Genomic DNA, 228524 nt, shown 5'->3' on the forward strand with positions numbered 1-228524 from the left:
GCAGAACCAAGGTGCCTGCCAACAATGTTTCTCTCCCCTCCGCCCCCATCTATCCCTCTGGTCTTGTAAGTGGGGTCCAGAGCTCAAGAAATGGTGCTGAAAATGCCACGCTGACCAGAATCAGCACCCTTCTCAAAATGACAAAGCTCTGGAGAAAAACAAGCATTTGTGTAAACTTGATTAAGCCAGGAATGCCATGCAGCAGGAGACCCAGAACAATCGGCCCCAAATACCAGGCCTGGGAAGGACAATGGAACCACAAGAGATCCCTCAGCAAGACGCTGAGAGTGCAGCCTAGCTTACTTTTTGTGGTGCAAAACAAGGGGTGAGAGGGAGGCCAAGTGCATGAGAAAGTCAGGGACGTATACAGCTCTCTGCTGAGTGTGGCAGTCTGTCATCTGAGACTGGTAATTGTTGCAGGGCAATCCTATGCATGCTTACTTGGGAGTAAGTCCTAATCGGTTCCGTGAGCTTGCTCCCAGGAAAGCATGCGTAGGATTGCAGCCTTAGAAACAGCAAGTTCAAATGAACAATGAGGAATTCTCAGAGCATCTGCACAGATTCAGCTCACAGAAATCATCTCAAGAGGAATATGCAGCTCGCCGGAGAACATTCTGAAAGGGGTGAGCCCTTTTATTAGCTACCAGGACAGAACAATGTGAGATGAGGAAATGAAAGATGAGCCGTATAGGATTTATTGTAACAGGTCATAATTCCTTTTCAGTTATACCTTATTCAGAAATGATACTTTACTTTTCCATATCTTATAACTCAGGATTTATTTATTTTTACTGAATAGTTCTGTATTGCTGTACTTTTCTATCCTTTAGGCCCTATTCTTTATTAATACTAAAGCCAACTTCATACTATTTAACACTTTTTCTACAGCGGAATCTGCCCTTTTCAAACTTTTTGCAGACTTTAGTCCGTACGTTTTTAAAAGTAAAAGGAACATGCCATTCATAACCATTGGTTGCTTAGGAGAAAGCAATGGTCACTTCTCTCGGCCATCCAAACCTTTCCAGTTCTTTCACCACGCATTTTAAGGGCTAGGTACTTGAGAGAGTTATTTGTGGCAAATCCTATTTCTTGGCATGCAGCTCTGGGTGAATCCTGCCTTCTGCATGGCTCCCGTCCTCTCCTAGTCAGCCTGTTCTATTGCCTACATTTCTCCAGGCACTCACCGCACCGCTGCCTCTTCCTCTTGCACTCCTCATCCGCGTTGCGGGCGCAGACTGCCGGACTGGCGCTCAGGGCGCAGGGCTGGGCATAGAAGGCGCACAGGTGGCTGAGTTCCGCCCGCTGCCTTTCCGTCGGCACCTGGGCCAAAGCCAGCAACTCAAAACAGGTGGGCTCCCAGGTGGAAGGTGATTCTGTACAGGGAAGGAGGAGTGGCATGTTAGCAGCAGGAGAGGAAAGCATGGTGGATACTGGGAGTGTGCTCTGGGGAGGCCAATCAGTCAGTTTTTATCACAGCCGTTGGCCAGCCAAGAGATAAAAATCAGAAGAACAAATATAACTAATAGACACAAATAGTAACTGATAATAACACACAATAAAACAGTATACAGGCATCCGGGATAGGTTACTTTAAAAACAGTAAAACAAATCCTAAAATTGAGACCTTACTCTCACAGCAATATAACAAAAATGTGGCCACCACTTTTGTGATCTCACAGCTTGTATCCGCAAGGCAATATTGTGTATAAAAAAAGCTCACACCTTCCAGGAAATCTAACTAACAGGGAGGAAATAAGTTTTTCTCTAACACCTCGATACAAAGAACAATATAACAGAACATGGGTAACAGTTTCCAGGAGGCCAGAGCCACAGGGGCAGAAAACCGTAGCTGAAGAATCCTTAGCGAACCTCCTTTCCAAAAGAGAGGAGGGCAGCACATTTAAGCGAGCCCGAGCAAACGCAACCCAAAACTGAAGGGCACCAGGGCAAGTGTTAGTCATACCCCACTGCCCTCTGTTCTCCAAAATCAGCTGCTGTCCCACCCCAGAGGAGGCCTTGGACCTACTAAAGCCAGTTCAATCACAATGCAAAACAAAGGGCTTGCCACATGGGAAGAAGAGCCCTGCTGATCCGGCCCTGGGCCCATCTAGTCCAGCATCCTGTTTCCCACAGTAGCCCCCCTAGAGGCTCTAAACACAGGGCTTCTGCCCCGAATCTCTTTCAGAAGAGAGTGTGTGCATTCACACACCAGCCAAACTTACCTCGAAGCCCCTTCGAGATTTTTGGACCCACTCCACACACAAACCAGGCTTCGTGATGTGAATTCTAGCTTATCTCGATGTATGTCTGGGTTTTTAAAATGCTGGTTTTAAGCTACTTTTTCTGAAAACGCCAGAGCAAATGGGAGAGGCACTGACGTAGAATCATGAGCATGATAAGAGGCATGCTCTCTTCAGAAATGCAGATCTATCTCTGCAGGGAGCTCTCTCTCTCCCCCACTCCCATTGGCTAGAAGGAAAACACTGACGCTTGCCATGTGGATTTATTTCAAAAGAAAACTGAGAGCAGAGGGGAGGGGCTACTTCCCTCAATGCCACGAGGGTACCTCGAAGTGGCTTCGCTCAACATTTATCCCGAAGCCTGAAGCCAAGTGCAAATAACTCCCTGGTGCCTCTAAGAAGCCTACAGGCAGGAGATGAAGGCATGCTGTCTCTCCTGCTGTGGTTCCCTGCAACTGGTATTCAGAGGCATCCTGCCTCTGAGCTTGGAGGTAGCCTATAATCATTGACAGCCCTGTCCTCCAACTTTCTTTGGAAAATTCTGGGTAGCTTTTGTCCCAAATGTGTCACTGCTAAGCTCTAAATTCAACAACTCAAGTCTGTTGGAGTGGCAAAAGAAGCCCTTACAAGATGGAGCCAGATATGTGCATTGGACACAAGGTTCTCATTGTTCTCACATATGGACAAATCAGAGGATTTCTCATCACTTGGCAAGGAGAATCCAAACTGGTGAACTGGTTCCACTGAAAGAATTTTGCATTTTGTTGGGTAGTAAGGTAGTAAGGTTCTGTTTATGGTGGTGGCTCTTGACGTGGAGTCTACTAGATGTTGCTGAACTACAACTCCCAGCATCCCCGGCCATAGTACGTTGTGGCCGGGAATACTGGGCGTTGTAGTTCAGCAACATCTGGTGGACCCCACCTTAAGAACCACTGGGCTATGTTGTTACATCTGCCATTCACACATCTAAGTTGCCCCTTTGTGTTGCAGTTATTCAACGTGTAAGCCCAGAACTTTAGGAACATAGGAAGCTGCCATATACTGAGTCAGACCATTGGTCCATCTAGCTCAGTATTGTCTTCACAGACTGGCAGTGGCTTCTCCAAGGTTGCAGGCAGGAATCTCTCCCAGCCCTATCTTGGAGATGCTGCAGGGAGGGAACTTGAAACCTTCTGCTCTTCCCAGAGTGGCTCCATCCCCTGAGGGGAATATCTTGCAGTGCTCACACATCAAGTCTCCCATTCATATGCAACCAGGGCAGACCCTGCTTAGCTAAGGGGACAAGTCATGCTTGCTACCACAAGACCAGCTCTCCTACCCATAGGAGAACCTTTTCACCAAGAGTCACAGAGAGACCAGAGCCAGCCCTGGATGCATCTCACAGTGTCTCCTTGTGGCATAGTTGGACACTTGCAAGCAGCCCAGGTCAGGCAAAAGGGCCCACTGCTCCACCAGTACCTCCATCTTCATTGTAAATGGAGCATCTAGAAATGTCAGAGGCTGTGCTGTGCTGGCCACTCTTATTGTTAGGGTTTGTGATTATTTAGCAAAGCACCAAGGAAGCTACCACTCCAGTTGCAGAGTGCAGAGTTTAGTTGTTGCAGCTATTTAAGGAACACGCATGGAGATCACCATAGAGTCTAAACTAAAAAGGTTTATCATTGAAGTACATTTGGGATAGGAAAGACCTATCCTATCTATCAGCTACATAATGAATAGGCAGGGAGAGAGAGAGATGTTTTCACCTTCTCTCTAGGAGGAAAGGAAGAAGGATTGACTCACTACAGGAAGTACCTGAGGAGTCAAGAAAGGGGTTATAGAGCAGAGGCAAGCAGGGACAGGTAAGGAGACCCTCACATAAGAACATAAGAACAGCCCTGCTGGATCAGATCCAAGGAAGCCCATTCAGTCCAGCATCCTGTTCCGCACAGTGGCCCAACAAATGCCTCTGGAAGCCTACAGGCAGGAGTTGAGAGCATGCCCTCTTTCTTGCCATTACTCCCCTGCAACAAGAGGCATCCTGCCTTTGAGGCTGGAGGTGGCCCACAGCCCTCCGACTAGTAGCCATTAATAGACCTCTCCATGAAGATATCCAAACCCCTCTTAAAGCCATCCAGGTTGTTGGCTGTCACCACATCTTGTGGCAGAGGATTTCACATTGATTATGCGTTGTATGAAAAAGTACCTCCGTTTGATGGTCCTAAATTTCCTGGCAATCAATTTCATGAGATGACCCCTGGTTCCAGTGTTATGTGAGAGGGAAAAGAATTTCTCTCTATCCACTTTCTCCACACCATGCATGATTTTAAAGACCTCTATCATGTCTCCCCGCAGTCGTCTTTTTTCTAAACTAAATAGTCCCAGGTGTTATAGCCTTGCCTCATAAGAAAGGTGCTCTAAGCCCCTGATCATCTTGGTTGCCCTCTTCTGCAATGTCCTTTTTGAGATGCGGTGACCAGAATTGTATGCAGTACTCCAGGTGTGGCCACACCAAAGATTTGTATAAGGGCATTCTAATATTAGCAGTTTTATTTTCAGTCCCCTTCCTAATGATCCCTAGCATGAAAATGGCCTTTTTCACAGCTGCCGAACATTTTCAATGAGCTGTCCACCATGACCCAAGATCCCTCTCCTGTTCAGTCACCAACAACTCAGATCCCATCAATGTATACTTGAAACTGGGGGGTTTCGTCCAAATGTGCATCACTTTGCACTTGCCAGCATTGAACTGCATTTGCCATTTTGTTGCCCACTCACTCAGTTTGGAGAGATCCTTTTGGAGCTGCTCACAATCTCTTTTGGATTTCACTACCCGAAAGAGCCACCTCACTGCTTACCTCTACTTCTAGATCATTTATGAATAAATTTAAAAGCACCGGTCTGAGTACAGATCCCTGGGGGACCCCACTTCTTACTTCCCTCCATTGTGAAAACTCTCCATTTATACCTACCCTCTGTTTCCTGTCTTTCAACCAGTTAGCAATCCACACATGTACTTGTCCCCTTATCCCGTGACTGCTAAGTTTCCTCAGGAGTCTTTGATGAGGAACTTTGTCGAAAGCTTTTTGGAAGTCCAGGTATACTATGTCAACTGGATCACCTTGATCCACACACTTGTTGACACTCACTAGCTACCTCTGCTTCCAATGCCCATAGTAGACATTAGGATAGTTGGTGCAAAAGGTCAATGCACTGGAAGTCCATCTCCAACACTTATTGACACCAAATTGGGAATTAGAATATTGGTGGGACATTCCAGAAAGCAGATGGAAACTATTACGGTCCAAAAGCATTGAACTGATACCCAGTGGCTGCCTGAACACTGCTATAAACCAGGAGTTCCCAGCTTGGATTCCTAAGGCCATTGTGGCTGAAGGTGATGGGAGCTGTTGTCCAGCAACATCCAGGGCCTCCAGTTGGAAGCTCCTGCTCAAAATTATTAGCAAAGTGGTATTTAATACAACGAAAGCTCGAGACAACATACCCTGATGTTAATTTGTCATGTTGGCATTATCATAACCATGACAAGGGAGATTTAATACATATACAGTGGCAATGTCCACATATACCAGAGTTTTGGAAATGAATAGCTGCCAAAATGACAGAAGTTAATGAGCATAATAATTACACTGGATCCTAAACAGATGATCGTAAGACATCTCAGTGAATTCCGTATGAAACAGGAGACAGAATTAATTTTTTCATCTAATAATGGCAGCAAGATGTTTAATTACCCAGAACTGGGGGGCTGCAGAGAGCTGACATCTCTTCAAATGTGGGGGGAAACAATGAAGCATTCTAAACTGCTTGAAACTGACCTAATTCCTTCAGTACAGAGATTTAAATATATGATCGGCTGTAGATTGTATTTAACCACCTTAGGTATACAGTATTTTGTGCAGTAGTTAATTGTATTAATGTTATTGATTTTCTAATGAAGTTTTTGAGGAAAGGATCAGAGATGATGTGAGAGGATTCTTTGTTTGCACAAATGGTTTCTTTGTGTGAAGAAAGGGAAGCCTACTGAAGATGTTGTCCCTGAGGTTCTCCCAAATCCTGCTCCTTTCTCTCCCCCGTCCCATGGCTCTTAATCTTCCCCATGCTCTTTCAGGTGCCTATGAACCAAATCAAGGTCCAGATCTACCCAGACAACAATCCCAGTATCTCCTCTCCCCACTGGCAGAGACCTAGGGATGACCAGGTTAGCCCTCCTCACCCTTAGGGCCCCGGGTCATACCTCATACCTCTTACAGCGGATTTGGACCAAAGCAACTGCTCCTTCCTCATGCTCCTGCTTCATAATTTAGACACCTCCTCCATCATGTCCACTGCCCACAGAGGCTTGGGCGATGCTCTGAAACCAGGGGTTCTCAGACTCGGGTCCCCAGATGTTATTGGACTACAACTCCCACCATCCTTGGCCACAAGGACCCAAGTCTGAGAAGCCCTGCTGCCCTGAAACCCGTCTCTGTCCCCACCTGACATCCTTCCTCCTGCAAACTGCATGGGGTGCACCCCTGCTGTACCACTCACGCTCCATCTGCTGATGTATCCAATCCATGAAAGCCGTGATGCGGGTGTACACCCCAGGCTTCCCACGCTCTCCACAGCCGTCGCCCCACGAGGTGATTCCATACAGCACGTATCGCTCAGACAAAGGCTCCCAGCACATCAGTGGCCCCCCGGAGTCGCCCTGAAACGAAAAGGAGAAGAACGTCCAAACTGCTCCGCTTGCATGGACCAAAGGACGACGAAGCCCGTCGGGGAAGGCTGGAGCTCTTTGGAAGAACAGCTGCTTTGCATGACGCCGAAGATCTCAGGTTCAATCCCTGGCATCTCCAGCTAGTACCTTGCCTGACACCCTGGAAAGCCACTGCCAGTCAGTATAGACCAGGCCTGGTCAACCTTGCGCCCCCCACCCCAGCTGTTTTTGGACTGCAACTCCCATAATCCCTAGCCACAGTGGCCAATAGCCAGGCATTATGGGAGTGGTAGGCCAACATCTGCAGGAGAGCTGAAGTTGAGCATTCTTGGTATACATGAGACTGAGCTAGATGGAGCAAAGGTCTGATTCAGCAGAAAGCAGCTCTCTGTGTCCATATGTATGTTCAGCCTAGCAGCAGCTGGTGCCCTATGGCTGAGGAGATGGAGGGCAGGGCAGGCAGGCAGGCATAGAACGGGCAACAGCTCCATCTCCCTTTCTCTCTTTCTGCCCCACAAATTTCTGCCCCAGCTTTAACTTGAGCTGTGCAGGCTGGTCATTCACTGGAGAATCCCAACACTCCTGATCCCAACCTGGTCAATGACCTTTCCGGACAGCTCAAGCTAGTGAATGACCATCCTGCATGGCTCAAATGGAAAACCAGGGTGGGGCAAGAAGAGGGGGGCAGCTGGGCACGCCTGCCCTGCCCTCCACCCTTCCAGCCCTGGTAGCCCCTGCTGCCACTGGTCCTGCTGGACTAGTTGGAGATCAGTTGTGCATGATGCACCCTCCGGGGTTTCAAATCTTTTCATTCCAGCTTCTCCATTCCCGACTCCAAAACTCAGTCTGTGCCTGTCTCACAACCAGACTGAAATCTGCTGCTCCTTTTCACGAGCCAGATACCAGACTGGGGTGGGTGGGGAAGATAGAGGGCATGCCAGCTGACACAGTCTCCTATTGGATGGAAGACAGCTGCCCTCTTTTTAAAGGTAAAGTTGCGCCGTCGATGTCGACTCCTGGCACCCACAGAGCCCTGTGGTTTTCTTTGGTAGAATACAGGAGGGGTTTACCATTGCCTCCTACCACACAGTATGAGATGATGCCTTCCAGTACCTTCCTTTATCACTGCTGCCCGATATAGGGATTCCCCATAGCCTGGGAAACATACCAACGGGGATTCGAACCAGCAACCTCCCTCTTTTTACAAGGCCCTTAATGGCTTCCTCCCTCAGGAGTCTGCAGAGCCACAAGTTCCTCTGGCTTCCTGGACTATTAGCCAGGGCTCTGCCTAAGGAAAGTGTTGCCCAGCAAACATTCATCATCGTAGCCTCAAACTCATTTCATCCCTACCAAGAGCCAACACTGGTCCAGTGCTAATGAAAATGAGCTTTGTGCTCTTGGCTACTCAAGATGACATGCAAGCCTAGAACAAAAGGCTGGGGGCAGAAAGAAACCCCCCAACCCATCCCTGTTTTTGAGAATCCCGGCATAGCCACCTGCACGTCAACGGTCCTTCACTAGCAATAAACAGTGGGAAGAGGTACTGCCTTGTCCAAAGGCAACCCCCCAGCATGGCTCCTCTCTCCCTCAACCCCTACAGACCATTACCTGGCAAGAGTCAATGCCCCCAGAAAGGTACCCAGCACAGAACATGGCATTGGTGAAGAGCTGGCGCCCCAGAGTGCCACGGCAGATGTCTTGGGCCAGCACGGGCACCCGGGCCTCCATCACCACGTCAGCCGCCGGTCCATCTGTAGGGCAAGCAGAAGACATTCTGGGTGGGTCTCCATCCCCACAAGTCCCCGCTTCTCCATGCTGCCCATCTTGGCATGACTGTCAAAGAGCCAACCTTGAGTCAGAGGGATAAAGCCACAAGGGAGGTCTCCGACACAGGGACGTAGGAAGCTGCCTTACACACCGAGTCAGACCATCGGTCCGTCTAGATCGGTGCTGTCTACACTGACTGGCAGCAGCTCTTCAGGGTTTCAGGCAAGCGTCTCTCCCAGGCCAACCTGGAGATGCTGCCAGGCACTGAATCTAGGACATTTCTGCCGGCAAAACAGATGCTCTCCTACTACTGAGCTCTTCCTCGTCCCAAATCCCGGTCTTCCCTAGCCTGCTCTTATACTTGCTCCTCACTCCTTCATCCACTCTCAGTCCCTTTTGACTTTTGCTACAGTTCTAGTAATTCTTAAGGGTGGAGGCAGTGCCAGACTAGAGGGAGGGAGGGAGGCAGGGAGACAGGCTGCCTTCCTGATGAAAACCACCCCCCAAGCAGCAGTTTGCCCCTGAAATAGCAGCTCTGGGGAAGCCATTTTGATCCGGAAAGTAGCAGGTGGGGAAAGGGTTAAACCCAGGATGCTGCTGAGTCCCAGTTGCAGGGGAAAAACAGCAGGAGGGAGGGCATGCCCTCAACTCCTGCCTGCTGCTTCCAGCGGCATCTGGTGGGCCACTGTGTGAAACAGGATGCTGGACTGGATGGGCATTCTTGGGCCTGATCCAGCAGGGCTGCTCTTATGTTCTCCCCTTCCCCACACTATGGTACTACCGTGGATCTGGCTGGAAATGTTCTAAAAATAATCTTGGGACAACTCTAGCAGGTTTGTCAGAACCTGTGATTTATGCAGGTTTAGGACCAACAAAAGGAAGCTTTTTTTTAAAAAAAACCGCTCATAATTAATCTCTGCCATGGAATTCTCTGTCATGGGATATAGTAATGGCCACTAGCTTTAAGAAGGGTTCAGACAAATTCACAGAGGACAGGTGAGGTCTATCAATGACTACTAATCTGAGGGCTATAGGCCACCTCCAGCCTTGAAGGCAAGATGCCTCAAAATGCCCGTTGCAGGGAAGCAACAGCAGGAGAGAGGGCATGCCCTCAGCTCTTGCCCATGGGCTTCTCAGAGGCATCTGGTGGGCCACTGTGTTGAAAAAGGTTGCTGAACTAGATGAGCCTTGTTGGGCCTGATGCAGCAGGGCTGTTTTTATGTCCTTATGCCTATTCAGGTGTAGGCCATAGATCCCAACATGTGCCCCTTGCCACCAACAACCCCAGATGACTTTTCTTGTCCCTACCTTCATAGAGAGAGCCCCAGCCAATGATATAGCAGAGGGTCCCTGCCTCCAGCTCTGTGGGTCGCTCAGGCAGGCAGATGGGGGCCACCCAGGCTGAGGGGACCACAGGGCCACTCAGCTCCAGCAGCGCCAGATCATTGTGGAAGGTCTTGGGGTTGAACTGTGCAGTGAGGAAAGAGAAAGTGTGAAGAGCAGCAGGGAGGAAGATGACTGGAGGCGTTTTACTCGGGGACTGTGAAATAAGAGCATCACCGGCTCACCTTGGGGTGGGGAAGGATGCGGCTGACAGGCACAGTCTGCTCGCCTTTGTCAGGTTTTGTCAGGTCATAATCGCCCAGAACCACAGTCCAGGCCAACTCATTGTTGCTTCTGCCACCAGAAAGGAAAAATGGGTGTGAACATACACATGAGATTCCCCCTAGTTCCTGTAGGGAGAAAGCAAGCTATCTTCTCTAGCATAGTGTTTCTCCACTCTTTTCATCCTGAGGCACACTTTAAAAGGGGGGGGGGGACGCACTGCCTCCCCCACAGACACACTCCCCACCCCTCTTTTTTTTGCACTGGCAAATCTGCCACACAATTCTTATTTCTTTATTATGCATCTTCTGTGCCAGAAAGACACATCCTTTTCAATGCTTCGTTTGTTTGTTTGTTTGCTTGCTTGCTTGTTTGTTTGTTTTCTTTGCTTCATACATTCTTCATGTATGAATTCATGGCAACGTACAAAAACATTATTTTTTTTAAATCGCAAGAAAACACAATAGCCTCTAAAAGCATATAAACGCGGGATAAAAGACGGTCATTGCAACTGGGCAGTCAGACAGAAGACTGCATATAGTTAGAAGGAGGATTGCTGGAATAAGAAAGCCTTCAAGTTTCAATTAAAAGTAAACAGGGAGGGGGGTGAGTCTAGGATCCAGGGGGCAGGGAGTTCCAGAGAGCCAGGGCCACTGCTGAGAAGGCTCGCCCAACACGTCACTAACAATTGTGCTTAGAAGGTGATGCCGGGACATGCAGGAAAGCCTCTCTGTGTGGTTTCACGGGCTGAGCAGAATGTTTGGGGGGTGTAAAGTTGTAAAGTTGTGCCGTCAAATTGGTGTCGACTCCTGGCAACCACAGAGCCCTGTGGTTGTCTTTGGTAGAATCCAGGAGGGGTTTACCATGGCCATCTCCCACGCAGTCTGAGATGATGCCTTTCAGCATCTTCCTATATCGCTTCTGCCTGACATAGGTGTTTCCCATAGTCTAGGAAACACACCAGCAGGGATTCGAACCGGCAACCTCTGGCTTGATAGTCATTTCCCCGCTGAGCCATTAGGTAAGTGGGAATTTTAAACTCCCTGCTTTTGGAGCAGAGCAAGTCATCACGCCAGCGGTTGGAAAATGCTGCTCCAGGATACGCAGTGACCAACAGGCACCAGACCCTCCCCTGACTCCCAGCCTTACCCAGTGAAGCAGTGGGCAGCTGTGAGGACCCAGACGTCCCCCACCAGCACCCCACCACACATCAGCTCCCCGTTGAGCTGAACAGACACCAGCCACGGCCAAGCTCCATGCCAGGCTTTGCTGCCTCCTACAATCTTCCCCTCCACCTTGGTCACATTTGGGGATGGTACCCCACGATGGCCGCACAGCTCTGGTGATAGAAGCAAAGAGAAAAGGTTAGCGGAGATTAGGGTGCTGCCGGATAAGCATCAGGACCCGTCGGCATCACTCAGCTGGCCAAACATGGGTTCGGCACAGCTGCCCCAGAAGATGGGGTCTCAAGTCTCGGTTCCATCACAATAGACAAACCACTAAATAAATTGCCTTCTTTCAGCCTCAGTTCCCAATCTGTAAAACGAGAATGACACAGATAGGACTCGGAGTATGCTGTGATTTCACGGAAGCACAGAAATTGCAGAAATTAAGTGATATTGGGCACAGAATTCAGCTTCCCAAGAATCTCAACTTTCACCTTAAAAAGGGCACAGGTTTCTAGTCTATGTGGAAGATCAGATATCCTTGAAAATGTAGCCTGATTCAGACATTATGCTGTATGAGTGTACAGATGTCTGTACACATGTACATGCATGAGTGACTGTGCCTATGTTTATTTTAAAAGTGAACCTGACCTTCAAATGCACGTACATGCAAGTGTACTTCTGTACCTGCATTCAGCATAACATCTGAATGACTGTACCTGTGTACAGATATGTAGCTATGTACACAGTACACTTTTTGCATGAGTGTTGAACATGACATGTGAATGGGCATTGTATGTTCCATGGCAGCTGAAATCTCAGAAGCCAGAGAAGTGACTGCTAAGATTTAGAGGTGTGCAAATCAATTAGCTGTCAAATCGATTCGGGTTGAATTGGGGTTGGTTTGCAGATTTTACTCCAAATCAAATCACCCTCGAAATAGAGGGCCCAATTCGGGGTTGAGGAGAATCACCCCAAATTTGACCCAAATCAATTTGGGCCATTCAAATGCCATTTTGAGGCCTGTTTTGCTGGGAAAACAGGCCTCAAAATGCCACTTCTTTCTAGGGAGAGCTAGTCTACCAGTTGGGATCGGTGGCTGGACTAACCTTCCATTCTGGACTTGGCGTCAGACTGCCTCAGAGGACAGGCCAACCCAACTAGACCTGTACTCCGAGGCAGGCTGACATGCTACATCTGGAGTGGAGGGCTGGTCTACCCACTGATCCCAATTGGTCGACCAGCTCTCCCCGGGAAAACAGGAGAGCTGGTCTACAAATTGGGATAGGTAGATAGACCAACCTTCTGCTCCAGACTTGGCATATCAGCCTGGCTTGGAGGACAGGTAGACCTGTCCAAACCAGCTGCTTTCGATGAATCAATTTGGGGGCCTGGAATTTTATTCGACCTTGAATTGAAACACAGATTTTGATTCTTGAACACCCCTTATAAGGTTTCCATTTGGTATAGGAAATATGGTGCCTGCTTGGCCTCACGGCTGCTTGGTCTCAAAACCAGTGTTTGCTCTAACAGGGATTCCCAGATGTGGTTGACTACAACTCCCAGAATCCCCAGCTGCAATGGTTTTTGCTTGGGGATTCTAGAAGTTATAGTCAACAACATCTGGGAATCTCTATTAGAGGGAACACTGCTCACAACCATGGTTAGCAGATTGGGAGAATGCTGTGCACTTGTACACTCCTTCCCCCTCCCTCCTCTCCACTAACTTCCTTTCCCGGAGCTATTCATGTTTAGCACTGCAGGTGCACTGATCTTAACCCTAACCATGGTTAGAATTAAGTGTGCATTGATCTTAACAGTAACCATGGTTAGCATTATTTAGGAGTTTGCAACATTGCATGGTTAGAACTGCATTTACGTGTAGAGGAAACAGTCACCAATGTTTTATATCTATCTTTCCCCTCAAGACACTTTGCAAATGCATCTCATTGAAACTCTCATTTGAGTTAATCACAGTGTAGAGGACTACAGCTATGAGTCAAGACTGAGGAGTGTGTAGGTAGTCTCTAAGGGCCAAACTACTCATTATTTTTGGGACAGGAGCTTCTCTCTTGGGGCAAATAGCAGCCATGGGGAACCCCAATCCAAACTGGAAATGCTGTGAGAACAAGGGTTAAAGCACCCCCAGAAGTTACTGTCCTGATTGGGTATTCCTGACTGTGACTGGGGGGAAAATACACCCTAAACAATGTCTTATTTTGGCCCTAAGAAAGATTTCTCATGGTTCCCAGGCCTTAATGGGGGGAAGGAGAGGACATAACCATTGAGGCATTATTCAAACAGTTTTAAATGTATAGCGTGGAACAGAGTTGTCAGCATTCTTTATGGCAGGGCACCACAGCCTTTAACAACTGGGTGACAACCAGAAATCCAACAAGGGAGGTTTTTCTCATCACGTCATCTTAGAGATGGAAGCTTTAAATCAGTTCAACTAACAGATTAATCAAGTGCATCTTTAGTTGATTAACTGGCATCATTTAACAGACAGGGCTACACATTCATGGCACTCTTGTTTGTATTTCTGAGGCTCTCTTGGCTCTTGTAACAAGGATTGAAAACGAAAATATGAAGGATGATCCTATCTTCTAAGAATGTGTGATTGCTTTTTGTTAATTAAGTATAGCATGTTATCTCACCCTTCTATCAATCTCCCCCAAAGCAACTTATTTCAAGTCTTTGGCAATGTGCAAATGCATTTACATTTAACTGATTCATCCATTTAAAAGCACATGCTCAATTGACTAACAGAGTCCCATCATTTGACATTGCCTTGTTGCATCTCAAGGAAAGCTTAACCACTTGGATTTCTGCCTATCACGCTGCACTTAAAGCCACAGGAGCCCTGCCAGAAGGGAGGAGAAACAGGTGACAATGACAACCTTTCAAAGGGTCATTACTGGACAAGAAACCAGCTGCTATGATCCCAAACTAAAGACCTGATCTCTAAGCCTGACACAGGGTTCTCGGCCTCATGGGACGAGAGGCAGGAAGTTGGGCAGAGGCATGAAATGTGGCTGTTTTGGGGAGGAGAGAGGTCCTGCCGGGGCTCATGTAGCTGTCAAGCTTAATCCCAATTAACAAAGCGAGCGAGAGGCTGTGTTTTGACCATGGGGAGCAGTGCTTAGCCCGGTGGCCCTGCCCACGCCCGACGCTGGCCTATGACCTTGCGGGAAACAGCAGGAGCATGGGGGCCTGGCTGGGCCTCTCCAGAGCCCTGTGGTGCTGGGGTGTTCAAAGGGGATTGAGGAACAGAGATGCACTGGAGCAGTGTCCAGATAGGAGCAGATCTGATCAGCCGGGGCCTCCGGGAGGTTGCTTTCCAGCCGGCTTTCCTGGGCTCTGTTCTGCATCCGAGAAGGGATCTTTCCAGTGATCGCCCCAGGGGCTGCACTCTCACCTGGGATGGGCTGATCCGCAACGGTGTTCACGTAATCCATGTTGCTTTCCAGGCCTGTAGGAAGACCGAAGAGGGGTGGTAAGATGAACCAACCACTCCAGAGGCATTTGGAAAAGCACCTGGGCTCCGGATGGCTCAGCTCTGGTGCCTGGTGTAAATTACTCAACCAAGGGATGGACGTAGGGAGAATCCCTGACTTACCACAATGGAAACCTGAACAGCGGCCCCTTCACCAGTGCTACAAAGTCCGTTGTTTAAATCCCCGGCTATTGACTTGCCATGGATGGAACCCCAAATCTGTGGCCTCACTCTGAGAGGACCAGTGGCAAACTACCCCCAGGGAACGGTCCAGGGCAGAGGTCCTTCAGGCCAGGCTCGCACTGGCCCACAGGGCAACAGGGCATATTCCTGGCGCACCCCACCCGCGGGGCACCCCTGCACCCCGCTGTACTCGGCAGCAGCGAATACTCCCACCCTTAAGTACCCCTTCTGCTCAAAACCCAGCACCCTCCCCACATACATCCCACCGCCCTCTCAGTGCCCCCGGTCCGGCCCTGCTTCAGGCTGGATCCAGGGTGGCCTGAACCTCAGGGGTATACTCGTGAGTCAAATGGGCCGTAACCCAACATTTCGCTTTAAAAAAGCCAAATCTGGCAACAGAGGCTGGATCTTTCCAGAGTGTACCCCACAAAGGCCGGTTTTTTGCAGAGCATAAGGGTGGTGTGGTCTGCCATACCCCAGGTTACAGCAGACCCCTAAAGATATTCTGATCACTCCTAATCCTCCACCGACCTCCACTCCATTTGGCCTCAGTCACAGAAGGGTTCTTGCTTGAGGGAGAAGGGGAGGGAGAAACATGACAGGGCGGAGATAGCAGCCACTCCCCGGCCTCACACCGGGGCGTCAACTCACGGCATTCCTGCAGGCGCAGCTGGCAGTGCTCGGCCATGAGGCGAATGCAGCCCACGGGGCCCAGCTGCTGGCCTGAGCAGAGGTGCCGGTAAGAAGCACATGCTTTGCTGAGGGCCCAGTTCCTGGCGGATTGCTCTGTGGTCTCCTGGGCTTGCAAGACGGCTTCACAGCTGGGCAGAGAACTGAGTGGCAACTCTGAGACTGTGGAGAAAGGAGGCAGTAAAGATACACAGGAACATGGGTCATCAGGAGATTTGGTGCTGGGTGTTATCAGTATGCTGATGACACCCAAATCTACTTCTCTCTTTCATCTGCTTCATCAGGAAATAGCGTTCATTCCCTATATACCTGCCTACAGGCAGTAATGGGCTGGATGAGGGATAACAAATTGAAGCTGAATCCAAGCAAGACGGAGATGCTCATTGTAGGGGCTCAGAATCTGAGGGATGAGTTAGATTTCCCTGTGCTGGATGGGGTTACACTCCCCCGGAAGGAGAAGGTACGCAGCTTGGGGCTCCTGGATCCAGGCCTCACTCTGGTATCTCAGGTGGAGGCTGTGGCCAGGAGTGCTTTTTATCAGCTTAGGCTGATTCGACAGCTGCGTCCATTCCTAGAGGAGGATGACCTCAGAACAGTGGTGCACCAGCTGGTAACCTCCAGGCTTGACTACTGTACACCCCCAGGCATCTTGCCATATGTGCAGTAGAATAACAGTAGGACGTTAATTTATCCACAGTTGATCAGGCTAGTAGGATCATAGCATTGGAAGGGACCTTGGAGGTCATCTAATCCAGCCCCCTGTTCAGTGCAAGCAACTGCTACAGCATCCATGATGGATGGCCGCCCAGCCTCCGTCTGAAACCCTCCAGAAAAGAAGAGCACACCTGTCAAAAAGCTCTTAGAAGTTGGGAATGCCTCCTAATGTCTAGCCAAAATCTATGTCCTTGTTATTTCCTCCCATTGGTTCTAGTTCTGCCCTCAGGAGCAAGGGAGAACAAGAAGTCCACTCTGTTTTCTGCATGATAAGCAGAATCTGCATGACACTCACCCTTCAGATATCTGAAGAGGCATTCATCATATCCCCTCTTCATCTTCTTTTCTCCCGGCTAAACATACCCAGCTCCTTTGGCCATTCCTAGCAGAATTTGGCTTTTCAGATCCCTCACCATCACTGTGTCTTTTTAAAGACGTCTGTCACTTCCTTACTTCTTGCCCAGGTGCAGCTGATGGAAGCCAGAGGGCTCTACACTGCACACGCTGGAATGCAGGAGAGATCACCCAGCTGTTGAGCTCTAAATTGCCTCTGTGGTTTTCCCCAAAACTGCAGCGGGGGGGGGGGGCTCCCTCAACAACACATTTGCATAGCTGAGGCAGGCATCTCTGAGTTGTTGGCACTCTAGGAATCTGTCGAATTTGCTTCTACAGCAGGGCCCTCCTTGCCATTTCCTTGCAGTTGGTCCCAAAGACTCTTCTGCAGATATATTTGTACACTGTCAAAGAAGCAAGACTTCCAATTAAGGGAAGCCCCCACCCTTGTTCCATGGCCCAGTTCAGATATCACAACAAACCACAGCTGTTGTGGTGAGAACATGCTGTGGGGTGAACCTCTGGCTCATCTGCTCCCCTCTCCTCTTCCCCCTCCTTTGTGCATGACAGGAGGAGGAGATTGGAAACATCTGCCTGTGGTTTGAAACAAACCACGGTTTCCCATTGCATGCAGGAAACTGTGGTTTGTTATCCATTGTGACTGGAAGCATTATAGCAATAGCAATAGCACTTATATTTATATACCGCTCTATAGCCGAAGCTCTCTAAGCGGTTTACAATGATGTAGCATATTGCCCCCAACATTCTGGGTACTCATTTTACCGACCTCGGAAGGATGGAAGGCTGAGTCAACCTTGAGCCCCTGGTCAGGATCGAACTTGTAACCTTCTGGTTACAGGGCAGCAGTTTTACCACTGCACCACCAGGGGCTCTTATGCTGTTCCCCCTCATGCTCAGAAGAAAAAAGCTGAGAGGGGAGCATGAAGTTTCACAGACGGTAGCTACTGGGACCAAAGACAGATGAGGCAGGTGTAGCTGACCATGATGGGATTAAATTTAGAACCTCTCATTATTATTATGGGCTAAACCAGGGATTCAATCTCAACCTTGCGTCCCCTGATGTTGTTGGACTTCAACTCCCATAATCCCTAACCAAAGGCCACTGGGGCTGGGGATTATGGGAGTTGAAGTCCAATAACATCTGGGGACCCAATGTTGAGAATCCCTGGGCTAAACCAAGACTCCACCCTTGAATCTCTCTTCCCGCTTGTATTCAGTTTCTGCTCAGGGTTATTCCTGCAATAAGCACAACCTATTTCGTTAGCCTACCAGTCATGTGAGCAGGAATTTTGAATGGATGGATGTTCTGATACAAAAGCAGAGTGATCAGATGGAATAAGGAATGGAGCTTATGTTCACTCGGGAGTGGTGGGGCAGAAAAGGATGGAGTTTTGGTTGGGGCAACTTCCCATGCCTTCATGCTGGAGGGGTAAGAAAAGCTGCCCCCTGGTTCATGGCGCAGAAGGCACTTGCCAAACCCGAAATGGGAGCAGGAACTTACCGGCACATTCCCCAGTCTGGTTGCCACAGTCCCCAAAGAGACAGAGCACACACTCCTCACACTCCTGCAGGCGCCACAAATGGTCTGACTGCGCTCCCTCCAGGGCCAGCAGGGCGCTCTTCATGGCGGCCTCCAGCACCAGGGTGCCCCGGTTGGATAACGCTGTAGAATCAGGCCAGGAGGAACTCAGGTTAGATGCAGCGAGGGAAGCAGGGAGGGAAGCATTTGCAAGGCGAGGCAAGTGCTGAGGCCTTCCCCTGCCTATCAATCCCCTGCTCAGCCAGTCTACAATGCTCCATCAATTCATCTCCCAGCCCTGTTTTCTTCTGCGAGTGGAAGAAGTCCAGCTGCATGGAAAAATGACTTGAAGGGTGCAATTACAAGAGCAGATGTGGGGTGAGTTAAGCACCCCCACTGTCCCTGTTCACTGACCCTCCCCTGCAAATGCACTTATAAAGCACTGGAAAGAGAGGCTCTGACCCCAAATCAATGCAGCTGAGTGCAGAGGTGCACCTAAGTAGTTTTGGAGCCTGGACCTAGAGGCCTTTGGAGCTCCCCTCCCCTGCAAATTAAGTATCATCATGCTCTGCTGGGTGACCACACTACCTGGGACCAGAGGCGTAACTAGGGAAAACGGCGCCCAGGGCAAGCACTGAAATAAATTGCGCCCCCCCTCAGAAACTTGCCCCCCCCCGGCGGTGAGCCCTGAACACTCCAGCTGCCACCGCCGCCGGCCTCCCCCTGCCCCGTCCCCCCTGCTGCCCTTCGCTGGTGGGGTGGGTGATCTGCGGGTGGGGTGAGTGAGCAGGTGCCAGGGGTCCTACCGTCCTCCTTCCACCCTGCAGCAGCGGGCGGCGGCTATGACTGGAGTGTTCAGGGCTCGCCATCTCCCTACGGGGATCACCCATGCCGCCGCGACCAGGGGCCAGGGGTCCTCCTTCCCCCGCAGCGGCGGGCGGCGGCTACAACTGGAGTGTTCAGGGCTCGCTCTCCATAGGGAGACGCGAGCGCAGCGGGAAAGGAAGGGGATCGGTGGGGGCACTTTTTGGCACCCCCTACCAAGTGGCGCCCAGGGCACGTGCCCTGCCTGCTCCCCCCATCGTTACGCCCCTGCCTGGGACAGATTAAAGAGGATTTGTGGGGGGGCCCAGAGCCCGTGGAGGCCTTGGGCTTCGACCCCAGAGTCCAGGGGTAAGAGCAACATTGGCTGAGTGTCTGCATGGCATGAGTACATGTGCAACTCCCTGCAAGCAGGACTCTCTCCACATAACAGGACTGGGGGAAACAGAGTTCTTAATCGCAGAGGGAATGGGAGAGAGCTCTACATCAGGGCTACACAACTATGACCCTCCAGCTGTTTTTGAAATACAGCTCCCATCATCCCCAGCCACAGTGGCCAATAGGGATTATGGGAGTTGTAGTCAACAGGCATGTGGATCAAGGTGATCCGGTTGACATAGTATACTTATTATTATTATAGTATACTTGGGCTTCCAAAAGGTTTTTGACAAAGTTCCCCACCAATGGCTCTTGAGTAAACCTAGCGGTCATGGGATAAGGGGTCAGGTTCATCATGTGTGGATTGGTAACTGGCTAAAGGACAGGAAACAGAGGGTAGGAATAAATGGAGAGTTTTCACAATGGAGGGAAGTCTGCCCATGAAACTGAAGGTCAGGAAATTTAAGACCAACAAAAGGAAGTACTTTTTCACACATCACATAATTAATATATGGAATTCTCTGCCACAAGATGTGGTGATGGTCACTAGTTTGAATGACTCTGAAAGGCGCTTAGACCAATAGATAGATCAATGGCTACTAGTCTGTTGGCTATAGGCCACCTCCAGCCTCAGAGGCAAGATGCCTCTTAATACCAGTTGTAGGGGAACAACAGCAGGAGAGAAGGTCTGCCCTCAGCGCTTGCCTTTGAGCTTAAGAAGAGGCATAAGAACATAAGATCAGCCCTGCTGGATCGGGCCCAAATCCTATCTAGTCCAGCATCCTGTTTCACCAGTGGCCCACCAGATGCCTCCGGGGAGCCCACAGGCAAGAGATGAAAGCATGCCCTCTCTCCTGTTGTTGCTTCCCTGCAACTGGCATTGAGAGACATCTTGCCTCTGAGGCTGGAGGTGGCCCACAGCCACCTAGTGGGCCACTGTGGGAAACAGGAGGCTGGACTAGATGGGCCTTCTTGGGCCTGATCCAGCAAGGCTGTTCTTATGAGGGCCTAAGCAGCCCTGCCCTACATGCATACACCAAAGAGACACTGGGCCAAACACACACACAGAGCCCTCTTCTGACATGTGGATGGAGGTTGCATGTGCAGAGGGCAGGGGCTGGCGTCTCCATCTCAGTGCCATCCCCTCCAGCCTATCTGTGCTTGCTGGACACGCAGACTCTCTGAATTAAGGGTGCTATACAACCGGGGCTCCCAATCTGGGTTCTCCAGATGTTGTTGGACTATAACTCCCATCATCCTCAGCTACAACAAACTTCATTTTGGTGTGGGATGATGGGAGTTGTAGTCTGACAAAAACTCAAGAACCAAGATTGGGAACCCCTGTTGTTCAAGAACAGGAACTGGCAACAGACCCAAGAGACCAGAATTCACCTGCAGAGGGAACAGGCCGCCCTCCCACCCCTGCCTTGGTGCAGAGCTTTGGGGAGCAGGCAATTAGGCCAGGCAGTGTTGGATACGAGCACTGCAGCTCTGGCCAACCTCCCTGTTTGGCCTGTTTGGCCTGTTGTTTTCCCTCTTTGCAAGCCGGCCCAGTGTCTGTCACAGTCCAAGGATTTCCCAGAAACGTTTGGCTGTGGGCATCTGACTCGTGGTTCACAAAGAACCCCTCCTCTTGTTGCCAGAGTTTGCATTTGCAGAGAGAATCATGGAGCATACACAGAGATACAGTGGGACAGAGAGAAACTTTTGCACTTGTGCAAAATGCACATGGCTGCATGCATCATGCGGGGCAAATGTAAAGATCTTCTGCAGCAGCCGAAGCAAGTGCTTCAAGTGACCTGTTCCAGTCATTCAGAGAGAAGAGAACTAGGGCCAGTTTTTCACAGCAAAAGGAGCACATGGGTGAGGAATGCAGCACTCCCTCCATCCTGTCGAGGGTCTTAGAGGTCTGTTGTGATGATTTGTTTCATTTCCATCCTGCCCTCCCTCCAAGGAGCTCAGGGCAGCATGCACCATCCTTCCCCCCGCCATGTGCTTTCTTCACAACAGCCCTGTGTGGTACTACATTTGGCTGAGAGTGACTGGGCTAAGTTCACCCCATGAACTTAGCAACAGTCACTGGGAAGGATGCTCTGCTGGGCTTGGATAGGACCAGTTGCTCTCCCCCTGCTGAATACAAAGAAAACCGCCCTTTGAATAGGTGCTGCTTTGCCCAATTAGCAGGGGTAACTGAGGGAGAGCTGGATCTAAATGCACCCTTCAGGCTTAAATGTGATCCTTTGATAAGGTTGCTATATTCTGGCTTTCTAAATCTGGGTGTGCCTAATTTGCATATTATGTAAATTGGCTTGAAAATAATTTTTGAGCAGAATAAAAACTGCATGTTTTGCTCCATAACTCCGCTTCTACAAGGGCTAAAGCTTAGCTTTTAAAAAAATAAAATAAAAATTAAAGCTGGAATCCAGGCGAATCTGGTGGGCTAAGCAATCTGGGTGAAACCAGGAATTCTGGGGGGCATGGCAACTCTATCCTTCAGTGCGACCACACTTGGTGCGGCCACACTTGGAGTACTACGTACAATTCTGGTCACCACATCTTTAAAAGGACATTGTTGAATTGGAGAAGGTACAGAAGAGGGCAACCAAGATGATCAGGGGCCTAGAGCACCTTTCTTATGAGGCAAGCCTTCAACACCTGGGGCTTTTTAGTTTTAGAAAAAAGATGACTGTGGGGAGACATGATACGGTAGAGATCTATAAGGTCATGCATGGTGTAGAGAAAGTGGAGAGAGAGAGATTCTTTTCCCTCTCACACAACACTAGAACCAGGGGTCACTCCATGAAATTGATTGCCAGGAGGTCTAGGACCAACAAACGGAAGTACTTTTTCACACAACGCGTGATCCACTTGTGGAACTCTCTGCCACAGGATGTGGTAACAGCCAACAACCTGGATGGCTTTAAGAGGGGTTTGGATGACTTCATGGAGAAGAGGTCTATCAATGGCTACTAGTCGGAGGGCTGTGGGCCGCCTCCAGTCTCAAAAGGCAGGATGGCTCTGAGTACCAGTTGCAGGGGAGTAATGGCAGGAGAGACAGGGCACGCCCTCAACTCCTGTCTGTGGCTTCCAGCGGCATCTGGTGGGCCACTGTGCGAAACAGGATGCTGGACTAGATGGGCCTTGGGCCTGATCCAGCAGGGCTTCTTCTTATGTTCTTAGAAGGAATGCAGCTGCATCCAGGAGAGGCCACTTCAAGCTCTCAAGTCACCTAGCCTGGAGCTACATCTCCAAGCTCTAGCATCAGGCCTGTGCGATTTGTCTGGTTTAGCACTGTCTACACTGGCTGGCAGCAACCACTGTCCCAGATTTCTTTCCAGCCCTGACTGGAGATAACAGGGATTGAAAGAGGGACTTAGGAACATAGGAACATAGGAAACTGCCATATACTGAGTCAGACCATTGGTCTGTCTAGCTCAGGATTGTCTTCACAGACTGGCAGGAATCGCTCTCAGCCCTATCTTGGAGAAGCCAGGGAGGGAACTTGGAACCTTCTGCTCTTCCCAGAGCGGCTCCATCCCCTGCTGAGGAGAATATCTTGCAGTGCTCACACTTCTAGTCTCCCATTTGTATGCAACCAGAGCAGACCCTGCTTAGCTATGGGGACAAGTCATGCTTGCTACCACAAGACCAGCTCTCCTCTCCTTTGAAGAGGAGAGTGAAGGACTTTGAATCTTCACGTAAAGCAAGTCCTCTTGCACTGAGCTACAGCCCCCCCCCCTGCCCTAACATCCCTTTGAGCATTGTTACTGGGGATGATGGAAGTTGTAGTCCAACATCATCTGGGAGCCCAAGGTTGGGAAGCTGTGCCCTAACGCTTTGTCCCAGTTGTTCTTTCATATAAGAGCAGGGGAGGCTAACTTGGCAAAGAGGCACCTTTTAATTTGGTGATTCTCTTTTATTTAGCAGAGGGAGAGCAACTGGCCCTATCCACCCCCTAGCACAGTACCTCCAGTGACTGTTGCTGGTGTCTATCTTATGTTTCTTTTTAGATTGTGAGCCCTTTGGGGACAGGGATCCATCTTATTGATGTATTATTACTCTCTGTAAACCGCCCTGAGCCATTTTTGGAAGGGCAGTATAGAAATTGAATAAATAATATAATATAATATAATATAATATAATATAATATAATATAATATAATATAATATAATATAATATAATATAATATAAATTATATGTGGGGAGAATCATTACAATCCCCCTTACTGACATCCAAACTGGCACATTCAAGCCGGATGAGCCTCCATGCTGATCTGCCTCCCTTTTTAAAAGCTGCCGGGTATGTGTTAACTCAGATAGGGAATTAACATATACGGAACATATGGAATTACCATATACATACACAGATCCTTTTTTAAAGATGCAAAATTGCCCTGGGATTTGCAAGGGAAGGGGCTCTGCTGGTGTCACCAATCCCACAGCCTCTGGGTGGGCTGTGAGGGCCTTGTAGAGAGCTTTCTAGAACTGTGTAGAACTGTAGATGTGGGTGGGGAGCGGGCAGGGGCCGGGGAAGATCTGCCCAAGCTGTGCAAGGTACCCATGGGGCTTATACAGCAAGTGGGTGAATTGAGTGAGCACACCTGGGATATTTCCCCCTGCAGACACCCAGAGCCAAAAAAGAGAACACAGGGACATAGGAAGCTGCCATATACTGAGTCAGACCATTGGACCATCTAGCTCAGTATTGTCTTCACAGACTGGCAGTGGCTTCTCCAAGGTCCAGGCAGGAATCTCTCTCATCTTGGAGAAGCCAGGGAGGGACCTTGGAACCTTCTCCTCTTCCCAGAGCAGCTCCATCCCCTGAGGGGAAGATCTTGCAGTGCTCACACTTCTAGTCTCCCATTTCTATGCAACCAGGGCAGGCCCTGCTTAGCTAAGGGGACAGGTCATGCTTGCTACCACAAGACCAGCTCTCCTCTCATGCAAACGCTTCATGCAGATGCATTCAGAGTAAGACACGGAGCATGACGGGTGAAAAAAACCGTACAGAACTCGGTAAAGGAGTAGCTGCAAGATTAGAATTCAGTGAGGAGGATGGTTCATACGCAGCAACAGGGACTGAAATGGTCTGCAGCAGGGATAGGCTAAAGATCCAGATCCAGATCCAATGGTACAAGGGTTCCCAAGCTGGGTTCCCCAGATGTTGTTGGACTACATTGTAGCAGGGGGTGATGGGAGTTGTTGTCCAACAATATCTGGGGAACCCAAGTTGGGCACTGGTAGATTTCTGGGTGGTTTGCAATAGAGAAGCGAGGTTTCTGTCTCTTAACCAGAGGTTTATGACTTAAATTCATTAAAGACCACAGTGGCCAATCGTCAGGGATGATGGGAGTTGTAGTCCAACAACAGCTGGAGGGACAAAGTTGCAGACCCTCTGCTTAAATCTGTAATAATAACACAACACACACGCACAACACCCCCACGCACAAATACATACATTTAGCTGCTGAAATGAAGGAAGCCTGGAGGAAAACCAGGTGTGGATGTTTATGTGAAAGTGTGAGATCAGTTCTGGTACAGCAAAGAAATTCCTGGACGCTCAGAGGCACCCCAGCCCTTATACGTCTTTAACCCTTGAACCACTATTCTGTGCCTGGCTAGCTCCTGCTATTGGACCTCAGGGTTCTTCTAGTAAAGCACAAAGTGCATTCCACAAGTCTGAAGTCTGCCCACCTCTGCTCTATGGTTAGCGGTGGGATATTTATTTATTTATTTATTTATTTATTTATTTATTTATTTATTTACATTTTATATCCCGCTCTTCTTCCAAGGAGCCCAGAGCAGTGTACTAGATACTTGAGTTTCTCCTCACAACAACCCTGTGAAGTAGGTTAGGCTGAGAGAGAAGTGAGTGGCCCAGAGTCACCCTCGGGTCTTCCCGGTCCTAGTCCAGCACTCTAACCACTACACCATGCTGGCCGGGGGAGGGGGGAGGGACACCAAATGAATGGTAGCATAATGCCTTTTATTAGAACAAAAATGTCATGAAGTAGTGAACAAGCTTTCAGAGTTTTAAAAAAACCCCACACTTCTTCAGGCTAGTAAAAAGCGGAAAAGGGGTAGGGGAGGGAAACAGACATAAATGTTTCAAGTTGTGATTACAAATACGTCCCTTCATGCCCTGAAACGTTTTATCCTCTGCCCCTCACTTTTTGTCATTTTTACTGAACATCTAGCCTGAGGAGGAGTTCTGTGGAGCTCAGGAGCTTGCTCACTACTTAGTACATTGTAGCTGCTGGTTCTAATACAAACAAGTCTTATGCTACATTTTGTTTCTGTTTTGGATCAAGGTGACATGTTTACAGCAGTGGAACAAGCAAACGTCTGAGTGCCGTAGCTCTGGTCTCTCACACTTCAACAGCAATAGGACCTTGCTTAATAAAATATTTATCTGTACTGCTGAAGAAAAATGGAATAGCCAGGCCTTCCTCACCAGTGTGGTTTCAGGACAGACGAAAGGCAATATTCCTTTACACAACGCATAATTAACTTATGGAACTCGTGGCCATAAAATGGAAGGTGATCATTAGCATGGGTAACATTTTAAAAGGAACAGACAAATTCATGGAGGATGAAGTAACTTGCCTAGGGAGCAAGAGTTTGCTGGTTCAAATCCCCGCTGGTATGTTTCACACCTCTATCGGGCAGCAGCGATCTAGGAAGATGCTGAAAGGCATCATCTCATACTGCGCAGGAGGAGGCAATGGTAAACCCCTCCTACCAAAGAAAACCACAGGGCTCTGTGGGCGTCAAGAGTCGACACCGACTTGAAGGCACAACTTTACTCTATCCATCACCCATTAACCATGGGTTAATGGAACCTCCATCATCAGAGGCAGTATACCTAAGGATAGCAGATGCTGGGTACAAACTGCAGGGGAGGGGAGGGCTAGTTCCTGCTTGTGAGCATCCCAGAGTTATGTGGTTGGCTGCTATTGGAAGCAGGCAGCTGCATAGATCTTTGGTCTGATCCAGAATGGCAGTTCTGATCTTCTTTAATTCATGCTATAGAGCAGGAGTTCCAGTGCATGGGTCCCTAGATGATGATGATGATGATGGACTACAACTCCCATCATCCATTTTGGCTGGGGATGATGGGAGTTGCCGTCCAACAACATTATCTAGGGGCCCAAGCTTGGGAACCCTTGAAGTGACTTACGCTATAGACTAGTTTAAACACAAACCAGTTATATCTTGCATGGGAATTAGCTTTCTTCTTTGAAATCTAGCAGCAACGTGCAACTCTCCAAAGAAATTAACTGGAGCAATTACGTATCTCGAGTCCCCGGAGAGCTGTCTTGAGGAGCTTCTGCTTTCTGACGAACCAATGTAAGATTCCCAACTGACATTGTTGTCCTTGGGGAAGAGAGATTATCTGAGCTCTTTTTGGATCTGTGCTGAGTTCCCCACATATTTGCAAACTCCTTTGCACTTGTCTCCTGGGAGACACCCTTGGAAGGTGGGCTCAAGCCTTACGGCTAGCATGCACCTGTGTGCTTCATTTCTGTTCCTCTGAGGTTTCCCCAGCAGGTGAAGGGATACAAAGACATCAGCCCCAGGAGAGACTGACTCACGCATTTTGGATGGGATCTGCAGGGCCATCTGTTTACCCAGCTGCAGATTCACTGCTGCCAGTCTGGTGGCCTCCCTGTCGTGCCGGGGAGAGGAGCAGGGGTGTGATGGCGGAGGGGGACACACACACAACACCAGAGCGCTGGTACTTCTCTGCTTCTGTCGTGGGCATGGCCATGGGGGCTATCATGGAGAGCGCCTTCTGCACTTCTGAATTGGCAGCTACATCACTGCAGGGGAGTGAAGGCACGCGGGAGGGTGGGACTTCCCTGGCAACAAGTCATGTTGCTAGCATGGCAAGGTGGCTGAGAGACCAAGCTGCGAAGCAGGAGGAAGCCCTGGGTGCAAATTCTGCCTCAGCCATGAACTCACTCACTAGAGAGCTTTAGGCAAGCCACCTTCCCCTCAGCCTCACTTCCCCTCACCTCCATCTGCAAGAGTGCAGGGAATAATACTGGCTGACCTCACACAGGATTGTGGCACAGAGGTCATTCCCATGAAAGGCGCTCCACACTTCACAGCAGTGCTTGCAAATCTTAAGCAGCAAGAGCCTAAGCAGTCGACTCCGGAAGCCACGGTTAACCACTGCTCCTCGCTGCCTCCCAAAGAAAGGGAGCAACCACAATTTGTGAAGTGCCTGGACCACAGACGTGCGGCACTGCATAATTGGCCAGAGAAGACAATGGCGCTGACTGCCCCCATCCCTGCCCTGCTCCTCAGCCGGTCATTAGACAAGTAGCTGCTGTGAACATGCAGCCCGGCGGGGACTCAGCCAGGACTAGCATGCTGAGAGGCCAAGCCGCGGCTCTTACCTTGCAAGACGCTGGGTGGCATCGGGTAGTGCTCCTTGCCCAGGGGGGCAGCAAGGGCTGGCAGCGCCACAAGGCAGGAGACCAGCAGAGGCAGCAGGGAATTCATCTCCCCGTGGGGCGGAAGCCCTGGTGGGGTCTGAGCGCCGGTGTGTGGACAGACACGCACTTTCCCAACAGTGGCTGCTCTGCCAGTGAGAACTAAGTGGAATGATGCAGTAGCCGCCTTTGTATATATACAGTGCCACAGAGTTGGGTGTGTGTGTGTTACAAACAGCTGAATTCATTCAGGGCAGCAGTGATGCCAGGCTCCTCCTCCTGCAATTGGGGTGGGGTGGAATGGGGGCCCCCTTGTCAGGAGGGAGGTGTAGACATGTAGCTGCTGCTGCTGCTGCTGCTGGTGGTGCTGGTGGTGGTTGTGGCAGCGGCAGCAGCGGCAGCAGTGGGAGTGGGGAGCTGGTGCTTGGCTTCATTAGGGTATTGAGTTGAGCTGGGCCCTGATTTGGCCTGCTGCGTTGCAAAGGGAAATCGGCCGGCTTCCCTCCGCTGAATGGGCCCTTTGTTCCCGGGACCCCGAGAAGGCGGCACCATCAAAAGGCCCCCTAATGATCAGAGGCGACCCGCCTCGCTTGATCATTTTCATGCTTTTATCCTCGCCAATGCAATATTGTCAGTTCAGATCGCTTTGGACTCCAAGCGGGGCGAGAGGCCGGGCGGAGGGGCAGCGGTGGAGGGAGAGAAGAGCCCCGCGCCGGCCGCTCTCAGCCGCGCAGGCCGCGGACGTTACGGGCCTCTGGGTGGGTGGGAGGGAGGGGTGGCAGGGGGCAAGACCGGGGGTAGGCTTGGGCGGCGGGGATGGGAAAAGAGGCCTGTCAGCAAATTGGTCAAAGAAGGCACTACAAAGACCACCACACTCCCGCCCCTCTTGGTCCCTTGCTTTGCAAACAGGCCTGTGTGTGTGTGTGTGTGTGTGTGTGTGTGTGTGTGTGTGTGTGTGTGCAAGTCCGGCCGCCTTTGGCATAATGAGCCATTACGCAAGCCCCCCTTTACCATTACGTGACAGGGCGGCAAGTTCACAGGCAGGCGGCAAAGCCTGGAGGGGTGTGTGAAAAGACACTGGGCCCAGGCTCTGAGGGCACATTCTGTGCGTGCGTGACACGATGCGGGAGGGAGAGGGCCGCACAGATTCGTGTCATCTTGTGGAGGTGACGCTGCCGCCGGGGAAGGGACGAAGCGGAGAGTGGGCACCGGTCCCTCACACATAAGCAGACATCACCTTGCCTGCCCCAGAGGATCCTGGGAAACCAGAGCGGCCGAGAGCCCAAGTAGGCACTGGCAGTTCAACTGGTTTAGCTCCAAACTAGAGGTGGCTGGGGACTCGTTCTGTCCCCCGACACAGTTTTCTTCCCGCAAAAAAAGGAGGTTTGTGGTGGGCAGGCTGGCATTTTATGTGCCCATAATTTCCCCCCTCCATAGGTAAAAGCACCATCAGGCAGGATTTGAATTGGGGCCAGAGTTCTAAGCACAGGCCTGCAGGAGGGGCTCAGGCTCGGACTGGCCCACAGGGCAACAGGGCATATTCCTGGTGCGCCCCACCCGTGGAGTGCCCCTGCACCTGCCGCACTCAGCAGCAGTGAACTTCAGTACCCATTCTGCTCAAAACCCGGCGCCCTCCGCACATACATTCCACCGCCCTCTCAGTGCCTCCAGGCCAGCCCTTGAGGTGCTTCTTTTAGGGAAAACTGCCTTCATAGAAACATAGGAAGCTGCCATATACTGAGTCAGACCACTGGTCTATCTAGCTCAGTACTGTCATCACAGACTGGCAGCAGCTTCTCCAAGGCTGCAGGCAGGAATCTCTCTCAGCCCTGTCTTGGAGATAGGAACATAGGACATAGGAAGCTGCCATATACTGAGTCAGACCAGGGGTCTATCTAGCTCAATATTGTCTACACAAACTGGCAGCGGCTTCTCCAAGGTTGCAGGCAGGAGTCTCTCTCAGCCCTATCTTGGAGATGCTGCCAGGGAGGGAACTTGGAGCCTAGATGCTCTTCCCAGATTGGCGGATCCATCCCTTGAGGGGAATATCTTGCAGTGCTCACACCTCAAGTCTCCCATTCATATGCAATCAGGGCAGACCCTGCTTAGCTAAGGGGACAAGTCATGCTTGCTACCACCAGACCAGCTCTCCACACTGCCAGGGAGGGAACTTGGAGATGCCAAGGAGGGAACTTGGAACCTAGATGCTCTTTCCAGAGCGGCTCCATCCCCTGAGGGGAAGATCTTACAGTGCTCACACATCAGCTCTCCCTTTCATATGCAACCAGGGCAGACCCTGCTTAGCTAAGGGGACAAGTCATGCTTGCTGCCACAAGACCCAGCTCTCCTCCTTCCTTCAGGTCATCTTCCACTGTATCTGAAGGGCTCTCATACTGAAGGAAGAGCAGACTTGAGGGCCACCGGACAAGGACCAGTGGTTGGAATTGCAAGGAAGCCGATTCAGGCAAGTCACTAGGAGGCATGTCCCAGCTGTAAGAGCCGTTTGACAGCGGAACAGCCTGCCTCATGCAGTGGCAGGTTTCCCTCTGGAGGTTGGGTGGCCAGGCATCTGACAGGGTGCTGCCTTCGCAGTTCCCTGCACCGAGCAGGGGCTGGACTAGAAGGCCTCCAAGCTCCCTCCCGACTCTAATAGTCTGCCATTCTGGGAGGGAGGGGGAGTGTGGGTTGTCCCAGTGCACCGTGCCTTGCTGGCGGGAGGGGGAGGCTTTCTCTGCTGCGTGCGTGCAGTGATGTCATGAGGCTCCACATTTCCCTGCCTCTACTCTGATGATTATGGTGCCCTCCCGGGTAGGGGAGGGGCTGAGCACATGGACGGCCTCACGTCACGTGTTTCCTTACAAAACATTACCGGTGAGCAGTGGCCACATGTCCCCTGTCCTATCGAGTGAGCCGCCCCTCCGCCCCCCGGCATCTCCCTTGTGCGCCAGAACTCAGTGACGTCAATGGATGTGTTCCAAGCCACTTCAATCCCAGCGCTGCAAGCTGAGGCCTCAGCACAGAGCGCACACGTCACTGGGCCAGCCAGGAGACATGGGGTTACCCAAGGAGGAAGCAAGGTACTTCTGGCCGTTTTCAAACTTATGAAACCCTCTGGAAGCTACGCCCTCCCCTGTAGGAAGCTCTGGAGCTGGGTATTATTATGAACCACTTCCACCAAGAAGCTCAGGGCAGTGTACAAGGAACTGTCCCGTTTTCTCTTCACAACAATCCTGTGAGGTAGGCGATGCTGAAAGATAGTGACTGGCTGGCCCAGGGACACCCAATAAGCTTCATGGCTGTGCACGGATTTGAACTGCCATCTTCCTGGTCTAGATGTAGCACTTTAACCCAGGGATTCTCAAACTTGGGTCCCAGATATTGTTGAACTACGAGTCCCATCATCCCCAGCCACATGTGAGCCACAATGGGAGTTGTAGATCAACGTATTTTCTGTACTACAGAAAATCATGGGGGTGTATTAGATCAGGGATTCTCAACCTTGGGTCCCCAGATGTTCTTGGACTTCAACTCCCATAATTCCCAGCCACAGTGGCCTTTGGTTGGGAACTATGGGAGTTGAAGTCCACTAACATCTGGGGACCCAACGTTGAGAATCCCTGTATTAGATGATCTCAAGAATAATCCCTCCAGCTCAGAGATGCTGTGACAGGTTCTCCTTCAAAGCCATCTAAGAGCTGATCTACACGTCGAAAAGTATCACATGATCCAGCCGTTTTTGGAACTGCGCCACTTCATAAGGAAGGTGGGCCATTGCATGACTGAATATTCCCCCCAAACTGAAAAGGGAGTCTCTCTGCAAACAGAAATCTCTCATGTCAGGCAGGGTTGTTCAAGGGTTCCCAAGCAAACCCCATCACCCCCTGCCTCAATGGGAGTTGTAGCTCAACAACATCTGGGGACCCAAGGTTGGGAATCCCCAATGTAGGGAGTCTCAAATAGATATTGTGCTTTCAACAAGACCTACTACTACCACAGTGTTTGAGAACTACAGCCCTGGAGAGTTGTTCTCAGATCTGTGAGATCTGTTTTCAGGTCCTACCTTGCACAAATCACTCCCTCTTGGTTTTACTTGTCTTATCGGTAAAATGGGAACAGCCATGGCCTACCTCACAGGATGGTTGTGTGCAAACTAGATGAGAACATTTGCACATTGAGAGGGGGGAGGGGGAGAGAGGGGGAGAGAGAGCGCATGCAGTTTAACTGTGAAGTACCAGAACCATGTGCTGCTTAAGGATGGTCCCACATCAATCAACTCCCAAGATATTGGGATGCCCAAAATGAAGCATCAAACACTGCCTCACTCCATGACCCTGGTGGAGGCCAGCTCCCTTTCAAAACCAACCGTCACAAACTTTGAAAGAGGTGACGGGTGGCAGGAAGAAGAGCAGCTTGCCCCAGCCTCCGCTTTTCTCCTTGGACGTCTTGCAAGCTTTGCTAGGAGTTTAAAGAGAGGGGCTCCTTGCCAAGCTGGCAAGGGTCAGATCAGTCTCAAAGAGCTGCTCCAGCAGCGGTCAAGGAGGCTTCTCACCACCTTGCTGGCACCCCAGTAATCTGCTGCCTGAGGCCACCATCTCACCTTGCCTCATGAAAAGGCCGCCCAGATTAACTCAAAGCAAGTGACTGAAGTCTTGGATGTGGAGACAAGAAAGCTGAGGTGCAGCAGAGTTCTTTTGCAGCTCCCTTTTGTGTTCACTAGAAAGAAAAAGTGAAGGCAGCAAAGAGGAAGGAAACCCAGGGGGAAACAATCAATGCTTGGTCAGATGAGGCAATTGTGCATGTCATTCTACCTGCCAGGCTCATTTCTTTTGGAAGGAGTTGGGAATCTGATCTCAGATTTTGAACCTCCTATATTTTATTTGTTTGTTTGTTTGTTTGTTTGTTTGTTTATTCGATTTCTATACCGCCCTTCCAAAAATGGCTCAGGGCGGTTTACACAGAGAAATAATAAATAAATAAGATGGACCCCTGTCCCTAAAGGGCTCACAATCTAAACAGAAACGTAAAATAGACACCAGCAACAGTCACTGGCAGTACTGTGCTGGAGGTGGATAGGGCCAGTTACTCTGGCCCTGTGATTTTCTGTCGTACAGAGCTACAGATTCCCCAAAAGATGGCTTTCCAGCCTCTGTTCGGAGATCTCCAAGGATGCAGAGCTCACAGTCTTCCTAGGTAAACCGAATCTGTTAGCCATTAGAGCAAAATGGAGACTCCATGTTCAGAGGCAGTATGCCTCCATTTGCCAGTCACTGGGCATAAATAATAGGGGGTGACAATCACCATCATACTCTTCTGGCTGGGCATTTGGCTGATACTGATTTGGCAAGGGGAAAGTCAATGAAAGTTATCATAACAGTCTTCACCCCTGTGGCATCCATCCTCATGCCCAACCAGTAAGGCAAGTTTCCATCATGGAAAAAACCACATCTTCTTTCCAAGTCCCTGAGGTGGACAAGGCCTGCCTTGAGTCCCGTGACGAGGGCTTTCTTCCTGTTCCTCCTGGCCTGAGCTCACTATGGGCACCATGCACAGCAGCAAGGTAAGGGAGAAAAGGGAGGAAAACTGGTTTTGTGGTAGCAAGTATGAATTGTCTCCTCTGCTCAGCAGAGTCTGCTCTGGTTTGCATTTGAATGGGAGACTACATGTGTGAGCACTGTAAGATAGTCCCCTCAGGGGATGGAGCTGCTCTGGGGAGAGAAGAAGGTCCCAAGTTTCCTCCCTGGCAGCATCTCCAAGACAGAGCTGAGAGAGATTCCTGCCTGCCACCTTGGAGAAGCCGCTGCCAGTCTTTGTAGACAATACTGCGCTAGATGGACCAGTGGTCTGGCTCAGTATAAGTCAGACGGAGCTTCCTGTGTTCCTCGGAGCTTCCTATGTAGCCTACACAGGCACACCCTGGGAGCCTGTCTCAGGAGCTCTGAGGCCCTTGAGACACCAAGGGGCCTACACCATCACCACAGAGAGAGAGAGAGAGAGAGAGAGAGAGAGAGAGGTGGTGGGAAGACACCATGGCCAAGCGGCATCAGCATGGCCAAGCGGCATCATCCTTTCATCTTCCCCTTTGTCCCCACGCTAGTGCCAGCCACTTCAGCCCCTTTGCCCACTGCAATTACGGTCCTTTGATCTGCCAGAGAAGCGGCTATTGTCAAGAACACTCCATGCGACAATTAAGGACTCTGCGATACAATGGCATTGTCAGCAGCGGGCGGGGAGTGCGTGCTAAAAAGGGACTGCAGGCCATAGCAACTCAGCCCCCCCACCCCCACCCCCGGCTAATCCTTCAGGAGAGGAGCATTGCAAGACATCTTAATTTTAAAAAGATGCATTGAGTGGTCTTTTATGAGTGTGATGTCATAACGTCCTAACTTTTAAAGAACCAACTGGATTTATATATGGCATTTTAACACAATGCACTATTGAGTTGATTAAATTTAGATTTTTATTGATGTATTTATTTGTTTATTCAATTTATATACCACCTTTCCAAAAATGGCTCTTGAAATTATTCCTGGAAGCTGTACTTCTTTTCCCCATAAAGAAGGAAAACCATCCTTAACCAAACACATGCAGCACCTTTGAATCAGTTTTGATCCCTCTGACTTTCGTTCCTGCCATCAAAGGATCTTGGGGAGTTGAATTTTGGTGAGGTACGGCGAATCCTATTAAAGCAAGAATTTTCAGACTTGAGTCTTCAAATGTTGTTGGACTACAACTCCTATCAACCCCAGTCACAATGACTGAGGGCTGGGGATGATGAGAATTGTAGTCCAACAACATTTGGGGATCCAAGTTTGAGAACCCGAGAATTAAAGGTTCTTAGCCCTGCTTGCAGAATTACAGTTCCGAGGGGTTCCAGGGAAGAAGGAAAGATGAACTTGTTTAACACTATTATGTGGATATTATGCACACTATAGCCGCTGCCCCACTGTCAATCGCCCCCTCACACCGACGATCACGGTTACGATGCAGTTTGTCTGAAGAGGGTGTTGCTGTAAGCGTGATTGTGGCAAAGCCGTAAGCTGCGACCTGGATCCAACTAGGTTGCAGCTCACGGATTCACTGTGCCATCATGTGTACAGCGGCACCCCTTCAGACGAACGACTCTGTAACCATGATCTTTGGCGCAAGGGGGTGACTGACAGCGGGGCGGTGGGACTTCCTTCTCCCGCCTTTGCCCACTGTAACTGTGAGTGCCTGTGGCACTCATAACGTCTGAAGAGGGCTAAAGTGAGCAATTTCTGTCCACAACCAAATCAGAAGGTCAAGGGGAACATATTATTATTATTATTATTATTATTACATTTATACCCCACTCTTCCTCCAAGGAGCCCAGAGCGGTGTACTACATACTTGAGGCTCTCCTCACAACAACCCTGTGAAGTAGGTTAGGCTGAGAGAGAAGTGACTGGCCCAGAGTCACCCAGCAAGTATTTGGCTGAATGGGGATTTGTACTCGGGTCTCCCCGGTCCTAGTCCAGCACTCTAACCACTACACCACGCTGGCTCACGTGGCTCATGTTTAATCTGCTGAAGAATCAATAGTATGAACACTATTGTATTTGAAGTATTATATTGCTTCAATATCATGCTGGAGAGCCAGCGTGGTGTAGTGGTTAGAGTGCTGGACTAGGACCGGGGAGACCCGAGTTCAAATCCCCATTCAGCCAAATACTTGCTGGGTGACTCTGGGCCAGTCACTTCTCTCTCAGCCTAACCTACTTCACAGGGTTGTTGCGAAAGAGAAACTCAAGTATGTAGTACACCGCTCTGGGCTCCTTGTAGGAAGAGCAGGATATAAATGTAAAATAATAATAATAATAATATATTGGGAGCGTTATAGTATACGTTGTATTGTAGTACAATTTGCAGCATTCATAGTACTATTTGGTATATAAATATTCATAGTAACCATCTTCAATTTTCTGAGGGGCTGTCATACAGAAGAAGGAGCAGAGTTATTTTCTATTGCTCCCGAGGGCAGGGTCTAGAGTGGACACAGTGAAATTCCAAGGAAGCCGATTTAGGCTAGCCAGGAGGAGGAATTTCCCAGCTGTAAGAGCTGTTCGAGAGTGGAACAGACTGCCTCATGTAGCCGTAGGTTCTCCTTTCCTGGAGGTTTCCAAACAGAGGCTGGACGACACCCCTCTGCCTGGGATGCTGTTGTCATTTCTTGCATTGATCAGGGGCAGGACCCCCAAGGCCCCTTCCAAGTGTAAACTTCTGTGATGCTATCAGGTTCTCTTTAGCCCCCCCGCCTTTACAACGTGTGATGCTTTCCTTTGCCACCCTTCCACAACCAGGGGCAAACAGGCCTCAGCAGGCTGGGGAGAGACGGTTCTCAAGCACCCTGGTTCGCCTCCACCTGCCAGGGAGAGGGATTGCCCTGGTCCTCTCCGGGAGCTTCCAAGGGCCGCCACCTTCCGTCTCCTCCGGTTCTCTCATCACTGGCCGTGGGCCCATTAAATAGTGCCCTACACCAAGGGCAATCAGCTGTCTCCTTCCCTGGCTCCGCCCCCGATGTCTGGGTTTCCTCCCTATCCGTTCCCCAAGCAGCCTATCAGTCTGCTGTCCTCCTGGCCCCGCCCCTTCTTCCGGTGTAGTTACGTAGCGCCCTAGCAGAGTGGTGGGGATTTGCTCTCCCTCTGCTGCAGCCAGGTGGTGACCTGGAGAGCTGGTCTTGTGGTAACAAGCATGACTTGTCCCCATAGCTAAGCAGGGTCTGCCCTGGTTGCATCTGAATGGGAGACTTGATGTGTGAGCACTGGAAGATATTCCCCTCAGGGGATGAAGCCGCTCTGGGAAGAGCAGAAGGTTGCAAGTTCCCTCTCTGGCTTCTCCAAGATAGGGCTGGGAGAGATTCCTGCCTGCAACCTTGGAGAAGCCGCTGCCAGTCTGTGAAGACAATACTCAGCTAGATAGACCAATAGTCTGACTCAGTATATGGCAGTTTCCTATGACCTGTCGGGCCATCCCTGCCCAGCCATCGGCAGCCTTCCTCGCTCTCCCTGTCCTCTGCGGGCGGGCACCGCCAATTCCCAGCAGGGCCAGGCTCCTCGCAGCCTCCGCCTCTACTGCCCCCCCCCCCGCCGGGTAAGTGCCCCACCTCTTCAGGAGCTGGCGGGAGGGCCTGGCAAAAAGAAAGTGACCTTTTATCGGGGAAATGATGCAAGTGTCTTCTGACTACCGTCTGCCTGCAACCAGGATAAAGACAAGAACCAAGGAGGGACTTTGAGGTACCTTGACGGCGTCCACAAAATCACAGCGATTCTGGTTAAAAAAAAAACTAGCCAGGATCGCTGAGCCTTACAGATCCGATTGTAAGAATCTGGAATTTTCGGACAATCCTGGCCAAACTGCTGTGGCTAACCTGCATTGAACCACGACAGATAACCAGGATTCTCCTTAACCAGGATCACTGTGATTGTGAGAATGCAGCCTTCCTCGGACCTTAACTTAGTTGTTTCCTGCAAACAAATTTCCCAGGAAATCTAGGACCAACAAACAGAAGTACTTTTTCACACAATGCATAATCCACTTGTGAAATTCTCTGCCACGAGATGTGATGACAGCCAACAACCTGGATGGCTTTAAGAGGGGTTTGGACGACTTCATGGAGGAGAGGTCTATCAAAGCCACCTCCAGCCTCCAAGGCAGGATGCCTCTGAGTCCCAGTTGCAGGGGAGCAACAGCAGGAGAGAAGGAATGCCCTCGTCTTTTGCCTGTGGGCTTCTCAGAGGCATCTGGTGGGCCACTGTGCGAAACAGGATGCTGGACTAGATGGGCCTCCTTGGGCCTGATCCAGCAGGGCTTATGTTCTTCCACAAGCAACAAGAGCTGACTGGCTCCCCCAAACCACACAATGATAAAGGGGGTGCAAAACGGCTCTGCCAGCCCCATGTCTTACCCGGGGGCTTGTGCCGATGGCTGGCAGTGCCCCGCTCCGTGCTCCCCCGAGCCCCCTCTCCCAAACCCTTGCAGGAGCCACCCCGCCCCGACTGCCCTGCCCCACCCGCCCAGGGGCCCCTCTTCATTTGCTTAATTGGCAAGTTTCTCAGCAGCCTGGGCCCAGGCCGCGGGGGTGAGATCATCTTGCCGGAGCGGCTCCCAGCCTTTCGGCAGCGCTGGTTGGGGCCCCTCGTGCCCGGGCAGGGAGGGCTCCCTGGTCACAGTTCAAGGGAGAAGGTGGGCTCGCGGCGGCCCCAGCTGCAGCCAGCCGCGCAGGTTGAGTCATCGCTCATTGTCTGGTAATTGGTGGGAGCAGCAGAGCTTGGCGGGTGCGGGCCGGGCCTGGGAACAGCAGCAGGGAGGGAAACAATGGCGGCGGGTTCTGAGACTCCGCAGCAGCAGCCCACAACAATAGATCTTGGGAGGCCGCCAGAGCCTCAGCCTTCAAAGTGGAGAAGGGGCTGGGCAGCAGCTGAGGCACAAGTGCTGGAATAGCTATCTAATCCTTAGGCCGTCTGTGTGTGTGTGTGTGTGTGCAGCAGCCCCAAATGGCCCGACAGCTTGCGGATGAGAAGGCTTTGCTGCCCCCTGCAGGCCAGCCGAGGAAGCCTTCCCCTCCTGCCGAATCAAAAAAAGTACCTTTTACAGTGGTGACGGTCCTCTTGTGTTTAGCAGGGGGAGAGCAACTGTCCCTATCCAACCCCAGCACAGCGTCCCTCCAGGGGTTGTTGCTGGTCTCCACCTTACGTTTCTGTTTAGGTTATGAGCCCTTTGGGAACAGGAGGCCCACCTTATTTGCTGACTGTGTATTTTTCTATGTAAACTGCTGTGGGAACAGCAGTAGTTGTTCTCATTCAAGCCAACTCACTCTGCTTCTTCTTGCCCCTGCCTCCATATATACTGAATATGTGGTTCCACAGCTGATTCGGCTCCCTCCTCCAGCAATCAGGCAGGCTATTCACCTTTAAAAACAACTGAAGTGTTGTTTGCCCATTTAAACAATCAAAGATTCCCATGTGCAGAGGTGCTCCAAGGTTCCTGTGGGCAGGGCCTTCACAGTGCCTAAAAGGTAAAGTGTGCCATCGAGTCAGGGTCGATTCCTGGCGACCACAGAGACCTGTGGTTGTCTTTGGGAGAATACAGGAGGGGTTTGCCATTGCCCCCTCCCGCGCAGTATGAGATGATGCCTTTCAGCACCTTCCTATATCGCTGCTGCCCGATAGAGGTGTTTCCCCAGCAGAGATTCAAACTGGCAACCTCTGGCTTGCTAGTCAAATCATTTCCCCGCTGTGCCGTTATGTGGTCCCCAAACACTCTTTAGTCTGTCCTGGGTGGTGTGGTTGCCTGGCCAGGCAGGATGATGTGTAATGAGGGGAGCTCCAAAGGCCTCTAGGTCCAGGCTCCAAAATTACCTAGATGCACCACTGTGTGTGTGTGTGTATTTTTGTTTGTTTGTTTTTAAAAGAAATGAAACCATTTTTAGAACACTGCTTGGGTGTGTGTGTGTGTGTGTGTGTGTGTGTGTGTGTGTGTGTGTGTGAAGTACCAGCACCAGCCAGTCCATGCTGTGCACAAGTGGCTGATACAAACCAGCAGCCGGTCCTCCCAAACTCAGCACTGCAGACATTGAGGTACATTTGACAAGAGCATGGTAAGCAAGCTTCTAGAGCCTAGCAACTTATCCTTTTTTGTGCATCGGTACCCAACTTACAGAAGGCTAGCTGGCTCTCCAAAATGCCATGAAAATGAAGCCTATTTGTGTTATGACAATACACAGGAAGCAAATAGCTTTAAATTATTTTGAGAAAATGTGGAGTAGAGCATACATCTAACCCACCCCCCCATCCCTCACAGGAGGCGGACAGATTCTGCACTGCAGATTTGAATCCTTTGTGCCCATTGCTCTGTTGAGCCTCCAGGGGTCACCTGAGCCTCCAGAGAGTTCCCATAAAGCTGGGAAGTTGTGGGGAAATTCCTTCAAAACTTGCCCACCAGCACCCAAGAGGCCAGAGATTAACTGTGTCCAACTCCCCCCACCTTCAGAAACAGAACAGGGTTACCTGACTGATGAGAGCTACAGAGTTTTATCATATTTTTCTGTGGAGACTGTTAGATAGCTTTCCCACTCAGAAGCAGGAGTGACCATCTTGAGAAATTTCCCACTCTTCTTCCTCAACGCCCCCTTCCCTGCACTGAGTTCCATTTCCTCTGCACTGAGCCTGCGAACATTCTGTCCCATTGGCTAACCAGAGGGCAGTTTGGGGGGAAACTGCCCCCCCTTAAGTTTTTTTGTCTTCAGATTTTGGTGAAACTGATGTATCTGTGGGTCACCCCGAGTTGGCCAGTATCTACCACTTGGCTGCAGACGCTCTGATTCTCCACCCATAAGGCCTGCAACGTTTCCAGCTCTTTCGGAAATCATATACAGATTTTGTATACATCGTATACAGTATACGTATCGTATACTGTATCGTATACAGTATACGATAATCGTATACAGTATTAATCGTATACATCGAAATCGATGTATACAGTATTAATTCTGCAGCAGCTTCATGTACTAAAGCAGAGATTCTCAAACTTGGGTCCCTAGACATTGTTGGACCACAAATCCCATCATCCCTAACTGCAACCAGGGATGATGGGAGTTGTGGCCCAGCAGCACCTGGGGACCCAAGTTTGAGAATCCTTGTAGTAAAACCTGAACTGCCCCTTCGGCTGAAGGCCTTTGCAGTTGGGGGCAGTGAGAGCTGTAGCCCAACGACATCTGGAGACCCAACTTTGAGAGCTGGTCTTGTGGGAGCAAGCATGACTTGGCCCCCTCGCTAAGCAGGGTTCATCCTGGTTTGCATTTGAATGGGAGACTAGATGTGTGAGCACTGCAAGATATTCTCCTCAGGGGATGGGGTCTATTCTGGGAAGAGCACCTGCATGTGTGCATGCAGAAGGATGCAATTTCCCTCTCTGGCATCTCCACGGTAGGGCTGAGAGAAAGAGACTCCTGCCTGCAGCTTTAGAGAGGCCGCAGCCAGTCTGTGTGAACAATACTGAGCTGGAGGGTAGAAGGCAACTTCCTATGTCACTGTGAGATCCCCTGCTGCAGTGAGTGGTAGAAGACACACTTTGTTTGCATGCAGAAGCTCCCTCCCAGCTTCAGTTCCTCTGATCACCAAATACTGGGAGGAACGGCGAAGGGAACAGCTTCTTTCCATGGACATTGCTCGTGTGCTTTCCGTGCGCCTCTGGCTGGTCACGGCTGATGACACAGTGCTGAGCTTGGATCTGATCCAGCACGGCAATTCTTATATAGTGGGTCAACTAGTGGAGCTGTAGCCCTTATACCTGCACAGGTTACATAGGAGCATTTTCTGCAATAAGAGGCAATTGCCAGTCTTTCCTCTAGGTGGAGCCCTGCCCCTGATGACGTTGTCGTCGTTGTCATCATCATCATCATCATCATCATCATAGCCCTCTACATACCAGAGTTAAGATATTTGAGTGGACACTGGGCCTGTGCTGCAGCTCTTATGACATCCTGCTTCATGGCCCCCTCTGTGATTTTAGGCCTCTGGTTTGGGGGCACAGAGTATGCAGAAGACCAGCCAGTAGTTCATGCACCCAGAATACTTGGTGTGGTGTGCGGGCTAACCAGGGTGTTTATATTAGAAGGCGTTTCTTAGCTCTAGGCACGTATGTACGTATGTATGTATACTTATTTATAAGTAATAATCCTGCTTCTAAATATCCCGCTTCTCCTCCACAGAGCCCAGAACCAGGGGCAGAGCCACGATTGGGCAAGCGGGTTCAAAGAACCCGGGCCACCACCAATCAGGGGCCACGAGTGCAGCCCCAGATGCAGGGGGTGTTATTTCGGTCCCAAACGGGGTCCCGTGGCCCCGTTTGGAGCTGAAATCAGCCTGTGCGGCGTTGGCAGCGTAGCCAGAGTGACTCTCCCTGCCTTAAAGGCAGGGAGAGCCGCTCCTGGTCTTGCTGCCAATGCAGTGGGGCTGATCAGTCTCACTTCTAAACAGGGCCACAAGGCCCCATTCAGGAGAGAGATTGGCCCGCATTGCACTGTCAGCCTGCCTTTAAGGCAGGGAGAGTCGCTCCAGCCCTCACTGCCCAATGCATGGGCTGATCTCCCTTCCAAATGGGGCCATGTGGCCCCATTTGGGAGGGAGACCACATCCCCCACATCTGAGGTCAGACACGGGGGCGTAGCTAGCCGGGACGCCGTGTCTGATGTCAGGCCATCACCAGCCTCCCTACGCTGCTGCCCAGAACGGTGTACAAAGTTGTGTTTATCCTCACAGCTACCCTGTGAGGTAGGCTGAGCCGAGAGCTAAGTGGCTGGCTCAGCGTCACCCAGTGAGTTTCATGGCTGAGTGGGGATTTGAACTTGGGTCTCCCCAGCACGGTTCCCTCTCACGGAGATTTCCAGATGTTGTTGACTACAACTCCCAGCATCCCCAGCTGCAATGGCCTTTGGCTGGGGATGCTGGGAGTTGTAGTCAACAACATCTGGGAATCCCTGTTAGAGGGGACTCTGCTCCCCAGTACTAGTCCAACATGAAAACCCCGACACCACACTGGTGTTCAGATACAGAACCAAGGTGAGAAAAGGCTGCCCTTTGGTTCTGTTGGTCATACTGTTGGTTGCTGTTGGTCACACATAGTTCTATTCGTGGTCATTAGGAAACATTTCAGTCCTCACCCATCAAGGGCTGGGTATTCTGCAGGTCTCAGTGTTTGCCAGGCAACACAAAAATCAAGTATCAGGTAGATAATGTGACAACCTTCTGCAAACCTTAGGTTTTGTACACTTTGAAACACAATAGCGTAACAAAAAATATTGGCTATATAGGCTGTTTTACTGAAGCCCCAGGAATGTTGGCTGGAAAATCTCACTCTTCTGGAGTGCATGGATATTTTTTGCCACAAGGTGAAATTAGGACTGTCTGTGAGGTTGCACAGTTAACTCCTGATTTTAAGGGTTTCTGTCCTTTTAGGACTCACACTCAGTCGACTGGGAAGTTCTCCTGTGCAGACCCCACTGAAGTAATAATAAACATCTCCTGTTTATTGCAATGGGGCCTGCACAGGAGAACTTCCAAGCGGATTACCTCTCAAGAACTGAGAGGAAGAATCCCTTGGGGCCATTCACACATCTGGGCGGGCAGGGAGCGGGCAAGCGGGAGGCGGAGGGGGGAGAGAGGGTGAGCGAATCTTACCTTCCCCCCAGAAGATCCACTAAACATTTCTGGGAGCACAGACCGCACTCCCAGACAATCTGCTGCTGTGCCAGGCAGCACAGAGCTCTGGAGGCTGGGACGACATGTCTCGGCCTCTGGGTATCCCACAATGCACCACACTCTGAGCATGGTGCATTGGGGGTTCCCCCAGGAAATGGGTGCTCTAGGTGCTCATCTCTGTGTCTCCATGGGCTGAACACTCCGAGGAGACGTACGATCCCAGAGCCTGGGTTAATAGCACACTGGCGCCTTTAACCCAGGCTAAAAAGCCAGACTAGGCAACGCTGCCCTGCCAGGATCGGGCTGGATCCTGGCGGTTCTCACATGCAGCCTAACTCCAGGCTGGGGGCTTCCCTAGCCTGGGATAGGCTGTGTGTGAGAACAGCTTCTTTTTTTTTCATAGGCAGCAGCATCATGCGTATCTAGAATGCTTTTTAAACCCACGTCCAGATTTTGATCAGCAAAGCACAAGGCTCCTTGGCATCCCGCCGCTCTAATTAAAGCATCACGTAAAAAGGGTGTCCAACTAGTTACAGCAATTAAATGGGTGATGTCATTGAGCAGAATGGGTTGACCAAGTTAACCATTGCCTGGCCCCATGGTAATTGAGGAGCAAGCAGACACACAGGCTCCCTTACAGAATCTTCAAGGCTGTGCAAATGCCATGGATCCTTTGTCAATCTTCAGGTGGGTGGAGAGATGAATAAGTTGCAGGGAAGCACAAAAAATTCCGTGCTGAAAATGCAGGAACACACACAGCTTGGTCAATGTCATTTACCTCCAAGCTGAATTCTCTTTTCCACCTATTTTCTCTTGAATGTCCAGTATGGGCTGCCCAGGGCTTTATATGCTAACAAATCAAAAATGTTATTTATTGTGCTTGTTTATGATGATTATCTTATATTGCATTATGATTGTCTATTGGGAAAGGACTGCAGCTCTTGGTAGATTACATGCTTTATTGTATGCAGAAGATGTCAGGTTCATTCCCTGCAACCTCCTCGTAAGACCGGGAAAGACCTCTGTTCTCTGAACACATCCAGAAACATAAGAACAGCCCTGCTGGATCAGGCCCAAGGCCTATTTATTCCAGCATCCTGTTTCACACAGTGGCCCACCAGATGCCTCTGAGAAGCCCACAGGCAAGAGTTAAGGGCATGCTCTCTCTCCTGCTGTCGCTCCCTTGAAACTGGTATTTAGAAGCATCTTGCCTCTGAGGCTGGAGGTAGCCTATAGCCACCAGACTAGTAGCCATTGATAGACCTGTCCTCTGTGAATTGATCTAAAACCATTAAATGGATACTAAAGCCATCCAGGCTGGTGGCTGTCACCACATCCTGCGGCAGAGAATTCCACAGGTTAATTATGCACTGTATGAAAAAGTACTTCCTTTTGTTGGTCCTAAATTTCTCAGTCTTCAGTTTCATGGGACGACTCCTGGTTCTAGTGTTATGCATGAGGGAGAAAAAAAATATCTCTCTCCATTCTCCCCATACCATGTTATATACCTCAGTCATCTTTTTTCCAAACTAAAAAACCCGAGGTGTTGTAGCCTTACCTCGTAAGGAAGGTGCTCTAGGCCCCTGATAATCTTGGTTGTCCTCTTCTGCACCTTCTCCAATTCTACAAGAATGTCCTTTTTGCGGTATGGTGACCAGAACTGTACACAATACTCTGAATGTGGCCACACCATATTTTTATATAAGGGCATTATAATATTAGCCATTTTATTTTCAGTCCCCTTCCTAATGATCCCTAGCATGGAACTGACCTTTTTCACAGCTGCTGCACATTGAGTTGATGCTTTCAATAAGCTGTCCACCACAACCCCAAGATCCCTCTCCAGGCACTTATAGCTCAGGCACTAGATAGCTCATAAGCATATATGCAGTTAGGCGGTTTTGCCCCAATATACATCACTTTACACTTGCCAAGACTGAACTGCATTTGCCATTTTGTCGCCCACTCCTCCTGTTTGGAGAGATCCTTTTGGAGCTCCTCACAATCTGTTTTGGATTTCACTACCCGAAAGAGTTTGGTATCATCTGCAAATTTGGCCACCTCGCTGCTTACCCCTGCTTCTAGATCATTTATGAATAAATTAAAAAGCACCGGTCCCAGTACAGATCCCTGGAAGACCCCACTTCTCACTTCCCTCCATTGTGAAAACTCTCCATTTATACCTACTCTCTGTTTCCTGTCTTTCAACCAGTTAGCAATCCACACATGTACTTGTCCCCTTATCCCATGACTGCTAAGTTTCCTCAGGAGTCTTTGATGAGGAACTTTGTCAAAAGCTTTTTGGAAGTCCAGGTAGACTATGTCAACTGGATCACCTTGATCCACACACTTGTTGACATTCTCAGAGAACTCCAAAGTTTAGTGAGGCAAGATTTCCTTTTATAGAAGCCATTCTGGTTCTCCTTCAGGAGGGCCTTTCCTCTATATGCTTAACCTTTTTATCTTTACAAATGCTTTCCATCAATTTGTCTGGAACGGACACTAAGCTAACCAGCCTGTAATTTCCCAGATCCCCCGGATCCCATTTTGGAAATCAGTGTTACACTGGCTACTTTCCAGTCCTTTGGAAACAACAAATAGTCTTGTGACATCTTAAAGATGAAAGATTGTGATGGCAGAAGCTTTCCTGGACTAGAATACACTTTGTCTTTTGTATGAAAAATTATCTCCATTTGACGGCTGATGTATATACACACATGGGTATGGGAAGGGGGAACTGTAATCAGTGGGGCCAAACTGCTATGAAATGCAAGAGGTAAAGTCAGTGCACATTCTTCCTTCCAAAGACGTGTATATTTCTTCATACAACTTCAGGCTCTTCTTGTGTGCGTTATAGTCTCAAGGTGACTCTCAGGAACATAAAGCAGAATCCAGCTCCTATGCTGTCAAAGAAAGAGTAAAACAAAAAAGTACCCATCAATTACCCTAACTGCAAAAATATATATGGGGGGATAAAGTAGGTAAAAGGGTAAATAATTTGCCTAGGAAGCACAGCTGCATGGAGTCAGACATGGTATATGTGTGGTCTCTAGAGCAAGGATTCCCAAGTGTGGGTCCCCAGATCTTGTTGGACTACAACTCCCATGATCCACAGCCACATGATGGGAGTTGTAGTCCAACATCTGGAACAGAAGCTTGGAAATCATAGCTCTTGAGAACTAAAGATACTTCCAGTATGGTATGGCAGGAGCAGGAGACCTTCTCTGAGAGCATGATATAACAGCTGTGACCAAAAGGCTTGCTTGCTGCTTTGGAACCTAGAGTTGACACTCGATGTTGCTTCGTTTTGATTTGCAGGAATCATCATGGAAGTAAGCATGGTCAGCCATACTGTTAAAGGCACACAAGCAGTCCAGGATTTTTTAACCAGTCAGTTGGCAACCCCATCTGTAGCTTAACTGACAATTTGACGGCAGGGGTGAGGCAATTTACCTTCCACAGCTGGGTGCACAGATGATAGTTCTGTTGCATGGGCCCATGAAGATTTTGGTGTACTGCAAATATGGAGAAGTCAGCACTGGAACCCTCACGTGGATTATGGAAGTGGTTAGTTTTTTGTTTTTTACAACCTCATAAGAAATGTCTGCCTTTGATTATAGGTAATGAGACTGCCACCAAATTAAAGAACTCTTGGTCAATTCATTAATGAATTCATTATTCAGTTAAATGATTGCTCAATAAAATTGGCATAAATCATTTAAAGTGCATATGTAGTCAGAGGTGTACCTAGGTAATTTTGGAGTCTGGACCTAAAGGCCTTTGGAGGCCCCCCACTAACCTGCAAATTAAGCATCATCATGCTCTGCCAGGTGGCCACACCATTCGGGACAGACTAAAAAAGATTTGGGGGCCCCCAGGGGCTGTGGAGGCCCTGGACTTCGGTCCTGAAGTCCAGGAGTAAGAACACCTCTCTGTGTAGTGTGCCTGGGCCCCACTTTTCCAAGTGGTGAAGAATTCCAGGGAAGTAGTGCTTTGTGAATTCTAGCTTCCTTTGGAGGAGAGAAGGCAGGAGACTTGTGGCATCTTTGTGATCTTTGGTTTATTTTCAAATCTACACATTGAGTGCTGGATGGAGCTGAAACAGCAGAGCAATCCTACAAGTCATCAGCAGGTTACAGCCGATCCCAGAGAGCTAACCCTGCATCATAATGTACTCTAGCTCTCTGCCCAGAATCTCCATTCAAGACTCCCAGACTCAGGCCAAATTCAGATGTAACAGGAAACCGGGGTCCCTTTACCTCTGGTTTCCAAAGCCACATGTCTGAATTCAGGAAACCGGAGCTAAGGGCAAAAAGGGACCTCTCGTTTCTCTGCCCAAACTCTACTCTGAAACTTTAGTGAGAGTGGGATTTCACCGCCTTTAACAGCGGTGTTGTAGTGCCAGCGTTACATCCGAATGCTGACTGCAGAGAGGCAGCTCTCCTGAATGTCTGAATTCAGACAGGAGAGAAGAAGAAGGGGGCGTAGAACTGTGGGACCATTGGACCCGTGGTTCCGTGTGAATTCAGCCACTGTCTGTTTCTCCCTCTGTATCACACTGCTGCTTCTTTTCAGTTACCAACACACACAGGATGGAGTGTCACCTTAGATATCATTCACCTGTTGATTCCTATCAGGTGAATGATATCTGCTGGATTTCCCAATCATTTGCTCACCTTAAGACACATCAGCTGATCTCAAGGACATAGGAAGCTGCCATATATTTGTCAAGCTAGCTTAGCATTATCTTCACAGACTAGCAATGGCTTCTCCCAGGTTGCAGGCAGGAATCTCTCTCAGTCCTGTCTTGAAGAAGCCAGAGAGGGAACTTGGAACCTTCTGCTCTTCCCAGAGCGGCTCCATCCCCTGAGGGGAATATCTTGCAGTGCTCACACATCGTCTCCCATTCATATGCAACCAGGGCAGACCCTGCGTAGCTAAGGGGACAAGTCATGCTTGCTACCACAAGACCAGCTCTCCTCTCTAAACAGGAGAGTCTGCGTGCTGCTGTTATCTCCAGGGCTACAACATCTTGTAGCTTAACTGGTTAGACTAATCAGCATGGCAGATAACCGTACTTCAGGCTTTCCTTTCCTGGTCCCATTGCACATAGGCCACTGCTTGCTAATCATATGGTGTTCCAATTTCCTTGTACACCTATCTATGAAATTTGGAGCTGCCCCGCAAGGTACACTGAGAACAGGAACAGAAACAGGGTAATGCTTTTATTAGAACCAGTGGAAATATCCATGTAGTGAGCAAGCTTTCGAGTTCTCCAGAACTCTTCTTCAGGCCAGATTGTAAGCAAAACAAGGCAGAGAGAGGCAAAGTGGGGAAGCCCCCAAGCCTGCAACCTGAACTGGTCTTCAGACTGAAGTAGGGGGTTGCGTGCAGACTTAATTAGATTAGCCTCTGCGAGGCATGAGATGGATCTCAGTTTCTACTACGGACGGTTACTGGGACTAAAACAAAAGCAGAAATGGTTTGAAGATACCAAAACTCACTGTGACGCAGATCCATTCCCAGCAGTGAGTGAAACCTAGAGTCCCTGGCAAGGCAGAGAACAGAAGTAAACAGAAGTGTAGTAATAAAGCTGGAGATTAATATTCTACAGTACACTAGCGAAAAAATAAACAGAAGCCACATGGGTTAGTATTTCCACGTGGTTGGAGGGCAGGCAAACCCCTTTCCCCAAAAGTCTTTCTGCCCATCTTTAGATGGCAGAAGATCATCTTCCTCCAGTCTTTAGAACCTTTTTGTGGATGGTCAATGTGATATTAATATCCACAAAAATCATAGGGAGCCTTGTTGATCCATGGGGGGTATACACAATGGTATAATACCTTTCTTAGAACCAGCAGTGGCTCATCCTAACAAGCCCGGGGGGGGGGGGGGGGCGTGCAAACAAGATGCAGCTGCCTCTGCTTATGGCAACATCTCTCTCTCTCTCTCTCTCTCTCTCCTTGCTGACTGCAGGCTGGCCCTTTGTCTCATTAACGGTGGGGAGGAGCAGGATGGGGTTGAGATGCTGCCGGTAAGTGGTCACCAGAGGCAGCTGCATCTTGTTGGGCACCCCTGGCTCGTTAGGACAAGCTGCTTCTGATTAGAACCAACCCAAACAGCGATGCCATGAACAGGGGGGCAGCGTGCAGATGGGGTGGATCTGATCGTACTGGTATTTTTTTTTTCCCCGCAGGGAGCGGAGGGTGTTATTTTCCATTTTTGGACTGGGTGCTGGTTAGCCCAGAGGCAGCCCTGCCTGCTTGATTGATTAAGTGCCACCAAGTCAGTGTCGACTCTTAGTGGCCACATAGATAGATTGTCTCCAGGATGATCCTGCTTACTGCCTGCATTATTGGCTGGTCAGGGATCTTTTCTGCTTGACCAGAAAGGGCATATGAGTCTGCTCAGCATATATTTATTTCTTTTATTTATTTATTCGATTTCTATACCTCCCTTCCAAAAATGGCTCAGGGCAGTTTACACAGAGAAATAATAAATAAATAAGATGGACCCCTGTCCCCAAAGGGCTCACAATCTAAAAAGAAGCATAAGAGAGACACCAGCAGCAGTCACTGGAGGTCCTGTGCTGGGGGTGGAGAGGGCCAGTTGCTCTCCCCCTGCTCAATCAAGAGAATCGCCACGTTAAAAGGTGCCTCTTTGCCAAGTTAGCAGGGGTTGTTAAGTTGGCATATACAGCCCCAAATAATAGTTCACCAGCCACGAACTGGAACTGAAGTTTCTCTAAAGTGCAATTTGAAGAGAATTATAGGGTTCATCCCCAAAAGAACATCTGAGAACTTTACCAGGCAGTTTATCCGCATCCTAGAACTGCCATCCCATGAACAACCTTTCTGTCCTGACTGTCTTTTGGTGGACAGGTTCAAAAGCAGGGACCCACCAATTTAGGCTAGGCTCACTAGCCAGCCATTATCTGTGCTTGTCACCAATCCACTCTCTTCCCTCCGATCTTTTTCTGGCCTTTGGAGAGAAGCCCATCTTCTGCCAGTTGCACAGGGCTATGAAGATAGTAAGAAGCAGTAGGAGTCTGTTTCTCTCCTCCTGCTCAGAAAAGATTCCTGCTGTTCCCTACCTTCTCAAAAATGGCTGTGGAGATGAGACGTCCAGGGAGGAGATCTGTGTGGTGCAGCATGTTCTGCTTGCCAGAGGGCTGAGGATTTTTGACACTTGCCCAGCAGATTTGCAGGTGCCTGTTCAAAAGCATCAAGGAAGGAATCAGATTTCATATTTGCTATATCTTTCCTCCTTTCATTTCATCATTGCCTTTTCTGCAAGCCTCAGTGCATCATTACCTCTTATTCCTGAGTTAATAAAGCAGCCTCATCAACATATGTGGCACTTTACAGGTAGATCCCTGCCCCCAGCAGCATACAATCAAACATTTTCCAGCAGATAAGTGAAGGAAGGAAGCGGAACAGGTAACCATGAAATACATTTAGGATTATCATCTGGCCAGAGGAACAACAGCGCTCTGCTTACTCCTGTCCCTTTGATAGAGGCTTGATAGGTAGAAATTATCAGGTGAAGCTTTTCCTGGCATACAGGTAATAATCATGTTGACTACGGCAGAGCCAAAAGATGTTAAGGGACAGTTACAAGGGCTGAGTAAACAGTTGGCAACCCTATTGAGATTTCCTGGTGGGGGACCGTGTGAAGATGTGGAGGTGGATGTAAATAGGAACTTCCTGGGGGGAAAGGTGGGTTTTGCAGAAGGAACTGAAAATTCTCTCCTAGAGCTGAAAACTGGCCACAAACCCCCCAGGCTGGCCTGCTGTTGTACCTTGAACAGCATTTGCTGTGTAGAAATCGGGACATGAAACCATTTCACACACTGGGCTTAAACACTGATCACCGGCTCAGGGCCTGCCTATTGTCCAATAGTCTTAAAGGACACAACTACATACAGGCCAACTGCTGTCCCTCTTTTCTGCTCCCTATATTGGAGATTGTGGGGATTTATTTATTTTGCTAATCTGCCTGTACCTGCAGTAGAACTCCTGGCCTTCCTCTCCATTCTTCTTCCCAGCCCCCCTCCAAAAACCTGCTCACCCAGGTAATAAGATTTGCTAAATATGTTTGCATTGCCGTAGGCGTACACCCAGATTCACTGCAGCCCTGTTTAGACAGCAGGGACAGGTCCCCTTCATACAATGAATGAGTGTACAGTGGGCAGCCACACTCCCTGCCAGACGCATGTTCAAATGCATGTCTGTACTCACATGTGTGCAAGTATACAGGTGTGGACAGTGCTCCATGTTATTGGGAACCTGCTTGTGGCGGCGGGGGGGGGGGGCAGAATCCTGATTGCATGGAGTGCTGCCTGCACGCCAGTACAGAGGTCATTCACACAAGCAAGCGCTGGGTAGGACAAGGTGTGAGAGCTCTGTGTGTTCCCCGTTTTCAGTTGTGCGGGAGCAGAGAACTAGGTAGGAGGAGGGAGAAGTGAGTGTGTGGAATCAAGGTAGGAGCAAAAGCTGGGTAGGACAACCCTGCCCTACCTGGCATTTGACCAAGATAGAAGAAAAGTTGTCCTATCGAACTCCTGTCTCTCATATAGTCATTTCTTTCTCCTCCTGCCTAGTTGTTTGCTCCCGTACAATCAACAGCACACACAGCACACAAACCTTTTCCTACCCTGGTTTTTGGTTGTGTGAATGGCCTCATTCATTCTTGTGTGATTCAAGGTGCCGGTTTTGACCTTTAAAGCCCTTAACAGCTTAGAGCTAAGATATATAGGGATGTGCACAGATCCGGTTTGGAGGCCCTTTGTGGGCCTCTGAACCAGTTTGAATGGCAGCCGGTTCTGCCAGTTCGACGGTGGGGGGTGCAGCTTTCGGGGCGGGGGAGGATGCACTCCCCCTGCCGCATTGCCCCCGCCGGTGCTCAGGCTGCCGCCCCAGGGGATCTTTAAGGAACTGAGCGCCAGCAGGGGAAATGTGGCGGGGGGGGGCAGTGCATCCTCCCCCACCCTTAAAGCTGCACCCGCCACACGTAGGCACACCTGCTACTTTCAGGTACTTCCGGCAAACGTAGTGAAGGGAGTGGCAGGGAGGTACACTGCCACCCCGTGGGATATTTAAGGAACTGAGTGCCGGCGGGGGAAATGTGGCAGGGGGGAAGTGCATCCTCCCCCACCCTTAAAGCAGCACACACACACACACACACACCTCCGTCGAAACGGCCCGCGCCAGTTCTGTGCACATCCCTACTAAGATACCTGAAGGGCCACTTACTCCCATATAGTTCCACCCAGCCTGTGAGATCATGCAGAGAGCCCCTCCTATGCACCCCACCACCTTCTGAAGCATGATTGCCAGCACTGCATGGATGAGCCTTTTCAGTGGTGTTCCCGGCTCTCTGGAACTCCCTGCTCCTTGATTGTAGGCCTGCCCCATCCTAGCTTAATTCTAAACAAAAGAAAGAACAGCCCCACTGGATCAGGCCCAAGAATGCCCATCTAGTCCAGCATCCTGTTTCCCACAGTGGCCCACCAGATGCCTCTGAGAAGCCCACAGGCAAGAGGCGAGGGCATTCCTTCTCTCCTGCTGTTGCTCCCCTGCAACTGGGACTCAGAGGCATCCTGTCTTTGAGGCTGGAGATGGCCCACAGCACTCCAGCTAGTAGCCATTGATAGACCTCTCCTCCATGAAGTCATCGAAACCCCTCTTAAAGACATCCAGGTTGCTGGCTGTCACCACATCTCGTGGCAGAGAATTCTACAAGTGGATTATGCATTGTGTGAAAAAGTACTTCCGTTTGCTGGTCCTAAATTTCCTGGCAATCAATTTCATGGGATGACCCCTGGTTCTAGTGTTATGGGAGAGGGAGAAGAATTTCTCTCTCTCCACTTTCTCCACACCATGCATGATTTTATAGACCTCTATCATGTCTCTTCGCAGACATCTTTTTTCTAAACTGAAAAGACCATGTGTTGTAGTCTTGCCTCATAAGGAAGTTGCTCTAGGCCTACCTTTTGTTTCCTGTCCTTCAACCAGTAACCAATCTACACATGCACTTGTCCTTTTATCCCATGACTGCTAAATTTTCTCAAGAGTCTTTGATGAGGAACTGTGTCGAAAGCTTTTTGAAAGTCCAAGTTGAAGTCTTATTTGATTCCAGCAGACCTTCCCCGAACTCTTATAACTTTCTCTGTGACTGCTCTACTTAATTATTGCCTTATCCTGCATTTCTAAGATTTGTAGAGGCTGTGTTTTATTGTTGTTTTTTACGGTGTGTTTAAAAAATGAATTTTGTTATAAGCTGCCATAAATTCATTTATGAAGAATGGCAGCATATAAATATTATAAGTAAGTAAGTAAATAAATAAATCATTGTATGCACAGAGGAAGAGTCCTGTTGCCTGAACAGGGTTATTGAGATCAAATGTTCTATTAAGCTTTCTTACAGGCATTTTTCCCCCTCAAGGAAATTATATGGTCCATTTCCGAACATATACCTGCTCCAGAAAGTGCAGAATAGAGGATCTAGCAGAGGAAATCAACACAGCAGGCAGAGAAAGCCTTCAGCAAGATGTAATAGTGGAAGGGGGCACTCAGGCACGGATCCTTACTGCGAGACAAATAGCAAGGTTTGAAGGAAGCACTCTCTCTGAGTTCATCTCCGACATGTCGGCAGTGGTGCTCTTACCCCTGGACTTAGGGGCTGAAATCCAGGGCCTCCACACCCCCTGGGGGGGCCCTCAAATCCTCTTTAGACTGTCCCGAGTGGTGAGATCATTGCTGGCCTTTATGATTTTGGCAGCCAAGTATGATTGTGACCTGTGCCGGCTCCTTTAGAGACAGCATGGGGACTGGGGAAAGAAAAATGTGAGATGGGAATATTTTAAGTTGTGTGTTGAAATGTTTCTGCTCCTGCATATTTGCATAAAAATACCCCACATGTTAAAAATACTGTGTTTGTCTGTGTGTGTGTGTGTGTGTGTGTGTGTGTGTGTGTGTGTGTGTAGGGGGGTGATGCTTAATTTGCAGCAGGAGGGGGGCCTCCAGGGGAGGGGGCTCCAAAGGCCTTTAGGTCCAGGCTCCAAAATTACCTAAGTGCACCTCTGCATGTCGGAGGAGACTGCACAGCTACAGTGGCAAGTTGAAACATTGACCACCCTTTCCTAGAGTCTCCGGGACTGACTGTTTAAGGCAAAGGTCCCCAAGCTTAATCAGAGCATCTGCTTTGCATACAGAAGGTCCCAGGTTCCGTCCCTGGCAGCATCTCCAGGTAGGGCTGGGAAAGACTCCTGCCTGAAATCTTGGAAAGCCATTACCAGTCAGTGTAGACCAGGGGTAAGCAACCTTGGGCAATCCAGCTGTTGTTGAACTCCCATCATCAATAAAATTGTGGCTGTGGGGTGATGGGAGTTGTAGTTCAACAATAATTGGAGTGCCAAAGTGTTCCCTGTAACCAGGGTTCTCAGATGTTGACTACAACTCCTATCATCCTGAGTTGATAGGAATGGCTTTTGACTGGGGATGATGGGAGCTGTAATCCACAATATCTGGCAATCCAAGTTACAGGAAACACCGACGCCAAAGGCTGCCTACCCTGGTGTAGACCATGGTGAGCTTGAAGGACCAATGGTTTGACTCAGGAGAAGGCAGTTTCCTATGTGCCTACCTTGGGTCCCCAGATTCTGGACCACAATTCACATCATCCCTAGTGGCTGGGGATGATGGGAGTTGTAGTCCAACAACATTTTAGGGACCCAAGATCGGGAACCTCTAGTTTAAGGCAGCCATCGGATGCATACTTACTTGGGATTTTTCTTTTCTTTTTGAAATAACATTTTCAGGAATTTGGATGAGGTCTGCGGGCAAGGCCCTCTTGGGCAGGAGGAAAAGCCCAGTGCAAAATTTCACCTAAGAGGTAAAGCTAAAAAGAAAGTCAGCCCAAGGGGAGAGAACCTGGAATTTCTGTTTGCCTTTCTGGTACTGGCCCCAAAATGGGGGAGGGGGAGGAAGAAGAAGAGGAAGAAGAAGAGGAGGAGGAGGAGGAAGAAGGAGGAGGAGGAGGAGGAGGAAGAGAAGAAGGAGAAGCAGGAGGAGGAGGTGGTGGTGCTTGTTCTGGTCAGCTGGCAAAGCTCTTCCAAGCAGAGGCACTCTTACCCCTGGACTTCTGGGCTGAAGTCCAGGGCCTCCACACTCCCTAGTCTCCCCCGGGTGGTGTGGTCATATTAAAAATGAGTTTAAAATACTGTGTGGGTGAGTGGGGGGCTCCAAAAGCCTTTAGGTCCAGGGGAATCTTGCCACCCTGCTGGCATCTCAGTATTCCCTCACCTGAGGCAATAGCCTCCCCTCGCCTCATGGACGGAGCGCCCCGATACTTGCTGAGGGTATGCACCAGTTCAGGGGCTGACTCTAGGGCATTCAGGGTCTGGGCAGCTGAAAGAGAATGAGGCTATTCTCACGAGGGGCGGGGGACTGGGCTGAAGAAGCCGAGCCTGGTTTTTCCCCATCATGAGAACCAGCGGGCAAGCCCGGTGGTTCCTTGGCGGCTAGCCTGCCAAAGTAGCCCTCCCCTTAGCCCAGGTTAGCAGAGCACGCACTCTGCTAACTTCGGCTTCCTGGTCGTGTGTCACCACGGTGCAGCTCTGCGCCATGGCAACACATGAGGAGACCCCCAGGATGAGGAGATCCCCAGGTTCGGAGGTCTCTCCAGGATGCCCTGCATGCTCGCGCGGGCATCCTGGACCCCTGCTAACTGGGCAAAGAGGCACCTTTTACCGTGGTGATTCTCTTTATTTAGCAGGGGGAGAGCAACTGGCCCTATCCACCCCCAGCACAGTACCTCCAGTGACTGTTGCTGGTGTGTGTCTTATGTTTCTTTTTAGAATGTGAGCCCTTTGGGGACAGGGAGCCATCTTATTTGTTTGTTATCTCTCTTTGTAAACCGCCCTGAGCCATTTTTGGAAGGGCGGTATAGAAATCGAATTATTATTATTATTATTATTATTATTATTATTATTATTATTATTCCGGGGGCTGCACAGCCCCTGATCCCTGCTGCCCCTGTCGGCTCCATGACGGAGCTGGCAGTCATGTGGGCGGACGATCCAGCCGCCCAGCTACGAGCAGCCGCTCGTCTGCAGAGAAAGCAGGCTAAGTCTGCTCTCCCCGCAGAAGCCCCTCAGGGCGCTTCACACCGATCGTGTGAAGCGCCTCAATGACAGGAGATGGAATGATCCCATAGGGCTGAGTTGGAGTGTTACCGCGTATCCCGGCCCATTCCCCCTGAGGCAGTTGGCTCTCCTCTCACATGACTTGTGGGGCTGAAGTCTTTCCCCGTTTCTACACTGGAAGCTGTATGCCCTCCCTATGCCATTTTAATGTAACTATAGGTACATTTTGACACACACACACACCCCCGGGGGGAAATCATCTATGGGGGGGGATATTTTGGTGGGTGGCAACTCTGGGTCTCCCCCCCCAACCCCTCTGCCTGCGACATTTAGTATAACACATGTTCATGCAGTGCATTTCTTCATCTCTGTCTCACATCATCGGCTATTGATGGTGGGGGAGACGTGATGAAATAAATCCACTCATTGTGTTATGTTGGACATTACCAAATAGAAAGGAGGAGAGAAAGTCATGGGGCATTAGCAGCGGCTCTGCGGCTCTTGTAATATCTTGTTTGATACCTAGCCTTGTCTAGAATACCATTAATAAGGCTGTAAACGTTGTAGCTTGAGCTAATGATTGTTTTACCCAGGTTACTCCCAGTAGCTGACATCCTGACTAAATATACTCAAGGCAGCCCCACTGAAATTAAAAGGGTGGTAGGCATGCCTAACTTGTCCCTTTAATATCAATGCAACTTCACTGAGTATATTTAGTCAGGATGTCAGCCACTGAGATCAGTGAGACTAGGAAGCAGGCGTAGCATGACAGTCAATGGATATACAAATGGATGGTGCCACTTTGCATAAGGCAGAGATTCTCGGACTTGGGTCTCCAAATATTGGACTAAAACTCCCATCATCCCCGGCTACAATGGCCAAAGGGTGATGGGAGTCATACGCCAGCAACATCTGGGGACTCATGTCTGAGAACCTCTGCCCTAATTGTTTTCATTGGTGGAATAATCAACTGACTGTAAACTGAATAAAAAAGCTAATTTAGAAAGTAGGTTCAATGTAAATTCAGCTCTCACCAACTTGGTATGCTGCACTAACATGTGCATACATTTGTTGTTTGTTTTTCTGTTTATTTTTTTGTAGATATCCAGTATTTTAACAAATATCAATACTAAGTTATAGAAAAATATCTTAGGCAATCCTGCATCCCCATAAGTGTTTAGATATTCAGGACATAGGAAGCTGCCTTATACTGAGTCAGACCTTTGGTCCGTCTTGCTCAGTATTGTCTACACTGACTGGCAGCAGCTCTCCAAGGTTTCAGGCAGAGTCTCTCCCGGCCCTGCCTGGGAGTTATTCGCACATGGCTTCATGCTGAGGGGGTAAATGTTGAGTGAAGCTACTTCAAATCACACTCGTGGCACTGAGGGAAGCAGCCCCTCCCCTCTGCTCTCGGGTTTTGATTGATGCAAGTTCACATGGCATGCCTCCATGTTTTCCTTCTGGCCAATGGGTGGGGGAAGAGCTTTCTAAAGAGCTATGTCTGCATTTCTAAAGAGAGCATCCTTCTTATGCTAATGATTCTATGTCAGTGCCTCTCCCTATTTGCTCCGGTGTTTTCAGAAAAAGTCGCTTAAAACCAGCATTTTTAGAACCCGGAAATACACTGAGATAAGCTAGAATTCGCAAAACTAAGCCTGATTTGTGTGTGGGATGGGTCCAAGGAACTCAAAGGGACTTCAGGGTAAGTTTGGCTGGTGTGTGAACGCACACACTCTCTTCTGAAGGAGATTCGGGGTAACAGCCCTGTCTGTAAAGCCTCCAGGAGAATCTGCCAGGGATTGAACCTGGGACCTTCTGTATGGCAGGATTAATAATGCTACTATTACTGTAATAGTAGTAATTTAATGGGCTGACATACTGAGGGAAATTATTCAACGTAGTCCCATTGAAATTAAAAGGACAAGTTAAGTTAAGACTTAAGACATTCTTAACTTGTCCTTTTAACTTCAACAAGATTACTTTGAGTAATTTTCCTCAGTATGTCAGCCATGGTTCTATTACAAAATTCCATCAGTCCTTCTAGAAGAAGGCAGGAGGAAAGAAAATTCTCTGAGCATTTTCAAAAATCAATCCAATTTTTCTAAGATGCATATTTCTCTTTTTAAAAATTAATAACCAGAAAAAACATAATTTTATTCATGTCCATACTATATTTCCAGTTTCAGTCTTTGACAGAGGCTGCCACGTTGCATTAACATGGGCTTATTTCATTCACTTGGTGCAGAATAGTAAGGTCTGATTTAAACGTGTCTGGAGGAAACTGACTCAGTTCCTCCTCCTGCAAAATGGGCCCCTATCGTGAACCAATTACTGTTAGAACAAACAAGGAAGGATTCCAGTCTGACGGGAGCTTCAGTAACAGAGTGACCCAGACGTTTAAGTAGGTAACAATATTGGATTCTCCCACACGCCTAGAGTACAGATGTTGTCTCCGCTTCTCCCCTATAGGTAGGCCAGAGTTTGCAATGAAAACTCCAGCGTCATTTATCGTCTTGTGTGGTCCCTCCCTTTGGACCAGGAAATGCCCAGAGCTTTCTGAGTCACTCTTAAGGCAAGCCTCTGCCTTGGGTTTGCAGAGCTAGCTACTGCTGTGGTGTCACTGGCCACCCTGCACACACGCGCTGCAGTTGTTTTGTTCCTGGTGACTCACACCAGGCAAGGGGTCTGATACATTCCTTTCTACTTGCTTGCACATCCTGGGTGTTGCCTCCAACTGGGGAAAGTTACGAAATGTGCACCACTGCTGCAAGCAGAGCAAGGTTTGAGCCAAGTTCCTCTTCAGGCACCGAAGGTGGACAATGGCTGAGGGTGAGCAGAGGCTAGGAATGTCCACTTGGAGCCTGACTGAGATGACTCCTGCTTTCACTGACCGCCTGCCTGTGAAAACAAGAGAAAATGCAAAAGAACATAGAATTTCCCTGCCAAATTAGACCATGAAATTCAGCATCATGTTTTCCATAATGAAACATAGGAAGAATCAACAGGCATGTAGAGAAAGGTGATTCGGTTGACATAGTATATTTGGTCTTCCAAAAAGCTTTTGACAAAGTCCCCACCAAAGGCTCTTGAGTAAACTTAGCAGTCATGGGATATGGAGACAGGTTCATGTGTGGATCGGTAACTGGTTGAAGGACAGGAAACAGAGATGCTTTCACAATGGAGGGAAGTGGGCCCAGTGCTCTTTAACTTGTCCATAAATGATCTAGAAGTTGGGGTAAGCAGCAGAGTGGCCAAATTTGCAGCTGACACCTATCTATTTACGGTAGTGAAATCCAAAAGAGTTTGTGAGGCGCTCCAAAGGGATCTCTCCAAACTGGGTGAGTGGGCAACAAAATGGCATATGCAGTTCAAAGTAAGCAAGTATAAGGTCATACATACTGGAGCAACAAACAAACAAAAAAAACCCCACCTTGATATATGCTGATGGGATCTGAACTGTTGGTGACTGACCAGGAGAGGGATCTTGGGGTCGTGGTGGACAGCTTGTTGAAAGTGTCCATTCAATGTGCAGCAGCTGTGAAAAAGGCCAATTCCATGCTAGGGATCATTAGGAAGGGGATTGAAAATTAAAATGCTATTATAATGCCCTTATACAAATCTATGGTGTGGCAACATTTGGAGTACTGGGTACAGTTCTGGTCACCGTATCCTAAGGAGAACATTGTAGAACTGGAAAAGGTGCAGAAGAGGGCAACCAAGATGATCAGGGGCCTGGAGCACCTTCCTTATGAGGCAAGGCTACAGCATCTGGGGCTTTTTAGTCTGGAAAAGAGGCAACTATGGGGAGAAATTATTCATGGAGTAGAGAGCAGACGGAGAGAAATGTCTCTCCCTCTCTCACAACACTAGAACCAGGGGCCACCCCATTAAACTGAAGGCTGGGAAATTTAGGACTGACCAAAGGAAGTACTTTTTCCACACAGCGCATAATCTATGGAATTCTCTCCATGGGATGTAGTGGATGGCCACTAGCTTATATGGCTTTAAAAGGGTCTTGGACAAATTCATGGAGAGAACAGGTCTATCAATGGCTACTAGTCTGGTGGCTGTGGACCATTTCCAGCCTCAGAGGCAAAATGCCCCTAAATTATAGCAATTGCAGTGGAAGAACAGCAGGAGAGGGGGCATGCCCTTACATCTTACTTGTGGTCTTCTCAGAGGCATCTGGTGACCCACTATGGGAAACAGGCTGCTGTGTGAAACAGGGTGCCTTGGGCCTGATCCAGCAAGGCTGTTCTTATCTTCTTGTATCAAGCGCCTTCTACTGAGTCAGACCCTTGGTCCCTCTAGCTCAGTATAGTCTACACTGGCCAGCAGCAGCTTCTCCAAGGTTTCAGGCAGGAGTATCTCCCAAGCCCTGTCTGGAGATGCTTCGGCATGAACCTGGGAACTTCTGCATGTAAAGGAAATACTCTGCCAATGAACTATGGCCCCATTCCCTAAGGGGAATATCTTACAGTGTTCACATGTAGTCTTCCATCTAAATGCAAACCAAGGCAGGCCCTGCTTAGCAAAAGGGACCATTCATGCAGGCTACCACATCAGCTAGCCTCCCAATCAAATGCCCACAGGGATCTCACAGGCAGGGCATAAAGGACAACTGCTCTCTCTTGCTCTTGCCTCCCAGAAACTCCTACACAAAGATATACAGCCTCTGGACATGGAGGCTCTACATATCAAAAAGCTTGAGGAGGAGCTGATTTTTTTTTTTAAGTCCCCCAAAAGAAATGGAAGGAAGGACAGATCACCAGGGACGAGTAGAGATGAGGAGTCAGGAAAGCTAAAGCTCAGAATGCATCAAGGCTGGTGAAGGATGCTAAGAGCAACATAAAGGGTTTCTCCAGGTGTGTTTGAAATAATAGGAAACACCGACAGAGAATTGTTACGAAGTGGCAAAGGGCAGGCAGAACTGTCCAGCTCCTATTTGGCCTCTTGTCTTCTCCCAAAAGGAGAATTATGTAGAAAAGTGTTATATAAAGAACAGCAGCAGCAGCAGCAGTGTGAAACCTCACAAAAGCACTGTGCACAGGGTGGGGTCAGGACTGCAGTTCAATAAGAACTTGGTTGAGAAACCCCTGCCTTCCTTACATGTGCCCCAGGGGCGTAGCAAGCTTGGCGTGGGCCCAGAGACAAGATTTTTAAATGCCCCCCCCTCACTGAAGCTCAGCTCATGAAGTAAAGAAATCTTAAAAGAGGTTGAACAATGGTGACAAAAAGCATAGTAAAATGTGTGTGTGTGTGTGTGTGTGTGTGTGTGTGTGTGTGTGTGTGTGTGTGTGTGTGTGTGTAAGGTTTTGTAAATTGTGGACGATGCAAGTCCTAATGGTAATGAATACAACTTAATGGTACTAAAGAAAGACATGCTGTTCAGGTAGCTCCAGGTCTTAACACTCACATCCATTTCGGAGAATGAATAGAACTGAAGGAAGCCTGGGCGGGTACATGGCTTAACTCTGGGTTGGGGGCCAAGGCAGTGGGCCCCCAGACAACTGTCTCCCCTTGCTCTATTATAGTTACACCCCTGATGTGCCCCCTGAAGACCCCATGCATTGCCTCCCAGGGGAGTCAAAAGAACGTACAGATCTATCTCCCTGTCCCTCATCTTTGAGAAATCCTGGAAGGCACGTGAGGAGCCATAATGCTGGAGACAGGCTAATGTGACTCCAGTCTTCACAATGGGGGGAAAGGAGGACCTCGGAAAATACAGAGCACTCAGTCTGACATCGACACCGGGGAAGATATTGGAACAGATTATGAAGCAGTCGGTCTGATTCTCAGATTCTCTAGCCTCCATGACTAACAGCAGTATCGGCGTTTCTGGCCTCCAATTCGAAACACCATTCATATGGGTGTCAGAATAAAGACCAGGACCCTGTGCCATGTCTTGTGGTACCAAGCATGAATCACCCTCTTTGCTAAGCAGGGCCTGTCCTGGTTTGCATTTGAATGGGAGACTTGATGTGAGAGCACTGTAAGATATTCCCCTTAGGGGATGGAGCCGCTCTGAGAAGAGCATTTGAGGTTCCATGTTCCCTCACTGGCAGCATCTCCAAGATAGGGCTGAGAGAAATGCCTGCCTGAAACCTGGGAGAAGCCGCTGCCAGTCTGCGTAGGCAATACAGAGCTAGATGGACCAAGGGTCTGACTCAGTATATGGCAGCTTCCTATGTCCCTAGGATAGCCATGTAGAAAGGAGAATTATGGAAAGTGCAGCTTCTCCCACCACCATTCCCACCTGGAATGGGAAGAGCAGCACCTGATGAAAATGTCCCCTCCATGGCACTGGATGGAACATTGGAAGCTGCCTGATACCGAGTCAGACCCTTGGTCCATCCTGCTCAATACTGTCTGCTTTGACTCATAGCAACTTTCTGGGGTTTCAGTCAGGGGTCTTTTCTAGACCAACTTGGAAATGCCAGCAACTGAGTCTGGGAACTTCGGCACGATGCAAAGCTGGTGCTCTAGTACTCAGCTAAGGTCCTGCCCCAGACATGTCCTGAACGGACATGCCCTGTATTGAATCATGCACCCTTAATAGTTAAGCATGCAGCCCCTGGAGTAAACTGGGGCTCCTCCCAGCCCACAGAAATCTACCATCAAAAGGCTTTATGTCCACTACTGCTGATGCCATCTTGAAAATCACTCTTCCTGTTCTAGAACAGGGTTCCCAACCTTGGGTCCTTAGATGCTTTTAGACTACAACTCCCATCATCCCCAGCCACAATGGCTGATAGCCATTGTAGCTGGGGATGATGAGAGTTGTAGTCCAACAACATCTGGGGACCCAAGGATGGGAACTCCTCTTCTGGAAGCCTTTAGCCCCCACAACTCTGTGTGTGTGTGTGTGTGTGTGTGTGTGTGTGTGTGTGTGTGTACCCTGCAAACAGTAGTAGTAGATACTCTGCATGGGCTCAGAGGCACTCTGTGACACCCCTGTGCCTTAGCAGCTGCCGATGAGATGCCTTCCAACCCTCACATTATCTTCTTGCCAGCAGAAACGTCCCCTGTTTAATTTCTGCAAGCCAGGATGCTGCTAAACACAGAGCAGCAGAGCCGGTTAAAGACCTTTGACCCCTTTGGTTTAATGCTGATTGCTGGTGATAGGACTCTCTGCAACGCTTTCCACCTCTGCTCCTTTCCCGCCTCCCAGCTTGCTCTGAGTGGTTGCCAAACCAGGCAGGCCTCAGGAGAAGGATTTATGGGCAGTGATTAAAGAGCAGCAGGCGGTGTGTTCAGTTTGATTTCAGCTTGGCTACAAAAAGCCCCTGAGAAAACAAATTGTTGTGAATTTGAAGTAATTAAACAGGTGAAAGAAAAGCACACTGCTTGATGTATGGGGTTACAGCACTGGTGGTTACAGGCAGGGGATGGATTATGCTGAGAGAGAGAGAGAGAGAGAGAGAGAAAAAATATATATATATTTGTGTGTGTGTGTGTGTGTGCGCATACACACACACGCGCACACACAAACACACACCACTCTCCTCTTCCACATTCTTCTTTTGAATCAGTGGACTGGGAAAGGCCTAAATACTATCAGGTTTAGGAATCCTCTTGGTTTTTTGGTTTTTTTTTTAAATGAGACTTTTATTCCATCTGTTGACATAAATCTCCAAAGTGGTGATAATTTTACAACTGTAAAATTACAACACTAAGAAAGTATCATAACCAATACAATACCCCCAATACAAGTAAAACCAATCAATCGATAAACAGAAAAGCAGAGCACTCTCATTTTGGGACTGCATTGGGAACTTTTGTTGAAAAGCGGTATATAAATATTCGCTGTATTAGTCATATTTTTGAAAAGTACAACAGGAAAAAAAAAAGATCTCCACCTGTTTCTAGAAAGGTGAGGAACAGGAGCTATATGGACACTTCTTCCACTAACATGGGGACAGAGTCCTTTCTCTCCCCACTTCCTCCCCATCCCACAAGCTGAAGAGTTTTTATGGATGAAAAAATGCCAGTCAACAACTATTTGCCATGCAAATGAGAGAGGGTGGTTGTTGTCTTTACACCCTACCTGTGATCCTTCAGGGCATCTGGTGGGCTGCTTTGGAAGTTGGAAGCTTGATTTTCGTCCTGATCTAGCAAGGCTCTTCTTAGGTTGACAATATAGTTCCTTAATCCAGGGCTTCTCAAACTTGGGTTCCCAGATATTGTTGGACTACAACTCCCATCATCCATGATTGTCATCATGGCCGGGGATGATGGGAGTTGTGGTCCAATAACACTTGGAGACTCCAGTTTGAGAACTCTTGGATTAAGGAGCTATATTGTTAACCTAGGAGTCTGGCTTTACTTGCATGGATTACCAGAGAGCCAGGCAGAGTTGGTACGGCTGGCGTTATGATGACCACAAGGCCCTTGCTAGTGGGTCCTGTCGATTCCCCGGTGAGTGTGGTACTTAACAGGCAGATCCCTGCTCCTCTGGTGCCTTCATGGACACTGGCTTTAATTTGAGGTTTTATTCTCGGTTTTTATTGCCTTTCTTTAAATTGCTTTTTAAATTTTATGCCTCCGATTCCTGTAGTGCCCAGGGAGGTGTGCCACACGCCACAGGAGCTGCTTAAATCATGGCGGGATGTGCTCGGCAAAGGAGGAGAGGCAGTGGGGGGAAAGGGCTTGAAAAGAAAGACAACAGACGGGAGGAAAAGGAGAAGTGAGGATTCGAAAGTGCAGTCCTCCTGTGCTTACTGACTAGGAAGTAGGTCCATTGAGGCTGAGCTGCAGATGGAGGGAAGGCTAAACTTACCATCAAACAAGGGGAAGCTTTGGCGACAGGGGGGCGGGTGGGTCTTGAACCTGGAGTTTCCATTTTTCTGTCGTGTTTCAACACCAAAGAAAGATGAACAGGGGAGATAGTAGTACGATTCAGACAGATGTCAGGACAAGTGTACAGGGCCGAGGTGTTCTTGTGGTAGCAAGCATGAATTGCCTCTTTTGCTAAGAAGGGTCCACTTTGGTTAGCATTTGAATGGGAGACTACATGTGTGAGCACTGTAAGATATACCTCTTAGGGGATGAGTCCACAGCTCAGCGGGAGAGACCAAGTTCCCTCCCTGGCATCTCCAGATAGGACAAGATTTTTTTTTTTTTTTAAATAGGACAAGATTTTTTTATTGAACCAACAAACTACCAAAGCATACAGTACGTTGCCAAAGCACAATTATATACAAAGTGGTTGTTTGTACATGATATATCTACAAAGATTTAGGGCTGAGAGAGACTCCTGCCTGCAACCTTGGAGAAGCCGCTGCCAGTCAGTGTAGACAATACTGAGCTAGATGGACCAATGGTCTGGTTCTGTATCAAGCAGCTTCATAAGTCTTTCCTTGCATCTGCTGGCCTTATCCCCAGGACACTTTCCAGATTACACGCTTATAACAGCGTCACTACTGTCGGTTAAGTGTGCTCCCATACGGCCTGGGTTTCAACATCACAGTCCCTGTAGGCAAGGTGCAGATCACAGGTCCAATGCCTTTTTTCGGATTGTATCCTTCCTGCAACACTGCATGTGCGTTACAAAATAAATAGCTGTATTTTCCCATTGTAGGAGGGTTGCACAAGCTATTTACATTTTCAAAATGATCCTGCAACGCATTTTACTGCTGAACAGAGCGTAATCTGGAAAGTGCCCAGATCCATTCAGCGTAATGTCAGAAACAATCTCATAGGAACACAGGCAGCTGCCATATACGGTGTCAGACCATTGGTCTATCTAGCTCAGTATTGTCTACACAGACTGGCAGCAGCTTCTCCAAGGTTGCAGGCAGGAATCTCTCCCAGCCCTATCTTAGAGATGCTGCCAAGGAGGGAACATGGAACTCTCTGCATGCAGATGCTCTTCCCAGAGCGAACCCATCCCTTAAGGGGAATATCTTACAGTACTCATGCATGTAGTCTCCCTACATGCAAAGCCTCCATCCATGCCATTGGAGATCCTCTCTCTTTAAACATTTTCAGATCATGGGGGCAATATATACATTTGAAGTTTGTCTGCATGTAGGCTCTTTCAGACATCGTGCCAAATGTACATAAGGGTGGGGGTAGTGCTTGCTAGTGGGCATGATCCCACACCACCCTACGCGCATGTTCAGGTAGATGTCTGGCTAGTATTGGTGTCATTTTGAGTTTTCAGTGCAGGAGTTAAAATGCCTAAAACAGGGGTTCCTAACGAAGGGTCTGTTAATGGAACTGCCCTGGGGTGATGGGTGAACACCCCAAAATTGTGTTTGGGCTTTGGGTGGGGAAATTAGCTTAGAGTGGGTCAGAATAATTCTTGTGCAAAGCTTTGGTGGCAGGAAAATGGACTGAGGGAGGTTGCTGAGATTCAAAAACAAAGGTTTTATTTGAAGGTAAGGGTTACAATGGAGTAAGAGAGTCAATTAAAAAATACATCACAAGATTAACCCTATAACTGCTAAGAGGAAATTTAGCTTAGTGGAACATAGGAACTTAGGAAGCTGCCATATACTGAGTCAGTCCCTTGGTCCATCTAGCTCAGTATTGTCTACACAGACTCAGTATTGTCCCTCCAGGGAGGGAACTTGCAACCTTCTGCTCTTCCCAGAGCGGCTCCATCCCCCGAGGGGAATATCTTACAGTGCTCACATATATAGTCTCCCATTCATATGCAGCCTGCTTAGCTAAGGGGACAGGCCATGCTTGCTCCCACAAGACCAGCTCTACTCTCCAAATTACAGTAACTTCCAGGCTAACTGGAGAAAGGAGGCTGGAGAAAAACAAGTCTTTGGATTTAAGAATAGAGCAGGGATAGAACGCCTAGGGGGCGCAGGGATTACTATAAAACCTTGTCCTTCCTTCAACAGTGATTGGATCCTTGTGGCTTAGATGCAACCGAAGGACCTCTTTCCTTAGGGATGGACTGGGAAGCAGCAGACAGCAGCGGAAGTCATGGGGATTAGACGGCAAAGATAGATCCCAAAAGTGTCTGTTCCCAAGTAGCCAACTTCTGGTGGCAGCAAGGCTGGCTGGGCAGTTCGGCCCCGGCAAGAGGACCTATCTGGAGGTGGAAGCACTCTTGGCATGCAGAGGAAGACAGAGCTGAGCATAGTGGCAGGTGTCAGTCAGATCTGGCATCCAAGGTGTGGGTGACTCGCACTGGAATCCAAAAGGAGCACACTAGAGAATACCCAGGAGGCCAAATGGAGCACGCAGAGGAGCACACTGGCTCAAGGACAAATTGTGTCCCGGGGCAACATTCCAGTTGCTCTTCTTTCCTGAATAGGGTAGTTCCAGGGAATCTGAAAAGGTTCCATTCTTTGTGTTTGCTGTGCTGCACTCCAACACAAAATGGAGGGAATGGACATGCAAACACAGTCAGAGGTGCACCTAGGAAATTTTGGAGCCTGGACCTCAAGGCCTTTGGAGTCCCACACCCGAAAATAAATATCATCATGCTCCACCAGGTGACCACACCTCCCAGGACAGACTAAAGAGGATTTGGGGGGCCCCAGGATCGCATGTTCTCAAATATCCTGATCTGGTCTTGTGGTAGTGAGCATGACTTGTCCCCTTAGCTAAGCAGGGTCTACCCTGCATATGTATGGGAGATTAGAAGTGTGAGCACTGTAAGAGATTCCCCTCAGCAGGGGATGGAGCCGCTCTGGGAAGAGCAGAAGTTTCCAAGTTCCCTCCCTGGCAGCATCTCCAAGATAGGGCTGCTTGTGATATAAAGCATTAAGCATATTGGGAGATCCAGAGTAAGTTCTGCCCAACAGAAGATATATGATGGACGTCTATAACATCTTCTGACTTGATACCGTATATATTTATAACTAGGTATAAGAGAGTCTGGCACACTTAAGAAGAAACGTTTGACTATCATCATGGAAAGGAATCTTGATAATTGTATGCATATATGTAGCAACTTTCAATATGGTTCTATTATCTATTCTGCTGAATTATTACCTATGCTGGTCTTTGATCGTAATAAAGTTGATTGATTGATTGATTGATAGATGAAAAGGAATCAAATGTGATCTACTTATTTATCTATTAAATAAATTTGAAAAGGGTTAGTGACGTCACAGCACAATCCAATAGGCACCCACAGCAACACACAGGCAGCCCTTCCATAAACATATTATTATTATTTATTATTTATTTATTATTTATTTATTTGTTCGATTTCTATGCCGCCCTTCCAAAAATGGCTCAGGGCGTTTCACACAGAGAAATAACAAAACAAACAAACAAAAAAGGATCCCTGTCCCCAAAGGGCTCACAATCTAAAAAGAAACATAAGATAGACACCAGCAACCGTCACTAGAAGTACTGTACTTGTAATATTGCAATTAATGTGTTTGCTGAGGTGTGTGTGTGTGGGGGGGGTTGTTTATTGTTTTAAATGCCTGGTAAGGGCTTCACTCTTTTCCTGGAGCATGTGTCTAGTGCCAGCCATAGGTTATGTTCACCTGGCTAGAGGGCAGGGTGGACGCATGGAGAGGAGAGGAGCAAGACCGTGACAGATCCTCCTGCATTCATCAGTGCTTCCATGTGTAAGCTCCGTGCAGAAGAGCCACTGAACATGTAGAGGCTACATGTATGAGCATGGCAAGATATTCTATTCAAGGGAGCAGCAGCTCCAGGAAGAAGAGCTAGATGGACCAATGATCTGACTCAGTAGAAGGCAGCTTCCTGTGTTCCCAGGAGGCTACGGGCAGGGCTGTTGCTACAATCCTACCATCTCTCCAGGCAGTTCATTCTACCCGGTTTAGTCCCCTGAACTGGGCTTTAGACCAGGGGTTCCCAGAGGCCATTGTGGCTTGGGGTAATGGGAGTTGTAGTCCGGCAAGCTATGGGGACCTGTTGCTAGCACTGCTCTTCTACAGGCTCCCAGAAGCCTCTCCGCTTATACCGGAGATCACAGGCTTGTGGATTCTCACTCTTGACATGCTCAGGAGCCTCACAGGATCGTGAGCCCTCCATTTGTTGGCACACAGGGATCAGTCACTTAGCAGGCAGTGGGACAGTTACTCCTAATTTTAGCAGCTACCAAAGCCAAATTGAAAGGGAACTAGCCTCAGGCCATTCCTATGCTGGGATCCCTATGTAGACTCTAGAGTTAGCTCTCAAAAGTTAACTCTCCATTCAAGCTCGCTCTCTCTCTCTGCATGGAGACTGACCTTTCCCCATCTACTCCCCCTCTGTAGATACCTCAAATGAGCTAAAATCCAGTTACCTCAACAGGGAAGTCAGATAAGGCTCTGCAATGCAAACTCCCTCCCTATCGGAAGAAAGCTAATGCGGACTCAGAGATGTACCCATTAAAATACTGAATAGTTTACTAGGTTCTTCCGACCTCCGTGTTCGGGGCCGAAGTCCAGGGCCTATCTAGCTCAGTATTGTCTTCACAGACTGGCAGCGGCTTCTCCAAGGTTGCAGGCAGGAATCTCTCTCAGCCCTATCTTGGAGAAGCCAGAGAGGGAACTTGGAACCTTCTGCTCTTCCCAGAGCGGCTTCATCCCCTGGGGGGAATATCTTGCAGTGCTCACACATCAAGTCTCCCATTCAGATGCAACCAGGGCAGACCCTGCTTAGCTATGGGGACAAGTCATGCTTGCTACCACAAGACCTGCTCTCCTCTCCAGTTTTGTTTTTCTGTTCAGATTCCTGTGCTGGTAAAAGTTGTGTGGCAGACAGAAATACATCAGGTGAGGTATTCACATTTCTATCCATCTTTTGCACCGTTTACAGGCAGCAGTTAAGGGCCCAAGCATCTTGGCAAAGCAAAAGAAGCCAGGTCAACCTAATCCAAAACACTCTTATTCAGGCGGAAATATCCTGAGTTCAATGGCCCTGTTGAGTAGTGTATTTACCTGAATGCAAGACTAGTCGCCCCCACCCACCAAGATTAGTGACGTCAGAAATTGGGCGGGGGTGGATGGGTCGTCGTCTTAAATTCAGGTCCTCTTCGTTTTGTTTAAATACAGGCATTTAACTCCTATTTTTCAAAGGGCTTCTATGCGGGTCAATACGGTACGTTTACTCCTGCAAAAACGGATCCACCCTGATCGGAACTGCACTTTGAGAACTTGGCGGGCGTCCCACGCACTGGAAAACGCGCTTTGCTGGCCGAGGAAGACACGTTTGCTCGGGCAGTGAGCTCCGCACTGGGCTTACGCGGGTGTAAAAACCTGCTTTGTGGAACGGGGTCCGCTCGTTTCTTGAGAAGCGAATCGGAGCGCGGCGCACGTGGTCGTCGCTGCAAAGCGGCCGGCGGGAGTCCTGGGCGCTCCTACCACCAGCAGAGAGCAAGCCCCGCTCCGTTCAGAAGGGCTTACTTACGAGTCAACAAGCCCAGGCCCGAGCCGCGCAGGGCTGCACGCGGTCCGCTTTCCCCCGAGCAAGCGCGCGCAGGCTTGCCTGAGGCATCCTCGCCAGCCACGTACTTCCGCGCGGGCCCTTACTCGCGAGCAAGCCTTTTTCCCGCCGCCGGCCGTGCCACACTTCCTTCCTCTCCAGTAGTGGCAGCACAGCTGCTCCGGCGGCCGGGGACCGGGGTTGAGCCAGGGCAGGAGGCGGGGATCGGGGCGGGCCGAGGGCGGCGCATCTGGCTGCGTGGTTGCGCCCTGCGGGCGGCGGCGGGCAACTTGCGCGTCTCGTCTTCTACCTAACCGGGGCTGGCTGGCTGGGCTGCCGCCGTCCAGACAGAGGCGACCATCGCCATGCCGAGGAACCGGGGCGCCGGCGTGTCGGAGCGGAGCCCGCTGCTGACCTACCGTCTCTGCAGCAGCATCTCGGTGGAAGGGGAGCCGCCCGGGCCCAGACCGGCGGCAAGAGCCGCCCGCAAGCTCTCCACTTTCCTGGGCGTCGTCGTCCCCACTTTGCTGTCTATGTTCAGCGTGGTGCTTTTCCTGCGCCTCGGTGAGTGGTGCTTTCCCTGCGCTGGGTCCCTAGCGCCCCCCGCCCCTGCTTAATGCGAAAGTAAAAGCTACCGAGGGAGGCTGACACTCCCTTTTTTATCTATTGGGCAAAACAAACACACCCAGGCTTAGCTCCTTGGTGTGTGAGTTTGGCGAAGCCAGCGCACTCTGCACATGCTCGGAGGACAAGTTGGCTCTTCACTGGAAGCTGCAAGTCCCTGCCTGAGCCGCCGCCTCATGCCCCCTCTCCCCACAAGTCATCATCCTTAATCACCATTTCTCCCTCTTCTTTCTCCCTCGCCCCCTATGACACGAAGGCGATAATATGCTCTTGTATAGGTGGCTGAGTTTATGGGAAGGGCTTTAGGGTGGCATCCAGGGGACTGTGTACGTGCGACGTAGCATTAGGTTTGCTATGAGGACATCTGCGCAGGGAGAACCAGTTCCTGGTCTGTAGATGGCTGGCAGTTCACATTAAGTTCTGCCCACGGGCGATCCTTGGCTGACCTGACATTCAGTATCATGAAGCCGCCTGCCGCTTGGAGCACCCTGTCCCATCACCCTTCCGTAATCACGATGCCAGCTTCTCCGGCTTACACACTTCAGGCGGCAGGAGGGTGCGCTCCTATGGTTGAATGTTCCTGAACATGCAGTGCGCACACGCCCACACATCCTTGGTATAGTTTCTCTCTCTAGAAAACTAGCATGCCAAGGGGAAGGATTCTGGCACACTCTTCTACCCGATATGCTTGTTTTCTGTGTGCAAGGAATGTGTGTGTGTGTATGGTGGGGAGGCCTTGGCCCACACCTGTGGTCCGAAGGCAGCCGTGACTTCCTCTTGGCTTCAGGGCACCCTGTAACTAATAAATACTCAGATCACCATAAATCCTTGCAGCACCTCCTAACTCAAGCTGATCTGGCTGGCACACCTGCCCCAGAGCCTCTCATGTGGCCTGGCCACCCCCCACCTCTACGCATTCTGCCACCCTTGATGTCCCAGCTGCACCATTTAGCCTGCCTTGCCAGGGCCTTGAGTTCCACAGGCCCCCGGCCAGCCTTGGCTCGGAGAACAGCTTATGATTTCAAGCTTGGAATGTGGTGTGGCTGTAGGGCTTCAGACCTCCTCTGGCATTTGGTCCCCGTTATATGTGCTAGTCTCCTTCCCAGAAGGAATCCCTCTCACGTCAGATATTCCAGGAGTTTAGCAACCAGTGCCTAGAATCCTTTCTCCAGCAATTGCTCCAGCCATCTTAATCTCTCAGTCAACCTCCATGAAATCTGGAGTCATCCCTGCCCCGAACTGTTGGGGACTCCTGCCTGCCTTCTATTATACAGTCATTCCTTGTCATAGAAACATAGGAAACTGCCATAAACTGAGTCAGACCATTGGTCTATCTAGCTCAGTATTGTCTTCACAGACTGGCAGCGGCTTCTCCAAGGTTGCAGGCAGGAATCTCTCTCATGCTTTGGTAGTTTGTTGGTTCAATAAAAAAAAAATCTTGTCCTATAAAAAAAATCTTGTCCTATCTTGGAGATGCCTCCAGGGAGGGAACTTGGGACCTTCTGCTCTTCCCAGAGCGGCTTTATCCCCTGAGGGGAATATCTTGCAGTGCTCACACATCAAGTCTCCCATTCAGATGCAACCAGGGCAGACCCTGCTTAGCTATGGGGACAAGTCATGCTTGCTACCACAAGACCAACTCTCCTCTCCATAACAACAAGCCTAATTTTAACACGCTGCTTTCTGGTTTTTCATTGACCTTGAGAAGAAAATGCTACTGTTTGGCAGCGGTGGGATTTGAACCCACACCCCTGAAGAGACTGGAGCCTTAATCCAGCGCCTTAGACCGCTTGGCCACGCTACCACCTGTAAACTGGGAGGGTTCCATTCCAGCAAAACCTCGCCATTGTCAAATTCGCAGGTGGCGAGGCATTAAAGTCTATGGGAAATGGGGTTAGGGGGACCGCTGTAGCAAAAAGACTTAAAAGTAAAGGAAAAAATACAAAACAATTTGCTAAAAATCCCATCATGTTGCCAAGAGTCACCAAGAAGAATGAGCAAATCAGACCTCTGGAAATTTTTTAACCCACCCAAAGTCACTAAAAGGGATTTTAAATTGGAAAAAGACAGCAACGGTCACCAGGAGAAATGAGCAAATCGGAACCCACACCCCATCACTTGAAAAAACCTCGCCAACTGCAGATACTCGGGTCACGGTGGGCAAGACCTGTCACAATTGTCCATTCGCATATACTAAAAAACGTGGTAGCTGAGGGATAATTGTACACTTATACATTCTGTCCCTTGCCCTAATCTTCTGTAGCAAGCTTGAAGTTCCTGCAGGCAACTTGGCAGGGTTTTTTTAAAAAATAAACTTCCTGGTTGGTTGATATGGCAAAAATGACTTTTATCGGGTGGGATGGGCTTCTTCTTGTGTGTGTTTTGTATTTTTAAAAACATCTTGTCCCAAGAGAATAGTTTTTTGGTTTTTTTTTAATTATAGACTAGAAACTTTGGATTTGTTTGCAAGCCTCCTGTATTATCCCTCATTCCTGTATATTCGTAGTATTGTCACGGGTCTGATTTACACATGTTTGCTCAAACAACTTGGCACCCTTTCCAAGTAACTGAGGGTGAATACAGACAACTGTTTACCAAATGGCACTTAACCACTGCGAGGCTTTGCTGCAAGTTTGGGGCGTAACAGATACTCTGATGAAAAAAGAGAATTTTTTTTTTTTATCATGGACATAAATCAGGCAAGGTTTCAATATGTAGGGAAAAACCCAACTTGTGTGTGAAGTGCTTGGAGAGGAGAGCTGGTCTTGTGGTAGCAAGCATGACTCGTCCCCTTAGCTAAGCAGGGTCCACCCTGGTTGCATATGAATGGGAGACTAGAAGTGTAAGCACTGTAAGATATTCCCCTCAGCAGGGGATGGAGGAACAGCAGAAGGTTCCAAGTTCCCTCCCTGGCAGCATCTCCAAGATAGGGCCGAGAGAGATTCCTGCCTGCAACCTTGGAGAAGCTGCTGCCAGTCTGTGAAGACAATACTGAGCTAGATAGACCCGTGGTCTGACTCAGTATATGGCAGCTTCCTATGTTCCTCTCTGAAATATCACTTGGTAAACCAGGTGCCCTTGGTCAACCAGTTGCTTATGTTCCTAACACAGGGCGCGACATACCCAAGGAGCTCTGGCACCTAAAAGTTAATTGTGGCGCCTAGACTAGGCTATTCCAAGGGAATTTAATAACCATTTTATTTGTCCCAAGCAGTCTGTTCTAAGTATCTTGCTTGTAAAGGGGATAAAGAAAAGCCCTGGACCCTCTGCCTCCACAGTGTCCATCACTAAGTCAAGGATGATTCCAAGTTCCCTCCGTGGCACCTCCTGATAGGGCAGAGAGAGGCTCCTGCCTGCAATCTTGGAGAAGCCACTGCCAGTCTCTGTAATTTTTTTCATCTGCGTGTGAAATGGGTTTTGTTTGGAGTGGCAGTATCAAGGCAGTGTGTGTGCACAGAGTGGGGCCTTCCTGATTCAATCTGAGCGGGATCTAAAATAAACTGAGCAGACATCCAAAAAACATGTGCGTGCACACACACACGCTTTAGAGGGAACACTGCTGCCGGCCTGTGTAGACAGTACTGAGCTAGATGGACCAAGGGCCTGACTCGTAGGAATTCCCAGATCTTGTTGACTACAACTCCCAGCATCCCCAGCCAAAGGCCATTGCAGCTGGGGATGCTGGGAGTTGTAGTGAACAACATCTGGGAATCCCTGTTAGAGGGGAAACTGCCTATGCTCCTATGCTTTTTGCACCTGTCTGCAATTGATATGATCAGAAATCAGGTGGATAGAGATGAACATTTATCAAGAGGCAGCTTACCTCTGCGAACTACTTGGTAAGCCAGCCGTCTTGATTGCTGGCTGAGTGCTTGGAAGAATCTCACCATTCCCTTGAATTTGTGAGCCCTATTATGTTGTACATAGTGCCAGGTGTCTGTGCATACGTTTGTGCAAATGCCTGTGTGTGCGCATTCATTTTAAAAGTGAACCGTGGTCCACTTTTAAATGCAGGTACAGAAAGGAAGTGTACTGCTGTATGTGTGTTGAGGATCATGTCTGGATAGCTGTGAGTGTGTGTGTATACACGGTTGTTTGTGCATTTAACATAATGTGTGAATAGATACCGTAATGTGTGAATCAGGCACAGAAGATTTTCCTTGCTGCTTGGCAGGCCAAGACAGTGGCCTGGCCCATCACCGCAGCAAAATTTATTTATTTATTTAATCGTATTTTTATACCACCTGATATAGACTTCTCTAGGTGGTGTACAAATGGCCACAGTTTCCCCGAAATTGTGAGGGAACTTTACTGTTGCTAGTTGTCTGCTTGAGTGAAAGCAGGCCCTGAGCTTTGATGATCAAGCACAAGGTTCATTCTCTGAGAATCAGGAAGGGGCGTGTTTGAAATTGCTCTGACAGCTGGGAAAATGGAGTGTTGCCTGGCAGTAATAAAGGCTCAGTCCCTTAGGGCCTTGGGCCAGCCAGGGGTCTCTGCAATTGTTGGGTTTTCTGCGTCTTGACTGATGTCTTACTGGTGTTGTAATAGAGTATTGGCTGCAACAGTGTTCGTTAAGGCTGTGTGAAAGGCAGAGCGGTTGTTTGCACCCTCTGGACTGGAACTAAAATGAGGTGGTCCAGTTAAGGGACCATCTCATAAGAGCAGTTCTTCTGGATTAGAACAAAGACCTGTCTAGTCCAGCTCAGGAACACAGGGAGCTGCTATAAACTGAGCCCAGACGTTGGTCCATCTAGCCCAGTACTGCGTGCTCTGACAGGCAGCAGCTCTCCAAGCTCTCAAGCAGAGAAGAGAAGACGGAAGAGGATTCTGCAAATACCGGAAGGGCTGAGACACAGAGGCCGTATTCCTTGCTGCCTCACAAAGCAGGACTAAATGTTGTATATTTAAGTTACAGGAGGATAGATTTTGGCTGGACAGCAGGAGAAGTTCTTTAAAGGGAAGAGCTGTTTGGCAATGGAGCCGGTTGCGGAGCGAGGGGTGGTGGGCTCTCCCTCGTGGGCAGTCTTCCAGCAGAGGCAGGGTAGCCATCTGTTGGGGATGCTATAGAGCACCAGATGCTGTTGGACTACAGCTCCCATGATCCCCGGCCGCAGTGGCTGATGACCAGCAGGTGCCTGTAGGACAGGGTTCCCAGCCTGGGATTCACTGATGCTGATGGACTACAACCCCCATCACCCCCAGCCACAGATGCCTTTGGCCGTTGTGGCTAGGGATGATGGGAGTTGTAGTTGGGAACCCCTAGATCTCTGTTTCCTGTCTTTTAGCAGGCGCTTGGAATAGATGGCCTATAACACCGCCTAGGGATATCACCGCCTAGAGAGATACATATCAGGCGGTATAATAAACAAACAAACAGGGGCAGGGCAGACTGGACCCTCCAGATGTTGTTGAAGTACAACTCCCATCATCTCCAGCCACAATGAAGTGCAGCTGGGGATGATGGGAGTTGTAGTGCATCAGCATCTGGAGGGCCGCAGTTTGCCCAGCCCTGACCGATAATATCCCTCTCCAACTCTGTGGTTCTGGAAAGTGACACCAAGTTCCCGCCTGACGCACGCTGCAGCGAAACACGCCATTGTTTCGCTACGGTGCCCCAATCGAAAAAAGGAACACGCTGACTCTGAGAGGCCGTTTTGTTTCCAGCAGGGAGGGAGTGGCTGGCTCCGAAGTCTTCTCTTTCAGGAGCTGAGCAGCATGTGCCTAGGAAGCTGCCTTATTCGGAGTCGGAGCTTTAGTATTGTCTGCACTGACTGGCAGTGTTGTGTTGTCTCAGTACTCTCTACACTGACTGGCAGCAGCTCTGCAGGGTCCCAGCGAGGAGTCTCTCCCAGCTCTGCCACCTGAGCCCTGTAGCTGCAAACTGAATCTGGGGCCTTTTGCATGTCAGGCGGTTGCTTACTCCCTGACCTGCAGCCCTAACGGTGGAAGAGGTGAATTCCAGATGGGTTGCCGTGTTGCAGCAAACAACAAAGGGCCCTGTGGCACCTTGAAGACAAACTGTTTCATTGTGGCTCCAGCTTTCCTGGAACAAAACCCACTTCTTGTATGCGTAGAAATGGAGGCCTGTGTGCGTTTCAGAATATGTTCTTACATATAGGTCTATAAAACCATGCATGGTGTGGAGAATTTGGAGAGAGAGAAATTCTTTCCCCTCTCACACAACACTAGAACCAGGGGTCACTCCATGAAATTGATTGCCAGGAGGTCTAGGACCAACAAACGGAAGTACTTTTTCACACAACGCTTGATCCACTTGTGGAACTCTCTGCCACAGGATGTGGTGACGGCCAACAACCTGGATGGCTTTAAGAGGGGTTTGGAAAACTTCATGGAGGAGAGGTCCAGCAATGGCTACTAGTCGGAGGGCTGTGGGCCACCTCCAGTCTCAAAAGGCAGGATGGCTCTGAGAACCAGTTGCAGGGGAGTAATGGTAGGAGAGAAGGCACATCCTCAACTCCTGCCTGTGCCTTCCAGCAGCATCCGGTGGGCCACTGTGAGAAACAGGATGCTGGACTAGATGGGCCTTGTTGGGCCTGATCCAGCAGGGCTCTTCTTATGTTCTTATTTCAAGTTCAAAGCAACTGCTGGAGGATCTTAGGGCTGCCATATACTGAGTCAGACCATTGGTCCATCTAGCTCAGTATTGTCTACACAGACTAGCAGTAGCTTCTTCAAGGTTGCAGGCAGGAGTCTCTCTCAGCTCAGTCTTGGAGCTGCAAGGGAGGGAACCTGGGACCTTCTGCATGCAAGCAGTCAGGTGCTCTGCTGCTGAGCTGTGGCTCAGATTCCCTGAGAGGACTACTCACATGTCGATCTCCCATTTAAATGCAAACAGGGTGGACCCTGCTCAGCCAAGGGGACAATTCATGCTTGCTACCCCAAAACACAGCGTAGCTGCAGTGACTGTGTCTATTCTGGTCTGGACACCAGTGCTCTGACTGCCACCTCTTCTGCCCAGAGGTGGCTGGGCCCCAGCTATCCATGTCCATATAGCTTCAAGGCTTGGCATAGACAGTATGTTGTATGTGGGGCTGCCCTTGAAGATTTCCTGAGAAGTACAGCAGGTTCAGAAGGTAGTGGCGAGGCTGCTGGATGTCGCAGGCTATCGGGGTGGATCTTTCATGAAGTGAGGTGAGGCGGTTGCCTCGGTCAGCAGGTCATTGGGCAGCAAGGTGCCCTGCACTGCTGCCCTCGGAGCTGCTCTTCCAGACCTGTCTGACCCTGGCAAGCTTTGCCAGGTTTTGGCATACACTCCCTGCTGAAATAAGAGCCTCCCCATCTTGTGGCAACTTTTAAAAAGTCTCTAAAGGCATGTTTATTCACCCAAGCTTTTAAACTAGAATTGTGGTTTTAAATGGTTTTAATGTTTTAATTTGTTGTTTGAACATAGAAACATAGGAAGCTGCCATATACTGAGCCAGACCATTGGTCTATCTAGCTCAGTATTGCCTTCACAGACTGGCAGTGGCTTCTCCAAGGTTGCAGGCAGGAATCTCTCTCAGCCATATCTTGGAGATGCTGCCAGGGAGGGAACCTGGAACCTAGATGCTCTTCCCAGATTGGCAGCTCCATCCCCTGCTGAGGGGAATATCTTGCAGTGTTCACAATTCTAGTCTCCCATTCATATGCAACCAGGGTGGACCCTGCTTAGCTAAGGGGACAAGTCATGCTTGCTACCACAAGACCAGCTCTTCTCTCTGAGAGGCAAACCACCTAGAGACGTAAGATTGGGGCAGTGTACAATTATGATCAATATATATATAAAGTAATAAGTAAAACAACAAATAAATAAATCTCTCGGGCCACCCCTGTGGGCTACACACAGTTATCTTGTCCATGTTGAAATTGAAACAGCTTTGTTGGCTACCTGTGTGTTCACAAATGCAAGCTAAGGTCCTGGTGCATAGTTGCCCCATATGGCTTGAAACTGGGGTCCCTCACGGACTGCCTGTCCCCGTGTGAACTTGGCTGCACTCTTCTGGAGAGCACCCCCCCCCTTTCCCAGTTCCCTTCCCTCCACCCCCATGGAGACCCAGTGAGTGGGGATTTGGGAATGAGCCTCCCTTATGCTGCAATGCCCTCCCTCCCTCTGTATGACTGGCATACCCACATTCACGTCTTTACAGTGCCAGTTAAAGGCATTTTTATTCACCCAGACTCTTAATTCAGTCTCTTAAGGTGTTTTATTGCTGCGGTTTTATTAGCTTTGTATTAGGGTTTTATCTGGTTTCTTTGTCTTCTGCTCCTTTGGTGCTCTGGTTTTAATTGTGGTGTGTTTTGTTATATGTTTTACTTGGGGTCCAGGGCAGAATTATGGTTAGGGTATTGGCCTAGGGCGGAGTTCCCAACCTGTGGCACTCCAGATGTTGCCAAACTCCAACTCCCATCATTCCCAGCTGTGGGATGATGGGAGTTGTAGTTCAACAATGCCTGGAGGGCCAAGTTTGCCCACCCCTGCATTGGGACTAGAATCAATCGAGCTAGATTTAGGCTAGGCCTTAGGAGGGATTTCAGAACGGTAAGAACTGTTTGGCAGCGGAACAGCCTGCCTTATGTGGTGGAGGGCTCTGGAGGTTCCCAAACAGAGATTGCTCAGCCCCCTTGCCAGGGATGTGGTAACATTTTCCTGCACTGAGGAGGGGGATGGACTAGAGGACCTCTGGGGTCCCTTCCAACTGGATTCTGTTACCTTCAGCCCATCACTGTCTTTTGGCCTAAATTAGAGATGGCCAACTTGAGACTCTCCAGCAGTTGGACTACAGCTCCCATCGTCCCCAGCTCTACAATTGTGACGTGGGACAGTGGGAGTTGTAGCTGTGTAGTAGTTGAATAGTCCTAAGGAGTCCACCCCGGTGGAGTGATTTCACAGGGTGGCTCTGAGGATGAAATGGGAGATACACAAAGCACTGCCCTGAGCTCCTCGGTAAGGAGGGCAGCCTATAAATGCACTTAATAACACACAGTAATGATAATGGTGATGGTGATTTTATTATTATTAGTTCATATTTTTGTAAGCTGCCTCAGGCATTTTATGGTGATTATATTTTTTATATTTTCATTTTTATACTTAAGACGCCACCTAATGGCGCAGCAGGGAAGTAACTTGCCTAGGGAGCAAAAGGTGGCTGGTTCAAATCCCTGTTGGTATGTTTCTCAGACTATGGGAAACACCTATATCGGGCAGCAGCGATACAGGAAGGTGCTGAAAAGGGGGGTTGGCCGTGGGAAACCCCTCCTGTATTCTACCAGAGAAAACCACATGGCTCTGTGGGCGCCAGGAGTCAACACTGACAGACGACACACTTTACTTTACCTCCTCCACAATCTCCACCACCAAGACTTTTGTCAAGAGTCCCTTGTCTGTCTCCTAGAGCCAAAGATGATGGCTTGAGCCGTAAGCACAGCCGTGGATGCTTTCCTTTGGAATTCAAGAGACTGGGGGAGTCTGCGATGGGTGCGGCTCAGTCTGTTACAAGTTTTGCATAGAAGCATTCAGTTAGGGCAGGCCTGCTCAACTTAGGCCCCCCAGCTGTTTTTGGATTACAACTCCCATAATCCCCAGCCACAGTGGCCAATAGCCAGGGATTATGGGAATTGTAGGCCAACATCTGCAGGAGGGCCAAAGTTGAGCAGCCCTGAGTTAGGGTATATTTCTTTGCTACAATGAAGTACTTACATTGGAGAACCATATTGCCACTTTGCCCGAGATGGGAAGATGACCTGGCGAGGGGGTGAGAAAGAGGTTTCCGTTGTCCTTTGTATATCATTTTTCAACAGAAGAATTCTCAAAGTACTTTGATTAAGTGCCATCAAGTTGGTGTCGACTCTTAGCGACCACATAGATAGATTCTCTCCAGGATGATCCGTCTTCAACTTGGCCTTTCAGGTCTCTCAGTGGTGCATTCATTGCTGTCCTAATCAGGTCCATCCACCTTGCTTCTGGTCGTCCTCTTCTTCTCTTTCCTTCAACTTTTCCCACCATTATGTGGACTTCTCAAGGGAGCTGGGTCTTCTCATCATGTGTCTGAAGTATGAGCCTGGTAATTTGTGCCATGAGTGAAATTTCTGGATTGATTTGTTCTATGATCTGGATTGATTTGTTCTATGAAAGTACTTTACATAGCAAAAATATAAATAAGAAAATGGTTCCTTGTCCCCAAAGGGCTGACGTTCTGAAAAGAAGCACAGATGGTGGACACCAAAAGCAATCACTGGAAGGATGCAATGCCGGGACTGAGTTTATACCACCCGGTCTGCCCCCAAACTTATGTTTCTGGTCGTTTTACAATAAATCTAGGGATGGTTGCTCTCCCCCTCTACATGTAAGAGACTTACTGCTTCCAAAGGTGTCTCCTTTTATTCCCGGTTAGCTGTGTTTTGTGTGTTGCTGCTTACTAGGAAAGGGGTCACACCTCCCTAAGGTTTACAGGGACTGATCCTCCTTCTTTTTCACCTAGAATTCTGCTCAACCCAGGGACATCTATTTGTTTGTTTGTTTGTTAATGCAACAACCAAAACTTAAGTCTCTGGTGAGTTTACAACAATGCCACAGCTATTAATTCGACTCATCCAGACTTTTATGTAGACTTATAGAATCCACCATTGCTTTTTAAATTGGTTTAATGTTTTAATTTTGTGTTCATCTGTGTTGTTCTGTTGTAGACAACCCAGAGACATGAGTTTTGGATGGTACATGAATGTGCTAGATAGCTAGCTAGCTAAATAAATAAATAAATAAATAAATAAGGTAAAGTTCAAACCAAAGTACAGTCGTCCCTCGCCAACCACGAGGTTTCAGTTCCTGGAAAATCTCACAGTTGGTGAATTCGCGGTAGACGAGCCATTGAAACCAATGGCAAACAGGAAATTAGGGGGATCACGGTCGTGGAAAGACTGAAAATAAGATTAAAAATAGATAGAATGTCTCCTCTGGGGAAATGACCCCCCGCCCCGGTGCCGGGAAATGACCCCCTGACAGTGTTCCCTCTAAGAGGGATTCCCAGATGTTGTTGACTACGACTCCCAGCATCCCCAACTGCAATAGCCTTGAGGATTATGGGAGTTGTAGTCAACAATATCTGGGAATCCCTGTTAGAGATCCCTAGAGCACCTTTCTTATGAGGCAAGGCTAGAACACCTGGGGCTTTTTAGATTGGAAAAAAGACGACTGCGGGGAGACATGATAGAGGTCTATAAAATCACGCATGGTGTGGAGAAAGTGGAGAGAGAGAGATTCTTCTTCGTCTCCCATAACACTAGAACCAGGGGTCATCCCATGAAATTGATTGCCAGGAAATCTAGGACCAACAAACAGAAGTACCTTTTCACACAACACATAATCCACTTGTGGAATTCTCTGCCACGAGATGTGGTGACAGCCAACAACCTGGATGGCTTTAAGAGGGGTTTGGATGACTTCATGGAGGAGAGGTCTATTGACGGCTACTAGTTGGAGGGCTAAAGGCCACCTCCAGCCTCCAAGGCAGGATGCCTCTGAGTCCCAGTTGCAGAGGAGTAACAGCAGGAGAGAGGGCATGCCCTCCACTCCTGGCTGTAGGCTTCCAGTGGCATCTGGTGGGCCACTGTGAGAAACAGGATGCTGGACTAGATGGGCCTCCTTGGGCCTGATCCCGCAGGGCTGTTCTTATGTTCTTATGTTATGCTCTTAGAGGGAACACTGACCCCCAGGAACCCCCCCCCTCCGGCCAAATTTTAAAAAAACTCTCCAAACTGCGGATACTTGGGTCTTGGTTGGTGATTGCAGTCACAATTTCCCAGTCATGTATACTCAAATCCGGGATTGGAAAAACAGTGATTGGCGAGGGACGACTGTACAAAGTACTGGACACACCTTCGTAAGAAAAGCACACCTGTAATATAAGCTGCTTTTTTACGTCCGTTGTTTGACATTCAGGCTCCTCACCCTGGTTTTGATGGGTCTGGGCAGGCAGGCTGTCAGCATGTGGCTTGGCTTGCTCACTTTTACTCCTAATGTCTCTGGTGAATTCTAATGGTATCATGGAAGAGCCGTGGGGCAGAAATTTCAGACTAGAGGACTTTCTGATTGGTCCCTCCCTATAATTTTCTGAGCACACCCAGTTGTGTCGTTTTGGTTTCGACTGCATTTGGTATGTGGGAAGAGGCAGGCGACTTCCTTTTTTTTAAATGGCCACAGAATGGATGCTTACGAGCATCTCCTGATTCTGCTTCTCCAATTCTACTTCTCTATCTTCAGCTACTGTAATCTTCAAGTGGCTTGTTATCTCCAATGTTTTGCCTGGCCTGCATGGGAGGAGGGCTGGTCTTACAGCAGCAAGCATGAATTGTCCCCTTTGCTAAGCAGGGTCTGCCTTGATTTGCATTTGGATGGGTGACTGCCTGTGAGCACTGGACGATAATCCCCTGACGGTATGGGGCCAAAGTTTAGTGGAAGAGCAGAAGGTCCCCATTTCAATTCCTGGCAGCTTCTCTGAGTAGGGCTGGGAAAGACTCCTGTATGAAACCTTGGAGACCTGCTGCCAGTTAGTGTAGGCAATACTGAGCTAGACAGACCAAGGGTCTGACTCGTGCCTGGGTCCGTAGGAGGGCCTTCTCCGTGGCTGCCTGTCTTCTTTGGAACAGTCCCCCCCCCCATTCATTCATCCCCCTCCCTAGCTGCTTTTAAGGCCCTTCTTAAGACCCACTTGTTTTGCCAGGCATTTGCCTATTATTTATTACTATTTTTATTCTTGTTTACACATTCAGACAGGTGTTATTGACTGGTTCATTTTATCCAGACATCGAGTCCTTCCCAAGGACCTGGGATGGCTGGATTTTATTATCAATGTTGTTGCTGTTCTTATTATAGATATCGTCGCAGAATACAGGCTGTTCCCAGTAATGTTGCTTTTTGTAATTGGCTGATGGTGATTTCTGTGGCCCCTATGGTGTTGAGGTGCTCTTCAAGGTCTTTTGGAACTGCACCCAGGGCTCCAATTACCACTGGGATTATTTGGGTCTTTTTCTGCCACAGCCTTTCAATTTCAATTTGTAGATCTTTGTATTTTGTTGTTTTATCTATTTCTTTTTCTTCTATCCTGCTATCCCCTGGTATTGCTATGTCGATTATTTTAACTTGTTTTTCTTTCTTCTCGACTACAGTTATATCTGGTGTATTGTGTGGCAGATGTTTGTCTGTTTGTAGTCGGAAGTCCCATAATATTTTTGCATCTTCATTTCCTACAACTTTTTCAGTTTTATGGTCCCACCAACTTTTGGCTACAGGTAGCTTGTATTTTTTGCAGATGTTCCAGTGTATCATCCCTTTTCCCTTGTCATGCCTTTGTTTGTAGTCAGTCTGTGCGATCTTTTTATAACAGCTGATCAGGTGGTCCACTGTTTCATCTGCTTCTTTACAAAGGCGGCACTTGCTGTTTGTTGTTGGTTTTTCTACTTTTGCTCTTATTGCATTTGTTCTTAGTGCCTGTACTTGTGCAGCCAATATTAAACCCTCTGTTTCTTTCTTCAAGTTGCCATTCTTAAGCCACTGCCAGGTCTTGGTGATGTTTGATTTTCCAGTTATATTGTGCAAATATTGACCATCAGTGGCTTATTTTTTCCTTTTTCTGCTCAGTTCTTTACTTGTTCTTTCTTGTAGGACTGCTTTGTTTCATTGGTGTTGAATAGTTTCTCATTATTGAACCTTTTAAGTGCATCTTCTTCACTGTCCTTTTTATATTCTTCAAGGCCTCTTTTCTCCTCCTCTACTGTTTGATGGACTTGCAGCATTCCTCTTCCACCTGAGCTGCGAGGGAGATATAGCCTATCTACATCACTGCGGGGGTGCAGAGCATGATTGATGGTCATTATTTTCCTGGTCTTACGATCTAGCATCTCTAGCTCTGCCTGGGTCCAGTCTGCAGTGTATCTAATAATAGGTATAGCCCAGGTGTTTATGGCTTGTATGGTGTTCCCGCCATTGAGTTAGGACTTGAGGATTTTTCTAACTCTCCTGATGTATTCACTTCCAATTTTTATTTTAACTTCAGTGTGTGTGATGTTACCAGCCTGGAGTATGCCCAAGTATTTGTAATGTTCTTTCTCTTCCATGTTCTTGATCTTGCTTCCATTGGGCAGTTCTATTCCTTCTGTTTTTGTTATTTTTCCTCTGTTCATTATTAATGCAGCACACTTGTCTAGTCCAAACTCCACTGCTATATCGCTACTGAATATATACGGTCAGTGTTTAGCAGTGATTCGATTTCTGGTTGGGACTTTCCATACAACTTCAAATCGTCCATGTACAGCAGATGGTTGATTTTACTGGATGTTTTAGATGTTTGGTATCCGAGGCCTGTTTTGTTTAGTATTTGTGAAAGTGGGGTCATGGTGATTACAAACAACAGAGGGGATAGTGAGTCCCCTTGGAAAATATCTCTTCTAATGCTCACCTGTCCAGGTGTCTCGCCATTGATTGTTAACTGTGTACTCCACATGCTCCTCCTCCTCCTCATTATTTTAATGTATTGGTATTGGTATTGGTATTGGTATTGGTATTGTTGTTGTTCACCACCTAGAGTCTTTGGAGGATACGATATATAAGAAAAATTTAATAAATAAAATAGCTGTGAAGATGGTAAGTGTGTGGGAAATGGCTTGGGAAATCTCGGAAACGGAACTAGTCCGATGGCTATAGTCCTCCTTCAGCCTTGGATGCAAGATGCTTCTCAATACCAGTTGCAGGGGAGCAACAGCAGGAGAGAGGGCATGCCCTCGGCTCCTGCCTGCCTGTGGGCTTCTCAGAGGCATCTGGTGGGCCACTGTAGGAACCAGGATGCTGGGCCTTATCCAGCAAAGCTGTTCCTGTGTTCTAAATAGGGAGGAATGAGGTAGCTAGTGACTGTTAAGTCACTCGATCGCTTGTTGAGGTCACCTGGAGAGGTCCATCTCCAGTTACCACCAGTATGTCTGATGGCGACTTGGAACCGGGCCCTTTCTGTAGATGCTCCTGGTCTATGGAATGCATTCCCGGCAGATATCTGCAGTTTAGGCTTGCTGTCAGCCTTTAAGAGAGCCCTAAAAACCTATTTGATTGGCCTGGCCTTCCAAGGCTTGTAAAGTGGTATTGTTTTTTTTAAAGTATTTTAATTGGTTTTAAATGGTTTTAATTGTTTTTGAATTGTTTTTATATTGTTTTTAGCACTGTGTTTTTTTATGTCTTTTTAAAAGTTGTTAAGAGCCTCTGGATGGGGCGGTTTATAAATGTAATAAAAATAATAATAATTAATAATTTCACTGCCCCCCGCCCCCCGTGTAACTCCTCATCCTTGCCCCTCTCTAGCTCTCTTCAGAAGAAGCAAACTCGGACAAACACGTGCAGCTTGAAGAGGTTGGGAGATTCGGCTGTTCTCTGAGCAGTGTTTTGTCTACCCGTGGCCTAACTTTTACCCCGGCTTTTGTGATGGCCAGGGTTTTTGTGGGGCGGCCTGTGTGTTGGCCATGCTGGATTCGAATGATGGGCACCTTCTTGCTGGTGCCGTACGCAGGCGACTGCTTGCAGAGTGGCTGTCCCTGTGCAGTGCTGCATGCTTCTGGGGTGTGTGTGGAGCTCCTTTATGGGAAGCCGAGCCCCACATTGTCCCTGCGATGGCTAGATTGGTGCATGGTGGGAAGGGTGTGCAGGGAGCGATGGGAGGGGTAGTCTCTCAAAGCACATTCCCCATAGAGATTTGGGGAAAAGCTCTCAGAGGAACTACAGCACCATTTACTTCCCATGCACACCTCTGGCTGTGTGCTGCCCCAGCGGTTGCAGGGGCAGTGTGGGACCGATTTCCCATAAGGCAGCCCTCCATGGCCTGGAAATGTGAAGTACTGCACGGAGACAGCGGTGGCCTATGACTCCGTGCCTGTTTGTGGCATGCTTTGCCTGTTGTCCTGAAAGGGACCCTGGCCTCCAGGTGGCCTTATAAGGTTTAAAATATGCTAAAATGTTAATTCAAGGAATGCATTACAAACAGTTGTGGAAGAAGAGAATGACAGCCCACAGCAATAAAAACTTAACCAGATTTCTGTTATTTTAAGAAGCCTGGCAGAAGGGGATAATCATCTCCTATATTTAGAATGGTCTGATTGCGTGAGCTAGGCTTCTAGTATTTCGCCATCTCTGTGATCTAACCAGTGGCACTCCCTGTCACTGGATGTAGTATGTATGTATGTATGTATTTTTAGTTATATCCCGCTCTTCCTCTGAGGAGCTCAGAGTGGTGTACATGATTATTTTTTTATCCTCACAACAACCCTGTGAGGTAGGTTAGGCTGAGAGATACATGACTGGCCCAGAGTCACCCAGTGAGTTTCATGGTTGAATGGGGATTCGAACTGGGGTCTTCCCAGTCCTAGTCCAACGCTCTAACCCCTATGCCATGTCGTAGTATCAGCTAATAAGGTACAGCACAAATATCGGGGCCGTGTATCCTAATGCTCAGCGTACGCTCAATGCGTTACATAAGAACAGCCCTGCTGGATCAGGCTCAAGGCCTGTCTAGTCCAATTAGCTGCTGGAGGCCAGGCGTGGGCAGCTCTTGCAGACCTTCTCAAATATTTTGATTGGAAAAACAGGATGCAGGGTTGGTTTAACTGTTAGCCTTAACCGCTGCTCTTATCTTATGACCCAGGCATGGGGCTAGTCTGTGTCCCTAGATCCCCCTGTCCGCAGGAAGATGTTGCCAGTGCTTCGTTCTAACAGAGGGCAGAGTCCAGCCAGTTTCTAGTGAGAAAGGAATTGGCAGTTCGCTGCACTGGACTCATGTGCTTAGGGCAGGGAAGGCCAAACAGTTGACTTATTATTACCAAATTTGATTTGTTTTGGGCTCTGGAGACAAGGAAGCTCTTGATGCCGTGTTTTCAACCCACGCGCCTCTCCCCTCCCAGAGATCGTCTTGCTTAAATCCATTCTCCCTGCTCGTCAGCCTGCCGTGGGCATTTCCAATGACCCCTCAAAGTAGCCATGAATCAGGCTGGATGGTCCCTGTTGCAAAATCTATGGGTTTTACCCATGTTCTAATTCTTCATTTTGAGGCTGCCATTGCACTTTAGAGAATGCCCCTGGTGAAAGAGAGCGAAGTTCCTTTTTTGGGGAGGTATAGTGTTGGTCAGGAGGTTGGAGGAGAGAATGGACTAGGCTGGATTTCTCCTCCCCAAGAAAATATGTGTATCCTAAAGCATAGTCAGTTTCACGTGTGTTCCCCAAAATGGGGCAAGTGAAATATGCAAAGCTAATTGCCTGCTTTTAAACTCTTGGGTAATGAGGAGGCTACATGACTTTAAAACCAAAAACCACCCATTAAACTGAAATGTGGGGAGATGATAGTCCTATTCTGATATTTATGTTGTACATGTATGCAGTTGTCTGTACACATGTCCATGTATTTGTGTGAATGATGGTACATGCATTGGTTAGAACATAAGAACAGCCCTGCTGGATCAGGCCCAAGAATGCCCATCTAGTCCAGCATCCTGTTTCACACAGTGGCCCACCAGATGCTGCTGGAAGCCACAGGCAGGAGTTGAGGGCATGCCCTCTCTCCTGCTGTTACTCCCCTGCAACTGGTACTCAGAGGCATCCTGCCTTTGAGGCTGGAGGTGGCCTATAGTCCTCCAACTAGTAGCCGTTGATAGACCTGTCCTCCATGAATCTGTCTAAGCCCCTTTTAAAGCCATCCAAACTGGTGGCCATCACCACATCCCATGGCAAGAAATTCCATAGATTAATTATGTGCTGTGTGAAAAAGTACTTCCTCTTGTCCATCCTAAATTTCCCAACCTTCAGTTTCATGGGGTGACCCCTGGTTCTAGTGTTGTGAGAGAGGGAGAAAAATTTCTTTCTCTTCACCCTCTCTATTCCATACATAATTTTATATACCTTGATCATGTCTCCCCTTAAGTCGCCTCTTTTCCAAGCTAAAGAGCCGTAGCCTAGCCTCATAAGGAAGGTACTTCAGGCCCATGATCATCTTGGTTGCCCTCTTCTGCACCTTTTCCAGTTCTACAATATCCTTCTTAAGATACAGTGACCAAAGCTGTACACAGTACTCCAGATGTGGCTGCACCATAGATTTGTATAAGGGCATTATCATATTAGCATTTTTATTTTCAATCCCTTTCCTAATGATCCCTAGCATGGAATTGGCATTTTTCACAGTTGCCGCACATTGAGTCGACACTTTCAACGAGCTGTCCACCATGACCCCAAGATCCCTCTCCTGGTCAGTCACCGACAGCTCAGGTCCCATCAGTGTATATGTGAAGTTGGGGTTTTTTTGCCCCAATATATATCACTTTACACTTGCTTACATTGAACCACATTTGCCATTTTGTCACCCAGTCACCCAGTTTGGAGAGATCTTTTTGGAGCTCCTGACAATTTGTTTTGGATTTCACTACCCAGAAGAGTTAGGTGTCAGGTGCATATTTGGCCACCTTGCTGCTTACTCCAACTCCTAGATTATTTATGAACAGGTTGAAGAGCACTAGTCCCAGTACAGATCCCTGGGGAACCCTACCTCTTACTTCCCTGCATTGTGAAAACTCTCCATTTATCCCTACCCTCTGTTTCCTGTCCTTCAACCAGTTTCCACACATGACCCTATCTCCTTATTCTATGACTGCTAAGTTTACTCAAGAGCCTTTGGTGGGGAACTTTATCAAAAGCTTTTTGGAAGTCCCAAGTATACTATGTCAACTGGATCACATTTATCCACACGCCTGTTGACACTCTCAAAGAGCTCCAAAAAGTTAGTGAGGCAAGACTTGCCCTTGCAGAAGCCATGCTGCTCCCATGTTGGAGTAGGACAGTGTGCAATCTAACTCAGCCTCTGCCTGCTTCCTTCTGCACTGCTGGGTTGATGATGACCCCCCCCTCTTCATAATCAGCCGAGTGGCACATGAGGGAGGAAGCAAAGGAGGGCACCAAAGTACATGGTGGCGGATGCTGTCACTGCAGAGGTGGCGGCGGCAGAGGCGAGTGAATTTGTGTGCGCGCGCATGTGAAACTGAGTGGTAGTGTGCGCAAGATCAGGGAAAGCATTTGGCACCCTGTCTCAGGCACACACGGTCATCTTCGGCTGCCACAGGAGAGTCGCTGCAGCTGTGAAGGAGGAAGTTGTGAGTGCGAATCTCTCCTGGACCATGAAGTCATGAATGACTTTGGACAAGTCACTGTTCCTTAGCCTCAGCTCCATTCCACACACTCCACTCCCCTGGCAGTGGCTTATCTTCCCTTGGACAAGGAGGAACAAATGTTCCTGGGCTGCCAAGGTCTGGAGACTCACCCGCCCCGCAGGGCACCCTCTTGTCCCTTCCTGCACCCTGCTGGTGAACAAAGCACTGGCTTGGAGCGGGCGTGTATTCCCCCTTCCATGCCCCCTCTGTGTGTATGGGATGCATGCCAGCATAGGGAGTTTTTGCCAGTACTGGAAAGGGGGGGGGGGGAGTACCAGGCTGGCGCTTTGTTCGCCGGCTGGGGGCAGGTGTGGAGCTGTTTTACCCCCCTGACCAGGGCTGTGGGCAGCTGTGGTTGTTGGCAGCCTGATCCTGGGCCCCCAGAAAGCCTCCTATGCCCCTGCCCCCCTGAAATGGGGATAAAAACCCTGAGTTACCTTACAGAATAATTGGGAGTAATGTATGTGAAATGTCTTCCAGACTAAAGCGTGATGCCTGTGCAAAGCAGTACCATTTATTGTGATGGTTTAGCGAAGGATTCTTCTCCACATGGACTTGGGGTGGTATTTTGTAGCTGCCCATGATTAAAAGCTACGGAGTTGGTCTAGTGGTGCATCAGAACGAAGGGGCAGCGTCCCTCTACAGTAGAACAGGTTGTCAGCAAGTCGAGGGTATGATTTCGGAATGCTCCCTCGGAGTGAAACACAATTCCCTCCCGGTGAGTCTTAAACCAAAGCCTTAGAATATCAGGGAGGAAGGTTCCAGTCCTCCTTGTTTCCTGTGGTGCTAGTTTGTTGTTGTTTTTTGCTTGCAGGGAACCTTTCAGGTAGGGGAGCATTCAAAGATGGTACTATCCACCCCCCCCCCAAAAAAACACATGCAGTCTGAATTGGTACAATCCACCCTACGCCTTCATGCAAATGCATAGGAAGATCATGCCTAAAGTCATTGACTCCTAACCTGGGTTCCTTCAGGTGTTCTTGAACTACAACTCCCACCATCCCAAGCTACAATTTATTGTGTCTGGGGATGCTGGGAATTGTAGTTTAGCAACATCTGGAGGAACCCAGGTTAGGAACCACACTGCCTTAAGTTGATGTTTGCCTTGCAATGATCAGTTGGTCACAGTTTGGAAGAGCCCTAATGTGGCGTGGGGAATTTATTCCACTTGGTGACCGCAGGGAACAAAGCAAGGTGCAATCTGTATTCTGTAATAGGGCTGTCCAAGACATTTCCACTGTTAACATCCTTTGATATTAGAAGCAGAAATTCCAGTTGGAAGCCTCTTGTGCTTCCCACTAATTAGCATGGGCATCCATTGGGAAGTTCACTTGTGCAAGCTGTGTAGAAATGAATGAGAGCTGCATCAGAGCATACTAGTGCTCTTGTGCAGCTTTTGTTCTTTTATCAGTCCTTATGCAGGAGAACTTCCCAGTGGATCCATGCCCCTGGGCCAGAACTGTTCATTTTCCACCCTGCCACCCCTGACAATCTGCTGCTGGAGGCCAGCACGGCACCACTTTGCCCATTGGGCGACCTTTGTTACTAGGAGTCAATCTCTCTCTGTCTGAAAAAGAAAACAAACCAAAGAGAAAAGAAAAAGCTCAGAGTGGAAACTCCCCCTCCATTGTTTTCTGGGAAACCGTTTTGCAAAATGCTGACCTCTTCCTCCTTTCACTTTAATGTAAAAGCTGAGGTTTCTGGAAATCCCATGCTGTGGGGAGTGAGTAATTTCCCCTGACACAGCATCAGTGGCTGTGGAGCCATTTGGAGTTCCTCCTTTGACTGCTGGCTTACCCAGCAGTGTTGCTGGTTGATGCTTTGACCTCACGTTTTTGGGTTTATGCAGAATTCTTACCACTTCTGTGGGCTTCTGGAGAGATTGCATTTGAAAAAAAACTGATACAGTGTAATGTGCAAAACTGGGGTTCTCAAATGTGGGCCCCCAGGCGGTGTTGTACTACAACAACTCCCATCATCCCCGGTCATGGTGGATGATGGGCATTGTAGTCCAATGACATTTGGGGACCCAAATTAAAAAACCCTTGGTTGAAAATGTCAGCCTGTGAACTAGGAAATCCTTGCTTTAAATCTTGCTCTGTAGCTTACCATGGAGTTTTATAAAAGAAATGACCAATTCCACAAGCCAGTTAAAGCAAATTGCTAGGGATTAAACTAACTTGGTTGAGCAACGGGTGGGCGACGGGGATACACCCTCACCCTCACTCCATCTCTCCCCGTCTCCACAGCCAAATCCCATCATAATCCACAAGGTTAAATGTTCAAGCTCTTGGAGGAAATTAGGTCATCTCCAAATTGTCCACCCTCAGAATGACCAATAAATAACCTTTTAGATGCTTGTTATTCGTTTGTTATTTCTGCCATCCTTCCTGGCCTACCTTACAGGGCTGTTTGTTATCATCCCCACATTGTGGATGAGGGATGGAGGCAGAAGAAGCCTTGCAGGTTTGTGACGGAGGTGACCTTTGAGGGAGCGATTTTCCAGGTTAGCTTATTCCCGAAAATCTTTGTATGAGGATACCAGAATTCTTAAGGGACTTTTCATACCGTATTCACGTGAATCCAAGATTAGGTTTTCCCCCAAGTTCTTTGATGTTAGAAATTGGGGGGTCATCTTAAATTTAGGGACTTTTCCTTTTGGGTAAATGGCACAACCTATATTTACCTCACATTTTTTAAGGGGGTCATCTTAAATTCAGGGTTGTCTTCTATTCCAGGCTTTTAATTAATATTGTTTTAATGGTTTTAATGCTGTTTTAAAATACTGTTTAAAAATTTTAAATTGATATAATGTGTTAAACTTTTTGATTTAACTCATGTTTTACTTTTTCTGTTTTTATTTTATTGTAAACCGTCCGGAGACGTAAGTTTTGAGTAGTATAAAAATATGTTAAATAAATAAATAAATATTTGGGTAAATATGGTATACAGCAATTCAGGAATTCTGAAACTTGGGTCCCCAGATGTCGTTGGACTGCAGCTCCCATCATCCCCAGCCATAGTCTCCTTTGGGATGATGGGAGTTGTAGTCCAACAACTTCGGGGGGGGGGGGGCACAAGTTTGAGAATTCCTGCAGTGAATATTACAGCAATTCTTTAAAGCCAACCAGTATTATTCAGAGCTATGGGTTTTCTAGAAAAAATTCTCTTGCTCTAAATCAGGGATTTTCAGCCTCTTAAAACAAGTGTAACCCTTCTGTCTCGAAGCTTCTGCTCAGGTACCCCATATATACACATGCAATTAAATGTCACAATTATGAGACAGGCTACTATTTAAAGAGTAAGTTACTCGTGTACACCCCATTCAGGAAGGAAGTGTGCCCAGGCAGGGTGTGTGCCTCCTCCTGTGCCCCCTTTATCTGGCCCTATGCTCCATGTACTCCCCACAAGGCTTTAAAGTATCCCCAGGAGTTCACGCACCCCTGGCTGATAATCCTTGCTCTAAACGGATTGGGATCTGATATTTCATGTTTATTTGATTTGTTGTTATCAAACGCAACTAAAAACACATGTGCGGTTGTTTATATAGCATGTACAATTATCTCAAATGTTTTGTCAGTCGCCAGAAATATTTGCACTGCAGCATTAACTTAGGAGAAGAATGCAATAAGGCATACTTAATGTGGCTTAAATGTTGCATTGTCAAACAAATCCAAGGCTGTACAGAGAAATTATTTTTGTTGGAATACTTGTTTTAAGACGTGACAATTCAGTAGCATGCACTTCCTTGGCATTTGTTTATATTTTGAGGAAAAAAGATGGAAGGCACTGCAAAGTGTTGGCGTGCTAATTTTCAGTACACCCAAAGAGCTGTACATTTCCAGAGAAACAGGTTTCCTAGGTATAACCCCCCCGGTCACACTCCATGCATATATTCAACCAGTGCATGGAGTGGGAACGGGATTGCATCCTCTATCCCCAAACTCCTTTGTTGGAAAGTTGGGGGCATGATGTGGAGAAGCTGCAATCCTGCTCTCCTTCCCTGCATTGAGTGGACTTAGCTAGAACCTGAGGAGGTAACTATAGTTACCTGGAAAAAAGGTAAATTCGACTTTGAAAGTGCCCAATCTGACTGGTATTATATCTGTTTATTACACTGCCAATTAATTTTAATATGGGGCGAGGGGAAGTGGAAAATGTTATGTATGGAAAAATATAGTTGTGCAAATGTCCCTCTTTTTGAAAAATGTTCCACCCCACATCCAGAGTGGCATTGTCCCAGAACTGCAGACGTGGGACCAGAGGGTGTTAGGATAGTGGTCTGGCTAAGGTATCCTTGTGAGTTCACAGTGGAGGCAGGATTTGAATAGGTGCCCTTCTGGTTTATTGCTCAGTCTCTAAGCTCCTGCATGAAGAACGAGTCTCTTGTGCTGCAAGGAGTCCAAATGGCCTGCCTTTCTGTTGTGGCTGGGGAGGGGTGTCTTGCTTCCCCAGGAGATAGGGAGAAATAGGAACATAGGAAGCTGCCATATGCTGAGTCAGACCATAAGTCCGTCTTGCTCAGTATTGTCTACACAGATGGGCAGCGGCTTCTCCAAGGTTGCAGGCAGGAATCTCTCTCAGCTCTATCTTGGAGATGCTGCCAGGGAGGGAACTTGGAACCTAGATGCTCTTCCCAGATTGGCGGCTCCATCCCCTGAGGGGAATATCTTGCAGTGCTCACACATCAAGTCTCCCATTCATATGCAACCAGGGCGGACCCTGCTTAGCTAAGGGGACAAGTCATGCTTGCTACCACAAGACCAGCCAGACTAGATGGGCCTTTGGCCTGCTCCAGCATTGCTTAAGTCCTTATGACATAAAACTTCAGTCTCTTTTAACCAACGAACGTCTGATTCATCACCTGGCTCTGCCTCCCTTTGTGCATTTGTGGCCGTTGGGATCCTGACTTCTGTGTGCACCTGCTGGGTAGCTCTGGAGAGATCACAAGTAACAAAGACCGTTCTCCAGCCCTCGCCTTTGCCAGATATATGCGTTCAATTTAAAAATCAATTGGCTGTTTTCTAACCAATATATATTCTGCTTTACAGGCAGAGGGAATCTGGGCAGTTTATAAATCTAAATAAATAAGGCCACAACGCTTAGGTTTTAAACCGCTTGAGATGGGGGTGTTGCAGAAAGAAGCAGTCTGCCTGTCATTTCAAAGGTCACTAGGACGTGAGATTGACTGGCTGGGTGAGTTTAAAGGATGCTTTTGCGGAACGGTGTCAGTTTTATGCTGCTGTAGTTTGTGGTCTGGGATGCAGAGGCGGAGAGCCTTCGTCCCAGGAACTTGGCCAAGGTATTTCCAGCCCTGTTTTGTTAGCGCCAGGATGTGGGGGATATGGGATGTGCCAGGTTCAGAGGAATCCTTCCTGGCTGGGTAGAGAACAGTATTGTTTCCTCGTCAGAGCTGTGTGGAGGAGCTTGTGATAAAATGGCTGAAGTGTGTTTGTTTTGTTTGTTTGTTTGTTTACTTATTTATACATATCCCACCTCTCCAGTGCAATACTGCTTGGCGCGGCTTACAACAATAAGATCGACACAGATACAAGTAATATAATTAATTTTTTTTAAAGTCAGATTAAAAACAATTATTAGGTTCAAATTAAAACTGAAAACTATAAAAAGCTAAAGAACCTACCAGATATAACAAAACAATAATGATATTTAAAAGCCTTTTAAAAAGGTGTGTTTTAAGATGTTTTTTAAAAACTCTGAGGGAGGGAGCATGGTGAAGCTCTTCAGGGAGGGTGTTCCAAAGCCGAGGGGCCACAGCCGAAAAGGCCCTGTCTCTGGTCTCTGCCAACCGAACCTCTGTTGTTGTTGTTGGTGTAGTATTATTATTACACTTATATCCCGTTTTTCCTCCGAGGAGCTCAGAGCGGTGTACATGGTTATTTTTATCCTCACAACAACCCTGTGAGGATGGGGTTAGGCTGAGAGATACATGACTGGCCCAAAGTCACCCAGTGAGTTTCGTGGTTGAATGGGGATTCGAACTCAGGTCTTCCCAGTCCTAGTCCAACACTCTAACCACTAAATCTCAGTCCAGTCATGAATCTTGCTGAATGGCCCTAGGCCAATGTTTATGTGTGCATCATAGGAAGGCGCTGTATTCTGAGTTAGACCCTTGTTCTGTCTATCTCAGTATTGTCTGCACTGACTGGCAGGGACACTTAAAGGTTTTCAGGCAAGAGTCTTTCTCAGTCCTACCTGGAGACAAGGGATTGGCCTTCTGTATGCCGGCAGATGCTCTCCCACTGATCTGTGGCCCCATCACCTAAGGGGAATATCTTACAGCAGAAGGGGGCTCACAGGCAGTCATCCATCCAAATCAAGGTGGCCCTTGCTTAGTAAAGGGGACAATGCATGCTTTCTACCACCAGACTGGTTTCCTCCCACCCTCACCTACCTTGCGGGGTTGTTGTGGACACTTGACAACATTAGCCAACTTACTGGTGGATGTGGCAGGGAGTGTAAGTGGGCTTCTCATCGTGCCCTTTGCAAGTCACATGCCTGGGACAGAAACAGGACTGTGTGGGACAAAGATTTTCTTAAAGAGCTCTACCTTTGAATGTCCTGGTCTAGTCCAAATGTTTTAGGTGCCGTGGCTCCCTGGCGCCTGGGATTTGTCCAGTCCTGCTGTGGCAGTTTCCTGCACTGAGCATTTGGCTCGACTAGAAGACCTCAAAGGTCCTTCTAACTCTAAGTTGATTCTCTAACCAGAGGTGCTTTTACCCTTGGACTTTGGGGCCGAAATCCGGGGTCTCCAACCCCCCCCCACCCCCAATCCTCTTTAGTCTGCCCCAGGTGGTGTTGCCATGCTGGTGGCCCATGCTGGTCTGGGTGGCTGAGTATGACTGTGACCTGCATTGGGTGGCTGAGCGTGACCTCTGCTTTAGAGACAGGGTGGGGGTGGAGGAGTGGGGAAAGAAATATGTGGGGTGGGAACATGTGAAGTTGTGGGTTGAAATATACTTGTTTTGTATTTTTACATTCTTGTGAGTTCAGTTGCTGTTTGTGCCCTCAAGAACCCACGTGTTAAAAGTACTGCATGTATGTGTGTGTGTGTGTGTGTGTGTGTGTGTGTGTGTGTGTAGGGGGATGATGCTTAACTTGCAGTGGGGGGGTGGGGTGGGGGGCTCAAAGTGGTGGTCTTCCAAGCTCCAAAACTATCTAGGTGCAGCACCTCTGTCTGTAACATCCTTTTTGGCAGCCCCAGCTTCCTTGGGTAGTGTTGGGTAGAAATGATGTCTCTTTACTCGTAAAGCTTTAATGTACCACGTAGGAAATGGAGCTACAAATTGGGACATCCACAGTTTGACTCTTGCCTTGACTGTGGACTTGCTAACTGGCCTTCGTGCTCTCTCAGCCTCCATCCCATGATCTGCCAGATGCGGATAATAATCCGGCCCCCACTTTGTTGTAAAGATTGCAGTTAGGTTTGTGCGGAAGCCGCCGGAGAAAATGCTGCAGGATTTCTCATTGGAAGGAACCCTGAATTCCCGGGCGTTTTCCAGCAGCAAAATGCTTCCATTCAGGCAAATCGCATTCGAAATGTAAACAGCTGGGGGAACAGTCTCATGGAAACTAAAGGTAAAGTGTGCTGTCAAGTCGGTGTTGACTCCTGGCAACCACAGAGCCCTGTGGTTGTCTTTGGTAGAATACAGGAGGGGTTGACCATTGCCTCTTCCTGCACAGTATGAGATGATGCCTTTCAGTGGGAACTAACAACCTGAAAAAAACCAGCAGCTTTCTTACGCCAGATATTTTATTTTATTTTATTTTATTTTATTACATCGCATCGCATCCATAAACCCAACCCATCCATATGTCATCATAGCACGATATCACAGCGATTACATTTGAAACAAGGCACTGGAAATATGAACGGCACCCTGCTGTCAGTGTAGGGACTGTGGTGCCACCACGCAGGAAGTGTGGAAGCACACTTCCGAGATCCGACGTGACCCCGTTGCAGGGTCTAATCTGGAAAGCGCCCAGGTGCAGTTAGGGCTGGAAATTTCAAGCACCCAGCCCTCGTTGAAGCAAGATAGGTGCTTAGTAAGTGCTGTTAGGAATGGGAGGAACCTTATATTTATTTCTGAAGGAGCTAGAAATGTTGTTATCATTATGGGTACATAACCAGAGCACCCAGGGCGAGAGAGAGAAGTGTTGGCAGATTTGGGGTAGCTCGCAGATGTGTCGGTTTCACAAAAACCAGAAGGGGGAAAACCCAAAGGGGCTCAAATCCCTCCCCTGCCCCCAAATTGCCCCTGTATAACTCAGTGGAGTGGACTCCAAGGACAGTTAACAGGCAAGCAGGTGGTTGGAGCTAACCAAACTAATCAGCCCTGTCTCGGAGTCGCTTGTGAGAGGAGAGACTCTGGGTTTCTGGGGCTTAAAAAGGAAAGAGTTGTGCTGAAGCCTTTGGTGTGGGGCTGACAGAGCATGTTATCTCATGGTGATAGTAGAAGCTGAGACTGGTGTTGACAGAGCTTCTATTGTTGAGTCTTGGGTGAAGATCGCCTACCAGGTGTCTAGGCTCGTCTGGAGATGGGGAGTGTCCATTGACTGTGGGGCAGCTATTCCAGTGGTGGTGGGGAACAGAAGTAACGTTGGCAGGTCAGCTGGCCATTACTGGGGAAGGGAAATCAGAAATTTAATAGTGGTTTCCCCTTCCAGCTGTCCTGCCAGCTCTTTGACCTTGGGGAGCCGTGCGATCTACCCACAGAGCCTCGCCTTGCTCCTCTGTAATGCCAGGTCTGTCCAGAATAAGTCGGAAACCATCGATGATTTGATTATGGATGAAGGGGCCAACCTGGTATATATCTCAAAGACTTGGTTGGGGGAGGCTGGTGGCCCAGTCTGGTCCCAGCTTCTCCCTCCAGGGTACTCTGAGGAGCAGGTGAAAGGATATGTAAGAATAACATCTTCCTTACCAGGATTCTTGTCGAAGTGTCTGACCTATTGGATGTGTGTACTTAAGTTTGGGGCCAGGGATAGACTGGGACTTATGTTGGTGTACCAATCACCCCGCTGAGTCCCTAACTGAGCTGATGGACCTGGTCTCAGGCTTGGTGTTGGAGTCACCCAAGCTTGTGCTGGTGGGTGACAGTGTTCATTTTGAGACCAATTTGTCCAAGGCGGCTCACAAGTTCATAGCGGCCATGACAGCTATAGAACCTTAACCCCACCCCTGCTAACTGAGCAAAAAAACCACACCTTTTAAAGTGACGATTGTCTTGTATTTAGCAGGGGGAGAGCAACTGGCCCCATCCAGCCCCAGCACAGCATCCCTCCAGTGGCTGTTGCTGGTATCTGCCTTATGTTTCTTTTTAGATGGTGAGCATTTGGGGACGGGACCATCTTATTTATGTATTATGTATTTTCTATGTAAACCGCTTTGAGAACTTTGGTTGAAGGTAAAGGTAAAGTGTGCTGTCAAGTCTATTTCGACTCCTGGCACCCACAGAACCCTGTGGTTTTCTTTGGTAGAATACAGGAGGGGTTTACCATTGCCTCCTCCCTATCATCTGCCTGTATCGCTGCTGCCTGATATAGTACCAGTGGGGATTCGAACCAGCAACCTTCTGCTTGTTAGTCAAGCATTTCCCCACTGAGGTATATAAATATTTGTACTGGTATCCTTCTGGAGCGTCTGAGAGAGTTGGGAATGGGAGGCACTGCTCTCGCCTCACAGGCAGATTCCAAATGGTGTCACTTGGAGATCGTTGGTTCTTCAAAATGTGAATTTTTATATGGTGTACCCCCAGGGCTCCATATGGTCTTCAATGCTTTTTAATGCCTACCTTAAACCGTTGGGGGAGATCATCAGGAGATTTGGTGCAGCGTGTTATCAGTTTGCTGATGACTCCCAAATCAATTTCTCCGTCATCAGGAGAAGGCATAATCTCTCTAAATGCCTTCCTGGAGGCAGTGATGGGTTGGATGAGGGATGAATTCAGTCTGAATTCAGATAAGACGGAGGTACATATTCTACCAAAGACAACCACAAGGCTCTGTGGTCACCAGGAGTCGATTCCGACTCAACGGCACACACTTTGCTTACTTATTGTATAGGTTGGAACTCAGGAGACAATCTTGATCTACCAGTTCTGGATGCGGGGTCACACTTCCCTGGACAGAACAGGTGTGCAGTCTGAGAGTGCTTTTGCACCCAAACCTCTCCCTGCTGTCTTGGGATGAGGCAGTGGCCAGTGGTGCTTTCTATTGGCTTTGGCTGATACTCCAGCAGCATCCGTTTCTTAAGAACAGTAGTACATCTGCTGGTCACCTCCAGACTTGACTACTGCAATGTGTTCCATGTGGAGCTGCCTTTGTATGTAGTCTGGAAACTGCAGTTGGTCCAGAATGCGGCAGCCAGGTTGGTCTCTGGGTCATCTTGGAGAGACCATATCACTTCTATCTTAAAAGAACTACACTGGCCACCAATAAGTTTCCAGACAAAATACAATGTTTTGGTTATAACCTATAAAGCTCTAAACAGCTTAGGCCTCGGGTATTTCAGAGGATGTCGTCTTTGCCATGAGCCCCACCACCCACCGAGATCATCTGGAGAGGTTCATCTACAGTTGCCACCAGCTTGTCTGGTGGCTACTCAGGGAGAGGCCTTCTCTGTTGCTGCCCGGAGACTCTGGAATATGCTCCCTGCTGAGATAAAAGCCTCCCCATCACTGACAACTTTTAAAAAGTCTTTAAAGACACATTTATTCACCTGAGCTATTTAACTAGACTTGTGGTTTTAAATTGTTTTAAGTTTTTAATTGGTTTTACTTTGCGGTAAACTGCCCAGAGATGGAAGTTTGGGGTGGTGTAGAAAGGTTAATAAATAAATAAAAGTAAAAGTAATTTATTTAATTAACTAATTGAATTTAAAGGATGGGGAAGGTGGTCTTGAACAAAAAGAACGGGAAATTTCTCAGCTCGTACAATACTCCCTCAAGACAGTCACAGCCTCTTCTGCTTCTGAGGGGGAAAGGTGCCTGCAACTTTCACCTTGCTCAGATAACATACGTACCAGGAAGATAATGCAACGTTTTGTTGTGGGACCATACTTGTAAAAAACAGTAGATCTGGGATTTGTAACTTTGAGTCCCCAGATGTTGTTGGATTGCAACTCCCACTGTTCCCATCCCCAGTGGTCATTGGCTGTAGAGGCTGGGGATGATGGGAGTTGTAGTCCAACACCACCTGGGGACCCAGTCTTGAGAACCAGTCTTGCTAGGCTCTACCACTTCAGTCAGCAGCCGGGAAGCAAGCTTGAGTCCCCCTTCTCAAGTGGAAGGATGTTGGAGGGAACAGGGAGAGAAGCTCACGGAGAAATCAGCTTCACTTCTCTTTCCTTAGTCCCTGGAACGGGTAGTCAGGGAAGCAGAGATCTTGATTACTTCCTCTTCTGATTAAGAGGATCGGTTTAATTGCTGGCGTCTGGCCAGTAGCCATTTCTCTGCTTTCTTGCAACTGTGGCTAAAAGCCTTTTCCAGAATTGCTTAATGCAGAGGGATTGATTCATAGTGCTGCGAGGCACTTGGAGGTGATCGCCCAGAGGGCACGTTCTCCAGACGGGGTCCTCTGCGCATCCATCTTGTGCTCACGTGTGCACACAGAGGTGCAGGTATAGATTAACCCCACATAATCTTCTAGACCACAGTTTGCCCCGAGCAGGTGGCTTAAACCAATAATAGCAAATCTTGTTATCTCTTTAATGTTTTCAATGTGTATGGTGCTTTAGAAAGTGCAAGCGTGTGGTCCCTGCCCCAAGACGTTTACAGTCAAATTCAGCCTAGGGCGGGGGTTTCTCAAATTTGGGTCCCCAGATGTTGCTGGATTGCAGTCTGGGGATGATGAGAGTTGTACAACACGTGGTGAGGATCCAGGTTTGAGAACCCCTGGCATAACGGGAGGGAGATGGAGCCAGGGTTATAAACAGGGCAGTTGTGTATTTTTCATCAACATACTTGGGCTGTGTTACAGTAGGGCAGGAGTTATCAAGCTCGTCTCCCCAGATGTTGTTGGACTACAACTCCCATCATCCCCAGCTGAAGACCACAGTGGCTGTGGATGATAGGAGTTGTAGTCCAGCAACATCTGGGGAACCAGTGTCAGGAACTGTGCCAGAGACTTCATGGATACAGCAGTGCAGTTTGGGAAGGAAGGAAAAGAGGCATCTGGTTTTTTGGGATGTGGGGGTGGTGGCATAGGAAGCAGCCATATACTGAGTCAGGCCTTAGTTGATCTAGCTCAGCATGGTCTACACTGACTGGCAGCGGCTTCCCAGGACTTCAGGCAGGAGATGCTGCCCGGAATTGAACCTGGGACCATCTGCATGCCTAGCAGCTTCTCTACCACTGAGCTACGGCCCCATCGCAGTTTCAAGCAGAAGGCGCAGTGGAGTTATTTGCGGGAGGATGGTAGACTGGGCCAAGTGGAGTCTCCATCAGGGATTCCTTGGGACGTGGAAGTGCTTGTTTTTGCATTTATGTCACACCCTGCGTGCATTTATTTTGCATTTTTGGAAGGGCGGTATATAAATCAAGCTAGCTAATTAATTAATTAGATTTATATACCGCCCTTCCAAAATGGCTCAGGGCGGTTCACAGCGTGACAAAAACAATTAAAACAAATTAACAATTAAAAACTATTAAAACACAATAAAACCAATAAAACAGCTAAAAGCCCTGAAAACCAGGGCAACAATTTAAAACCATTAATCATTTAAATGAATAATAAATAAATAAATTCCTGCAACAACCCTGCAAGGTGGGCTGGTGGGCTGGTCTGCAGGTTGCAGCTTGGGGAGGGGGATGCTGAGAGGATAATGGCTTTGTCTCAAGACTCCTTGGGTGGGGGTGCTCAACCTCGGGCCCCCAGGTAATGTTGGACCACAACTCCCATCATCCCACCCCCCCACGGTGTCTGGGGATGATGGGAGTCGGAGTTCAACGTTATCTGGGGGCCAGGGTTGGAGACTCCCACCCTATGGGCTCTGTGCATTCGCCCCCATCGGGGGTAAGCGGGGATTTCCATCCCAAGCAATGCTCCCTCTATTCCGCCCCCCATCTGTGTGCAGAATAGGTTTGGTCTGGGCGGCAGTATTCAAGGCTGTGTGTGTGTGTGTGTGTGTGTGTGCCCGCGCGCACACATTTAGAGTGGGGCCTTCCAGATTCAACCTGAGCGGGATCTAAAACGAACTAGGCAGACATCAAAAAACATGTGAGGGCGCACACTTGTGCACGCCTTGGAGGGAACACTGATCTCGAGCCAACCAAGGTTTTCTTCCTCCTACGAACAGCCCCCCCCACTCTGCCTTGCTACCCCCCCCGCCCCCCCCCCCCCCGTGTGTGGACTTTGCTCCCCAACATGCATCAAGTCCCTGCTTGTTTTCTGGCTTTAATCCCTCCGTCCTTATTCTCCTTGTAAACAAGCCCAAGTAAATAAATAAAGTTTATGATTGACTTTTATTTCTGTTTTAAAGGGGGGGTTGTGTGTGTGGTTCTTATATGGTTAGCACCTTGGGCTGTAATTTACAGGAAAGGCAAGATATAAATCCATAAATATGTGGAGCTGTGTTTGCTTGCATAGATCCATTGCTTCTCCCCCTCCCTCCCTCCTGCTTTCCCATTATTGACTTTAGACTGTAAGCTGCCTGGGATCAGAGACCTATTTGTGTTTGTGTTAAATCCCCCCCCCCACTGACCACGTCCCCTAACTTCACTAACCAACAGAGGGTGGTTAAGTGCATTTAATATAATGTGGATTTTGGTCTTCTGACATGCTCATTTTCCACCTGTAGGGGCCTTTTTGTAGTGGTGGTGGTGGAGGGGTGATGTGGCTTTTCCAGAACATTTTGAATCGAAAAATGTTCTGGAAAAATGAACGTTTTGAACATTTTGTTCGGGGAAATGTTCTGGGAAAATGGACAAAGGCCATTATGGGATGGTGATGAAGATGATCGGCTAATAGTTGGAGGGCTATAGGCCACCTCTAGCCTCCAAGGCAGGATTGCTCTGAGTCCCAGTTGCAGGGGAGTAACAGCAGGAGAGAGGGCATGCCCCTTTCAACTCCTGCCTGTGGCTTCCAGCGGCATCTGGTGGGCCACTGTGTGAGTGAAACAGGATGCTGGACTAGATGGGCATTCTTGGGCCTGATCCAGCAGGGCTGTTCTTATGTTCTTATGATGGGAGTTGTCGTCCAGCAGTATCTGGGGAGCCAGGATTGGGACCCTTCCATGAGAACCGTACGCTTTCTGCTTTGTCCAGCTTGGACAGTAAGAAACTGCCTGATGCTGAGTCAGGTTACTAGCCCATCCAGCTCAGCATAGACTTCACTGGCTGGCAGCATCCCTTCACCCAGGGATATTTTCTCTGCCATACCTGGAGATGATGATGATGATGATGATGATGATGATATTTATATCCCACTCTTCCTCCAAGGAGCCCAGAGCGGTGCACTACATACTTGAGTTTCTCTTTCACAACAACCCTGTGAAGTCGGTGAGGCTGAGAGAGAAGTGACTGGCCCAGAGTCACTCAGCTAGTTTCATGGCTGAATGGGGATTTGAACTCGGGTCTCCCCGGTCCTAGTCTGGCACTCTAACCACCACACCACGCTGGCTCTTGCCAGGGGTGGTGATGCCAGGGGTTGGACCAGGGACCTTCTGCACGCAACGCAGGTGGCCTGCCTCTGAGCCATGGTGGATGCTCCTGATAAACGGGTGAAGATGTACTCGGCTGAGCCAGACCTTTTAGTTCAGTACTGTCAGCACAGGCTGGCAGCATCTCTCCAGGCCAGCCCAACCTCTTTCAACCCTCCCTTGTGCTGCTAGGGATGGAACCCGGGGCGTTCTATGTGCAAAGCCGATGCTCTTCCACTGAGCGGCAGCCCCACCTCGGCTGGTTTCATCTAGCTGGGCTGCCAGCCATTGAGACAGCTGTTTTGGGGCAGGCGGGAAAGCTACCCCTCTGCTACCAATGGCAGGCGCCTCTGCTCTGCCTCGTAAAAACTTGCCAGGATTGCTCATGGAGGCCAGGCTCCTGCCTGATATGGTCTCTTCCAAATACTGGCCCTTGCTTCTGTGCAGCCTTAGTGACGCTGGATTTAAAATTGGAGTTGCTGTGCTGGATTTTGGACCCAAAATCTGCTTAGCTTATTTATGTGCTTGTGGTCAGTGTTTCCTTTAAGGTGTGCACACGTGCTTGCGTTCACAAGGTTTTGGTTGTCCGCTCAGGCAGTTTTAGATCCCGCTCAGGTTGAATCCAGAAGGCCCCACCCTGAATCCATGTGTGTACACACTGCCTTGGTACTGCCGCCCAGAACAAAACTCATTCCGCACACAGATGAAAAAAATTAGAGAGAACACTGCCTGGGGTGGTAGAATAGATAGCGGCATTTCAGATTGTGTTGGGTGTGAGTTGTGAGGGTCAGACAGACATGTTAAAATGCGCCTCCCTGCGTGGAAAAATACCTTGCAAGTAGGAACTTAGGAACCTAGGAAGCTGCCATATACTGAGTGAGCGCATTGGTCTAGCTAGCTCAGTATTGTCTTCACAGACTGGCAGCGGCTTCTCCAAGGTTGCAGGCAGGAATCTCTCTCAGCCCTATCTAGGAGATGCGGCCAGGGAGGGAACTTGGAACCTTCTGCTCTTCCCAGATTGGCAGCTCCATCCCCTGAGGGGAAGATCTTGCAGTGCTCACACTTCTAGTCTCCCATTCAGATGCAAACCAGGGCAGCAGACCCTACTTATTTGTCCCCCCTACTAAGGGGACAAGTCATGCTTGCTACCACAAGACCAGCTCTCCTCTCTGTAAGTAGAAAGCTAACACAACAGAGAGTGGGCTGGGGGTATGGACATTTCCTTTTGGATGTACCAGGTTCTTTAAACCAGCAGGTTTTTTAACATGGGGGAACATTGAGAAATGACATTCATCCCCACATCACCCAGTCCTCCAGCCTGAGGAAGAAGAATACATTTTATCATGTCATTCTACTGCATGTGTGAAGCAGACCTTGTTCAGCACTGTGGCAGGCTGGCTGCCTTTTGCAACGAGGGCCTGAGGGAGGCAGTCCTCTCCTGTTGTTTCTCTCTGAGTGGTATGCTATCCTTGGATATGGAGGTTCTGTTCCTACTTCCACAATTAATAGCTGTTGCTAAACCTAATACGTCTCAAATGCATCAAACCTGTTCCAAAACCATCCTGTCTAAATGGCCGCTGCAAAATCCTGTGGCAATGAATCCCATAAGTTAATTATTAAGTGCATGGAGGAAGGACTTCCTCTTGCGTGACCTGAACCTGTTGCCAGTCTGAATCATCACAATTCTTATGCATTTGTTGAGCTATTGAAAAGAAAATTAGGTTCTGCACAGTTCTAGGGTCCCAAGGTTCTTGGATGGCAGGACCAATCTAGAGAATTCCTAGTCCCTCTGGAAGGGCTGATGTTTTATTAGCAGGTGAAAGTGCATTTAGGTGTGGTATGTTGCGGATGATAGACTGTATTAACATGGTTGGGTTGTCCTGGTCACAATAAACTTGTCTAACTCCAGGCGAGGAAGAGCAGGATATATAAATAAAATAAATAAATATCTGGGGACCTAAAGTTGGGAACTGCTGCTGTTCAAAACGTGCTGTCGGTTTAAGGAAAACAAACTGTTAACAGGAAGCAAAAAGGATATTTATTTTATTGTTGTGTGTTTAATGGATTTACCCTCCCCACCTGTCTTTTAAGCATCGTGCCAGCCAGGAAAGAACGGGGAGTGGCAAGGGGAAAGCTGGCTGCAGTTTTTTTTTAGAAGGGCTGTGGTTGTTCCTCCATCTCTTGAACCATCTTCAGATTGGGAGGAGGAGAATTGGTAGCAGGAGCTGGAAATATCTGTTTCCTGCCTTGCAGAGTTTTGGATTTTTTTTTTATTTTTTTATTTTTGGTTTTTGGTAATGCTATGAATATTTATCTCTTTTTGTGTAAGCCACAACCCCCTGACTTGTTTTGTCTTTTTAAAACAAGAGATGTTCCACCCCACCCCACCCACCCCGATCATTTTAGTTCTTCTTTTCTGTGCCTTCACCAGCTGAACGACATTCCTTTTGAGCAGGGCTGCACAGAGGATTCCAGAGGCGATTGCATCATAGGCTTCTATTGTTGCCTTGTTACATTCGCTCTCTTCTTAGTATTGTAACATAGGAACCTCGGAGGCTGCCTTATACCGAGTCAGGCCCTTGGTCCATCTAGCTCAGGATCGTCTACTCTGACTGGCAGCAGCTCTCCAAGGTTTCAGGCAGGAGTCTCTCCCAGCCCTACCTGAAAATGCTAGCGGGTGGACCTGGGACCTTTTTGCATGCAAAGATGCAGATTCTCTACCACTGAACTCTGGCCCCGTCCCCTCAGGGTGCTCGCCTGTGGTCACCCACCCAAATGCAAACCAAGCGGACATCATGCTCGCTCCCACAAGGCCAGCTCTCCTCCGCAGAGGAGTATATTGTAGTGTAGTGGTTCGAGTGTTGGACCAGGACTGGGGAGACCTCAGTTTGTATCTCCATTCTGCCATGAAACTCACTGGGTGACTCTGGGCCAGGCGCATATCTCTCAGCCTAACCTACCTCTCAGGGTTGTTATGAGGATAAACATAACCATGTACACTGCTCTGGGCTCCTTGGAGGAAGAGCGGGATAGAAATGTAAAAAATAAATATACTGTGTGCATAATGATAATACATAGAAGGCTCCTAATTTTTTTCTAGGGGATGTGCATGGGTTTTTAAAAGGCTACAGACTCTACCTTCAAGCTTAGCCTTTAATTGGCACGATACATTAGGGGGAAAGGTGGCAGATGAAGTGGGGCTGTAATGCAGTAGCCCAGTGAGTTCTCTTGGACCGGCTTCCCAATGGATGACCCAAGGTATGGCAGTGCCTGGGCCCCCAAGTGCTGCCTTCCCCAAGCCCCTGGTGGCGGGGGGGGGGCAGCCCCTTTGCAAACCGACCCTTGCAAGCTTTGACAGTGGTGCAGGGAGTGGAGTGGAGAGGAGAAGAGGCCAGGTCGCCAACAGCCCTCTCCTCTCCTCTCCTCTCCTCTCCTCTCCTCTCCTCTCCTCTCCTCGTGCTTCTGGCAAGCTTTGCAAGGAGCGTGAAGAGAGGTGCTCCTTGCCAGGCTTGTGAGGGCCAGATCAGTCCTGAAGAGCTGCTGCTTCAAGGGCGGCTGTGGCAGGCACCTGCTGAGTGGCCCCTCAGCGCTTTGCCGCCTGAGGCTAGTTCTTCCCATCGCCTCATGGAAGGGCCGCCTCTGTTTCCAGAACAGACACAGCCAGTGTGACTGAGAGCATCCCTGGGGGCAGGCAAGGAATGGGGAGCGGGGTAGCCATTCTCCTGCTGACCGACACTCTCCCTTTCCTCCTGCTGACAGGTTTCGTGGTCGGCCAGGCTGGGCTCTACCAATCGCTGGGCATGTTCCTCGTGGCCTATTTCATCATTGGCATGACGGTCCTGTCTGTGTGTGCCATCTCCACCAACGGGGCCCTGGATGCTGGTGGTGCCTACTGTATCCTTTGCGTGACAGGGGGGAAGAAGAGCCTTCTGGGGTCAGGCCAATGGCTAACCTGGACGGGTGCTCTGTCTCCAACAGTGGCCAGTCCAGTCTAGAGTATAGGGACATGGGAAGCTGCCGAGTCGGGCCAGCTCAGTATTGCCTACACTGACTGGCAGCAGCGCTTCAAGATTTCAGGCAGGTGACTCTCTCAGCTGTACCAGGAGATGGTGCTGAGCACTGGGCCCAGGACCATCTACACGCAAGGCAGATGCTCTTTCACTGAGTTATGGCCCCATCCCTTCAAGGGAATGTCTTACAGAGCTTACGTGTAGTCACCCAGCCAAATGCAAACCAAGTGAACCCTGCTTAGTAAAAGAGACCATTCATACTCACGACTGCAAGACCAGGATTCCTCCCCAAACATCTGTAAAAGGTAAAGGTGTGCCGTCGAGTCGCTGTTGACTCCTGGCACCCACGGAGCCCTGTGGTTGTCTTTGGTAGGATACAGGAGGAGTTTACCATTGCCTCCTCCCTCACAGTATGAGATGATGCCTTTCAGCATCTTCCTAGATCGCTGCTGCCCAATATAGGTGTTTCGCCATAGTCTGGGAAACATCCCCGTGGGGATTCGAACCGGCAACCTCTGGCTGGCTAGTCAAGTCATTTCCTCGCTGCGCTATGAGGTGGCTAACATCTGTGCCACTCCTAAAATGGTTCACTAGGAGCTTTCCAAGACAACAGGCTGTGGGTTTTCTGTGAGGCTTTACTGCAAGTTCAAAGCTGTCCCCAAAAGCTGATGCAAAAAGTGGATTTTTTTAAAAACCCTGGATATAAATCAGGCTACACTCTAGCAGGCGATGAAAAACCCAAATCGTGTGTGAAGCGCTCCCTGATAGCTTGCAGGGACTTTGGGGGTAAATCTGGCTGCTATCTGAATGCACCCCCTCCATTCTGGAGGAGATCTGAACTCAAAGCCGGCTGTGAAAAACTCCCTGGAAAGCACCAGAATAAACTCTCTCTAGCCCTATTGGAGCAAAAACTTGTTTTTCTACTTTCTTCGCCCCCTTGCATCTAACTTGATGTGGCTAGACGGCTGCTGCACTTCTCCCACCAACCAGAATGTGGGTAGGGGGGCTGGAATCTGTGGACTAGCAATGCCAGACCTGGGCCCCCCAGATATTGCCGGACTGCAGTCCCCACAATTCCCCATGCAATGGCCCTCTGGCTTTGCAGGATGGTGGGATTTGTAGTCCCAACAATTTCTGGGGGCCCCAGTTAGGGACTGCAGGTTGGGACAGGCTGGCAGCATTCGCCCACCCCCACCCCCCCAGCCTGATACTCTGCCTCCTGCTCCTTGACCTGCCCAACACAGACATGATCAGCCGGGCTCTGGGGCCTGAGTTTGGGGGCAGCATCGGGATCATGTTCTTCTTGGCCAACGTCTGTGGCAGTGCCCTCTACATCCTGGGGCTGGTGGAGGCCATTGTGGACGACTTCGGCATCTCGGCAGGTGAGTGCTGCTGCCCAGAGTGTCCCCGGAGATCCTGGCTTGTCTTTCTGTGGCGCTCTGGCCCAGGCCCCTGGAAGGCTGGAGCCGGCGCAAGAGTGCTTAGGCGGCGGAGGAAGCTGCCCTGTCCTGAATCCCGCCCCCCGTCTCCCTCGGTGTGATCTATTCTGACTGACGGCAGGTCTCCAGAGTGTGCCTCTGCCCTGGTTTTCTCAGCCCTCCCTGGTGATGCGGCCGGCTTTTGCACCTGGGACCTTCTGCTTGCAAGTCTGCAGATGCTCTCCCACCGAGCTACGGCCCCATCCTCTTACAGCGCTCACATGTCTTCCATCCAAGGGTTAGCCAAGGCAGACTCTGCTTAGCAGAGGGAAGAGTTCACGCTTGATATACCACAGGACATGGGAGGAGAGCTGGTCTGGTGGTCGCAAGCATGACTGGTCCCCTTAGCTAAGCAGGGTCTGCCCTGGTTGCATTTGAATGGGAGACTTGATGTGTGAGCACTGCAAGAGATTCCCCTCAGGGGACGGGGCCGCTCTGGGAAGAGCATCTGCATGTGTGCATGCAGAAGGTTCCTATTTCCCTCCCTGGCAGCATTTCCAAGGTACGTCTGAGAGAGACTCCTAACTTCAACCTTGGGAGAAGCCGCTGCCAGTCTGGGTAGACAGTACTGAGCTAGATGGACCCGGGGTCTGTCTCAGTATATGGCAGCTGCCTATGTTCCTATGTACCAGCTCTCCTCCTCATGTGGTTTGCCATCTACAGCTTTTAGAAGCACTTGTATTAAAATATATATATATTTTAAAATGGCTAGTCAAAATGATGCTGTCCATTTGAATAGGCAGTCGATTTTTTTTTTATTCCACCCAAGCAATTAAACATGACTGCCCTAATAAAAATGCATTTGGCAAGAAGTTTGGGCATTTGCTAGAGGTGTGTGACAAGGTTCTGGGGAATGACAGAGGTTCCTGCTGATGTGGGATGCAATCCCCCAAAGAAAGACATCACTCTCTACCCACAAGTAAAAGAACCAGTTTACTGTAATTGCCTCTGGAGATGAGCTCTCCCAACCCTGAAATGCGTCAGGCAAGACGTTTCATGATCGAATAAGAACTGATTATTATTGATTTTCTTCCCCCTTTATTCCTGGAATGAGAGCCCCATTCCTCCTGCTACCGCACGTGGAGCGCCCCCAGTCTGAGGATCAAACTAGAAGCCTTACTGGAAAGATGCCGGGGGGGGGCAGTTGTTTAGCATCCCCCCCCATTTCTCCTCTCAGCCTTGCACCCCCCCCAAGCCACTGTTTTTCTCCCTCAGGGGAAAAGAGTGGGGTATGGGGTACCTTTTCCCCCACAGCTGGAAAAGTAGCTGGGGATCCAGAGTAGTTTTGAACCGAGAAATGGCAGCAAGGTAAAGAGTTCATGTTTATGATCACAACCTCCATGGTCCATTTTCAGTTTCCTTTTTAAAAGTGGAAAGACCATCTCCATAACATTAAATAAAACAAGTAAAAAAAAACTACTGAAGACCTTTTTATTTGTTCAGGCTTTTACCCCTTTGGACTGCCAGGTTTCTCAGCTCTCCTGCTTCTGTTTGGCTTTTTAAAAATGGTGGCTGGTTCTCTTTTTCTTTTTTCTTTTTCTTTTTTTTTGGGGGGGTACGTGTTTTATGGTTTTTATTGTTTTAACTGATTTTAGTGTTTTAAATGTGAGTTCTATAGAGTTTTATTGCATTTTGATTTTTGTAAACCTCCTTGGGATATGTTTTATGAAAGGCGGTATAGAAATTGAACTATAAATAGATAGATAAATAGCATCTAGTTTGGAGGTCTGTTGTCCATGTTACAATGTCTGAGCTTTCTATCAGAGTCTGCTAAGACTTTATTTATTTGCTTGCTTTGCTTGCTTGCTTGCTTACTTACTGTCAGGTTTATATACTGTCCTTCATTAAAATAATCTCAAGTTGTTTTATAATATATTAAAAACAATAAAAAACTATATCCTTTCCTGTGTTGGCGGAGATGAGATGATCTGTGGGATGCAGCAAGGCCTTTCTTGTGGTTGCCCCAAGACCAAGGACTGATAGGCTGGGGCAATTCCTGTGACGCCCCTCTGGCTTGCCCTTCGGGAAGCAGTATAAAACCTGCTTATTGGAGGAGGTAGCTGGGGGGGGCGGGGCTAAGAGGATAGTCTCTGCTGCTGAAAAGGAAAATCTAACCTGCTCTTTGCTGTCGTGACAGAGAACAGCCCTGGGAGAGCTTTGCAGGTCCTGCCCACTGGTTATTGGTTCGACCTGTTGTACGGCACCGTTCTCCTCCTCATCTGCCTTTTCGTCTGCCTCGTGGGCGCCAGCATCTACGCCAAGGCCACCTTTCTCATCTTCCTTGTGGTTATGGTGGTGCTGGCCACCGTCTGCATCAGTTTCTTCATAGTGCACCCCCACGCTGTGCTACTGCCTTCGAGCCACAGTGGCAACGGCACAGACTTCATCAGCGCTAACTACACTGGCTTCAGTCTCCACACCCTCCGGGCCAACCTCGCGTGTGAGTTGTTGCAAAGCTCCGGGCTTAGTTTAGACAATGCCTTACAAATTATGAGATCAAGTCCCTGCCTCGAGGAGCCTACAGTCTAAAATGTGACACCAGGGAGAGGATGGCGGAAAGGAGGGTGAAACAGTCAGGGGAAACAGGCAGAAGAATGGCCTGCCTTTTGCTGTCTTGCAGGTTGGCTGGGAATGATGGGAGTTGTAGATCCAACAAATTTGGCAGCCCATGATTGGGAAGCCCTGTAGTAGGAACATAGGAAGCTGCCATATACTGAGACAGACCCTTGGTCTATCTAGCCCAGTATTGTCTACACAAACTGGCAGCGGCTTCGCCAAGGTTGCAGGCAGGAGTCTCTCTCAGCCCTGGAGAATCCAAGGAGGGAACTTGGAACCTTCTGCTCTTCCCCGAGTGGCTCCATCCCCTGCTGAGGGGAAGATCTTACAGTGCTCACACATCAAGTCTCCCATTCATCTGCAACCAGGGCAGACCCTGCTTAGCTAGGGGGACAAGTCACGCTTGCTACCACAAGACCCGCTCTCCTCTCCTGCTCAGTGGAGAGCAGGATTGTGCTTTTGGGGAGAATTGTGGAGATTGTGCTTTTTGAGGAAGGATCCAAAGACAACAGACCCTTGGCCACCACATCCCTTTCCTGGTGTTTGATGTTGCTGTCCTTCCCTTCTAATCTGCTCTCTTTTCTCCCCCCACCCCCCCCAAACACAAGTTCCTTCTTGATACCAAAGATGCTACTGGCAAGGTTCCAGGGTCAGTGCAGAATGAACCAAAACTGCCTCTTTAAAGGATGCCCAATTAGTCTGAAACACAAGTGTTGGAGATAGCGAGGGAATCTCGGGGATAGCAGGAGGAGAGTTGAGGGGCAGTTAGTTGATGTCCTTTTTATCCTCCAAGCAAGTCTCACTCCCCTCTCCCCTCCTGGTTTTGCACTCTCAACAATCCTGTGAGCTAGGTGAAGCTGTGAGAGCAAATGAGGATTTGAACCCGGGTCCCCGCAGCCCTAATCAGTCTTTGAATTGTGGGTGTCAGGGAAGTTTGAGTGTTGCCCATAATTCAAGCACTGACCAGCACCTCCAACTTCTGCCTGTAATCGCCTAATTATGGTTCACTAGGAGAGGAGAGCTGGTCTTGTGTCATCAAGCATGACTTGTCCCCTTAGCTAAGCAGGGTCCACCCTGGTTGCATATGAAAGGGAGACTTGATGTGTGAACACTGTAAGATCTTCCCCTCAGGGGATGGAGCTGCTCTGGGAAGAGCATCTAGGTTCCAGGTTCCCTCCCTGGCAGCATCATCAAGATAGGGCTGAGAGGGATTCCTGCCTGCAGCCTTGGAGAAGCCGCTGCCCGACTGTAAAGACAATACTGAGCTAGATAGACCAATGGTCTGACTCAGTATATGGCAGCTTCCTATGTTCACTATGGCCTTCTAAAATCTCTAGCACTCTTGTCTGTGTGCTGATCCTTGCCCGCTCTGACCACTAAATTGCCTTGCCATTCAGAAACATGGCTGACCCTCTTCATCTGGTAATTTTAAAAACTACTCCACCGATCTACAAACTCAAACAAGTGCCAGACCACAAAAGTATGCACTTCTTCCAAAATTTCATTCGGAAGCTCCGCTTCATAAGTGGTTTTTGAGGGTGCAATGCAGCCATAACATAAAGTGACAATGAAAGAGGAGAGTGTTTCTGGGCATATGCAGGGTGCCTTTCCCTCACTATGGAGTCAAGTGCTGTGTCCTCTCACATGCATCTGGGGGTTTTGGAGGCAGGGTTTGAAGATTAGAGCATGTGGCTCCCAGGGAAGTTTGAACCTGGTCACTTCATGTGATGCCCAGGGCTTGGAATTTGGAGGACCGCCAAACAGAAGCCACTGCAGGTGATGTAGCCGGGCAGTCAGCTGTAGGAAGAGCCAGAACCTCTATGCCTTGAATAGCTGTGCAGAAGAGGAGGGAATTGGGGCAGCTGCAGCTTTTCTCCTCTCTGCTGCACCCTGATATGAGAAAAGCTGCATCTGTGGAAATTCCCTCTTCTTCTGTAGGATTGTTAGAAGTACAGGATTGCCGTCCTCCTTTGCATCTGGTCTCTGTAGCAGCTAATGACAGGGGTTCTCTGTTTGCCCTGCACGAGAGAGAGAGACTTTCACCCGGATCTTTCTTCCTCTCTCCCCTGCAGCCGGCTACAGCGTGGATTACACAACGGGCCGCCTGATGAGCTTCAGCACTGTCTTCGCCGTCATGTTCAACGGCTGCACAGGCATCATGGCGGGCTCCAACATGTCTGGTGAGTGTGAAATTGTGGCACTGGAATGGAAGCTGGAGGGAGAGAAATGTTCTGGGCAGGGAGATGGGGTCCACTTAAAAAAAAAAAAAAACCAAAAAAACTAGAGCACAGCTGCACAACTCTGGCCCACTTGCGGATGTTGGACCACAATTCCCATCCTTCATGACGTTTGGCCCCACTGTGGTTGGGGATGATGTGGCCCCAAAACACCTGGGGGGCAGGGTTGAAGTAGTGCTCCCCTGCACTTAGAGGGTTCCTGATCGCGGTCCTGCCCTTCTTTTTCTCAGGGGACCTGAAGAGGCCCAGTTACTCCATTCCCCGGGGCACCATCTTGGCTGTCATCTTCACTTACGTTGTCTACAACATCTTGGCTGTGCTTCTGAGTTGCACCTGTGACAGGTACGTGCCGGGCTGGCCACCAGGGGGAGCTCCTATCCCATAGCTTTTATCAAAAGTTAAAGGGCTGCTTTGGATATGCATCCGGCTGCCCCCCTCGTTACAATAATAAATTAGTAATTAATAATAAACAACTTTATTTGCTAGTTCTCTGGGCAGCTCACAACACAGCTTTGAAGCATCACCTTTAATCAGAAGTGCAACACCCCCCCCCCCCGCACAGTCACCTAACCATGCAGGTGTGGGGATGGATTAGCCTAACCATCTTTCAACACATGGCTTAAAAAGAAAACATAAAGTAGTATTTAATCCATGCATTGAAGGGCAGCTCATCTGAACGACCCCTTTAGTATTAACATTTAAATCCCGCTCTTCCTCCAGGGGGCTCAGAGTGTTGTACGTGGTTGCGTTAATCCTCACAACGACCTTGTGATGTAGGTTAGGCTGAGAGAGAAGTGACTGGTCCAGAATCACCCAGGGAGTTGCATGGCTGAGTGGGGATTTTTCAACTCGAGTCTCCCGAGTCCTAGTCTATGTTCCCTCTAAAAGGGATTCCCAGATGTTGTTGACGACAACTCCCCGAATCCCCAGCTGCAGTGGCTTTTGCTTGGGGGATCTGGGAGTTGTAGTCAACTACGTCTAGGAATCCCTGTTAGAGGGAACACTGGCCTTTGTCCACTGCTCCAACCATGGCACCCCGCTGACTGACTCCCCTTCCCCTGTGCACTTAGGCTCACCAGATTGGGGGGAGGAATATGCACCCATGCTCCTGCGCCCATGATAAGGAGGGGCCAGTGGTTGTGTCATCCCGGCAAGCCCCATTTCTATCGTTTGACTTGAACTCCGGTTAGCGGAAGAGTCAGAGCTCAATGAGGGAGCCCCTGTTGGGTCCGATTCAGTCCCTGGTAGCATCTCCAGATAGGACTGGGGAAGATTTCTGGGCTGAAGCTCTGGGGAGTTGCTCCCTTGTGGCCCAACTCCACATGAGCCGACGTCTGCTCAGTGGGAGAACACCGGCTTGGCCTGCAGGAGGGACCCAAGTTCAATCCCAGGCACCATTTGGGATGGTTTTAATGAAAGGTGGTATACCAATTTAACAATAAAATAAATAAATAAATTTCCAGGTAGGGCTGGGATAGACCCCTGCCTGCCACCTTGGAGAGCCACTGCCAGTCAGTGTAGACAATACTGGGCTAGATAGACCAAAGTCTGACTCGGTTAGGCTGCTTTCATGTATTCATACGAGTTTCCATTTTTCTGCGGTGTTTCAGTGCCCAAAAAAGGATGAATAGAAGAGGTAGTAGTACGATTCAGACAGATGCCTGAGCAAGTGTACAGGGGCGAGTTGCTCTTGTGGTAGCAAGCATGAATGGACCCTTTTGCTAAGCAGGGTCTGCCTTGGTTTGCATTTGGATGGGAGACTGTGTGTGTGAGCACTGTAAGATATACTCCTTAGGGGATGGGTCCACAGCTCAGCGAGAGAGCACCTGTTGGGAGGGCTGGGAAAGAGAACCTTGGAGAGCCACTGCCAGTCAGTGTAGACAATACAGAGCTAGATAGACCAAAGTCTGACTCGGTTAGGCTGCTTCATGTATTCATATGAGGTTCAGGCCAGGCAAACTCCTTCCAAACAAACATGGATAGGATTGTGCTGGAAGCCTCGCTCTGTCTGTTGATCTCCTGACCTGCTCTGAGAAGAGACATTTGTTCTCTCTTGTGTTTTCCATCCTGCGCTTCTGACACTTGTGTGTGGCGGCAATTGTGCGATTTGAGGTGTGAAAGTACATCTTAGGGTTGTGTGGCTGGCTTAATTGTGGTCTATTACATGCATATCCTGTCCTTTCTCCGATGAGCTTGGAGCAGTGTACATCCCTCCCCTCCACACTGCAGGTGGGGGAGTCCTTTCTTGCTCAGGGACTGGCCTTGCACAACGTAGGGATGGGGAGGATTCGAACCAACAACCATAGAAATAGTTGTTGGTTCAAATCCCCCCACCCCTACCCTGTGCAAGGCCTGTCCCTTCCTGTGTCTTGTGCTCCAGTTGCTGGTTCAAATCCTGCCCCAGTCTTTACCCAGGAGAAGGGGAAGCCTGTGTCTTTAAGAAAAGAAAGCAATGTGAGTAGGGGACCCCTAACTCAGTGGTGGGTCCCATGCTTTGTCCCCAGAAGGTCCCTGCTTCAAGCCCCAGCATCTCGCTCATTAAAGCGAGATGCTTCCCGGGTTGCAGAGCTGGGGCTGAATTTGGCACAGAACTCTGGAGAGTTGCTGCCAATCAGGGTTGTAGACGCTACAGGCCAAGATGGCTCGAACTGAGGAGAAGGCCGCTTCAGGTGTTTGGCAGCTGGTGGGGTTTGTTAGGCAGGAAGGTTGGTGCCCGAGTGGGGATTTGGAGCCTGGCTTGGCCAGTCTGAGAGCCAGAGCAGACAATCATGTTGGCCCTGCTGTAGGGGTGTGCACGGAACCGCCAACTGCGGTCCAGCACTGGGGTGGGGGGTCGCTTTAAGAGCGGCGGGAGGGTTTACTTACCCCTCCCGCCGCTTTCCCGCTCGGGCGCCATAATCGTAAGAGTAATTGGGGCAGCAGGATACCTCCCTGCCGCCCCTTCCCCGATGTTGCCAAAAAACCTCCCAGGAGTGCTTTGCACGCGCGCACGTCACAGAGACGTGGAGCGTGCGCATGATGTCTCTGTGACGTGCGCACGCGTGTGCAAAGCACTCCTGGGAGGTTTTTTGGCAACATTGGGGAAGGGGCGGCAGGGAGGTATCCTGCCACCCCAATTACTCTTAAGATTATGGAACCAGAGCGGGAAAGCGGCGGGAGGGGTAAGTAAACCCTCCCACCGCTCTTAAAGCGACCCCCCACCCCGAACTGAACCACCCGGGACCGGTCCGGGCCCATCCCTACCCTGCTGTTTGTATGTATGTACAGTAGCAGCTGCACAAGGTCCCATTCTGGGTTGATAGCAGGGCTTCGAGGGAGGGGGACTTTAACCTTTTGCACCCACCACGCCTGGATTGGAGGCCCCTGGATTGATGTTTACACAATTTAAAAAATGCAGGGGTAAATAGTGCAGTGAACGTTGCTTCTGCAGGCCCATTCACGCGTTGTATTCAACACTTGTACAATGAGTGTACAGTGTACACAGCTACAGATCTGCCCACAGGTACAGTCATTCACGTTATGCTGAAGGCAGATACTGCAGTACCATTCCTGTCTGTGCCATGCATTCGAAGGGCCTGAATCCAGGTTCACTTTTAACATGAATACAGGTACAGTCATTCTCACACACAGACGCACACACACGCTGTACCCTTGTCCAGCACAGTGTCTGAATCGGGCTTATGTTTGCAGTCACTTTGGAGCACTCTCTGCAAAGCATCACTTGCTCTCAGCCAAACTCGGTTCGGGGAGCATCTTTGGGCAGGGACCCGCCTTCTGCTTGTGGCAGTCCGTAGCCTAGACCGCTAATGTCTTGTCGAGGGCACTGGTGGGGTATATACTGCTTGCTCTGGGGGAGGTCTTTGGTTCCCCTCTGACTCTGTCCACTCGTGATACAGTGCGCTTTTCTTCTTTCTGCATATTAAGCCTTGTCGCCGTGCTCTGATGATGTGCGTTTTCCTTCCGCTCTCTGTCTGTGCATTGAGTGAAGCGCATTGCCACTCAGGAAGGCATTCTCTGGCTTTGCTTCTCTGTCGCCCTCCAAGATTAGCTGCCTTTGGGATCTCGCAGCCCAGTTTTGTGCCCCTGTGTGCACACCCCAAACAAATGGGGGGCTGGGGGTGGGGATGTCGTGTGCCTCCCCCTGAGCCTCTGGGGAGGCACCCAGGCGCAACTTCCTGGCGATGAGTTGCGATGTTCATCTGCTTAGAGTCCAGCCTGCCCAGCTTTTTGCAGCATCTTGCGTAGGACGAAGCCAGGAAATGCGCCCCTGTCCTGGCTGGTGCAGAGCCAAGCGGGGCTAAGATTGCTTTGCCCTGCCCCTTCTGCCGATGCCGAGACGTTTTCGAGGCACGCACCCAGGCCAGGTGCGCCGTGAAGGCGACTCAAATGGGAACTGGCATGCCAGAACCCGGCACACCAGACGCCAAAGAGCCTGCAGTCGCTTTCAGCATCTCTTCCCCCCTCCTGTTGTTCTCTGCCTCCCCCCCCCCCCCCGCTTCCCTCTGCAGCCACAAACCGAACCAATCAATGCTGCAGATTCATTATTCCATTTGAAGGCAGTGCTGTTCATTAATTTGCACAATTGGGCGGCGGCTGCTGCTGCTGCTTTGGGTGCACTTCTGTGATGTTTCCTTGTCCTCCAGGCCCTGGCCCCTTGCTGGATGTTGTGGGGTGCCCTGTGTCTGGCTGCCAAAAGGCCCTCTTTCCCTCGGTCCAGCCCCCTATTTCCAAGAGGCCGGCCAGGAGCCCCACAAGTGGGGCAGGCAATAGCCTTTCCCTCTTGATGTCCCCTGATGTTCAGATCTCCTCTCCCTGAACATGGATGGTCCATTTCGTGATCCAGCAGCTAGTCCTTGGACAATCATTTAGGGGTTCATGAATTTGGGTCCCCAGATGTTGTTTGGCCATTGTGGCTGGTGGTGATAGAATTTGTAGTCCACCAGTATCTGGGAACCCAGGTTGAAGAACCCCTGTACGAATGACATGATGTTGCTTTGATGAGTTTTTTCAGACCTTTCTGCTGCTGCCGCAAGGAACATTCTGTGACATTTTAGGGTGGTATGTGCATGTGGGGGGGGGGTCAAACTGTGGGCCTCCAGCTGTTGCTGGCCTACAACTCCCATGATCCCCAGTCACAGTGGCCAGTCGCCAAGCATGATGGGGGTTGTAGGCCAACATTGGCAGGAGGGCTGCAGTTTGATAACCCTGTTTTGGCTCATTCAAAGTACGTTTGCCTGTTTTTATTTTTGGTTTTTTTGTGGGAGGTTTTTTGCATTTCTATCCTGCTCTTTCTCCAAGGAGCCCAGAGTGGTGTGTATGGTCATATTTATCCTCACAACAACCCTGTGAGGTAGACTAGGCTGAGAGAGAAGTGACTGGCCCAGTCACCCAGTGAGTTTTATGGCTGAATGGGGATTTGAACTCTGGTCTCCCTGGTCCTAGTCCAGCACTCTAACCACCACACCAGTATCTTTATGACAGCCCTGTGCAGAGGTCTGTGTTGCTGTCTTTAAAGTGCAGATGGGGAAACCGAGGCTCAGATGGAGCGCCTTGCTCAAGGTTCCCTGCTGACTTAACAACAAAGGCAAGATTTAGATTGTGCCTGCTTCACACTCTGGCCCAAACAACATGCTACCTAAGAGTTCTGTGACTGGAGTTTTTGACATCTTTATATTCATTCATTCATTCAAATTTGTTGACTGCCCCAAACATCCATCTCTGGGTGGCTTGCAACAACATGAAACAGATTAAAAATGAAGGGGAGGGGGTAATTAAAACCATGGTTCAGTTAAAAAGCTCGAGTGAAAAAACAAGTTTTTAGAGACTTTTTAATAGTAATCAGAGAGAGAGGGAGGCTCTTTTTTCAGCTGGGAGTGCATCTTGAGGCAGCAACAGAGAAGGCCTGTCCCTGCATAGCCACCACACGAGCTGGTGGCAACTTCAACCTTACCCAGACACAATAGGCCCGTTCACATGTTACGTTCAGCACTTGTGCAATGAGTGTACACAGGTACAGTCATTCATGTGTTACATTGAATGCAGGATCAGAAGTACCCTTCCTATCTGTACCATGCATTTGAACGGCCTGTACCCAGATTCACTTTTTTAAAGGTACAGTCATTCACACACGTATGTACGAGTGTACAGACATCTGTACACATGTACAGCATAATGTCTGAATTGGGCTATAGCTTTATGTGCATTCAGGTGTCTGTACACATGCCCATGTGTTTGCATGATTAGCTGTACCTGCATCTACTTTAAAACTGACACCTAGGATGGGTCCCCTCAAATGCAGGGAACAGATAAGAAGCATACCACTACCACTGTAGCATGCATTGAACGTAACATGTGAATAACTGTACATGCCTACAGAAATGTACATGTGTCCAGAGTACACAGATTGTTCATGTGTTGAGTGTAATGTGTGAATAGGGCTTTCCCCATATTCAGAAGGCAATGAAAGCTTTGGATTTGGGCTGCAGCATTGTTGGGGGTCTTACCCCTGTTCCCCAATGGCAGTTCCCTGACTTGAATCTGTCTCCTACCCTTGAAGCTAAGAATTTGGTGGGGGGAAGAGGGGTATTTGGAATTGATGCCGTAGCACAGCGGCACTCAACCTGGGGACCTCTGGATGTTGCTGAACTACAACTCCCATCAGCCTCAGCTACAATTGATTGTGGCTGAGGATGATGGGAGTTGTCATCCAGCAACATCTGGAGTCCCCCAGATCGGGAACTGCTGCTGTAGGGTGTAGAAAGGGGTCAAGCATTCTCTCCCTATCATCCCTGCTCTGAAAATGTCTTGACCGCCCCCCCCCCCCCCGCAGTGGCCAGGAGTTCCAGTTGCATGACATATCTGGTTTGGCCCCTAGTTGCCATGCTTCGTGAGCTCTTACCCAACTGTAGTATGGCGTGATGGTGTTCTGGAGTGCTTGGACTCAGAGGATAAGTGACTTAGTTAAGGCCATTTAGTGAGTCAGTGGCGGAGGCCAGATTCAGATCAGGAGCTCCTTTGTCCATGACTCATATGTCCTTCTGGCTCTCTCCCCATCTTGTGGCCCATGCACACCATGCCAGCCTCCGGCGCTAAAAGCACCACAGCCAATCTCTTTATGTTGTAGACACAGAGGAAGCTGCCTTCTACCGAATCAGACGATTAGTTCATCTAGCTCAGGAATGCCTGCACTGGCTGGCAGCAGCTCTCCACGTTTCCAGGCAGGAGTCTCTCCCAGCCCTACTAGGAGATGCTGCCAGGGGGTGAAACCAGGGCCTTCTGCCTGCAAGCAGATGAACTGAGTTATTGCCCCATCTCCTTAGGCTAGGGGTAGCCAACCTTTTGACTCCCCCACCCCCCCCACCCTCACCCCCAGCCTCAATTACTCCTGCCCTAAGGGGACTCTCTTGCAGCAGACAGCGCTGACACGCCTGCTGTCGCCCCTCCCAATGCAAACCAGGGCAGGCCCTGCTTAGCGGAGGGGACCGTTCATGCCCGCGACCACGGGGCCGGCTCCCCGCCCCCGCAAAGCCCCCACGGCCTTCCAGGGCCGAATCTGAGCCTCGGTTGGAGAGACCCTCCGGCGGTGGTGGAGTGGGGAGGAGAGCCGTGCCCACTTCTTCTGCCCCGGGGAGGGGGGGGTTCCTCGGTGTGGGGGCTGGGGTGTGTCTGTGTGTGTGTCTGTGTGCACATGCGCGCGGGCCCCAGCGCCTTGTTCTCGGCGAGCACGACTTGTTAATTTTCTGCTCTGGAAAGTGCTTCCATAAATCGTGGCAGTGCCCGGGCAGCCGGCAGGAATTGGCTAGAATTATAGCTGTCATGTCCTAATACCTTAATGCGCGGCCATTCCTCATAATGACAGGGGACAGGGCAGCCTGCAAGCCCGGCCTGACACGCAGCAGCAGCAGCGGCCCCCTGCCCCCCGCCCGCCCCTCTGCTGTGAAGTGTTTCAGCGGCTGCACTCCCCACCCACCCCCCCACCCCCCAGGATCAAAGCAACGGGAGGGGGCCCTTTGGAAAGAGCAGGGAGTGGACCCAGGCCACTCTCTTGGCGCCTCGCTGGATCCCCCCTTCCCTGCTTCACGCCCTCTCAGTGGGGCAGGGTGGGGACGGGGCAGGGGGTGTTCCCTTCCTGTGAACTGCCCGGGGGTGGGGGTGGGGGGCCATGGCATCTGGTCTCTCCCCCCCCCCTTCTTGCAGGCCGGGGTGACACGTGTCTGTAGGGATGGACTGGGGACAAGTCAAGCCCTGCTAACGGAGCAAAGAGGCGCCCTTTGAAAGGGGTGCTTCTCTGGCATTGAGCAGGGGCAGGACAAGTTGTCCCTCTCCATCCCCATCCCCCCCCCGCCCAGCACAACATCCCTCCAGTGGCTGTTGTTGGTGTCTCCTGGGTCTTTTATAGATTGTGAGCTCTTTGGGGCCAGGGAATTGTAGCCAGAGCCTAAGGGGTAGACTTGTGAGTCAAGTGGGCCGTAACCCAAAATTTGGCTTTAAAAAAAGCCAAAGCTGGCAACAGAGTGGGGCCCCTGTGTGTGTGCGTACACATACACACACACACACACAATGTATATGTATAATATATGTAAACCGCTTTGGGGACATATAATCTATGTGAACCACTTTGGGAACATTGGTTGAGAAGTGGTACTGTATAGCCAGCAGCATAGTGTAGTGGTTAGAGTGTTGGACTAGGACTGGGAAGACCCGAGTTCAAATCCCCATTCAACCATGAAACTCACTGGGTGACTCTGGGCCAGTCAGGTATCTCTCAGCCTAACCTACCTCGCAGGGTTGTTGTGAGGATAAAAGTAACCATGTACACCACCCTGAGCTCCTCGGAGGAAGAGCGGGATATATAGATAGATAGTTGTATTTGTCGACAAGCTTCCTGGAGCAGCATGGTTAAGAGACCCACCTGTGACCCGGGACAGGTCAACTCTCTGGGTCCATCTCTTACCCACTCACCCTAAACCCACAGTATGAGAAAGCGCTTATACTGGTCTGCCTTGCAGCACTGTCGTTAGCCGCCTTGAGATGATGTATGCAAATGGCTTGGAAGACTTCAAAGGGCATAATAAATATCCGCAGTGATTTTTCAGAAATTTCAAATGGTTGCTCTTGGCCACGAGAGCTAAAATGGAACCTCCATGTACAACAGAAGTATACCTTCGAATATCAGGTGCTGAGAATAAACGGGGTGGCTTGTGAGCCTAGAGCAGGAGTTTCCCAGCTTGTGTCTGACTACCACTCCCATCACACCCAGCCGCATTGGCCAAAGTTTTCGTCCCACACCACCGGGGGACCCAGACTGCTCTAGGCTATCAAACGTGGGCTTGCCATCAGTCTTCGGCTGTTGTGGCTGGGGATGATGGGAGTTGTAGTCCCTCCGCGTCTGGGAACCCCTTTCTAGAGGCACTGGATCATGGTTTGAAAGGGGTGGTTGGACCTAAGGAGCTTTTGGCAGGAGTCCAGAGCTGCTTCACCCTGCAGTGTTCTGTCTGGGCCACGGGAGCCACGGTGGCAACCCCCACCCGCCTGCTGTTTGCCCAGATCGGCTGAGCGCCAACCCTCCCCTCCAATCCCGAAGCCTGCTGGGGGGGCAGGCGCTGCTGTCCCGAAGCCGTGCGGCGGACCTGTTTGGGGGTGTACGGCCCACGCTGGGCCTGTGCACACACCCACCCACTCCGCCGCACTTATTAGCGAGGTGATCAGTTTGGGGGGTAATTAGGTATTAATTGCCAAGAGACACTGGCGCTGATCGTCCGTGCTAATTTATCTCCCACCTGCTCGCTGCCTCTTGTTAAAATCCAATTAAGGCCATTTGTATGGTTTTAATGTGCAAGCGAGACTCCTGCTTCCTTCTCCTTCCATTTCCTTTACTGAACGTGGGCCAGTTGGCTCCTTGCGGGCGGGGACCTTTGTCGGCTGCTCCCTCGTTTAAAAAAATGGTAAGGACAAGATGTTTAGCAGACCTGCCGGTTGGCAACCAAAACAGGAGGCTGCCGGCAGGATGCAGTGCCAGATACCTCTGTCTTGCTGCTAAAAAGACAACGCTTTTAATGTGTCAACTCTAGCAACCGCTACAACAACTATTACCAGCAGCAGCAGCTCATCCTAATGAGCTGGGGTGGGGGCACCAAATGAGGCACAGCTGCCTCTGGTTCCCGACCTCCCCCCCCCCACAGTGCATCTGTTTCTCCCATTCCACCCTGTGTTAAGGAGAGCTGCGCTGCCTGCAGACTGGCCATCCATCAGGTAGAGCTGTGGGGGCTATACCTGATGAATAGGCAGCCTGCAGGCAACATGGCTTTTGTTATTGTTATTGCAGGGATGGGATGAGAGAAACCTCATTTGCGCGCGCGCACACACACACACACACTAAGAGTGTGTGTGTGCAAACCTCATTTGCGCGCACACACACACACACACACACACACACACACACACAAAGAGCCCGGCTCCTTAGGACAAGGTGCGGCTGACTACTACAAATATTTATATACTGCTTCTCAACAAGCGTGGAGTAGGAGCCAGCGTGGTGTAGTGGTTAGAGTGCTGGACTAGGACTGAGGAGACCCGAGTTCAAATCCCCATTCAGCCATGAGACTTGCTGGGTGACTCTGGGCCAGTCACTTCTCTCTCAGCCTCACCGACTTTACAGGGTTGTTGTGAAAGAGAAACTCAAGTATGTAGTGCACCGCTCTGGGCTCCTTGGAGGAAGAGCGGGATATAAAATGCAAAAAATAAATAAATAAAAAATAAACAGAAGTTGGGAACATAGGAAACTGCCATATACTGAGTCAGACCATTGGTCTTTCTAGCTCAGTATTGGCTTCACAGACTGGCAGCAGCTTCTGCAAGGTTACAGGCAGGAGTCTCTCTCAGCCCTGTCTTGGAGATGCTGCCAGGGAGGGAACTTGGAACCTTCTGCTCTTCCCAGAGTGGCTCCATCCCCTGAGGGGAATATCTTACAGTGCTCACACTTCTAGTCTCCAATTCATATACAACCAGGGCAGACCCTGCGTAGCTATGGGGACAAGTCATGCCTGCGACCACAAGACCAGCTCTCCTCTCCATCCCAAGTTTCCAAAGTGGTTTACGCAGAACAGTGTTCCTCATGGTAAGGCCGGCTGGGGGCCAGTGGAGGCCTCCGTCAGGCCTGAGTGTGACTCCCTGACATTGTGGATTGGGCCTGTGTGAAGCCTGGGCCAAGGCTGAATACCCTGCATGGTCTCCCAGGCACCAGGCGGAGGTGACCGTCCTGCCTGTGCAGTGCTGTGCTCAGGGCTGGGGGGCTCCTTTCAGGGAAACCAACGGAGCCCTCTTTGAGTCCTGGACCCATCTTGGGAGGCCTGCATGGAGTGCTGGAAAGGGTAGCTTCCGTGCTGGAGCCCTCAAGGGTAGGGATCTGCGAACCGGTTCGGATCCGAACCGGTTCGGCCGGGGCGGTTCGGATCCGAACCGAACCAGCCCTCAGGTTCGGGTTGCAGGTTCGAATTTGAACCGAACCGGGGGTGGTTCGGTTTGGACCAGTTCGAACACTCAAAAATTGGTAGGATGGTAGCTGGCACCCAGGGGTACCTGTCACCCAAACCCCAAAGCAATCGGACACTCGTATGATTTGTTATGAATCTTTGAAAATTATTTTTATTTTTTTCTCATCGGATATAATGGGACTCGAACCAGGCCATTATTCCTTATTGTGGAGTACCCATGGGTGCCAACAACCATGCAAACCCTGAAGCAATCAGACACCCCAAAGATTTTTTATGAATATTTGAAATATTTTTAATTATTTTTCTCATTGAGTATAATGGGACCCGAACCAGTCCATATGCCCTATTGTGGAGCACCTAGGGGCACAAAAGCGGGGTGGGTGGTAGACAGACGGGTGCCTACCACCCAAAAAATCCAAAGGCAATTGGACACTCCTCTGATTATTGGTGAATTGTTAAAGTATTTTTGAATTCCTCATAGAGAATAATTAAGATTGCAGCAAATGTATAGCTTCACGTCAGGGGGAAAGGGGTGTCGTAGAGTGGAGTGTGGTGTCTGGTAGTTCCTAGGGTTGGCAAGGAAGCTATCAGAATTACTTGAAAGGAATTGGGCAAAGGGGTGATTTTTAAGTGATTTTTGAAGTTTACGCGTCTTTAAGGTTTTTCTCCATAAAGAAGCATTGAGGTGTCAGCAAATGTATAGCTTCACGTCGGGGGCAAAGGGGTGGCCTAGAGCAGTGTGGGGTTGGTGGTAGTGCCAGGTAGGGGCAAGGAAGCTACCTGAATTTTTTCAAAGGATTTGGGCAGAGGGCTGATTTTTGGTTAATTGTTGAAGTTTACGCGTCTTTAAGGTTTTTCCTCATAATAAGTTATAATGGAGCTTTCAGCAGCCCCATAAGTGCACTTGGGGGGTGTTGGGATGGCCCAGAGCGAGTGGTGGTGTAGTGCAAAGAGGGTGCCAACCACCCCCATGGGTTTCTAACCCATGGGGTACAGGGTTCTGTTGTTTCTGAGGTGTTCTGAGTGTGGATTCTATGATAGCATATTAGAGTGGATTCATGGTGTCTCATTGAAAATCTCATTTGCTATCTATCATAGAATCCACACTCAATACCTCAGAAACGATTAAGTATTTTTGTCAGAGTGGTCCCCGCTTGAAAAATAGTGAAGATCCCTGACGTGGGAAGATCCCCAAAAGGCTCACAATCTAAAAAAATAGACATAAGGTAGACACTAGCAGCAGCCACTGAAGGGATGTTGTGCTGGGGCTGGATAGGGCCAGTTGCTCTCCCCCTGCTAAATAGAAGAGAACCACCACTTTAAAGGTGCCTCTTTGCTCAGCTAGCAGGGGGTTAGCATAGGCCCTCGAATGAGCAGAGCTGGTCTTGTGGTGGCAAGCATGACTTGTCCCCTTAGCTAAGCAGGGTCTGCCCTGGTTGCATAGGAATGGGAGACTAGAAGTGTGAGCACTGTAAGATATTCCCTTCAGCGGATGGAGCCGCTCTGGGAAGAGCAGAAGGTTCCAAGTTCCCTTCCTGGCAGCATCTCCAAGGCAGGGCTGAGAGAGACTCCTGCCTGCACCCTTGGAGAAGCCGCTGCCAGTCTGTGAAGACAATACTGAACTAGATAGACCAATGGTCTGACTCAGCATATGGCAGCTTCCTGTGTTGCTATGAGGCAGGGGGCACCTCTTTATGCAGAAACTGGAGTGGAGGGGGCGTTGTTTGACCAGACAGGAACCAGGCCCCGCTGCTCCTGTGCCGCTAATAGCAGCTTGGATTTGCGTGCTCCCAGAATCAGAATGGTAGAATCGGAAGGGGCCTTGGAGGTCTTGGAGGTCAACCCCCTGCTCAGTGCAGGAAACTGCCACAGCATCCCTTGATCAGCTGGATCCTCCAGGGAAGCTTTTCGCAGCATGGGCCGCCTGCTTAATAGCAGCATCTTGATCTTCAGATATGGGCACAGGAGCAGGGACCCCTACAAAAGGGGGCAGCACCCCAGTGTCAGGGATCTGTTAACCTTCCACTCTGCACCTGCCCTTGGTCCTCATTTAACAAGCCGCTGATGTCAGCTTCATGTGCTGTTCCCATTTTACCGATTGGAGAGAGATGAGGCCATGAGATGTAGCACCGCTTTATGTGCGATATTGGGATGGTTGTTGTTTTTGCTGCTGCTGCTCTGTGTTTTGTGTTGTTGTTTTATATAAGTGTGCTCAACTTTTAAATAGAGATGTATTGTTTTTATATTTAAATTTAATATGTGTACTTTTGTGCGTTTTTAACTTTGCATTGTTTTGATTCTATTGTAAACTGCTTTGGGATAATTTTAATGAAAGTGGTTAGAGTGTTGGACTAGGACTGGGGAGACCTGAGTTCAAATCCCCACTCAGCCATGAAACTCACTGGGTGATACTGGGCCAGTCACTTCTCTGTCAGCCTAACCTACTTCACAGGGTTGTTGTGAGGATAAAAATAACCATGTACGCCACTCTGGGTTCCTTGGAAAAAGAGCGGGAGGTAAAGGTAAAAATACGATACTGTACGATACGATACCAGTTCGATGGCCATGGCCTTCCCCCGCCTGCCAAGGAATCCTGGGAATTGTCGTTTGGTGAAGCTGCTGAGAAGTCTCTGTTGGAGATCCTTGGACCCCCGGGGAGTGAAGGGCCAGTTGGGGGTCTGCCATGGCAGGGCTGGAAGCAGCAAGCCTGGCTCGGAGTGATGGTTGCCCCCCAGCTGTGTCTGATACACAAATGTAGTGGTGGTGGGGTAGAGAAGGACTTTAATCCTTTCCCTCTGATCCAGATCTCTTCCCCCACCTTCCACCCCTGATTCTCCATGTTCCCGTTCTTTCTCAGACTCCTCCTCCAGCGGGACTATGGCTTCCTGAAGGACATCAACGTTTGGTCTCCCTTGGTCACCATTGGCATCTACTGCTCCACTCTCTCGGCCTCCATGAGTAACTTGATTGGCGCCTCCCGGATTCTCTACGCTTTGGCCAAGGACGACCTCTTTGGTGAGCGACACCACCACCCCCTCCATAGCCTTCTTTCACCCCTGCCTTCCAGCATCGTGCCCTGGCAGTGCTGGATGGGAGCAGTGTTCCCCCTTACAGGGATTCCCAGATGTTGTGGACTACAACTCCCATAATCCCCAAGCAAAAGCCGTTGTGGCTGGGGAATCTGGGAGTTGCAGTCAACAACATCTGGGAATCCCTGTTAGAGGAACACTGGCTGGGAGTTTGACTTTGCTAGGGAGGCATGGGCCATAAGTCACCCAAAGAAAAGTGATCTCCTTTCTGGCCTCTCTCTGCCCACTATCCTGAGTGAGACCCCATCCCCACCGACTGGAGGGAGCCACGGTGCTAATGCTGCCCAACAGAGGGCAGTAGTGAGTATGGTGGCACTAAATGTGACCCAGGTTGTAATTATGCTCCCTGTCCATGTGTTGACCACAGAAGTGTGGAACTGGGCAACTCAGGGGTTCTCAAATTTGCATTCACAGATATGGTTGGACTACCAGGCCCATCACTCCCTGCCGTTATAGGCAGTTATTTTCCAGCAGCATCCGGGCACCCAATCTTGAGAACCCCTGATGCCAAATGTGGAATCCTGAGACTCTAGTTTTTTTGTGTTTGTAGGTCAGACTTCTGTTCCTCAGCCTCATCACTGTAGAGAACAGCCTGGAAATAGGAGGGGGTAGCGCCCATCCTGCCATGCACACTACAGGGATAATAATACTGACCTAGCGACAGGACTGTTGTCAGAATTGCCAAGAGCATGCATGGGCAGCTCCTTGAACACACCAAAATACTATAAAAATGCAAAAGGTTCTTGGTTCAATGTACAGGAACTATTTGACAAAGGTTACTGTTGATCAATGGAGGCTGAGATTGCTGTGCTTTGCCTCGAGCTCCTGCTCATACCCAGACTTCGTTTGATTCATTCTCATTGATCCTTGGTGCACATGCGCAGACACAGGCATGTGCACACCCAGAGTTCCCTGGTTCTGCAACATTTGGAACCGTGAGAGCAGAATAAACTACAGTAAATACATCTGATGATATTTAATCTCTTAAAAGAAATTACAATATGTAACATGCAGCAAACATTACTTTTAAACAAATCTCCATCCAATTTTCTTTGACAACAAAAGCTTCCCAGTTTGGGGACGGCCTCCAATCATTGCCTGCTGCGTTTTATACAAACAGAACTAGTTATTTTTGACATTATTGTACACTCATTGTTTTTGTAAAAAAAAAATCCATATCTTTTAACTGATAGTATCTCTCCAGCGTTTCAGAGTTTGCGGAACAAAATCCTGGCCGCCACAGTAATATAAGCAACCATTTCTCTAAGAATTATAGTAATGTTTGTCATGTAGATTAGCAAAATAAAACAGGTCCAGTTGGATCTCATAACCTATTAGTTCTTTCATTGATTTTACAATAAATCTCCGGAGTGTTTTAAATCTTGAGAACAGAATAAATCACAACAAGGTTAATAGATGGGACTGTTTTGATCTGCATACTTTATTCTTGGGGGGCAGGATTTAGGCTTCCCTGGTGCTGAATTTGAATCTCTGGGGTACTAAGTTTCAACTCCTGGCATCTTTCTAGACAGTTAAGAGTAAGTGTGGTATATTGGTTGGAGTGTTGGACGAGGACCGGGGAGACGCAAGTTGAGATCCCCGTTCAGCCATGAAATTCACTGGGTGACTCTGGGCCAGTCGCTTCTCTCTGACTGACCGACCTCACAGGGAGGGTTCTTGTGAGGACAAACATGACCATGTACACCGCTCTGGCCTCCTCCTTGGAGGAAATGTGGGATATAAATGTATGAGTAAATAAATGGTCAGCTGTTCACATGCATGGAATATACAACGCTGACTTGCAGCGAGTTGGATCATCGGTCAGTCCAACCACAGGACTAGCTGACAGCTCTCCAGGTCATCGGAAGCTGCCATACAGAGTCAGACCATTCCGCTCTCTAGCTCAGTATTGCCTACTCTGACTGGCAGCAGCTCTCCAAGGTTTCAAACAGGAGTCTTTCCCAGCCCTACCTGAAGATGCTGCCAGGGATTGAACCTGGGACCTCCTGCATGCAAAGCAGTTGCTCAGTCACTGTTCCGTGGCCCCATCCCAGGTAGGCAAGGGCCTTTCTCACCCCTGCCCTAGGAGAATCTGTACCTGAAGATGCCAGGAATTGAACCTGGAGCCTTCTGGGTACAAGTGCTCAGCTGCGGAGTTATGGGCCTTCCCCAAGGCAGGTGCCCCCTCCCCACTTTCTGTTCTCCCAAATGTGTTTTGGCTGGCCCTTCCAAGTATCAACAAGATGGACCCCCAGCAACTTCTGCTTTTCGGCATCCTCTGTCAGGGTCTGTAACCTCGGGGACCCACACGGTTAGCTCCATACCCCCAGCAGGTCTTTGACTGTCCGTCTGTCTCGTGGTTGGCGATCTCTCTCTTTCCACCCACCCCTGTTGCTGCGCCGCTTGCAAAAATTGGGGATGTGCTGCGTGGCCTGGGAATTTGGAAGTTCCCGGTACAGCCCTTGGCAAGGAGCGCCTCAGGTAGCTCTCTGGCTTGTTCGCCATCCTCTGTGCCCCCTTTGCCATCTTGCTGCTTGGCCAAGTGTGTGTCTCCCTCCCTTCCTCCCTCCCTCCCTCCAGCAGCTTCCCTGTTCCAGCACTTGGCTGTCCTTTTGAAGTCCTCTGCCTCGCTGGCAGGCTGCCTGGGCAGTGTAGCGCTGGGCTGGGAGCTCTTGGATGGCTGGAGCCTTCTTCTCTTGGCAGGGAAGGTCTGGCAGAGGCGTGTTCCCGAGCTGCTGAGGGCAGCGTAGGCCTCTGGGAGGTGCCGGGAGTCTGCTCTGAGGGATGCCTGGATGGGCGCGCCTGGGGTTCAGCTTCTCCCCTGCCCCCCAAGTAAACATTCTGTGCTCTTCTTCTTTGCCGCCTTAGCCTGGGGGCTGCCCCCTCCCTCCAGAGACCCTCTTTGCCCGAGCTCAAGAGTGCCAGCCCAGCATGCTTCAGGGAGGGGCTGAAGGCCAGGGCTCCGAGGTTCTCCTAGCCTCAGCAACAGACGGCAAGCCACCTTGGGCACACCTAAGGAAGGGTTGGCCTCCTCCCATCCTGCCTGGTTCTTAGATCTACTTTCTCGGCCCCTGATTCCAGCTCCCGGAGCTGCTCTTGGGCTCTCTTAGCCCTCTTGCTGCGAAGAGCTGCTCTTGTGGTATCGAGGATGACTTGCCCTCTTTGCTAAGCAGGATCCTCCATGGTTTGCATTTGGATGGGTGACTACATGTGTGCGCTGTCTGCTGTAAGGCGTTCCCCTTAGAGCATGGGGCCCTAGCTCACTGATAGAGCATATGCTGGCATGCAGAGGGTCCCAGGTTCACTCCCTGGCAGCGTCTCCAGGTAGAACTGGGAAGGACTCCGGCCGGAAACTTTGGAGAGCTGCTGCCAGTCAGTGTCGACAGTACTGAGCTAAATGGACCAAGGGTCTGACTCGGTAGAAGGCTGTGTTCCCTTTTTAGCTTCTGCGCTCTCTCTCTCTCTGCCACTCCTTCAGTCTGAGTTAACTGGGCTGAGAGCCGTCAGGGACTTTGGATCCCACTGTTCCGATCCAGCAGTTTTTGTGAGGTCGGGACCCACTCTAAAGTGAACTCCCAAAACCTTGGCTGATTATAGGCTGATTAGCCACAAGCCATGTCCTGTAAAGGATCTGTGAAGACCTGATGCTGCAGGGTTTCCCACCCTTGGGTCCCTGGGTGTTGTCGGACGACAGCTCCCATAATCCTCATCAGTGTGGCTGAGGGTGATGGGATTTGTAGTCCAGCATCATCCAGGGGGACCAAGCTCTGTAGCATAACTGGTGGCTGTGGTGATGAAGCCGTGTGTGTGCACAGCCCTTCTTGCTGCCTGGCGTGGGAGGGAGTCTGTGGCATTTATTGGGGCTGACACCCGATTAAAGACATCTTAGCTGCTTAATCACAGGCATTTTAGCCAGTTAATCAATTAATTGATTCAATCAGTATAAATTTGTGTGGCTGTTTGTGAGGAGCTCCAAAAGGATCTCTCCAAACTGGGTGAGTGGGTGACAAAATGGCAAATGTGGTTAAATGTAAGTAAGTGTAAAGTGATGCACATTGGGACAAAAAACCCCAACTTCAGGTCTACGCTGATGGGATCTGAGCTGTCATTGACTGACCAGGAGAGGGATCTTGGGGTTGTGGTGGACAGCTCATTGAAAGTGTCATCTCAGTGCGCGGCAGCTGTGAAAAAGGCCAATTCCATGCTAGGAATCATTAGGAAGGGGGTTGAAAATGAAAATGCTAACATTATAATGCCCTTATACAAAACGATGGTGCGGCCACATCTGGAGTACTGTGTACAGCTTTGGTTACCATATCTTAAGAAGGATATTGTAGAACTGGAAAAGGTGCAGAAGAGGGCAACCAAGATGATCAGGGGCCTGGAGCACCTTCCTTATGAGGTTAGGCTGCAGCATCTGGGGCTCTTTACCTTGGAAAAGAGACGACTAAGGGGAGACATGATCAAAATGTATAAAATTATGCATGGAGTGGAGAGGGTGGACAGAGAGAAATTTTCCTCCCTCTCTCGCAACACTAGCACCAGGATTCACCCATGAAACTGAAGGTTGGGCAATTAAGGACCGGCGAGAGGAAGTACTTTATCACACAGCGCACAATTAATCTATGGAATTCCTTGCCATGGGATGTGGTGACGGCCACCAGCTTGGATGGCTTTAAAAGGGGCTTAGACAGATTCATGGAGGACAGGTCTATCAATGGCTACTAGTCTGGTGTCTGTGGGCCACCTCCAGCCTTAGAGGCAAGAGGCCTCTAAATACCCGTTGCAGGGGAGTAGCAGTAGGAGAGAAGGCATGCACGTACCTCTTGCTTGTGGGCTTCTCAGAGGCATCTGGTGGGCCACTGTGGGAAACAGGATGCCTTGGGCCTGATCCAGCAGGGCTGTTCTTATGTTCTTCCGTAACTCGGAGCCCTGAACACCTGTCCCTTCCTGGGATCTTCATCTTCCCTAGGCGTAAGCCAGTAATCACACCCAGGAGACCTGGAAGAACCAGAGTTGGTTCTCACTTAAGCAAACACAACCTTGTGGATGAATCTTGAAACCCGAATGGTGAATGGACAGCGGCCCGCTGGCTGAGTGGGGCCACGCCGGCACTTCCGACCCGCTGTGAAAACCAGCCCCATCCATGTTGTGCAGCTGCTTAAAGCAGCACAGGGGCACTTGTGCAGTGCGACTTCCCCGGGAAACGATGGCAGCAGCACTGCATGAGGGTCCATGCACAGTTTTAAGCCATGGTGCAGCTGCGCTCTGGTGCAACCCCACTGGTTCTGGCTTTCACCTGCGCAGCAGTCCTGGCAGGCTGGAAACGCCAGCATTGCCTTGTGCAACATAGGAAGCTGCCATATACTGGCAGGCCCTTGGTCCATAAAGTCAGGCCCTTGGTCCATCCAGCTCAGTGTTGTCTACACAGACTGGCAGCGGCTTCTCCAAGGCTGTAGGCAGGAGTCATCTTGGAGATGCCAGGGAGGGAACTTGGACCCTCCCGCATGCAAGCATGGAGGTGCTCTTCCCAGAGTGGCCCCATCTTCTAAGGGGGATGTTCACACATGTAGTCTCCCATTCAAATGCAAACCAGGGCAGACCCTGCTTAGGAAAGTGGACCATTCACGCTTGCTACCACAAGACCCGCTCTCCTCTCCTCGGGGGGTCCCCAGTGCCATCTTAATAAGTATCGCATACTACAGTGGTTAGAGTGTTGGACTAGGAACGGGGAGACCTGAGTTGAGATCCTCATTCAGCCGTGAAACTCACTGGGTGACTATGGGCCGGTCACAGACCTCTCAGCCTAGCCTATCTCACAAGGTTGTTGTGAGGACAAACACTGCTTTGGGCTTCTTGGAGAAAGAGCGGGATATAAATGTAATAAAGATGGAAAGAAGGGAAGGAAGGAAGAGCAATTCATAGTTGATTCTTAGCCTATTTAAACAACCCTAACAGCCTCCCTCCATCCCCCCCCCCCTCTCAGTTGCCCCAATCTTCACCCCTTGGAAAGTGGGCTCTCTTCAAAGCTGGGTCAGAGTCTTCTTTCCTCTTTGGTTTTACCTGGGTGCGAACAGTAGTTCAAGGGGTGGGGGGAGTGAAGCTTTAACCCATGGGCGCAGCGGGGAAGTCACTTGCTACTTAAAGCAAGAGCAAGAGGTTGCTGCTTCGAATCCCCGCTGGTATGTTTCCCAGAGACACCTATATCGGGTAGCAGCGATATAGGAAGGTGCTGAAAGGCATCATCTCATACTGCGCAGGAGATGGCCATGGCAAACCCCTCCTGTCTTCTACCCAAGACAACCACAGGGCTCTGTGGGCACCAACTCAACGGCACAACTTTTACCTTTTACCGAGGCCACCTTGGCTCTCCAGCTGCTGTTGAACTACAACTCCCATCTTCCACTGCCAGAGTCATGGCAGGGGCTGATGGGAGTTGTAGTTCCACAGCTGGCGAGCCAGGCCTGCCGCCTCCTGCTCTAACATACCATAAAAACCTTTTAGCCACTTTTTGCTGTGGTCTTGCATGCATCAGCTTGGAGACCAGCCTGCCCCCTACAACGCTCTGATGAGCACCACTTCAAGCAGAAGCCTGGGTCTAATTCTGTATTATTCTCTCTTCTCTCCCGGCTGCCATTTTGGCCTACGAAGGCAAAGCCCTTGCGCCGGCAAATCGGACGTCCCGTGGTGAGAACCCCTGGGTGGCCGTGGTCTTTTCCTGGGCGCTGGTGCAGGTGAGTGTGGCCTGTTCACGGGGTTGTTCTGCTGCCTCTGCTTCCATGGGCAGGGTTTTTCCGTCTTCTTCGTGTTTTAGACTGGGGTGTGTGTCCCTGGATGCTCTTGCTGGGGCAGCTGGAAGTGTGGAGTGCTGGCAATCCAAATCCCAGCAGAATGGGGCCACCACTCAGAGGGGAACACTGTGGCAAGAGGCCTAGGCAGGCCGCCTAAGAACATAGGAAGCTGCTGTCTACTGAGTCAGGCCATTGGTCCAGCCAGTTTTGTCTACTCTCATTGGCAGCAGTTTCTCCAAGGTTTTGGGCAGAAGCCTCTCGCACCCTGTTCAATTACTTTATGTTTGTATGTAAACTGCTTTGAGAACTTCTGTTGAGAAATGGTCTGTAAAGAGTAGCAGTCACCGCTCTCCTGGAGATGCTGCCAGGGACTGAACGTGGAGAGCTAGTCTGGTGGTAGCAAGCATGACTTGTCCCCTTAGCTAAGCAGGGTCTGCCCTGGTTTCATATGAATGGGAGACTTGATGTGTGAGCACTGTAAGATATTCCCCTCAGCAGGGGATGGAGCTGCTCTGGGAAGAGCAGAAGGTCCCAAGTTCCCTGCCTGGCAGCATCTCCAAGACAGGGCTGAGAGAGATTCCTGCCTACAACCTTGAAGAAGCTGCTGCCAGTCTGTGTAGACAATTCTGCGCTAGATGGACCAATAGTCTGACTCAGTATATGGCAGTTTCCTATGTTCCGATATATGTATCTCCAGGTGGTTCACATAAAAATAAAAATACACCATTATTATTTTTAAATATGGAGAGGAGAGCAGGTCTTGTGGTAGCAAGCATGACTTGTCCCCATAGCTAAGCAGGGTCTGCCCTGGTAGCATATAAATGGGAGACTTGATGTGTGAGCACTGTAAGAGATTCTCCTCAGCAGGGGATGGAGCCGCTCTGGGAAGAGCATCCAAGTTCTCTCCCTGGCAGCATCTCCAAGATAGGGCTGAGAGAGATTCCTGCCTGCAACCTTGGAGAAGCCGCTGCCAGTCTGTGAAGACAATACTGAGCTAGCTAGACCAATGTGCTCACTCAGTATATGGCAGCTTCCTAGGTGGAACCCTCTGCATACCAAGCAGAAGCTCTGCTGCTGAACTAAGGCCCCGGTCCCTAAAGTCAAATGGGTGAGAAAGCCAGGTGGGGAAGCCGGAAGCACTTTGAGGGTGGAATCTGGAGGTTGTCCTTGGAAAGGCCCGATCCTGACCCAGGAGCTTGTATAGAAACCCTGGGCCAGGGGGCTGCTGGCAAGGGGGGACAGAATTATGTTGGGACCAGGGAGGGCAGGACTGCTGTATGAGCCTTTTTTGAGGGCAGCAAAACACAGAGATCGGGAGGCTGCCAGTTCCTGACCCTGCTGCTGCTGCTGACCATCGGAGGCATCTGCAGGGTAGACCATAGTGCTAGGATTCTGGGAGGGAGCCAGTGTGGCTGTCCTTTGCTAAGCAAGGTCTGCTCTGGTTTGCATTTAAATGGGACACTACATGTGTGAGCACTGTAAGGTATTCCCCTTAGGGGGTGATGGGGCCTCTCTGGGAAGAGCACCCACCTGCTTGAATACAGAAGGTTCCAAGCTCCCTGGCAGCATCTCCAAATTAGGGCTTAGAGAGAGAGACTCCTGCCTGCAACCTGGGAGAAGCCACTGCCAGTCTGTGAAGACAACACTGAGCTAGATGGACCAGTGGTTTGACTCAGTTGCTACAAGGCCGCTTTCTACGTCCAAATGGCCGTAATTCTATTATTCTAATAATTCCGTTCATAATTCCATTCTATTATGGCTATTGCCTTAATAGAATGATTGCGTTGCCATTGGCCATTTGGAAATCCCAGGCATTCCTACGGCCCTTTCGCTGGAACCAGCGCTTCTCAGCAGGCATGCCCCGCCTTTCGTTTTAGTACATTCCCTAGAGCATGCAGAAGGTTCCAGGTTTCCTCCCTGGCAGCATCTCCAAGACAGGGCTGGGAGAGAGACTCCTGCCTGCAGCCTTGGAGAAGCCGCTGCCCGTCTGGGTCGGTAATACTGAGCTAGCTGGACCCATGGTCTGACTCATTATCTGGCAGCTCCCTATTGCCCTGCTGGTGTGCTTGTCCTTCTCCTTCCCTGGCCCGTTTCTGAGTGGGAATCTCCATCCAGAATTTCCATTCTCCTGAGTGGGAATTTCCCCAGCCCATCTCCAAGTAGGAATTTTGAGCCGGTGTGGCTGGGAGGGGTGCAGTGACTGGGGGTCCCCGCAGGGCGGCTTTTCTCGGTTGGAATTTCCCCAAGCCAGAGTTGGAGGGAGGCATGAAGGTCTTTACTCTCCTTTGGCTCCGATGAGCAGCTTGAGACACCTCTGTGGGCAAGCCCCTCTGGATATCCATTGGCCCAAAAGGCCCCATGAGGCCCCAGAAGACAGAAACGGGGCCATCCTGCCATTGGAGAATTCCCAAAAAAGTGACCTGTGCTAGGTGCTGTCCATAAAATGGCACAAAGGCCATTAGTGGGGGGGGGGGGTTCTTTTGCACTGGGTAGCTCATAGATAGCTGCCTCATACTGAGTCAGACATTTGGCTCTCTAGTTTAGTATTGTCTGCTCTTATTGGTAGCAACGTCTCTAGGGTTTCAGAAAAGGGTCTTTCCCAGCCCTGTCTGGAGATGCTGCCAGGGATTGAACTTGGGCCCCTTCTGCATGCAAAGCTGGTGCTTTACCTTTGAGCTGTGACCCCATCCCCCGTGGTTCCTTGCTGATCTTCTCCCCCCCCACCCCCACTGCATTTAATGAATGGTTTCTTCTCCCAAATTGCTATTGTAGTTTTGATTGTGACTGTCTGTATATGTGTGAATGGTTTGATTTGCTTTTTGGCACATTTTTTAATGTTTTTATCAGTGTTTATGTACCGATTTGTTCAAAAGACGGGTCAGAGATTAAAATATATAGAAACGCATTAGACAAGCAGGATGGGAGATCTGGGTTTGGTCAAGTGAGTAGCTGAGGATTGCTGTGGACAGAGTTGGGTGTGCCTGGGATAGACTTTTGCAGAGAATGCTGTGCTTAATTTGGACCAGGCTTCAGTCCTGTTGTGCGACAAAGTAATAGTACCTCTAAGCATGCGCAGAATGTGTTACCTCTACCACTGCATAAATCGCCTTGGGGAGGAGGCTGTTCCCAGCTGGAAGGGCCGTAAAAAAGTGGACAATTGATGCTCTCGTGCAGGAGTGAGTTGTGGTGGGAGAGGTGAGGTGTGTTAAACTTGAGGACTAGGAACTTTAGAAGTCGATATGGTGAGCAACAAGGAGGCAGTGTCGGGCTGTAAAGTGGGTGTTTTTTCCTTCAAGCTTTATCGGAGAGCTGCAAGCAGGAAGCAGGTCAGATTGCAGCCATTGCTGGATTGGAGAACAATGGCATTGCACAACGAGGGCTGTGCGTGGTTGAGAGGCAAACTGCTTGGTGCTGAGATCAGATGTAACCAGCGAACACAGCCAAGCTTAGCAACTGTGAAATGGGTTTAGCTGCAGGGAGGGCAGCGGCCCAGGGACGTTTTTAGGTGCTGTGTAGGGAGCACACATTGGTGGTGACCGGGGTGCAATGGCTTGTACCTCCCCCATTCCTCCTTCCTCCCCTCCTTTTCTCCACCGTGCTGTCAGTCAAGATAAGCCTCTCGGTGGCATAGAAGACCCCAAGTTCAGTCTCTGGCACAGCCCTTCTAGTATTGGGCTGCAAAAGCCCTCTGCTTTGAGAGCCCAAAGAGCTGGTCTTGTGGCAGCAAGCATGACGTGTCCCCTTTGCTAAGCAGAGTCTGCCCTGGGTTGTATTTGAATGGGAGACGACATGTGTGAGCACTGCAAGATATCCCCCTTAGGGGATGGGGCTGCTCTGGGAAGAAAGATCACCTGCCTGCTTGCATGCAGAAGGTTCCAAGTTCCCTCCCTGGCAGCATCTCCAAGATAGGGCTGAGAGAGACTCCGGCCTGCCACCTTGGAGAAGCTGCTGCCAGTCTGGGTAGACAATACTGAGCTCAATGGGCCAACGACTGACTCAGTAGCAGGCAGCTTCCTATGTCCCTAGTCACTGTGGGCAATCTTGGGTTAAATGGACCCGTGGACTGACTCTGCATAATAAGGCAGCCGCTGCATGAGCGCCTTTGTGCCAGTTCTGCAGGCTCCCAGGATCGGACCCCTGGAATTCCAGCCCATCGTTGCTCTTCAGGGCAGGACTCGAACCAGTGGGTGGAAATGGCGAGGCAGCAGATCCGGGCTAGGCATTAGGAGCGATCGCCGCACTGTAGGAGCGGCTTGGCAGTGGAGGAGCCTGCCTGGCGCAGTGGCGGGCTCTCAGTGGTGGAACTCTTCCTTTGCATGCAGAGGGTCCCCGGTTCACTCCCTGGCAGCATCTCCAGGTAGGGCAGGGAACGACTCCTGCCTGGAACCCTGGAGAGCCGCTGCTGGTCAGTGTAGACGCTCGCAAGCTAGCTGGCCCATTGGTCTGACTCTCGATAGGGCAGCTTCTTGTGTCCGGTGAGTTTGGGGCTCCCTGGCCACGATCCGGCACTAGCCAGTACTTTGTGCTTGTCTCTGGATTCGGCATCCATTGGGCAGCCCTTTCAGTTCCGTTGCAGGAAGCGGGAGAAGCGGCGGTGGGGGGGGGAGGAATTGGGCAAGCTGGCCCCCGCCCGACGTGAGATCCATATCAAACACAACTGGAGGGGTCCCAGGTGCATTAAACAATTGCTCTGCTGCCGTGTGCAAATGTATCAAAGCGAGATGCGCCGCTCTGCCTCGGAGACGGATCGTGGCGAGGCACCCCGGAGACTCCCATCAGCTAATCTGCAGGAGCTGCCATCCCCCGGCTCCCTCAATAGCCCGCGCCGCTCCGCCAAATTGGACAAATACATGTAATGCAAAAAAAATTGCCCCATTAGCCAGCAAAGGAACATTGCGGTGCAGTTGCAAAGGGGGGGGGAGTGGAGGGGGGCCATTAGGTGGCTTCAGGCCCAATTTGAAGTCACCATGGATCAGAATCAACTCCTATCACCAGGCGAGACACTCGCTGTGCAGAAGACGGGAGGCGGGGATTGCACAGCAGAGCTGAGATTGTGTCTGGCCGGAGCCTGGAACCGTGTGGGATGCTTTAGCAATAGCCTCAGACATGCTTACAACCCCAAACAACATCGGAAGCTGTGAGTGATTTCTAGATTGGCGATTGGGGGGGGCGGTGGTGGTGGTGGTGGGGATACGTTCCTGCAAAGCCACTGAAAGGGAGTTCATTGCCTTTGGTGATCGCCAACTATGACGGAGCCCAGTTCTCATTCCTGCTTGAGCTTCCTGGAGCTCAGCCCCTGAACCTGCTTCCAGGGCAAGAGCTGTGTCCGAGAACATTGGAAGTTGTGTTAAACAAGAGTGCCTCTGAGCACACGCAGAGTATGTGTTCTTTGCCTCTGAGTGACCAGAGCTATCTTGTGAATACCTGAGGATGCGGAAGCATGGCTTTCACGATGGGCCTGTACGTCAGTGAAAGGCCATCTGCTCCGAACACAGAAGGGCTCGGCTTCAGTCCCTGACCTCTCCGGGCAGGGATGGGAAAGACTCTTTGCTGGAACTCTTGAGAGCTGCTGTTGCCGGTCAGTGTAGGCAATGCTGAGCTTAGTGGACAAAGGATCTTCTGTAATAGGAGGCAACTTCATATGTCCAAGCTTGCCTTCAGTAACCCTGCTTTTTAGAAATGCATGCTTTCCTGTGCGTTCCCCAGCACTTTCCCATGTTCATGCTGTGCAGCTTGGAATTCTGGGGCACATCTTCTCGATTGGCCTTTATCAGCCACAAAGAAGATGCTGTCCCTATCTCAGAGAACATTTCACAGACTTCAGGGACTCAGGGTCCAGTGGCTAGCTAGTGATGGAGGGAGCAGCAACCACTACCGGAATCAAGGCCATTTCGTGCCATTTCATGAAGCCCTAAAACTGGGGAGAGACACTCAGGCCTTCTAATCCTCATCTCTCTGCCATGTAGCAGGACCACCCCCTCGAGTTTGTGTCTTCTGTGCAGGGGTGACGTAATGGCAGAGAATGAGAGCCAGGAGTTGCTAGTCCAAACCCCCGTGGCTTAGCCACCAACTGGGAAGGTAGCTTTAGATGGGCCTTGAGAGTAAGATGACCAAGATGGGCCTTAGACTTGACAGTTCTGACCCTCTGGGTGGTGCCGAAAGCGGCATGCTTTCAGCTGAATGTTGCGCACCTTTGTGTCCAGAGAAAAATATGGCTAATCAGACTTGCGGGTGCAGTAGCCACCTTCAGGAGTGGCACTGGTGATTTGGAGGTGAGCTAGGAGGCCAAATAATGCATAATCCCAGTTGTGCTGCTTGACTGTGTGTGCGATGTAAATATGATGATGATGACACGAAACTATTTAGGGTAGTGAAATCCAAAACAAATTGTGAGGAGATCTAAAAGGATCTCTCCAAACTGGGTGAGTGAGTGACATAACGTCAGTATTGGTTCAGTGTAAGCAAGTGTAAAGTGTAAATTTGGGGGCAAAAGAACACCCAACTTCATATATGCACTGCTGAGATCAGTGACTGACCAAGAGAGAGATCTTGGGGCTGTGGTGAACAGCTCATTCAAAGTGTCCGCTCAGTGTGTGTCAGTGGTTTGTTCTGTTTTTGTTTTGTTTTTTTTAAGGCAAATTCCATGCTAGGGATCATTAGGAAGAGGATTGAGAATAACAATAAAATGCTAATATTATAATGCCCTTATACAAACCTATGGTGCAGCCACATTTGGGGTACTGTGTATCTTAAGAAAGATATCGTAGAACTGGAGAAGGTGCAGAAGAGGGCAACCAAGATGATCAGGGGCCTGGAGCACCTTCCTTATGAGGCTAGGCTATAGCATTTGGGGCTCTTTACCTTGGAAAAGAGACGGCTAAGGGGAGACATGATCGAAGGGTATCAAATTATGCATGGAGTGGAGAGGGTGGACAATAAGAAATCTTTCTCCCTCTCTCACAACACTAGAACCAGGGGTCACCTCATGAAACTGAAGGCCAGGAAGTATAGGACCAACGAAAGGAAGTACTTTTTCACACAGCATAGTATTAGAATCATTAATCTTTGGAATTCTTTGCCATGGGATGTGGTGATGGCCACTAGCTTGAGTGGCTTTAAAAGACGCTTAGACAGATTCATGGAGGACAAGTCTATCAAGGGCTACTAGTCTGGTGGCTATAGACCACCTCCAGCATCAGCGGCAAGGTGGCTCTAAATACTGGTTGCAGGGGAGCAACAGCAGGAGAGAGGGCAGGCCCTCAGCTCTTGCCTGTGGGCTCCCCAGAGGCATCTGGTGGGCCCCTGTGTTGAAACAGGTTGCTGGACTAGATGGGCCTCCTTGGGCCTGATCCGGCAGGACTGTTCTTACGTTCACCCCGCCCTATTTCGCGCAACTGTGCCTGGAAGATGGACTGGCTGTGCTCTTCTTCCTGCAGCTCTCTGGTCTGCATGAATCTGGCAGCGGGGTGGGTGGGTGGGTAGATAAAGGGAGCACTATCCCAAACCATCCCGCCTCCACCTTGGAAAAACACCCTTTGCACCAGGCAGATGTTTGTTGGCAGCTGTCGCATCGGAGCCCGAGTTCCAAACGCTGTAGACAGGCAGCAGCCTCGGTCCCCCTTGGCCAGGCCTCCCCGGCTTCTCTCATCAGCATTAATAGAGCCCTGCACCACCACCCCCTCCCCAGCGCTGGGGCACGAGACCGTTCAGCGGTGGCTCTTTTACCTTGACGAGCAGCTAAATGAATTATAAATCAAAGGCAAGTGTCTGGGCTGGGGAGGGGGGGAGCGCCTCCATTAGAGCAGCCAGGCACGCTCTCCACTTGGCGCATGCGATTAACTCGCAACGGGCTAAAAATCCCCAATTGCTTAAATGGCCTGAACAATCTCAGCCCCTTTCCCGGCTCCGAGCAATTACGGCAGGTCGGGCCCCGCAAGGAAGAAACGGCGAGGAGGAGCAGCGAGGAAGAGGGATGGCTGGGCCGGCATGTCTGCACAGCTAGCCGGGTGCCCGGTCTTGGCCGCAGCAGCAGGAGGGGCCGGGGCAGAGCGCCTGCTTTGCATGCAGGAGAAGGTCCCCGGTTCAATCCCTGGCAGCATCTCCTGCTTAAAAGGATGTTGGTAGCCGAGCTGAGAAGAGACCCCCCAAAACTGCTGCGTATCGGGTTAAGTTAGGGCTGCACAGTGTTAGCTCTCCTGCAGATGTTGGACTACCAATCCCATTATCGCTGACTCTTGGCCACTTTAGCAGGAGATGATGGGAGTTGTCGCCCAACAGCAGCTGGTCTTGTGGTAGCAAGCATGGATGGTGCCCTTTGCTAAGCTGGGTTTGCCTGCTTTGCCTATGCATGGGAAATGACGACGCTGACAATTTTTATACCGCTTTTCCACAGAAGTTACCAAAGCAGTTTACACAGAGAAATATAAAATAAATAAAATGGCTCCCTGTCCCCAAAGGGCTCACAATCTAAAAAAGAAACATAAGATTGACACCAGCAACAGCCACTGGGAGGGATGCTGTGCTGGGGATGGAGAGGGCCAGTTGCTCTCCCCCTGTGAAATAAAGAGTAATCACCCCTCTAAAAAGGTGCCTCTTTGCTCTGTTTGCAGGGGCTACATGTGTGAGCATCGTAGGATAGCCCCTTTAGGGGATGGGGCCACTCTTGGAAGAGCACCTGCAAGCTTGCATGCCAAACATTCCAGGTTCCCTCCTGGGCATCTCCAAGATAGGCCTGCAACCTTGGAGAAGCCGCTGCCAATCTATGTAGACAATACTGAGCTAGATGGACCGAGGGTCTGACTCAGTATATGGCAGCTTCCTATGTTCCTATGGAGGTTCTGCAGCCCTGGAATAAGTGGACCGAGAGGTCTGGTGTAGAATAGGGTGGCTTTGGGTGTTTCTATAGGGCCGGTTTGAATGATGGGAAGGTGACACTCTGCGAACACAAGCATCCCAGCGCCCTCTCAGCACGTCCCTTTAAGAAGGTGATGCATCTTCTTAATCTGCTGCTACTACTATGAATATTTATATGCTGCTTTTCAACAAAGGTGCTCAAAGTGGTGTAAATTGGGGGGGGGAAGCAAACAAGATGGTTCCTGGTCCCCAAGGGCTCCCTGTCTGAAAAGCAGGCCTGCCTTAAGGTAGGGCTAGCAGGCTGACCGCACCGGGCCCTGATCCTTTAACCCCCATCACCATTAACTGGCAGGGGGCCCTGGCTGATTTGCCCCAGACTCTGCACCCCCAGCGGGGCTCTCTAAGCTCAGCCCTGCTGGAAAGCAACGCGGGGGACCCCAGGGCGCACTCTGCATGCGAAGCAGGAACTCTGCTGCTGAGCTACGACATTGGGCGAGTTCCAGCATGCTGCTGGCTGTGCAGGGCCTTCTCCTGCTGGTGCCCCAAGCCCGCCACGGAGAATAGTGTGACACTTGCGACTGCTTTGCAGCTGCTACCTCTGCCTGATTGCAGGGTAGGGGAGAAATTGCTACGCACCCCCTGGCAGTAGCTGGAAAGCAGGGGAATGCTGAGCCCCTGATGTGGCGCTCAGGGAGGGCTAAAGACATGCCATTCCAGGGTGCCCGGCAAAGTGGGGCCCCCAAGCGCCTGCCCTCCCTCGTGTGCATGCACTTGTCCGAGCATTTTAAAGTTGGAAGGGGCTCAGGAGGCCTCCCACCTGTCCCCACGTTAGTGCACTTGTTCCTCAAAGGTTTACATGCCTGCCATCTTGAATTGGTGTAGATGGCAGCATCACAAACTAGGCCACTGAGGTGTCCCTGTGTGTCACGCACCTCAACTGTACCCACTTTGGTTCAAATGGATTAGGCAGTCCACAAATTAGCCCACTTGCGCCTCAGATGTTCACACAGCCGCCATCTTGAACTGGAGTGGATGACATCATCACACACCATGCTATTTGGGCACCTCTATGTGTCCCCACAGCTGTAGCAAATTTGGTTCAAATCCCACTCGCTCGCTCTCCCCCCAGACCTGGCACACAGCCTCCTCCTGCCGGGCCAGCACCTCTGGTCTTCTCCTGCCTCCTTCTGGCCACCATGACAGTTGTCCCCCCAGGCAACCCCCGTCACTCCTCACCCCTTCACTCCTTCCCATACTACCGCCCACATCGCCATTGTTTCTTTGCCAGGCCAGGGCCCCCGCTGCCACTGCCGTTTTCTTCGTCCATTGCCTGCCCCAGTGCTGGGCAGCAGCTCTGCCCCGCCTTTTCATTGGTTGCGGCTGCATTGGGGGCGGGGCTTTCTACGCATCCCCACGCATGCTGGCTAAGAGAATTAAGTATATAGATAGATAGCTAGTATGTTCTGTCAGACTTTTTTTAATGCTCTCGCTTTCCTCAACACCCTCACCCCAGAGACCTCCCTCACCTGAGCCCCAGATTCCTCCACTCCTGCTCCTCCTCCCTCCTCCTCCTCGCAGGTCCGGAGCGGCTCCCATCTGGAGCTCCAGCGCTGCCCCCACCCGGATCAGCAGCAGCATCACCGCCACCGCTGCCTCTGACTGTCCTCGACACCCACACGGCTCTGTGCTCCGGGCATCTCCAGCGAGCCATGCATGCATGTGCCAACGCATCTCTCTATCTCTATCTCTATCTCTATCTGGACACCGGCTTCTTCCCCCACCCTCCACTTCTTCCTTCTCCCCTTGCCCACTGTTCCCTTCCTCCTTTTCCTTTCTCCCCGGCCATCACCCACCCACCGTTGCCATGTTGTGGCCTTCATCGTGAACTGCCACCGCCATTTTTTTTAATCCCCGCCCATCCCATGGCTATCCGGCAGCTCTCCGAACTCTCGCGAGAGCTGCCACACATGGGATTAGCCACGGGTATGTGTTAAAGAATTTGATATATAGATAGATGTTGTGCAAGTGTACAGATGTCTGTACACTTGTACATGTTTGTGTGAATGACTGTACCTGCGTTGATTTTAAAAAGTAAAACTGTGTACATCCTCCATAGAATGCAGCTGGTACAGATGACAAATGCACTGCTGTACTTACGTTCAACATAATGTATGAATAACTGCACCTTTGTACAGATCTCTGTGCCTCTGTACACTCATATGAGTATTCAGCATAACATGTGAATAGAATTATGGACTCAGAGGGAACTCAGTCACCAGTTCTGAAGAGACAGGCAGAACTGAACATTTCTAGCTGGCTTTAGCGAGGATGGGGGCAAAGCCTTGGGGATTGTCCTAGTTCTTCTCTGGGGGATCTTCTTCCTTGAAGGTGCCTGATAGCTTTAATTCCAAGGTATACAAGCAGAGCCTAAAAGGAGGCTAACATTACAGAGGCACTCAAGTCTCTAGTGTGCTCTCATCCCAAAGATACTAGACCTGGAGGTTATTCGCACTTGGCTTCAGGCTTCGGGGTAAATGTTGAGCGAAGCCACTTCAGGGCATACTCATGGCATTGAGGGAAGCAGCTCTTCCTCTCTGCTCTCCGGTTTCGTTTTGGCAAGTCCACATGGCAGGCGGCGTTTTCAGAAAAGGTTGCTTAAAACCAGCATTTTAAAGTTCTGGAAATACCTTGAGATAAGCTAGAATTTGCATCGTAAAGCCTGGCTTGTGTGTGGAGTGGGTCCAAGGATCTCGTCGGGAGTTCAGGGTAAGTTTTTGGCTGGTGTGTGAATGCACACACTCTCCCCCGAAGGAGATTCAGGCCTGTCTGCAAAGCCTCTTGGTGGCCTGGAACCTCTCAGCTCGTGCAGAAGTGGAGAGGATGGAATGATACCACAGCCACTGTCCACTCATCATCCTTCCCCAAATGCTGTCATTCCAGCATCATAGTTTAGCATAGCTAAAGTTTGCCCCGACAGCTTCCCCTGCTACTCCTTTCCTGCTTGAGCACCCCTGCAAAGACATGGTGCCTCAGCAGCCATAATCCAGTGGTTAAATTCCTCCGTGAAGATCCTGCTGCAGGGGGCTGCTGTTTCTCCCAGGACGGTGCGAAAGAGATGCTGTGAACAGCCCTCCTGGGCCAAAGCTGCTGTGTGGAGGGCACATTTGAGAACCCCTCCGCTTGCTGTCTGAGATGGCAGCGTGCCTGTTGCTGCTGTTCTCAGCCTGAGATCACAGCAGAGAGGAGTAGCAGCAGTTTTACCGTCCCTTCGCAGGCAACTGCGCAAAATTACCATTATTTGGCTGCTGATGTCAGCTGCTTCTGTTTGGAAAGGTGAATTTGGATGTTCTGTGTGCATGCACACTTGGTCCACATACACAGCTAGCTTCGTGCACAACGTTCTCCTCATTCATGTACATACGTGCACTCTTTCTCTAGCATGCACATTAAAGCTCGCTGTCTCTACTCTGCACACCCAGCTCTTCTGCACATTCAGTCACAGGCCTTCTGCAAGTACCCCCCCCCTGCCCCCACCATGCATACATACTGCAGAGACCTTCTTACATTATTTATTTACTGTTTTTCAAAACATAAGAACAGCCCTGCTAGATCAGGCTCAAGTTCTGTCTAGTCCAGCATCCTGTTTCACACAGTGGCCCACCAGATGCCTCTGGGAAGCCCATAGGCAAGAGGCGAGGGCGTGCTCTCTTTCCTGCTTTTGCTCCCCTGCAACTGGTATTGAGAGGCATCTGGACTCTGAGGCTGGAGGTGGCCCACAGCCACCAGACTAGTAGCCCTTGATAGACCTGTCCTCCGTGAATTTCTCTAAGCCCCTTTTAAAGCCACCCCAGCTAGTGGCCATCACCACATCCTGTGGCAGAGAATTCCATTTGTTTATTATGCGCTCTGTGAAGAAGTATTTCCTTTTGTCAGTTCTAGTGTTGTGAGAGAGGGAGAAAAATGTCTCACTGTCCACTCTCGCTCTCAAGGTAAAGTGTGATGCCGAGTCAGTTTTGAACTCCTGGCGCCCACAGAGCCCTGTGATTGTCTTTGGTAGGATACAGGAGGGGTTTATCTTTCCCATGGACGATGCCTTTCAGCATCATCCTATATTGCTGCTGCCGCCTGATATAGGTATCTCCTGTAGTCTGGGGAACATACCAGTCCCGATTTGAACCAGCAACCTCTTGTTTGCTAGGCAAGTCATTTCCCCGCTGCGCCATTAGGTGGCTCCACTCTCTATGCATCATTTTATAAACTTCAGTCATGCCTCTCCTTAGTCGCCTCTTTTCCAAGGTAAAGAGCCGTAGCCTAGCCTCACAAGGAAGGTACTTCAGGCCCATGATCATCTTGGCTGCCCTCTTCTGCACCTATTTTATTTATTTTTGTTTGTTTTATTTTTATTTACAAAAAAAAGTTTGTCAACAATATATTTACTAATTTTTAATTTAAAAAAAAAAAAGTTCTCAAAGCAGTTTACCTAGCAAAAGGAATTGAGCAGAGAGGGTTCCCTGTCCCAAAGGGGCTCACAGTCTAGAAGGAAACAAACGGGAAACGCCATCATCGGCCACTGGCAGGGATGCTCTGGATGGGATGAACAGGGACGACGACTGCTAAATATAAGAGCCCCCACTTTTAAAAGATGCCCCTGTACCTAGTTAGCAGGGAGCAGTTCGCATTCTGTGTGCCACAAGAGAGCCTGGAGGTGGTTGCCTGTCCCAGAAAGACTCACAACCTGAAAATAAACGCCAAGGAGACACCAAAAACAGATGAGCACAACCCGTGAAGGTGCCTCTTTATCCAGTTAGCAGAAGTTGCAAGCACTGTGACACTCCCTTCTTTCCTGTTTTGGGGACATTCTTCTCTCTGATGGCCCCGGATAACTAGGATTTAGTATGAATTTCTTGCTGGTAAAGGATTGCCCCCTTCACTGTGCCTTGCTGACACATCCTTTGACCAGCCTGGTGTGTCTGCCCATCCCGGCCAGCTGACCGTCTGTCAAGTAGGACTAGGGATTCCCGGGTCAGTGTGAAGTTCGCTGGGAACCTGGGTGGTGGAGAGCACTGCATTCTGGGTATATGGCTGAGAGATGCCTACCAAGCTTGCAGGAGACCTTTAGCTGTCCTGTGTGGCTTGGAGGCCGTGGAGTTGCCTGTGGCAAGAGCCGGAGGATCTGATGGAGAGTGGCGACTCAGTGGAGTCGGCTGGTGTGAATTCACAGTCAGGGTGCTTGAAATGGCAAGGAGTACGACTTGCAGCCGTGTTGTTTGCGCTCTCTCTCTCTCTCTCTCTCTGGGGTTTTTAGTGGAATTTGAATGAATTGGGCTCAATGCTGAAACAGGCAAAGGCGGAGAACCTACTGCCTCCCCTTTCTCTTGCTTGAAAAAAAATTCTCTCGTTTGATCAGGGGGCTTGTTTGCACAGCAGATTTTAAATGTAGCCTTTTATGATATCCATATAATTGTTTTCAGATATCGGCTGGGTAAGGCGTTGGGGGAGCAGTTCTTCAGATTGCCGCTTGTTGGTTTTTATTTTTCTGCCTTAATGTATGCAACTTTAAAGCTGCCCGTTGACTAGGACTGAAGCCAGGCTTAGAAAGAGGATAGAGCCGGCTGGGAGTCCAGCCAGGCTGGTGTGGACTTCCCATCTTCTAGAGTGGGGTTTCCCAAGCTCGGGTCCCCAGATGTTGTTAGACTACAACTCCTATCATCCCCAGCCGCAATAGCTGGAGGTTTATTGTAAGCCAGGTTTGATAGCCTAGACTTGCAGGGGTGGGGAACCTTGGCACTCCAGCTGTTTTTGAACTACAACTCCCACCATCCCCAGCCACAATAATTGTGGCTGGGGATGATGGGAGTTGTAGTTCAAAAACAGCTGGAGTGCCAAGGTTCCCCACCCCTGGGTAGAGCAGTGATTCTCAAACTTGGGTCCTCAGGTGTTATTGGACTTCAACTCCCATAATCCTCAAGCAAAGGCCACTGAGGCTGGGGATTATGGGAGTTGAAGTCCAATAACACCCGAGGACCCAAGTTTGAGAATCCCTGGCCTAGAGCAAGGGTGCCAAAACCTGGGTCTCCAGATGTTGTTGAACTGCAGCTGCTGCAGTTGCCCCGAAGCTCCAGAATGACTTCCCAGTGGCGATCAGGATAAGCTCCTCCCTCGTGTCCTTCCAGTAGGGTTGCAAGAGGTGCTCTGAAGGCATCTGGTACAGCCACCTTGCTGCAGCTAAGCAGGTTCAGTGCTGCGATGGGAAACTGCCCGGGAACCCCCTGTATGCTGCCTTGAGCTTCATGACGGACATGAAGAATAGGAAAGTAATAAATAAATGCATGCAATAGTTTGGGTGGCTTTTGGAAGCTGGCTTTGGAGGGACTACTCTGAATTTATTTATTTATATTTATTTATTTAGTTATTGTTAAATTTATATACTGCCTTTCATTAAAATAATCACAAGGCGGTTCACATAGAGAAAGTTAAAACAAGACTATAAAAATTACACAATTAAAATATGCTAAAATATAAAAACAGATCTAATTAAAAAAAATTAAAATACATACATAAAAATACCTTGCTTGCTTGCTTGCTTGCTTGCTTGCTTGCTTTATTTATTTATTTATTTATTTATTTATTTATTTATTTATTTAACATATTTTTATAACACCCAAAACTTATGTCTCTGAGTGGTTTACAACAAGATAAAAACAACATTAAAACATTAGTTAAAAACAAGAATTAAAACACTACAATCTAAACATTTTTAAAATAATATTCTAAAACACCATTAAAAACAAAACAGTATCAGTTGAAAGCCTCAGTTATACAGATATACAAAGAAGCAGCAATGGAGACAATCACATAAAAGCCCTGGTAAAAGGCCAAGATTTAACAAGCTTTCTAAAAGCTGTGATGGAGTCCGAGGAGCGAATGGCCATTGGGAGAGCATTCCAAAGTCTGGGGGCAGCAACAGAGAAGTCCCTGTCTCGCGTGCATGACAGCTGAGCTTCCTTCATTGTCAGAACCCAGAGCAGAGCCCACTCAGATGACCTCGTTAAGCGGGCAGCAACCCTTGTGAGCAAGCAGTCCCTCAGGTACTTTATCTCAGGAATTATAATTTTTGGGCATCTGAATTTTGTTTGACGCTGTGAGTGTGTGTGTAACTGTAGTTGGGTATAATTATGTTTAACTATTGTTGTGTATAGCTCTGTGTGTGTGTGTGTGTGTGTGTGTAACTATAGTTATAATTTTGAATAGAGTTAACTATAGTTTTTCCACTTTTATTGCATTCTCGCATAAACTACCTTGAGCCTGGGAAAGCTGATATAAAAGCATGTGAAATAAACGCAGCTGGGACCCACATGGCCTGGTGGGTGTCTCGCCTATTGTTGCCTCATGTTCACCCCCTCTTTGCGGTCCACCCCTCACAGCTGGTGCTCTTCTCTGGGAAACTGAACACCATTGCCGCCGTGGTCACCATCTTCTTCCTGCTGGTCTACGCCACCGTGGATTTGGCCTGCCTGGCGCTGGAATGGGCTTCTGCCCCGAACTTCAGGTGTGTGGGTCTCGTGCGCGGACGCATAGGGGTGGGGAGCAGCAGCTTTGGTGAGAATTCTCCAGGGGCCACAGAGGGTGAGGAAAAGTACAGGTAATGGGAACTGGGATTGTGAGCAGTAGTGTACTGTAGGGGCGGGTATAAATATTTTTAATCAGTAAATAATCAAGAAATTGTGGGATGGGCAGAAAAGAGCTGAAAATCCAGAGTTGCAGGCAACTGGTGGTTAACATCATGTCCATAGTTGGGTGCTTTGTTTTATTATGCATGTGTGTACGTAGTGGCATCTGTGTGTGTGTGTGTGTGTGTGTGTGTGTGTGTGTGTGTGTGTGTGTGTGTGTGTGTGTGAGAGAGAGAGAGAGAGAGAGAGAGAGAGAGAGATTTTATAGAGTAACAACAAAAATTCCTCTTATTTAAGCCCCTTTGTTAATGTCTCTTTATAGAAGAGAAGAAAGATTATCCCCAGCCCCAGGAGCTTATAATATGAAACTAGCTGATCCAGTACAAAGCATCTGCGCCCCTAGTTCATTCCTCCCGCACTCAGCCCCAGCACGTCCCCCCCCCCCCCCCCCCGCCGCACTTAGCCCCAGTCCATTCTCTTCCTTCTCGGCCATTTTCCCTCTGGCGATGCTTTCCCTCGACTCTGGAGATGAAGAAAAAGGCAAGGTTAGACAGGGGAAATGAATTTGTTCAGATCAATCATGTGTGTTTGGGCTTAATTTCAGTATGGGATGAGGACTAGCAGCTTAAGAGCTTCACAGAAAAGGTGGAATCTGAAGAGATGTGTGAAGGAGAAAGGGAGTCAGGTGGCATCACGTAGGGGTTTGATGTAAGGGCACAAGGGATAGCAAAGGCAAACGGGTGGAGTTGCTTAATAGAACAAAATACCTTGGACTGTATTTTAAACAATCTGTGTCTTCTCCCAGGCCCCCCATGTCCCCTGTAGCAACTCCAAACATAAAAAGGCAAACACAAAACATTCAGTGCAACCCCAAAATCCAACAGCGCAGCCAGTCCTAAAGTAATGTGCTGTTCTCAGCGGCACCACCATCATGCACTTGCCCAAAGAACTGGCTAAATTGGCAGGCTTTTACCAGAGTCTGATTTGCATGCAGAAGGTGCATGGTTCCGTCTCTGGCAGCATCTTCAAGTCGGCCTGGGGGAGACCTTTGTCTGAAACCCTGGAGAGCTGCTGCCAATCAGTGCAGACAATACTGAGCTATTGATTGATTTGATTTGATTTGATTTGATTTGATTTGTATACTGCCCTTCCAAAATGGCTCAGGGCGGTTTCTATTCAGCTAGATGGACCAATGCTCTGACTCGATAGATGGCAGCTTCCTATGTTCCTAGGAGGTCAAAATCAGGGAGTCAGTTGGGGACCAAGAAATTCTGGAAGGAGGTTCTGGGGCCCATTGTCGGCCATCTTGGAAACAGCCCCACTGGGCGCTGTTCCTTTGTTTGTGTTGCCAGTTTTCCATGCAGAGTGTGCTCCCAGAATCCTCTGCGGTGGCGTGTGGCGTTCTAGGCTGCTCTGCCTGCCAAAAGTGGTGGCAAACCTTGAACCTGACGTCAGTTCTGCCTGTCTCTCCACCTTTCCCTTGCTCTTTCCCATTCACTGGCGGAGGGAGGCCAGTGGCGGCCTGTGTCTGGCCACCACGGCAGCCCCCCTCACCCTGCCCCTGCGTCTGACGTCAGACACGGGCAGTTAGCCCCCCCCCACCATTTCTGATGTCAGACTCGGGGGGGGGGGCATAGTCTAGCTCCCGAATGGGGCCATGCAGCCCCATTCAGGAGTTAGAAAGAGGCTAGCTCTGCATTCACAGTGCAGCCGGCCACGCTGGCCACTCCTGGCCACGCTGCGAATGCAGAGCTGGCTATTTAACTCCCAAACGGGGCCGCGCGGCCCTGTGCGGGAGGGAATCCACACGCCCCGCCCCTGTGCGTCTGACATCAGACGTGGGGGGTGCGTTGGGGCTGCGAGGCGCAGCCACTGAGGGGCAGCGGCCTGGGTTCTTTGAACCCGGCCTCCCAATGGTGACGACGCCCCTCTTTCCACTCCAAACTCCTCACACCCCTCGCATGTCCCATGGTGGGGCTTGCAGGCCCATACTACACAGCAAGTGTGTGCAAGACTGCTCGGGTGGCGTGGGGAAGGAGCCGCTCTTCCTTTCCTCCCCTTTTCCTTGCATTCAGAAAACGTCCACCCCGGCAAGCCGCTCTGGGAATCTCCTCCCCCTCTGGCAGTCTCTCCTCTTGGTTCGGGGAGGGCTGGGTGATCAGTTTCTCCCCCCCCCGCCGCCCCCCAGCTAATCCCATCAAGCTGAGCACATCGGCCGTGTAATAAGCATTTATGATCCTGTTTAAAAAGCTTTTGCCCTTGAGCAAATGCTGGTTTTAGCCAAGAAGGGAAAGGGAGAAGGGGGGAGGGAAGGAAGAAAGAAAAGACCCAGAGTGCATTCAGCTCTTTGCAGTGAATTTATGGGACTTGTCCTACTTGGCTCCCCGGGGCGGTGCGCCAGCGGTTTTATGGAGCACAGTTTACATTAGTGGTAATTAAACTGAGGGGAGCAGGAGACGGTCGGGAGCGGTGGTGTGTGTGTGTGTGTGGCAACATTCCTGGAATGGCTTCCCTTTTTGCGAGTGTGAACTCACCAACCGCCCGGCTTGCCAGCAAGAACTAGGCAAATGAGACATTTTAAGAGCTGCAGGACTGCTTTGCAAACGCCTTCAAACTGTCGGATGCAAATTTCCCTTTGCCTGCCCCAGGGTGAGCACTGGAGGAAATGCTTCTGCACATCTTGAGCCCGATTGGGTTTGAAATGGGGAGAAAGGAGTTGTGGACAGCACCTATTGGCTAGTGCCTGTGCCTCTTCTACATCCCCCACCCCACCCTAGGGTTTTTGTGCTTTGGGGGGGGGGTTGCAGCTGTTCTCATGATTTCCATGTCTTTTAAAAATCTTTTTTTTTTAAGGAGCCAGCCTGAAGCATGAGGTTGGTGATTGAATCAGTGTTAGACTTGCTGGTGTGCATGGATGTAAGGCAAGCTGCAGAGCAAGGGTCACATTGTGGGTAAAGGGCTGTGGTCACTGAAGATGAATCTAACTCTGTTCAGGCATTATAAAAAGCAGGGATTCTGTTTAGTTTAGTTTAGTTTAGTTTAGTTTTTTTTAAATCAGGTGTTTTATAAAAAGCAGGGTCCACTCTTGAAATCCTGCCAGTGTGCTCAGAAGCTCCTTCTCCACTGTCCTCGGCTGCATAGAGACATACACTGTCCTCGTGGACAGAGTCTTCCCGTGATCTGCTTGTGTGTTACTGTGCTTATTTCTGCCCCTTCCCCCTTTTCCCCTTTTTCTTGTGATTTCCAGCACACTTCAGTGTGCTTAGGAACCTTAACCCCCTAATCCTCATTGGGTTATTTGCAGTTTTGTTACCTGCGGAAATAGGTGGTATGGAACCCCTGTGAATAAAGAGGGCCTCCTGTATCTGTTTTCATGCTGAAGGTGCAAGCGGGAGGAAAACCTCCCCCTCTGTTTCTTGCCACCCCTCCTCTGTTGCCTTCCCTACTGTCAAAAGTCAGGTTGGGGGCAGGTCCTGTGCCGTGTATATATCAGTGAGGGTGCGCCAATAAATTAGGAGAATGTCGCCCACCCCTGGTAAGGTCAGGGCTCTTGACTCGTCCCTCTTTCATCTTGGGATAATTGATCAGAGGAGGTCCTTCTTAATGGCTCCATGTCATCCTGGGGGGGGGGGTATTGAGTGGAGGCCCCCCTGTGCTGTTCAATCTTTTCGTAAGTGACTTGGCAGAGGAGGAGCATTGGGGGTGCTTCTCAGATTTGCAGAAGATTCAAATCTGGAAGGGGGGCTCACATCTTAGAAGACAGAATCGAAATGCAGTCCAATCAGGACAGGCTTGGATGTTGGGACAAAACCCACAAGATGAAGTCCAGCGGAGACAAATGTAAAGTCCTGTGTCTGGGTGTAAAAGTCAAATGCACAAGTGCAGAATGCAAGAGACCTGTCTTGGCAGCAGTACATTTGAGAAGGACCCAGGTGTCTTTAGTGGACAAGAAGTTGGACGTGAGCGAGCCCGCAGTGGGATGCAGCCGCTAAAAAGGCAAATGCATTCTGAGACTAGCACAGCATAGACCAAAGCATAGTGTCCAGATCACAAGATGTTCTAGTTCCACTCCATTGTGTACTGGCCTGACCTCACTCGTAATACTGTGTCCACTTCCGGTTCTTGCATTTTAAGGCCGCCGTTGATCAACTGGGTCGGATTCGGAGGAGGGCAACCAAGAAGGTGATGGGTCTGGAAACCAAGTCCTATAAGGAGTGGTTGAAGGAGCTGGGTATGTCTAACTTGGAGAAGAGAAGACCAAGGGGAGAGATGAGAACTGTCTCCAAATACTGGAAGGGCTCTCAAACAAGAGGAGGAGTGGACTTTGTTGCTCCTGAGGGCAAGACTAGAAGCACTAGGGTACGGTGCTTCTCTGCTTACAAGGAAGCAGATTTAGGTTAGTCATTCGGAAGACTTTCCTGACTATAAGCACTGTTCAACAGTGGAACAGCCTGCCTCATGCAGCGGCAGTCTCGCCTTCTCTGGAAGTTTTCTGGACAGGCCTCTGTCAGGGATGATGTAGCAGATTCCTATAGTGAGCAGGGGGTTCAACTGGAAGACCACCAAGGTCCCTTCTGATTCTAAAATGCCATGATTTCCAGGCTGCACAGAAGAGATCTTGCAGAGCCCAAGCAAATGCTGATTACTAGTAGAGTCTGAACATGTATGAACAGTTACAAGTCACAATGGGTCAGTGGCATCTTGACAGTCACATGGTTGTCATGAGTGGTGGTAGTGAGTTCACAGTTGGTGCAAATGGAAGATGCTGGTTGTATTCTCCCTCTCTCTCTTTCTCTCTCTCTCTCCATCCTTCTTGCTTTTCTGTGTTAGTCCATAACAATTGGAGGGCAATGGGGGTCGTGCAATGAAATTAACTGCTGTTGAGTGCCGAGTGCATAAATTAAGCAAGCTTTTTCCTTGCTCTGATGAGTTTGTGTTCTCTCTCTCTCTCTCTCTCTCTCTCTCTCTGATCAGGGGAGCAAAAGTGAGCCAGAGGGAGCTTTGTGGGGTGATGGAAGGAATCGTGGCGATGCTAAATTAGTGTGGCTAAAGAGCAGCTGAGCCTGCAAAGCACCCAGACCAACAGTACCTACAAAATATATTTTTTTCAAATGGTCACCCCCTGTTGGCACCGGATCTGTAGACAAGGTGATTTCTCCTGGGTGGCAGGTCAGGAAGTGGGGAGAGTTCTAGTGCCTGAAAATAGGGATATGCTGCAAAGTCACCTGAAGTGTTTAGATGCCAGGGTGGAGATTTTCTGAATGCACTTTTCTGAATGTTGGGCATAGAGAGGAGAGCTGGTCTTGTGGTAGCAAGCACAACTTGTCCCCTTAGCTAAGCAGGGTCTGCCCTGGTTGCATATGAATGGGAGACTAGAAGTGTGAGCACTGTAAGATACTCCCCTTAGGGGATGGAGCTGCTCTGGGAAGAGCAGAAGGTTTCAGGTTCCCTCCCTGGCATCTCCAAGAGAGGGCTAAGAGAGACTCCTGCCTGCAAGCTTGGAGAAGCTGCTGCCAGTCTGAAGACAATACTGAGCTAGATAGACCAATGTTCTGGCTCAGTATATGGCAGCTTCCTATGTTTGTTCCTATGAGATGGAGAGTTGGCTCCAGTTAATCTTATCCTGAGGCATCTGACTCTTGGGACCAAATGACCTGTCTGGAGAGATGTCTGTTTCTCTTTCTGTGGCAAATTGCTCAAACGGGAGGAGTTTGTATTTGGAAACTGGTGCATAGTTCCCAGTTTAGAACTTGGCATCTCTTGTTCAAAAGATCATTCATATCTGGGCCTGGAAACAGGCCATTGTTCCATTGACATAGGCTGATGTGTAGAGCAGGGATGCACCAGTGCAGTAAGAGAGCAGCCTAACCAAACTTCTCAGCTAGCTGCACCAGTGAAGTGGCAATTTTTAACACCCTCCCCTTTCCCAGAAAGCCCTTTCTGCCACCTGAAACTATGTCCCTGTGGGCTGTGCAGCCCTCAGGGACGTAGTTTCTTGTGGCACAGATGGCTTCCTGGGGAAGGGAAGTTCCAGATTAGGTTTACTGTTTTGTCTTTGTTTTGGTTTGTTTTACTTTCTGGTTCAGACACTACCTTTAAAAAGCAGTTATGATACTTTGAACCTGACTTGAACAGGTTTAGGTACATTTCATGTAGATTCTAGCAACCACTTTTGCTTGCAGTGTAACTCTGTAAAAGGAATATAGTGAAAACTACTTAACCTGAGGGGGTGGGGGGAAGTGTGTATTCTCTTTTCATTGTTTTTGATAGTTTGGCATTTATTTTTGAAGTTTTTATTTTTACACACAAGATACAATACAGCAGGATCAAAATTGAAAAGGTAAAACGTGAATCATACCAATGAAAGCTGAGCGCCTGTTTGTTGAATCACTTTCTTAGAACAGGTTTGAACCACCTCTTATATTTAGGGTTTCGATTCAGGTTCAAGGCAGCCAGGAGATTTTACGTCTGGACTGATTTCTGTTTCACTGAAAAAGCCTCTCTGGACTAGTTCTTGGGTTCAAGATTGGTTCAGCTCTCGGCTGGGAAAAGACGCTACATGAGGGGTTCCCAAGCTGGGTCCCCAGATGTTGTTCAACTACAACTCCCATGTAATGATGGGAGTTGTAGTCCAACATCATCTGAGGATTCAACTTGGGAACCCCTGCCCTGTATCATTGGATCTAGGAAAGGTACAACCAATCAAAGTCTATAATACTCAACTATACTGAACAGTCTCACTGAGTATAGTAAAGCACCACCTTCTATCCATTTGGCAGGATATGGCCTAATTTGAAACTGTCACTCTTCGGTAGGCTGAAAAGTGCTCATTCATATAGGCCAAATACCCTTTCTCTTGCAGCTCTGCTTTTCTGTAGACTGCCTGCATCCATTGGATGGATCCCCCCTCCCCTGAGCAGCCGTTTGAGGCTGTCTGAAAACTCAGGACTGGTACAGGCCTTGGATGGGCTTTCCTACCATTTGTCAGCATGTCAGTGTTCTCAGTGCTGGTGCAGACATTTAACTTCATTGGGGTGTTGCTCAAGTGTCTGTGGTTAGGTCTAAGTCAAAATTCCCACTCCCATTTCACTGCCTGACTAGCAGGCAGCAAAAGTGGGGGAGCGTTTTAGTTACTGGGGGAATGGGGAGAGCCGTATGACCAGCAGTCTGCCTCTCAGTGACTGGCTGCTGTCTTTTAACACCCCCCACCCCAGTTCCCCTCTGAACAAGGGTACATGGTGACATAGCTTGGCTCAGAGGAAAACCGTGAGGAAACAAAATGGTAGCCACCAGCTTGACAGGAAGATCACATTGCCACAAGACAAACAGCAGCAAAATCAAACGAGCAGAGAAGGCTGTTCCCTCCCCACCCTGACCCCGCTTTCCAGATTTGAGCAGGAAAGTACTCTGCGGACTCAACCCTAATATACTGTGTTGCTGTTGTACATTGAGCCTGCATATCATAAAGGCCCACAAGGAGAATATTCATTCATTCATTCATTCATTCATTCATTCATTCATTCATTCATTCATTCGATTTCTATACCGCCCTTCCAAAAATGGCTCAGGGCAGTTTACATAGAGAAATAATAAATAAATAAGATGGATCCCTGTCCCCAAGGGGCTCACCATCTAAAAAAGAAACACCAGATAGACACCAGCAACAGCCACTGGAGGGATGCTGTGCTGGGGGTGGAGAGGGCCAGTTGCTCTCCCCCTGCTCAGTAAAGAGTATCACCACATTAAGAGGTGCCTCTTTGCCACGTTAGCAGGGGTTTACAGGATAACAGGGGTTAGCAGGATTACAACCCCATGCCTGGGGGGGATTCAGAAACCTTTGTGTTGTGACCTATTCCCACATCTTTTGGGGAATACTTGAGTACTTACAGGGGCCCCCAGCATTAGAGAGGGGAGACTGTTCCTCCCCTCCTCCCTGGCTTCAAAGGGAGTTTGTGGTGTCAGCACCAGTTTTTCCAGCCTGTTGTAGCCAACTAGCCAAACTGCATGGCCCATCTCAGTCTGAGACGTTCCCAGTGTGTTAATGGGTGGAAGAGTGAAAGCCTTGTGCGCTGTGCTAATGAGAAGAGAGGGCAGGGAAGCAGAGGCAAGCTGAATTTATGATTTGTTTATTTAAAATACTTATACCCCGCCCCTCCAGTTCACTACTGCTCGGGGCAGCTCACAACAATAACATTTATACCGCGTACAATAAAAGTTATAAAATTAACCAAATTGTGTAAACAAACTGGAGAGAGAAGACGCTACGGCCTGAGAGAGTGTGGTGCAGGGAGAGGCAAAGGTGGAGGCGTGGAGTCCAGAGAGGCTTGTGGCGTTGTTGAAGGTGTTGGGGATGGGAGTGCAAAGACGCCTTGGAGAAGGGAAAGGCAGGAGTAGCCAACAGATGCGGATGCAAGATTTGTGGGGTGGGAGGGAGAGGTGGAGGTGCAAAGAGACCTGTAGGGGGAAGAATGAGAGAAAGGGGGAAATCTGGCAGCAGTAAGGGAAGGGAGAAGAGAGGTGGAAAGGAGGCAGCAGAGAGAGACAGAGAGGGAGGTGTATAGGGGAAGGGAGAAAAAGCAGAGGCAATGAGATGGCGGGAAGAGCATGTGTGCCGGTGCAGAGAGGAAAAGAGGGCGAGGAAAGCAGTAGAAGTGCCGAGAACGGGGGTCCACAACCGATACAAAATGGAACACATGAGGAGTCATGAGTTGCCCAAGAGCGTGTACAGAGTGTGTTTCCCCCACCACGAAACCAGCACCTCCCAGTGCTGTATTTTGAATCGGGGAAAGCGTGGCGTTTTCAGGTCTGCCTTGAACTCCAGCCCCTCCCTTGTGCAAGGGGCAGCTGACCCCCTCCTGCCTGGTAGCTCCCTTTCCGGCCCCCACTTTCCAGCTCCGTCTCTGCTGTTCCCTCCCTCCCTCCCCTCTCGCTTCCCTTCCCTTGCTGCCACTGAGGTCTCCAGCACACATGAAATAAAAAGGGATTTTAATTACCTTTCAGCAAAAACAACAATTAGAGAAAATCACAGCTTGTGGGCTCCCCGCCCCCGGCTGGCTAATCGCTCTAATGCTGAGTGCAGAATAGAGGAGGAAGTGGGGAAGGACGTGTTCTCCCCCTGAGTTTCACAAGCCGGTCCGTTGCCCACAGACAGGTCCTTTCACCTGCCTAATCGATTCTTTGCACCCGCATGCACACGCCCACCCACGCCCGTAATGTCTATTTTTCCAACTTCTCGGCTTGGAGAGTTTGTCCCTGTGCAGGATCACAGTGGTCTCCTCCTCCTCCTCCTCCTGATTGCCTTTTCCCCCGTCCTGTCGCTGCCTTCCACCCTTTAACCCCGAGACCCCCCAAAATGGGTGGGAGTGGGGTTGCTGGAGGAATCTAACCAAGCGTCCTCAGGGGCCACCTGCTTCTCAGATGCCTGAATGGGTTCCTTCCCACCTCTACAGTGCACAAGGGTAGTTAGCTCTCCTCATGGCTCTTTGCCAAAGACCCATTGAGTTTGACAGGTTCAGTGGGGGGAGTCCCAGCCCCACTTCTTCTTCCTAGCTGCCCACCACTCTATCCATCATGAGGTCCCTGCGTTGGGCAGAGGCATTGCGGCATTTGAAGTGGGACATGGATTTTGGCCCCTCCCTCTTGTGATTCAGATGGCAGCAGGCCGTGTCCGTGTCCCACAGAGCTGAATAGCCCTGTTCAGACATGATGTTGTACCTGCTTTCAGATGTCTGTACACATGGAGATGTTTTTTGCATGAAAGACTGCACCTCTGCTCATTTTAAAAGGGAACGTGAGTCCCAGCCCCTGAAATGCAGGATACCGATAGGATGAGAGCTGGTCTTGTGGAAGCAGGCATGAATTGTGCCCTTTGCTAAGCAGGGCCCACCCTGGTTTGCATTTGAATGGGAGACTACATGTGTGAGTGCTTGGATATTCCAGGGGATGGGTCCACTCTGGGAAGAGAATTTGCCTGCTTGATTGCAGAAGGTTCCGAGAAGAGAGGAGAGGAGAGCTGGTCTGGTGGTAGCAAGCATGACTTGTCCCCATAGCTAAGCAGGGTCCGCCCTGGTTGCATCTGAATGGGAGACTTGATGTGTGAGCACTGCAAGATATTCCCTCAGGGGATGAAGTCGCTCTGGGAAGAGCATCTAGGTTCCAAGTTCCCTCCCTGGCTTCTCCAAGATAGGGCTGAGAGAGATTCCTGCCTGCAACCTTGGAGAAGCTGCTGCCAGTCTGTGAAGACAATACTGAGCTAGATAGACCCCTGGTCTGACTCAGTATATGGCAGTTTCCTATGTTCCTAAGTTCCCTCCCTGGCAGCATCTCCAAGATAGGGCTGAGAGAGACTCCTGCCTGCAACCTTGGAGAAGCCGCTGCCAGTCTGGGTAGACAATACTGAGCTAGATGGACCAATGGTCTGACTCGGTATATGGTAGCTTCCTATGTAGTAAATGGCTGTACCTGCATTCAGTGTAACATATGTATAGCTGTAACTAGGTACAGATGTGTGCCTGTGTACAAAATTCACAGCTTGTACAATTCCTGAACATAACACATGATTAAGGCTAATGGGAGCTATCCAAGCCAAGCCATAGGAACATAGGAAGCTGCCATATACTGAGTCATACCCTTGATCTATCTAGCTCATTATTGTCTTCACAGACTGGCAGCGGCTTCTCCAAGGTTGCAGGCAGGAATCTCTCTTGGCTCTATCTTGGAGATGCCAGGGAAGAAACCTGGAGCCTAGATGCTCTTCCCAGAGCGGCTCCATCACCTGAGGGGAATATATACAGTCCTTATCTGTGTAGCCCTGAGCTTAAGATAGGAAGTGGGCTGCTGGCTGGCATCTGCTATTGCCCCATTGATAAAGGGGGTGTTCTGTGCTGGGTGCCAAAATGGGGGGAAAGGTCAGGGCTGGAGGGTGTCCCTACATGACGGAGTTCCGAGGTTTAGCAGGAAAATGCTTAAAAACATGCAGGAAGCCCTCAATTATCATGGGGGTGGGTGGGTAGGTTACATTTTGTGCTACCACTATGAATGCCCAAACCACAATGATTGAGACTTTGTGCATGTGGGAATGATGGGGTTAGGTTCCTCAGTACGTGGAAAAGTACAAAAAATATATATACAAAAGAGTGTGGGGAGGGCGGAAAATAAGAAAGGTGTACAGCACTGTACGTTGGCTACTCCAGCTCTCTACCACTTTCTCCAGTAATGGCCCCCAATAAAATAAAATAAAATAACCCTCCAAATTCCACACAAACATTTCCCGACATGGTTCTTCACTGCCTCCAAGCCAGAGATGCTACCGGAAGCATGGAATGTGCACACATGAACCACGGGTGGCCAGAATTCACCCCCATGGTAATTGAGACTGGGTATATATTGCGGAACCGCAAATAGCTGGAACGGCAAACAGAGAACCCATGGCAACCACGGACCTCTTGCATAGACAGCGTGTGTATCTGTCTATCTATGCCTCTGGATCCCAGTTGCAGGGGAGCAACAGCAAGAGAGAGGGCATGCACAGACCTCTTGCCTGTGGGCTCCCTGGCGGCATCTGGTGAGCCACTGTGCGAAACGGGATGCTGGACTGGATGGGCCTTCTTGGGCCTGATCCAGCAGGGCTGTTCTTATGTTCCATCTATACATTTTTCTTCTAAAACCCTTATCCCCCTCCCCCCACATCACCAGTGTATGTTGACATTGATGGGCAGTATGTGATTCCAGGTCCTTGCCTGCCCAAATTGGGAACCAGGCCAAAAGGCAGCAAGCATCCCGCCCGGGTGGCAGTGGCAGGCACTGCCACTGGTGCGCAGTCTTCGAGCCAGATCCCACCCCTGACCATGGCTCTGCTCTTGGCCCACTGAAGCAGAGACAGGCAACCTTTGGGCACTCCAGTGGCTGTTGAACTACATCCCCCCACTAGCCACAAGTGAACATGAGTTCACTAAGCAGGGTCTGCCCTGGGTTTCATTTGAGTGGGTGACTACATTTGAGCCCAGTCTGAGACAAGATATTCGCCTTGGGGGACAGGGCCGTAGCTCAGTAGTTGAGCATCCGCTTTGCGTGCAGAAGGTCCCAGGTTCTGCAGGCACCTCCAGGTAGGGCTAGGGGGGAAAACTCATGCCTGAAACCTTGGGCGGTGGCGGCGGCAGCTGCCAGCTAGTGCAGACCAGGGGTAGGCAGCCTTAGCTCTCTGGCTGTTGTTGAACTAAAGCCCCCATCACCCCCTGCCACAATAAATGGGGTTGCAGACAGTGCTGAGCTAGATGGACCAATGATCTGACTCATTGGTAGAAGGCAGGTCCCTATAGGAGGGATAGGCTGTCTGGTTTAGGACTGTGGGCATCAATCCTCCTGTCTCATGCTCTCTTCTTACCACAGATCCCCCTCAAAACTGCTAGTTGCTCCTGGAAGTCCTGTTTGCTGAAAACAGCAATGGGGGACGGGGGTGTGTGTTTTTGAATCTCAGCAGGAAAGGGGCATAAAGAGAAGGGTTCAGCGGCCTCCCCCCGCTCTTTGCACCCTGAAATCTGGACCCGGGTTGGACACTCTAGGAGCTTCATTTTCTTTGGAAAGCGATCTGGCCTGTCCTAAGCCTGCTACACTTTAAATTGCATTCCGTGTAACGTGTAGTTTGGCCGACGAAGATGCATCACTTGTGTGCACACGGCTCAAGAGGTACCCTTCTTGACTCTGAAATGGTGAGGAGAGCCTGGTTCTGCTACCTGAGCCTCTGGGACCTCACCATGATTGGATTCACTGTTGACTGCGCCAGACGCATGTTTCCTTCCGTCCCCACCACCACCATCAGCCCATCCCCTTCTCCTCCTGGTCAGCCTCATTGCTGCTCCAAAGATGCAGGTTTCACTGCTGCTGCTTTGATCTTGTGCTAAGAGGGGTTAGATGAACGCAAGCAAATCCAACTGCTGTGGGGGCAGAAAGTACCAAAGCCCGGCCCAGAGAGGGCTCATTAAGTCTTGCCAGGGCCTAGCGCAAGCTGGCCCCCACTTATTGTAGGCTGATGCCTCTGAGCCCCAAATCTGCTTCTGGTTGGAGCTGGGAGGGAAGATAAGTTAACCCCTTTGGCTGGATGCTGTGCTCTGCTGGCTCACGATGAAGCAGGCCAGGAAAAGTGGGTCTTTGAATGCATCCGCTTTGTGCTCTGGGGATTTGAAGACAGTCCTAAGATTCAAATGTATGTGTGTGTGGGTGAAGGCTTTCTTCGCGTCTGTATGTCGCCTGTAGCGTGCTGGGTTTTGTCCTGTTTGAGGAGGCGGGAGGAGAAGGGTAGGAAACGTGTTTCGTGGCGGCTGCAGAAAAACCAAGGACCTCATGGAAGCAGGGCAAGTCCGACAGAAGCTTCAGGAAATCCTCTTCCCCCCTGACTACAAAGGGATATGGGGCAGGATGGAGGAGCCCCCCATTCATGTTGCCAAGGAAGCTGGCAGCCATTATCCCAGCTGGATGCATTAGCGCTGAGAACCAGAGTTGTTGGGGCGGGGGGGGGGAGAGAGAGAGAGAGCGCGCTGCCGCCCGAGATTGTAATTGTAGCCGCTCGGCCCGGCTAATGGCTGTTATGATTAAGTTCTATTATGGAGCTGGCGCACAGGCGGGGGTGGGTGGCGTTTTTTGTTGGGGAGCTCAGCAGGGGGAGGAACTGCCAGCTTTTCAGATGGAGTGACAGAGCCTGCTGGTCCTCTCGGCCACACGGCCCCGCCCTCCCCCCCCCAATCTTAATAGCTGCCCTCATAATAACCCAGGAGTGGCAAGGGAGAACACGTGGCTGGAAAAGGGGTGGGTAGACGAGAAGCTGCCCCTTCCCTCCCTCCCTCCCTCCCTCTCTGCAAAGACGTCCACCTGGGCCCCTCCCGTTCCCTCCACCCTACTTCTCGTAGGCTTCAGCGCAAGCTGGCATGGGAGGCAAAGAGCAACGGTGTCCTGTGGCACCATGAAGATGAATGCATTGATGGGAGGATAAGCTTTCGTGGCCTGTTGCAAACTGTCTCCCCCCACCGCCCCCTGCCTGCCCCCCACCTCCAGCTCCACTCATGTTGAAGCTGAGTGGTTGATACAGAAGGCCTGTCTTAAAATGGGCATCATGGGGCACAGGGGATTTCTTTGAGGAGGGAGGGAGGGCACTTTTCAGAGGGGAAGATGTGGGTTATTAGGTTTAATGGGGGGAATTTGGTAAAATGCGGGGTGGGTGGGACTGAAATGCTTTAGGGGAACCTGCACCCCGATGGGACAATGACAAAGGTGGTTTCCCTGCCATCATTACTGCTGCGCATAACTGACGCTGCATATGTGCTGTGCCCCCTGGAAACTGTTCACAAGTCCATAGCCGGTCTTGAACTGATGACCTGAGGGATGTCAGGCAGGGATTTAGCCTGTGTGCCACCGTCCAGCTCTGGTCAAACAAGAGAAGTACAGGGAAGTTGACTGACTAGACCAGCAGAAAAGCTTTACTGCGCTAGGGCACCGCTAGTCGTCTGGCCTTCTCTGACCCCTATAAGAGCTTCTGGGTCAGGCTGCTCTGAGCAATAAAGGGCTTCCGCAGCTATATGCCCTGCAGTCAGGGAGGACAGCAGAGTCCTCTTAAGCATGAGCTCGGGACTCAGAAAAGCCCTTCCTCAAGGGGAGGGGAACCTTCCCGAGCCCTGAGAGTTCTGAGCTCGGAGAAGTTCTTCGCCCACTGCCAGCCAGTCTTTGCTACCCTTTCCTTACCCGTCTCGGCAATGAAACCCTGCAGAGAAGAAAGGACACTTTCCCCCCTTCTTCCTCCCCCACCCCAACACCCCACAGTGTGCCAGCTGAAAAGTGGCCACAGTGTTTCTGCATGGGGAGGCTTTCCCCTCCCCTCCCCTCCCTCTATTTGCTCTGATGTGCTGCTCTTCAGAGTGCCAGAGCAAAGGTCTCTGGGGTGAGTAGTCTTCCCAAGGGCAACAGCATTGCATTGCAGTAGCCTTGGAGAAGACTTCAGATTCCAAGGGCCATTGTGCCTTGGCTCTAGTACCCTGCAGAGCAGCTGATCAGAGCACCAGGGGGGGGGAGCAGAAAAGCTCCTCGTTCCTGTGTGGGAGCACCTCAGCCGCTTTTGTCCTGGCATACTGTGGGGAGGGAGGCCTTCCTCCGTCAGGCGCTGCTGTGGCTTGCCATGCTTTACTGCTGTTGCCAAGACTAGTAAGGAAAGCATGGGGAATACAGCCACTCTACGCTGGCCAGCAATCCAAGTTCTCCCCCAACCTTTTAAAAATAACTTGAGTCATTTCTGGACTAGTCCAAGCTCTGTAAGGTCTGCCCATTTCTACCTGCAACAGATTGCCTTTGCTTTCTTTAGCTTCAGCCATTGCATCCTTCATCTCCCCCGACTTCCTAGCTTGAGAGAAGCTGGACTGAAAGCGACCTGATCTTTAGGGATGTGTGAACTGGTTCACCATTGAACCGGTCACGGTTTGGGCCGGTTCGGGGGTTGTAAATATGGGGGGGGTTTAACTCACTGCCGGGTCTGGGTCATCCAGCGGCCTCCAGGTGTGTGTGTGCTGCCATGGGGGAGTCCCAGAATGTTCCCCCGCTGCCCCCCCCACCCGGTTTTCTTTGGGCCATTAAGGCCCATTTGGGGGCCTTTCTGCCCTCTCCCGGCCATTTTGAAGGCCACCGTGCATGTCCATTGGCCATTTGTGTGCCTGGGCAACCAGGATTGGGAATCCCTGGCTTGAAAAAGAACTCTGGATTGCAATCTGTCGGAAGTTGAACGTGAGTCAGCCGTGGCTGCAAAAAAAGGTGAATTCTGTTTGAGACGACGTTAATAGAACCTTAAGTTTCCAAGTCACGAGAAGTCATTGTTCCATTTTATTCCACGCCGGTCAGGCTTCATTGGGAATACTGTGTCCAGTTCTGGATGTCAGACTTAAGTAGGATATAGACAAATTGGAACAGATTCATAGGAGGGCAACAAAGATGATGGAGGGTCTGGAGAATGAGCCCACTGAGGACAGCTTGAAGAAACTGACGAGGAGGCTGAGCAGGGACATGATAGCACTTTTTCCATTTCTGAAGGTCTTCCATGCAGAAGAGGACGAAGACTTATGTCCCAGTGCCCCAGCAGGCAGGACAAGATTGAATGGGCTTAAGGTACAGGAGAGTGAAGTTTGGCTGAGCGTTAGAGAAACATAACAGAAAGAGCAATTCAGCTAGTGAACCAATTAGCTTGGGTAGCAGTGGGCTCCCCCTTGCTGGAGGTCTTCAGTAGCTCGGTGATAGAACCTCTACTTTGCATGAAGAAGGTCCAGGGTTCAATCCCTGGCAGCATCTCCAGGTACAACTGGCAGAGGCTGCTGCCTGTCAGAGCAGACAATACTGAGCTAGATGGACTAATGGTCTGACTCTGCATAAAGCAACTTCTTATGTTCCTATGTGAGCCGGAAAGCTGTCTAGCTCAGTGATTTGCAACCAGGGGGCCTCCAGATGTTGCTGAACTACAACTCCCATCATACAGCTTAGGTCCAGGTTACCTTAGAGAGCGCCTTCTCTGGTCTGATCCCCACCGCACGCTAAGATCATCTGAGGAGGTCCGGCTCCAGTTGCCACCAGCTCGTCTGGTGGCGACCCAGAGGCAGGCCTTCTCTGTCGCCGCTCCTGGACTGTGGAATGCGCTCCCTGCAGACATCCGTAATTTGAATTCTTTATTGGAATTTAGGAGAGCCCTAAAGACCTACCTGTTCGGCCTGGCCTTCCAGTGCTCTTAAATTGTTTTAAAGGGTCTTTGATGTTTGTGAACTGCCCTGAGCTATTTTGTAAGGGCGGTCTAATAAATAAATAAATAAATAAATAAATACCCAGTCCCAGTAAATTCAGTTGGGGCTGATGGGAGTTATAGTTCAGCAACATCTTCCTGCTCTGGTTTCGAGGATTGGAGCAGCTTGGAAGGCATCCCAGCTGTCCTGGGGTCCTGCTAAAGAGAGGGCACTTTGCACACGTCCACACTCATCTTTTGCTGCTCAACTGCAGGTGTTGAGAAATATAATCCAAGCTCGAAAGCATCATCTATCCCAGTTCCAGGTCTGACGCTGGCAGATTCAACCACTTGAGTTATGCACTTGTTCATTCTGGCTGTGAAACTGACCTGGCTCGGAGCCTCAATGTAACTGGCAGATGGGCTGTGTTCCTGCTTGTCTTGGGGGACCATTTTATGCGACAGGTCACTTCTAGCATGTGTGTCTATATATTTTGCAGAAGTGCCAGCATTAGGAAGTGGGCCGTCTTCATTGGGGTGTATCTGGGCAATCAAATGTTAATATCTAGCTTTGTGTTTTTTGGGTCCAGAATTAGGAAGGACAGGGAAGGAGGCCATGGCGGTGCAGAGGGGAAGGGTGAGAAACGGTGATGAGTAAACAGCAAGGAAAAGTGCTTCCCCTGCATTTGGAGCAGGCCTTTCCTGGATCCTTCAACACAGCTCCCTCTGCCCCACCGCCAACGCTCACCCTCCTTCCTGATTGGGTTTGGCATCATCTAATTCACAGCAGAGTCAGCCGCCCCGTATATTGGCAACGGGCTGGATAATGAATAGTTTACGACCAGTAGTTCTGTTTTTCAATGAGCTGAAACGTGTCGGATAATAAGTTGTTTATAAGCCGTAAATCTCTGATTCCATAAACCCAAAGCGCATCACTTAATGGTGAATTGCAGGCTCTGGGCCCCTTTGGGCGACAAGTCTCCAGCCAGCCATCTCATTGGGTGTTGGATCGATGGGAAGCGGGAAGCTTTCCTCCCATTGGACGGCGCGCGGATGATAAAAGTCACAAGCCCCGGTCCCGTCGGACCGGGGATTGGAGATGAGTTGTGAGGTCTGTCCCCATTGGTTAGTAGATTGATGATGAGTTGTGGGCTAGCGTCCCATTGGGTAATGAATTACTCGGAGACATATTTGCTCAGGAGAAGTAAATCTGTTTGGTACATTGTTGCCGAGTTGTGATTATATTGTAGCCACGCTCTGTAAATCATGAAGAGGGGCCTTTGATATACTGCACCGAGAACCGCCTGCAGTGGGAAGCAGCCGCAGACGGCACGGAGACTCTGCAGCCGCACTGGCAGGCTGGGCCGACCCAGCGGGTGTCGGATGCATCGGAGTGAGTGGGGTGGCTCACAGCTCCCCTCCCCTCTGCCTTGGCCTGCATCTGCTCCGTTGCAAACCCATCGGGGCTAGCTGTTCCCCAGCTGCACCCCGGCATGCCGGCAAGCCAAGGGACGGCTGTGCTGGTGCGAGAGCGGAGAGGCTTTATGTGATAAACAGAGCTGTTTACACTTTGCTGTAAAAAGAGCAGGGAGAGGCTGATTTGTGCACCAAGACAGGCTGGGTTTTGTGACTGGAGCAAATTGAGTACATCTACATAGAATTTCTATATATTTTGTCTCCTCCGTTCTGCCTCTGCTAGCCACCGGCGGAGCCAGGTGTAGAGTGATGAAGTCTTACTTAGACCCCCTCTGGCTTCCAAGATTTTGCCCGGAACTGCCGGCACAGTAATGTTTTTTAGCTGGAAGGTGTAGAAAACTCACTTCTCAAAAAAAGAGAGCGCTTAAATCTCCAGGATTATGGATGCCATCTTCTGTGTGAGTGTGGAAGCGGGACACGCAGATGGTCCTGAGGGTAGGCGGTCCTGTCCAGCCGGGAGCAGGGAGGTGGTTCCCCGGGGGTGGGGGCAGGGAGTGCAGAGCTCCCTGTGGGGAGAGATGCAGCCACTGATTGAAGATAGTGAGCATGGCAGATTGAGATCCCTGCAAACCTCTCTAGGCCGCAGGATGACAATCTGGAGTCGTCAAGCTCAGGGAGCCTTGAGCATGTGCAGAAGCACTTAGCAGGGGTGATGGGTTGCCACGGCGCACCCAGACGCTGCAGGCCCAGTCACCCCCGAGTCTTATGAAGTAGGCTCTTGTGCGTGGAAGTTCATGCCACTATGCGTTTGTTTCCAGGGAGAGAGAGAGTTCGAGTGTGTGTGTGTGTGTGTGTGTGTGTGTGTGTGTGTGTGTGTGAGAGAGAGAGAGAGAGAGAGAGAGAGAGAGAGAGAGAGAGAGAGAATGTCATCTTGCCCTTGTTGTCCTCTGTAGGGTTGGGAATGCAGGCTGCCAGGTGGTACCCAGGTTCAAGGAAACCCCTTTGAAGGCAGCTGCAGACCAGCATGTGTGGGAGTCTTCAGCACCAAGGACAGCGACTGCATAACTCCAGAGTGCCAGCTGAAGCCGCTGAGTGCTGCTGCTGCTGCTGCAGGGCTGGCTAGTGCTCTCCAAGGCTTCTCAACCTTGGCTCCTCAGATGATGCTGGATGACAACTCCCATCATCCCATGCCATTGTGGCTGTGGATGATGGGAGTTGTCATCCAATTCAAGGTGCTGGTTTTGACCTTTAAAGCCCTTTAACGGTTTGGGCCCGGGATACCTGAGGGACCGCCTGCTCCCAAGGGTTGCTGCCCGCTTGATGAGATCATCTGAGGGGGCTCTGCTCCGGGTGCCGACAATGAGAGAGGCTCGGCTGCCGTGCACCCGGGACAGGGCCTTCTCTGTTGCTGCCCCCAGACTCTGGAATGCTCTTCCGGTGGCTATTCGCTCCTCGGTCTCCATCACAGCTTTTAGAAAGAGTGTAAAATATTGGCTTTTTGCCCATGCTTTTGTTTGATTGTCTCCTCTGCTGCTGCTTTGTATTTTGTATGGTTATTTTATGCATGTATTTTAAAATCTTTTTAGTTAGATCTGTTTTTATTTTTTAGCTTAATATTTTAATTGTGTGGTTTTCATAGTCTTGTTTTAACTTTTCTATGTGAACCGCCTTGGGATTGTTTTAATGTGAAAGGCGGTATGCAAATTAAACAATCTGGGCACTCAAGGTTGGGAAGCTGGAGTTGTCTACAGCAGGGATCCATTAATCCCCAACCAAAGGCCACTGTGGCTGAGGATTATGGGAGTAAGTCCAATAACATCTGGGGACCCAACGTTGAGAATCCCTGGTCTACACCAGCAGGCAGCTGCTCTCTCCAGGGTATCAGAGAGGGGTCCCCCTGCCCAGCCCTGCCTGTATATACTGAGGATGGAACCTGAATGCTAAGCAGGTGCTCTGAGCTACGGCCCTCCACAGGTTGTGATTCTCCACACTGGTGGTGGTCTGATGGATACAGAAAATGTGTGATGCTCTATGGCCGGTGGGGACCAACCTGAGATTTTCAAGCTGCTGTTTGACTAAGAACATAAGAAGAGCCCTGCTGGATCAGGCCCAAGAATGCCCATCTAGTCCAGCATCCTGTTTCCCACAGTGGCCCACCAGATGCCTCTGGGAAGCCCACAGGCAAGAGGTGAGGGCATTCCTTCTCTCCTGCTGTTGCTCCCCTGCAACTGGTACTCAGAGGCATCCTGCCTTGGAGGCTGGAGGTGGCCTTTAGCCCTCCGACTCGGAACTGTTCATAGAACTCTCCTCTTAAATTAACATTTGATTACAACTCCCATCCCCCTAGCCATAATTTTATTGCAGCTAGGGATGATGGGACTTGTAGTCAAACAGCTGGAGAGCTTCAAGTCGGCTGTTGCTGCTCTGTGTTGAAGGACAATCTGGTGTATGTAGTGTAATATCTGCAATAATGTAAGGAGTGTTAAGCAATAGAGGAAAGCACCTTGGCCACATCTTGGACAGGAGCACAAACAGGCACCCCATAACATATTGATAGTATTTCAAATACTGTTCCATTATCTAATGTGCTCTTTTGCAGAGGCTTAGTGTGGGCAGCAGGCTAGAGTGTCATTATTGTGTCTTCTCATTAGCCTTCTTCCTGTAGCCTAACACAGTAAAGCACTTCTGCTGCTGAGGGCAAAAGATAAAATTTAGGAAGTGACATTGAACAGGAGAACCAAGTCAGCGTGGCATAGTAGTTAGAGTGCTGGACTAGGACCAGGGAAACCCGAGTTCAAATCCCCATTCAGTCATGAGACTTGCTGGCTGACTCTGGGCCAGTCACTTCTCTCTCAGCCTAACCTACTTCACAGGGTTGTTGTGAGGAGAAACTTAAGTATGTAGTAAACTGCTCTGAGCTCCTTGGAGGAAAAGCGGGCTATAAATGTAAAAATAAATAAATAATAAAAATAAAGTTGAGAGCACTGTATCTGAACAGTGTGAACTTTCAGCAGTAGTATCCTTAGAGATCTACAGGCACTTGTAACTTGATGGTTCCTGTTTCCAAGAAACATTTGGTCACCTCATGGCACAGCGGGGAAATGAGTTGACTAACAAGCCAGAGGTTGCTGGTTTGAATCCCCGCTGGTATGTTTCCCAGACTACGGGAAATGCCTATATTGGGCAGCAGTGATAAGATGCTGAAAGGCATAATCTCATACTGTGCTGGAGGTGGCAATGGAGAATTGCGTTTTGGGTGTTAATTGCATTTTGGGTGGTATACAAATATGTTAAATAAATAAATAAATAAAATCTCCTCCTGCATTCTACCAAAGACAACCACAGGGCTGTGTGGTCGCCTGGAGTCGACACCAACTCGACAGCACACTTTACCTTTACCCGTAATTAAGTTCATTTGCTACTTCAAGAGGCAGAGTGGACTACTAGCTCAGATAGGTTTTGCTGTTGACAGCTATTAGCCTTGGCAGCTAAATGGAGCCTTCATGTTCAGATGCATTATACCTCTAAAATCCAGGTGTTGCATAACAGCAGGGGGAGGCTTTTTGCCTTTGTGCCCCATTTCTGACATCCTGGGATATCTGACTGACCGACCACAATGGGCCAGGTAGGACCCCAAAGCCCAGGAGTCAGGCATCCCAGTGGAATACACAAAACAAGGTTGCTGAAGAATGCTTTTCGAATGAGGCAAAGTGAGTTAGGAGCTGGCTGATTGACTCCGCCACAGGGGAAAAGCCCATTAATGGCATCAGATACCTTTGCAAAGACTGGGCAAGACAGCTCAAATTGGGAATTGAGCTCTTGATAAGGCATTTAAATAGAGTTAGTGCTGAGAAGAATAGAGGAGTTTGTTCTGTAAATGGTCCAAGAAGCTGTTTAAAAGGCCTGCCTTCTCTCAGTGCCAACTTCTCTGTGTTTTTGTGCTGCAAACTAGCATTGGAAACCTCAGCCTGTCCTGGGGGTAGTTTGCACCCTTCCCATTCAAAATGCAAACTGAAATTGTTCTCATCCCTCACCTTCAGTTACTTATTCAGTTTATATACAGCCCTTCCTAAAGTGGCTCAGGGTGGTTTACATTAAAATAAAAAACACATAATGAAACAATTAAAATTAAAAACAACAACATTTAAACCAGATTAAAATTAAAACTATATATCATTAAAAGCCAGGCAAAAAGCTGGGTCTTTAAGGCTCTTTAACACCTTTGAACTGGCTCCCTGTCTTTGGGTGTATCCTAAGGCTTTGCAGTCGTATCCAACGGACGTGCTCTCTCTTGGGGATTTGTTGTTGTTGTTAAATTTATATACCGCCTTTCATTAAAAACAATCCCAAGGCAGTTTACACAGAATTTAAAAACAAGATTATGAAAATAGCACAATTAAAATATTAAAAGCTAAAAGCTAAAATATAAAACAAATCTGATTAAAGATTTAAAATACAAGCATAAAAACAGTACAAAATACAAAGCAGCAGCAGAGACAATCCTATAAAAGCCTGGGTAAAAAAGCCAAGATTTAGCACGCTTTCTAAAAACTGTGATGGAGACCGAGAAGTGAATAGCCCAGTATTGTGGTAGGAAGCATGAATTGTCCTCTTTGCTAAACAGGATTCACCTTGGTTTGTGTTTGGAGGGGTGTCCACATGTGAACAATGCTGCAAAATATTCCCCAAGGGGGTTGGGCTCATAGGTCCATGGCAGAATGTCTGCTTAGCTTGCAGAAGCTCCAGAGTCCACTCCGTGGAATCTCCAGGAAGGGCTGAGAAATACCCTTTCCGCTGAAACCCTGCAGAGGCACTTACCGTTGCTGTGGACACTACTGTGCTAGATAGACGGATGGTGTATAGCAGCTTCTTGTGCTGCATTTGAGATTAGGTAACCCCTTTGGGGGAGGATCATAACTCAGTGGTAAAGCACCTGCTCTGCATGCGGAAGGTTCCAGATTCGATTCCCGACATCTCTAGGCAGGGTTGGGAAAGACTCCTGCCTGCAACCTTGGAGAGCTGCTGCCAGTCAGTGCTGACAATACTGAGCTACATAGACCAGTAGTCTGGTTCAGTATGGCAGCTTCCTATGTTTCTATATTCCCGATATTGGAGGGAGACTGCCATGACAACGAGGGGGCCTCTTGACAGTTGGGACTTATATCTATGTAAACCGCTTTGGGAACTTTGATTGAAAAGCGGTATATAAATATGCGTTGTGTTCATAGTGTTTACACGTACACATGAAAGTTGTTGATGCAGAGCAAGGAGTGGAAGGGAGTCCACTTTTGAAATCAAGGTCCATTCTGGCCGACTGTAGATGTCTGCGTTTGCATTGCAAAAGGCGTGTGGGGGGGATGTAGAAAGCGCTTTTGGGGGTCGTGTGAAAACAGCCTTGGAGCTGTGCCGGAGAGCACTCCAGTGTCCCCTCTTCTCCGCATTCCTCCCTTCACTGCCCAGGCAGGCTCTCCAAGTGCTGATTTCTAAGTGGATGCTAATTGGTAATTACTCCCGTTTGCAAGGCCTTGTGACTAGCCAGGAGAGAAGGGCGGATCTGGTGCCGTGGTGGTGGTGCTCGAGGAGGAGGAGGGGCGAGGCTGATTCCAGATGCAGGGCACGGCCGTCTGCAAAGGCTGGCTGAGCAGAACAAGATGGCCAAAGCTTTGTTGGAGTCGCAGCTGAGGCGGGATTCGAACCAGGGACTCGCCGGCTCACAACTGAACCGCAGTGCTAGACCTCCCCTGGCGGCAACCCCTTCTGGGTTTGTAGCCGAGGGGAGACCATGGCCCTAAAGGAGGGGCTGTGGCGCAAGGCAGAGCATGCCAAGGCCCCAGCTTCGGTCTCCAGCAAGCCGGGCTTGGGGCGCAGTAGCAGCCCAGGCTGACAAGCTGGAGGGCCGGGAAACGAGCTGCAGCCGCTTCCTACTGGCCCTGCCCCGGCTGCCCTTGAGCTGTGCAGGCTGGGAATTTATCCAGTCGGGGAGGCAACCAGGTCAGTGATCACAGTTGGGGATTTCCCTCCCCTGCCAGGTGGACATAGGAAGCTGCCATATACTGAGTCAGACCCTTGGTCCATCTAGCTCAGTATTGTCTACCCAGACTGGCAGCGGCTTCTCCAAGGTTGCAGGCAGGCATTTCTCTCAGCCCTATCTTGGAGATGCTGCCACAGAGGGAACTTGAAACCTAGATGCTCTTCCCAGAGTGGCTCCATCCCCTGCTGAGGGGAATCTCTTACAGTGCTCACACTTCTAGTCTCCCATTCATATGCAACCAGGGCGGACCCTGCTTAGTTAAGGGGACAAGTCATGCTTGCTACCACAAGACCAGCTCTCCTCTCCGAATGGAGGACGGGTCCACGCAGCTCAATTAGAGCTGGAGCAGGGCCGTGAGAGAACAGCTGCTCGTATCATAGCCCGAGGCCAGAGCTCAGTGGGAGAGCTTCTTTTGGATGCAGAAGGTCCCAGGTTCAATCCCTGGCAGCATCTGCAGGTAGGGCTGGGAAAGACGCCTGCCTCAAACCTTGGAGAGCTGCTGCCAGTCAGTGCAGAGAATACAGAGCTGGACGGACCAAGGGCCTGACTCAGGATAAGGCAGTTTCCTGTGTTCCTACCAAAGCCGCTGCGGCTCATTTTTTGCCCCTGCAGCTCATTCGCACAGGCGGCGGGCGGCTGCTTGGGAGAGACCTCTGCCTGAAACTCTTGTCAGCAGCTGCCAGTCAGAGCAGGCCGTCCTGGGCTGGACAGACCAATGGTCTGACTCTGCATAAAGAAGCTTCATAGGTTCTCATCTTGCAGCTGAAAGCACCAGCCCAGGAATCCAGGGAGCAGAGTTCGGGGACTGTGTGGACTCCAGGAAAACAGGGTACATGCCCTTAAAAAGCAGGTGTTCTCAAACGTGGAGCCCCAGATGCTGTTGGCCTACAACTCCCCTTGGCCGTTGTGACTGGGGATGATGGGAGTTGTAGTCCAACAATACCTGGGGCTCCAAATTTGAGAACCTCTATTACAGAGGATACCTGAGTTTTAGGGAGGCAACCAGGCGTAATTGTGGTGCATTTGGGTTCCTGCTTCCTCCACCCCAGGTATGGCAGATGAGATTCTGCTTTTTCCTCTCTGGCTGACGCCAGTGGAGTTCTCTGAGTTGGGCTCCCTAACCTGTCCGTGCTGTGTTAACCAACTGGCAGCTTTCTCCCTATCAGGCCAATGTGACATCCATACTTACAGATTGCTGTTTAACAGAAAAAAACAACCTCATCTTGCCAGGGGTTGAGCACTTCCAGAGAGGAGTAATTAGCAATAGCAATAGCACTTACATTTATATACCGCTCTATAGCCGGAGCTCTCTAAGCGGTTTACAATGATTTAGCATATTGCTCCCAACATTCTGGGTACTCATTTTACCGACCTCGGAAGGATGGAAGGCTGAGTCAACCTTGAGCCCCTGGTCAGGATCGAACTTGTAACCTTCTGGTTACAGGGCGGCAGTTTTACCACTGCGCCACCTGGACCTTCCCTTCCCCCCACTCTCGCCTCGCACAAGAACATAAGAACAGCCCTGCTGGATCAGCCCCAAGAATGCCCATCTAGTCCAGCATCCTGTTTCGCACAGTAGCCCACCAGATGCCACTGGAAGCCACAGACAGGAGTTGAGGGCGTGCCCTCTCTCCTGCCATTACTCCCCTACAACTGGGACTCAGAGGCATCCTGCCTTTGAGGCTGGAGGTGGCCTATAGTCCTCCGACTAGTAGCCTTTGATAGACCTCTCCTCCATGAAGTCATCCAAACGCCTCTTAAAGCCATCCAGGTTGTTGGCTATCACCACATCCTGTGGCAGAGAGTTCCACAAGTGGATCACGCGTTGTGTGAAAAGAGAGTTCCACAAGTGGATCACGCGTTTCTTGGTCCTGGATTTCCCGGCAATCAATTTCATGGGCTGTGTGAGAGGGAGAAGAATTTCTCTCTCTCTCTACTTCCTCCACAGCATGCATGATTTTATAGACCTCTATCGTGTCTCCCCGCAGTCGTCTTTTTTCTCAACTAAGAAGCCCCAGGCGTTGTAGCCTTGCCTCATAAGCAAGGTGCTCTGGGCCCCTCTTCCGTAAGAGCAATGGGGACTCAGCATGGGAAGCATGCCCTTCCCAGCATGGATAAACGGAGACTCAAGCTTCTCCCCACAGTTATCAGCGGCCAGAGCTCTTGAGTGGCAGCCCCCTGCTGCTGTGAGCCCTTGCATTTCTGCATCCTCTGGGCGGAGAATGATTAATAGAAAAACCTCTTGCAGGGGGTGACTGTTCTTGAAGCCCTATGCCCATTTCTCACTCTCACTCTCTCTCTCTCTCTCTCTCTCTCTCTCTCTCTCTCTCTCTCTCTCTCCCGCCACTAGCTTTGAGCATGGCCTTTCTTTAAAAGAAGCGTTTATTGAAGAGTTCCCCTGAGCATATACAGAGTGCAGTTTCCTCCAGCACTGAGCAGCTGCAGCCTATCCCCATGTGGGCCCTTCCATTCAGGGCCCTTCGATGAGGTGAGGCATTCACCTCAGCCAGCATTTTTTGGGGGGGTGTCAGCAAGATGCTCTCTTGGCCTGCTCTACAATAAAGGGGCGAGGTGCACACGAGAGGCCCGCATTTGGCGCCCTGCCTCAAGCACACCAAGGTCTGAAGCCGCCGCTGCCCACCTGCATGCGTACAAATCAGCAGGCAAGACTCTCTTCGAGGGCATGTGGGGAGGGGGTCCGCTGCCCCATTGATCCCCTCCTGCCTGGCCCTGCCCACCACCTCCACTACTTCAAAGCATGAAGGCAGGAAGAAAAGAGAGCAGAACCCAGGATCCCTTGAATTGCAAGGATCCTTTGTGTGTATGCTTGCATGGGAGTAGAGGGGAGGGGAGCTGAAGGGATCTACTGGATCCTTACAGGCCTGGGTTAAAGTTGGTCACAGACTCCAAGGGGAGACTCCCTTCCTCCCTATATGAGAATTGGGGGCAGATCCCTCCAGCCGGGCAGTTCAGCTGGTGTTTGGTCCAAGTTGGTGGCCCTGTGAGAAATCTCATCCTGATCCCACCCGCTGTGGGTTGTGCAACTGATCGAGTGCAGCCAAGTTCTGAAGCAAACTGGAGTCCCCGCTTTGCTCTAGGGCACTTTACTCCCCAGTAAGCGATCCTGCAAAGCAGTGCTTGGTTCCAGCGGGGTACCCTACACCAAGCGAACCCCCTGGACCATCTAGCTCAGGATTGTCTACACCAGGCCTACTCAACTTCGCTCCCTCCCCCCCGCCAGCTGTTTTTGGACTACAACTCCCACAATCCCCAGCCACAGTGGCCAATAGCCAGGGGTTATGGGAGTTGTAGGCCAACATCTGCAGGAGGGCCGAAGTTGAGCAGCCCTGGTCTACACTGACTGGCAGTGGTTCTCCAAGGTTTCAGGCTGGAGTCTCTCCCAGCCCTACCTGGAGATGCTGCCAGGGATTGGGACCTTCTGCATGCCAAGCAGATGCTCCACCACTGAGGTATGGCCTCATCAGCAATACAGCCAGCAGGTGCATATGCGGGAATCCTAGTGTCGTTTTTTGCAATTCGTATGCATCCTGTTCATTTCAGCCTCCATTGCATGGGGACTGTTTGAATAAGTCAAGACTAGTATGGTAAGAGCATAAGGCAAGCCCTGCAGACCAGACCAAAGGTCCATTTAGCCAGTATCCTTTTTCTCACCCGGGGCGGGGAGGAGACAGCCCAGTACCTCTAGGGAGCCAACACGCAAGATAATAATCTCTTACCGTTGCTTCCCAGCAGCTGGTATCCAGAGGTATACTGCTGCTGAATCTGGAGGCTCCATATGACTTTCATGACTACTAGCTATTGTGCTTTATCAGTTAGTCTAATGCTCTTTTAAAGCCAGCTGAGCTAGTGGAGAGCTAAAGGCCACCTCCAGCCTCCAAGGCAGGATGCTTCTGAGTCCCAGTCACAGGGGAGCAACAGCAGGAGGGAGAGCATGCCCCTTTCAGCTCCTGCCTGTAGGCTTCCAGCGGCATCTGGTGGGCCACTGTGCGAAACAGGATGCTGGCCTACATGGGCCTTCTTGGGCCTGATCCATTAGGGCTCTTCTTATGTTCTTAGTGGTCGCTGCCACATCGAAGGCAGCAGATTCCATAAGGTGAGGATGCTTTGTGTGAGGTACTCCAGGGGGCAGCCATGGGACTCCTTCTCAGGCAGTCTCCCATCCAGGCACTGACCAGACCTAAGCCTGCTTTGCTTCAGCAAGGGGACTTCATCTTGCACTCTCAGACTATGACCTGGGGTCCACATCACTGGTGTGGGGAACCATGTAACTATCCCTGTAACTACGCTTCACCATTCCACGTCGGCACTGATAGACTTCTCCTCCATGGAACTTGTCATCCATTTTCAAAACCACCTGGGCAAGTGGCTGTCACCCCATTTTGGGGTAGGAAATTCCCAAAATGAATGAAGAGTGGGCTAAAGTTGAAGTTAGATGCTGTTCCACAGGGGTTCTCCATGTGTAGTTCCCAGGTGATGTTGGACTACAAGTCCCATCATCCCCAGCCACAAGGGCCTTGGGGCATTTTGCCTGAGGACATGTAGTCCGACAACACCTGGGAAACCCCTGCTGTACAGGTCTGCCCTTATGGATGGCAGATTGTCTGCTTTGCATGCAGAAGGTCCCAGGTTCAATCCCTGGCAGCATCTCCAGGTGGGGTTGGGAAAGACTCCTGCTTGAAACCTTGGAGAGCTGCTGCCAGTCAGAGTAGACAATACTGAGCTAGGGAGAGGAATGGTCTGACTCTGTATAAGCCAGCTTTCTGGGTTCCACCCTGTGGGGCAAGACCCACACACAGCTTTGTGGACCAGTGTGCCTGTTGTGTGGCTCCGTCGCCATCTGGACCCCGCCCTAACCACTGCACTACCCTTCCCTCACCCTCTGTTTAACCTCTCTGGCACCGGGCGCGGGCTTGTTAGGGAAACTGCCTGACGGAGGGGCCTGATATGTGTGCTTTGGAGAGCTGCAATGTATTTCTCAGCCTGCTGCCGCTGCCCCCGCCCCAGGAGAGAACCACGTTTATGCACCATCGATTACACACTTAACCACCATTTGCGTTTTCTCCCTCACCTTCTCTCCCCTCCGAGGAGCAGAGATGCAGGTCACTGCCTCCTCCCCATCTCCCTTTCCTCGCCTGCTGCTTGTTTGTGCCTTTTGGTTTTGCAAGGCTGGCGGGGAGTGGGGGATTGCGGGAGTGATTAGCATTCCGGGGCTTTTTTAAATCTTCCCAAGCAATATAGATAAGACAGCGGGTTAGATGAGAACAATTTAATTAAGCCGTATTTAAAACCGGGCCCTTAGCCGGCGCCCTGGCCAGCCGCTGGTTCGCTCTGCCAAGCGCTAGTCCTGCCTCTGGAGTGGAGGCCTGCTTGGATGTCATGCAGCATCCTTATGGCCTCCGTCGCCCCGGGGTGGGATTGATAGCCCCATTGGCGCCTTCCCCCTCCTCCCCACTGCAGGCTGAAATTAAAATCCAAAACTGGAATTAAGAACAATCAAACATCTTGCTGGGTCTGGCCGGCAAGGGGAATGCCTACAGCCCTGGGGGGTGGGAGTGGGGGGGCTGCCCGTCACAAGGTCGCTTGCTTACTGAAGAAGATTTGAGGCCTCTTCTCCCAGATGGCAAATAAATAACTCGGGGTGGGGGGTTGAATTTTTTTAAAAAAATAACTCCTCCGCTCTTTTTCCCCTCTCCCCCCAAAATGACATTGCATTTGTAATCTGTCCTTCCCCTGAGAAGCTCAGGGCACTGCATATCTAAAGGTTATCCCCATATTTTATTCTCCTTGCAGCAGCCCTATAAGGGAGGTTAAGATGAGAGGATGGGGTGGGCCCAGGTGTCACCCAGTATGTTTCATGCCTGGTCCGGGATTCAAACCCAGCTCTCCCTGGTCTAACCCTCTTTAACTCCTTTGCCGTTCTGGCACTCTGCCCGTCCGTGTGCACATCCAAACACACGTAAAATATGTCCCCACCAGTGTCAGTGTGTTTGTTGTCCTAGCATGAATTGTGGGCTGTTGGATCCTGGGTGGGGGGGCAGTGGGGGAACGGAGAAGGGGACGAGGAGTCTCTTCACAAGTGTCATGGGATTTCTCATCTCTTTTAAAATGATCGCTCAGATCAGCAACACACAGGCTTTCGAGACTTGAAGGCTGCCACTTGTTTTTTCCCCATAGCAAAAGCTCTGTGGTCTTGAAAGGCGTCCGGCAGGCAGCAATTCAACAGGCGGCTCTTTCCCAGCATAGAGTTGCAGTGATGGGGAAAGCTCAGCCGTTGAATGTCTGCCTGTAGTGCACCTGCCATAGACAGGTGCCTCTGTTAGATGGGGGGTGGGTGGGGGCTTTCTTAGTTGAGGTTTCCAATCCCGAGTCCCCAGATGTTTTTGGATTACACCTCCTACCATCCCAGGTGTGGATCTTGCAACAAAATTGTGGGAGCCCTTTCCCATGGGACGGGGGGTGGGGCGCGTTGCTGGAAGCAGCACGTGGTCTTGACAAAGCAATTCAAAAACTCTTTATCCAGACAGCCATTCTGCGGTTGGAGTTGAGCATCAAATTCTCTTAATGGCTCCTCTGGGGCTGAAAGCATCGCTCTGCTTATTCATGGTCTTTAAGTGTTGTTAACCAACCTTGAGCCTCCTGGGAGAAGGCCAGCGAATGTTCCTGCTGCACAGGCCTGGCGTTGGGAAATGGGGACTCATTCAGCCTGTTGCTCTGCACCAACCCCATCGCTTGCCCATTTGCTTTGGGGTCCAGCTCAAGGGGCCGCTTTGAAGATAACCTTCACTCTCTCGCAAGGCCCAGATTCTCAGCAAAATCTCGGGAGCTGGGCCATCCCAGTACCTTGCTCTCCGAAGCTGTGGCATCTCCTCCCAGTAGAGGTTAGGCACGAGGCAGGTTGAGGCAGTGGCCTCCGGCACAGGCATGAAGAGGGGCACAGGGGTGACAAGCACTGGTCCACCACCACCAGGGGGACACCTGCCTGCAGATCGGGGTGGGGTGGGGGGGGAAGGTCAGTCTCATATTGTCTGTCTTCTCAGGCAGCAAAAATTCTTAGATCACCCCTGGCTACAAGCCGCTTCCTAATTGGGCTTTCCGTTGACGTTCCTGCCCTGAGGATTTCTGTGTTTGGTGCAGGAGACTTTGGTTATCCGCAGATTGTGGTTTCACATATCCGCAGTTGGATCTCAGAGAGACCCGGTTTCTTTTTCCGTGGATCGAAAAATAGGCATAGTTCACCTATCCACGGCTCCTGAGTGCCTGGAAATGACTTCCGGTGTCATTTCCAGCTGCCATTTTGCAGCGCAGAGCCATTTCATCCCCACCCCCATGCAAATATTTGCAGAAGTTTGCGGGGAGGGGCTTGCTGGAGACCTGAAAAGCAAGAGCCTGTGCTTTATTCCTCGTATTTCTGCCCCCCCTTTTTTTGTTTAGCTTAAGCAATCTAAACCCATGGCTGTGGGTTCTTTGTTCACAGTTTCCGTATTTGCGGTTTCAGGCGAAAATGGGACCTCCGTGAATATTATTTATTATTATTATTTATTATTTTGACATTTTATATCCCGCTCTTTCGAGCTCAGAGTGGTGTGCTACATACTTAAGTCTGCCCTCACAACAACCCTGTGAAGTAGGTTAGGCTGAGAGAGAAGTGACTGGCCCAGAGTCACCCAGCAAGTCTCATGGCTGAATGGGGATTTGAACTCGGGTCTCCCCAGTCCTAGGGCAGCACTCTAGCCATTATGCCATGCTGGCTCTCCTGTGTTTTTAACTATTTCAGGGGTTCTAACACCTGGGTCTCCAGATGCTGTTGCACTACAACTCCTGAAGGCCATTATGGCTGGAGGAGGATGGGAGTGGGACTCGAACAATATCTGGGGACCTGAGGTTGGGAACTCCTGGACACCCTGTTATTGTGAAGATACCTCCTGTTGCTTTAACTGTATCTGTCACTGCTTTGGAAATTCCTTTGAATCACAGAAAAGTGGTATCACATTTTTCGAGTAAATTTAAGACCTGAGTATGTGACTGTTTGAGTTAAAGGCCACCTAATGGCGCAGTGGGGAAATGACTTGACTAGCAAGCCAGAGGTTGCTGGTTCGAATCCCCGCTGGTACGTTTCTCAGACTATGGGAAACACCTATATCGGGCAGCAGCGATATAGGAAGGTGCTGAAATGCATCATCTCACACTGTGTGGGAGGAGGCAATGGTAAACCTCTCCTGTATTCTACCAAAGGCAACCACAGGGCTCTGTGGTCGCCACCGACTCGACGGCACACTTCAAACCTTTTAATTTGAGTTAACCCTGGCTGCGGTTTTGGAGGGGTCTTGGCTCTGAATGGCATGCCTCCGAGAGAGCTGAGGCATTACACCACAGACCTCAGGAGAGCTCCTCTTGTGGCAGCAAGCATTACCCTTACCCTTTGGTAAGCAGAGTCCACCCTGGTTTGCATTTGAATGGGAGACTACAAGTGTGAGCACTGCAAGATATTCCCCTCAGGGGATGGGGCCGCTCTGGGAGGAGCACCTGCAAGCTTCTATGCAGAAGGTTCCGAGTTCCCTCCCTGGCAGCATCTCCACGATAGGACAAGATTTTTAGGACAAGATTTTTTTATTGAACCAACAAACTACCAAAGCATACAGTACGTTGCCAAAGCACAATTATATACAAAGTGGTTGTTTGTACATGATATATCTACAAAGATTTACACACAAGGATTTGGAAACACACAAGTTATGAAGTATATGCAGGTAGTACTGTAACTCGGGGGTGGGGGATTACAAGGCACATCAGGTAATCGGAAGGTTACGTCCGACGTTCATTTCCACAATTTGTCCCATTGCTGTTTAGAAGAGATACTCTTGTCTTTTTGCACATAACCATACAAACTTTTCCAGAAGAGATTTACTGCCTCATCTGCGTGAACCTCTTGGTCGCAATTACTGCCTGAAACCCTAGAGAAGCCACTGCCAGTCTGGGTAGGCAGTACTGAGCTAGATGGACCAAGAGTCTGACTCCGTAGAAGGCAGCTCCCTATGTTCCTAATGGCTTCGTGGATGTGTGTTGTGGGGAGGAAGGCCCATGTGCCCAGCCTAACATGGAGAAGTCCCCGGGCCATCTCTCCAACACACCTGCTGTGCTTTCTCCACAGACCCACTTTCCAGTATTTCACCTGGCACACCTGTGTGCTGGGCATTGCAGGCTGCTCCATCATGATCTTCCTCATCAGCCCCATCTATGCCTCAGCCAGCGTGGCCTTCCTGGTCGTCCTCCTCGTGGCCCTCCATTACCTGTCGCCCAGCAGCAGCTGGGGCGACGTCAGCCAGGCTCTCATCTTTCACCAGGTATGCACTTTTCTTCCGGTTTATTTTTTTTATCTCATGCCCCACACTTTTGCTCCCAAAGGAGCCCCCAAATGGCATCCAGACAGGATGATGACAGTGAATTAAAACTGTGATAAGACAATATTATCCTGTTTTCCTGCTCCATTTATGCATGGTAAAATGTAGGCATTCTGATTGGAGTCTGGGGGTGGAATTTCAGGTGGAGTGGGAGCTTATCTGGCAGGCGTGGTGTTCTCCTTCATCAGGACCATGGTGCAGAGAAGGGGGGATTACCCTGTTTCCTCCCTCATCACAGGTATAACAAAAATATGTGTGCACACTTATGTTACATAAGAACAGCCCTGCTGGATCGGGCCCAAGGAGGCCCATCTAGTCCAGCATCCTGTTTCGCACAGTGGCCCACCAGATGCCTCTGAGGAGCCCACAGGCAAGAGGCGAGGGCATTCCTTCTCTCCTGCTGTTGCTCCCCTGCAACTGGTACTCAGATGCATCCTGCTTTGGAGGCTGGAGGTGGCCTGTAGCTCTCCGACTAGTAGCCATTGATAGACCTCTCCTCCGTGAAGTTATCCAAACCCCTCTTAAAGCTTTCCAGTTTGTTGGCTGCTGTCACCACATCTTGTGGCCGAGAATCCCACAAGTGGATTATGCGTTGTGTGAAAAAGTACCTCCGTTTGCTGGTCCTAGATTTCCTGGCAATCAATTTCATGGGATGACCCCTGGTTCTAGTGTTATGTGAGAGGGAGGAGTTTCTATCTACTTTCTCTACACCATGCATGATTTTGTGGACCTCTATCATGTCTCCCCGCAGTCGTCTTTTTTCTGTTAGCAGAGTTGGGTTCTGCAGAAACCATTCAGACCTGTAATTCACAACTTAAAAATACTTCACTTAATTCTTGATTTAAAAATAAGTAAAGTACATGTTGGGTTGCATGTCTGTTTTGGATGGAGAGAGAAGTTTGTCCTTCCGTCTTTGTATCTTGTGTGCCTAACTGACACCAAGCAGGTCTACAGAGAAACTATTTACATACGTATCCCCACCACATCCCTTCAGCTACTTATCAGCAGCAAAATGCCTCCATTTGGGCAAGTCGCATTCAAAAGTAAACAGCGGGGGTGGGGGTGCAGTCTTGTGAAAACCAACAACCAAAAAAAGCCAGCAACTTTTAAACGCCGGATATACGATGTCATAGCACTAAATCGCAGGGATTAAATTTGAAAAAAGGCATTAGAAATGTGAACGGCACCCTGCTGTCCGCATAGGGAGGGTTGTGGCATGACACAGGAAGTGTGGAAGCAGACTTCCAAGACCCCTTTTGTTGCAGGGTCTAATCTGGAAAGCGGCCAGGTGAGATTAACCCTTAACTTTCTGGCTGGGAATAATCCCACCAGCATTGCAACTTCCAACAGCATGGGGGGCACCACTATTTGCCCTGGGAGAGCAGTTGTTCATGGGCACAAATAGCAGCTGCCTTAGTGAAGCCAAGAGAAGCCCTGTAGGAGAATTTTCACCAGCACCATAGTGCAGGGGGAAAGAATTGGTGTTCCTCCCTTGTGCTGCTCTGGATCTCTCCTGCCCCCCACCCCCCAAAAACACCCCAGCAGTTGCTATTTAAAATAAAAGAAACCCAAACACCCCATCAGTGCAGTGAGCCATTTCATGCCGCTCTGGTTCGACCCGCAGGGTTATGCATGCAGCTGCTGTTTTTTTGTGTGGAGATCTCAATCAAGGGCTCTAATTTAACTTGGGCTTTAAAAGAGGACATCCTCCCACTCACTCTGAGGGTTTTTCACTGGGAAACCTAATCTGAGCAAAGCAGCTACTATTTCTGAACTTCCTCCTTTGGGCGGGGAGGAGGGGAACTCTATCCCGCCCTGAAAACCTAGAGTCCTCCATCGGGGCCATTCAACTAATATTCCCTCTAACAGGGATTCCCAGATGTGGTTGACTACAACTCCGATAATACCCTGACAAATGCCATTGCAGTTGGGAATGATGGGAGTTTTAGTCGGCAGCATCTGGGAATGCCTGTTACAGGGGAAACTGCATTCAACCCACTCAGGCCTTTGCTGGCCTGGAGCAATAGCAATAGCACTTACATTTATATACCGCTCTATAGCTGGAGCTCTCTAAGCGGTTTACAATGATTTATCATATTGCCCCCCAACATTCTGGGTACCGACCTCGGAAGGATGGAAGGCTGAGTCAACCTTGAGCCCCTGGTCAGGATCGAACTTGTAACCTTCTGGTTACAGGGCGGCAGTTTTACCACTGCGCCACTAGGGGCTCATCAAGGAGCAGAAGCCTTGATGTGCCTTCCTGGGATCCTGCCTGCCCTTGGAACTCCGTGGGGTGGGGGAAATACAGAGGGGCACACACACACCCCATGCTTTGAGAGCTGGCCCCTCATTTCTCGCTTGCAGAAGTCAGAGCAGGTGGTGATCTTCATTCCAGAGAAGTTTATCCAGCACAATCACTCTCCAGCCTTCCTCCGTGGTGGGCCTGTCTGTCCTTTGGCATCTTCCTCTAACAGACAGCGTGTCCTTCCAGCTGGCTCTCTCCCCAGTGCCCGCGTGTGCTGTCTTTTTCCCTGGGATGCGTTCCCAGTCCTGACGAATTGGGCCCGTTGCCCATCCACAGCCTTTTAATTTTTATGTCATAAAACCAACACTTAAAAGCTCTTGTTAGTGTCTAATGGAACGTTCTTATTACCCAGCTGCCATCTCGCTGGCCTGCACGGTGCTACCCAAAACCTTTGGGCCAGCCCATGCCCAGGGTGGGCTACGAGCTCAGGGGCTTGCTTGGACATGTGGCTTTGCAATGTTGCGTGTTCCTTGATGTGCACTGCCAAGGGTGGTAGTCCCCCTGGTAGAGCGCTCCCTGCTTAGGAAGAGAGCTGGTCTGGTGGTAGCAAGCATGACTTGTCCCCTTAGCTAAGCAGGGTCTGCCCTGGTTGCATATGAAAGGGAGACTAGAAGTGTGAGCACTGGAAGATATTCCCCTCAGGGGATGGAGCTGCTCTGGGAAGAGCAGAAGGTTTCAAGTTCCCTCTCTGGCTTCCCCAAGATAGCGCTGAAAGAGAGATTCCTGCTTGCAAGCTTGGAGAAAATCTGTGAAGACAATACTGAGCTTGATGGACCAACGGTCTGACTCAGTATATGGCAGCTTCCTATGTTCCCTACCCATGGCAGTGGCGGGTGGAGACGGCTTCCACTCTGAAAGCCTCAGCCATGAAATGTGTAAGGAATTGCTTAGCCTCCCAGTCTGCAAAAGTCCATTTCTAGCTTACTTTCTTGTGGTGGGTGGAGGGGAGGTTTGAAAAGCGAGTGGGGCATCTCTATCGTGCCCCAGCCCCATCGCTAGGATAAAATAAATGTCTGACAAGAACAGCTTCTGTTAACAAAAGCAACTGCTGCATCATTTGCATCCTGGCTGTGCCTGACCCCGGAGCATTGCTGAAAAGCATCCGCCTCTGGGGTGGAATGGGCCCAGAAATGTTCCCCATTTGAGTGCAGGGAGCAGATTTTGGGCAGCGGTATGGGAGACGGATGGATCTAATCTATGGGGCACCGTCCCCTGCGGAGCTGTCCTGCACAAAGCTCCCTGCAGTGAACAGGTGGTCCTGGGCAAGATGGGCTTGCTTGCTTGCACAGGGAACTAGGAGAGGAGAGCTGGTCTGGCGGTAGCAAGCACAACTTGTCCCCTTAGCTAAGCAGGTTCTGCCCTTTTTGCATATGAATGGGAGACTTGATGTGTGAGGAGGATGGAGCCGCTCTGGGAAGAGCATCTAGGTTCCAAGTTCCCTGCCTGGCAGCATCTCCAAGATAGGGCTGAGAGAGACGCCTGCCTACAACCTTGGAGAAGCCGCTGCCAGTCTGGGTAGACAATACAGAGCTAGGTGGAGCAATCGTCTGACTCAGTCTATGGCCGCTTCCTCTGTTCCTAACTTCCTGGGGGTTGGTGATTAACGACTTGTTAATGAGTGCAGGGGGTGGCGTTTGGACATCCTTCCCCAGCGCCAAAATGCTCTGAAGAGAGATTTCCCCCCCTCCCTTCCATTCCCTGACTCGGGGATGTAAAGGACGCAAGAGAAGCCCTGCTGGGTCAGGCTAAGGGTGCTTCCAGTCTCGCCTCCTCCTTCATGCAGTGGCCGACCAGCTGCACCTGGGCATCCTGCCAGTGGGGGAAGAGGGGCATAGAGAGCGCGCCAGCAAGGGCCAGGGGCAGGCTCTTACCAGCGGCCCCTCCCCTCTGCTGGTTGGTGCGGGCATGCCAGCGCACACCGGCCACTCCCCGTGTGATGATGTCACGTGCAGGGGGCGTGGCTGCTGCTGGCACAAAGGGCTGGGCTGCCCTTCTGCCGTTGCCAGTCGGTGCTTCCTTGACGCATGGTTCGGGTTGGGTGCAGAATGCGCCCCATGTGAACGACACACGCGAACGAGGCGCCACCTGGAAGTGGCAGAAGGGCAGCGCAGCCCATCTTGCCACTAGTGGCTACAAGGTCGGGGTGGGGGTGGGGCTGATGAGCATCTGGCATACACACACTCCCCACCGCCAAGTGTGTGGGAAACTGGGGGCAGCGGGGGGCGGGAGCCTCTGGCAGCCCCAGAAGGGCTCAGGGTGGCAGCCGCCTGAGGCCACTCCCGCACCCATGTTGCTCCAAGGTCGCCACACACCTGTGGGGGGAAAGAGGGGAGCTTCCCTTTACCACTGGTGTTCCCTAGCAAGGTGACATGCCCCCTCTGATCCTGCGGCAGATAGACAGCTCTCCAGGCGAGTCGCCGTTAATAGCCCAGTCCTCCATGGATTTATCTTCTTCTCTCTTTTAAACACCATCCAGAGTGGTGGCCGCTACCACATCTGTTAGCAGTGAACTCTGCCGTTGATGTTCGGCGGTGCGTGTAGCCCATCACTTTGGAGCCGTTTGGCCATTGGCAGTGTGGAAGGAGGCCCGGAGCAGGTGGAGAGAAGAAGCCGGCGCTGGAAATGGCGCTTGGGGAGTTTCCCCTTTGCAACCTCTCCCTCCCGGTCCGGCCGAGCCGGGCTTTGGCCGGGAGCCAGTGACATATTGCGTGAGCCGAGAGAGGGAGGTCAGGGTGGGAAAGAGTCGGCTTCTGTGCTGTGTGTCTGGGCTGGGGTAATAACATTTACTCAGCAGGGCGATGTTACCCCGGCGGACGCTGATCAAATGCGCCTGTCCCTGCTAGTGAAGACAAATGCCAGCAGCCGAGGACATAAATGCATTAGCTTGCCCTGAGCTGTGGCTTCTCGGACAGACATGCGCACCCAGCGAGGAAGGCAGTGGTGGCTGGCGTCAGTCTCAGGACTGGGAGCGAAGGCTAATTGCTGTCTCCCTTCTCAGGAGGGGAGCAGGAAGGACCGGCTAAAGACCGGCCATTTTGAGCAGGAAGGGCCCAGACCGGCTGAATACCGGCTTTGGGCTGCGTGTGTAAATCGGTGAAAGTAGATAAATCAGTGTAAAGTAAAATCGGTGTGTAAATCCCTACTGACTTTGGACTGGCTAAATACCGGCCATTTTGGACAGGAAGGGACCAGAGACCAGGGCTTTCTTTCAGCCTGTGTGTCCGTCGGAATGCAGGGCAACGTGAGGAGAGCCATGCTGGATTAGACCAAAGGTCCATTGAGATCCAGAGCCCTTTTCCCCATAGTGGCCAGCCAGATGCTTCTGGAATGTCCCTCAGCAGAGGAAGATCTCAGAGCTTGGTCTAAGGGCACATGATACAGCCACCCCTCTGAAGCTAAGCAGGTCTTGGTGTGGTCAGTGCTTGGATGGGGAGACCCATGTGTGCCACCTTTGGGGATGGGGCTGAAGCTTAGCGGTAGAGCATCTGCTTTGCTTCCAGAAGGTCCCAGCTTGAATCCCTGGCATCTCCAGGTAAGGCTGGCAAAGACCCGCACCTGGGGCCTTGGTGAGCTGCTGCCAGTCAGTGTAGACAATACTGAGCTAGACGGACCATCAGTGGTCTGACTCAGTATGAGGCAGCTTTCTGTGTTCCTGTGCTATTGGCCCTAGCAGGTGGTATTCAGCACATTTTCTCTGAACATGGACATTCTAGTTAGTGTAACATCTTGGGTAACAGCTTTTGATTGGCTCCTGCTCCTCCATGGATTTCTCAATTCCCTTTTAGAGCCATATAAAGATTATAATTCTTTATAGATTGTGAGCCCTTTGGGGACAGGGATCCATCTTATTTATTTATTATTTCTCTGTGTGAACCACCCTGAGCCATTTTGGGAAGGAAATCGATTGAACGAACGAATATAAGTTAGTGGCCACCTTTGTGGCAGCAAATTCCATGAATCTGGGCTGTAGGAGGCTTTTGTAAAGTGTGCCGTTGAGTCGGTTTTAACTCCTGGTGCCCACAGAGCCCTGTGGTTTTCTTTTTGGTAGAATACAGGAGGTGTTTTCCATTGCCTCCTCCCACACAGTATGAGATGATGCCTTTCAGCAACTTCCTATATCGCTGCTGCCTGATATAGTACCAGCGGGGATTCGAACCTGCAACCCTCTGCTTGTTAGTCAAGCATTTCCCTGCTGCACCTTTAGGTGGCTTTTTGGAGATGTACAACACCTAAAGTTGTGTTGGTTGGCACAATCTCTCCTTGTTCTCCGGAGCATCACAACATCCTGTTGGCAATGTGTGTGGCCTGTTTCAGAGTGTGTGTCTGTGCTCTTACTCAGATAGAAAACTCAGGTACTTGAGTTCCTGTCAGATTGGAAGCAAAACAGGGCTACCCAAAAATAATGGCTGTGGGACTCCCTAGCTATGCAGAAATAATACCTCTGTAAATTAAAAGGCAAAGGAAAGGATTCTCAAAACAGCTAGATGAAGACTGAGCATGATCAGCAGTCTCCTGGAGCCAAGGAAGGTTGTAGTGTCTGCAGAGGTGCTCTTACCACCCCTGGACTTCAGGGCCAAAGTCCAGGGCCTCCATAGCCCCTGGGGGCCTCCAAATCCTCTTTAGTCTGTCCCAGGTGGTGTAGTCGCCTGGTGGAACATGATGATGCATAATTTGCAGGGGGGGGGGCGGGCTCCAAAGATGATGCTTAATTGTGGGGAGGGGGGCTCCTTTAGGTCCAGGCTCCCAAATTACCTAGATGCACCTCTGGGTGTCTACTGGGGGAAACAGAATACAGTGGTCCCTCTACTTACGAAATTAATCCGTTCCGAATGCACATTTGTAAGTCGAAAAATTCGTAAGTCGAAAAGCGGTTTCCCATAGGAATGCATTGGGAACGGATTAATGCGTTCCGGAGCCTAGAAAAAAGACCCAGACCCCCAGTAAGGCTTGAAAACTGCACAGGAACATTTCTTTTCAAGAATAAACAGGCAGTAAACAGGCAGGCAAGTCAAGGAAACCGCATGTAAAATTTGTAAGTCGAGGAAACCCCATCTAAAAATTTGTAAGTCGAAAAAACCGCATCTAAAACCGGATCCAAAACTGCCGTTTGTAACTCGAAAAATACTTATGTCGAGTAGTTTGTAAGTCGAGGGACCACTGTATTGGGAACTGGCAGGGCTGGGGGTGGTATTGGCCTGCTGAAGCCTTTAAGAGTTTGCAGTACCCGGGAGCTGAGTGCTAGGAAGAAGGGGAAGCGCAAAAGTTCTGCTGCAGGTCTGACTTGTATTTGTATTTATAAAACTGAGAAAGAAGTGCACCATTGGTGTACGTGGCATTTTACAGAGGAATATAAGCAGGAGGGAGAGATCCCCCAAAGACTGCTTATTATAAGACAGAGAGGAAGGAAGGAAGGAAAAGCCAGAGATGGAAGAGACAAGGATAATATGGGTGAATACAAGTAGAAGCCTATTTTAAGCTCCACCTTGGTAGGGAATCAGAAACTAAAGAGGGAAGCCAAATGCTTCATGGAAAACATTGGGTTTGGAGGAAGCTTTGTATGGTAGCTGAAATGGTAGTACTATATCAAATAATTAAAATGTCAGAAACATCGTGTGAATTGTCCATCCCCATATAATCCTTTTATGACCAGACATATTACTATTGACAACAGAATTTTTTCATGAATATGCCAAGTAAATTATTAATACCAGTTATTGTGAAGTGTTTTGTGCCTATATAAATAATTGCTAGATTTCTTTGCGTATTGTGAATTTTCTTGTGAATATAAGAGTGTGGATATCTAAATCAAATTCATCCCCATTTGGATCTGAACTCTTGTAAGAAGTTGTAAATGTGTGCCGTGTTTGTAAAGTGGTAAGGATGATTTCATATATTTTCCAGGGTCTAAAGCAACAATAATCAGTTGCTAATTAACATTTGCTTATTACAAGTTAAATGACAGAAAGGTTCTAAGTGAACATTCTTAAATCAAGATTTCAGGTTAATCTAAGCACTTTTTAACACAATTTTTAACACAATGAATTGGTATTAGATGATATCATTAGTTCCCTCCCTAGCATCTCCAAGATAGGGCTGGGAGAGAGTCCTGCCTGTAACCTTGGAGAAGCCGCTGCCAGTCAGTGTAGACAGTACTGAGCTGGATGGACCAATGGCCTGACTCAGTATATGGCAGCTTCCTATGTTCCTAAGTGGCACCACGTAAAAATATACAGGGAAGAAAACATTCTAGGCATTAGTGGCAATAAGGGCCATGGTCAGGATTGCTGCAGAGAACGGGAGACTCTAGAGCAACATCAGAGAGCAGAGTTGAAACAGGCATAGGCCATGAGGGATAATGTGAAATAAGGGCAGGAAGGAAGTGAGAGGCAAGGCTGTGGAGAGTTTTAAGAGAAGGCCAAGCGGGGTCTGTCGTGGATGAGAAACCCAGAGTCCCCGATTCCTTCTAGTTGCCTGATGTGCCAGGAGTTGCCTGATGTGCCAGGAGTTGGGCAAGATGGTACATGGAACTACCGTGTACAAAAACCCCTCCTGTGTGTGCTGCCCTAAGAGAGACCCCAGCTGAGCCAGAAGCTCTATGGTGCAAACCTTCAGCTCAGTTTGTGGGGGGGGGGGAGACCAGCCCCTCTTTGTTCACGGCTGCTGCCAATTTGGTAGTGGAACCCGGACACTGTGCTGATGTTTGCAGGAAGCATTCTGGGGGGCAGGGGCAGCTAACAGGAGAAGCATATTCTGCTGCCCCCTGCTTTTGCCCCCTGCCAAAATTACACAAATGCATCCACCATCGTGTGTAAATGCAGCAATGACACAAGTCCTGCTCAGGCATGGTGTTACCTGCATTCCAGTGTCTGTAGGCAGATACTTTTTGTTTGTGTGAATGACGGTTCCTGCATTGAAAGTGAACCTGGGTGCAGGCTCCCCGAAATGCAGGATTCAGAGAGAAGGAGTACTGTTGTACCCGCAGTCAACATAACATAAGAACGACTGCACAGGTATGCCAATCCACACGTTATGTTCAACACTCATGCAAGTGCACAGGTACAGATCTGTACACAGGTCCGGTCATTCATGTGTTATGCTGAACGCAGGTACAGAAGTACACTTCCTATCTGTGCTATGCCTTTGAAGGGCCTGTATCCAAGTTCACTTTTCAAATGAACCCAGGTACACTCATTCACACAAACACATGTACGAGTGTACAGATGGCTGTACAGCATAATGTCTGAATCAGGCTCATGTGCAGATCTGTAAGTGGGCGTGCTGTACAAAGATTGTGTCCGTGTTGACCATAATGTGTGAATAGGGCTACTGGGGTTGCCATTTAAGATAGTGGCGGGTTTCACGCCCCGCCTTTCCCCCCCAGGGACCTTGCCTGCCTGAGCCCATGCCTGGGTGTCTCAGGGTCTGTCCTCACCCAGGCCCTCTCCCACAGGCTGCCATGGACTCACCGGCGCCCACGGAGGCAGAACGGCGCACATATGGCGCTGTCAGTGGCTGCCACCCCTTCATATCCCCTCCGCGCGGCCCGGGCAGCGGGGCACTCAGGCGGAACCCGCCTCCTGCCAATCTGGGAGCCGACAGGCAGGTGCTGCCTTCCCTGCGCTCTCGCCAGCTGCCTCTCCTCGCACGCCTGTTTCAAGCATGGCTGGCTGCAACAGAAGGCCTGGCCTGCCGTACCTGACTCCCCGGGGCACGTGGGTGGGAAGTTGGTGGCTGAGGCGGGAGAGAAGCGGTGCACGGGGTTTGTTTTGCTTTCAGAGACCAGCCGGCTGGAGCCGTCAGACTGGTCTCTGAAAGCCCAGGAAGCGACGAGCTTCGGCCACCTCCAGCCTCAGAAGCAAGATGCCTCTCGAGACCAGTTGCAGGGGAGCAACCGCAAGAGAGAGGGCTCGCCCGCACCTCTTGCCCTCTGTGGGCTTCCCAGAGGCATCTGGTGAGCCACTGTGGGAAACAGGACGCTGGACTAGATAGGACTTGGGCCCAACCCAGAAGGGCTGTTCTTGGGTTCTAGGAACAGGGTTCTCTCTTAAGTTCTAAGAGAGTTGAAAGTAGGGCATTGGCACCCAAATTTGGCCTTTGGCGATGTTTTGAAGCACATCCTGGAGTTCCTTTGGCAAAGCATCTGTGGGGCTTCCAAGGAAGGTGCAGGGATTCTGAGTGGTTTCGCCCATGCTGGTCGCTACCAACTTTTGCCTCAAGCAGGGGTGCAGATCTTCAGCCCTCCAGCTGTTCTTGGATCACAGCTCCCATCATCCCTGTCTCCTGGCCACTGTGGCTGGAGATGATGGGAGTTGTGATCCAACAGCAGTTGGAGGACCGAAGTTGTGCAGCGTTTGGGTGGGTTTTGGAGTTTCCCTTAGGCAAAACTTGTGAGGACCCATGAGGGAAGCCAAGTTCAGTTTGGGAATGTAGGAAGCTGCCATATACTGAGCCAGACCATTGGTCCATCTCGCTCAATATTGTATACACAGACTGGCAGCGGCTTCTCCCAGGTTGCAGGCAGGAGTCTCTCTCAGTCCTGTCTTGGAGATGCTGCCAGGGTGAGAACTTGGAATCGTCTCCATGCAAGCTTGCAGGTGCTCTTCCCAGAGCGGTCTCATCCCCTAAGGGAAATATCTTACAGTGCAATGGGAGATATATCAAGTCTCCCATTCAAATACAAACCAGAGAGGACCCTGCTTAGCAAAGGGGACAATCTGTGCTCGCTACCTGAAGACCAGCTCTCCTCCCATTGGATAAAGCAAAACTACTCAAAGAGGAGAAGTCACTCAGAGGGGACAGAGGCATCCCTTTTCCCACACATCTGAACCTGGTGTGTGGTAAACTCCTCTGTACTGCTTGAGCAGCTAATGCAAACACGGGTGATGTAGGTGTCCATCTGGGTTCACAGAGGTGTCGTTGTTGCTCTCAGGCCTCGTTCTCACTGAAGTGGTCCATCTGTGTGTGGGCTGCAGCACGTCAGACTGCATCTGGGGATTCACAGGTTGGAATGCTCCACTCTGTGTACATAGACATACAGGCATGCATGCATGCGTGTGTACGTACACACACACACACCCTGCCTGCCTGCCTGCAGAAAACTAGCATTTCAGGGCAGAAAGGCTCTACCCTAGACTTCTCCCCGTTTCTTATGCGGTTAGATCTTCCTATCTTTCCTTTCTTTCTTTTTGATATGGAGCAGCATTCAGCGATGTTGGCCTCCACCCACCATCTCAACTGGTACAGCCCGGACAAAGCTTTCCTCCCTCTGGAAGAGTTGGGTCTCTGCTTGCAGGTTTTTGCAAAGCACGTGTAGGCTGGCTCAGAGACAACTGCAGGCTGCAAGAAATGAACACATACCCCATGGGCAACGGTGGATCAGCCCGACTACCTTCCTCTCCGTCCAGCTTTTGCTTGTCTCCAACTTAAGCTACTTAGTTGAACATTTTGCTTTCCAAATGCCTTACCTGCTTACTGGCGGCTGTGTAGACCTCTCCTGCTGCCTTAGAACCCGTTTAGGAAGCTCCGCAACTTAATGCCCTTTAAGCCCCGGGCCATATTTTGCAGTCAAGATGCATGAAATGTGGTGCATTGAGGGAGGGAAGGTTTGAATGTCCACCTTCAGAGGCAGTATATCTCTGGGTGTTGGAGACACACCGGCATGGCCACCTCCCTCGTTCCCCACTGGTGGGCTTCCCAGTGACCGCTTGTTGCCAGACTAGACGGGCCTGCCTCTGATTCAGCCGTACTGGCTATTCCTGTGTCTGGTGTTGATGGCAAGCATCCTACTTCCATTGAATTGCAAAGCTGTTTCTCCCTGCTCCCAATAGCCGGCCCACACCTCTCTCGTTGGCCTCTGAACCCTTCTCTGTAGTTTCAGGATTATTCTCTGCCCGTGGTGAATACCTCTAACCAGAGATGGGAGTGTACATCTTATTCGTATTGGTACATAGGAAGCTGCCATATAGCCAGACCATTGGTCCATCTAGCTCAGGGTTGTCTACCCGGTCTGGCAGCGGCTTCTCCAAGGTTGCAGGCAGGAATATCTTTCAGCCCTACCTTGGAGATGCTGCCAGGGAAGGAACTTGGAACCTTCTGCATGCAAGCAGGTAGATACTCTTCCCCGAGCAGCCCCATCCCCTGAGGGGAATATCTTACAGTGATCACACATGTGGTCTCCCACTCAAATGCAATCCAGGGTGGACCCTGCATAGCAAAGGGGGCAATTCATGCTTGCTTGCTACCACAAGCCCAGCTCTCCTTCCTGGTAAACTGGAATGGGTTCAGAGGAAGGCAACAAAAATGGTGGGAGATCTGGAAACCAAGTCCTATGAAGAACAATTGAGGTTGCTGGGTATCTTTAGCCTGGAGAAAAGAAAACTAAGGGAGATGTGATCAAAGTCTTCAAATATCTGAAGGGCTGTTGCACAGGAGGAGGATCCGTCTCATTCTCTGTTGGTCGTAGAACCAACGGATTGAAATTACAAGGAAGCAGATTTGGCCTAGGCATTAGGAGGGGTTTCCTGACTGTCAGAGCTGTTTGACAATGGAACAGCCTGCCTCATGCAGGGGTGGTCTGAGCAGTTTCTGGGACTGAACAGCTGGCTGGGCTGGAAAACTGCCAGGGTTCCTTCCAACTGTACAGTGCTGTGGAGCTGAAACTTTGGGGTTGCTGTCCTGATGCCTCTCTTCCCCAATGCACATTTTGCTTCCTCTGCTCCCAGGTTCGCAAGTATCTGCTGCTGTTGGACATTCGCAAGGAGCACGTCAAGTTCTGGCGTCCCCAAGTGCTGCTGATGGTGCGGAACCCCCGGACCTCTCTGCAGCTCATCCGCTTCATCAACGACCTGAAGAAGAGCGGCTTGTATGTGCTGGGCCATGTGGAGCTGGATGACCTGGGTAAGGGGCCCGGATGGAGGCCTGTGTGGGTGGGACTGGCTGGGCACCAAGGCACCCAGGGAATAGGAGCTGGGCAGGGCACGTTCTGCACCCCATTGCACTCCAAAGTAGCTTTCTGTCCTTGGGAGTCCACCTCTGCTTTATAAATCAAAATTAGCGTGTTTATCACATGACCATTTATTGGGTGCAATGTTCAGTTAATTGGTTACAGGTCCCCAAACTTGGGTCCTGAGATGCTGCTTTTCTAATGCATTTTGCTACAGCCCGCTGGGTTTTTAATTTTAAGGGAATCTGTTTTAATTGCTTTTATTCTTCATTGCGTTTTATTTGTTATGTTAAATTTGAGATTACTTTTATTGTTTTACTGTTGTGAGCCGCCCCAAGCAGTGTTGTACTGGAGGAGTGCGTTATAAATATTTTAAATAAATAAATAAATATAAATTAGTGCTGGACTACAAGTCCCATCATCTCCACTTCGTGGCTGGGGGTGATGGGAATTGTAGTCCAACAGCATCTTAGGACTCAAGGCCGGGAACTCCTGGCTTAGGTGAATCAATCTGGAAACATTGTCACTGACTAGAAGGATGCCCTCTGCTTCATTGGTCAGAGTTTTAAAAAATTAAAAACCATTATTTTAATAGAAACTAGCTTAACCCACGCAGAGCATCTGCGCGCTAGGACTTGATTGCTCTCCTCACCCCCTGCCGCAGCCCCCCTCACCTCAGAGCTCTTTCCACCCTCACCTGAGCCTCACTCCTGCTCCTCCTCCTCCATCCCCCCTTTACTCCACCCCCCTCACTCCTCTTGGTCGCAGCTGCAGCGTTGCTACCGCCTATTGGCCAGGCTGCAGCCCCCTATCCCCAGAGATCTCCTCACCCTCACCCTGCTCCTGCTCCTCCCCACAGGAGCAGCAGCAGCCCTTCCTCGCCGCCATGGCCGCTCATTCCCCTCAGGCCTCTGACAGGCCCAGGCCCATCCCTTGCCTGCCTGCCTCCCTCCGCCAATGGCCTCAGTAGCCCCAAACAGCAGCAGTGGTTGACTGGGCCCTTCCTTGTTGCCACCACCATGGCCACTCATTCCCCTCAGGCCGCTAACTGGTTTAGACCTGTCCCTCGCCCTTTCTTCTTTCTCTCTTTCCCTTCCTTCTTTTTCTCTCTTTCTCTCTCCTCCACTCACTCTTCCCCTCTGTCTTGTTTTCCCTCCCTTCTTTTCTCTCTCTCTCTCTCTCTCCCTGAATTAACAGATCTTGTTCATCTTGTTTCTTCATCTAATTCACAAAACGGCAGCTTCCTTCTCCTGAAGGGGCTCTTTCCTCCCTCACGAACCCTCTCTTCACCCACTATCCTTTTATTTATAGATAGATAGATAGATAGATAGATAGATTAGGGATGTGCAAAAAATTTCGGGCACAGAACGATCTGTGCCTGAAACGAACAATTTCGGGTGATTCGGGGCCGAACCGAATCACCCCCGATGTCCCCTGAATTTTTTCGGACACGAGCCGAATCACCCGAATTTCGGGCAAAAAAAATTCGGGTGATTCGGTTCATGGTTGATTTTTGGCGATTTTTTAAAGTTTTAGTGACTTTGGGGCAGTTCGGGGGCATATCATGGGATCTGGGCAAAAGGAGTGGGGTGGGGTGGTAGCGCCTAATGGGTGCAGGCTACCACCCCAATTTCAGGGGGATTGGGCAAAGGGCTGATTTTTGGTAAATTTCTGAAAATTTCATGTCTTTGGGGCAGATTGGGGCATATTGGGGCAGAAAGTGGGGCCTGGGGCAGAATAGTGGTGTGGGTTGGTAGTGCCTAATGGGTGCAGGCTACCACCCCAATTTCAGGGGGTTTGGACAAAGGGCTGATTTTTTGAGAATTTTTGAAGTTTTGGTGACTTTGGGGCAGTTTGGGGGCAGAAAGTGGATCTGCCCCAAAAGAGTGGGGTGGGGTGGTAGTGCCTAATGGGTGGAGGCTACCACACCAATTTCAGGGGGATTGGGCAGAGGGCTGATTTTTTGAGAATTTTTGAAGTTTGGGTGTCTTTGGGGCAGATTGGGGGCAGAAAGTGGATCTGCCCCAAAGGAGTGGGGTGGGCTGGTAGATAGTGCCTGATGGCTGGAGGCTACCACCCATCCCCAATTTAAGAGTGATTGGGCAGGGGGTGAATTTTGGTGAATTTATTTTTATGAGGTTTGTCTTCATAAGGTGAAGTGTGCTAAATTGCTTACTTCCTCATATTATTCATAGTAAAGGAAAGTGTGAAAAAGTGAAAGTGGGGTCATGAGAGTTGTTTAATTGAAAAAAATCTCATTTGCTATGATAGAATGAGAATTCACACCTCAGAAGTTTTTTCTGAGGTGTGAATTCTCATTCTATCATAGCAAATGAGATTTTTTTCAATTAAACAACTCTCATGACCCCACTTTCACTTTTTCACACTTTCCTTTACTATGAATAATATGAGGAAGTAATCACTTTAGCACACTTCACCTTATGAAGACAAACCTCATACAAATAAATTCACCATAATTCACCCCTCTGCCCAATCACTCTTAAATTGGGGATGGGTGGTAGCCTCCAGCCATCAGGCACTATCTACCAGCCCACCCCACTCCTTTGGGGCAGATCCACTTTCTGCCCCCAATCTGCCCCAAAGACACCCAAACTTCAAAAATTCTCAAAAAATCAGCCCTCTGCCCAATCCCCCTGAAATTGGTGTGGTAGCCTCCACCCATTAGGCACTACCACCCCACCCCACTCTTTTGGGGCAGATCCACTTTCTGCCCCCAAACTGCCCCAAAGTCACCAAAACTTCAAAAATTCTCAAAAAATCACCCCTTTGTCCAAACCCCCTGAAATTGGGGTGGTAGCCTGCACCCATTAGGCACTACCACCCCACCCCACTATTCTGCCCCAGCCCCCACTTTCTGCCCCAATATGCCCCAATCTGCCCCAAAGACATGAAATTTTCAGAAATTTACCAAAAATCAGCCCTTTGCCCAATCCCCCTGAAATTGGGGTGGTAGCCTGCACTCATTAGGCGCTACCACCCCACCCCACTCCTTTTGCCCAAGTCCCATGCTATGCCCCCGAACTGCCCCAAAGTCACTAAAACTTTAAAAATTCACAAAAAATCAGGACTTTGCCCAATCCCCCTGAAATTGGGGTGGTAGACTCTACCCATTGGGCACTACCACCCCACCCCAAAATTTTGCCCCTGGGCCCCTTTTTACCCCCCCGAATCGATTCGGATTAAATCCGAACCGAATCAAGGGTGATTCGGGTGACCCAGATTCGGGCACAAAACAGAACGGGGGTGATTCGGCTCGGGTCCAAGCCGAATCACCCGAAAATCCGAATTGCACACCCCTAAGATAGATTCCTCTCCTCTACAATCAAGCACATCTTCTGACCAGTTACAGTTGCATTCCCACTGACCTTAACCATCACAGGCTCCTCCCCCATATCTGCATGTGGAATCCCCACTGCCCAATCACCATAGTGCTTCTGCTCACAAACTCTCACAAGAGCTGCCACACACGGGATTAGCTATGGGTACGCCTTAGTGAATTATATGTATAGATCTGAAAACTGCAGGTAGCAAGCACCACTGTAAATGAGAAGAATTGGTTATCTCTTTTTAAGGTGGCTGTGCCTGTTGTGTGCATTTGTGCATAATCTAAAACTACTACAACAACAAATATTTATATACCGCATTTCAACAAAAGTTTCCAAAGCAGTTTACACAGAGAAATAAATAAATAAATAAAAATGGCTCCCTGTCCCCAAAGGGCTCACAATCTAAAAAGAAACATAAGATAGGCAACAGCCACTGGAGGGATGCTGTGCTGGGGATGGATACGGCCAGTTGCTCTCCCCCTGCTCAATAAAGAGAATCAAAAGGTGCCTCTAAAAACAGTGGGCAGGACCCAGACCAAGTTAGTAGTGACTAAGCTCCATTGACCTAAGTGAGAGAATTTAAATTTAGATAGTCAATGTTGATTTCGGAGGGACTTGGTCACCTAATGGCGCAGTGAGGAAATGCTTGACTAAAAAGCAGAAGGTTGCCGGTTCGAATCCGTGCCGGTACTATATCAGGCAGCAGCAATATAGGAAGATGCTGAAAGGCATCATCTCATACTGCATGGGAGAGGGCAATGGTAACCCTCCCCCCCCCCCGGTATTCTGAATACCACAGTAATCTTGCATACTGCGTGGGATAGGGCAATGGTAAAATCCCCCTGTATTCTACCAAAAGGAAACCACAGGGCTCTGTGGGCACCAGGAGTCAAAATTGACTTGGCGGCACTCTTTACCTTTAGTCATGATTAAGCTATTCTAGATCCTGCCTAGTATGCTTTTCCCTTTAGACCAGGGCTGCTCAACTTTGGCCCTCCGGCTGTTTTTGGACTACAATTCCCAGTATCCCCAGCCACAGTGGCCAATAGTCAAAGATAATGGGAGTTGTAGTCCAGCATCTGCGCAAGGGCTGAAAGTGTGTAGCTTTGCTTTAGACCTAATGCTTTTTCTCCTTTGCAGATTGAATTGATGACAGCTTGTGTGATTGATCAACAAGGGTTGCTTTAATTGGGTGGCAGGCCTAATTATTTCCCCAAGCCATCGGTGTATACAGGCTTGGCAAAGTTTTGTAAGGAAAAGAACGCTCTGCCCCAGGAGTCTGGAGTTTAAACCTGGAAAGGAAAGAGACCTTGAGAGAGGTGGGGGCCGGCGGGCGGGGGAGAGAAGAGGCCTGAGTTATAAAAATTACTCGTGAGAGAAGGAAATGGGGAAAGCTTAGCATACCAAAAGAAAGGTGAGCAACAGCACTTACAGGAGAGGCCGGTTTGCCAGAGCACTTTTAGACAAATTGGCCTTCCTTTTGTAGGAAGTACAAGCTGTACTTCAGGCTTTAGCTGCCTCTCTCTTTTTCAACATGACAGCAGCCGCACTTATCTCCGTGCTGGGGCGGGTGGTGGGGGCTGCCATTCGTCTCCCCCCCCCCGCCTGGAATGTCTCTTCAAATGATCAGCTGACTTTAGTGAACGGTTAACGTTACCTTTGCAAAAGCAAACCACAGTGGATCTTGTTTCCCAAGGAAATGCGCTCGCGTACCAAAGGAGGTGAGGTTGCACTAACAGCCAGTGTGGATATTGGGGTTCACGAGACCTTCCTGGTTTGGGTAGCCTTTGGTTTAGGGAGTTGGGCAGGGAGGAAGTCAAGCAGGTTCAAGGCGACATACATGATGAGGTGATGCCAGAGGGGGCTTCGTAGCGGCAGCTACCCAGAGAGCCAGCCCACTGCCAGAGGTGAATTTGCCCCCCGCCCCACTCCCTGAAAATTGCTGGAATGGCCTGCATGCTTCCATTTCAGCATAGCTCTGTAACCATTTTAAGTCAGAGGTGAGGATTCTGCCATGAAAGAGGTAGTTTTTTGGGGGGAGGGGGCAGGGAGAGGGAGAGGGGAGAGCTGGTACTATCGTCCCATAGTACCAGCAGGGATTTGATCCAGCAACCTCTGGCTTGCTAATTAAGTCATTTCCCCGCTGTGCCATTAGGTGGCTCAAATGTACTGTCACATCAGTGTCGACTCCGGGCGATCACAGAGCCCCGTGGTTGTCTTTGGTAGAATACAGGAGGGGTTTACAATTCCTAAACATGTCCCTAGATGATGTTGGACTACAATTCCCGTCATCCCCAGCCACATTGACCTTGGCACCCGTTCCTATATGGGGTACCCCTGGAGTTCTCAAACCTGGATCCCTCATATATTGGACTACAATTCCCATCATCTTTTGGCCGTTGGGACTGGTGGTGATGGGAGTTGTAGTCCAAAAATATCTGGAGACCCAATGCTGGGAACCCCTCCTATGAGAGGAGCCTCTGTTAAGAGTTACTTGGCTCCTTGGGGCTCTCCTTCCTTCCAAAACTGGTTGTATTTGCATAATGTAGCTATGGCAAGAGAATGCAGACTGGTTCAAGGTTGACTCAGCCTTCCATCCTTCCGAAGTCGGTAAAATGAGTACTCAGAATGTTGGGGGCAATATGCTAAATCATTGTAAACCGCTTAGAGAGCTCCGGCTATAAAGCGGTATATAAATGTAAGTGCTATTGCTATTGCTGTTGCTATTCTTGAAGGAGGCTGTTTTAGCATCTTAAGGTCCTGACTTCTGAAACTGCTGGGAGAATTATAATACATTTGCCACTCTTCTCTCCAGTGAAACCTCTCAGCCTTCTGCAAAACCTGGAGCAGGAAAACCAGTTTGGCCCGAAGCCCCTGAGATAAACCATGTTCATTGGAATCTCCTGCTTTGTGCAGCCTGGAATATGGGCCATAGAAACTGACATGGTAATCCATGGGCTACCCCAGAGGTTCTCAAATGTGGGTCCCCAGATGTTGCTCGACCACAACTCCCATCATGCCTAGCCACAATGGCCAAAGGATGATGGGAGTTGTAGTTGAACAACATATGGGGATCCAGATTTGGGAACCCCACTTAGGAAAGGGTGCCCTCCCCCTAGTCGAAGTCTGCTCCAGAATAGCAGAGTAATAATTTGGCCATCCTCTGAATGCTCAGAAGAGTGATCCAGACTTTGGAATTGGGTCTCTCTTGTGCCTCTAGGCAACCTCATAACGGTGTGCAAGGCCTCAATCGTGACTGTGCTGCTGTAAGGCCCTCAAGCACCCCAGCACATCCACGCACGGTGATGGCTGTGAGGACTCGGTCTGTGGTGACAGAAGGCCACAGCGAGTGCTGAAGGGCCTTGGATGCTGCCACATGTGCCCAGTAGCCCTACTCTGACATTACGTTGTATGAGCATACAGATATCTGTATACACATACATGTTTTTGTGTGAATAACTGTACCTGGGTTTATTTAAATAGTTAACTTGGGTACAGGCCCCCTCAAATGCATGGTGCAGACAAGAAGTGCACAGTTGTACCTGTGTTTACTGTAATGTGTGAAGAACTATACCTGTGTACAGATCTGTGTACTGTGTGTGCGCTCATATGCGCCACACACACAGTCTTGGATGATACGGATTATCTGGACCCTTTTCAATCTGGCTTCCACCCTGGATATGGGACTGAGACTGCCTTGGTCGCTCTAGTCCAGGGATTCTCAACGTTGGGTCCCCAGATGTTATTGGACTTCAACTCCCATAATCCCTAGCCCCAGTGACCTTTGGTTGGGGATTATGGGAGTTGAAGTCCAATAACATCTGGGGACCCAACGTTGACGACCTATGCCGGGAGCTAGACAGGGGCAGTGCGTCCCTGTTGGTTCTGCTGGACCTCTCAGCGGCATTCGAGACCATCGACCATGGTGTCCTTCTGGACCACCTCTTAAGTATAGGAATTGGAGGTCTTGCTTTGTAGTGACTTCAGTCTTTCTTGAGGGGAGAGTCCAGAAGGTGGTGCTTGTGGGCTCCATGGCCATTGGCCTGCAGGATCCTGCAGGATTCAGTTTTGTCTCCCATGCTGTTTAACATCTACGTGAAACCTTACATGAAACCTCTGGGAGAGGTGGTCCGTGGGCTTGGACTGAGTTGTCAGCAATACGCAGATGACACTCTGCTCTATCTCTCCTTGTCGCCTGATCCTAGGGAAGTAGTGGATGTCCTGAATCGGGCTGGAGGCCATGATGGGTTGGATGTGGGCCAGGCACGGAGCCTGACTGGCGACAGCCCGTGTGTGGCCACGGTGGCGGCCCCACTGACCCTGCCTCCCACGTCTGACATCAGACGCGGGGGGCGTGGTCTGACTCCCAAACAGAGCCTTTAGGCCAGGCCTGCTCAACTTTGGCCCTCCTGCAGATGTTGGCCTACAATTCCCATAATCCCTGGCTATTGGCTGCTGTGGCTGAGAATTATGGGAGTTGTAATCCAAAAACAGCTGGGGGGCCTAAGTTGAGCAGGCCTGCTTTAGGCTCTGTTTGGGAGTTGGAGTTCAACTCCCGAAGGGGCCGCGTGGTGCTGCGTTCGCAGCTCTTCCCTGCCTGCAGCTCTTCCCTGCCTGCAGCTCTTCCCTGCCTGCAGCACCAGCCTTAGTTTAGCTCCTGATGGGGCGCCCTGCCCCTGCTCAAGAGCTTAACCAGTCTGACGTGGGGAGGGGGTGGTCGGGGCCGTGAGGCGTGGCCCCTGATTGGGCGCAACCCGGGTTCTTTGAATCTGTTGGCCCAATGGTGGCTCCACCCCTGATGTGGGCTAATAAACTGAGATTGAATCTGGGCAAGATGGAGGTCATGTTGGTCAGTAGGAGAGCCAGTCGAGTTGAGGAGATTCTACTAGTTCTGGATGGGGTTACACTCCCTTTGAAAGAGCAAGTACGCAGCTTGGGGGTATTGCGGGACCTGGCTCTGATTTTGGATGCTCAGGTGGAGGTGGTGGCCAGGGGTGCCTTTGCATGGCTTTGACTAGTGCACTAGCTGTGTCCTTTTCTCGAGAAAGCAGATCTGGCCACAATTACCCATGCCTTAGTCACGTCATGGCTAGATTACTGTAACGCTCTCTACATGGGGCTGCCCTTGAAGACTGCACTAACTACAGCTAGTGCAAAATGTGACAGCTAGGATTTTATCTGGAGCTGCCTGCTGGGATCACATCACACCCATTTTGAAAGAGCTGCCCTGGCTGCCAATTTGTTTCCGGGTCCAATTCAAGGTGCTGGTTTTGACCTTTGAAGCCCTTAATGGTTTGGGCCCTGGATAACTCCTGGGACCGCCTGCTCCCAAAAGTTGCTGCCTGCTTGATGAGGTCATGGTGGGGGGCAGACTCTGTTCCAGGTGCTAACAATGAGGAAGGCTCAGCTGTCATACACGTAGGACAGGGCCTTCTCTGTTGTTGCCCCCAGACTCTGGAATGCCATCCGCTCCTCAGCCTCCATTGAAGTTTTTAGAAAGCGTGTGAAATTTTGGCTTTTTATCCAGACTTTTATACAATTGTTCCTATTGCTTCTGCTTTGTATCTTTTATGGTTATATTGTGCTTGTTTTAGATCCTATAATCAGATCTGTGTTTTTATATTCTAGCTAATATTCTAATTGAGTAATTTTTGTAGTCTTGTTTTAACTTTTGTGTGAACCACCTTGAGACAGTTTTAATGAAAGGCAGTATAGAAACTTAACAATAAATACAATAAAACAGGGCTAGCATGTCCAGGGAAACAGGGAACCATGTTATTTCATCTTAGAGGGAAGAGGGAACTCCAGAGCACATCAGTACTCCTAGAATACGGTGTAGCACCATTTTGGACTTTCCAGTATTGCACATACACAGCAATGGCACATACACCCCATGATCTATAGGGCAGACGTATGTAGGCAATGGGCTGGAACAATATTGGAGGCACTCAGGGTGATTGAGAGAGCCATTGAAATTGACCCGTCAGTTGCAGCCTCAGCTCACTCATGCACATTTGTGTGTGTGTGTGTGTGTGTGTGTGTGTGTGTGTGTGTGTGTCCCTTCACAGCAAGCGCATGCCCACAGGTCCAGTGGCCTGTGCACACACATGCCCCAGCCAAAAGCATTTGCAGACCCACTAGAGGTCCACGCCAGGCACCCGCGTTTGCCCAACTCCCCTTCTTTATACTTCTCCGTTGCTTTTGTGAAGGCCGCAAATGGGCCCCTCCCGGAGCCATTCTGGTTTCCATGGTGACTAATGGATTTTTTTTTTCCCCCAAAAGGGGGAGAAGTACAAGGAGGGGGATTGTTAATTTCATTTTTCAACCACGCCAGAGAGAGAGAGAACGAGAGCAGATCAAATCCAAATGATTGTGCAGATCTGAATGAGACAGCGCTGCAGGGTAAGGGTTGGGAATCTCCAAGAGGCAGAATCCAGGCCTTTCTGGGGATGAGAGATGGACTTTGGTTTCACAACTGGCCCGATCTATCCGTGGGCCCCGATTTGGGGGGGGGGGGGACTTTGGCGGAGTATATAAATAAATAGCGGTTTACGAGTATGAACCCACAGCAAAACGTTGCACGATACTGCAGGGGTGCCCAACCTGTGGTGCTCCAGAGGTTGCAGAACTACAACTCCCAGAAGCGTAGGGAGGCTGGTGGAGGCCAGTGTGCAGCCGCCCCTGCGGCCACCTGGCCCCGCCCCCCGCTTCTGACATCAGATACAGGGGGTGGCTAGCCACGCCCCCACATCTGACATCAGGTACAGGGGTGTGGTCTCGCCGCGGGGCCCCGTTTGGGAGGGAGATCAATTGGCCCCGCTACGTTGGCAGCGAGACCAGGAGCCGCTCTCCCTACCTTTAAGGCAGGGAGAGTTACTCCGGTTGCGCTTCCAAAGCAGCGCGGGCTGATTTCGGTTCCATATGGGGCCGTATTTATGGGGGGGGGGGTTTAATTCCCCAAACCAAAGGTTAGATATGTCAAAATCCTTCCTTCTCACAGACACAAAGCTGTGAGATGGCTGGTGAGAAAACTAGAGCGTTTTACACACCTCCTTACTCCCTCAGAGGCAGAAGGTGTTGTGTGACTGTCTTGAGGGAGTATTCTTCAGCCTGAGAAATTTCCCGCTCTTCTTGTTCAAGCCCTCCTTACCACTGAGTTCCGTTAGCTCTGCCCAGCTGCTTGTCTGTTGTTAACTGCACTGAGCTAACAAACATTCCATACCATTGATTATTATGGGGCCATTTGACCTTTGGCTTTTTTTTACCTTCAGATTCTTTTAACACCAATGTGGGGTCACCCCAAGTCTGCTGGTATCTCCCACTTGTCCGCAAGCTTTCCAGTTTTTCATCCATAAGGATCATAATGTTTCCAGTGCTTTCAGAAATAAATATAAGATGGGTGTGATGAGGCATGAGCCCATCATCATGACACCCAATCATGTCTCACAACTCGCAGCCGGCTTTTAAGGTATACACACATACATATTCGCATACACATCATCATTATATATGAAAGTCAAAGCCGACTTTAGATCATCTTTTGGGGCATTTAACAATGGGTTGCAGAAAGACAAATGAGGTTCCAAATCATAGAATACACAGGCAGAGAGATACTGGTTTTGCCAATTTCCCAGATCAGCTAAACATGACTAAAGAACTGGAGGGCCCACTGCAGGCTGAGATCTTTGGAACCTTCCTAGTAATGGGTTGTAGGAGCTCTGGCTTCAGTCAGTTGAAATGCACCTTCCCTGGCCACCAGCATTGCAAGAAATGTTATACATCCCACCTGCTTAGAAAGTTTCAAGACTGATCCGGACATAAGGCCTAGAGACAGACAAGCCAGCCGTGTGCTGTTGGTGGGAGGAGATCCAAAGGGAAGGAATGCCACAGCACTATCAACATGTTGGGGAACTGTTAGACTGCGTGAATTCTGGGGAAGGGGAGTGGAGCGTGGATGTCTTTCAAGAAACTGCAGCCATGTGGAAAACTTTGGGGTGATGGGAATTGTAGTCCAGTGACGTCTTGGAACCCCAAGACTGAGAACCCCTGCCTTAAGCTAGCTTGGCCCCAAATTGCTTAGAGCTTGAGAGGTAAGGACCAGCAGCACCTTGAATGGAACCTGGAGACAAGCTGGTGTAAATGCAGAGGATGCTGCTTCACAAGCCACATCATGGTGCAGTGGGGAAATAACTTGCCTAGGGAGCAAGAGGCTGCTGGCTCGAATCCCTGCTAGTATGTTTCCCAGACTATGAGAAAGACCTATATTGGGCAGCAGCAATATAGGAAAGATGCTGAAAGGCATCGTCTCACACTGCGCGGGAGGAGGCAATGGCAAACCCCTCCTGTATTCTACCAAAGACAACCACAGGGCTCTGTGGGCACCAGGAGTCAAAATCGACTCGAGGGCACAACTTTACTTTATCCTGCTTCCCAGAATCGGCTCCCTTCTACAGATCGGAAGCCAGCCCTGTGTTTCCAAGGGCTAGCTTAGGTCTGCTTTTCCTTCTTGCCTCCCCTACTGAGACTTGGACAGTGCCAGCATTTTGAGGCTGTCCCTTTGCTTTCAGACTCCCTGCCTGGTGACCCCCTCCCTGCACAGTCTGACTCATGGCTCCAGCTGGTGGACCGGCTGAATGTCAAGGCCTTCGTCAACCTGACGCTCTCGGACACTGTGAGGCACGGGACCCAGCAGCTGCTCTTCATTTCCGGCTTGGGTGAGTAGCCGTCCTGTCTGGGCTGGGGGCTGGGGAGGGGTTTGGCGGGCGGTGGGGGGGGGCTGCAGCCTGCCCCTTTTTCTGCAGGTTGCAGTCTTCTGCGGCCACATTCAACAGCAATCCAGCAAGTCGATCAGACTCTGTCCTAATAAGAGCCCTATTCAGACATTATGTCGTACATGTGTGCAGCTGTCAATACGCATGTCCATGTTTTGTGACTGGCTGGTGATTATGTTCCTTTTCAAAGTGAACCTGGGTACAAGCTCCCTCAAATGCAGGGTTCAGATGGGAGGTCGGTACATGCAGACAGCCTCTGCATGGAACACAATTTGAGGATAACTAGGCTGGGCATATTGATCGTATCACGCTAGTGCTTCATCAGCTCCACTGGCTCCCAGTCCATTTCCGGGCCCAGTTTAAAGTGCTGGTTTTAACTTTTAACTTTTTTGAACTTTTTAAAGAGGGTTTTTTTTAACCATTTTGTGTTGTAATTTATTTGTTTTATGTGTTTTTATTGGATGTCTTTTAATGTGCTGTGAGCTTCTCAGAGAACAATTTGTTATGGGGCGGCTAACAAATAAAGTTTGTTTTATTATTATTATTATTTCTTGTTTACACAGTCAGACAGGTGTTATTGACTGGTTTGTTTTATCCAGACATCGAGTCCTTCCCAAGGACCTAGGATGCCAGAATTTTATTGTCAATGGTTATAGATATTATTATTACTACTACTACTACTACTACTATCATCATCATCATCATCATCATCATCATCTATAAGTACATACACTGTGTGCAGATTGTTCTCTCACACACACACACACATATATGTTCTCATATGTATTATGTTCATATATACAGACACACACACACACAACGTATGACAAAGGGGAGGGTCAAAGCTAAGCAGTGGAGTGCACAATTTGCATGCAGAGCAAAGCTCTATTCAGAACTGGGTTGCACATGTGCACAGATGTTTATAAACATGTGCATGTGCATGTGTATGTGTGAGTGACTGTACAGGTGAACCCAGTTATCTGCGGGGGTTTCATTCTCCACTACAACCATGAATAACGAATCATTGGGTCAATGGGAATTGGGTGGGGTTAAGTTCCTGGAGGCTCAGAAAATGGCAAAAAAGGCACCTAAAAACTGCAAAAAAGTGCCGTCATTCTCCGGAGGCCTACAGGTGTCCAGCAATGCCCCCCCACAAAAAAGTCCCCAATCCTGCATTTTTGCACACAAAAAATCATAATTTTTTTAAATGGCTCCTCGCCTCAAAATGGTTGTGGGAAATGATCTCGGAGGTCATTTCCCGCCACCCTGAACCCATGGATACAGGAAAATTAACCCTTTTCCCCCCACAATGCCAAATTCGGGTGTCAGTTACCCGGCCGCAGAACCACCAATGTCGGATCCACAAATGCGAAGTTTGCCTGTACATGTCTTCACTTTAAAAGTGAAGTTGGTTACCAGCCTATTCAAATGCGTGGTACAGATAAGGAGGGGCATGCTCGCTGAATAAACACTGTGAATGACAGTGCATGTGTGCAGCTCTGCGCAGGTGTACATGCATTGAACATAATGTTTGAGTAGGGCTAAGGTCCTGGGCTAAGCCCCCAGCATCTCAGCTGGCAAGTCTGGGACCGAAAGACTCTTTGCCTGAGGCTGTAGAGAGCCACTGGCGGTCTTGGCCGAGATGGACGAAAAGGTGGACTCCGGGTAAGATGGGGTTCTCAAACTTATTGGGTCCTCAGAAATTCTACAGCTCCCATCATCCCCTGCCGCTGTGGCTTTCAGCCATTGTGGCAGGGGATGGGAGCTGCAGTCCAGCAACATCTGGGGACCCAACAGGTGTGAGGCACTTCCGTGCAGTCCTTACGATGATCTCTTGGGGGAAGGAAGGCAGCAGACCTCCGGGGCCAGTTGGGGCTTGTCCATTTTGAGCTTATAGTTCTGGCCAATCACGAGACTGCTGGTGGGCGTGTAAACCCATGACTCTGGCCAATAAAAGCACTCCAGTGTTGCTGCTGCTTGCGGCAGCCATTTTGAGACGTCTGGCAACCCACGCAGGTTCCTTCCCTTCCCTTCTTTGTAGGTAGGGGTGTCTGTGGGAAGCTCTCCCACCCGCCCACACCCCTGTTTTGGCATGGATACTTAGAACAATTCCCTAACTCTTCCTTGCTTGTCTGTCTTGGTCACACAGGAGGCATGAGGCCTAACACCATCGCTCTAGGTTTCTATGACGACGCAGCCTCGCAGGACTGCCTGTCTCAGGAGCCGGCCTTCCGCAGTGAGGATGTGGCCTGGCTGAATTTCCCTTCAGTGCTGGGTTCTGGGAGCCCCAAACGACTGTCCCCCCGTGAATACGTGGGCATCATAGCCGATGCCGTCAAGATGCTCCGTAACGTGCTGCTGGCGCGCTCCTTTCAGGAACTGCAGCTGCCGCAGGCCCTGGGGTGGCGGGCACAGCCGCTCATCGACGTCTGGCCCATCAACCTGCTGCGTCCTGACAGCGCTCGCTACGTGGACACCAGCAGCCTCTTCCTGCTGCAGATGGCTTGCGTCCTAGCCATGGCCCGCACCTGGCGCCGGGCCCGCTTACGGCTCTTCCTGTGTGTGGAGAGGGGCACGCAGCCCCGCGGCCAGGAGGACAAGCTGCGGCAGCTGCTGAAGGACTTGCGCATCCAGGCGGACATCCACACGGTCCCATGGGACAACGTGGTGGCCCTCCACTGGCACAACCACCAGGAGGGCAGAGACGGCAATGCCATCAACTTCCCAGGCAACGTTGCTTGCGTCTCGGACGAATACCTGAGCGCGGTCAACGAGCTCATCCAGCAGCAGAGCACTGCCCCCACCGTCCGCTTTCTGTACCTGCCCCGCCCCCCTGCGGACACCAGCCTGTATGCCCGGTACTTGGATCAGCTGGAGGTGCTCACCCGTGGCCTGGGCCCCACCCTCTTGGTGCATGGGGTTAGCGCCGTGACCAGCACCGAACTCTAGGCCAGTGGCATGTACTCAGTAGAAATAAATGAGCCCTTGACCACTAACTTCCTGCTGCTCATGACAGCCAGAGGACTGTGAGCAGCAGGACCAGTGTGATGCATCAAGATCCAACGCCAAGATGAGCTCAAGACAGGCCCCTCTGGGCTCCTTTGGCCCACTTCCAGTCTGCGATGAGGCCGTCCTGCCACCAACTGTGCAGCTGCAGAGTTGTGGCCACCTGGTAGTGCCTTCACCTTGCCCTCTTCCTTGAGACTTGAATTCTCACACGTTCCAGCAGAGGTGGATGTAGCAAAACCAAAGAATGCCAAAGAATCCCTTGGCTTGGACCCTGACAGCGGGGAGGCTCTCCGGGGTCGGTGGCCTTGGACATTTGGCAGTGGCCACCTTTCCTCTGGCACTTGTAGAAATGGGAGGAAAATTAAAGATGGTGTATGATGGATCTGAGCAGCGTGCTGTGGTTGGGGTGTCGTCGGTGATATCTGGGGTCTAACTGAGTTTATCATGTGACAGTTGCCTCAGTCCCATAAGTTGGTTGTGTGAAACAGCCCACATAGATTTGCTGTTGTTTGAGCAACCTGCTCACTCATGGAAGCAAAGCTATCAAAAGATGAGATCATAACTTCTGAACATCCAACTCAATTCCCTGCCATCCCTGGCTCCTACAGCCCCAGAGCGAGTCCTGTGGGGATCTTACAGTGGCACCAAATAATGCAGGCCTCAGAATGAAGGTAGAAGTAATATTTGTCACGCTTGTGACAGCAAGGTCTTCACCTGTGCTATGAATCCAGCTTCATAAATAGTCTTGCAAGTTGAGCACTGGGTCAGTGATTGTGCTCCAAGTGGGCTGCCCAGTGCATTTTTAAAATTGCATTTATAAGTTCATTTGATGCTCACCCTTTACCTTTAACCTTCCTTGCCCCCTTGAAAAAAACTATCACTTAAAAATCAGCTTTGAAACCAAATTTGGATCAGAGCGGGTGATCGTGACTAGGGATGTGCTCGGAACCGGCGCCTGCCAGTTCAAGGGTGGGGTGGGGATATCTTTAAGGTGCTTTTATCCCTCCTGCCATATTTCCCCCATCTTTTAAAATGGTCCAGTGAGTGACGTGCATGTGGCGTGTGTGTGGTGTGTGCATGCACACCAAGCACTTCCAGGCACTTCTGGTCTGAGGAGGCACCGGGACAGCAAGGAGATACACTGCCGTGCTGTCGTACCATTTTAAAAGACAGTGCCGACATGGGGAATGCAGCGGGAGGTGTAAGAGCACCCTCCCCCTTTCCTTAAAGATATCCCCCCCCCTTCAAACTGGCTGAAACACTGGGACATTTGAACCGGTTCAGAGGCCCATAAAAGGGCTTCCGAACCAGTTTGTGCACATCCCTACTGGTGACAGCACGGGTGCTAGCCAGGAGGTGCCAGTCGCTTCCAACTTTTTCCCACCATGCTAGAAACTTGTGGAACCTTTAAAAAAAGAAGAGCTTGCACCAGGATAAAAGGATGTGGAAGTGTTTTCAGGGCAGGGAAAGTGTACTCAGCCCTCATCAGTCAGTCACGTTTAAAACATTACTTTTGTCACTAACTCAGGGGTGTCGCTACAGTGGAACAGACTCGGGGAGAAATCTCTCTAGGACGCGGAGGAAAGGGGCCCGGCCAGTTGGGTGACAGCTTGCTCTTTGCCTTCCCCCTTGGGCCTCTCTGAAGAGCAAGGTGCAGGCAGGAGCCCATCTTTATGTCTTTGTCCCAGGGCCCACTCTAGCCTTAGGAACATAAGAAGCTGCCTTATACTGAGTCAGACCATGGGTCCATCTAGCTCACTGATTCTCAAACTTGGGTCCTCAGGTGTTATTGGACTTCAACTCCCATAATCCCCAACCAAGGCCACTGAGGCTGGGGATTATGGGAGTTGAAGCCCAATAACACCTGAGGACCCAAGTTTGAGAATCCCTGATCTAGCTCAGTATTGTCTTCACAGACTTGCACCAGCTTCTCCGAGGTTGCAGGCAGGAGTCTCTGTCAGCCCTACTTTGGAGATGCTGCCAGGGAGGGAACTCAGAACCTTCTGCATGCCAGTGTGCAGGTGCTCTTCCCAGAGTGGCCTCATCCCCTAAAGGGAATATCTTGCAGAGCTCACACATGCAGTCTCCCATTCAAAAGCAACCCGGGTGGACCCTGCTTAGCAAAGGGGGCAATTCATACTTGCAGCCACAAGACCAGCTCTCCTCCCCAGGGCCTTGCTACACCCCTGGGCTCTTTCCAGTTAGCTGCTCAACAGCAGCAAAAATGCTTCTGTTCAGGCAAATCACATTCGAAACGTAAACAGCAGGGGGAGCACTCTCACGGAAACGAACAACCCAAAACACAGCAACCTTTTTACGCCGGACACACGGCCTCATAGCTCTATATCGCAGCGAATAAATTCGAAACAAGGCATTGGCAATCTAAACGGCACCCTGCTGTCCATGGAGGGACTGCGGTGTCACAACACAGGAAGTGTGGCACCCCACTTCTGAGATCTGCCGTGACCCCGTGGCAGGTCTAACCTGGAAAGCGCCCTGCACGAACGCCAGCATTTTCAAGCTCTGCTCGTCCTCTTTACTCTCCTTGCAAGACAGTCGTCCAGGTGACGGCCTGCCCGGGCGCCACCAGCTCCTCCTCCCCGCAGCCCTGGCCCACTGTCTCTCTCTCCACTGCGGTCTCCCAAGCAGTGCTGCCCGACTAGATGCACCTCCCTCCCTCTCTGGCTGGCTGCGCAGGGGCGAGCAGAAACGCTGCCCAGATTCAATTACTGGTGTCATTGCTGCCTGCTAACACGGGCTCCCCCTGGGGCGTCCTCCCTTCATCAGACTTGTCACTTTTCCTGACAGGCTGCTGCTCACGGCCACCGCATTGCCGCTTGGCTCCCGCTGCCGCCGCCGCCGCCACAGCCCTGTGCAGTCCAGAGTGCCTCAAGGAGAGACATGGAAGGGGTGCACTGTGGGGGCATGAGCCTGGTGGCAGGGGTGGCGAGTGCCATGCCTTTCTCCAGGGCTCCTGTGGCATGAGGCTGCCCGCAGGGCTTGGAAGGCTCTGCCAGGCTTTGGGTGCGGGTTCTGATGTCTGGCTGAGAGGCTGGCCGCAGCCGGGTGTCCCAGAGCTGAGTCTTGCCCGCCGTTTCAGACCTTTGGGTCATCTCGAAGTGGCTGGCGCGGAAAGGAAAATGGAAAGGAGATGAAGGCACATCTCAGCAGCAGCAGCAGAGAGAGGTGGTCTTCCCTTTTCCGGTACCCCTAACCCCCCTTCCCTCACTAAAGCACATCTTCTCCAGTCCCTCTCTTTACTACTACTTTACTAATTGTGCATCTGATAGTATGATTCAAGGACAGACAATCTCATCACAGTCCCAAGGGTGTTCCCTTCTGACTTCCAGTGCAACAGATGTAGCGGAGTGTGCATAAGAACACTGGAAGCTGCCCGATAACGAATCGGAGCATTGGTCCATCTCGCTCAGTATTGTCTACACTGACCGGCAGCAGCATCTCCAAGGTTACCGGCAGGAGTTTCTCCCAGCCCGACCTGGGACCTTCTGCATGTCAGCGTGCAGATGCTCTTCCACTGAACTTTGGCTTCATCCCCTAAGGGGAATCTCTTACAGTGCTCACATGTAGCCTCCCATCCAGAGGCAAACCAGGGCAGGCCCATACTTAGCAAAGGGCACAACTCATGCTTGCGACCACATGACCAGCTCTCTTTTATTGCAGCTGGGTATGGTGGGAGTTGAAGTCCAACAACAGCAGGAGGTTGGCCACACGTGATAGGGAAATAGTTGTTTTTTTAAAAACACTGTTGAGTTTGGGAGAGGCTGTTGCAGGGTTCAGTGGTGGTGACCAAAGAGGGGTCAGAGCTGACCCCAGAGTGTCCCTCTTCTTTATGAGACGCAGAGGCCAGGATCACATGATCAGCCTGATGGTGTGAATCTTTTCTCAGCCAGTGAATTGCCATCCATTCATTCTGCCAGCTGATCAGGGGCGCAAGACCCACACCAACAGTGCTGAGGACAATCCCCTGGTCCCTGATGTAGCTGGCTAGTTATAGGTGCGGCTCTGAGGGGCCAAACAGGCCACAGGGCTGGGCTGGATAGCAAAGGCAATCTTGTTAGGCCAACAATATTGGGGGACAGGACCAACTCCAGGTTCCTGGGCTCTCTGCAAACTGCCCTCTGTGAGCCCTGGGGCCACCATAGGAAGCCTAAGGACACAGAGGTGATCTCAGGAATGTTGACCTCTAATGCTAGTCCTGGGAGAGGGCTACCCCAGTGCGAAAGAGCCTTTCCGGGGCACTTGTTTTTCCATGCAATACGGTATTTACCTGCATCCAATACTAGGCTTCTTGCACGTTGGAAACCGAGAGGCTGTCTTAAATTGAGAATCCTCTTCCTTTTGGATCAGTACAGGTATAACCTGCATTTCACCTCTGTTTTTAAGGGGGTCGCCTTAAATCCAAAGTCATCTTCTATTTGGGTAAATACGGAACATGTACAGTTACTTGTTTGCAGGAGGAAATCCACACATTCTCCCCATAGAAGCCCAAGCAAGTAGCCAACGGGGAAAATGCAGTGCAGGGGGGCACTAGATCGCAGTGTAGTGCTCAGAGGAAAGCTTGTGATTTTTGTTTAATCGTCTAAAAGAGTCTCCCCCCGCCCAAGGCCAGGTTGGCATGAAGTGGTGGGAAATGGGGGTCCTAGAAGGCTTTCACTCCTGGCAGATTCGTCCCGTTGCCCCCACAACCTGCTTCCTCGCTCAGCCTCAGGAAGGTTGTTCTCCCAGGCAGGCTGCCAGCTCCTGGGATTGATTGAACGCTGGCCAAGCCCCACCCATACATCACTTCATACACACACACACACCCATGCACCCACAACTGGAGGCTTTAATTAGAAAACCTAATGGGAAAGAGTGGGGGGGAGCAAGCAGAATCGCCCACTCCCTGGCACGACCTAGCAATGACCCTGCAAGGGAAGACGGCAAAGCCAGAGTTTGGGGAGGTTTTTGAATCAGGGTGGTGATCCCAGAGGCAGAAGCAGGCCTGGCCCCACTGCTAAGGGGGGTTTCCAAGACTGGCACTGCAGGGGCTGTGGGCCACAAGGAGGGTTTAATGAGGGCCATGTTGTAGCCCTGGAAGCCAGATTCAAGACCGGCGCCCTTTGCTACTGGAATATGACAAGTAGTAAGAGTACCCTGGAGCAGGTACAGAGTGTTTCCTCACCGTTTAGTAGCACAACCTTAGGTTTGTAAGCTTTCTAGGCTGAAAGTGGGGTTTCCAGGAGTCTTGAGTACTGGCATCTTTTTGTTGCACTGAGCAGAGAGTTCGACTAGACCTCCAAAGTCCCTTCACCAGCGCTCTGCTTCTGGGCATGCTGTTTTGTAAGAAAGTGAGCACAGAGCAACCAAGCTGGCGTGGCAGAGAGTACCTGGTCATGGTTGCCGCCTGGGTTTGGGAAGCCCAAGTGTCAAGAGAGCGGATGTCCACTGCAGGCATGACCCCCGGGTGGGGTGCTCTCGGAGCCCAGAGCTCTGTGCTGGCCAAATGAGAATGCTCCGTGATTTATCCACTCCATATGACTCCCCTAACATGGATTTTAAAAACCGCCCCAGAAACTCTGCTGTTCTATAAATCAGAGGTGGGCTGTGCTCATTTGAATCTCAAGTGGAAGCATCTATCCCGTTCCTCCTTGGAGGTGACCCTAAACTTCTGGAGGTGAAGAGTGCAGGGCAAACAATTGAATATTCTATGAGTCCCCTCCGCTCAAAGAACAACAAAAGAATCGCTCTGCTAAAGGGGACCAAGGGTCTAGGGAGCCCAGGATGCTGTTTCCAACAGCTGTCCCAGTTGGGGGGGGGGGCTACACAGCTTACAGAGGATGAAGCAGATCATTGGCCCATCTTACTCAGTATTATTTACACTGACTGACTGTGGATCTCCAGGGTTTCGGGTAGTTATTTTCTAGGCGTACCTGAATAAACCAAGGGTTGCACATGGGACCTTCTGCATGCAAAGTCAGTCCTTTACCTCCACACAGCCCCGGAGGTCACTGAGCTGCACCCCATACATGGGGCATAAAGGCAACCGTTCTTTTCCAGGGCCCCCGACATCTGATATGCAAAGGTATACTGCTTCCACACATGGAGGTTCCCTTAACCATGGTTAACAGTTCCATGAATGAGTCTAATCCTTTTTAAAAGCCATCAGCCACATATTTAGTAGTGAATACCATCAACCAGGTTTGCAAACTTGGATCCCTAGATGTTGGACTACAACTTCCATTATCCCCAGGCCCAGACCATTGTGGCTGGGGATGATGGGAGCTGTATTCCAACAATATCTGGGGACCCAAGTTTGAGAGCCCCTGCCCTACGCTATAAATTGATGCATCTGGACCAGGCATCTGTCAGGCGATCCTCCTTGAATTCTTTTTGTAGAAAAACAGGACGGAGACTTCTGATACTCCACTCCTGGGGCATTTTGTTCTCCTGTTTGCTAATGAGTTTCTCCCACTCCCCTTTGAGACTTCGTCTATGAGCATTTATATACCGCTTTTCAACAAAAGTCCTCAAAGTGGTTTACATAGAAAAATAAATAACCTAATAAGATGGTTCCCTGTCCCCAAGGGGCTCGCAGTCTAAAAATAAAGATAAGGTAGCCACTTCATACTGCATGGGAGGAAACAATGGTAAACCCCTCCTGTATTCTACCAAAGACAACCACAGGGCTCTGTGGGCACCAGGCACACTTTACCATTAGACACCAGCAACAACCACCAGAGGATGCTGTGCTGAGGTGCTTTGGGGAGGAGATCTGCTCTTGTGGTAAAGTAAAGTTGTGCCCTCGAGTCGGCGTCAGCTCCTGGCGACCACAGAGCCCTGTGGTTCTGCTTACATGAAGAAGATTTCAAGTTCCCTCCCTGGCCTCATCTCCAGGTAGGGCTGCCTGCAGTCTTGGAGAAGCCGCTGCCAGTCTGTGTAGACCATACTAAGCTAGCTGGACCAAGGGTCTGACTCGGTATAAGGCAGCTGAGCTTCCTTTATTCCTATGACACTGGAATGCCAAGGGGTCCCCCAATGAAACTGATAGGTTGAAGGTTCAGTACTGAAAAGTTGTTGTTTTTCCCCAGTGCAAAAGGCATGTGTGAACTTCACTGCCATGAGATGTGTTAATGGGCACCAGTTTAGATGGCTTTGACAAGTTCATGGTTGGATCAAGTTCATGGATCAAGATCAAGTTCATGGATAAATCTACCAACAGCTGTTGCTCATATGGGCAAAATGGAACCTCCATGTACTATATATACCCCTGGGGACAGGTAACTGGGGAGGAATGTTCCTTTCATACCCTACATGTAAGTTTCCCAGAGGCATCTGGCTGGCCTTTTTGAGAGAGAGAATGCTGGATTAGGAACATAGGCAGTCCCAGTGGGTACTTCTGGTCTAAAACTATGCTAGTATTCCACTCTGACTTCCAGTGCAATGTACAGTATGTAGCAGAGTGTAGCTAGGAAGCTGCCTTACGCCCAGTCAGACCCTTGTGCCATCGAGATCCGTCTTGTCTACTCTGACTGGCAGCAGCTCTCTGAGGTTTTAGGCAAGAGTCTCTCCCTGGAGATGTTGTCAGGGATTGAACCTGGGACCTTCTGCATGCAAGCAAGAGCTGGTCTTGTGATAGCAAGCATGGATTGACCCCTTTACTAATCAGGGTCTGCCCTGGTTTGCATCTGAATGGGAGACTAAATGTGAGCACTGTCTGTAAGACATTCCCCTGAGGGAATGGGGCCGCTCTGGGAAGAGTATCAGAAGGTTCCAAGTTGCTTCCCTGGCAGCATCTCCAAGATAGGACAAGATTTTTTTTTTAATAGGACAAGATTTTTTTATTGAACTAACAAACTATCAAAGCATACAGTACGTTGCCAAAGCACAATTATATACAAAGTGGTTGTTTGTACATGATATATCTACAAAGATTTACACACAAGGATTTGGAAACCCACAAGGTTATGAAGTATATGCAGGTAGTACTGTAACTCGGGGGTGGGGGATTTCAAGGCACTTCAGGTAATGGGGGGGGGGGGTTTACGCCCAACGTCCATTTCCACAATTTGTCCCATTGCTGTTTAGAAGAGATACACTTGTCTTTTTGCACATAACCATACAAACTTTTCCAGAAGAAATTTACTGTCTCATCTACGTGAACCTCTTGGTCGCATCTTCCCTCCCTATTCCTATGCAGGAGCATTGCATAAATGACGTACAGGTTTCCTAGCCTGATTACAAGAAGGGGAACGTTCCAATTCCCTAGTATGAGGGCACCCGTTCCGTCCCATTTCCTTGAAGGTTTCTTTCTGGGACCTTGAAAGGAGGTTCTATCGCTCAAGCCTGAGGTTAGTTCTTCCCAAGTCCGTTTTTCCAAATCAGGCCACTCTAACAGCTTGCTTACTCCCTGCCACACTCTTTTGGCTACCATACACTCTTAAGAAATGTGAGTGGGATTCCTGAGACAGACTCAGGAGTCTCAGGTTTCCTGAGAGAGACTCCTGCCTGCAATCTTGGAGAAGCCGCTGCCAGTCTGTGAAGACAATTCTGAGCAAGATGGACCAAGGGTCTGAATCATTATAGGGCAGCTTCCTGTGTGCTTCCACTGCGCTATGGCCCCACACCCTAAGGGGAATATCTTGGAGCATACAAGACTCACATGTAGCCACCATTCAACCCAAATGCAGACCAAGGCTTAGCTAAAGGGACAATTCATGCTCACTACCACAAGACCAGCTTTCCTCTTATGCAGACAATAATTCCTCCTCCAAGCCAGCCCACATGAGAAAAAAGGGGGATTCACCAAGAATGCACCCATTCTGGTGTTCTTCCCGGCATGGTCAACCTCTCCCCCATGTGATGCGAGTACGCACCAGGAGGATGTCTGGATGGGTGTGCTCTCAACATGTCCCCCTTACTAACTGTGTGGGCTGATTGTGCGGGAGGTATCATCCCAATTAGCCCTTGCTGCTCTTATCTTGCCTGGGGGGCGGGGGCAGGGGGGATGCCTTCTGCCAGTTTGGGTGCATTCAAAGCAAAAAGGCTCCTAAACTACCATGGGATTATTCGGCACAAATTATTTCCTCCATGCTGTAAACATTCATTTGCACAACGTACTCCTATGTAGATGATCTGTAAAATCTGGGCCGAGTCAAGAGTGGTTGTGGCTCTCTGTTGAAAATTACAAGTTCGTATTGCTCAGGTAGACTGCTCCTACTCAAAGCAGCCGTGCAAAAGAAAAGGGGGGGGAAGCTATGCTAGCAGCTGCTGCTCAGGGTCACATTGCTGCTGTTCCCTTCCCCCACTTGAATGTGCTTCTCTGTGGAAGGCACTAGGGCCAATGAGAAGCTACAACGGTGCTGTTCCTGCCTGTTCTGCTGCCCTGACTAAGCCTCACAGCAAGCTGAGACCTGGCTTTTCAGCAGCCATCTTGGAAAACGTGCCCAATTATCCCATACTGAAAGGAAAACACAATCTGAGGTGACATTAAGTTAGCAGCCATTGATATGACTTCTATCTATCTATCTATCTGTCTGTCTGTCTGTCTGTCTATCTATTACATTTATGTTCTGCTCTTCCCCAAAGGTGTCCAGAGTACATGTTTATTTTTATCTTCACAACAACCCTGTGAGGTAGGTTATGCCGAGAGATACATGATTGGCCCAGAGTCACCCAGTGAGTTCCATGGCTGGATGGGGATTTGAACTCGGGTCTCCCCGGTCCTGGACCAGCCCCCTAGTCCACACTACACTACGCTGGCCTTTGAATGGTGCCTCCCTTCCCAGGCAGTGCCCAACGACAGCAGGGACTTCAATTCCGCCAGCCCAGCAATGCTACTTTCTCTTCCCAAAAAGGCCCTTGGGCCATGACTGTCCCCATTCCCAGGTGTGGCTGCTTGTGGGCGAAGGCGTCCCCCGCCCTGCCAAGGAAGGAGAGCTGGCGGGATGATGGGAATCAGGTGGCGGCGGCGGCGGCGGCGGCGTTGAGCGGACCTGTCATTTAAGCGGGCAATTTCCTCCGCCGATAGCCATCGGAGTGACACTCTTCATTTTCCTATTGAGCGTGGCTCTATTGATTATGGGGAGGGGAGGAAACGGCTGCCAGGGCGGCAGATAAATATATTAGCGCACTGCCTGCCACGCCGGGACGGGCCTTTCACGCCCCGAAATGATGGATGGCTTCCCATTAGCCCCGGAGCCGGTGGAGAATTGCAGTGGTGTTAGCTGGCGGGGGAGGCGGCCGACAGAGAGGCGTGGTGCTTGCCGGGGAGGGGGGGGGGTCAGCAAGAAGGGATCACTTACTGGTGCCAGCCCGGTTGGTGCCTCGTGCCCACCCCACCCCCCTGGCACTAGGCGGGGAGAAGCCAAGCTAGACCCAGCAGCAGCAGGGCGGGGTACTTGCTGGAGAGCCATCCTGAGTCACACACACACACACACACACCCAACAGCCACTGATGGCCTGTCCTCTCCCAGGCAAAGCAGGGGGGCAAGGCCCACAGCTACCTGGCAAGCTGCCTCCTCCCGAGTCAGACCCTTGGTCCCTCGAGCTCAGCGCTGTCCACACTGACTGGCAGCGGCTCTCCAGTGGGGTTCCAGGCAGGAGTCTTTCCCTGCCCTTCCTGGAAATGTCAGGGACGGAGTCTGGGAAGGAACCGCCTCTGCATGCCAAGCAGATGCTCTAGTGCTCCGCCGCTTGATTTATAGGGAGTCAGACCGTGGGTCCATCTCGCTCACTCCTGCCTGCTCGGGCTGGCAGTGGCTCTGCAGGGGGGTCTCAAGCACCAGGATCTTCCGCAGCCCTACCTGGAGATGCTGCCTGCCAGGGACTGGACCGGGCAGTCCAGTCTTCTGCAACCAGCAGGCAAGCTACGGTTCGACCCCCATGGCATTGCTTCATGGCAGAGACCGCGTGCTTTGCACGCTGAAGGTCCTGGCCGGTCCAGTCCTCACCCTTTCCAGTTAAAGAGTCTCAAGGAGCAGGACTGGGGGAAATCCCTGCCGAGAACCTGGAGCGGAGACCCTGGATAAACAAGCTACGCATTGTGTGAAGAACTGCCTTTTGACTGCCTTGAATCGGCTGCCTGTTGGTGTCATTGGGTGACCCCTTGCCTTGGTTTGCATGCGGGTGGGTGACTGAATGTCAGCTGCACTATCTGCTGTAAGGTATTCCCTGAAGGGGCTGGGGCGGGAGAGCTCATCTTGTGGGAGCCAATATTAATTGTCCCCTTTGCTGAGCAGGGTCCGCCCTGCTTGCATTTGAAGGGGAGACACAAGTGTGAGCAGTGTAAGATATTTCCCTGAGGGGGTGGGGCCGCTCTGGGAAGAGCATCTGTCTGCTTGCATGCAGAAGGGTCCGAGATTCCCTCCCCGGCAGCATCTCCAAGAGAGGGCTGAGAGAGAGACTCCTGCCTGCAACCTAGCAGAAGCCGCTGCCAGTCTGGGTTGACAATACTGAGCGAGATGGACCAAGGGTCTGACTTGGTAGAAGGCTGCTTGCTTCCTGTGTTCCTGTGCTTTGCATGCAGAAGGTCCCAGGATCAGGTGTCCTGGCAGCATCTCCAGGTAGGGCTGGGGGAAAGACTTCTGTCTGAAACCTTGGAGAGCTAGATGGACCAATGGCCAACGTGGTAGAAGGCAGCTTCCTCTGTTCCAACCTAACCTGTGTATATCTCTGAGTTATACTGCAGGCCAGAGATTCTAACACAAGGCTCTGGAACTGGCCAGCAGGGCTGCACAAAGAGCTCTGCAAAAGGCAGCTAATCGCAAGTGGGGAAGCACTTAGCACAAGGCCAGTCATGACGAGAAATGTGGCTCTTCCCCCACCCCCCAGTTCTCTTTGTGATTGATGAATAACAGACTCGTGCCAATCTCTTGCACACCAGGCTGAGATCTACTGCTGGAGTGCGATCTAGCGTCTTCTCTACACGTGCCAGAAAAGATTTGAACTCTGTTTTCAGAGTGCTGTGAAAGGGGCTGGAGACGATGCAACACTTCTAAAGAAAGTGGTGCTGGGTGGAAGTCCTTCCCTGCATCTTGGCAGGGAAGGCTGTGCTGCTGCTTAATTCTTCACAGGGACAAGCTGTAGGTGTCCAGTGGTGAAGGAAAGCCCTTCTGCACGTGCTCAAAATGCAGGCCAGCTTGCCTAGTAGCTTCCTTCGGTCGAACCCAACTATTGCCCCATCGCCACGCACCTTCAGAGAGGGCCCCCAGTCTCTTCACCATCCTGTTCTTCACAAGCTTCAAGAGCCCTCTTTGCTGGGTTTTCGGGGAGCCCAGCAAACAGGAGTGAGAGGATATCTTCTTCCTCTGATTTCACTTGCCTTCCAATTTATTTATTTAGTTAGTTATTTGTTCGATTTATATACCACCCTTCCGAAATGGCTCAGGGCAGTTTACAACAAAGTAAAAACAATTAAAACAAGTAACCGTTAAAATCAGAACTATAAAAACAGAATAAAACCAATTAAACAGTTCAACAGCCAAAAAGCCCTGGGCAACCATTTAAAGCAGTTTTTCAATCACTGAAAACCCTCAAAGGCCAGGCCAAACAGATAGGTGTTAAGGGCTCTCCTGAAGGACAGTAATGATCTCGAATCACGGCTTTCAGCCGGGGGTGCATTCCACAGCCCAGGGGCAGCTACAGAGAAGGCCCATCTCTGGGTCGCCACCAGACGAACCGGTGTTAACTGGACCTTCAGGTGCGGGTGGGGATCATGCAGAAGGCGGCGCTCTCAATTGTCCCAGGGCAGAGCACCGTCCCAGGGGAAGTATCTTTGCCTTCCCAATGCAGACCAGAGATCATGCTCTCACTCTCATCTGAAGCGCACCCCCGGAAGCCCAGCGTCGCTCTCCGTCCGGGTGTCAGGCGGAAAGGGGCCTTTCGCAGTCCAACGTGGCGAGAGAGAGAGAGATGCCCGGGATCTGGACCTGGGGCGGTGGTGGGCCTTCGGGGATGCAAAGCAACTTCTCTCCTTCCCTGAGTCAGGGCTCCGCCCCCCACACAAGCAAAGAAACTGGCAACGTGTCTTATTCTCCACGCGCGTGCTTTCCCCCCTGCCTGAACTTTCCCCCTCAAAGC

General features: G+C 50.0%; 1 protein-coding gene, 1 long non-coding RNA gene and 1 other non-coding gene across 4 annotated transcripts; 1 reads left to right on the forward strand and 2 right to left on the reverse strand.

The window, feature by feature from the left end:
* Positions 1–44843: 44843 nt before the first annotated feature.
* Positions 44844–54251, reverse strand: LOC128351383 (uncharacterized). The gene is made up of 4 exons (XR_008319745.1): positions 53771–54251; positions 50387–50504; positions 48798–48841; positions 44844–46191 (listed from the first exon to the last, which is right to left on the reverse strand). It is a non-coding gene; the product is annotated as an uncharacterized LOC128351383 (long non-coding RNA).
* A 16129-nt stretch (positions 54252–70380) lies between these two features.
* LOC128352192 (solute carrier family 12 member 9-like) lies at positions 70381–215829 on the forward strand. 2 transcript variants are annotated; one of them, XM_053312531.1, is made up of 13 exons: positions 70381–70468; positions 109053–109187; positions 110548–110685; positions 112919–113221; positions 115410–115517; positions 115805–115916; positions 129924–130081; positions 136807–136889; positions 153224–153348; positions 186824–187016; positions 200100–200274; positions 212235–212381; positions 214588–215829. In XM_053312531.1, exons 2-13 carry the CDS (start codon positions 109094–109096, stop codon positions 215385–215387), a joined length of 2436 nt encoding a protein of 811 aa, XP_053168506.1. In that variant the 5' UTR covers positions 70381–70468; positions 109053–109093; the 3' UTR covers positions 215388–215829. The 2 variants fall into 2 exon arrangements, with proteins under 2 accessions (XP_053168506.1, XP_053168505.1); XM_053312530.1 differs by lacking the exon at positions 70381–70468 and adding an exon at positions 70521–71356.
* On the reverse strand, positions 73139–73220 carry TRNAL-AAG (transfer RNA leucine (anticodon AAG)). The gene has a single exon. It is a non-coding gene; the product is annotated as a tRNA-Leu (tRNA).
* Positions 215830–228524: the final 12695 nt, after the last annotated feature.

The sequence above is a fragment of the Hemicordylus capensis genome, chromosome 3 (genome assembly GCF_027244095.1).
Source record: "Hemicordylus capensis ecotype Gifberg chromosome 3, rHemCap1.1.pri, whole genome shotgun sequence".
Taxonomy (NCBI): Eukaryota; Metazoa; Chordata; class Lepidosauria; order Squamata; family Cordylidae; genus Hemicordylus; species Hemicordylus capensis.

Bases quoted from the DNA above. Each gene is read 5' to 3' on its own strand.
- LOC128352192 (XM_053312530.1), top strand. From the start codon at position 71,158: ATGCCGAGGAACCGGGGCGCCGGCGTGTCGGAGCGGAGCCCGCTGCTG. The intron at 115,518-115,804 runs GTGAGTGTGAAA...TCTTTTTCTCAG, and splicing joins GGCGGGCTCCAACATGTCTG to GGGACCTGAAGAGGCCCAGT. The intron at 115,917-129,923 runs GTACGTGCCGGG...GTTCTTTCTCAG, and splicing joins CTGAGTTGCACCTGTGACAG to ACTCCTCCTCCAGCGGGACT.